This window comes from Lepisosteus platostomus, chromosome 23, assembly GCF_059453375.1.
Source record: "Lepisosteus platostomus isolate fLepPlt1 chromosome 23, fLepPlt1.hap1, whole genome shotgun sequence".
Classification (NCBI taxonomy): Eukaryota; Metazoa; Chordata; class Actinopteri; order Semionotiformes; family Lepisosteidae; genus Lepisosteus; species Lepisosteus platostomus.
The window spans coordinates 10,737,433-11,021,694 of NC_142633.1; the positions used below are offsets into that span (position 1 = coordinate 10,737,433).

Sequence of the window (284,262 nt, forward strand, 5' to 3'; positions counted from 1 at the left end):
TCAAGGATAATTATTTTGGAAGCAGGTGGTTTCTGGTGTGGGACTAGGAAGCTCGATAACAAAGGTGGGTGCAAAAGACACACACACTAGGATGTAACAGTGTATAAATATTCATCAGAAAACAGATCACATTCTAGACCTCCCCACAGACAGCACAGTGAAACACAATGCAATTGTTAGTGCTCCATTTGTGCCATTGAAAGTGTTGTTAAATTCCTGAGATATAATGACTTCTTTTTTCGGGATGTGATGCCACCCTATAATGGTGCAGGAGAACCAAATCTATTTAACTCGTTCATGCTGCATTTGTGCCTGTTTGCGTCATAGAAAGTAGCTTCCAAACTGTTTTGTTTCCCAAAATATAGTGCCTTATTTGTTGAGTAATCAAGTGGTAATCCGCCTACAAGTAACTTTACTGCTCATAACACATCTGAATAGTTAATCTACTTAATTACTGAATATGAATATGAATTTAATACTGAAACGAACGCCTGCAATTTGCTTTCTCAATCTGTCCAGGGGGGTGCGGTGAATGTTTTGCATTTCAATAGCATTATTGTTTGTGTATTTGTGTGAATATTAAAACTAAATCTGCCTCCAATATCTTAATGTAACCACAAGAGTTGCTGTATTAGCATTAAAAAAAGGAACATTAAAAAACACTTGCATTTTTGCATTTTCTAAAAATGATTTTACTAGCATGTCATAATGCTTCGAAGCTGTCGATATTTTTAAAAATGAACAAGTAATCTAAAGAGTTATTTTTTTTAAATAAATCAAGCAGGTGAAGTTGGAGATTATTTAGTTTAGAAGATTACATGTAAGATAAAAGCTCAATCCTAATGTACCAGAAGATACAGACATTGACACAGTTGTGGCCTGCGTATCCATCTCTTTATACTGAAAAATGAGCTTACTTTTACATGACCCGTAATAGACAGTTGCTTTGAAGTCTTCTCATTAGAAAAAGCTGGTCAGTGTTGATTTATGTCATACTGATTTAGCAGTTGATTGTATTTCTCAGGGGGCTCATAGGGCTTTTTTTCAAGAAATGAAGGGCTTGTGAAAGCATCATCTTTACACCACTACTTGATCAGAGATCAGACGGAAAAATTGTGCTTGGAGGTAATAAAAACCTCCAAGGTTGCAAAAACCAAACACAGTAGGTTTAAGGTTTTAGTATGTTTGTGCTCCTTACTAACATTCTTGATGAGACAATGCACCTAACTGCACAGCAGATTAAAAGAATAGGACCATAAACTGCTTACATCACTTTAGTCGGACCTAAAAGGTTTATTTTTACTCATGTGAAGTCATTGTCTTGAATGAGGGTGTGCGGTGCTGTGTCAATGTCCATTTCACAATGTTGTCAATAACTGCTGGCAATTAACATGTTTAACTCAGGGTACAGCTCAGGAGTAGAGAGGTAGATTATAATCAGAAACCAAATAAATCTACATTTTAGTAAGGCTAAAGGAAAGAGTTCAGAATAATGACACTATGGTCAAGATTTATACCTGTAAATCCAATTTACAGTGTTCACACCTTTGTAAATGGCACCATATTCATTAGAATGACAGTTTGCATTTAAACTTAAAAGTAAAATGCTGGAATTTCTAAGGAAGATTATACATTTCAATATCAAACATTGAAAAATAATTTTAAAGTTTGTCTTTTCATTTCTTATTGTGAGTAAGCACTTACAGTACACATTTTTGGTCTATTACCTGATTTCCCAGAATTGTTTAACAGTCACTTAATAGTATCACAAATGAAATATATTTACATATGATGTCATGGCTACAGAATTGGGTGTTTTTAAGTCTTCGACTCGTTTTTCAGAAATGGCAGAACTGCAAACGTTCCCTTTTCCTGACTTGTTTCTATTTAGGGTCTTCTGCAAGGTGTCCTAGATTATACCCATGTTCCAGATAGCCCAGGTACGAGCACCACAAGCTCAGAGACATGTGCAAACCACAGGGGCGCTGAAACATCACTAGTAGCTGAAGAGCTGTTATCTTTTTATGTTTTATCTTTTGGCAGTGTTTTATTCCCCTCTGTTCCTCGAAATGTCTTGCTGTTTTCAGTCACACGCCAACATATAGTTATTGGCTATATCCCTATTTTTTTTCCTTTATGATGCCGTTTACTTTTGCTATGTTGCTCCAGTAATTGACATATAAAACGATAGGTTTGCTTGTAAATGGAATTCCAAAAAACAAGTGGGCACATTACTCTTCTTCCATGTATGTATTGTCTAATCAGCTACAGTACATTAACAAACTTGAATAATTCTAATGCTAGAATACCCAAGGACCTGATAGAGCATGCTGTCTTTCATGCTTGGAATTCTATAGATTACACCACTCATAGTGGCATAATGCTACCAAACTCCTCACTACTGTAACGTTCTTGAGCTGTTACTGTACATTCAGTGCTTGCCATTCTGCTACACGCCTGCCCTGACATCTATATCAGCTGATGTGAACTGTCAAGAATAAAAAGAGGTACAGTATAACTGGGTGGGTTGAGTTTGAAGCCAAGTCTGTTGAAAGTTGCTGCTTTTTCTACCAATCAATGACAGATTATCTCGGTCAAAAAAAAAGCAGTCCCTCCTTGTGATATCGTTTTAACAAAAGTGTCAGCACAGCACCACGCTCAATGTGAGGAGGGCGGTCAGGCTGAAAACTGTGAAAGCAACAGAGGGAGCTCCAGAAGATCCTGATATACAGTGCTGCTTATTTTTGCCAATACAGGCTGCATATGCCATGACATGGGGGATGTAGTTCTGCTCCTTGACACCATGCAGCAAGTGTGCCATGGGTCCCTTTGAAAAAATGGCCACATCTTCACCACCGTGAGTCTCCATTCGCAGGGGCACAGCTGACTGGGCCAGATAGTCATTGTGATCTGTGGACACAAGGGAGACAGGGATCGGGTGACGTCTACATGCTTTCCAGATTCATTTTGAACTTGCAATCCCCTGCTTTTCCATCATATTTTCAAAAAAGGCATCAGTATATTTTAATCTAGAAAATGAATGCTCTTACCATCTATATTCTAGAGATTTCCTTTTAGATTTGGCAGTTATTTACAGCCAAGGAAAAAATGAGAAGAGAAGGCTGCTTGTGTGACTTCTGAAACATGCACTGTCAAGCCATCTTCACCTTGTCAAAATGCGAGCCCTTCAGAAGAGTTCATGTCGAATGGAGGAGTAAAACAGCTCCTGCTGATAGCACAGTAGCCTTACGGGTGTTGCTATTTCAGGGCAAGCCGAGGATTCTAGTGCAATCCCACCCAACCCCAGCGCTGCTTAGGCAGTTACACTGTGCCATTGTAATGAATACCAGTCAGAAAACCTGTCTCAAACCAGTGACTGTCTTGCATATACTGTGGGGAGTATTATTACATCACATACTGTAGTCGGTAGTGGAGACATTCTCCCTTCCTCCATTCACCAGCTTGTACCCTGGCCCGTTCCCATACAGGATGGATGTAAATGGCTTTTGGTCAATATCGCTCATCATAGGTGCCAATCCTGCAGAAAGTAAAGAAAAAGCCTTCAGATGGTAAACAAATTTCCTATTTCAAGTACACGCCACATTTCACACATCCACTGCAATTCTCGAAGGAAGATCTGTAGCTCAGACATCTATGAATCATGTCTTGGCGACTTTATAAAGACTGTTCAGGATAATAACATGATAGGTGATGAATGCTTGACTTGTCTACAGTACATGCATCAATCATGTTAAAGCTAAACACCACCTATCACTAGACTGTTGTATTCAGATTCATGGTTGACTCCTGGTCTGTCTGTTTCTATTTTTTTCTTTTTACTTGATCCACAGAGCCATCCAGCCACCTCATTTATGCATATTAGCTTCAGACACTTATGTCAGTAAATATTAAGTTGCATGAGGTTTCACATGCTCTGGCTTCAGTTTGTATTACATGTTATCTCCAATACATTTATCTAAAGTTAAACTGCTTCATAAGAGACACAGAAGTCCTTGTTTAGAAAGCACAGAAAATGTGTGGCGTGTTAAAACAAAAAGATAAAAATGGTACAAAATGATGTATGTATCTTCCCATTGACTGCTGCTCCACTAAATGCATTTGGGGCAAAGCCAGTGCAGCAGTTTCAAAATGCTGAAAAGCTTGTCAATGTAGTTCTCCTCACTGTCACCATAGCAAAGTCACCTTTGCTGTCTGGAGGGGTGTGCTCTACATTATAAGGTGTGTTGATTAATTATTGCTTATTTATGAGCCATCTCCATTCTGCTTGTATAGATCTCCAAGGCACCTTCATATCGGGTTTTGAATTTATGTGCATGTGTGGAGTTTATTTTGATGGTTGGCCTTTTGATTTGTGTGTGTTTACTTCTATTATTGTGGGCAAAGTACCGAAAATGGGGTTCCCTCTGTGTGTGTAGCCCCCAAAGGTGAAGACATGGGAGTGGTCTGCTGTCACGACGGTCTGGGTGTCTTCTTCACTGGTCAGGAGCCCTGCCCTGCCAATGGCCTTGTCCATCTCCACTGCCTCATGCAGGGCCTGCTTAGCTTTCCCCTCGTGATGGCCGTGGTCAATCCGACCCCCTGGCAGGACACAAAGAGGCATTTACTCACAGAGTCTGTCACAGAGGAACTCGAGATCTCTTGAAAACCTATAAGCGGATGAACTTTGTCTTCAGTTTAAAAATTCTTCATGAAAAATATAGATTGTAGATGCTGTAACATGCATAAAAAGTTAACACGTAAGAGGCACTTATGAAGGGACAATGTATTTTTTAAATCTTCTCAGAATGACATAGCCCAAGGAAGTTACGTACAGAATGCACAAGGTGTCAGTCAGTGTACCAAGTACTGCATCCTGGCATTTTTATTTTTTGATCTGATGCCGGACTGCACCATTCTGTAAAACTGCCAGGAGGCACAGTTAATTCTTAAAGTACCACAGCTGCATGTGGTTGTCAATCTAATCAGTACTGTATTAAATATTTATAATAATGAATCAAACTAATATCCTGACAATCCCCTGTTTAATATAATTATTGTTTTTTTAATTACATACTGTATACAGAATTATACAGTATTGGTAAGGGCCAATGGGAAATTTGGCCAGGACGCCAGGGTTACACCCCTACTCTTTTCAGGAAACACCCTGAGATTTTTAATGACCACAGAGAGTCAGGACCTCGGGTTTACGTCTCATCTGAAGGACGGTGCCTGTTTACAGTATAGTGTCCCCGTTTCATTCATCACTTCTTCTGCTGCATCATCAGGAAGAAACAAGTTCAAGTATTAAACCTTCTGCAGATCTTCAGTTTAGTTATTTATTTTTAATCAGTATCAATATAGCAAATGATACCCCTCCTCAAAAATTATATATTTTTTTTATCCTCTGGAATATATATTAAATTATTTAATAATAACATCACATATTAGTATTTTTAAAATGCAGTCAGATTTTGAAAAAAATATTTTCTTTTCTTTAACTAAACATATAAGTATATACACAGTAGTATTGATGGTGTCAATTTATTTCACATTTTGAGATACAGTATGCTCTTGAATTATGCTTGACTGTTACAAACCAATACATCCAACTGCATTAACAGGACAGCAAGCTGAACAATACAGGTGTTTTTCATCTCAAACGTGGAAAACAAAATTGCCTTTCATTGGCAGTTATGTTATTTGATTGGTAAATACCATGGCCTAGGGATTATGTCAGCAGAAAAATTAAAAGAAAGACTTTAAAAAATCCAAATCTGTTTTTTTTTTCTGGCAGATTGCTCGTGTGGTTTCTTCATATTTACCATTGATAACCTACCTTCCACCAGCAAGTAGAAGCCCCTGGGGTTTCGTCTCAGGATTTTGATGGCTATTTCCACCATCTCGGTCAAGGAGGGGTCTGTGTCTTTGTTACGCTCCAGCTCATATGGCATATCTCCAGGCTCAAAGAGACCTGTTGGACACATGTGAGGGGTTAGAGTCCCTTGGTTGTTACAGTCAAGAAAAACTGGTGCTCAAATAATTTTGCCCTAAAAGTTTTTTTTTTTTACTGAAAATATTCTATTCTTTCTTCAGTGATAGTTTCTTCTCATGCACAATGCATAGTTAATATGCTCTTTCAGCATCTTAGTCCATTCTTAGAGGTGTCTTGCTATTTATCTATCTAAAAAAATATGAAACGGAAAGTAGAACAGTTCTTTATTATGGCTTGAAATATTTTTGTTTATGTACCTTAACTCTATAGGGATAACCAAAACAGAACAAAGCCAAATATCTAGAAAATTCTGGTTCGCCGTCGTGTAATGATTACTTTTCCATTGTATTTCTTTGATTATTAGTGGGCCTTTGGAACTGCTACATTTCTGATATAAAAAGCACCCTGTGGACACAACTGACATTCTATGGCTTTGTGTGTTTGCAAATCCCATATAAAAACAACACAGACCAGCACATTAATGCTCAAGATAGCTCACTGTATCTATTTTATGAACCTTCCATTTTTATTCATTTTTTATTCTTTCCCATTCATTGCATGTTCTAGCAACTCCAAGGGATTGGATCACCTTAATTAATCACGATGTTTGTGGACAGACACTTGTAATGGTGCCCTCGAGTCTACGTAGTGCAATACCCTAGATTATGCACTGCATTGCAAAAGGCGATCTCTTAGTTCCTAACCAGTGCTTCTAATGCAGATGGAAACACAGGAGCATCACAGGAGCATGCACTCGGCTGCATTCAGAGTATACCCTTAAGTCATTTTGGTTTACGCAGGAATGAATTCTAAGGAGATAAAGAGACTTTTTACATTTAAAGAGCATGTTAACATTTTTTTAAACGTTCTATCAGGTTTGAACATACCCAGTAAATAGTTTACTCTGTTTGGATCCAGAGATAACAGCTGACGTCTGTTCCACACATAGTGGCCATTCTGGAATAAATAAATAAACCACAGTCAGTTTCATGGCTGTATTGGCTGTACTGGAAATCCTATTCTGCCTCTTTGTGGTGTACACTCTTCATTTTATGCATTCACTTATAATGTATCCTCAGATTACTAGAATCTGTTTTGGGTTGCCTAAAATGTTTCCATGATATGGAAATGTTTGATTTCCACTCTTCTACATTTTTTATTTCTTCTCTGCTGCATTTATAATGATAGATTATAATAGCATGCTTACATGCTAGATCAGCAAAAATGTTTCTGAAAAGACTTTTCAAAGTCACACACAAAAGAAACTACTAACACTGGTATACCAGATATGGGGTATACTACAGTTACGATGCTTCACCAAAGATTTACAGATTTGTAAGATCTGTGAAAATGATCTTTTCAGAGCCTGAAACAGTCCCTAGGCGATGGGTAAATATTTCTTAAAGCAAAGCTGTTAAAGTTCTTCTGGATACATTTTCTTAATAGATTGTTTACTCTCACATTGACAATTTTAACGATGTATTTTTAAAACCACTGATTTTCAGAACGTTGTGGGTAATTCCAGGACAGTAACAGAACTCTATTAGCTCTCTCAGACACCTCTGCTGGCAATTTACTTTGAGAAGTGCTTTACAAAAGGAGGTTAGTGTGAGTGTCACTGACTTGATGTCCTGTATGAAAAGCTTTAAAGACCACTTCAATAACCTCAGTCATCTAAAAGACATGCCATCCTGTTTCCTAACCTCTCCATTGTAGACTAGCTTTTATTGAGATTATGTTATTTCATCGGAGTAGTAAAGATATCCTGTTACAAAGAGGATTATGTGGCCTTGTAAAAGTCAGTGTACATTTCCACCCATGATTGTAAGTGCATCCTTGCAGTTTAGATTAATGGCAGCACCTTCATCCTGTTTCATTTCATTCAGACGGGGCTACTTCCTGGGGCCTTTTGACCTGAAAGGGATGTTAGAATAGCTGAGGCTTCCTTACCATGCTGCTGGTTCTGTTTTTCCACTCCTCTATGAGGCTTCTGCCATCCCTGCGAGTGCCACTGTGTTTGCGCTCGTTGGGGTACTCCACATCGGAGGTGTTTTTGGGGTACATATACTTCCTCCCTCCTCCCATGATCACCTGTAAGCCCATCCCAGAGAGCTAGATGAACTCATGCATCTTACCATACGTGAACATAACATTAATAAATAAACAATGCCCCGCGATTTCATTTGGCTCTTCATAGTGAATCTCGGTATTTCATAATCAGGTGTTAAGAATAGACTCCACGGTTTAAGAATACATCACTCCTTGATCTGTGATCCAAGGCTTGCGTTTGAGTCTTTAATACAAACAGTTATTTTGCTCCGGTCAATCTCATATAAACATATATTCCAATATTCATCAGTGTATAAAGATTAGAATTTTAAAATCATTCTACATCAATCTAATATGGTTTACATAAACGTTTTGCTTTTGGGGTATTTTAAACATAATCTGTAATTCTTCTGAAGCATTTCCACTCAAGGTCAGGTGTATTTTCAACACACTGGCATGGCCAGATATGTGAAACATGGACTATATCTTAGATAAATGCATACTAAAATTCAAGGCGAAAAGGGGTGATTTTTATAGTTAGGGGGGCAGTGTTTTAAAGGTTTCAAGCATGGTTTTAGGACAACTTACGTCAATGTATGGAATGTTCTCGAACAGCTGCCTGGCGATGTCTTTGCAGCCACCTTCAATGGCGTCTTGGGGCATCTCTCCATCAGAGTACCAATCCCGATCCACACAGTGTGCATAGGCGGCGCTAGGAGTGGCATGGTTTATCCTTGTCGTCGTGACAATGCCCACTGACTTACCTTAGAAATAAAACCAGAGATGAGTAAATGACTGAAAAGATGGCTGTTCGTTTTGATTAATCAGACTCCATTTACTACTAAAATGCTTGGGTTTTCATTAAATAAAAGAAGCAAAATGTAAGTCTTATTTTTTGCATTCAAATGAGCCTATATGTTCACTGTAGAAGTGCAAGGAAAAATAATGTGAATTTGTTAGTTGTTGTCATAGTGACTTTGTAAAATGGCTTTTAAAAAAAGTAACCATTCACCCAGTGTAGTAATGCTTGTGGGATATAAAATGAATGAGAACTGTACGAACGGGTCAGACACAGCAGCACCTAAGCTGAAAAACATCCCACAGGATGAAAAACATGAGAGACTGAGCAAAACTCTTCACAAAAGAAAAAATGTTCTTCTTGTACTGCACTAAACAGGGGAGTTACAGCTTTGTTTCTTCTGTATTTTTAACAGCAGATCCATCTGCTTGTTGACTTAGGCAGGTGTTTCACTTTAACAGAGGTGACCATCGGCCGTGATACAACACATCTCAAAGCGTGATCTTCTGAAAGTCAATGAGGTCAGATTCCACACATACAAATTCAAACCTGCTGTGTACACAGCACAGAAAAACACCCATAAAAGCCAAATAACCTTCTGAGTACAGAAAAAAAAAATGTAATGTAAAAAAAAAGACAGGATTACATGTATATACTGTAACAGAGCCCCCTAACAACAGACTGGTCATGGAGCAGTGTTAACATAGAGGGGTTCGGTTATTTAACTAAATTCTCAACACTTACTTGGCTCTAACACTATTAAGCCAATCTGAAGGCATTTGAGACATACAGTATGTGCCAAAGTATATGTTCTTGGACAAACATAAGTTCAAAAGCAATAAATGGTGTGTTTCAGAAATCCAGATAATGTCAGTGACGGCGCCGAACTAAAACGCTGGATCTCAGCCATACCTGCGTCTTTGGCCCACTTCAGGATGGAGGAAACCTCGTTCCCCTGGGTCGTGTTGCACTGGGAACGCACCGCTGCCGCGTTCACCCCCACTGTCCCCTCGTTCGCCTTCACCCCACACAAGTAGGCCGTGGCCGTTCCCGCGCTGTCGGGCACCTGTGCGTTTGTGTTGTAAGTCTACAAAGAAATGCAATGAAAGCAGGGGCTGAAGCAGAGCTTTGCCAGACAGGTGTAACTAATGAAACTGAAAGGGCTGGCTGACTGCTAACCCTCAGTTTTTAAAAATGCATCTCTAGCATTTATGGACATAGCTCATCTTTAGTACTCTACTCCTAGATTGAATGCAGGTTCAGATCTATTCGAAACCTAGTAGGTGGGTCTGTGCTTTTCCCAGTCATGTGCCTTTTAGAGTGAGTTTCTTATGCTTGAGCGTCTTATTTGGTTTCTGCTGTTTTTCTTTTTATGTCCTTGGTCTTTCAAAGAATGCACTGGTGTAAACTGTCAAATTCAAAATGATTCATATTGAAGGATCAAAAAACAGTAGAAAAATAATGTCGACAAAGGGTTATTAAGAAGGGGTAAATACTTTTACATTACACTGTCATGGTTATAAATTAACTGCTTCCTTCTTCCTTCCTTCCATCTTCCTTCTTCAACCATTGGAGCTCCGATTTTAGAAGTGTTGTTTTTTTACTATGTATAGTGAATCAAGCTTTTTTTTCTTTGTCACATTGCTTGCTGTTCTCAACAATTAATATGCATAACAATAATACATAAACCCAACTGCTAGTTTCGGGCTTGAATCAGTTTGCACAATGTACAGTAAGTCTGTATTTAGCAGTAAAACAAAACAGGATATTTTTCCATTTGGGAATCGCACCATAATACTTTGTTGCATATTGTGTTGTAGCTTAATGCAATCACATGCTCCACCCATTGATAGAATTCATTTCAAAGACAGCAGGTATTGTCTTTGCATGGTAAAGCAATTTGTTCATGTATGAGCAATTTTGTATAATGTTTGTTAAATATTAAAGAGATGAAGAACAGTCCCCCAAGGCAAAGTCCATGTTGTTAAGACTGAAGTGGTGGTAGAAAATGTTTTAGAATATACCGTAGCTCTTGGAATCACACATGGCTCAACACACAAAGGCAGGCACTTAGCATCATGGCAACTCTTGTGAATAGCTAGGCACCTGCAGGCATTCACTTTTTCGATTGATGCAAACTTTCCTTTCAGGCACCAGGGTCCTTGCAGTGTGTTAAATGGCCAATGGCTCAACAGGTGGGTGCGATCGGACTAGATCGGAGGAGCTAGTCTATGTATTTAATTTGCTAAAGAGCAGAGTCAAGAAGGCTTTGCAGCACAGCCGAGTCTTAAAGCAGCCTCCTATTCCAAATCAGCTGAGTATGTAATATAACAAATGAGTGTTTTTATTCTTTTTTTATCCTTGCAGCTAATCATCTCTTATAGTTACAGAGAGAAAGGAACGGGGAGGGCTGAACCAAGAAAGGAGGAAACCTTGAAGGAGTGAGAGAGGGTGTAAGATTAAGAGAAAACCAGAGATAAATGTACCTTGGAAAGAGCCACATAGGGAAACTTGTCCATTTCCAGTTCAGTCTCTTCCCCACTGTGCCCATTCATCTGGCCCTTCAGAATTCTGGCTGCTGTTACCGTAGGAATGCCCATACCTGGTAACAAGCCACAGGGGTCTGTGAGGAGCAATGACTAGGGAAAAGCATAGCACATAGCCTGCCATATTTCCACAGCATTCACACATGATTACACATACAAAGCTAATTTCAATTAGTTACTGAATAACGTATGCCATTTATTTAATGTTCATGTTAACCATGCTGTTTAAATTACCTCTTTTAAATTACATCCTCTCATGTCCTGTGTAAGAGGATGTTTTAGCACTGCAAATGTTTATACTGAAGTCACTACAAAAGTGCATAGGACAGGTGCATATGGCTCTTTTTATAAATGGGTGGATTAAATGTGAACTAAGCCTGTTGGAGTCAAATCTGTTTTCTGTTCCAGTTTCATTTCGTTACAGGGTTATTACATAGATCTGTTACCACTTAGGTTTTATTTAATTTAAGAGTGTTTATTTTACAGTAATTCTACACAGTCTATTTCATCCATTTTCTTTTCTAATTTTAAAGCAGAATACAGTGTATTTATTAAATTACAAAATGTGTTCCTATTTGCTAGTCAGCATAACTTGTTAGATGAAATAGTGAAATCTGACTAATATGAGTTCTGGTCCAAAACAGCGTTCCATAAGTCACATTTAATGTAAGTTGGGGACTGTCTGTACTGGATTGAAAACAGCTGTTTATTTTTGCTTACCGTCTCCAAGGAAAAGAATGATGTTTTTGGCAATGTTCTTGTTGTGTTCTTGCAGAGACAGAGCTTTCTGTAGTGTCTTCTGAGCCATATCATTCCAAAACCTGGGATTTTTCTCTTCTTCTAAATCACACACAAGTGATACGAAAATGTAAGTATGCAGAAACACAAATAGCATTTTCCTCACTAATGTCTGGCTGCCTCTATGCCACCCAATCCCAGCTCAACACCATTTGGGGTTACCCTGGCCGCAGCCAGCTAACAGCACATCCCAGGACTCAGCCAGTGGCATCTAGGGCTCAAACCATCTTCCAGGTGAGCACATTTTGCTGCCTGAACCATGTGTAGCCCCATGAGTCTCAACTGTGAGCAAAGTGATAGTATCATCATTCAGAATAGTATGGGCCCATACTTTATTTTAGAAAACAAACCAACCAATGTAATTCATACGTCACTGTTAGTAAGATGCAAGCAACTGTATCTGGGAAACCACTTTACTGTCAATGACATAAGTGCAGTCTTACACGTTGACAAGAAACAGAATGTGGATCTTCTGTATTTTGTCATTTTTTTGGCGATGTTGTAAACAGCAGTGTTTGGCAAGGATCGTGGCTCTTAGAATTTCAGAAAGAATACGAACTTGATTAGAAAAGTGGTTACTTTCATTTCAAATGTCAACAACCTTAAAGTCTGCATCACAATGAGATAACCACTAACCTTTCTTGTACAAAGGAGCTTTTATAATCATGATGTGCAAATAAAGAGGCTGTACAACAATGAGGTAGAAAGAAATGAAAAATGAATGCAATGAATGCTATTATATTGTGCTATAACTGAAGGAAGAGCAGTATTGACGTATTAATAATACATCAGATTACAAACGTGTGCTCTAAGCTCCAACACCGGTTTCCTTTCTTTCTAATTTCATATAGTCTGTGATAACTTGTATTTTTTTGTTAAGAAAAAATTACAACAATACTGTATATACAGTATTATCCCCAGCTCGAAACAAGCAAAACTCTTACAACCTGTTTTAAAAATAGTGTTCACACAGAACATGGAAAATGGTTTTCAGAGAGGTTTAATAGTTCCAATCCAAGGGCATTGCTAATGTGTATGATTTTTTAAAGTATCCTGGTCAATTGTATTATCATGAATGAGGCACTGCAAATATTTGTGTAACATTATAGCTAGTGATGCATTTAAAAAGGTGACAGGAGTTCATCATTCTGAGTGTAAAGTCAAAAATAAACCCTGATGATCACATATACAGTACATGTAATTACTGTATGGCCAGTTGTACTAAAGCAAGAGCTTAAGAGTAACTACACACAAATATATTTCTATGTTTTGTAGATATTACTTAGGCTTTTTGTGCTTATCAGCTTAGCAAAACAAATCCAAGCTAAAATGATATTTTCTAGTTATACTAGAACAGTATTAGTACAGTATTTGCAAATTGCTTCAGGATTTAAAATCATAGTGGGTTTGTAAATTTATAGAAAGGAAAAGCTTTGCTCAAAATATCATAGAAGAATGTTCATCAGGGTAAATCCAGCACTGAAAGTAGGTACTGTAAAAGTCTGTACTATGTAACAGTAAACAAACGATGCCTGCTCACCTTACTGGCAAAAACAACTTCATTCCTATTTTGACTTAATATAACTCTTGTTTAGGATATATCTTTGGATCCATATTCCTTTTCATGCTCCCACTTTAGTCATGGATATAATTACCACTGTAACAAGATATTTGTGGCTTTTTTATTATACCCAACATGTTTGGAATAGCCAATTCTCTCTGCTCATAGATACTGTACAAACCAAAGTAGCACAATCACTACATGGGATAAGATATTATGACAAAACACCATGTTATCATAGTAATAATACATGACTTTAAATGTGCACGTTCTTTGTTCTGTTACATAAATTGTGATTTCATGGGTCAAGGACTATTCATATTCCACTCCTGTCTAGACAAACAGAGCAGATAAAGCCTTTTAAATGGTGGGTGCTAGAAATATTTTTGGTTTAATAATATTGTGGTTATTTGTTTTCTATTATTGCTGCTGTATTTGCTACACATAAACGGAAAAATCTGTAAATTTTAAAAGTTTAAATGTGTATATATATATATACACCAGGTACAGAGTTCAGATGCCTTTTGCTATTTATGTTCTTATGCGGTGTTGTACAACTAGGAATCTGACTTGACACAGACAAGTGTGTGTTTGCTCTGCACCCATTCGTAACTCCTCTATCCATAAAACAGAATGTTGTCACATAGCATTGGTTTTGGAGGCGAGACGTTAATTACAGTTAAACTGCTAATAACGTCTCTTAAGAGATGGGTGACTGAAAACCCAACCTCAACTTGTTTCCACCAACCAATCAACATGTATGCTGTTTTGCAAACTCTAGGCAAGTAGTTTTAGTGCCTTCGTATAACATATTGAGGCTTGAAAGAGGTATTAGACTTATCCTCATTCCTCCTGGAAGTTTTTATTCATTTGTGGGGGGCAGGGGGTGATACAATTCTCAGGGAGACTCTCAAATGCTCTGGTGGACTTGAGCTACTTGTGCAGTGGAAATCCCTAGCGAGACTCATGCTTGTGGCTCTGAAGCCAGAGGTACTCCTGGGTAGCAGTGATGGATTCCTGGAAGAGGCAAAGCTACTGTATTATACATAAGAATCTGTGATTAGTGTGCAAACGAGACGAGGCAATTGGGCCCATCTTGCCCAATTTTGCGTTTTGGTAGTTTTGTACCTAAGTGCATCTAAAATTTCATCCAGCCATTTCTTAAAGGTTGGAATCTAGTGTTTCCGATTCTCTGTCCTAAATGAATTACCCTTAAGAGTTACACATGTACATGAAATTCCCTGTTTTTCTTGGTTCACATGCAAATACCCATGTACATGTGTCTGAGGTTTTTACAACCGTCATGCCTTTCAGGATGGGCTAGCAATTTATGCACATCTCCCGATTATCTCTTCTAACCTGGTGTCCCTGTTACAGTTGACATCCGTAGAAGAAACTTCTACCTCAAGTAGAAGACTCCTATTTTCAGAATTCTTTAAAAATCCTCCGATCAATGTTCAGAGACAATTAGAAATTAATAGATAAATGAAATGCCAGGTTGAGACTTTGAAACCAATTGGTTTCCTCTTACGAATGCAGTGATCTGGTATGTACAGGACTTGAATTTCAGTAACTAAGAAAGGTCTAACGAGAAGCTCATGACAGCTCATGAGTTTTTATGTGTTGGTCTCATCCATGTGACATTCGGTTTGTCCATCAAACAAAGTTTTGTCTTAGCCAAGTTAATAGTGTCAATTGTAACACACTCAGTGTTTCTACAATGAAGTATCTGAATTACAAAATGTTTATGGCGATATTCTTTTGCAATGGTTTCTCATAGTCTCGTAGTCCAAAAAGAAATGTGAACCATTTTTGTGAAAAGCTATTTATTTTTTAATGTTAATTTTAATTTTCAGTTAAGTGTCAGAATATGTCCTATGGAAATTATGTATTTGAGTAGCTTTCCTGTTAATGGTAGAATTGTATTTTATAAACGTAAAGTGTTCTTGCAAAGACACCAATCATTAATGGAGCTGTTTTTTTATTAGCTTTTAAATGTATTATCTGATAGCTGAGCGACTATTTATGTAAACTAGATTTAAAAAAAAAAACTCACCAGGAAACTCTGGCTTCCCTGAGCAGACCCACACGAGACTGGTGCAGAGGAAGACTGACGTCAGCTTCATTCTGTCCTCAGTTTTGTCAGTGCCCACAACATATGAAACTGCTCGTCTTATGAAAAGAACTGCAAATTCAATTCATTCCAGTTCCTGAAAAAAAAAACAGTTTGAATTAAACACAGTAGGCATCTTGGCTCATAGCCATGATGTATATGTACCGTGGGAAATTCACCACAAGCTCATCTAATGGACAACTACAAATCCAGTATCCTACATTTTTTGAGAAAGTTTGTACATTGTTTATATTTATTTGTATTGGTAAAATATTATGTTGCCTTCATATGATGTTGTGTTTCTTGGAACTAAAGCAAATATTTAGGTGGTGAAGAATGTCCCATTTTGTTTTGAATCTAAACATGACCTGTGAATGGATTTGGAATTCTGTGGCATTTAGCACTTGAAACTTTATTTTGAAAGCAGTTGTTTAAGATTGTGAAAACAGTTGTGGGTGGGCTTTCTTCTCATGTGTTTATCTTGCCCCTGAGCATCCCTGAGTAAAAAAACAATTGACAACTTAATATAAACAACTTATAATTGAGTAGGGAACTTAAATTGTTTAAAATTAAATTTACAATTGTATTTTGATTTAATTTTCCTTTCTGGGACACAATAAGGCTTGTGTTCATGTAGAATCTGTACTGTGCATAGTATCCAGGCTACCGATTAATCAGCCTTAAAAACAGAATGATAGAAATCTGCAATATTAAAAGCTGGATGAAGTACTTTAAGTGATTGTTATGACCCTACAGTTGTGTAAACATAACACCTCATATTATTATAGGGATGCAATCTATAAAGGTTGGATTGTGTTATACAGGTGGATGCATGAAAATTACATGATCCACCACAAAAGGCATGATGTCACCATTTCCACATATTTGTAAAGCCTATCATTTTGTGTGTTTTATATTGTTAAGAACAGATAGCTGTTGTTGAGAAGAGATGGAAATATTCTGTACAACATGACACAGGCATGCGTGATGTGGAGTTTTTTAAATAGCCTCCTATTGAAAATCACTTGGTGAAGCTTTGACTATCTATGTTTTGTAAACACTGTAGTATCACAAACTCTGATAGCATAGGTTCAGTAACTCATACACCCCTACATAAGCAGCCTGGGATTATGCCTGTTATTTTACATGTGCTACAGTCAAGGTCATTTTAATTGGATTTAGTGCTACAGTGAAGAGAGATTTAAAAGATGCAGCAAAGAGGCTTAAATCTAAACAAACAAGCCCTGTTTGTACACCTCCATCTTTAGCCCTCACCTAACATTATTCATTCATGAACATGTAAAAAATGCCATCTTACAGTATTCCTGGCATTTTCCTGGGTATACTGGAAACCATCTTCCTTCTGCTGTGTCCACATCAGGCTGTGAAATAATATCTGTGTCTAAAATGCTCCTTCATTTTGTTCTTGGCTGGATACATGTAATAAATGGAATTTGACGTTGAGGATAACTCAACATGCACCAGTAGAAGTATAAAAAAGAAATTAAGAATGTCTTTGGGATGTATATGTTAATATTTTTAACTATACAGCAGCTACTAAAACGGTGGTCACGTCACACCTTTAAATGATGCTCTTCTTCCTCTCTCGATTTTCAAAAAGTAGGATCTAATGTGCGGGGACATTGACACTATTGAGACCAACAAACTTCTAACGCATTTTAGAAAATTACTGGGAATTCTTTAGCAGTGTGAACATCTTCTTAAAAAAGCCAAATACAGGAAGATATGGAAGGCGCAAGAGTTAATAAAATGTGTCTGTTCAATTATTCATTGTGCTGCATTAGATTGCACTTTGATCACCATCTAACAGTACACAAGTCTGTCATCACGACAAGTCATCTCTTGTCAACAGACACCACAATTCTGTACATGTCACGGATTCCGGTTTACTGTGTAAGCTTTTAATAGGTTATGTGTCATCTGTACCTTTGCACAGACTACTCCTGGAAATAAGAAATCCCATTTTCCAAAAAAAAAAGTCTGTCCTAAGAAGACAGCATCAGTATCGGAAAATAAAGTTACTGGATGCACATTGCTCTGCAAATTAGCTTAACCTCTATACTGCTAACATTGTGTGCAAACTGCTACAGACCGATACGACTGACCTATATCCTCCGTTTGGAGCAGAGATGATACAAAACCCCGCGGGGAAGACTCTTTCAGAAGTGCGTAGGGGTGCCCAGTGGCTTCACCTTGGGTGCCACACGACAGGTGAAATAGCACAGCAGTGCTAGGACGATCATGAACAGCGTGCCAGAGAAGAAGGAAGTCAGTACCACCCACAGTTCTTCAGCTTTCAGCGACAACATGCTGTTGTGCCTGGTTGCATGTCAGAGAGAATTTTAATGACAGAGAGCACGCCTGCTCTTTCCACAGCCACTGGGAAAGTGGACGCAGCTATTGTCCACCAATGAGCCCCCAGCCCTGCTTGAGACCTGTCAGCATAGTGGCCCAGAGTAAAGGCTAAGGGCAGTGAGATCATGCTTGAGAGGGATTAGCACTAATGCCAGTAACTACAACTGCTGGCAGACAAGTAAACGCCTTACCCGAACAGCTGATGAAGCTCAGTGAAGGAGCCCTTGCCTTTTATGCATTTGTTGAGTGAAAAAATGGCAATAAAAGTGTCTCGCACGCTTTGCATTTTTGTGTTTTGCACAAATAGGGGCTTGAACCTGTAGAGCTGGTTGCGTTATGATACCAGGATTGATGATGTTGCTACTGGCAGGACTGGTAGCCTTCCAAGGGCAACTCTGGAATATTTTCCCACGATTATGTTGTCTTTGCACTCTTCAGCCAAGGCATTCCTAAGGAAAAGCTTTACTGTGTGAAAAACTGTGGTGGAATGAATGAAATCTTGTTGGAGGTGCAGATCTTAGCTGGCTGTATCAGTCACCATCATGTCCATTGTATTTTCCTTGTATTTTGGCAATTGTATAGTTTAACCGTAAAAGTACTTAAGAATAATCTAGCAATGTGAGAGCACTGAAGAGATGTGGCAGATCCCATATTGGTCTGATAATTCACCTTTGTGTTCATAGAAGACCATCATTCTTGACCATATGGGATAACCAATAAATGATTAACTTCATACATTACAATGCTTGTCTCACATTGTAATGTACAGTATGAAGTTAATAACCTCAATACTAAAATATGGGTGGTCTTACAGTCATAGACTGATTTTTCCCAAAAGAAATGTTAGTTGTGTCTCTAACATTTTTCTCTTCCTCTCGAAGAGCTGCCAATGTGACAAGAATGAACTGGGAGCTGTCATATGTGTCACATCACAGAGCATTGTTTGAGAGGACTTGCTTCTACTTTTGCATGTGATTGCCTAAAATGTCTAAGAAGAACTAAAAAATGAATAACTATGCTCAGGCAGGATAACCGCATATCAGTTTGAGCCAAGTGATGAACGAGACTGGGACGCGTCTGAAAGAGTAAAGCTGGTTTTGTGAATAAAACTGCTGCAAGTGACAAAAACTTTACTTTGTAAATACGTGACTTCTGTATGTCTCAGTGCCAGTCAGTTTTAGGTAGTTTGTGTAATTCTGTTTTTAAACACTGAGACATTCATTGCTTTGGAAATTGTCTGCAAGGGGACTGTGTTTGGTAAAAACGTTTTCCAAATGTGAAACGCAAATGGTTATTAATTCACAGGTTCACAGTACGTGTTACCTTCCTCACTGATAGTTTGGTATTATACCTTAAGCAATATAAACAAAAACAGTTCATATCTGTAAACTCTTTGTCTCTTCTTTAACCATTCTAAAAATTGGAATATTTCTGCTGTCCTCCAAAAGCTCAGTTTAGAGGAGGAAGATAAGAGAATTCCCTTTGGAGACTGAAACTGGGAACAGATTACTATTCTGTTGAAAGATGTTTTTAATTTGGATTATTTTCTGAAAATAATAAGCATCTTTATTAAATTAGCAATGAAACTGATACAGTTACACACAAATTGAACTGATGAATATACTTAAGACCATTTATGGGACTAATTTGGTGTTACAGAAGTCACAGGATGTCTGAAAGCAACAGCAATCAAGAACAGGAAACATAGCAGACGATACAGATGTGTTTACTTTTTATTGTAAGATTGAAAATGTCTTTGTACATTCCGTACATTTTATAATAATATTAGCATTTTGCAGTGCATGCGTTAGCCTTTTCAAAAGAAGAGGTCTCATTGTCACACATTTGTTTGTATGAAAATACTGGGAACAAAACTGAGTACATCAAAGGCACTACAACCTAAATGTTTATTTTCCCAAACTTTTGCAACAGCTAATGGATATTGATAACAGATGAGAATGGTAGAGGAATAAGTCTGGAACACAAATGTGAACTTGATTCAACCGGGAGTATTGTTTTGTGTCAGGATAATGTTACCTTTACAGCAACCATTCCAATTAAAGCTTTTTTTTCTTAAAGATTGACTGAAGATATGAAGTCCTTTTTCTGCAATATTTCTACAAGCAATATGTAGAGGGCTGTTGTGTAAAAATGAAAACTTGGAGAACAAAAAACAAGACTCTGGTAATACACCTCAGAAACCTAGCTATAAGAGGAAAGAGACAGGATTTTAGGGGATTGGATATTACATGGACAATACCAGGTGTTTATAAAATTATTCAATCCATTCAAGCAACTGTATCATAAAGATTTGTTACACGCACAATAGATCCATCAGGAATGTAGCACTTTTCATCCCAAAGGACCCAAAACACTTTGCATATAGGAAGCAATCAACTTTATGAAGCAGCAAACTGCAACACCCATCTGTGTGACACACTGTAACCATCAAGCACCAGCAACCCTACTACACAGCAGGTCAAATGGAAAAGTGAGAAATTTGATCATCTACAGAACTAAGGGGGAGGTTTTTAGGTAGGCCAGATTGTGCAAGCCCAGAGTAAAATTATGCCAGTATGTTAACCTACTCATAACAACGGCACATGAGATCTTTAACTAAAGATCCCATGTTGCCATCAAGAACTCAGGACCACCAGAAGGATGGTATTTCCTACAGCACCATTTCCTCTATTACCATGCTAGGTCATTGTTTTGGATTTTCTGGTTTAGGGGGCAGAGTACAACCTTTTGGTTGTGGTCCACCACCAGCAACAACCTGGATTTCTCTGTAGGGCTCCCATCTGGCTAGATGGAACTGACCAGGCTCAGTTTTGATTAGCTGCTGACAAGATCAAGCCAGAAGGAGGCAGGCCTGCTATCAGTGTAGAGTCTTCTTATGTAAATTGTCACTCTCCAAAAAAGTGAATTCCCTTGACAGTACCATTTGTGTGTGCACTAAGCATGGGTTTTCGATATACTGGTTGGCTAACTGGTTTCTGGCAAAATGAGCCCTGATGTGAGTGTGTGTGTTTTTGCACCTGTGTGTGTCCTGAGAAGAACTGGCTTCTCAACCAGGGTGGACCCTGCCTTGTGCCCGTTGCTTGCCAGGATAATTGTTGCATTCCTTCTTGTGTGCACTCTTTTTTCTAATGTTTCATACTGGGCTATTGTTATGGCAGCAACACAAAATTGCCATTTGAGATAAGGCGGTGTTTTAAAAATAGACTCTGAGCTAAAAATGCATCTCTTTGTGTGTTTCTTTTTTCCAAACTCACAATATGTGATTACCATGTACATGAAACATCATCTTGTATTTATTGATGATTCAGTCCACTGTTGATGATTGCCATCAGGCTCTTCAGAACCTCCTGACCGACAGAATCAGTGTTGATTATCAAAGTATTTTCCATATACCATGCCTGTGGTATACAAAGCAGGACATGAAGGTAAAATGGGGTGACAGTGTGCAGGTATACTACATGCCCTTCAATGAATAATAGGAGTGAAAAGCAATAAAATGATATTTTCATAGCAAATCATCAGTGAGATTCACTGTTCATTCACTGTTCATTGTTCGTCAGTTCAAGCTGATGGGCTTCAGACCATTGTGTGATGCTAAATCTGTCACTAACATCTCTCGCACTAAGTTAATTTTTGTTGTCAAGCTAGCTATTTATTAATGAAAGAGTGAGAACTCACAGATAATAATGAAGACATAATATATAATTATATAAAGTAAACAACTAAAAAGGAACTTAATGTAAACTGCTTCTGCAGCACTTCATTTATTTAGTTATTGCAAGAAAAACTCCAAAAGGATTTATCAAAGCAGAATCAAAGCTATTTAAATGGCTATTTAAAAGTTTTCCGTCGTAAGCTGTTACTTTTGTTTAAATGTTTGTTTAGAAAACCATTACTGTTTTTTGGTGTGGTTTAGTATGCTATCTTGATCAATTACAAGTCAAAAGCTCTAGTCATTCATTCGCTGTGTATGACTGTTATATCCAGGTACTGCATTTCAAGTCTCAAGAGAGAATTAACTGATTTTTATTTTTCATACACCACTGTTTATCCCATAGGATCCCAAAGCACGAAGAGATTCTGTTCATCCACCTCTGAAGGGCAGCAGCCTTTCTGTGCCAGTTCAACTCCACATACGATCTGGTGGAAAAGTGAGAAACTACTTCAGCAGTTTAATTTTGTGAAAATTCACTTTATGAAAGTGCCATGAGCTCTGTATGACCAGGTAGTCCCATCCAGTGGTCAGTGTCGTGGTAGGTAGAGAGGGTGTTATATTGTACTTTATTTAAAAAAGGTTTACATTGCTGTGTGAATTGGATAGAGATCTGCATGACCATCTCCTAAATTCAAGTTAATGAAAGTTAATTGTAAGGAAGGATGAAATGTAAGCACTGGTATGCACTGTTTGTACCCCTGGGAAGATGTTCATAGAGACCTCAAATGTCAGTGGACACAGTGCCACATGGGGGGGGGCTGACTACAGGCTTTGTAATGTGTTCCTGCTGCTTCTCCTTGTGATTTTAAAGCTTTGTTGTTTTTTAAAGGAATTTGAGTTTGTTTAGTTCTCCTTCTAACCAATCAAGGGCTCTTTTCTAACCAATCATTAGTAAGCAAGTGATGTGGTGGTATTCTGCTGGAACAGTGAAAGAGAAATCGCTGCCCATCTCCTCCCCAGGTACACAATTAAGGAACTCGTGGATTTAATAACAGGCTAGAAATATTGAATTTTTATCACCAGTATAGTCTGCTAGGAGGCTCAGCAGCATTGTGAATCAGAATGTGAAGTGTTTGCAAATGTCAAATGAAAGTTTTCTGTAATGAATAGACTACCCATAATGTTTCTACTGATTACAGAGAACCAAATGAGTGTCCCGAGACTCAGGAGAAATTTTATTTTAAAATATTCAATGTAATTTTTAGAAGTAAAGGTATTTTTAAATCAATCAGTTTTGTTTTAAAATCCAGCAGCTCTTACACAGATAGAGTCACCAATGTGACTGTGTGCTCACTTGTATTTTCTGACATTTTTTAGATTACATTGTTGGACTGCCAGCCAGAAAGCTCACAGAAAGGAACAGCCAAGCTGGTCAAGGTCCAGTCTGCAACACTAAAAGCATACAGCGGCCTGAGTAGGAACAATTATTTTGTTCTTCTGCCTTTGTTGATTTTTAACTAGGTAAGGTTCAGCAAAGAACCATCTAGTGTACATTTCAGCACATTTTCAGTGCAGCACTTAATTTTGCATGGACTGCATTCCCAGTGTCACAGCCTTCTTTCCTTAGTTATCAGCCTCTGGACAGCACACAGCAAGATCAAGGGAAAAAGATCAAGGAAGTGACCTGTGTGTGAAGGGGACCCAATAAGAACTAAATCATTATTTAGGAAGTTTTGTGGCCAAACTTAGAAACAAGTAATCCACAATGCAAATTCCTTTCAAACATCGGTTTAACCAAACTAGTTCAAAACATGCAAGCCAGTAAGTACTGCCACCCAGGACATCTAACAGCCCTATTAGAAGATGTGTGAAGCTGACGTTCAAGGCACACATTTTGCAATTAAGCAGGTTTTATTCTAATTAGGTTAAAAAAAAAGTATCCCTCTAAAAAAAAGTGGAAGTTATGTTTTTTGAAATTGAAAGGCTTAGAAAACGTATTTGTGAACCTGTCAGGTACTTGAATAAACCCTGAAACTGGGGTGACTGCAAAACACAACGCCCACTGGTGTAAAGAATCTTTTTTTTTTAAACTGAAAAATGTCCTGCTCTGTGCTTTAAAAGAAAAAAAGAAAATATTGGTCTGCACCTAAAACTGTACCCCTGATTATTTTCAAAATTCTAGAAAACAGTGTTTTATTTTGTCCTAGCGTTCAGTTCTGGGCTAGTTGTTGCCAGGCAACAGAAGTCGACGTCTTGAGATCTGCTTTCATTGAAACGACTTTTGATTGCAGAAAATCTCAGGAAGTAAGTAGGCCAGAGCTTGTAATGTGGGTGCATTTAAGAAGAAAAGGGAAAGTGCAGAGCAAAAAAAGAAAGGCAGAACAGGAGGAGAAAGCAGCAGAGGTAATTCACAGATATCAAAAAGGGATTTAAAGGCTTTAAATGAGGAGGAAACACACCCTGAAACTGAGTGATGCCTAAAGTAATGTTTTAGAAATCAGCCGAAGGATATCAATTGACAAGGTCTCGGCGGTTAGGATCTTAAGACTCCTTTTCCAGGTTTTATGAGCTACAAGGCAATGCAAGAAGACATAAACCAAGGGTGGGCTACTTCTTCTGAAGAAAAAAATGTATTGACTAGCATAGGTGGATGCTGCACATTGGTGGTGGTGGAGGGGAGTCCCCATTACCTGTAAAGCGCTTTGAGTGGAGTGTCCAGAAAAGCACTATATAAGTGTAAGCAATTATTATTATTATTATTATTATTATTATAGGATTAAACAGTTAATGTGTATTGTTGCTTTTTGGCTTCATTTGTAAAGCATGTGTAAGAAGCAGAAACTCAAGTCACCAGCCAGAAATGAATGGCACTGATAATGCAATGGAAGACATTTGTTGTTGTTATCTTTGTGGGCTCTGCTAGAAGAATTGTGACCAGTTGCATAGAACAATTTGAATAACACCTCCCTTAGTTTTCATATTAAGTTTTGTGTTGGGGTGGTGCACAATGTAGCTGAACCCATTGAGGTTACCTGAACTGCAGCCAAGTTCAGTGACAAATAAAATCTACATGTATAATACAATCATTATCTAAAGCTCTTTTTGATTTATATCCAAATTACTAAAGCCCATAGTCACACAATTGTCTATTAATTGGGAAGATAATTTTACATTAAAATGAAAATGTTTTCCCCCACTACATATGTATATTAACCTATAAGCCTTCCAATTTAGCCTAAAATCATTCATTTTAGTTTTTAATAAATCCTGCCAAAGAATAAATCATTTCATTCTCTGTTAAAGTCCAAATAATAAAATAAAGGTTATTATTAATGTTTTTTAAGGTAGCATCATTTGAAATCCAAAAGGGCACTAATGCCAACATGATGATGATTAAACCATAATCTAAGATTTGTTTTATACTTGAGTCACAATACCGATCTCTATTCTTAGGCCACTGGTCATGTACTGGTGATGCTGAAGTGTGTATTCCTAATCTGGAAAAAAACGTAGTTGTTTCATTCTAAGACCTTGCAAAATGGGGCAATATTCTGAAAAGAGTATACTGAAAAAGAAATTAAACCCAGGGTGTCATTCTCCGTCTTGAAGCAGGAATGAATTAGTAAGCTTACACTGTAAGGTGGCACTTTTATGAACAAATGATAAACAGCTTCAAGCTGAGACTAATCTTCTCTGAAACCTTGTCATCTGAGAGTCACCGGGAACACTCTGCGGAGTGATGTCACTGTCTCACTGGAGGTGAAGTCGAGCTCAGCACTAAGTTGTTTTCTGCTCCATTAACTCCTGTCATCAAATTCCTCACCAGAATATCTGTGCTAGAATGGTGTGGAAAACAATCAGAAGCAACTGCTTACATGTCCTTGTCTGGACTAAAACTGAGGCAGCCTCAATGTTTTTAAAGACGTCAAGGAGCCGAACCTTGGCTCACCTTGACCCTTGACCCTTGAACCTTGGAATCTTGACATCCAACCAAAACTCCAGAATAACCAAATTAATCTTGTTCCTTGTGGTTTTTCTTTTGTGCTGTCAGCATTCAAAAACCACATCTATTTTTTTTTGCCCAGTGGGCTAGTAGGCTTTACCGTTTCTCCCATGCTATTTGCCCACTCTTCTCTTTATAATTCATGCGTTTTGCTTTATGAATGACAGGGAGACAGACCAAGATAGGCTCAGCTGCCTTGTTTAACTAAGCTGTATGATATCACTTCCAGTATGTAAAGGCATAATCGGTTGTTACAAGTTTGATCCTTTTAAGTGATATTGGCTGTTACAATATCTTTGTATACTTTATTGAGCAGTTTCCAACCTGGCTGTTTTGGGAAATATCTGATTGCATATACCTCAAGAGTAATGTTTCTTTTAATAGCCCAGTACTGCAAACAACAATACATATAATTGATGCCTTTTGTAACTGAGTCTCAACTGAAAAAAAAGGCATAGGAGAACATTATTCATTCGATGCCAGTCACTAAGGCACACTTCAAACGATTTGTTTTGTGAGCCAGTACTCTGTTACCACAGGCCAGAACTCATATAGCTCAGATGCCTCAGGTTCTTATTTGCCAGGGTGTTGTACAGTTAAGAAGAAAATATTTTCACCCACTTGCAGCTCAAAACAATGTGAGCCTCCCGAAAAGAAAAAAGTGGATCAAGCTGTAACACACCTGCCATTCAGCAATTGAGAGAAGTTGCCGGAAAGGTCTGAGGTGATTAAAGGCCCTTTGATAGTAGGTCCTTTATAAATGTTGGTTCATTAAATTTTCACACCCAGTGGAAACTCGTTCCATGGGCATCATTAAAAAAATCGAGACTGCAGATTGCATTATTGTGCACACAAGACAGAAATTCATGTCTGATCATGAAAAGACAAGGCAAAATGGATCTGACAGATCATGTGGTGATGGGTGACTGATATACGAAGGTGTCAAACCACTACAGCAATCTGAGGATGCAACTCAATAAATGTGTTCACTTACCCAGAGACGACCAGAGAGATCATTAGAACTAGAATCCAATTACTACCTGAGACAGACCTAGAGGTAATAAATCTATTCAACATCATTTAAACGTTTTAGGCACCTAGTTATTTCATGCAGCACATAACGAAAGGTTACGAAGAAGAAAAGGCCATTTGAAGACTCTCATTATATGCACAATGAGAATAGCATATTGTCATGGGCAAATGCTTCTGTTTTTAAAAAAGATGTGGGAAGCTTTTTGACTGTGTCTGTCTCTGTATGCCAGAAATCGCTCTGGGGATCAGCTGTACATTGTATTGTAACTGTTAATGTCAAACGGATCTGTTAATGCACTGTAGTGCTGTAAGTCTCAACACATACCTATTTACAGCTTCTAAGAAATACAAGTTTTGTCTGATGTAATAAACCTTAAATGACAAACACCAATTACATTCAGCAGTCGCATTCACTTCATTTGGATAATGGGTTTACCGGTGCCTGGGATATACTCTAATCTGTGTCACTTATTACGTGTTTTTTCGGTGGTAGTTTTGGTAGAGAAACTACTCTTTCTCCTTGTAAAATGTAGCATCGGCATAGTGAAGTCTTTATTATTACGTTCCTAATTACGCGACTTTTAGTAACCAGTAACTGTTGTAATGATTACCACTGCATCTCATTAAGTTAAAAGTTGTTACACCCCCGAGCCGGCACCGCGATGGAAGCACAGGAAAAAACTCAAAAGGATGCTGAAGGAAAAGTAGGGCAAATCTATAAACGGAGCTTTGTAATGAATTTTTAACATCTATCTTGGAAATGTTTCGCTAATTACAGAAAGAGGTCCCAAGAGTCATTTAACTACAAAGCTCAGCGATACTAAGGCCAAGATGGATGGTATCATATCGTAGGGCATACTACTGTTCCTTAACGTAATATCCCCGAGCAAAAATGTAATTACTTTATACAGTAAGTGAACCACTAGTTGCCACAGAATATCTTTTTGGACATCTCTCAAGACTCAGGTATCTCAAGATCTCGCAGGTAGGTGCCTAACTAAATGCAATAGAGTCTACAGCTTTAAAACAAATTCCATAAAAGACGTGTAGGTTTATGACCAAAGTAATGAAGAACTTTTGTGTATGTGTTTTTATCAGATGTGCTTCTTCAAAATCCAAATTTACAGTTAAAAAAGGTTTATGCTGCTGCAAATGTAAACGGATTTAAAACTTTTGGTTTGCTAACACTTATAAAGGGTTTTTTTTATTTTAAAATAAATGGCAATAAATAATTCCAGTACTTACAAAGTGTAAAAACTGAATGCAGGTTTGGCAGTGCGACCCATGTCTGCATAAATTACACTGAGCAAACCAATGTAATAAATTCACATATGAACTTCATTAATGAACTACGCTACGGTTTCGGGATTTTTCAAATTTGAATCCCGTAGTCATGTGTTTTAAATGCACTTATTTTCATTGACCTTCCATTCTAGAAGCACATGCGCTCCCTCATCGATGGCACCTTCATACATGTAAAAAGAACAGTTAAGATCGTTTTCGAAATGCAAAAAGATTATTTCCAACCAGAATTTAAAAAAAAAAACTTACTTGTGAATTCCGTTTTCGCTCAAAAAAAAAGTTTGCCTTTCTCCGTTGCACAGAAAAAAAACCCCAGCAGCAGCGCACTCCACAAAAGAGAAACTGGCGGTCGTTGGACACTCGCAACTGCATCTGTCTGAGCCTCAATCACTACAATGTCAATGCTTTTATAGAGGCAGCCGAGCACTGGAGAAAGATCAAGGATGCCCGCTGTGAGTGCGAAGGAACCGCAGGCCACCACCTCACTGGATCGAGAGCTCCACCTGGCGACTTGAGGCACTCGGAGTCAAAGATGCGAGCTGGCGGCGAGCACAACCCAGGCAACGAAATTTGCCCCCGACTTCAGTATTCCAAAGAGATACCAGCACCATTGCTCGTTTGCACAAAGATATTCCTGGTAGTTATGTGTGCTTTTAATTGTTAAAATCAAACTCCACTCACACAAAAAGCATAATTTATGAAAAGATTGTGACTGAACGTCTAACGCCTCATGTCTGATTAGTATATACAGTATACTGTATATGCATGCTGAGTATCAAGAGAACGTTATCATCTAGAACTGTGACAAGTTCACAAAGGTATTATAAGGAAAATCACCATCTTTTGTAGTATACACACTGACATTTTATTAGACATCGCATTGGTAAAATACATCATTCTGACATTTGTCTCATCCGGGAGTCCACTGACAAAGTCAAGGGTTAACAGTGTCTGGCCACAAGCAAGACATGTGTGATGCATGTTCTGCACCAGGATGTACCAGGATTATACCTTGAGACCGTAAATGCCTCTTTATTATCTTTTTATTATTACGATCTTCTCAAACACTCCCTCTGTGAATAGCCACTGTATTTTAAAATAAATCTTATTTCGGAGGGAGAGTTTTCAGCTTTTATTTTCCTTGTCTAGGTTATTGGTTGTGTGCCTGCTTCTTTTCAGAGGTCAAACTTATGATCAATTAATGGTGCTGTACACGTATGTAAGGGGGGACAAAAGAAATGTTTTTGTACAAACACGATCCAGCTGGAGTTAGCACAAAAACAGAGCTCGGGAATTCTGAACAGACCTTTTCTCAGAAAACATGCTAAATTATGGACCTGGAGAGAGCTCCCTGGGTAGACATCTGAACCCAATCATGGTGATTCTGTAAGGCAAACTCTAACTAAATGACACAGTACTTCATGACACTTTGCAAAAATGGAACTTTTGGCCAGACATGTACAGATATCTAGAGCAAGACTGTGATCCCTTTCGCTTAAGTCTATGAATATATTGATTTGTTACTTAAGAAAACAAAGCAACATTTATAAAATGACATGAATGAGAAAATTGAATGTATACTACATTCATACTACATTTAGTAAAGGAAAAGTTCAAACTGATAATTGAACTTACAGTGACCAATTACTGATAAAAGAAGAGCCTGTGATAATGTGATATGCCTATGATAGCCTGTAATAATGATTGTGTTGGAGTCAACATAGTAAAACTATTCAAAGTGACCAAACAGGATTATTTCAAAATTGTCAAACAACTTTAATTCAACATGGCAAAAAGAACTTCCTGGTTAGAAGAAAGGGGCAATTTGTCTAATTTTACGCTGTTACAATGTTTTATACGCGATGCGTTTCAAGTATCATAGAAGTAGTCTTCTATTCATAGAAGCAGTCTTTATTAGAACCGTGTTTTGAAGGTTGTTCTGACTTGTCATATTTGAAACCTGAAGTGACTCACTTATTTGGGATTTGCACAGTAATATCCTCAGCTCTAAAACGTCACGTTTTAAACCTGCCAAAGAAATCGGCCGTGAGTATCCAATTACAAAGTTGCGATTTACAGTGCTTTTAAGATTAGATGTGTGTTAATGTGCTTTGTATCTGAGAAGTTCGCATCAATCAGATTATACCTTGAGATCGAGCATAAATAAAGCACCAGTGTTAAACTACAGTCCATTCCTTGCCAGAGAGAGATTTTTGTTTCATCTGCAGTTCAGTTTCCGTCCGCTAGATATCATGTAAGACGCAGCTAAAGGCTAATATTATTGTCAACGCAGAAAAAATAAAGTATTGAAAAAAGAACATTTTTCATTTGGTATTGTAACTATTGTTTTATATTCCATAATTCTAATTGTTATCCTTAGAATGTTAAAACTAATATAGGTTCGTTTAAAAATGTATGAGATTGTACAGAAAAAATAATTGTAAAGTATTCCATTCACTATACAGCACATTGTGTGCAGAAATTGTTAAAAGTGAAGAAATAACTTGTACAAAAGCATATCGATACTGTACGTAAATATTAGGTTTGATATAAAATACACATACACGTGGAGCGGTATTTTAATGTGATCTTTATTTTTTTTCCTTTTGCATGTTTGTGTTCTGCGTGCGTTTTTACTTTAATATGAAATAAATATTCTAGCAATAAATAACGTCTGACAGTATACTTCAAAGCAGATTGCTGGGTGATCAACAGTGAATCATCACATTTTTTGCCAGTTGCAGAAGAGTTATGGTGAAACACTCGGTGACATATTTCCTGGTGCCATTTCCTGGAATTGTATTATAAGGATGTCTCTTCAGGAGTAATTTCTTCTGGAATAGATAGTGATTGTACACAATAACACGGCCCAATGTATGCCTATACCACGATTAAAAAAGCGTGGAGCGATGGGAAACGCAGTCGAGTTTTTTTTTTTCAATTTAAATATCCGTTGTGTTAAGGCAGTGTAAAGAGCCAGGTGTAAAATTTGCATTTTTCACCCCAGTGTGCAAACCGGTTTGTAATTTAAACCGCACAAGGTTCTGTACACAGTTCCGCCTAAAATTCTTTAAAATAAAAATAACTTACACACGTATGGCCTTCGTACATTAAACCTAATTCCACCTTTCATTTTTTATAATAATGATTTTAAAGGTGTCTTTAAAGGATTTGCTTGAAATCCTTCTGAATACAGGTCATTGTGCCCAAAAAGTCTGCAATAAGAGCATTATTTCTGATATAGCTACTCCAGCACGTAAACATATGTTAACCTGTTTAAAAACACATCTCAAAATAAATACAGCCCAGTAATTTTGTTTAAATAATAATACTACAATGTATTGTATACTTCTAATTTCAGTCCTGGTCCTGCTAGTTTTTATTTTGTCCCACCTTCATTAGATAACTGCCTTGCTTGATCTAAGATATTGCTTCAATTGAATGTTTGCATTTTGGTGCAACAGTTAGAGTTCCAACATGTTTAAGAGCTGGGAACAGTTTAAATTAATCTTATTATTAAGTCAGTGAAGGGTTTTTATTGTGGAATTGAGGGCTTGGCAGGAAAAAAAAACAGGTGTGCCTGAGGTGGTCAACTGTATTGCAGGCAGTACACAAGACAGTGAGGTAAGTTACTATGGTTTTGTGGAAGAAGAGGGGGTATTCTGTGTGTGGAAAGTTTGAACTGTGTAGCACGCACTGAACCAAAAAAAATTCAATTACTCAAGTATCCAAGTGTTAACTGTTTCCAATCCTGCTACTGGCTACTAAACTTGCTTCTAACCAAGTCAAATCCATTTTCTCCAGATCAAAGGATGCAGGGAACTCACACCTTCCTGAAAATGCTGAGGTGTGCTAACAACTCAAAAACTTTTGTTAAGATGGAGAATGCAATAGAAAAAGCATTAGAAATAGATTAATTAAAATAGCAGTGGTGAAAAGATGAATGTCATAGACATGTTAGTTAAGCATTTCTTAAAAGAACAGTTCAGTTCCAAGAGAAAGCTACAGTACTGTATGTGTAAAACTGTCTAGAGTAAACTATATGGAAGTGATAAGGGAAGCTTTGTAATTAGCTGGTACACAACTGGAAGGTACAGTAAAAAACACCATAACATTTAATTTTCAAACATGCAATGACTCTGGAGGAATGGTGAAGGGCTTGTTTCTCTGCATAATAATCCTAACAACACTGCAGGATTTTTCTGAAAGTGCCTAATCCTGGAAAAAAAGCAGTGATCTTTTCAATTGCCAGTGCTCTGTCCTTTATGCCATTGAACTGCTGTAGGATCGTTTTGACAGAGCAAAGAAAAAGATCGTAGCCAGTGTAAGTGTCCAGGAGATTTTAACTGACAGGAAGCCAAAAAGCAGGGGCACACTGCTGAAGGGGTGTAGCTGTGATTGATAAAAGACATTTCCCCAAGACACAATTTCAGTAAAATGCCATCAAAGTGATAACAGTTTTTGTTTATTTTGAGAAAGGACTATATGTTGTTGTTTTTTTAAATAAATACAGTATATGAAACTATTTACCTATCATGGGACCAAACATGGATTAGAAGGAATAATAAATAACACCCTTTGCTACCGCTGTTCAATTAACAGTACAATGGATAAGTGTGTCTCGTAACCAAATAATAATAAAAAACATTGTTTACACTACTAAAACTTTAAAAAAAAACTGTTATTGTTATTATTTTAGCCTGTTGCTTTACATACATAATGTAGCCTTAAGCATCTGGGCACAGATGTATCTTATAATTATGTATACACGCATTGTGAGCAGGTTTCCTTCCAATAGCAATGTACTCAATTAAAACCTGTAATTATGTGTGTAGTAATGAATGTGATCATGAAATGTGTTCATCTTCATAATGATAATAAAATTAACATATCTGCAGTTGGGCAGGGTGAAAGATCATTTAAATTTCTCATACCAAAATGTCATTTTTCCTGGCAGTGTGTGCAAAGTCTCGGATATGAAGAATGAGCTAAGCGTTACAATATTTCAAGAGCATAAAGCTGTGGTTTGGAAAAGTGAAGTTGTTTTCTATAACAAAGGAACTGCAGAGAAAGATCCTGTAGACAAGAACTTAAAACAAAGCAAAAGCTGTCATTACTGTAGCTACAGAATTAAGACCTTTCTGTCTTTGATAACAGCAACTACTACAGTACAACATCACACTGTATTTTAAATCTCATTAAGCGCCTGATCCTATTTAATATCATGCTGATTTATTTTCTTTGTTGGAAATAGTAGCATTATGGTAATCTGTGTTTTAATCTTATAAGCCTATTTGGACTAAAATCAAAGAAGATTTTTTTCTTAAATCACTTCACCGCTTTGGACTACATTGGGCATAAAATGGTGAAATGTATATTTTAAATCTGAACATCAGGCGTCCCAAAGAGATACTGTTGGCTCCAAATGTACTCTTGATCTTCTTCAAATCTTAAATCTTGATGCAATCTGAAGGAGCTGGTTCTGCTTCAAGAAATAAAAAAAATCAGAAAAATCGTTTTTTAAGCTATTGAACACATACAGGAAGTGACCCCTCTAAGGTATTAAAGCCAGAGAAAGATGAAACAATACTGCCTGCTGGGATATGAATTATTTCGAATCTGTTGTTTACAACAACATTTAATTAATTTGAACAGTTTTAGTTTAGCAATATCCAGACATTACATATTTTCACTTATTTGTGCAACTAATATTGAGTGTGGGCTTCCATTTCTTTGACTAAAACCTATTTTAAATGACATTGTGTCAAGGGTATGAATGCATCTGGTGCTAACCATTAATTGGTCCAAACAATTCAATTCACACAAAAGCTGCATTATGGAATACTTATTAAAAAAGAAGTTCGCCATTATTTTAATAGTGTAAACATCTGATATGTATCCATTTCTGTACTGTCACGATGGCTACTTATATCATGAATACTGTTAAAAGCTTTGAAATAGTTTTCACTGTAAACACTATTTCCCAGGTATCATCTTTCCTTGAAATCTACAAAGAGTTCGACTGGCTGATATTTAACCTCTTGTAAAGCTCGCAGCTCGCTGGTCTTCGCCTTCCTCACCAACCCTAACAAAAATATACAAAGTGTCTCACCATTGTATTTTAAAAATATCTTAATTGTTGTTTAATTGCAAGCTTCTAAACTTCGGGGCTCACCAGTGATTGCCATGGAATTAAAGCTCATTCACCCTCGAACACCAGTTTATTCGTATCGTGCTAAATTCCACGAACTTTTAAAAATACGGTTGTCAACTACATTGTGCATTAAGAATTTTGGAGCCAGCCAACAATATCGTTGTACATCTGTTCAGGCAACTCAAGCCTTAACGTACGTTCTCCTACAGTATGTTCAGAGTGAATTTGGTCTTGTCTAGATCTAAGCTAATCTAGATAAGACATTTGCATCTAAAAACGTCCGTTTTGTTTTTTTAAAAAAAGCATTTTTAATAACCACTAGACGAAAAATTGTATTTTTACAGTACACATTACCCATTATGCTTTCAAAAACAGTAACACTATATCAAATCGACCCGTAAAATTGTGTGTTCGTAATAATAGGCCTAAATGATTTGATGTGAAATATTTTGATCTGATTTATACAATGACAAAACCAGAAATTAAATGTTCCGAGTCCCCTGCAGCTGATAAAGAATGCTGGTCAGCATGTTAATTAATCCTCTTTGCAAAGACGCCTCTGCTAATTACTGTGAGCAACGGTAATTAGATTCTTTAATTCAACCGTGAAATAGAGTAATGAAGACCAATCAGCTCATATTTTAGACTCATTAATGCAGACCTTAAAAATGTGATTTTTGCCATCATACAAATGCATGATTTATTATTCAAACCCATTCTCCGTTTTCCATATCCCTAATAATATGAATACGTTTTTTTAAATGCACAGTATAGGCATCAGAGATAGTTTAGCTTTTAGTATATCATTTTTCTTTATTACTGCACCATCTGTGTCATACGTTTCAGTTTCAACAGGAAATCGATAAACCCCGAACGCGTGCACGATTTCGTGTAGAAAATATGCAAAAATGTGTCAAGCCTATTTTCTCCTCCTTGTATTGAGCTTGACGTTCAGCCGAACAAACTTCGTGGAGCGATCTTTTCCACCCAGAAATTCAGGAGAAAGCCTGACAGTCCTAGCACAAGTTTGCTCAATTGCTCTTTTGACATTTAAACAGTTAATGTCAAAAGCAAAGGCCCTCCCAGCTCTCCTAACTAGCCTGTAGTACTCGAGGACTTTTCTAGACCGTCCTCTTCCGGCAGGTTATTGATTCAGCCATGTGTCCATTAAGAACTGCGAGAGCTCCGAGACAAAATTGCGAAGGTGCTCGGTGGAGTTCAGCCTGGCTTTTAAGTGAGAAGCACGCCGCGGGTGTAAACAGTTTGCTGTGCTTTGGGAACCGAATCTGTCAGGGAAGGGGCAAAAAAAACCCAATATTGAATAATGGTAAGCTACGTTTCGCCTTTTTTGTTACCAGACTATAGTGTGTTGTGAATAATGTTAACAAGTCCAGCACAAAAAGCTTTATTTTTCCCCAGGTGATCCTTTGTAGATAAAAAAATATATTAGGATAGCCTCATTAAAGTTTATTTTTTGGTTTAATAACGGCGTTAATAACTCGTCAGTTTTCAGCCAACAAGCAATAAAAGGCGAGTAATGGTATTAATAATTGAATACATGATAAAAGATTACCTGAGCATGCTTTTTCGAAAATGAAAGCTGCTTGTGTGTGGTTCTTGCGAGAAAACTACAGGCAGGAACAAGCTAAATGAAGAGAGGCAGTTGTTGCATCTGGCGCTTCAGTGATAGTATTGCCCAATGCAACACAGCCTTTAACAAAGGCACGCTTTTTAAATTGTTGCCAGTGAAAAGGGTGTTTGTATACAGTAGCTCTGTTCCAGTCAGGTCATTACAAGATGGGATACCTGGCTCGTTCAGATCAAGTCTATGCAAAATTCCAAGAACCTTGTTAATAACTGATAAATATCACAGTTCTGCATTCGCATTACCGTAACTACCATTTTCAATGACATCGTACTTGGATTTCCGAGTACGGTACGGAAATCGATTTTGTCAACTTCGGCGATGTCATGTTTGTGATTCTCAGTGTGCTTTTACTCGCAACAGGTATTCAGCAAAGAAGTTCTCAGTGACAACTGGCCACATTAATTCTTAACTCATCCAAAAAAAAAACCCAACAACTTGTATGATTTTTAGCCTGTAACAAATTAGTTTCTTCTTTTATGATTTACTACAATCTCATTCTGGTTTAGTTTTAATATGAGGGGTGGGTGCTTGTCAACAATATAAAGTCAGTGGTGTTGGAGTGGTTTTGGCTATGCACGAAAGTAGAGAGCACATCTCTTTATGTCAAAATGGCATATTTGTGCACTGAGCTGTGTGACTGCAGATTTAAATACCAATTTGGTTCTTAGTGACATAATTAACCTAATTATGGACCAGTAATTTGACCAATTTGTCAACTTCACAGCAATGCAGCTAAATACCCTAAGAAAGGTTGGCCTATTCTGGACCTGCATCAGGAAGCTGTATAAAATGATGTTAACTAATTTAAAATTTCTCTCTTTATATATGACATTTTTTTTGTAATGAAAAGATAAATTAATGAGGAACCTTAATGGTTGCATTGCTGTGAATATATGAAAGGAATAAAAGTTTTTTAGGTCTTTTAAGCTAAGAGGATCCTGGGCACGAGTATTGTTTACTGCTTTATTGTAGCCGATATTAGTGATATACAGAGTGAGTCTGTCTCCCAGTAATGCTCCAGCCGCCTACAGTATGTGTCAGTATTTTATAATATGTCTTTGTTGTAAATGTCTGTAATATGTCTGTAGATTTTATTTTACTTCTATTTTTTTGTTTTGTTTAATGTAAATATCATTACTTTCATTTGCTTTGGCAACACTGATTGTACCCATCGGTCATGCTAATAAAGCACCGTGAATTGAATTGAATTGAATTGAATTGAATTACACAGTACAAAACGTTTTCTTAGGTTTAAAGGAAAAGACTGAGTTGGAAACATGTTTGTTGCGCTAATGTCCTCTGATAAAAAATGTATATATTTAATTTGCAAGTTCAGGCTGGGTAATGCTTTCACAAAAGCATGTCTTTCGTCAGCCTTGTTACCTTTCTGTTTCTCTGCATCTTTCCCAAATGGTTGTAATCTCCTTAGCCTTGTCCTTTATCTTTAGACTAAGCTGTACTGTTACTGGATTGTATGCCACTACATTATTGCGATTAACTAATTAGTAGTAAAAAACAATGCTTCATTGGACTTGACATGAAATGTCTACATCATTTCTGTGGGAGAATTGTATGGTGGATTAGGCTTATCCTAGTTCATGCAAATTTATGGCGCGTCTGTTAACCAGTCTGCTGAAGTCTGAGATCTGTCTGTTCTGTTAGCATTGTGGTTATTCATTATTAAAGAGCAAATGAGGGACAGTTTAGAATCAGTGGCATTGCAGCCTGTATGCTCTCCAGGGTGGGGGTGTGTGGCCCATAACAGCAGTAATTGTTTGCTTTGAGGGAGAGAGAGCTGCTGTTAGCCACCTGTGGTTGAAGGTGTTTCTGCATCCCTGAACCAGCTAACGGCTTTTCTTCTGATTATTATTGAAGAACTAACTTGTGCAATATTTCCCAATTTAGAATGAGCTTGGTTGCAACTAGCATTACTTGTATAATGTTATTTTGTCATGCTCCTGTTGTATATTATCATTAGGGGTTTCAGTGGTGGGAAGTGAAGCCATTACAGGTAATTTCCGTGGTGATTACTCGGTGATCTTGGTTACTGTTCCTCACCTCACCTGGGTTCTGCATGCAGTCCCTAAACCCGGGGCAGCCACAGAGACCTCTTTCACTCCCTCAGTATTGCATTAGCAAAACCTTTTTTGGCCATAGTTTTGCTGCCGGAAGAGTGGGGGTTTACAATTCCCAGACAGCGCGTTTAAAAATTGTAACTGCCGTCTTGTACAGCTGGAGAAATGCGTTTCTGAAAACGACAGTTCAGTGCATGTGGTAAATGAGCTGTTCTGCAAGGCTGTTCGCAACGAACCTTGCTCTTGGTTTGCAGGCAGGCTGCAATCTTTTTCTCTCTAATTTCTTCCACACACCAGGTATATTGCTAGCCCTGACCCAGCCTATTATTTTAATGTTGGAGCTAAACGGGTTTGCTGTCTTTACGTGCTGACAAACATGATGCATGTGAAAAAGCACAAGACTCTTGATAGGATCAGGCCCATGCAATATCTTTATGAAGTTAGAGCTTCAGTGCTTAAAAGCCAAGAGTTATGAGGGGGTGATGGCATTGTGCTAGCAGGTACAGTACAGATCAGAAACCTGTCAGAGGTGTTGCATTCTGTTTTACATCATGTCTTTGCTTTATGGTGTGGGCAAGTTGTTTTTACAAAATAATAAATGTAGAACTTTTTTTATGCTTGTTTTCACTCAGGATCTTTAAGTTCTTGGACTGCTTCCAGGTTGCGCTGCTTGGAAAAAATAGTTTTGTGTTCATGCAGAGCCAACATTATTATCTGCAGCATCTAGCCCTATGGTTGTGAAGTCAAGATATTCCCATCAAAAATACGTTTTGGGTCTTCAGCCTTCCTTTAAGTGGCAATAATGCACACTTTGGTTTTTGTGTATACTGTATATTGGCAGTATGGGAAGTGATTGTTTTTCCTGAACTGTTCTCAGAATCGTTAAATTATAGATGGCCGTATGATTATTAAAAAATACATGATCCTTGCGAAACAAGCTCTGTCCTGTGTTTGGCTCTCTAGATTTTTGTGATTATCCCTTTGCTTCAGGCTGTTTCCCCGATGGGGTCTGGGATGAATTCAGAGCCTTACAGAGCATGCTGTAAACAAAACAGCTTCTAAAAACACACTCATTCCCTCACCCAAACGTAAGTAATGAGGACAGGGAACCCAAAGAAAAATAAACTAAGGGGGTGATGGCGTTTGGAGATTGTCTGTAGTTACCGCATTTCAGGAAAATAAATGACAAATTTGACCACGGACGTTTTAAGCAGATGTTGCCATATAACGTCATGTGGGTCAAACATTGTTATTTTATGAAACATGAAAAATAAAGTTAAATTGGGCTTATTGAGTCATTCTTCCTGTTTGGCAGGATAATAATAGAAAAGTGGGCATTTCGCAGAGATAATGTTAAAAAAGTTGACTTCACCTGTTGTCATAGACTGAAATTACACATTTCTTCATAGAGGTTTAATGAAATCCAAAGAGTTATAGTATTATATTATGTATGTATTATGTAATACAGCACTGGACAGGTGATTCATATGGAGAAAATTTAGGAACTGTCAGAATCATTACCAGCTTTATCCTCTGATTTGTCACCTTGTAGTTATCTGTTTTCAGTTCAACGCCAGGGCTTAAAAGTCAAAATGTTTTAAGTTCCTTAGATATGAAATAAAAACGCAGTGAGGCTAAGGTCAAGTTGTTGCAACAGATGTCACATAATTCCAGATCTGTAATGGGTAGTAGACTACTTACTATAAGAAAATGTCTATAATGTGGTGTAATGTTTTCTTTTTGTTCTTCTTTATAAAAATACAGATCTGTTCTCAGTGGTGTTATCGCTGGTGGATTATGTGTGTGGAGCACTTTATGAATACCATTATTATTATTAATGTAATTATTACCAATATTAATAATTAATAGTAATTTTGATCTAAAAAAGCTTGCTCCTCCGAACAGGTATCAAATGCTTATCTATTTTTTTGTGCGTCTTCTTCACTTCTTTTCTATAAATTATTATTTTTTAACTCAGCCATTTTGTGGAGTTCCGTTTAACTGCCATAAAACCTGGGAAGTGAGGAGGAGGATATACAGTAGGAGGAAGTGTTTTCCTTTCCTTGCTTGTGTGGTGGATTTTAACAAGAACCATCTTTCCTGGGCAGTGTGGTTCAGAAAAAGGTTAAGATGACGCTGGATTTGAGGTGGTTATTTTAGCAGCATCCTTATCTGGGTGGTTTCTTAAAAGGAAGTTGGGGGGGAAAGGAAGATGAGATTGAAACTACACTGATTTCCCAAGTCTGATTCTCACAGTGCTAGTGAGAAGTGTGTAGACGGGCTGCAAGATACTTTGTGGTAATTAATGTAACTGTAAGCAACTGAAAATGTTTTCTTTGCTGGTTGAACATGCCATAATGCAGGAAAATAGCTAGGCTAAAGGAGACAACACATTATTTTACCCAAGCTACTCTTGTATCATAAGATGTTAATGAAAACAGTCTGAACTGATGCCGAACTTATGCCTAGTGGCTCATCAGCGCAGAGCTCATCACGGTTTCCATAGTGTCAAGCAGACTTGCGAGTACGCAGCTTACTCCTGGAGAGGACACTAGTCACCCATTTATACAGCATGGAGAACTGGGGCAATCAGAGCAGAGTAACTTGCTCGAGAGGACCATAGCAATGTGAACACAGAACCTCCACTTAAACAGTACAGGGCTCCAACTACGGCTGTGCTCTCACTTCCACTGATACTAAGTGCCTGGAATAAATTACTTCGTTGGGTTCATTTAAGGATTTTTTTTAGATCTTCGAGCAACACAGAGCTGCTTATTTATTAATATAGTGTCAGGTTGCCCCAAAGAGTTGCCCTACTGTACATAGGCCTGGAATCCTGCGGTTAAATTGGTTGCCAGTAACCAACACCAACCACAAAGCCAATAATTAAAGTTAGTGCAATCTGACCCAGAGTAACCCAGTATTGGTGTTATCATACTTTAATCATGTGAAACTGAGAAAATCTAGTGCTCTCATTTTCCTAGCTAGATAGCCTTTAAAAACATTTCAGTTTGTGTCATAATAAGATAATTAGCTGAATCTACTGTTATGAGGATAACATTACTGTGTGTCACAGTACATTCCTAGTGTTTATGGTGAGTGATCTGTGCCTTCATCACATATTGCATATCGTTGCGTGTTGCAGTGAGGGTGGGGATGCCTGGAGTCAAGGGAGTGCTTCTTTTGGACAAGTAAAGTGGGTGGATGTATTTTGGGCAGTCATTTAAAAACTTGGAAGTTACTAAATCAACATCAAGGCCCAAAGATAAGTAGGATAAAACCTCCACAATCTCTGGAAAGGTCCTGTGAGATGAATCCCTATTGGTCTCTCAAGCATTTATTGGAGGAAGTATGTAGGGTGAAGAGGGGTTTCTGGAATGTCGTCTTCACAGTAGTGTTCTAAAAAACGTTAATGAGTCTGTTTTAACTTCTGTAAGAAAACAAAGCTCTATCAGATTTTGTAGCACATGAGACACTGAGCTCTTACCTAATGAGTCACAGGCAGGAAAAGCTGTTAACACTCTGAGGACACAATACTGAATGAAAAACGAGACATTAATCAAATGCGTCTGTCTGACTCTGCCTTTTGTTTTCGGAAGTCTGAAACCTACTAGTAAACTTGAGAAAAGCCTATGTAGCGGATTGTCTAAAGTGATATTTGTGGTCCTTATTTTCCAGACTTAGCTTTCCTTTTTTTCCTTCATTCCTTTCCCTTTTTGCCTATCCTGTTTAAGTGGTCAACGAGCTCTTGAGTAGTGAGGGAAGGTTCACCAGTTAGGTGAACATCTTGCCCTGTTGCGGCTGTGATAAAGCACTTTCATTCTCGGCTTAAACACCCTTATAGCTGGGTGGTTTTATACTGAAGAATTTACGCAACATTGCTGTTATACATGAGAGCCAACAGAAATGGAAAGAATAGGAACGAGAACTGTAATCAGAAATTCAGTGCTCTGGGATAGATTTTGAGAAGACCTCAAGATCTGGAAAATACTTGTTACAGTTTGTACCCTTTAAAACATTTAATAGTGTCTGCTTACATGAGATCTGATCAATTTGGAAAAGAACGTTTCTCAATCTAATTTGTTTTCTTGTGATTGGGTCGTGCTTTCCACTTTTTACTCCCTGGTTTAGAATACCTACCTGGAACATTCTGGTTCTATTTACCTGATAATAACATCTAGGGCTATTGATCCCCAGCTCCCCAGTTTCCCTTTGTACACAGTATTTGGATGGCCATGTTCAAAAGGCTCATGTGGTCTGTGCTAATGAGAAACAATGAGTTGTGCTTTGTTCTAGATTCTATAACAGCTGGCAGTTGTGCCCTTTTGCTGTAGTGTTATTCCATATTAAATAAGTCATCTGTTTGATCTCACCATTTGGATTTTTAGATTTCCATGAAAGCTTGTCTATCAGAGAAACGGTTAGAATGTCATTTCTGGACACAAATGACCTCTATTCACAGCTTGCAGGTCCCTGGACAGTGAAGGTCCCTGGACATGTTACAGAGGTATGTGATGAGACTCAAAGCTCCAGTCTGGAGGACTGTGTTTCCATCCTAAAACCTTTGCTACTCCAGAACAATCTGCTGTTTCAATTAAATCGGTGACAAATTGAAAAAATGCAGGTCTGCCACTAGGAAATGGCTGCTTTTATAAGGATTCTATACAACAAGTAGCTTTCATGGGGAAAATGATATCTTGCACGTGACTACTCAGTTCAACCTGACAAAATGTTGTCTGAAATGGTCAGATAACTTTATTCTAATTGCGTGAGAGGAAATAATCTGCATTGTTTTAATGTGGAAAAAGCTAAAAGGAAGACACTGTTCTGCTAGATAAGAGTACTTGTGGTTACAAAGTTAAAAGGAGGAACTTGTATGTGGGAATATATCAGCATACCCAAATCTGTTCATTCTCATGCTCCCAGACCATATTTATCTAACCAGTCCTTAGTAATCGATCAGAAAAATCTAAAAACTACATATCTGTACTGCTGTACATTTCCCATATGGTATAGTGCATTTTATCTCTTATCTTTATTATCTATTGACAACATAGCATGTACAGAATGAATTTAGTTGGAACCAGAACAGCAAGGAGGGGACAGCAAGAACAAAAATATTGGGGCAGTTGGCTGAGGTGTCAGGGCTTTGATGCTAGGTAACTAGACATTTACTGTATTCAAGGTCTGTGATCAGCCTGTCTTGTTTTGACTTGCATGTCTGGAATGCATAGTCAAAAGTCCTGATGAAAACCACAGAAATTTCTGATAAAGGAAAGTTGGCAATTTTGAAGCTGAAAGAAAAGTCAGTCAAAACCATAGCACAGAAACTGGACAAACCAACACCAACAATTTGGAATGTACAGAAGACTAAAGAAAACAATTACCAATCAACTATGAAACCCATCCGCAGTTAAAGACAGTTCAGAGTTCAAGAGTGAATGTATCAAAATCTGCAGTTTGCAGAAGACCGACAAAGCAGAATTTAACAGGCTGCACAGCAACGTGTAAACTTCTTCTTAAGACAGAAACGCCAGATTGGAGTTGCCTTAGAATAACAAAGATGGACGAGGACAGCCTGACAATAACCTAAAGCATATAGCCAGTACAAATATGGAGAGAAAAGTGAAACATCTTACAGTAGGAAAATCTCTATTTCAACATGTGTTTTCCATGCTAAATAAAAACTACCAGAACTTCAGAAAAACAGCCAAGAATGCAAAGCATCTTAAATGATTTAATCAAATGCATTTGAGTTGAATGGGCCTCAGAATTCGTGCAGTTATTGTCTCAAAAGCATGTGCAGCAAAGAGCTGACTCTAATGTATCCCATAACGTATGGACATTTGACCTCAGTGTTGAATACAAACAAAACATATTGAACATAACATTTGTGATCACAAATACAAAGTGTTTGCTTTAAAGCAAAAGACGTTTTGATTTCAGTGTCCTGGCACCTTTGCAAGACACTATACACTTAATCTTTCTCCCCCCAGTAGGTGGTGCTCTTCCATCTGGACAAGCGTTTCCTAGTTAATGAGCCCGTTCAGCAACTGAGAACACTGTATTATAGATGCCGTCTTTTGAAAGAGAAGTTCAACCAAGGTCCTGAATATTTGGTCATTAATTATCTCCACTTTCCATATGAGTAGGGATGGTAGTCCCTGTGTCTTGGCTAAAATCCACTCTGGGCTGCACAAGCTGGCCTACCTAAATTTCCCCCTTAATTCCATGACAAAAAAGTTTTTTATCTCTTCCAGTGGTTTCTTTTATGTAATCCATTGCTGCAAAATGATCATTTTTTCCTTTTAATTGGTATTAAGTGGAATCCTACAGAGGAAGCAAACCAGGGCAGCACTTTACCACTAGCTCATAAAGCAGGGGTTCAGGTTCTGCGGTTGTGAACAGTAGGAGACATGAGGATGGAGGATGGGGGAAAAAAGGTTTTTATCTCTGGCAAAGATTTCACACTTTGTCTGTGCAAGATACGCAAGTCTTAATTAGAAGCACCAGCTTCTGCTTTTATTTCTTGATCCACTGTTCTGTTAGTGTGTTTGAAGTTATTTCTCCTTGGGTGATTGGAGAGAGGCTCAATCAGCCTTTCTGGTAAGGAGGGAGTTATTATTTTTTTAATCCCGGAGACTGCTCCGTTCCCACTTCTGTAAACTCAGGTTTGCTTTTTGAGTGTCCACATTACTAAGTTGTGTGTATATTCATCATCATGCTTTTTGTTGATTTTACTGAGCTTATTATTCATTGTTGGCATTATTTAATTTGGCTAATGTCAACATTGGCATTTCAGCTACCAGTCGCCTCTGAAAAGTCTTATTTCGGCTAAATAAGAGTGATGCATCGAAGGAGTATTTCCAGCATTTCCACAAGCACCATTTGTGCTACTTCTCTCTCAGCCCCTTACCCATCCCTCAAGTATCTACGCTGACCGTTTGTCTGTGTTGTTTGAGAGTTAAAGGCTCCATATGATATAAAGGTTAAGTGGCAGCTAGAAAGCAGACTGTTACACAAACGTGAGTTGAAGGTTTTTTTCTATAGTTTGACTTGAATTTACTGTACATTTGAGTTTCACATGCCGCAATGCGTTCATTTACATCTTTCGGTTTTAGTCATCTGTTTTGAATAAATGGAGCCCAGGCTGTTACTGGTACCCTGTTGGGCTCCCAGCCAAGTATATGGGTTTTTCCTGAGAAGATGCCTTTCTTGGCTGATGTCATGCTAGTGGAAGGCAGAGGTAGGTTTCAGATATGCAGATTAGCCTTCCTTGTGTAGATTTTGCATGTTATCGTCAGCGGAATGTACAGAATAATGTTTTCCATAAGCAGAGAACATGTACATGAGAGAATCTCACCTGGAAATAGTTTAACTCAAGCAAGGTACTGCCTGACAACATGTTTAAAGTACAGCATTGAGAAGGTGGAGTGTAGCTGTGAACTATTAATCTCGTGATCCTGCTTAAACTGTTTTATAGTGCCTGCCAAAATGAAATTGAAAATTTAACTCTCATCAGTTGGGCAAAATATTGTTGGTAGTGCATACCATCTCCACTAATTAATTCTGTGACCCTTTTATTAAAACAAACAAACATGAAGATCTAAAATGAAACAGCCCAGCACAGCTGTTCACAGGTCACCATAGCAGAAAACTAGTGGTCAGACAAGAGTGAAGTCAGATGCCTCCCACACATGCTACTGGATTTTATATTTTCATGTCAAATGGGAGCTTCCATGTGAAAATGCGTGTCTCTTACCTGGTTCAGATTTACATTCTCTTTTGAGACCTCTTTTTTTTCCCCCCACCACACTACCAGTTCTTTGTGCCACCCCCCACCCCAGGGTGGCAATGTGTGACAAAACCTCAATTTCCAATAATGCCCCATGTCATCTCCATTGATAATGCTGTGGAGCTCCACAACAATCGTCAATTTTAAAGGTAATGTTATCAAAAGCAAAACAAAACAGTTACAGTAAGTAAAATCAGAAGAATTTGCATTAACATTGATGCCGTAATTTAATAGCTTTATAACACAGGGTCTAGAAGTTACATGGCTTGATAAGTCTCCTATCATTGTCTTGTTGCCAGAGCTGTGTTCTATAGAGTGTGAAACCTGAGATATGTGCAGACTTCCCAGAAGATAAACAGCTTGTCATAAGTAATCTGAAATGAATTAAACTTAATCCTATAAAATACACAATAGCAGGGTCTGTTTCGTTTAAGCATCAGTGACTATACACACCGCAGTGCTTATTTATGCTGCATGTACTTTTTTTACTGCCAAGAATTTTGCCTGTTTCCTTTACTCATGACAGTAACTGGGCTTTGTGAAATTATTGTTCCTTCTGGTAAGAGTTGTTAAACATCGTGTATTTAGTTAGACATTAGATAGCAGAACACATATTAGAGTAGAAAGCTACAGTGTTGTAGAGATGTGTTTTACTATCTTGCCTGTAAAATGTACTGTAGAATCATGACATCATCTTGGGGTAAGAACAAATTAAATGTATTTAACTATAGTTACACATAGTACACATTTTAAAAATGGAATCGTTCGACATTTCATATTTTAATCTGGAGAAGCAAAGGAGAGTGATTTTAGGATTTTAAAATTTGTTTTCCATCATGCGGTTGACTTTTCTGCCAATACATCTGAGATCTTTGAAAAGAATCCATGAATGCAGTACCAAGGATGTTAAGCCTTAAAAATCCATTGGTGTCGTACACAGCAAATCCAAACATGCATTTGAAACGATGCCCAGACACAGGCATTTTTTGAGTATGCATGTTAGGTTAATGAACTGAAACAGCGCTCCCGAGTTTCTATTCCTTACAATAGGAAATAGAGGTGGATTGTGGTTTATATTAATTCTAACCTGAGGACAAATTCCATTTGTATTGTGTGCTCTGTCCTTCTGATATACATGTGATAGAAAAAAGACTTGAAATGGCAGTTGTTTAAAAATTGGCCCACAGCAATGTCTCTCCTACACCCAAAAGGAGAGTGAGGAAAGGCAGACAGGGTCACCGAACCTCCCCAACCATCAAGACCTCTTTTGACATGCTACAGGATCCACAGTGACCTCTAGGAACGTTGAAAAGGCACATCTATCACTACCATCAGCACAGAACTCAACTGGGATGTTGCGGGGGTTGCTGTTTCCCAGAAGTCACCTGGTTGACTGCTGCATAGCCTGCCAGTTTAGTACTCTGCCACCTCCAGGATTGTACTCGCATTCTTCTGGTGACACGATCCAGACCATAATTTATGACATCTGGGTCTTGGAGCTTAATCTGCATTCCGAGTGAAGACCTTTACCAGTTTAGCCACTTGGGAACCCAATAGTTGCCTCTGGTGATGTCTATATTTGTTGAAATCTGAAGAAATGTTTGTGGGCTTTCTCACCCACTGATGATGCTCAGCTGGAGTGGAGACCCTGGGCAATACCATGGGCTGAGTTTGAACAGAATTACACATTGTAATGTGGTGCTGCTGGAGATGATAACATACTGTAGCGACATGTTTTTGCAACATAAATCCAAGAGCAGAAGTCTTGCACAACCTGGAGTCAATCATCCACCATGCCCACCCCAGGTGGTTCAAACTATATAAACCGTGATCTGGCACCATGCTTGGCCTATTCACGGGCAAGTTCCTGAGCACTGCCAGATCACGGTTTATATAGTTTGAACCACCTGGGGTGGGCATGGTGGATGATTGACTCCAGGTTGTCCAAGACTTCTGCTGAATTAGTTGCCATGGTATGGCAATGAATGGCAGGTGGCTGGCTACCGTGTAAATACTAGTTCACCCCACCACTCGTCTGCAGCAGCGACCATGACACCCATACAACACTATGGTAGTGTAATGTTTGCTGAGGGCTGCTGGGGAAAGGAAGGTTTCAGCTGGATACACTGTCCTCAGTGGCACCTGGAGCTCTTACACACCTGAAACCTTTCACTGACATGAATGAGAGATGCTGATGGGGTCAGAGCTGACTTTCTGTTAAAGTGTGATGCCCCTCAGTGCTTGTCAATTGATAATGTCAAGTGAAGCACATTTGCTGTTTCAGAATGGGAAGAATGTGTATAGTGTGTGTATAGGTCTTTGTCTTTACATGCTGTACCAAGTTTATAAACATTTGGAAATCCCAAATTAGGTGGGTTTAACATAGTATTTGATAATTACAAATTTAAAAGGAATTTCCTGCTCTCTGGTTACCATGTTAAAGTTTCCTTCAGTGTGCCTGTGGCGTTTTCATATTGGGAAGATTGTTGGAGTAAAACCACAGAAAGCCGTGTGGTGTACTAGTTTGTACCAAACTGTACAACTTGTACATTTCGCAACATGTTAAGCCAGCAGTATGCGAGTTTAAGCCAACTAAATGATGCCTGAAATGTCAGTAACTCATGACTGGTAATGTAATCTTACCTTAAGAAAAAACACTTGGCACTTGCACTAATGCTGGCTTTGGGAATATATTTTTCTTTGCAAGAACAGCACATGGTTCCTCACATTTACTGAAGCACAAGTAATTAACCCAGGTTTTCTGGGAGATTCAAGTGCAATTCCCAATATTGCATTGTTGGAAATGCATTTCAGTAATTTGTTTAGAAAATTCACTTTTTTCCAGATGAAGTCCCTTGTCCGAAACCAGGGTGGATCTGGTCATATGATGGCAGTTCTGTATGTTGCTGATCTGAGCATGTCTGTGGTAAACTCAAAAATGTTTGGGAAGAAGATTCTCCTGGGATTTACTGACCTTGGTGTGCCACAGACGTTCCTTCTGAGTAACACCACATGGGTTGTGATGTCAGACAGTGGACCTCCTAATTGGATGAAGATGTTTAGCAACTTGTACAGCAAACAGTTTTGTTACAACTGTAGAGGTCTCAAAGCCATGAACTGCAGGTATATTAAGGCTTGCTTAGTTAGCTATCAAGCCATATTTTAATTAGGAAAGACAGAGATTAGACTTAGTTTTTCGTACTCTTAAAAACGAAGGACCTTAAGCTGCCGTTTCCCTGACAGCTGCAGTCTAAGAGTCTGGCTGTGCTTATGGTGTCTTTTTAAAGTTGCTTTTGTCAGGCCCAGAGATCCGTAGGTTTGGTTGTCCACTTAATAGCTGCTGCTGCTTGTTGTATTGTTCTGTGCAGCTCTGAGCTGTGACAGCTCGTGGGAGACTGTAAGGAGCTGGAGAATTAGTAAGAGCCTGTGGGAGGGCTGTAGCTCCACAGACCTGAAACCTGAGGGAAGAGGGTATTGATCATGCTTGAACCCCACTCAACCACCTCAGTAAGTTCTTTATTTAGGTTAGGGAAGTTGGGGGAAAACCCCAAAGCAGGTTGGCATTTGGGCACTTGTTTTAAACTTTAAAAAGCAATTGCCTGGATTCCAAACACCACCTTTTGTTCTGAGAATATACAGTAGACACTCATTATAAATGGGATAGCTGAGGCTATATGTCTATTATTGGAATCCTCAGGTTTAAGGGAAATATTTTGATTTTTCTGATTTAATTTTAAGTGTTTCAGATGAGGAGCTTGGCTGCATGTTTTAGAAAACTTTTGTTTAGAAAGAATTAAGTACAGAGGTGTTTCTGCAGGGCAAATGTTGATGATAACCCGTGTTCTGTGCACAGAAAATGCAAAAGTGATAGGAAAGAGCTGATATAATTTGCACAAGAACCATTTACTGCTCAGCTCGGTGTAACTTGACCACTTACTTTTTGTATCCCATTCAAGACTAAAACCCAAGTGGATGCGTCATTAAGTGAGGTTGAAAAATTATTTAACTTTTAAGGAAAAGAGAATTGGGCGGCTCATTTTAACTGGATGCCGTACATACTTTTCTATTCTAGGCAAATGGTTTGTGTGTGTGAGCCTGAATATTGACTGTTTGATGAGGCAGCTGTTTTCGCTTTAGGGTTCTTTTGAATTGCAAATAATTAATTCAGTCCTCCTGTCACGGTTCTCAGGTCCAGGCCTTCTCTTGCTTTGGCATTGTTCTACAAAATAGTTAATAATGAACAAACATTGTTTGAATTATGGTCTACATAGCCTGTGGAGTTCATTTACCTTGACTTTCTTTTAGGACAGTTTATTGACTATTGGAGCAATGAAACATTCTTTTAAACGTTTTTGCTTTATCCTATTAACAGGTCTCTATTTCTGTGCTAGTTTGCAACTGGCTAACCACCTTTTAAACACCAGTGAATTCATTGAGTCTTATCTAGATTCTAAGTTAAGGGGCAGCACAGCAGTTGCCATTGCAGCCTTGTAGCCCACTTGGGGTGCTATTCAATCGGCCTGGACTTTGTATGTTCTCCCTTGTGCATGTGTTCACGTAGGTATCCTCCGGCGACTCTAGTTTCCTGTCATAGTCCAGTGACATACTGGTAGATTAATTGGCCCTGGCGAGAGTGTGTGTGTGTTTGTATCTGCACACTTTGAACTCCTGTCCAGGGTGTATCCTGCCTTGTGCCCGTTGCTTGCCGCAGTAGGTCGCAGCTCCTCCATGACTCAATATTGGATAAACCATTTTTTAACAACAGTAATAATCGAAGATATTTAGCCGATGTATTTATCCAAGGCATTTTATAGGGTTAATCAAACATGTATGCTACATACTGTACAGTGCATTCTCTTTCTGGGTCTTTAATTGCCAGTGTAAATAAAACTACAACCCTAAAATATCATTTCTCAGATACTGTGAATTGTGAAACTGCAGGACTTAATTGCAAGTTAAATAGGCTGTAAGATTCGTACGAGTAAAAATAATACAATTTTATTAATAAATGATTTTCACTTAATCCAAAACATTATACTGTAGTGTAATTTGAATACACGCACACAGAAGTAAAAAAAAGAGAAATGAAAAAGCACAGTGAATTGGTTTGAAAAGCCAAGGGTGAAATTAAGTACAGTGGAAGCTAAAAACAGGACTTACAAGTGGGTTTTTAAAAAGGATACCACTCACTGGACTCCTCCTTAATGGTATTGGGTTGAGAGTTCCACAGATGTGGTACTGCTCACAGGGCCTTTAAGCAGCTGGGCTGTATTAAACAGTTAACTAGTAAGGTAACCTTGAGCTAGACTTTTCAGTGCTGTGTATGTGAGCAGGGGAAAGTTTGATCAGCATCACCTTGAAACTGCTTGAGAACACAGGTATGTGAAGCCAAGCACTTGGCAGTTGTGATTCTAAGGAAAAAAACACCTTGCTTCATAACAAGCAGTCTTTCGGTACTTTCAGCTGAAAAATGACTTTGAGGTACCTTTAAAGGGATGTTGTATAATTTGAAAATAACAGAATGAAGAGGTTTATCTATTAATTACAAAATTGTTGGAAATAAAAATAGAAGATCTTGATAGAGCTGCAAAGAGTCAACTTTTAGGTTAGGAGATCTGTATTACAAATACTTTTAGCAACACAAAAACTGCTACCTTGTGTGTGAAAGGACAATATTTAAAAATGTCTGAAAAAGTTTGTAGTTTCCCAAAAAATTGATCAAAAAGTTCTGTATAGGGTAGTAGTTATATGCAAAACAGACAATTTAAAAATAAACAAGTGTACAGTCTTGTTTCAAAACTGGATTTTCCTGCGTATGGTAGATTACACATTTATTGAGGTGTAATTCAGATCTTTTCTTGTAGGTTTCTGTGTAAGGTATACAGTAATTTCAGGCATTGTTGGGAGTATTGTAGCTAACAGCACTGAGAAATTAAATTCTTGCAATGTCTGTACTATTAAAAGTTGGAAAGCTTAGGAGTGTGTTTTGGCATTTCTAATTCTAATAAGGCAATGCTTTGATTACAGCTTGTTTTCAGAAATGAGTATATTGCCAGTCAACACAGCTGCTTACAGAGGTGTGGAAGAGGTGTGAAATTCACAAAAGACTCCCGGAAGCAAAGGCGAATGCCTCATATGTGGGAGGGATCATAGCAGGGGGCCCTGTCTCGGGCATCTCAGATGACAGTACCCAAGACAACCAGGAGTTGGTTGGGGAGTGGCTTTGTAGGAGATCCCTGCCTCTTGAACTGGAATGTCAGAGGGGGAGAGATGTTGTAGGTGGAGCTTAAGTTCCCAAGGTTTCCTCCCAGTTATTTGGAAAGCCGCATTGTGGAATGCACAATGAATACACTTAAGTTGTTCAAGTAACTTCTTCTTCCTGTTTTTGTTACATGCCTTCTGTGTTTAGCAGTGGGCTTGGTCCTGTGAGAGGTATGTGTGGGAGTGGAACCCTTTGGTGAGAGAAAGAGAGCCACACTCTTGACAACCGGGATCTTGAGAAACCTGCGATCCTGAACTGTTTCCCTGCAAAAAGGGAGTGTTTTATAATCTTGCAGGCGTGTGTCAAGATGAATTACTGCAGATTGCCTGAAAGAGTGTTGCTTACGCGATCAGATCTACGGGCTGGACGGTTATCATGAAGAAAAGTATTAAAGGCAATAGGAAGCAAGAGTTGGACATATTTTTATAAGGTCTCTTCCTTTGGATCTGCAGAGAATTCTACATGGGAGAAGTTTCCCGATGGATATAAAGCAGGAAGCAATTCATAATATTTCCTGAAAGGGTGGAGATTGTAAAGATAGTATTCCCACAAAACAAAAACAGTTGGGCTGCTCCAGCATGGAGACTCTAAGGGAATCTTTTCTGCACTTGACTTCACAGATGTCGTCATACAGACGGACCACGTTTGAAGAAGATGACTTGGTGGACTCTACAGTGGATGAGGTTTACCCCAATGGCCTGCAGGTAAGGGGTTATCCAAAACTGACATTTCCAAAATCATTTCTGAACATCTCCAATAGCCCTGTATTGGTGGGTTATAGAACCTTGGCAGATGGGCCCGTTTTGGCTCTCCTGCCACTGGTCTGTCTATCTCATTTGTGCTAACCATTGTATCTGTGATTTGTAGTTGCTTTCTGTCAGCCTGTGAAGAAAGAACATTCTGGTATCAGCCACTCATTCAACCTCACTGGATTTAGCTGTCTATAGGAAATGCAGTGCTGTGACTGAAGGCCTTTTAAACAGAAAAATAAATACTGACAGTGACACTCATCAGATGAGCATGTCATTGCCTGATAGTTTTTGTTTGAAACATGCTGACAGTTTTGCATAACATGCATAACAACTTTTATATTTAAATCCTGAACTGCTTGGACCTAAACATCCAAGACCAGCACTGATGTAGAAACTTTTTTATCAAGAAGACTTAAATGAGTATTCGATTGTATGTATAGTAAGAACTTTATAGATCAATGGAACCCCTGTTAGCTTTTATTATTTGAACTTATTTTCTTCAAGAACAGTCGGCAATAATATTTTACTGGTATTTCAACTTTGTGCAGTAGTTACAGTTCAGTAGAGACACTGTCAATTTTGACAACCATCCTAAATTTCTCTGTATACAGTTTGGACATTGCTATGAGTTAAAGCTGTAACAGCTCAAGTCATAATTATCAGGCTATGTGAAGAACACATCTTGTGTTCTTTGCACATACGTATATGGTTTCCTTTTATAAAACTTTGCTTAACCTCTTCAGTAAGAGAAAGAAGAATATGCAATGTTATTAAACATAAATGTGATTTAACATAATTCATATTTAAGTAGTTAGGTTTCTCTTCTATATGTAAAAAACATTTAAATCAGTCACAATGTCTGCGATGGAGATTCCATTGCCATAAAATATATAAATGATGACCTTTAAACACTGTAAAACAGTGATTGTACTGTAGGTTGATGAGGAATTTTAAAGCCCAAACCTTTTATAGAGCTAATTTCGGTTATACATTTTATAAATGGATCAGCCGTATTGTACAGTGCCTGACTGTTCTGATCAAACATGCTGTTCGTAGTCAAATTAGTTAAATTAATTCCTGGGTTTTGCCCCTGGAGCACTTAACAATGTGGTCCACATTTGAAATAACAGGTGTCTAGAAACAGAAGTGAAATTACACTGACAGCCATTGTTTCAGGATGCTGGCTGGCCTGATGTCACAGTTACAACCACCCTGTACATCTCTGTGGTAGCTTGACAAGACTTGTAAAACCCACTCCGGTGAAGTTTCAGCACTCATGGGTTTAAAAAGAGGCAAGGAGTAGAATTGGGATTACTTATAGAACTGCGTTCCAAGAAATTTCCATGATAGTAATGAGAAAAAATAATAAGTAGGGTTTTGAGAGAGATTCTAGGCCAAATGTAAAGCTGTTCCTTTTTTACATGTGGTACAGATTTGTTTGAAGTGGTTTACTTCAGTGGCAACCTAATGTATTAAGAATGAGAACGTGAAGCAGAACACCCTGTAACAGGAGTCATCCATGGTGCCGGTCAGAAGCAGGGTCACTGTGCGGTCAGCTAAAGGGCCAGAACAGGAAAATCCTGGAACAAACAGATATTACAATTGTAGCTGCTTTTTGGCCACGCAAGTGCTTAATTCTCATCTAATAAGAAGAAGTCTGAAAGACTTTATGTTTATGGGTTATTGTATTTGTGGATTAATTATGTAGTTCTAATGATTTTTTAAGCATTATATTGAAACAGGGTTGTTTCTTTTCTGAAATAAACTATAATGGTCTGTATAACTCTGCAGTTCCCATTCATATATAGTGATTATATAATTATTAGATAAAACCTATTGTTTATATTTTGCTTCTAATGCTGGGTGAACCAGATTTTTCAGGATTTTAAGTTTTTTCTCTGAAGCTGTTTGGCGTTTTGGTGCTCCAAATAGAAATGTAATGACTTGGGGCTCTTTTCCACAAATCGGTCTGGCCGTTCTTCCCCTCCATCAGGCTGTGGTTTTTTTTTTTAAATGTGGCCGCAGCGGAACTTCAAATCAAATCTGATCTTTAAGCCACCAAAGCTCTGGCTGAAACCATAGCTCTCAGTGGTCTAACTCAACGTGGCAGAGAAAATAAAAATGGCTCCATCACCCCAGTTTTGGATCAAGAGCAGAAGGCGTCGCTTAGTTATTGGGCAATAACTCCATAACTATTGGGGTTTCTGATTAATGTGGTGAGCTCCTCTCGCCTGTTTCATGATGTGTCAGAAATGTGTTCCATTGTAAAGTCTTGAACCCGGGCAACCATCTCTTTCCTCTTTAAAAGGTAAATTAGTCTCTTCTTTTCATGAGCTCTGCACTTGATATTGTAGTTTGCCCAGTGAGTTGAATTAATTAGACATCAAGAGGTTTGGCGTTACATTAGTGTCTTGCAGTCCCCAGACTGAGCCCTCTGCTAAAGTGTAATTGCCCTGTCTACCACCCAGCTGGCAATCATATTGTGGCGCAGTGCTGAATGTGAGTGGGAACTGGAGCTGTGGCCTGTAAGGAGTGTCAATACCAGTTAGACAACACTGTGCCGGAACCCACTGACTTGATCATGCCGTATTTTTACAGACAACAAAATAAGGTCTAAAGTCAGGACATTGCTGTTCTGAGCCAGGACATCCTCAGCCTGTGTGAGTTGCTGGATTTGTACTAGCTTGTAGTGTTGTCAGTAAGACCTGCTCGTCTTCTCCGATTGATAACAGTTCCTGTAGGCACGCTGGGGCTTCGACAGTGACGGTTTTGAGGGAAACCATTCTCCCATTGCATGTGCAGTCCGTGTTCATGCTTGCCACACGAGTTGCAGTAACAAAATATTGATTAGTTACTGGAGTTTCCAAATTAGTTAAGATCAGATAGATGAGATCACTTTATTGGCCATGTACAACTTCCTGTATAAGGAATTTGTCTTTTCGCATACCCCAACTTGTTCTCCATGAGACGCACAGGCAGGGAGAGAAGCTTGGGGTCAGAGTGCAGGGTCAGCCATTTATACAGCACCCCTGGAGCAGCTGGGGTTAAGGGCCTTGCTCAGGGGCCCAACGGTGTAGGATCCCTCTGCAGGCCGCGGGATACAAACCAGCAACCTTCCAGCCACTGGCGCAGATCCTTAGCCACTAGAAGAATAACTGATGTTCTGCTTTCTTTCATGTATTCAAGATTAATCAGGTGCTTTAAGTACTGTAGGTTGTGAGTATTAAATTATTAATGCTGTCTTCATCTCTTTGTCACTGTGTTCTGATTGGATAGCTGTATTATTCTAAATGAGACATTCAGGGAAAAAAAAACCTTGTCTTCCTTTTTTTATTTGTTTGGGTGCTTGCTTCTGTCTGAGTGCAGTGCCTGTTATTTTTGTTACATGCAGTGCAAGTTGAGGATCTTTTCTCAGAGTATCTGGAATTCTGGGCAGCTAAATATTGAACAATTGGAACTGCGATGTCGCACTGTGATTTACTGGTTGTTCTGTGGATGTGTACTCATAAATTATAATCCTGTTTATTTCCCTTGCGTCATTACAGTGAAGGTTCCTTAAAAAAAGGTTGGTCTTGTTTTTCTTCATTTAGCCTTCCCATTTGTTTAAGGAATTGGAACAGTAATAAATCTTTTTTTTCTTAAAAAAAAAGCAGGGTGAAAAGTGCACTATTACCTATTCCCTTTCGAAACAACAAGGCATTGAAGGAACACTAGGCAAAATTTGCTCTCTTGAAATCACTTCTTATCTCTTCTAATATTTCCACTGAAATATTTCCATTAATATTTTGTGTGATCTGGTCAGCTGTTTACAGACAAGACATTTATATCCAAGCAATAGTACACATCATTCCATTAAGCCTTGTTTATGTAGGCTCTTCTGTAGGTGGACCAGACCAAAGCATGAAGTTTCTCTTTTTCTGTAGATAGTACTTCCGGTCTTTGCTTGTAAATTCGGTGAAATTATTTTCCAGCATTCTGTTATTCTCTTCCTGTAAATGAGATAAATATGGGATAAAGGAAGAATAATGCCTTATGGCTTGGCTGTTTGCTTAAGTTCAACATGGTCTCTCTGATGTGATAGACTGAAATCCTTTAGCTAAAGGAATTTACAAAATGAAAAACAAATGCACACGAAGTGCTTTTGTGTTGTGTGTTGTTCAGTCTCTGGCTCAGCAGTATTATAAAAAAATGTTTAACAGTTGGAAACCCTTCAAATGAGTCAATCCAGCCACTGTACATACTGTACCCTTATGTTTAAGCAAATGCACCCACATGTGCACGGTTGTGTACATTAGCATGTTTATGCCTGCAAAATGACATTGCATTAGGATTAGCAAGTGCAGTGTCTGCATTTTCAGCGTGTTAGACTGGCATGTGTTGCTAAGCAGTGCTGAAATGCAGAAGGCAGTGACTGCGTATGTATCTGTCCAGGTGAATATGAGCAGACCCCACCGTGGCCTAAGATGCTGGGCATTGAGGACGAGCATGGAGAAGAAACTGCTGGTCTTGGTGGGACTGCTGTCTGGCACCCTGCTTTTGTGCCTGTTCACCCTGGTGTTGCACTTCAGTGTAGGTAAGTTCCCCTAAGCCCATGTCTTCTTTTCAGATGTCGTTAGCAGCTCTGTACAACCGGGCCATGTTCTTAGATGTAGAGCTGAGCCCCCTATTTCAGTGCCTTGACTGTGATATTCAATGTATACGACTGTCCTCTTGACTGTAATCCCATTCCTGTAAGGATCAGAAATGGAGCAAATAGATGGACAGTTGGAGGAGAAAAAATAGTCTTCTAATAATTTAAGATTGAGAAGCAGCATTTTCTTTTTTTTCTTCAATTTATTTTTTGCTTTGCTTACTTTTACTGTAAAAAGACAGACTAGTTTTTTCTCTGCGTGCAGCACTTGAGCTTCAGTTCTTTCTGTGATCTTGGAGACAGTCTGCAGATGTTCAGTCCAGTAATAAATACTGGCCATTTGGATTGACAGATTCCAGAAGTTGCAGGCGGTTAATGAGTCTTCCTTGTTTGTTATTGAGACTGGGCAGGGATTGAACTCCTGACCTAAGCTGTGTTATTGCCATACCTAAACCAGCTGAGTCACACTGGCTATCAATAGACGCCATCTGTAATAAATACTCACACTTGCCATCGTAAATTAATAAAGGCACTATTTTTCAGTAACTTTTTATTATTGGCAATTCAGTACTCATAAGTACTTCTCACACTACACACTGTATGATCATGCTTGAGTTATCTTCGGAAACTGAACTGCTTTCAAGCCCTTAAACCAATGAGAAGACTCAATGAAGAGAATGACGTGATATGGTCTCTGTGGAACTTTCCTCTGGCGTAGATTAAGTAAATGGTAAATGTTAGCAATTCTGTTTCCCACGCCTTCGTAAAGGACAATAAAATCAAAACCAGAAATTGGTTATTTTTACATAAGACTATATCATGTGTGGATATAGGTGTGTATAACTGGCTTGAGGTAATTCAAATTTAGTTGCCTACATTATTGTAGTATTTTTAACCATTTATAGAACATGACTACAGTAGGTAGACATTTCTATCCCATGGTACAAGTCAGTTGAGAAGTTTTTAAATTATTTTTTTCAATACCTGTGTAAAATATTCAGAAATTATAGGGTACAAATTGAAATCTTAAAAGAAGCTTTGTTAATCCCTTAACAAAAATGATCAAAATATTTGTGGCTAGATAACAAGGGGACTGATCCATTATCTGTGTGTTGGCAGAAGATTAATAGAAAATAAGAAACAGCTCAGTTGTATAAGAGCCATTTTCTTTTTATTCTTGTGGAAAAACACTGAAATGATCTTGCCAGTTCATTCTGTGCCTGGCGTTATACCCAGTCAATACTTGGCAAGGTCCATCTGCTCTGGTCACTGTTAAGTAGGTAGTGATTGAAGTGAAAGAGAAGGTGTGTTGGTGTTGATCTTAAACATTGTTTTCCAAATCCCTTAAGTTCTCTTATCTGTCTTATAACTGCTTTGTATGGTTAAATGCACCCTTTTCTTAGAACGTGTAAATGTAATCTATCAAACTCAAAAATAGGCAAATCCCAGGATGTATTGAATCAGAATGTAAATGAAACGGATCCAGTTGCTGACATTACAGTGTCAGATTACTGGGAAATTATTCTTCTGTCTCTTGTCTAGTCTGTAATGGGGGTCATTTCACAAAACTAAATCCTTTGGGTTGGGGGTGGGAGGAGGTGCCTATAGCACAGCACTTCCCTTGGGGGGGGGGGGAGGGTGCACTTAGTGATGTCATGACTTGGAATGTGGGTGGGAGGTGTTTAGTGGTGTTTTATTTTATAGCTCTTTCTGTCACATTGCATATATAAAAGTCTTCAACCTCTTTTCTGCAGCCCATAGATGTCCTTGCCTGCAAAACTACTTAAAAAGTCAGGGGAATAAATTGTGAAATACAGTATTTAGATAGATGCATTAATGAAGGTCAGTTATCCTACCTAAAAAGATATACCCCACTGTTTTTTTCCACATTTTTACCCTAGTTGAATTCTTTGTATTTTTAAAAGGAACTCATGTCCTTGTGTATTGTCTTAAGAGAAGACATGCGGATCTTCAGTCATCAAAAATGTGCCCAGATGTGTTTTTATAAACTTTTAGTCTTCCTTTCTTGTGAGACAAATGTGCTAACTTAAACTGGCACTCCTAGAGTAGAATTGTTCTTGCGCAAAAAATCTAGAGTTTTGTTGGTTGCATCATGTGTTACAAGCAACAATAAAAACAAATTAGCAAGTTTATGTACACTTTAGATTCTTTACCCTTGTCTAAAGTTGCTTCGGGGACTTAAGTTCTTTATTGGTAGTTTGATTGTAGCATGAAGTTTATTTTAGGACCTTATTCATTAATTAATGGTACCATATAACTTGTTTTTCTTCTACTAGATGTATAATAACTTCTAACTGTTCTCATCAAGAAGAGCTGAACAGAATAAGAACACAGTCAGTAAAACAAAACTGTTCAGTTCTGTTTTGTGAAGTGATCATGTTGTCCATTAGAAAATAAGAACAGTTACAAATGTCTAGTTGAAGAAACTGATCAGCATTTCTTTCACATTATTTTTGTTCAGTACTACTACCTGTTTTATGTTTGAAATCCATTTTCTTCCTTTCTGTATCCAATACCTTGTACTCATCCACAATGCATGTTTTCTTAGAAGTAACACCTGTTTAATGTTTTTCAAATTAGGTTGTGCATAAGTACACAAAATATAGAAGAAGAACAGAAAAACATACCTGAGGGCATTTAAATCTTTAAAAATATTCAGGGGTTTTCCACATCTTCTCACTACTTTTCCTCTCTTTTTTTGAATGTGGGAACGTTCTGAGGAGATTTCCATGCGTAACCACAGAGATCGAGCATGTGCCTCACAGATAAGTCTTTCTACTGTAGATAGAAAACCCAACATTTATGTTTTCTGGGCTGGTTTATACTGCTGAACAGCTCAGAAAAACCCAGAGCAGTGATGACTGATGCTGTGGTGTGCTATCCCAGTTCAGACAGCTTCTCTGTGTGTGTTCAGCCCCACCACACCCTTCTGCTTTCCTAGCTCAGGAGGTATTGACATTGGCACTCATGAGGATCCTGTGGAGCATTGTTTGGAAGGGACAATCGTGTTATTCCATTTTTTTTTCTGATTCCACAAAGGAAGAGCTCCCTCCTTCCAAAGGCTGCCCTTTTATTTCCGTCATGAAACAGCCAGAAACAATTATGAGCAGCAAAACACTTCCAAAGACCAAGTCCAAAGGTGTTTTTAGAACTTAATGCTGTTCTACTCAAATGTGTAAAAGAGAGAATTAAAACTTAATTTGAAAGCATCCACCTCTCATCTTCACTTTTTTAGGATTTTACTGTATGTACTGTCATGAATTGGGGAGTCTTTGAATGTCTTTTAATACACTTCTCCCCCACTATAAGACTCCAGTGTGTGTATAGGGTCACTAGATGAAAGGGGGTGTTATATGTATTGACACAGCTGCAAATGTTAGGACCACACTGAATTATCATAAGATGATAATTCAGACATTCTGGTTTCAGAGATGGCCAGTACTTGTGCATGTTAATGTGGTACACTAAGGGTGATGGAATATGAACACCAGTAATGTACTACAGAGAGTGGAGAATACAAGAGCAGAAGACAGGAGTGGGTCACTTGTAACTGGCTGTCCAACTTCAGCACTGGATTCCTTCTCCTTGTTGAACCTAATGGGTACATGTACGGAGATTTGAGGGGGCATTTCTATCAAAGTAAACTGAACTGTACTTTCAATTTTCTGGAGTCGCTAAAATTTGCATTTGGACATAAGCTAAGCGGAGGTTTCTACTTGTGTTTATTGGGTGCATTTGTGTTGGAGATCCAAGATTCTCTTTGGCAGTGCAAGGGCCCTGGGTTCCATTCTAGGGGTGCTATGTGACTGGAGTTTGTTTGTATGTTATCCTCCCATAGTTTAAAGACTAGTAGGGAGTGTGTGAGCCGTAGAGTGAGTGTGCCTTTTTGTGTCTATTTGTGCCCTGTGATGGACTGGCATCAGGGTGCATCTTGCCTTGCAAATGTTGTTTGCTGGGATAGGCTCTGACTCTACCATGACCCTGTATTGAATTAAGAGGTTAGAAAATGGAATGGACTCTCTTTGGAGCATGAGTTCAGAGACTTACCTATTGAGTATTTCGTATTATATGAAAGCAATGCTGTTTCAGTTCTGAGTGCATTAATGCGCTCAAAGTAAGGATTTACATTCAGAATTCTCACAACAGTATTTGGAGTTTTTATGTTTTGTGATTCTGTAAGTGTGTAGTATATATTTATCTTTTAAACTATTGCCTGTTAAAGTTCTCCACTACCAAAATGTTCTCGGAAGATGAAAGGTGCTCTGCTTAAGCTTTCAAATGGGGTGTGTTACTGTTTCTTTTATTAATTTGCTTGGAAGGTTGGGGTCATGACTGACTTAATTACTTTTAAACATTAAACTAAAATGCCCCTATATTCTGTATAATATGCCGGGTAATGTATATCTGAAGAGCATCCTGTGGACACTGTATTGTTTTGTATTTGTAGCTTTCATGTACACCTCAGGCTAATTGTTTTTCAGTATTGGAAATTGTTTTTTTTTTTGGAAAATGCTTCCTACTTTGAAAGAGTTCCCTGCTGAAGAATAACTGCAGTTTGTCAGAGCTTTAAATGACCCTGAATATGGTCTGTAAATGATCTGCATCACAGAATCGTGTGGTGCTCCTTGTATGGGTATGCATTTGTCACCATTTTGTCTTGCATCTTTTCAGCCCATCCTCGGGTGTGCCTTTCGGAGTCCTGTGTGACAGTGGCCAGTTCTGTGCTGGGGGCGTTGGACCGCTCCGTCGATCCCTGCCAGGATTTCTACTCCTTTGCCTGTGGTGGCTGGATTAAAGCCAACCCCCTGCCCGATGGTCACTCTCGCTGGGGCACTTTCAACAACCTGTGGGAGCACAACCAGGCCATCATGAAGCGGCTGCTGGGTACGAGCCAAATGGCCTCTCATTTCCTAGCGTTGGTGTGATGCCCTCTTGTTCGTTGGTTTCTAATAGTTATCTTGAACCAGCGAAGGAAGGAGAATGCAAGGAAGTTGGCCATTCCTCCGATTCTCCGTCATACAGCTGGGTGGTCAAGTGAGTTCAGGGAAGAGGGGAAGTGATTCAGAGATGGCAACCAAGTGCCATGGAAAACTAGTGTGGAACTGAGAGCTACCAGACTGACATTCTCTGTACTTAACTTTCGAGTGGAAGAGGCCCTTTAACCCTGCCTGACGCACTCTGGTTTTGACAGAGAACACCACGATGACCGGGCTGAGCGAGGCGGAGCGCAAGGCCCAGAGATACTATCAGGCCTGCATGAATGAAGAGAAGATTGAAAAGCTTGGAGCCCAGCCCCTACAGGAGCTCATTAATCAGGTGGGTATTGCACACACAGGAGCCCAAACAGCTCCTTCAGCCCGTGTTCAAACTTCTGTGGTGCTATTCGTACCACGTTTTCCATTTTCAGGGGGTATATACACAAAGAAAACCCATTTTCTGTGTTCCAGATGCAACCTTTTTAATTGTTGAGTTTCTCTTATTTAATAGTGCCAACAGATTGTTTACTTGTGCTTATTTTTTATGTTTTCCTGATATTTCTGCCTTGTTCTTTTCGTCTTGTTTATAGTATCTCTTGTAATCATTGCTCCCAGTGCTTATGTCCAGCAGCAAAGAGGATTTAGCCTTGGTAATTAGAGACCAAACAAGATTTTTTTAATTTGTATTTAAATTCAAATTTTGGCCACAGATGTAGTGAAAAACCTTGTCTGCTTAACGCGTTTACTGGAATAATGTACCCCTTTTCTGAACACGTGCAGAGTGAATGTATTTGTAAGTCACTTAATACAGATGTCGAGAAAGGAAAAAATAGCCTCGATTATATTGAAGTAACTGGATGCCTGAAGCAGTTGAAGATATGAGAAGAATCAAATGTCTGTACGGAGATTGAAAATATTTTTTTTAATGTATACAAACTCAGCATACTAGGACCAGTACTTTGCATGAAACCTGCTTGTTTGATCTTTTGTAGAGCCAAATTACTCTAACTGTGACTGCATCTGACAGCAGAATGTTACGTGATTTCTCTTTCACTTTTTTCTATTTGTCCAGAAAATAAATTTCTTAACCCAACGAAATAAAACTGTAACATTTGTCCAGGGATGGTTAACAACAGGTGCGCGTTTGTTTCAGACTGGAGGTTGGGCTGTGACGGATAACTGGGACAAAGACCACTTCCAAGAGGTCTTGGAGACGGTGTCCGCCCGCTACCGCACCTCTCCCTTCTTCTCCGTGTACGTCAGCACCGACTCCAAGAACTCCAACAGCAATATTATCCAGGTGGGCTTCACAGCTTCAGGCCAGGATGCATGTGTTAGTGATCGGGAGCCTTCTCTTCACACTGACATGATTACTGTCTTTTGGAAACGGGACTTACAACTATCTGCATCTGTCGATGATGAGTAGGCTGGTTGTTGATCTGGTTCTGTGGAATGTCCGGAAATACGGTATTGTCTTCACAACCCTGGTTCCCGGGAAAGGAATGCAGTCATGCGGAAGTGCCGCATCACCGACCTTTACTGAGATCAGATTCCAAAGGGCTCCAATAGGATACTGATACATCTTCCTGGCCTGCCTATCTCTTGTCTCGGAGCCCACTTGACGTAGTTTAATCCATGCCACTTTTAAGCAAGAATCTGAGTCGATCTGATACTGACCCAAAAAAGAGAAAAGACTGCAGGTCAGGAAATATAAAGAAGTTGAGCCTGTAAAAGACACCTGTGCCTCTAACGTCATCAGCACTTGGACCTGACAGAAGGTGTAAAAAGGCCAACACAAACCCTTGAAAGAACACATGTCAATCAAGGAGACTTCAGGAAGTTCTCAAAAGGTATTTCATCAGCCAAGGATTGTATATTCATATGACAGATGAGATCGAGGATGTTGAGGACGTCTGAGTGTGACCCATCCCGGAGAGAGAAAGGGATCTCTCTTGAAATGCTGGGTCTAGGAGTTAAATCTCAAGCCTAAGAAATCCCTCAGGAAGTTAGCAAAATTCCACATCTGCAGTGGGTCTGAAAATGGCATAGATTAGTGTTTCTACATGAAGAAGGGCAGGCCAAGGTAATGGATAGTGTCCCCTTGCAGTTGGCATCCTAGCTCAGCAAAACTCAGTGACGTGATAGTCCCCCTTGGCAAAGGAATCAGTTCTTGAAAAGGAGCCGACAGTGCTTTGCTGTCATTCAGTAGGCCTCTTCCACTCTCAGTGTTGAACTACTTTGTGTCTTAGATTAACACTGCCAGGATCTTGCTTTTTCATACTGCATATTGGCAAGTGTATGCTCATGTACAGCGAGTCCAAATTTGGAGAAGCGGATAAAAAAACCCTGAAGGATATACAATTAAAAAGTTATACATGAACCAGTGGAAAACTGTGTGTCCTCTTCTTGGTTTTAAATAATTTATACATCTTTATGTGGAAGGTTATGAGAGTGTGCAACAAGCTACCCAGCCATGCTGTTGAAGCCGACAACCCTGGCTTATTTTAAGAAAAGGCTGGATGAGATATAAATAACAAGATATTTTCTTTTGATAGGTAGACCAGTCGGGGCTGGGCTTACCCTCTAGAACCTACTATGTCAACAAAACAGCCAACCATAAGGTGAGCAATGGTATTCTCCTGAAGGCTTATGCCTCCTAATGTAGTACAGTTGCCTTACTTACGCTGTGGGAATCACCCACTGCATCCCAAACCATTCCACATACTTCAAGTTGTAGTGCAGCTTAGTTTGTCATGTTTTCATCATGCAAAGTGCACAGATTAGTAGTTTCTTTCATCAATTATAATATTATTGTTTACACTTATATAGCGCTTTTCTGGACACTCCACTCAAAGCGCTTTACAGGTAATGGGGACTCCCTTCCACCACCAATATGCAGCCCCACCTTGATGATGCGACGGCAGCCATAGTGTGCCGGTACGCTCACCACATATCGGCTATTAGTAGGGAGAAGCACAGAGTAATGAAGCCAGTTTACAGATGGGGATTATTAGGGGGCCATGATTGGTAAGGGCCAATGGGAAATTTGGCCAGGACACCGGGGTTACACCCCTACTCTTTTCAAAAAAAGCCCTTGGATTTTTAATGACCACATCGACCTCGGTTTTACATCTCATCCTAAGGATGGCACCCTTTTTTTTTTTTACAGTTTAATGTCCCCTTCACTATACTGGGGCATTAGGACCCACATGGACCGTAGGGTGAGCTCCCCTTTCTGGCCCCACTGACACCTCTTCCAGCAGCAACCTTAGTTTTTCCCAGCAGGTCTCCCATCCAGGTACTGACCAGGCTCACACCTGCTGAGCTTCAGTGGGCTGCCAGTTGTGAGTTGCAGGGTGACGTGGCTGATTCATTTCTGAATGATTTTTAGGAGGGAGAAATTGATGTCTAAATGCCCTCTCCCTTTTGATTTCTCTGTTGTACTAATGACAAGTACAATCCATCTATCCATCCGTTTTCTAATTGCCCCATTCAGTACAGAGTCACAGTGAGGCCGGACCCTATCCCTCCGAGCAATGGGTGCACGGCTAGATAGACCCTTGGTGGGATGCCGATCTATCATAGGGCACACACAGACACAAACACACACTCGCACTGAGGCTGATTTGCCCCGAAGATAATTAACCTACCTGCTCTGTCTGGCTGTGTAGTTTTAATCCTGAAAAGATGGCAAGAAGGAAATATCCACCACCAGGTATAGAATTAGAAAAAAAAAGAATTATTTTTTACGGTTTTCTTTTACAACCTGAAATGGCTTCAGATCCAATTAGAGAATTCCTGAAATACTATAAAAAAGTAAATGCCTTCTTGATTGCATCAAACTTAATTAGTACTTTGATCTACAGTATGTGGGGTAGATTGAGTCACTAATCCAGTGTGCCTTTTTCCCTTTGTTGCAATGGGGTAAATGAAGACAAACTCTGTGGTTTTAACTCAGAACCTCTTGCAAGGTCTGGCGTTGATGTTCATGTTAATATTTCCCAGTGTTTCCTCTGTATTGTCATTGTCATTTCATTGTGATCCTCCAACTTGTTTGTCTGTCACCATCCATCTGATGTGGGGTACAGACTCTTGACAGTCTGGGTGGAATTGGAGTTTTACCCTATCCATTAGAACCAGAGTTTGTCACTGCATTTATGTTCAGAAGGTTGCTAAATGCTCAGACTTTCTTGTAGCAAGTGTTCTCTGCATAGAGGTTGAGTGCCAGGTGGATTTTTGCTTTGAGAATTTCTTTTAAAAATCTGATTTTGAACAGCTTTCTAATAAAGCCTTACAATCTTAGAGATACTCCTTAGAGATACTCCAGGCAGGTTAATCTCAAGTGATCTGCACAGGGCTGGGTTTTCTGTTGTCATTTAACGTGCTCTCTGGATCCCCAGGTGTTAACAGCCTATCTGAACTATTTGGTGGAGCTGGGAGTGCTCCTGGGAGGCTCTGAAGACTCAACTAGGGTGCAGATGCAGGAAGTGTTGGATTTCGAAACCACCCTTGCCCAAATCACCGTCCCACAGGAGGAGCGCAGAGACGAGGAGCTTATTTATCACAAGATGTCGGTCAAAGAGCTTCAGGTCAGTCAAATACTGTAGGCTTCCTGGGCAGTAGGCTTAGGCGATCAGGTCTTCTTGGTCAAAGTTAAAATTGCTTGATAGTGGATAAAGCAGTTGTAAAAGAATACATCTGGTAAAAAAATGTGCTAGCTGTCTAAGATGTTTTGTGTAACCATGACTTTAATCACTCAAGCATAAATCCTGTAAAAGAACTGAGCTGGTATCAAATGTTTTCATTTTACTGTTCTATTCCCCTTTATTTATATAGTATGCCATAATACCTTTCCAGTAAGCTTTTGTTAGTTAGACAGCTTTCTACACACAGATTCCTTTAAGATATTTATCTTTTGTCGTATTTTTATAGAGATGATGTTTAATGGATTTAGGAATGGAACTAATAGACAGTCTATTGTTTGGTTGTTTTAGGATGGTATTATCAGATTTTATGAAACATGCAGTTTGAATTACATGGTCTTTGTCTTCTACATGTGTGCTGAATTGTAACCCTCTCTCTTCTTGCAAACTGTTGAAGTTTTGTGGAAGTTTTCTTTTGAAGTGAACTTGACCTTGCATGGACAAAGTGTCAAAAATGTGTTTCTATAACAAATGAGTGTTTTTTGTGTTCCTTCTCTTCATTCCTTGCTGTTGTAAAGATGTGCTATACACCCTTAGCTGTTGTGTGTTAAATTATACAGTACTGTATATGCACACTTGTAAAGTTTTCAGTACAAGTTCAATTTGTCCTCTTGTCCTCATCAAGTCCTCTTGGCTTTTATGCTATAGAAACCAAATCCCTGTGAGTCTGGAGTCTGTGCCGTAGTCTGGCCTGTACTGCATGCCTTTGTTAATAGTGTGAGACACTCATTTGTTAAGGTGTATAAATCATCTGAAAGTTCAGCAGGTGGAAAAAACACTGCGGCATACAGTGAAAACTTAAATCTCTTACAGTAGCTCGTGCACTGTTAATCATATTTAGAGATTTTTTGGAAAAGTTTATAGTACTTCTGTAAGCTGTACCTCCTTTAATGGGATAACTAGAACAGCTCAGTGTATTTGGACATGTAACAGATGGAGGCAAGCTATTAAATAACTCTTCAGATGAACTGCTTATTATTCTACATTTTTTTCCCCTTTACAAGGAGAAGAAAGGGTTTTATAGTCCCCCATATTTCTTTTCAGTCTTTTTATTTGCTTCCAGTTTTCCTCTAGGGGAATCATACAGTTTTTTTTTTTGTTCAGGCTTGATGTACCTTATGCGTGCCTGGTTCTTTAGAGCAGGAAATGGAACGTTACAAAATAGCGAAAACTTCCTGCTGAATTGCAGCTGGTGTGGCAAGTGTCCCTGGCAGAAACACAGTGATGCATCCCAAATGAACACAGTCATAAAATCTCTAATGCTTATTTAATGGTATTCATCACGAAAGTGCGGGAGGGATGAAAACAGCCAAATTCAATCAGCCTCAGCTGTCAGTAATTTGTAAACCATTCTGACGTCATTACTTCACTTTCTCTAAAGCATTATAAATACTGTACGTAATCCCCTTTCCTCCCTCGCATACATCTTTTTGCATCCCTCCTCCACCCCATCTCCCCTCTGCAGCTGCCCCTTGGTCACCCCTCACTCTGCGGGGGGGGGGGGTCCCACTCCCCTTCTCGTCCACTGGCCTGGAGGTTAGTCAAGTGGGTCAAGCCAGTATTTATTGTGACTAAAACACTCAATACACCTTTCAGTGTGCTGAATTCTTGGGTGGTGTTATTCCTAGTGAAACAAGACTAGGCTTTTTAGATGGAATTGTAAATTAACCGGGCAGTTTAGCCTCTAAATGGTGGATGTTTTGATTTCTGTTGTGGTTTTTGGCCCAGTGACACTTTATTTAGTTCAGGCAACTTAGCATATTAAGCATTACTTCAGAGCTGTGCAGATTTTATCCCTTCCCAACCAGCCCATTGCACAGTTGTCTTGACCAGGACCTTAATTGTTATATTCTTCCTGCTAATTATCAATTAAATTACAGTTGGTAGGAACCAGATGCTGTAATGGAAGACTGGAAGATGAGTATGCTGGCATTATTTCAATAAATGTTGGGAGAAATTTTATAAAATAATGCAGCCTGTTGGTAGTGAGACCGTTGGTTATACAGCATCAAATACAGTAATAGAAACAATTGCTAACTTACTATGAAACCAACTGGACTTGTGGGCTAATGATTTCAAGCAGCATAAAGGCACCACATCTTTGTTATAAAAAACACATTTTATGCTCATCTTTCTCTGGCTTTAAAATAAGCCATTCATCTTTACACGGCAAGAAGTTAAGTGCTAACGTTACTAATGTTCATCATCAGCTCTGAAGGGATAATTGGATCTTCCCAGAGCAAATCTATAATCCAAGACAAAATACAAATTTCTCTCCATTAATGGGTGATGTTAATAGGTCCAGAAATTGGTGTTTACCCTGTCCCAGCTGGGCATGTTTTTCAACAGCTCAAGTGCCCACCTGTCTCTGGTTATTTTTACTGTCCATTGCCCAGTGTTGTGTTGGCGTGGTTGCTATGAGACCCTGCTGTAGATGAAGTAAAGGCATGGTAATGGGCTTGTTAAATGAGGTGTGTTGAAAGGCACCCGTTTTTCTGCCCACTTGCTTTTGGCAGCCCGAAAGCATCTCTCGTATTGACTCCGCTTTAGAAACTGAATTCCCACGCTGGAGGAACTGAAGAGGAAGCGGAGGGGGTTGTGACCATTAAAAATGAATTTGTCACAAGAGAGCATTAGGTTCTTGTTACAGTTTGCCATACATTCTGTAGGTCAGGAACTGCAATTAAACTAGCTTTCCCAATGTGGGCCACAAGCATAGCCACCACTTGTTGGGGTAATAGGTTCTATACGGAGTAGCCAACATTCTGTGCAGGCTGTTGTGCACTGGAACTCAACACCCTGTTTTGTGTTAGAAACTAATCCTGCGCTTCACGTTCTTGGAATTTTTTCTGTGAAACAGCAGATGTAGGAGTGTGTGAACAATGACCAGGACAACATTCTGTTGCGACTGCAGGAATATTCATTTTCAACAGCTGCTTTGAAACAATGCCTATATTTCAAAATCTACTGCTGAGTGTTCAGGTGTAGAGCTTTTGACAGCCTATGGTGGCTCTCTGGGTGAAATGACGGAGGACATCCCATGATTCTCAGCCATTCTTGATCCAGTTAAGGGGGAGATGGCAACTCAGTGATTAGAGGGCTGTGTGTGTTGCAGACGCTGGCCCCGGCAGTGGACTGGATGCCTTTTCTCTCTGCGGTCTTCGCACCTGTGGAGTTAAATGACTCTGAGCCGGTGGTGGTTTATGCCAAGGAGTACTTGCAGAAGGTCTCCAGCCTCATCAACAGCACCAACAAGAGGTAAGGTAGAGAGGTCCTGTGTACTAGTCCGGCAATTTTAGTGACAAGGAGCCATTAAGCAAAAACTGGTATTGAAATAATGGAATAAATGTTTTAAAAAAAACTGTAAACCATTGTCATAAATCAAGTAATTTCTCAAAACATAATAGTCATTTGTCAGGATAAACGGGCTTGTGAGAGTCTAATCTGAGTTGAACCTAATCGGTCACCCACTAATGTGTCAACTCTGAAGCTAATCCTTCTACTTTGTCTCCCAGTGAGGCTTTACTTTTTAACCCACCACACTAGTCCCATCCCCAGGCCATCCTCATCATGGGTGAAGACTTTCACCTTACTAGTCTTGAGACTTTACCGGCCTGTCCCTCGCATAAGAGCAGGCCGGCCCTCCTGTTTATTAGGAACCTGATGACAATCAGCGGGATTTGATTCCTCTAATAACCTTTTGATAAGGCATTCACATTTGTACACATCTGGAGCGACCCTAGGCCTCCCTCAAGTTTAGCGTAAACCAGTAATGACACTCTACAGTCTACTAGCCTGTAATGATTTGCGATTTTTGATTTACTGCTGTGAAAGGCACCCCTTAAATCATTTTGTTGTGTCTTTTTTTTTTAACTGTAGAATTTAGTAGGGAAGCACTGGCATGTGGGTGGTCTGATCATGGCCCACAGGTGGATGATATTGTTGATGACGTGCTTTGATATGACCCTGTCGTCCTTAGCCTGCTCAATAACTACATGATGATGACCGTGGTACGCAAGATGGCCTCTAACCTGGACCAGAGGTTTCAGGATGCTGAGAATCGCTTCCTTGAAGCTATGTATGGGACCAAAAAGGTGAGAGAGGGAAGACAGGCTTAATGTGGACAGTATGGTTGGGGTACTGTACCTGTCAGCCAGGACTCTCTATTCAGGCTAATGGTGATAAATAGGGGCTTGACGGGCACCTACAACGTTACAGTGATGCTGGGGAGAGATTCATCACTCCTCCACCGCACTTTACTGGAGGAGAGGTGCGTGTGTCTGTCAGATAGGTCTGTCAGAGGAGAATTGCCCTCATTCTCTTGGTGTAGTTTCAGGAATTGTCGCCATATATGAGAATTAAACATTTGGCAGTTCTGTAGCTCAGTTTACTTGCCACTTGTACATTGGAAATCTTAATTGCACTTGTTCTCGGAGTGTACAGACAGGTGAAGATGTAACAAATAGAGGTGGTAGGCAAGCTCCTGTAATTTGTCACCTTCCTTTATGATCTTTTTAATATAAATCTGAACCACAATGTATTTGGAACGGTTAACCTTTGGAAGCAGTATTGTGTTGCTATTTTTCCACTTACTGCTTGGGCTCTCATCTGTCATCCTGTTTGTTGCGCACTGTCCAGCTGATCACACGATCCTTCACCTCTTACCTCTTTCCCAGTACCTCTGGCTGATCTGTAAAGTATGTTAGGGTCCACCAATCAGGGACTGCTGGTGGTGGCTCTTGGCATGTGACCTACTTTCTCGGGGGGGAGTCTCTTTTAATTCCGAACAGCCCAGCCACTGAAAGGAAGCGGGAGGATGTCCTGTAGCTTTCAGGGGGTAAATAGAAGCAGTAGCATAGGCCTCTTAAAGAGACAAGCTGGTTTTCTGCTTAACTCATATTTTAAACTTTTGTGTGGTGCTGTTAACTGTTAACATTTAACAGTTGCGAAATGCACAAGAGACTTTGCCTTTTATTTTTGCAGTTGTATTCTTCTGGGGAATAACCTTGTTGAAATCAAGGACTCTGGCATTCCAGAGAAAGTAGCATGGTGAGAGCTGTGCTCACATTCATGGTCACACAATAAAAATGGATGGAAATAACCTTCACAGGCTTGATATTTGTTTTTAATATGCAAAATGGAAAAAATCAGTTCTGTGCAAAAACTGCTAAAAGTATATTTCAAAGCCAGGATCAGAAGGATAAAATCTGTATGAAACATGTACTGTCACTTTGGTCTTTGTTATAAAAACAAAATGCTGGAAAATACGCAATTAGGGAAGATCCAGCAGGTAACGAGGACGTCTAGGATTGAAAGGACAGTGATATTCTGAGTTCACAATTACGTGTGGGTGCCTCTACCATGCTTTCCACACCAGCAGATGGGACAGATATTCAACAGACAGTTCAATTTTAAGTTGAAAGGGGATCTGAGTGTTGATTTAGGCTGTTACAGTGATGTTGAGCACACACTATGCCAGGTTTCTCTTCTTATTTTTCTCTAGTGCTAGGGAAATATTGCATCTTATTCTTTTTTAGAGTAGTGAGATCTAGCCCGTGAAACTTTCAGTACTTGCTTATTGTGGGCGCCCGTGTGGCTGTGTTTCAGAGCTGCACCCCGCGATGGAAGCTGTGCGTCAGCGACACTGACAGTGCCCTGGGCTTTGCGCTGGGAGCCATGTTTGTCAAGGCCACCTTTTCAGAGGACAGCAAAACCATCGTGAGTGTCCTGACATTCTTCCCCAGCGTGGTCAGTGCCACCTGCTGGCAAGACCGAAGCAGGTGGCACTTTCCCCACACATTTCCCTGCTTTGGGGGTTATCCGTCATACAGATGCATGCAGGAAAACATACACGACTAAACTTGTGTATGGCAACCTGCTTTTTGTTCTTAAATCTCAAATGCAGGCCTGTTACAAAAACACAGTCTTATGTTACATGAAAGGCTATGTTTTTTTTATCCAGAACTACAGCAGATACAACTCCACTGTACCTACATCTGCCTGTGACTGTTTCATCCCTTGTCTTTTGCAGGCAGAAGACATGATTTCGGAAATTAAGGGAGCTTTCGAAGAGAGTTTACGATCTGTGGGTTGGATGGACGTAGAGACCAAAAAAGCTGCAAAAGAAAAGGTGTGGCAAGTCTGCTTTTTCTGTCCCGAGAGAATTGCTCCCAAGTATTTCAGTCCCTTATTGTCCAGTTTACTGCAAACAGTGGTTTATAGAGTTGAGGTATATCAAAATGTTAATGTGGTCCACTAAGGTGTGCACAGGTATGCAATGTATCTGAGAAATTGCCTTACAAGCTTCACATCATGAACATTCCTCATGGGGGATTTTAGAGTTCATCCTGAACAGAATTTGCATGACAGAGTTATCTGCTCCTCTCCATTTGAGAGCTCAGGGCTCTAGCACTGCTGAAATGAACCCTGGATCCCCAGCACAAATGGTAAACCCCACTGGGCATACAAACTTCACACTGATGGCATCTCAGGTCTGGAATTGAACCCAGGGCCTCAGTGCTGTGAGGTAGCCAGGCTAATCGCTGCCCCGGCGTGCTGACATTTACCATTTCAGAACTTAATTGATCTGTTAAAACTGGAGGGATTTAAGTAAGAGTAAATGTAAATGAGCTTAGGTCTAAGTTAATTTTAAGATATCAGGAATATATTTAAATCCTAGAAATATAAAAGCTGATTCTTCATAGCTCTATAGTGCCACCTTCTGTTAACAAAGTGCAGTTGCTTTATGAAATGCTAAATTCCACCCTCTTACCTTTCCTTCCCATGTTGTCTTCTAGGCAGATGCAATTTACAACATGATAGGGTACCCCAAGTTCATCATGGATCCCAAGGAGCTGGACAAAGTGTTTAATGATGCAAGTATTCAATCTGTTGTTTGAAATTGAGATACAGAAAAAATAACTAGTCTGGTGTCATGTTTTTTGAGTACTATTGTTGGGCATATGAAAGGTTCATTTTAAACATCAAGTAGGCGTTTTTCTTCAAATTAGAGTATATATCTACAAAAGTAAAAAGATAAAGATATTGACTATGATTACATAGAAACTTTTACTAATCAGCAACTATCAAGAAGCTTGTTGTTGGAGCACATTATGCATGTGGAACACATTATGCAAAGCTTTTGCTTTTTAGTGATTATCAATTGAATTTTTGTACTTGTGACTGGGCACCTTTTCCAGTTTTGTTATATCTATAGTATAAGTGGAAGATATGAGGAGAAACTCCTATTTTAACCTGCCCATTCTTAGTTATCCACACAACGGTGTGCAGTACCAGTACTCTGTACCCTGATAGAAATGCTCTTGGTACATTTAGCAGGCACACTGGTTCAGTGAAGTAAAGGTTAAATTGTCAAGCAGGGGTTTCGCTGATAAGTGATTGGATCTCAGTGGGCTGGCGATTTGTTTTTGACAATATTTCTCTCTCCTGCAGTACGAGGTGGTATCCGATCTGTATTTCCAGAACATCATGCAGTACTACAACTTCTCTTCCCGAGTCACAGCGGATCAGCTGAGAAAAGCCCCCAACAGAGAGCAGTGAGTAGTCCGGATAAAGGGCAACCGAAAGAATGAAAGCCAAAAAAAACTCTGCGTTTCACAGTCACTGCAGGGGTGTTTTTCTACTCTTCCTGTTGTTTTTATTAAAACACTTTCTTTCCTGTGGTCTCCTATGGTTTAAACATACCTATTTGGTCTGCACTTTCCAGCCCTGGATCATGAGAAAGTACATGGTGTATTTTATCTTGCCACTCCCATAGTTCAGTGTAGGAAAGCACACTGTAGGTACGGTACAATAATAGGCACTCTGACCAGGAACATAGAGGAGTGACCTCAGCCAAGGTGCCGTTAACATAATGGCAACACCTGTGACTTGGAGGTTACCTGTAGACTTGTGGTGACGTCAGGTGCTATTTGAGTGGGCTGGAAGAGCCTTTCCTCATTTTCCCCATGCAGTATGGGAGCCACTGTTTGAGACTAGATATAAACGGCTGCCATTTCCAAAGTGGGTGTGTGTAAAACGAGAACTGCAAACAAATTAACGTAATAAGTGTGTAGAAATGCTGAGGTAAAACAACAGTAAAAGTGCAGAAATACTATGAAGGAATGGTCTTCACTTCCCTGCTTTGGAACTAACACTGCATTAATTATAACAGCACAGGCTTGCTGTATAGAGTCAGTTCAATAAGCAGGACTTAATAAGTGATATGTCTAACAAAAACCTTCATGGTGGCTCTGCTCAGTGCAATTTCTGCAAAACAGACACTTAAACTCGGTTGTCCCTGGCCCTCCCCAGCTGAAGAGCACACTCAGCAGGGACCTGGGACTAATCAGTTCTGCTAGACAGGGCAGGAAGACCTGTGGCGCTGAGCTCCAGTCTAAACAACGAGCTCATTCTCCTGTTTGACGGTGATAAAACCAATAAAATAAACGCTGGAAGCTGTCTGTCAGCTTTACATTTCCGATTGCAACTTTCAGTGCGAGATTTCACAGGAAAAACAGGCTACTTTTCACATTTAAGTTTAGGTGTGTTTAGTGAAAACCATTGATGATAAAATGCAGACGTGTCTTTGAAAATGCCAGCATTGCTGTTCCTCTTAATTATAAAAACATCAGTAGTTATTCTACCTCAGCTTGACTTGACATAATACCAGGTTGTCTGTCTCGTGACGTTCCTGTTTCTGATATGATCCAGAAGGGAATGTTTCTGGTGTGTGCTTGTACAGTCAGAGACTTTCCATCTACAACACTGATAAAAGTGTTGGGCTCCTCACTGACATGTTCAAGCAATGGTAGAGTGCTTGAGCAAGATAAGAGGTGTGTGTGTGTGTGTGTGTGTGTGTGTGTGTGTGTGTGTGTGAGTGAGAGTGACACTCATTATCAAACTATTTATCATTCAGCACAGTTTAAAAAATGTCCTTTATATACACACACATAAATCACCGTATATACTATATATTGAGTAAGATGTGTCCTGTATAGAAAATGTCCCCACAAAGATAGTTCGACACAAAGTATATAAATGAACAATCTGGGGCTGTATCCACATACTTAAATAACATGTTTTTATAAATAATATGTTCTTTTTATATAAAAGGGATGGTTTTATTCATACAAATATCAAAATATTTATTTCTAATCTATTTTAAGCGAGTGTAGAACTCGTGATAGAGTAGTGATTATAAATGGTGTCAATGAGAAGTGCCCACAGTTAGGAATACAAGCACTTGTGAGTAAAAGGTCTTTGACTTTGCAGGTGGAGTATGACTCCTCCAACTGTGAATGCCTACTATTCCCCAACCAAGAATGAGATGGTTTTCCCTGCAGGGATTCTCCAGGCCCCTTTCTACAGCAGGACTTGGCCAAAGTAAGATATTCCAGATCCCGTTCACCTCAGATCCCTTCTATTCTTGTTCCTTCCTTTGATGTTTCTAAACATCTGCTCAATGGCCTAAATATTGAGGTCTAAATCTGTTCCTCTGTTATCATGCAACTGGTTCTTGTGTAAGTGTTTCCCTAGAAAAACTCTGTAACAAGGTATAAACATCTTGCGGCAGCAGTAGCGTCATGGATGGTTTGTACTATTTTGATTCTTGCACATGGAATTGCTGTTTGTGCTGCTGAGTATGTTTGGCTAGAATTACTTTGGTTTTAATTTGTTAGGAAGGTGGCTATTTAGGGTAATTATTGCTAACCAAAAATGTAAGCAAAGAAAACAATTGGAAATAAAAACGGTTTGTAGTACTTTTCCAATTGTTTATTTTCCCATGTTTTACTTTAAGCTATCTTTGCTTTTTCTTGTATATCTGTCGGCTTCCCTTTGCTGAAGCACATCTTTACATGTGAAAGTATAAGGAGTGATGTGATGAACCACACATAATTAAGAGAAAGATATTTGAAAAGTAGGATTAACAAATGATATCAAGTGTTTATTTCAATACAGGCTTGTGTTTTGAATTATTTTTATTTCTAGGGCTCTAAATTTTGGCGGTATCGGTGTTGTGATGGGACATGAGCTGACCCATGCTTTTGACGATCAAGGTACAACCCCTTTTCATTGCCATTGCTTTTTATTAAAACCATTTTGGTGTCAGAGCGAAACAAACTGCAACAGTAGTAGAACCTCTTTTTCAAATGTGTATGTTTACTAAGATTTTTTCTTTCTCTACAAGTTAAAGCATGTTAAGTGACTTGCTAAGCTGAAGTAGTGGTAGTGGTGATGGTTTGTGCTTGCAACAGGGAGGGAGTTTGATAAGGAAGGGAACTTGCGGTCTTGGTGGAAGTCGGCCTCAGTGGAAGCCTTCAAGAAGCAGACGCAGTGCATGGTGGAGCAGTATGGCAACTACAGCATCAACCAAGAGGCCCTGAATGGGAAACACACTCTGGGAGAAAACATCGCAGACAACGGGGGCCTGAAAGCTGCCTACAAGGTGAAGGATAAGAGCCAATATAAGCCTGGAATTAATACAAAACATATTTTGCCTAGACTAGAGTATTGGACTTCCCAAGCTGAGTCTTCACCTCTAATGACCTCCTTTCTGTTTGCTTTGTTGTAAATCAGAAAGAACATTAGAATAATTCTTGTTTTCTCTGGTTTGGAGTGAATTTAGCAACTACGCAGACATCTGCTAAAATATGTCTCGGTAGGGGCCGAAAAAATACCGTACATGATGGATAACGAGGGCATCCTGCCCTTTGTTTCACGTGTTCTTTCAGCTGCGTGAAATGTCAAGATGTTAACCAGCAGGTGAACAGAGCAGTGTGAGAATAGTCTTTACTGAAACCATCATCTGTGACTGAAAACCTGACTACCATGTCTGTGATACTTACTTTTAAATGTAGTCTTTGGTTTGAGAACATTTTTGTAGTTGAATTGAGTTAGATGTCTTTTTTTTTTTTCAATGTGGACATACCAATCTCCTGATCCTGCCTGTCCTCTGCTGTGCTCCTGAAGGCCTATGAGAATTGGATCTGGAAGAATGGTGAGGAGGAGGTCTTGCCAACTCTTGGAATGACCAATCAGCAGCTGTTTTTCATTGGGTTTGCACAGGTTTGTCTCTTTTGCTGCTCTTTTATTTCGCAACAAAATGCAGTGAGGATGTTGTGGAACTGTGGTCATTTATAAGGCACTTCAATCTCAACTTCACTTTGATTTCATGGAGTTTTTGACGAAAGTTCAGGAGGGATGAAGGCAGCCGAACGAATTAAACTTGGCTGCCACAACTCACGCTTATCATGATATAAGCACCCAGTCTCCATATACTGTATGTCTCCATATATACCACGCGTCACCCTCTCCTCATCTTCACTTGTTTTTCGCATCCCTCCTCCCCGTCCAATGGCCAGGAGGTTGGTCCTCAGCCAAGTGGGTTAAGCCAAGTCTTCACACCTCAATAAAAAATTCTACTTTCTCTCAGTCTTTGGCTGCTGTCATTTCTCAATAATTTCCCTTAAATGTTAGTTTAAGTGCATGGCACAATTAAGACTGTGAAGCTGGTTCTCTTTTCCTTTTTAAGGAAAAAGTTGTAGTTAAATATTATTTACAGGGCTTTTTGTGACCAGGGTCTGACCTAATCTTACAGGTATTTTTTTGGTGTCATGGACTGGGAGATTTCTCTATCTATCAATTTACTGCAAGATCTATATAGTTTTAATACTAAATCCGTTGCCAAAAAGATTCTATTAGGCTTATCTTCCACACCACCTGTCAAAATCCAGTTTTCCAAAATCAGAGCTGAGAGAAGGCTTTTTTCACTAAATAATTTCTTTAAAAAGCATCCTTTGTAGAGCCTGCTAAATAATTGACATGCTTAAAGCACTGGTCTGTTCAAACATCTATCTAAAATTATTGGTCATTTGATCTCTGACTGTACATACTGTACCAGTGGGCACAAATAACACTGGTGTCCAGGCAGGGATGGTTTAGTGGGGGGGACAGTGTTTGTAGGCTGTAAAATCATCGGCACTCCTATAGATATAGTGCCTTCTGGCATGTACCATCATTGTTCTCCAATTTGTCTGTGTGACGCCTCAGTGCACAATCTACTACACAGTTGTTTGAGTATGTCATCTTATCAGCATCCTGTTATTTCAATTTGTAAGTGCTTTCCTCCTCTAGGAAAGCAAAGAGCCGACTCACAACAGTGAGATGTTGTGTGAGCTTGTTGCAGTTGTCTCTGCACGTAAGGAGTGAATCTTGTGTATCCTCTCTCCCCGACTGCAGGTGTGGTGCTCAGTGCGGACACCTGAGAGCTCTCGCGAAGGCGTGATCACAGACCCACACAGTCCCTCTCGCTTTCGAGTCATCGGTACCGTGTCCAACTCCAGGGAATTCTCCCAGCACTTCAACTGCAAGCACAACTCCCCCATGAACCCCCAACGTAAATGTGAGCTTTGGTGATTTCCAGTGCCATGCCTATCCAGGACAAGAGTGACTGGGAACTCCGGGAATGGGGAACGTTGCAGAAGGAGGCCGTCAACATTTATAAACCACTGAGATGCTATCCTTTCCGACAATCCCACTGGACCTCCGCTAACTTCGGAAGAGCATGCTGTTTCACTAACTTCAAAATGAAACTCTGTTAAAATATTTTTGGGGAAGAGGAAAAGATGCAAAACACTGGAAAATGGAAAATAAGAAAAAAAAGAGAGAACTTCTACTTTTCATGATTCAGGTTTTGTGTAGAAATGATTATTTTTAAGCACGTTATTTATTTTTATGGTTGTTGTAAGTTCCTGTTATTGTAGCTCAATTTTTGGATACTTAAACATAATTGCTTTTCAGTTTGTTTATTCCATGATCAATGACTGCATATTTTGAAGAACAGTCTTACACACCTATATATAAATAACTTCATAATCGGCTGTTTCATGAGAAAACTGTGATGGAAGGTTAATGAGCAAGGAATGTTCAAAATAGCAAGTTGAGAGAAGACTATTTCTCCCATGATGTGTCTTGTTATTAGTAGTTTATTGAGCAATACTAAGATGCTTATACTGACTGGAAAAGAAATTTCCAGAGAAAAGAACTGATTTGCAGTTCAGTGAGGAAGGCTGCTATGATTTAAGCTACTGTAGTGCTGTATGTGTGTTGTCTGTCCGGATATTAAAATGTTACATATAACCTACCAGCGCTTAATGTGTTAATCATCAGACTGCAGCCTTTCAGGACTGACACACATTTACCAAGGAGAATATTATTAAGAAAGTAAACTTAGTCTATTTTGTATGTGCTGGAATGCTACAACAAACTTTTTTCTGTTGCATTGTTCTCAAAGCTTTTGTAACTGGGGTGACCCTTTTTAAAGACACAATAAGGGCCTCTAATTTCGATCTACAAGCAAATAAAAATAATTATAATTACCTGAAGTGATAAAAATATTACAAACAGTGCTGCGTTTAAACTGTGTCATACCAAACGTACCAGGCAAAACTGCCGGAGGAGTGTTGATACTACACTCTACTGTTCTTGGGGTGTAGTTAAATGGAGTTTAATTAGTGAGCTTGAACAGTACTAGCTGAAATTGTACTATCTTATGGACTTTAAAAAGCTTATTCATTGATTTTACACATGAAAAGGCTGTTCAATCCAATATAACCACTTTGATTATACCACAGAATAAATGAAAAAAAGAACTGTATAGAATTAATACAATTATCTCTTAAATGTAATTTTTATATGGAATGCAAGAAACTAAATGCGCAACAGAAAAGGGTTAACTGTGTTGGTTCACTTGTGTTGTCAAAAATCCATTGGTCTGTCAGTACATAACAGTCAGAGGTCCATTACATCAAGAACTTATGTACATAATTAACCACTATTTCTGGGTTTTATTGGTCAAGTACCACTGCCTCTATAGTAAAAACGGTTTCCATGGGCACACTTTCCATGGGATTTTCAGGTTGTTGTGAACCACGGCTGCACAGCCTAGTTGCTAGCTTCAAGCCTCCAGGCCAGTTGTACTTTGTCCTGGTCTTGGAGAGCTCAGTGGTTTTCTGCTGTTAATGCCTTGATTGAATCATTTGTTGAATTGATTGTTTTAAATGAATTCAACAGGCCTTATCCACTAACGGTTTTAAATTCCCTAGGAGACCAAGCTTGGGGATGAGTTGTGCTGCTTGCTCCTGTGTGTTGGGGTGTGAAATCCAGTGCCATCCGAGAAACTGATACCCATTTCTGTTCAGTGACCTGGGGCAGGACCTCCCCTGTCCACACACCTGCTTGCGCAAACGTACAGCGGTGAAAGGGGCTGATTTGTTCTTGTGCACAAAATTAATGTATGGTTTGTGAAAGAAAAGGGTGGACTGGGTTCTCAGACCATATTCTTAAATTATTTCTGTTTTATTTGTTGTTTCTGTACATTTGTGTAAATATATTCTGATCACTGAATGGGGTTTGCATTGTACAAGAAACAGGTCTTCATTGGTGAATATGTATGGTTGTCTAGTTGTTGGTTTTGTTCTTTGAAAGTTGTCATTAAGATTTCGTATAATGAATGAACCTCCATTGAACACTGTTATATATATATAGAATTGTTGGTCTAGAATTATAACAAAAACGTTTTCTCCCAGTCTCTTCCGACAACTCCTCTTTAAATCACTGCATGACACTATAGTCTGGCTATTTTAACTGTAGCTCTTACAAACAGCAGTTTTTTATCCTAATGGGATGAACTGGGCTGTAACAATCTGTGCCCCACTGTGAGTTCATCATGAATGACAGGATGTAAAACCAAAACAATTCTCTATATATTGTTTACAGTTACAATTGTAAGAAAAGCCTGATGCCTTAAGCTTTCAACTTGAAAGTGTAATTAAAGACCTTTTTAAAGAAGTACATTTGTGTTCTTGATTTCAAGTCTGACAGCAGTTGCGCTGTTTGGGATGATGGGAGTAATAGGCGATATTGATGGTGAAATGACTGGAAGGGGAGAGGGTCATTATTAAGCAAGTACTATACAGATTTAACACTGAATCTGTTTGGCGTACTGAAACAGGAGCAGGGAACGCCCATAAAAATTCAGTGGCAAAACTGGATTAATAAAGGCATTGTTCTTGGGAGTGCAGGTGATTGAACCAACTGCAAAACTGTGGGGCTTGATTTAAAAAAAAAAAGAAGCCTTTGAACTACTCGATAAGTTGCTTGGATCTGTAAGTTACTTGCAATCAGGTAGCCCTACAAACCATTACTCTCTGACGTGTTTTTTTGTTCTTTTCGCTTTCTGTACAGCACACTGTTACAGTACCTTCTGGTGACCCATGCCTTTTCCTCTGTAGAGTGCGGTGTTTTATTACATATTCAGCTCAAATCAGTTCCTGAACACACAATATTAGTCTTCTTATATCTAATTTGTATGGTTCGTTATGCAAGTAACCCAGTACCTTCGTTTGTGGTAAAGACTAAGACTCCCGCAGTGCTGGGATTTAGTTCCAGAAATTCCTGTCTATGTGGAGTTTGCATGTTCTCCCATGTTAACAATAGGTGCTCCGGTTTCCTCTCACAGTCCAAAGACGTACTGGTAGGTTAATTGGTTCTAGGGGGTAAAGGACCCTTTTGCAAGTGTGTGCAGGTTTGTGTCTGTCTGAGGATGAACTGGTGTCCCATCCATGAGGGTACCCTGCCTGGTGCCCGTTGCTTGCTGGGATAAACTCTGGCTCCCTTGTGACCCTGTACTGGATAAAGCTGTTTAAAATAGATGGAAGATTGTGGTATATGAGACTAGGACATTTTTAAAAAATCAAATACATTTCTCTGCTAAAAAAAAAAAAATTAAATCCTAAAAATCATACGCCATACATGCATATAAAGCGCGTATGTACATGAAGCGTTTTACATTGGACTAAGTCAAGGTATTTAGAAAAGGAAGTAATACTTTATTTGGAACATCCAAGTAAACATAAGGCGGTCTTTAAGCAATACCTTTGCAGGGGCGGTACTTCACAGGACAGACGCTAGATGTCACTAAGATCCTTAACTATTTTGGTTTTAAAAAGGACAATTTAGGACACGGTTACACACTCAAAAGGACTGTTGGATTTTAAGAAAATTCCGCCACCTCATTCACCTTGATTAAAAAAAAGTAAGAATAATTTCCCGAGTACATACTCAATGCATTATCAATCTTTTTCAGTTGTTTTGTATCTACTTACGTTAATACTTTTGGTTCCTGAACCATACACTCAAATTCTAGGATGGTAAAATCGTGAATGTTTCTTCAACGTTGTATAACTGCTATTGATTTATTGAGCACTGCTTAAATCATTTTCACTTATCAGAGGCAACAGGGCTTCTAGCATTTATTAATCAGACTTGTGAAACGGGCATGATACATGTACATAAATAACCTTCTCGAGCACAAACAGCACGCTTTTTACACCCTGTCAATTGGGATTTCCAGAACGACAATTTCCGTAAGTAGCCGGAGTTAAAAATCCCCAAACCTCGTTGGCGAAGGGAGTCGAAGATACCCGAATGTTGACGTCACCCCCGTTGGGGGGGAGCAGCCGAGCATTTCCGGAAGCAACCGACGTTTTCCGAACCTGTCCGTCCTGCCGGACTGCTGGAGGCGGCCGCAGCGCCATGTTGAGCGAAATCTCCCTTCTCACTGAAAAAGGACTTTTAAAATAACAATTACTGAGCAAGAAACATTAAGTAACTGAAGAAGGAAAAACCGGCGACATCCCTCTGGGAAGCAGAACCGAACCGGAATCGAGGAAGCCCCGGCCGGGGAGGGGGAAAGCAGCCCCCCCGCCGTCCCCATGAAGATAAAACCCCAATAAAAGCGACTCTTTCCATTAAAAAGGCATTTTTTTTGTACTGTCCCAGTACAGCACAGGGATTAAGGGCCTGGTCCGGGGGGAAATCTGTCGCTGTACTTTTTTTTTATATGTGTACAATATATTTTTTACACCTCTGTATTAATATTTATTATTGCCTACATCTATTTTTCTTTTGTTGAATTTTTTTGCGATGAGTTTGCCGCCGAAAGCGGTACCGAAATCAGCCGCTGCCGCAGGAAGTGGACCCGGAACCGGGCCGTCTCCGCCGAGCCAACTGCGGGCTCTCCCGACCTCCGTGGCGTTACCGGGAGCCCCGGCCGCCCCGCAGCCGCCCGCCGCGCCGCCGCCGCCGCCGCAGTATCCTTCGCCCGGCCGTGTCGCCCCCGGCCCCCCGGGCCCGGGAGAGAGGTCGGAAGGGGGGTTCGGTGAGGGTGCCCACATAGCAACCAGAAACATACCCCCCGTCTGCCCCCAGAAACATACCTGCTCCGGAGAGCAGGGTCCCGGGGCATTCGTGCTCCGGCGAGGGGGGTAGGGGGTAGGGGCTGGGGCCGGCGACGGTAAGTCCAGTAACGCCGGGCTTTGTTCGTGAACTTGACAGGTCCGGTCTGCGCTCCCCGGAACGTCAAGTTTTGTGTTGTGTGTGTGTGTGTGAGTCTTGTGTTTCTTCCCCTCACCCACCCTCTGTCCGTTTTGGTAGAAGACAACGGGTGGGATAGGTTAACCCGGGTGTGCGGCGCAGCTGCGTTTCGGGGAGGAGGGAGAGTGGGGAAAAAAAAAAAAAGCACAACGACCCCCGGGCGCAGTTTTCAAGATTTTACATTTATTCCGTCTGCGTGGGGCCTGGCTCTTGTCGGTGTTTTTTTACCCACCCTCCCTTCTCTCTCTCTCTCTCTCTCGCTCTCTCGGCAAACGGTTTGCGGCAAAGACAGCCGTTGTTTCGTGGGCCTGTGCCGTGTTAGGTACCAAACGAGGTGAAAATGCATTGATCCGCTGAACTCGGGAGCGATAATATTAACGCTGGACTTGATCTGATTTTTTTTTTTTGGGGGGGTGGGGGAGCAGGGTGAGTTAACCGGCTCCCTAGTGTCTTGCCTGTGACGCGCAGGTCCGACCCCGTAATACCGGCAAAGCGGTGAATTGGCTGCAACACTGGGTTGTGTTTACATATGCCCAGCCGGTGTGTGCGCCAGGCGGCTCTGTGAAGGCAGCATTGCGAGACACTGTTGCACAAAGGGATCGCAGCAGCCTGCTGCGCCCAGTAAACCGGATGTATTCTTTTCGCTGTAACTACAGGTAAGATCACTTTTATTCCCGTGATTCGAGGTGTAGACGTGGGGCTGGACGGCAGCGGGGCGTGAAGCAGAGGTGCTGACAGCCACCACCACACCCCTCCCCCGAGGCCGGGTTTGCATGGAGAGCTGGGCGGACAGGTGCCGGCTGCCCGCTTTGGTTTAATGGATGCTGCGTCAACGGGGATGCGAGGGTGTAGCCTACCCCCTTCAAACCCATGGTCAGCGCTGTCAGGGGGCGATCTGAGCGATGTCAAGTCGTACCCCTGGTTTGGGGAGTAAAGAGGCGAGAGTCTGGGGGAGAGAGAGGTGGGACTAGGGCTCCATGAGCAATGGCAGGATGGCTGTAGGTGTTGTGGAACGATATCACTTAGGGTCTTTTGTTTTTTTTGGCTTTCAGGGAGTCTGGTCCTTGGAGGCCCTTTGGTCTATTTCAAGGGAAATCTGACATTTTTGCAGCTAACTCCACCACATTTGGAAAGTGTGTCTGCTTTTTATAACACCCTCATAACATTCCCGACAGACTGAGGAGCCGCAGTGTGTATTGTAACAGCAGACGTGTACGAAGGGCTTAAAGCTTTTGTGTTTCATTGCATGCTTTTTGTGGTGTTTGTATGGGATGAGCGTGTCTGAATGCGTGCCTTTTGACTGCATGACTTCATAATGGCTTTGTTCCATTGGTCGTTTTTATCCGTTTTACATCAAAACCCCCCATAGCTGTGTTGGTGCCCCTCCTGCATTGTTAGGTTGCCTCCCCAGCCTCAGAGAGAATGGCGAGACCCCAGGTACTAACTGCTATTGGAAGGGGAGGGTGAAGACTGAGAAACAGCCTGCGATTTAATAATGATGACATAGCTGGTAGAAGGACTAGGAACCTGCTCAGTTGGTGATGGCCAGGTTTAGAAATGCTAGTTACCTTGGACTTTGCTTGTGCCACTTGTGCAGTTTTGAGTTCCACCTTTTAATATGGAGGTGCTCTTTTTGCCCTGTTAGGTTCACTATCCATAATTGTAGTTTTGCATAGTGTTTGTATGTTTCTGCCTGTGTGTCTGCGTAGGTTTCCACCTAGTGCTTCAGTTTCCTCCACGGGCCAGAGACATAGTGGTAGATTATTTGGCTTCTGGGAAAATTGGTCCTGGTGTGAGTGTGTGCGTGTGCCTGGCGATGGACTGGCGTCCCGTCCAGGGTGTACTGCGCCTTGCGCCTGCTGTTCGCATTGATGGGCTCCTGTTCCCCGTGACCTTGAACTGGATGGAGTGGTTTGAAGCTGGATGGATAAATCTTTAAGCTGCTATACCGGTTGCTGGATACTTGTATTGTAAGGGGTGATCTCCAATGGACTGGTCAGCCTCCCCCCTGTTTCCTGATGACTATTAATGTGCTCACATGATACCTCAGTTTCGAACAGTTATGTGAACCCAAGGACACAAGACAGGTTATAGATTAGACGTTGGTAGTTAGTGGCTAATTGATCTGAGATTCTTGTCTAGCCGTTTTGTGAAAGAAGTCTCAGTATTGGCTTCAACAGCAACATGTCCGGGTGTGTTGTTCCATTCCCTGGCAACCATTTGTGTAAAGAACTGCTTCCTGTTATTGGTTTTAAATGCACTTTACATAGTTTCCGTTTGTACCCTCTGATGTGATGCGTCGTTCACTTTTTATTCTGAAAAATTCCACTAGCTTGATTTTGTCAGTTCCTTTGAAGACTTTGAATACGTGGGTCAGGCCGCTGCTGTTTTCTGTTCAAGACTAAAAAGGTTTAGCTTTCTCAGCCTGTGTAGTGTATACAGTAGTTTAATATACGTGGACATGCACTTCAAGTCAGTATACAACAAAGTGTTATTATTTGGCATGACTCATAACAGTAAATTGTTAGTTTTGCTTTTATTTTGCTGAAGGTTTGATGAGGAAAAATCATTCTCCCTTTATTATTTCCCAGATTCTTCTAAAATATGGTCCACCTTTAATTTCTTCTGGTATCATAGGTTTCAATGCAGTCCTGTGGGGTTAGATGCTGCTTTATTAATCTAACACTTTTCATTGACATTTTCCACCGAATATGTTAGTACTGCAGTGAGTCATTCAGGACAAGTTGCAGTCATAAGCTCAGTTTCTTTCCCATGCATGGTTGCCTATTTTAATCCAGTACAGTGTGCCACATACTCTCCACAGAGCTCTCTCTCTCTCTCACTGCACCTGGAGTTCAGTGTGGCTGGTACACCCCTTTTCAGGTTAAACAGGGTGATAATGTTCTCATGTTGATAGTTCACTGGGAGTGCTAGGTACGTGTTTGTGCCAGATTGCCAATTGTATTACCCACTCATTGAATCTAAGAACAGGGTGGTTAGGAGCTCACAAAGTCTTCAAAAGTCAAAGATTAATGTAAGCATTAATTAGTCATTTTTGTAAGCAATTCATAATGCAAGTAGCTTTTCATATGGCCTAAAGTAATTATCATCGTTTTCTTAATCCTGTTTTTGGAAAGTGTAATTTAAATAAAAATAAACAAGGTTCTGGAATATTGATAAATCATTTCTTTGGATTGATGAGTACAATACTCACACCACAGGTACATAGAATGTAGCTAAGCCTGCATATTTTTTCTTTTCATTTATTTTACCTTGCAATGTAGTATTCTAGATTATTATTTTTAATTATACTGCACTGTTTTGTGATGTGATTTCTAAATACAGAATAACATAAGTACGTGTGCACCTGCACCTTCTTTTGCTCACTAATTTCAAAATAATTCTTTATCCCACATGGTAAAATAAAAGTGGGATCTGAAGTTTTTAGTGCTGAGAATTATCAATGGATCATATTGCCCATTTTGTAGAAAGAGGTGAGCTTACAAGATAATGTCACAAAATATCCTTACAAAAGTCTAATTTATTCAACATGAGACACAAAGTGTACATTTTATGCTGACTGTTTTACATCTACTGTACACTGTGCTGGCTGAGTCAGAGTTACTGATCCATTTCCCGTTTTGTGATGACAGTCCTCTGAATGCAGAAAAGCCTTTTTCCTTTACATTGGAGAGTAATTTCCATATTCTAGTGGCTCATAGAATGGCTCTCCGTCTTCATTGATATTCTAGGGTAGTGTGATTAGTAGTGCCTCTCTTTAATTTTAGTGGTGCAAAAATAAAGTTTACAAGGCTGTAAAACGAGCCTTGGGCAAACAATTGATCACAAAAGAAAAACGTTGTATGTCAGTTGACGCATAAAAATGCTTGTAGAGGAAGGCCGACAAAAAAAAACGTAAGTATTTTTGTTTACGACTTTTTATTCTGCCTCAAGCCACTTTAGTCATAATCCTCATAAAATGTTTCAGATTATATTCCTTACTGCACTAACACAACCCTTTGCACTTCTACTCGTAATTTAGACCAGAATTGCAAAGCAATCCCTGGGCAGCAGTGACATCAGGCTTGGACAGCGACTGTGGACAACCGGCTTGAATGATGACAACTGCATAGTATTGTGGAGGATGTTGTTGTTCCTATCACTAATCCAGACTTGGTGCGGGTGAAAGTGTTGATTGAGCTGTAATGTCTCAGGCAGGTGTCATTTATGTAAACCTCTAGTTATATACAACAGTGATTCCCAGCCCTGGTCCTGAAAGACTGCTGTCTGTTGGCTTTTGTTCCATTTGAGGTCTGAATCACTGGTACTAGTTGGTGCCTTTAATTGCTTGCATGTTTAGAGTGTTGGCTTACTAGTGTTTGCTTTCAGGCCTGAGAAGACACACTGGTCCCACAGGATAGGATTGGGAACCACTGACCTAAAACACAAGGACAAATATTATTTGAAGAACAGTCGGACACCACACATTGTCAGAGCATCATAATTCCTTAATTTCTGTTATCTTATAGTTTGACGAATGAGTGTACAGTTGCAGAGCTGAGGATATGCTACTTGAATTGTTACATTCAGACCTCATCTGTGCATGGGAAATGATGAAGGCTGTAGGTTGTATTGTACTTTATACACTATGTTGGAACTGACTTTTGTAGTCCAACTAGCCTGCATCTCAGTGATGCCCTAGACTAATTACAGACACGCAAGCATCCCCTGTGTGGTATATTCTCAGGCTGACAGCATCTTTCTGCTGTGTGATTCAGGTTGTGTGTGAGCTGACGAACAGACAGATGCACCTCAACCTGACACCACTGCCCCAAGTCCCACAGGTGCCCCGCCTATTAAGACAAGTCAACAGTAGTGACTCAGGAGTGTTATGCTTAAAAATAACCAACAGAAGTAAAAGCTGGATAACAAAAGCAATAGTAATGAGCTGTCTCAAATTCTTGGTGATATTATGGTGACTTAATTTGCACATTCGTTGTTTTTAAAAAAAGGTGGTTTACCCTTTGCGTGCAATCCCTGTTTCCTATTTTACAGGCACTTAATTTGTGTGCTCTATTGTAATTCTTCTGTTGAACTGGCAGCAGTGATTTTGTTCATGAGCCAAGTCAGTCCTGCTGTGTTGAGCAGCTGGTAGCAAGTGAATGCAATTGATAGTTTCATTTTGCTGGCTTAGGTTTCTCTAACGTGTATATGCTCACAGGAGTATTCCAAATATATGTTGGAGAATGCATACAGTATGTACTTGTGTAGATGTATATTTGTTTACAGAATTTTTTAATTTCATATGAACTTCTGCACTTCAGAACCTCCTTCAAATGAGCGTGTGCAATATTAGAACACTTCAGAGGTTTGTCTGAATTACCGGGAACATAAATACTACTGAAACTTCATCTAGCATCTGTTCTCTGTGTTATGAAGCCAAGGCGGTCATCCATAAAATATAGGTCCTTCAGTTTTGTACTTGTTGGATTTATTTCCCTGGGCTTATGAGCTGCACAAGGAATTTATCATATATGTTTGGGTCTGTGCAAACTGGTGACCAAACAGCCATGATCTCTCTTTGCTTCTTTCCTTGGAAAAGCTTGGAGCATGCAGGCAAATTCTCAGCAGGCCTTTGCGCCAGGTCCCGTCCTAGTCTGAACAGCCCAGGCAGGCCACATCTGGCATTCCACAGTCCATGATGGGCCGCCTCTGCCATGCACAGCACAGTTGATACAATTGCTATATGGTGATTAAGTGCTCGACGGTGTTCTGACACGCAGAATAAATCATTCTTTCTGCTGTTAGTGCTGGGTATGCTCTGTAGCTCCGTGCTGTAGCAGGCCATGGGCACTTGTCCGTTGCTTCCTCATCGTTTGCGATTTTTCTGGCCTTCATGGGTGGTCCCCTTTGGTTTCTTTGTACACAGCAGAAGAGAAAAGAGGCCAAATATTTTATTTTTTTTCCCCTGTGAGTTAAAAATAAAAAAGTGGCTATGTTGCATGAAGTAAGTCCAGGATTATTGAGTAAAAAGACAATCAGTGAGACTCCAGTGAAACGATGCCGAAGATGTATGGAATTCAGGAATGTTCTTGAACTGTACCACAAAGACACTGTAACCTTGCACTTCAACTTTAACCAGTCTAGGGAAAGGAAAGGTTTTTTAGAGTAATTTGTAGTACAGTACTCAAATGTGCTGTCAACTTGTTTTTTTGTTCTTATAAGGATATTTATTTTATGTGTTTTGTAGTGATGATCTTTTCTGATGTTGTTTCAATTCTTTCTATTTATAGTACTTTCAGTTTAAACATTGCTTTCATAAAGTGTTTTAAAACCTGAATTATTCCATTCGGTTTTCCAAAATATATTTGTCATTATTCTTTGAGTATGTCATATCTGTGAGTACAAAATGAGAAGTTATGATTGTAATCGAAATTAATGAATTACGCAGCGTAACTGCAGTTAAACCTTGTAACCTCTAATATTTTTTGCTGTTTGTCAGATTTGTTAATGAGAAGACCTTAATACAGCAGTAGAGAAACTAAAATATGGGTTGTACCTTTGAGATTTTAATTTTAAATGCAATCACCTAATAAAGTGGTTTGTTAGTTTTTCAATAAACATTTTTATACATCTTAATTTGAATACTAAGTGAGCTTTTAAAGTACCTAATGCTTTAATATTTATCTTTGTGTGTTGGATTGCTAGCCTGTTAATGAGAGAAAAACCAAAAGCATCCTCTTGGGTCCTACTAAGTATTCACCGGTAGACCGATAATACACTTTGCTGCAGATCTGTCCTTTGTAACCCCTGGTATGTTTGAAGTGTAAAAATAATAGTGTATTATTATGAAAAAATGTTTAATTTAAAAAAAAGTTAAAGTTTGAAAACCAGCATGGACCTGCATCTTTACTTGATAATGTGATGTGCTGGTAGATCGCCACAGCACTAGGGACTTGAGATACAACAAAACTATTGTTAACCCCCAACTTGGAATTAGATGTGGAGGAGGTCGGGAAACCACAAAGGAGGCTTTCTGTAGGGTTGTATAATGCATGATCAAGACTTATAAACTTTCTGCAGTAGAGGTTACTGCACTTTTCAGTCTGAGCTAACCTCTTGTTACTGTTTCAATCGAAGGATCCTTATATCCAGCATTTACATAAGCTAGAGAGTGCACTTATCTTAGCTGAACAGTTTGACATTTTAGTTAAGACTTGCCCCTGAGGTTGATCACAGTTTTCTTGACCAGTATACCACTTTCAGTGGTAAACCTTCAGTTTTAAGAAAAAACCATCCAAACCTTTTGTGCTGGTTATTCATAACCCACTTCTCCCACACTTTAGAGAAATATTTTCTGACTATGAACATTGAACTACAATTTGATTTTTGCTTAACAGGAAAGGGGATTCCCCATTTTATTTAACAATAAATGATATTGTATTGTTTTCCTTATTTCCCTATTTTTACGGTGAAAACAGCAGAATTAATGAGAGTACTTTACTGTAAATACAAGTTTACTGTACGTCAGAATCTCAGATCTATAAGAACATTTTAGAACGTAGTTTCACTACTGATTGCAGCTTGTATACCAGTCATCAGAATTCAGCTTGCAGGGTTTGTTTCCTTTTATTAGACATATCAAAGCTCTGCTGCTTTTACAACTTCTTTGCTGTTATTCTGCTTTAGAAGTTACCAACCTTTTGTGTTTTATATTTAGTTGTTACTTTTTAAAATAGCTTAATAATTTTGAGGTAAAAATGTTATAGGTATTTTCCCGACAACCTTATTTTTTTAAGGAAGTTAATACTTTATATTTGTTGAAAAAATGCCTATATTCTTCGTCATCTGTGTTAAACATGGCATATTGAAGGCAGTGTGGATATTTGGATTGATCTGGAAATCTCTGAATCCCCAAGTAACATCTACAGTGTAGAGAGATTAGTTTAATCTGGGTTTGTACAGTATGAATACAGCAACTTCAGTAAGTAGCTGTACCACTGGTTTAAAACTACATCTTACTTTTTGGAGTCTTGGTATATTAAATGTAGGGTGTGCCCTCAAAGGATATAATCTGCAATATGCCCTAGGCACATTTTCTTACAGTACATATTAATGATGTCAGTTAAGCGGTAGAGGTGCTGTCAATAACTGTGGCTTATAGGCTAAAATCAAAGTATTGACTGAAGGCATAACTTCTCAATATTAATTTGAGAGTGCGTGAGCAGCATACGTTAGCTTGCACTTTGGGGAAAAAAGTTCTTCAAAGATATCCAAACAGAGAATAACTAAAATTAACATTCCTTTTGAAATATTTGACTGTATACTTCTGCTACTGCTACTGCAATCAACAGAAATTTGAACCTATTATATTTTCGATTTTTATATACATTTTCTATAAATGTTCTTTTAAATAGTAATTTTCATTAAAAAAAACATTCTGAACTTTCAGACATAAAAAATGAAAGCCTCTGTAAATTCTTCAGTTTTTATAGTCACATCTTTTCATTGTTTGGCTGCTCTCTCTAATGTTGGATTAGTAGTATGCTGTGTCTAGCTGTGATCCTCTGGAGTTTGGGGTTCGATTGTGCAAAATGTCTGCTCAGCCTTATGTTTTTACTTCTATGTGCCCCTTCAGTTGTTCAGAAACATTACAGCCAGATTTTGAAACCTGATAAGAGTAGTGATCCAAGATGTCTCAAATAGAATTACTGGAAATTTTGGCCATGTTTTAGTTGTGCTCATTTTTCCGGCTCTCTGATAAGAGGAATTCATGTTACATGGAGTAACAGGGTGTGAGCTGGAAGGTCTCACATACAGTATATAACCTCCTTCCAGTGAGAAACACGTTTTTGCACCACGTCAGATCAAAGTGATAATCTTGGAAAGTTTTGTCTGATTAGTTAGTTGTTATCTAATACTTTTATATTGAATTATTGAAAAATATGATGTCTTATAAAATATATAAAAACATATAGGTGGATCTAAGATTATATAATGTGAAACTAGGTTCCAACTCAAAACCTGGGCAAATAACTGTTCTGCTGAAAATCGTCTCCAGAATATGCATGTTACAATAAACATTTGATCTGTTCTTGATCTTAAATACAATGTACTATCAAAGAATTGAAAGACTTTAAAAGCTAACTTTTAAACTTTTTAACAAAAGTATATATGAACAGAATTGTCCTTAAGGAGACAAATATATAAGAAAAGGTCACTGAAAAATAAACTATTGGGATGCTTCAGTCCTGCTTTGGGGTGATCATATGAACTTGAAACTTATTTCAGATATTGCTTGAAGATTGTGTGGGCCTTTGGTTATGTTAGCAAGTCCTATCTCACACATAAAACAAAGTACTTTACTATTTGCCCTGTCATGTTCTCCAAATCAAAGCAGCCAAGATATTAGTTAAGCAAATCTAACAATCAGCACAAGCAGTGGTTAGTGTTAGATTACATTATACTTGTTTTCTTGCTGCAGTAGGTTGCTTCAGCTTGTTTTGTGTCATAGTAACAATACTTTATTCAGCATTTTACTTATTCCAATGGAAGCAGTGTCCGTAGAGTACCACGCTACAATACAAGGCACAGTGTTCTGGTCCCAGCAGTATCAATTCATTGTTCAACAGTCTGCTGCTTCCTGCACTAAAACAAATACAATAGGGGAAATTCATTCAATCCATTGACTGCAGGGTGTCCCTAGCACTAGGCAATATTAAAGGAAAGAAAAGCCCATTCAGATTAAAAAGCCATTTTTGTTCTTTAAAAAATATTTTATCAGAAACTAGTATTTTAATTGTTCTTATGACAATCTTTTTTTTTTCCCCAGATCTTTCTTATTATTGCTCTAATTTTCCCTTGAAATCCCTTGAGGCTTTTCCTGTGGTCTTGTTCATTCTATTCAGACGTCAGCAGAGAGGTTTTCCCATTTCTCTCCATGTTGTGAATGTGCTGAGCATGCTTTTTGCACATTAAATTAGATGTCATGTGAAGATCCTTTGTGGATCTGATATGCAGTTTAAATGTAATCTTTTGTTGACTCTTAAGAAAATGCAGTGTCATTTGAAGGTAATTGATTTTTTAAAGGATTTGGTCTCTTACTGCTTTAGTTGTTCACAAGAGTTTAGATCAGATGCAAGATTTTAATGTTAGCTAGGAAACCTATAGGCAACCTCTGCCAAGCCGTCTTCAGCAATCCGGGTTTCAGAATCAATGGCAGCTGAGGCAGCTCCTTTTAATAATTCTTATCAGTTAATTCTGCCATCACCAGGGACCCCACAATTAATTAATTGCTGCTCAATTAAAATGTCTGCCAGATGAGTATCCGATTTTAACAAGAACACAATTATTTTTTCCGCCCTGTAAAAATACGAGTGCTGTTGAATTGTCCTCATGCTGCTACTGTGAAACACACTAATAAGGGGTCAGCTGTGGAACCGTTGTCTCTTAGCATTCCAGGCATGGTGCAGATTTGTTTCCTCAACTCTCAGTTCAGTGATTGAAATCACAATGAATATGATGTATTTATCCGGTTAGGGAGGTTTTTGAGTGTACTTGGATTGTTACATATCATTGCCATCATTTGTGTAAATGTAGTGTTGTGCTAAAGAAGGAACAAGTAACTTTGACCTGCTTGTGTTTACCTGGCTCTTATTGGATCATGTGTAGAAGAAATGTGGAATAGTGTACAAAAGTAGCCTGTACACAGATGGTCGTGCACTTGGGCTTCTTAGTTCGTTTGCATACATTTTGTAATTATTGGAATAGGTGTCCTTTGCTGTTGGAGAGGAAAAAAAAAGCCCCCTAGCAATCATAATCTTCTGTGACTAATTAGCTGCTTTCTCAATATTAGTGCTTGTTCCAATTAAAGGCAGGTGTTATTCTCATGCTAGTACTCCAGACACCCTGAGAAAGGGGTTAGGCTAGCGAGCACTAAGTGAGACACAAGGGTTTTGTTCAGCTGTGGGTTTACATTGCCGAAAGCTTGTATCTGTAGCGGTCTTTGGAGAATCTTGTAGCCTTGTTTGAATTTCTTTTCCTCTTCTCCTCCCTGGCTGCCGGTGAGGTTAAGGACCCGGCTGTCACATGCCTTGTGGTTTCTCCAGCTATCTTTCCCAGTGGGTGGAATTCCCAGCCAAGGGATGTTCCCTCGGCCAGAAGGGGTGGGGGTGGGGAATCTAGTTCTCCTGGTTGCCCTGGTAACGGGCAATGTATGTGGCTGCCGCTGTGCTCTGTAGACAATGGCAGCGCTGCTTAAGATGCAGGGCGGCAGTCGGAGGTGGCGCTTTCCCGAGCCTGCCGACAATACCCAGGGTCAGGATAACGGAGACGCAGGCAACAACTTCATCTTGCTGTCCGGCTGAGGGAGGAACTGAAGATCCTCATTTTTAACCCATCCTGTGCTGCCGTTAATGAGGCTGCTTTGTTGTGGTGTGTGTGTTTGGTACTTCTATGTACCCACCCCTCCCATCACCTCTCAAGAGCATTATCCTTCCTTTGCATTTTCCCCCTACTAGCTGTCAGCCTTCTTGGGGAGGTGGTTCTGTACAGTCATGTATAAGGAGAATACATTTAACGTGGATGCAACTGGTTGTTGTGTGCTGCCATATTTAGACAGTTTATACGTGTGGAACTATGTTCTATGTTCAGTTCTATGTTTTTGAACGGGTAATGGAAACACCAAACTTCCAGTTCATTTTAAAGCACAAGGGCTTCAAGTATTTGTATTATACTTTTTTAGATCTATGAATCCACGGTGGACAGGGCATTTCCCTTATCCATCCTTGCCTGAAAGGTTACATTTCTCTTCGTCTGTAGTGTATTTTTTTTCTCAGGAGGCCATCGCTGATAATGAAAACTTGTCTGTAAGAAATGAGTGCTCTCATGCTACAATCTTGAACAAATTAGTTCTATCTTTAAATTATTTGTTGTAGCCAAATGTGTATGCTTTAAGTGGCTAATAAACCACCAAAGGTGATTCTGTCAAGTATCTGATTATTAGAGGAGATTTCGTTGGCACAGTTCTAAGGAAGCTGTAGCCGAGGAAACAATGAAAATGTCCAACACAAAATATCTTTGCACATGTGTGAAATAGAGACTTGGCAAGTACTGTACATTAGGTATCGGGTTCCAGCTCTGGAAACGAAGCAGTGCAGTTTTCTTGCAAGCTCAGGCATTGCTGAATCTCATCAAGCATCCTCTGCTTCTGTGGCAACTAGGTATGTCCTGTTCAGCAGTCTGTCGGAGAGAACTGCAGTATTAGTCGTCAGGAGAAGGCACCCTTTGTCAAGACCTCATGGTTTTCAAGTAATCTTTTTTGCTGTTTCTGGTCATGTACAGCTGTAATAAACATCAGGCTGTCTTAGGTTACAAGAGCCAGCTATGCATTTTATTATGAATTTGCTCACACACAGATTAGCACTTTTCCTGTGGTTCAGAAATTGCATTATTGATCTAACAGAGTCTAATATTTGTACTTTCGCCTCAGGTGAAATGTGAGGGCTAAAGTGAACATTGCACTTGCTTGTTATGTAGCGATATGAATTTTGTTATTTGTTTTTAACCTTAATAAATGTGGTGATTGCATAAAAACAATATCTGTTTGAAGTAGAAACAAAGGTGAGATTGGTGACAGCATAATCAATATGTAATGATCGTTGTTCAAAAGTTAAGAAATGTGTTGGTCTTCTCAGCATGTCTTGAGCCTTAATTCCGTTGATCATTCCAACATGGTTACCTGACAATGTGTAAATTGTTTCCAAAGATCCATAAGGTGTTAGAGAAAATGAGGAATCCCTCTTTATGCAATTAATGATACCTGGTTGTGGCTGAATGTGAATCTTCCTGGTGTTCCAAGAAACCATAGCAGCTATCCTCACTGTGATGAGCTTCTGGTAATACTGTATGCCTGTGAGCGCCTCATGTCTCTGCAAACCCTGGTTTGTCATCTTTCCACACAGGGAATTACATGAGTTGTAGAAAACTGGACAAGGACTGTCATTCATTTTCAGCATTACTCTACGCTAGTCTGTCCTGTATGCTCTCTTCCTGCAGTGCATATAAGTGAGTTTTCTATGGGCTAATAATTGCACAAGAATCCTAGAAGCCACAGGTTTCCTTCTCTGGGAGGCGTGTGTTTCCAAGGAGGGGAGAGTAGGCCTTCACCAGATAACAAAGCCCCGATTGTTCCCCGTAGCGCTGGGGTAACAATGTGGTTCCTGCCCCTGCGGGCTCCGCGATGGGAGAAGCATCTCCGCAGTGCCGCACTTGTACAAGCTGTCCTTTCTCTCTTCCCTCGGTCTTGCAAGATGCCTGTCAAAGAGGAGGGCTGTGAGATCTAGGAGTTATTGTCTCTAAGCTAGAATAAACAAGAAACCTGAGGCCTCCTGGCTCCGGGCCCGAGTGGGGAGTGGGGTCTCTTGCTCAGTTCTGGGAGTACAGCAGTACTCTGGCTGCCATTGCCCCGTGTGGCATAATTGAGAGGTAAACTGATCTTTAATATTCTGGGGGCATATTCCTGCTTATTTTGCAGAGGCCCTCGATCTGAACTTAGGATTTGTGATGTTTGAAAAGTAGGGGAAGCGACTCCTTACATCATAAAAAGTCACCTTAAATTATTACTTGCACCTCCTAAAGAGAACTTGTAAGTTAATTGATTAATGTAAAATATTGCTCTGCATGATCTGTAAATAACGTAATTTAACCAATCACCTGCTTAATTTATTGGAGGTAGCTTCATCTTTTGAGACTGATAATTGTCATTACCTGTAAAAATTGGTGTATTGGAGTATTTGTCCCAAATGAAAGTGTGTTGTGCTCAAAAGCAGTTAATTGAATGCTAGATTATCCAGCTTAACGTTACTTTTGTATGACTAAGAGTTTAGGATTTCCAAATAGTCAGACTTGGTATATTATAATTTTGGCCTAGTTCACACCAGATTTGTTAGGCGAAATTATAGTGTAAGCATTCACATACAATTAAATACTCCTAACACTACAGATGTTTTTCAGACACCGGTATATAGCAAAAGATCTGCTCTGTCTTAAATGGGAGAATTATTGCCTTTTTGGAATGGTGATGAGATGAATTAAATTATGGAGTTGCATTGCAGCACTAAATACAATTGCAGCTACATCGCATTTAATTAAAAATCCCACACCTGTATGTATGCGCTTGCATTTTCAATAAATCTTGAGACACTTAGCTTAGTTGTGAAGATCTTCTAGATCTGTTTCCATCTGCAGTTATGACACAGACTTTGCTTATCCTTCCCCATGTACTCCAGTGTCGCATTACAGCTGCCATCCATTTTCAACTCCAGTCTGGCGTATATCAAAGGTCATTTTGTTGTCACAGAAGAAAATATTATGGATGTGCTCCCTAGTAACTCTTCTGCGTCAGGGTTTAACTGGCTTGTTCTACAAAGGACTTCATGTAGAGAAGGGTGTGACATCGAGAGACATTCCATGTTATTGGCAAGTTTGGGCACTTTTCCCCAGCTGTCAAATCAGATGTTTCTGGATGTCAAGAGAATCCTTTGAAAGTCCCAATTCTGAAATTATGATATCTGCCTCTGTACTCATGGATTTTGAGTTAGTTACTTTTGGGTAGTTATAAAACAGTTAATTTAAACCAAAGGTCTCCATCCCTTGTTCTAAAGAGTGCCAACTCTGCAGGTTTTATGGGTAGACATTAAATCTAATTCTGAAGGATTTTACTGAAGTCAGTTTAGCATGTTATTTGTTAAATTAGGTAATTTAGATCATTTGGAGCAAAAATCCCTTGGCATTCAGGGACTGGTTTCTCCTTAATTACTTGAACAGATTACTTGAGTCACCTGTCAACAACTTACAAGTGTTCCCCATTTTTACTTAAAAATAGAGTAACTGAGTTCTGCACCTTGATTATGAAGTGTGAAAAAGCAGGCGAAGAGTTGCTGACGTTATGACGGTGATATTATCTGTCCCTCCTGTGAAGTGTATGCTGCTATTGCTTTCAGTAAAAAAGTGACAATTCGAATATAACCTGTGATAACAACAGAGAACGTGTAGTGGGAGGTTAGTTACAGATGGGGAAAGACGCTTGTGTATAGTGTCAGGGCATTCATTAACGTAGAGAGGGCAGTTAAGTTTTCTAAATGGTTTTTCTTGGCCGTCGGTGAGTCTGGTAAAGTGTCATTTTTGTCCATGCTCCATTTCTCGAGTAGCCACAGTTGTGAAGGTATTACCATGATCTTTAAATCATTAGTTACTACAGACTGAAAACAATGGCATTTCTGTTAAGTATAATAATTTTTATTAAAATTCATTAAAATTGTTCTTTATTTTGTTCTCTTTTCCTTCCTTTCTCCTTTTGTTTGCAGTGAGCAAGATTATCATTGCTATAAAGTATAGCCAATTATGTATTGTAGTCCATTTATAAATCAGTCTCAAAAGGCATAGTTTATCTTCTGTTAAGTTGCTTTTGATTTTATAAGAGCTTCTAAGAATAGGCTGGAAGTTATTATGACAAAACTGAACTGGTGTCTGTCATTATTCACTTACTGTAAGGGATATTAACAGTCCTATTCACTGGGAACAGTTGTTCTCAAATATGCCCGCACAGCTCTGTGTGAGCAGTGCATGCCCAAACAACGCTGGAGATTTTTTCTCGGTGTCATTAGTCAGTGCTGTAGTTCTGTTTGGGGTTTTTAAAGAAGCATAGTTTTGGAGACTTGTTTTGTGGAGGGGGGTCTTGTTGGTACAGTGCCAGGCAGCAAGTAAAGTTCCACTGTGCCCAGAGAGAATGGGAGGGCGGGGGAAACATAAGAAAACTTGTAAAAGCAGCTTGAAGAGAGAGTAAGGAGAGCTTCCATTTCCTTGAAATCATGTGACTTCACTTCGTCACCACTTTGATTGCAGGCATGTTTACTGCTCAGGATTAGGTTATTGAAGTGCACCGGCTTCCCTGTTTTCTTTTAAGTATCAAAGGGTTTTGGAAAGTGGCTGTTTTTTTTACGATGTTGAATGTATTTTCCATATGTGGCTGTCAAGGCTTTTTATAATCCATCAGTGTTTGTACAATTATGCATATACTTCACACGTTCGAAAGAATCATCTGTGTTTTCCTTTTAATTTCATACTGAATGTCCTTTTGCTTCTGTAGTAGGCGATAGTTATTCTTGGCATGCCAAACTTTCCATCAGAAATTACAGCTGACAAGTTTTCGAAAGCAAGATAAAATGAAATAAATCAGTGCTAAAGTGTTTAATCATAATCCTTCAAAAACAAGGAAAAAGGAGTTCAGCAAAATACTGATTTCCCTTTATTGTGCAACGCCTAGTAGTTCATTTTGTAGCATTCTTTTTGGGAAGCTGTTTTTCCAAAACGCTGCACAGTATCATTAAAGTTAGTAGGGTCTCGGCTCCCATTTTAATCCGTATTCAATTTGACTCAGACATTCCAGGTAAATAGTTTAGAGCACAGCGGACAACAGAAACTGAAAGTTACATTTAAACTTCATATGGTGAGCAACTCAATTGACTTTTTAAAAGTTACAGATTGATGAGTTCGCCTCATTTGAAATAAGCTTTACAGGATAGATTGCTGGACTTTTTTAAAGACAATGAATTAGACTTTTTTTAACATGATTGCTGTAGGAATGTCAACAGGGATATCTGGTCTGCTGCTAAATTGCTAATATTAGCAGAAGAATTGAATAAATGCTTAGAAGATCAAGTTGGTTCTAACTAAAGTATGCCTGTGATGCTTTAGAAAGAGGCATTAAAGAGTATTCCATATACAGATCATGCAGCCTTAGAATATTTTGTAGAATATTTTCTAAAGTAGTATTGTATGCTTCTTGTAAATTGTAAAACATATTCTTGGCTGGGTTTGCTGCACTTTTGGATGTGCATATACAGTACTGTATGGTATTTTCTGGTATCTTTTTTATATTATTGTTAATTATTCTATAAATAAATGTTTGATCACATTTGGACATTTATAAAAACACTATACACGCAAAATCTAAGTACTTCACAGCATTTTAATCTTTTAAAACTAATAAAACAGCTGTCAGTATATTAAATTGTATTGTTTTAGAGAACCTTTTGTGAACATTTGGTTACCCCACCTGTTCCTTTTCCAGAAGATGCATCTGTGCCATTGTGACTAAATTGAGATTCAACACAGGCATGATTTAAAGGTTAATAAATGATAAAATGTCTAAAGTTATCAGTTAGTAGAGCAGCTCAACTAACATTTGTCAGTATTGGCTAAAATTGGATCAAGCCTATAAACTGTAATAACTCAAAAAAGAAAACCTGCAACATTGATTATTTTTGTTGTTTATATGTTACAGTATTTAAATGCATTTAACCTGAAATGAGAACATAGGGTATTTAAAAGCCCATGTACTTGCACTGATTAAAAAAAAAAGTTAAAGCAAAGTTTCAATACAAGTGGGAAATGTTACAATCCCAGGTCTTGGACCGATAATTAGACGGATCAATATGATGCAAAGGAGCAAATTGAAAGGTCTGCAGTCCGAGAACCTCTGCATTCTAAATGCTGCAGTTTGGCTTGTATTAGTGTGAAAATATTGCAGAGGTTTCACAACTTCTAAATATAATAGTGAAAAAATATTGATTAAGTGTAGATAAACACATTACATGTACTGATGTGCTAGGTTACAATTCAGAACTATGTAGCATGAGAAATGAAACTCTTATTTATCTGGAATGTTGCATGTGATGAAACATTACCCGTCACTACAGTTTTGCAATAAGAAGCGAGAGTCCCGGAGAGTGAGCTATTTATCCGTCTTGTTGTTTCAGTTAATTGTGAGTAATGTTTTGTGGCAGTTTAACCTGTTTAATTTGCAGTCCTCGCTATCGTCCTCTTATTCACCTGTTTTGCCTTAAGTTGACATTGTGCCAGAGTTTTCCTTAATATGTCGTGCCTCAGGATTTCCAGAGTACAGCCTCCGCTAGAGGATCGGATCTTCCCTGGACAGCCCGGAGTCACTGCTGTCTACAGTGTGAGTCTGACGTCTTTACATCCCGTGAAGACTTCTCCTTATTTATTCATTTACTGAAGTGTTTATTTAAGTCTGTTTACAGTATAGATACTGTACTATACTGATTCTACAGTATTTTAAGCATTACCAGAACATTTTTTATAAAGACAATAAACTATAATATACCACTTCTCGGGATCAAAGAGCTATTTCCAGGAGTATATTCCAGAAGAGCAGTGTCATTTTGAAAGTGTTTTTTTTTTAATTATGTGGAAAAACCTCCCGATACCTTTTTAGATTCTCACGAATAATTAGTCATCAGTTAGCGTCAGCCGGCTGACTCTCCCTGCCCTGCCTATGACGTTCCAGGCTGCACTCAGTCACTGAAATATCTGCTGATGTCCACAGGCTGTGAAGGGGCAGTATGTAAAAGCTGAGAACAGAAAATAGTTCAATAGTTCTTTGATCCTCACTTCTAACTATTAATACCAATTACTAGTATGACTTAAGTTTACCCCCTTACCATTGACAACTAAGTTTCATGCATAGTTTCAAGCATTTTTAAATTTTCATTGTTTTTATGGTCTGCTTCTAGTAAAATAGTTACACTTGAGTAGTGCTTGTATTGAGTTCATCAAAAAAAAAAGTCCAGCATTTCCTTGAAGTTATAATGGATTTCAAAGTATGCCACTTTTGCAAAAGTTCTGATTGAATTCCTATGAATTGGGATTTGTTCATGTAGTGAACTCATTAGGGTCCCACATAATGGGATAGTAACCTGCCATTAAAGTTTCTCAACACACAGATTTTGCCAGTCAGCACAGAATATAGTCCCATCTCATTTGTATTGAAATATTCCAGTGAGGTAGAAAACTACTTGTAGCACCAGTGCTCTTAAGTGCTTGATATTGTCACCCACTCCCTGTGTGCTGTTCCCAAGAGTGTTTTATTGCTTCAGCCTCAAAGGGGATATGAGCTATTAATTGATTTATATATTTATTTCTGGTTGTTTAACCAGTGAAGAGGGCCGTTTTGCATCTCATTTCCTCCAGTTTCCTGGCAGAGAAATGCAGCAGTGCAGACTTACACATTGTATTACTCACCTTAAGGTTATGTTGAGCCATGAGTAAAGGATTAATGAAAACTGAATGTGGGAATAGAAGGTGCAGGTCTGTGAAGCAGTCTGCTTCATCACTGGGCTAAAGTTTAAGATTGGTGTTTTGTCTGTTATCCCTGTTGTTGCTGCCTATCCAGTTGCTCATTTTCTTCTTCTGTTTGAGGTTATGTTATTGGCCATGCCAATGAGCTATTTTAGGCTGCACTAAAAGCTGGATTTTTCTGGAATGTTATTTTTTTGGAGAATATGATTATTGAAAATCTGAAGAGGGAGGCTTCCCAGACAAATTTTCGATTTTTTCCCGAGGTCTTTTGAAAAAGTATTTGCATGAATTTGTAGAATAGCATGCAGTATAAACGGGGATTAATGCCGATAGTCTCACAAATGCACACGCCTTATAACATAAATTGATGGATTATAGGAAGAAGCAGATGATCTAACCTGGCTTACATTTTAAGTGTCCATTGATGAATGTCTTTCCAGCAAACAAAGTTCACTTGTAGTTGATTGTGGACCGATGTCTAATGGTGGTGTTCAAAGCATGAAGAATTATTGAAAAAAACCTTATTCATTACTGGGTAGCTAGAACAAAATGTTACATTTAGAGTATAACATGGAATGCTGTATTTTAGGAACATTTTGAAATTTTAAATAAAACTATTGGAACACTCAGGGGAGAGCAGTAAATAAAGCCAGACATTGTCCCCTATAAAGGGCCCTATGATCTGTAAGGTCCCAAGCTGTAGTACCATTTGGTAGATCTCTCTTAAACCAGAGTTTCATCTGACCTGAGGTCAAAGCCACTGATGCTAAGGCAGCAGTATTGAAACAACAGCACGGGATCCTATAATGAAGGGAGATTAGCACCCTAATCTCCTGTTAAACTTCAGATCTGGGTCACGTTCTCCCAATACCTGTGAAGCCACTACTAATCGCAAACCTCAGAAGGAACAGTGCATTGAGATTGCTTGTTGGTTCAGTGGTTAAATTCTCTGGTTAAACTAATACATAGTACCTTACAGTTCTAGGAACAGAGTAGTTCTAGTTACAGAACTACTAAGGCAAAGTGGAAGCCAGTGAATCAGAAGCATATTTTTACCTAAATTGTCAGTACAGAGTTATCAAAAATTGTGATAATGTGCAGAATATAATCATTCCAAAGTAATTTAGTTAATATCATGATGCACTGAATTTACTTTACAGAACAACATTGAATTTCTGCTCTTTTACATTATCCTATAGTAGTCATTCCTGTAGATAAGCGCTGGTGTTATACTCGTGAGATTGCGTGCCCTTTGTTTTAGAAATGCCCAAATATGTGACCTGCTGTTTTGAATTCACTGAATTCAACTTAACGAGTATGTGACAAGCATGCAGTCTTGTCTTATTCTTTCGTGACTCATTTTCCGTCTTTTTGTGGCTCAGGTACCAAGGCCACCTGGCCCTCCATATACAACACACGAAATCACCAAGGGACACCCTAACCTTGCGGCCACGCCGCCCGGGCACGCCTCTTCCCCAGGACTCTCTCAGGTATCAGTATCCACAGTACACCTATATCGCTACCTTATGGGCTGGGAGTCAGGCGGAGGGGTGAGTGCGACCGTGTGTCACTGTGATTCTTTATGTATGCGTCTGTGTTCCGGCTCAGTGCTGTCAGTCCGCGTCTGTGTTTATGTCCTGTACTGTCCTGCTATTTTCTTTCCTTCCCCACCCCGCCCTCCCCAAGGTGCTTGATGCTGCGGGCTGTGTGTGTTTGTGTGTGGGAGAGAGGTGCTGACAGATGGGAGGGGAGATAGTCTGGTTGTGTCTGCCTAAGTGAGCTCATTGATGAACCCTTAAACCATCTCTTTGTGAATATGAAACCTAAAGCTATAAATTGAAATTGCTAGTGGCCTGTGGAGTGCTCTTTCATTAAGAAGCTGCACACTAAACATTTCTAATCTGTGACATAATGAGAACCCAGGGAAAATCCGAAGGAAACTGTGGCCTCTTGGCTTGTAAAGCTTGTGTGTTTTGTAACGGTGCATATCCAGCATCTACACAAGTAAGGAATGTAAATAAATCTGAAAATGAATAAAATACTGTTATTTTAATGAACAGAGTAATGGTCAAGATGAACAGTGTTCATACATTACAAATGTATTTTGGTTGATTGTTCTGAACCAGTTCTGGGCCAGTAAAAGGGATATATAGAAAACCACAGGTTCCCTGTAGTTCAGCTGATGCCCAACAGAGTGTGCACATTTAAGGGACAATTTCACATGGGTTTGTTTGTGTTGATAAATGTGGGCTTGTTACTGTTGGGTGTTATCTTTATTTCTTTGTGCTCAGCTTTATGTGAGCCTCTAAATTTGGTGATGCCAAGTGTTTTAGCCTCTGTATGTGGGTGTGCGTGGTGGGATAGCTTGTGTCTGACTATTTTTGGAGTGGATGTTTTGTGCATAGGGCTCATTGTTTTTGACATCCTCTTTGTGTATCTGCCTTCCTTTGTTTAAGCTATAAATTGACATTTTAATTTGCCACTTCTAATACTATGTTCATACCAATACATACTACTACATGTATACCTACACATCTTTTAAATGATTTTTTTTTCAGATTCCACTAATTTCCTGTTAGTAACAAACCACTTTAAAGATGAACAAATGCACTTCCATAGTCATATGTAAAACTGATAGATAAAATGATAAAATGGGTTGGGAATGGAGTGGGTATTTAAAGTGAACAGCACTGATTATGATGTAATCAGGCGAACATCTAAACAATCTGGAAATATCTTCAGGTTGTCAGTCAGAAGCAAACAGCTGTTGATTTTTTTTTCTTCTGGAGCCATATCTGTGCTTTGGTATGCTTCACCTTTTAAACTACTGAAACTTTCCTTTAAAAAGAAAATGTGACTTGTGAATAAGGTAACTGGATTCTAAAAGGTTTCTCCATCCCTTAACATTTCTAATGGATTTACCTGAATCCATGACCGGTATGTTGCAAATAAATAGATTTTGAAGTGAAGTAGTTCATTCTGTACAGCTCTATGGACAGCTTCCCCCAGGCAATTGTGCAATGATGGGCAGATTTGTCATGAAGAATTTGTACCATTTACATTGTCTTCTGCTCTCAAGTCCTTGTCAAAGTGGAGTAGTTTTAAATATACACATTCAAAGACCAAAACAATGAGGTCTTGTTTTGCTATAAAGTGAAAGGTTGGAATAATTGTGTTTAGAATATTTGACTAAATAACCCACCAATCATTATAATGTGGTAAAATAAGCCTCAACAGTTCACTTAGGCATGTCCTGAGGGCAACAGAAGGTTCAAAAGAATAGTGAAATATCAAAAAAAGAATTCTGCAGGGGAGTTATTACTTCCTTTTTTTCCACAGTCTTTGCATTTGTCCCCAGAACCTTTAGAACCTTAAGGTACACATCTTTCTTGAACTGTGTACTTGAGACAACATATTGTCTGTTGTCTGCTTCATTTAACTTCAGCAAACATCTGCAGCATCTGGGCAGTGATATAGATTTAAGCCTGTTTAAAGACAATAAGGTCAATATCGGACGTGATCATGCTGAAATTGTGATGTTGATGAAGCCAGTTGGGATTTCTTCTGATGTGGGCTCCCCCAGTTCTTGAAACCTGATTGTAATAGCCGAATAGATCATTAGATAGTAATTCACATATGGCAGCAGGCCAGAAGTTATGTTTTTGTCTAGACTTTTGCAGCATGTAGCGGGAGAGACTGTTGGGCTGTGCAAATCTTTGTTTTGTGCGTGATAGGATTTTTTTTGGTGTGTGGATGGTATTCAGTATGATTTTGTGGAATGGGGGTATCAATACTGTATGTCTCCAAGTGTGCTCCAATGTGTGTCACTTTGTGACTCCCTTGTTTTGAAACTTTTTGGTGTGTATATTTTCATTTCTTGTTTGTCAGTGCATGCTCCTCTCTTTCCATAATTGACCAGGAAATGAAAGTCTGTCAGGGTGACTCAGCTGTTCTCTATCATGCTCACTCTGATTAAAGAGCTCAGATTTCCCCGCCATGGCAGTAGAAGGAATCGCATAACCACCTACGTCACTCCAAGGAACTGTTGAAGTCTATTAATAATATCTCCAGCTATCACGCCTTCTCATGCAGGCCTCTCAACCCAAGGAAGCAGAAATTATTTTTTTAGCCCCCTAGAAGTATATCGAGTCAATAGCCAGCCTCCATGGCCTTTTTAATGCAGAAGTGTATAGGAGGCATCAGACACTCCCCACCCCCACCACCCTCCTTTTGCAACTTCCTCTTTTCTTTTATTTCTCGCCATGGTGACAAAAAAAAAAACATTTTAACATGCTGCACAGCGGCCTCCAGCACATGCCAAGACTGCAGTAACACCAGCTGGAAATGTGGATATCTGAGCGAATATCTGGCTTTCAGCTCACTGAACCTCGGGCCGAGGTGCCATGCTATAAAATTAGCTTGTCTGCTTTAAATATGTTTTTAAGCCCTGTTTTTACCACCCTCTTGCTCTCTCTTTCACTATTCCTTCCCTGCCTTTAGTCTCCATACACCTCTGGACAGAATGCTGGTACCACACCATTGGTGTACCCTCCCCCCACACAGCCAATGAATGCACAGCCACAGACGCGCCCGGTACGTATTCTTCTGCATCCTAGCAGCTCAGGGGGTTATGGATGGTAGCAGGACACTCAAGACGGCTTTATGATTCAGACCAGTGAAGAACGAGGGGCAGTGCCGCGTTGGAGATAAGCGTGTGACGTGCCCTTAAAAACTTAAGAACTGTTTGAATGTATATTTTATAAAAGAACATTTTGGTCATCATTTCTAGCTGTGCATGGAGGACTGAGTTGGAAACATTTATTCCCAGCATTTTATATAATGATAGAATTCTTATAATTGAAAATTGTCCCACAAGCAATGTATTACAGCAGAATGTGAGGGCACAAAAAGTTTATGTAAATACATAGAATTCATTTGATCTGCTGATTATGTAATGTAAATCAAGCGAGAGGTTTGTCTGTGAAACTGCATTTCAGACCTGTGCTGTAGTCTAACAGCTGTATTATACGGCCCTTGGGGTGCAAAGTAATTAAACTCAACCCTTTATAAATTGTTTTCACTATGTTCTCTTTCACAGCTCTTACATCTTCTCTGGTTGGACTAGTTGTGTGTTCATTAGTTTTAAACTGGCAATGATTTGATTAAACATTAGGAAATACATTGTCGTTTTAGTACTTAGAACTTACGTTGTCAAGGGAGACTGCTCCAAAATGGTTTTCATTGAATTTGGATCAGAACGAAACAATAAGCCGACTTTGTCGAATGTTGACCAGCATGTGTAGACTGGCCCACACATTAACTGTGACCCACACACTAACTCTGTGCTTTTGACGTGGGTGAGAGGATACTGGTGTCACATCAGTAAGTACAAACGGCAAGTCACCCTACTGTACACTGTTAAGGCTCTTGTCTCTGTAGCATCTTTATAAGCAATTCCTTGTTCAGTGACTAGACTGTCCCGCTTTTGTTGTTTTATTTACTGAACCTTTCTCACTTTTTGCTTTTCCTTTCTTTTTGTGCTTTGCTCCCAACTCCCACCCCTGAACATTCCCCCCCCCAGTTTGCAACGGGGCCTCGTCCTACCCATCACCAGGTAATGAACCCCTTCATTTCCCTCGCACCGTTTGTACTTTGCAATATGTGTTGCCCACGACAGCCCAGATCGAGATGTTTTTTTCTTTGTCGTAGAAATAATGATGCTGTATAAAGCATGTAACTCGTCTGAAAGTTCAGTCAGCATGGTTTATCTACATGGTTGTTATAAATCAACAAAGACGAACATGAGGTTTTGTGTATGCCAGACACCCTGTAAACTGGCGTCTACTGGCTTAACAGGACAGTAAGGAAAATAGTGCTGCACTGTCATCAGGAGTTTTTGCCATTCAGTTAGGCCATGTATATAAAGCCAGGACAAATGGCCAGTTATCAAATTGTCTGCTGATTAGGAGCCTGATTTTCTTTGGGAATGCTTCATCTTGTTCTTGTCCTGCTTTTTGATAATGTTTACCACTGTGCTTATTTTATTTCACACTCTTTTCTGCTTTGATGTTCACAAACCCATTTCCAGGTTGTTAATTTGTAAAACATCAGCACATACACATAAACTAAAACAAGACCCTTGTTTTATTCATGAACATAATTATGAAATGGATGTTATAAGGGATTACTAGTCTTCAAGAGTCTTAAAATCCAAAGGATGCAACTATTCATAAGAGATGGTAGAATCAACTATATTAACAGTACAAATAACAAAAGCCCAGAGTTCATAGAAAATATGGAGTCTTTTCCTTCTGTTTGAACATTTTACTTTTTATATTTTTATAATATTTTTTATGTATGTTTGTATCTACTGTATCTAAAAGATGTAAATTCATGCTACATGAATAATTTAGCTCATCTTGCCTACAATCTCAGCATAGTATAAAGAAACTTAAGGCAACGTAACACTGTTTCAATAATTGTTGGGAATGTTATACAGACACTTTTACAGAGGGTCATGGACAAATATATGCACAACATGTGCAAAAGTTACTAGCATAGTAGGTGAGAATTCACAGAAAATCCCAATAAATTGGAAATTCTGGGTTAATGAGTGGCTTCTGAGGTCTGGATTTCAACTCTATAATAAAAGGTTTGACAGCTGGGCTGTGCTACACTTACTTTTAAAAATTCTCCCTTTAATAATGTTTATGTTTGTGTCTGCTGTATCTAAACATGTGTGTGCCCCAGGATACCCCAGGTGTCAGGAGGTTCTCTGATTGCACAGCGTTGAGTGAGCTAGTCTTAAGGACTGTGCAGTACGTGTAGGAGTGACATCTGACTTCTGATTGACCCGTCTGTTGTCTGCATTGGAAAGGTGGTGTGGAGAGAAGCAGCACACCTTGCTGCAGCTCCCAGAGGACCCTTCCCCTGGGGCGGTGTGGAGGCATAGCATGTAGCAAACCCAATTATGGATGAAAATAATTAACCATATGTTTCTTTTTTTTTTTACTGTGACATTGTTGATGCCTTCGTTTGTGATGTTTATCAGGCAGCATAATCTATTCAGTAATTCATCTGATAACTTCATCAAGATGACCTTCTTAATCACCGTGTTGTGCTCCATGTCTCTGCAGGATTTAAATTGAAAGCACTTTTGTACTTGCACACAATGCATTTCTGCTCGGGGTGCTGAGGTGTCTGTGGACACTGATGAATTCTTATTGGATTTTGAGTTCTGATTTTTTAATAGATTTTTTTCTAAAAATGCTTCATAATTTTTCATAGCTTTAAAAGGCTGAAGTACAAGCTAATATTCAGTAGATCCTACCAAAAATGTTTACTGTAAGATTTTTGCAGTTAGATGCCGTTGTTTCCTAATTGTATTTTTTGTAAGTTAGTGCGGTAAATTGCCTCCTCAGAAAGGTTTCAATCAAGTTATGCACTAGAGGTCTAATTTACATGTGCTTTCTTCTGTCTCCTGTTGGACAATGTTGGATTTGGCAATATAGATAACATTCTTTTCAACAGAAATGTTATTTGTGTAATGCTATTATTTTTGTTGCTTTTTAAACCTTTCATCTGAACAGCTCAAAACACTAGCATAGAGTTTTAGATAATGGCAAATAAAGATTTGAGGTCACGTTGTGGAACAGTGCTATTAGACCATAATATCTTTATCTTGATTGGATTTTAGTACAGGGTTATATGTATCCTACATATAAACATTGTCCAAAGGCTAGTTTCTACCAAATAGTGGCGGTGACTTATTCTCATTTGTTCAATCAGAAGAGGGAGGTAAATCTTTTCTTCTGGATGTGTAGGGCACAGAGTTGATGGATTTTTACTTTTTATTATTGCCTTTTTTTATATTGTTTTCTAATATCAGCAGAATGTGTCAGTCCAAAATTCAACTCTAAATATAGAATATATGAATGTATAGAAAGGAAGAGTTTGTACAGAAAAGTTAAAAACACCTTTACTTGGGCCATGTACAAATGTGGTTTCATTCTTTGCCTAAAGAAGGTCTTGTTTTGTTCTGAAAATGGAAGTATGTTTACTTTGGATTGCTTATTCCACTCAGCATTTTTAAAAGCTGTTATTCCACAGAAAATACTGGTCATTGTTGACAAACCTTACATTACTAGAAGAACATAATCATACTGGAAAACATACAGTAGCAATCTTTTTCTGCTGTTACAGTGTAGATAAATGATAACAGAACGGAAACAAACTGCTAGAGAAGTGGCTGAAAATACCATGTTCTGACAGGTAGAGCAAATTTGCATGTGTGTACGCCAGGGGAGGATGCATGGTTTTTTATCAATAAAGTAAAGCAGGACCATTTTTATGTAGAGAATTTGTTTACAGACGCTTAAAAATACAGGCCTGCAAAAACTAGATCTGTAGGAAATGTATACTGTGAATTAATCACAAAAGTGTGTTGGGATCTTCAGTAGGATATGTCATGACAACTGCTGTAGCTGCCAAGAGCAGTTTTCAGACAGCTTCCAGTTCTGTCCTTCCTTGGATGTTCTGTAGACAAAACATTTACTTTCATTTGTGAACTGTTGACGAGCATGTTGATCTTTTCCCTTAATGATAAACTCTGATCCTCATAAATTATTAAACTGCTTTAGTCCTGAAATGAAGATGATTTTTCTTCATAGAATCTGGACAAGAGTGAGTAAAGACTGTTAATACTAAGTACATTTTTTGTTTTTCTGTTAAATAAAGTAAGCACAGTGCTATTTCACATTTTCCTCCTCCTTTGTGCCTGCAAAGCAATTGGTTTCTCAGAAACGAGAACAGATAGGAATGCATTCTCGACAACAGGCTCACTGAATGAACCCTGAAGGTTCAGCCAAGTTCACTGCTTGCTTCCTGTGCCTGTCTCTACCTAAAAAGTGATGTCATTTCATTTCCTGAACAAGAATGCACACTTCTAAGATACAGGCCTGTGCCATTTGGAGGCTTTCAGTGGTAGGTTATAAAGAAACGTCTCAGGTGACAGAAAAAAAAAAAACATGTGCTAGTAACAAACCATGTAACCTAGGTGCTGAGCTGAATTCTCAAACAGCTGCCTGTCTGTTGATTGTGGGCAGATGCCCCTTCTGTCTGTTAGCCTGTCTGTCTGTCCTCTACACGCATCAGCTCAGTGTGCCATTGGCTTCTCTCTCTTTCCTGCTTCAATATTCAAGGGAGGATTCAGGCCGATACAGGTAATTAAAGTCTCTGGATATGCATGGCATGAGCCCCCGTCTCCACCCAAATTTGTCTGCTGCAGCCCGTGCCCCACCCCAAAGGATGCACACCCCCTTTGGTTTTTTTTTTATCAAGATTTTCTCTAATTTCATTCAGTTCATTTTTTTTTAGATGGGCTCGGCTATTGTTTTTCCTCTCAACTGTTATGTTATGGGGAAAACAGCTTTTCTCTTTCTATTTTACTTTGCTCGTTTTTCTTTTTCGATTTACATATTTTCATTTCTCTTTGGTATTCAGTAAAGTGCATGTAGAAGAAACAAATCCCTTTTTAATTGCAGTAGGGTTTTTCGAAAAAGGAATATAATGTGGAAGATCGATTGTTTGAGGCAATATGTCTTGATGTTACTTTCCCACAAATTGTTTCATTGGTATTTGTGAGACATTGTATACGTTTTGGTTTCACTGGCATTTTTGTTGAAGTAAATGCTAATATTTCATAAAATTGTGAAAGACATTTTCTTTGCATATTAAATAAGTACTTTTAAATGATTTGAATCAATACAAGCAATTCGAACTCTTCACTTTTGCATATTTTGGTCTTGTTTAAACATTTATGTATCACAACATTCATTTTAAATCACTATGAATTTTAATATTGACAAGTCTACAGCGTTGCTCTGTTTGAATGCTATCTTGAAAATGTATTGCCTAAATGCAGTTTCATTTCTCAGTCATCTTGCGCTGTAGCCTTTTAGCAGCCATGGAATATTTGCAAAATGAAGTTGGTGGCCTCTTTTAGGTTGTCATCCAGGCTAATTTGTTTTTTTATTTTCTTAACAGTAAAATGAAATGGGACAATCTTCTGCATTGGGAAGATTGGTTGAGAGTATTGGTTGAAAGAAAAGATGTACTGATTTAGGACAGCAGTGCTCTCCTGTAACCAAATTTGGATTTCAATAGTACTTCGTTATCACATGCTTCCTTTTAATTCTAAGCTTCTTCTAGCAAGTGCAGTAAATATTATTACTTTAAGTCATAAATCAAGTAAAGGGTATGAATTAAACTTTACGGGTGAATGTCAGGTTTTTTTTTTGACAAGTAATAACAGCTTTTTATAGATGAATTGCACAATGGGACTTCTGTTCCTGCCTGTAGTAATGCTGTTGATGGTGTTTAACTTTGATGTGTTGCACCATTTGCTTAGGTGCACCTAGTATTGTTTTTATGTGAAATCTTTTGTTGCAATATTTAACTTTCAGTTTAAATTGATAAAATATGTCATCTGTGCTGGCAGCACAGAAGTGTAATGATTAGCATTGCTGCCTTGCAAGCACAGGGCTCCTTGGTTTAAAGCTGGACCTGAGGCGCTATCTGTATGGAGTTTGTATGTCCTGCCCGTGTACTCCTGGGTTTCCTCCGGGTGCTCCGGTTTCCTCCCACAGTCCAAAACCATACTGATAGGTTAATTGGCCTGTGGGACAACTGTCCCTATGCGTATGTGTGTGCGCGCGCGTGTCTGTGTGTGTCCTGTGATGGACTAGAGTCCCGTCCAGAGTGTACCCTGCCTGTTGCAAGCAGGTCTAGATTCTGGCTCCCTGGCAACCCTGAAGTGAAAGAAGCGATTGGAAAATGGATGTAATCTGTACTGTGACATCATTGCATACTTGTGAAGATGAAAGGGATTTCTATTTCATGTTTACTCATGTCCTGCATTGTAAAAATCTGCACTGGATTTCAGTTCTCGGGGCCCACCATGGTTTAGACTGAATGCTGGAGCTTTTCTGTACATCTTGCACCACTAGCAGCATCAAGTGGAAATTGAAACACGTGTCAGTTAATGCACAGAAATGTTAATGTCTCTTAAAATGTGCACTGTCCCTGCTGGTGTTGTGCGCTGTCTAGAATTAATTATTAATTTTCTGTCTGCTCTTTACTCAAAATGGATTTCACATTGTGAATCCTAATATGTGACATTAAACTTTAGCAAAATCGTCTGCCTCTGAAAGCCCAAAATGACTTTATTACACCCTGACCACATATGTGGAAAGAGGATTCTCATTACACCTGTTACCTGCAATTAATATGTGTATAAACCTATCACGTTTAACCCTGAGTTGCAGAATGCCGATTCCTTGTTCCTTCAGGGTTGCACAGAATCAATATCCTATCAACCTCATTTCCCAATTCACGAAAGTGGCATGGATAAGCGTGCAGTTCTTTACACTTCCTTTATGCCCAGGAGTACTGGACATAAAGGCAATGCAGTCTCGTTTTTAAGTCTTGGGAAGAGCAACATAAAATGTCTGGTTACTACCGTGGACACATCTGGAAGACTCTTTTTAGAAACTCTCCAAAAATATAACAGAAAAAAGACTGGCACCACTATATCATACAGTCTGTGCTGCTGAATGTAGAATTATCCCAGCCCCCAAATTGTTTCCAGTTTAGATTATCAGCTCTGTCTCAACAGTTTTTGAGATTTCTTAAAATACATCACCCTTTTGATTTTGTTCACCGGTTTGCGTGTTCAGATATTTTTTCAGTTTTAAGGCACTAGGCTACCTCTGATGTAGAGATTTATGATTCATAGTCAGTTGCTTCCACACTTATTCCGGTAGAATGAATTTTTCTTCATGTAGATTGGTACAAACTGCAACAGATGACACTCGCAACTTTCATTTTTGTCTTTTTTATTTTGGAGTCTGAAGGGTGTCTTGATTTATTTTTTAGCAAAGAAAAAGAAGTGGTTTGGCATTGTCAGCTAAGGAACAATTAAATAAGTTGAAGTAAGAATACTATGAAGTCTAAAAGGAGAGGTTCTTTCAAACTTAAATGTCAGTAAGCAGTTAGCAGCTACTGCATAGTTATGTGAAAATGTATTGCAGTGTTTGTTAGACTGACTTTCCCTTGCAAAACTGTTGCCTGACTTGTTCTTGGCTTGTTTGCAGAGCATGCCCAGCATGGACAGCCACTGTACAAACAGTTACATATTATGCTGTTTACAGTCCTTGACCCTGGGTTTGAGGGCACATGTTTTACACATTTTATTAATTTATTTCCTGAACAGATGCTAACATCTATTATCATTCTGTTTGAGGGGATAGTTCCTGTGCCTTAAACAGATTATTGGTCTTCACCTTAACTTTTTTTCTGCAACCTTGATGTTAATCAAAACACAATTTCTCATCATTAAAGTGGTCTTCAGCAAATTCTATTAGTCTCAGACATCTGTACATTAAAGAGACTAAGATAATGTTTGCCTTTAGCATAATCTGTAAATTTATTACGCCTTGTGTACAGCCTTAAATTATTTGTTGGAAATGCATAGAACCTTTATTCTTTTTTTTAAAATTTCACAGGGTTTATGATGGGAGACAAATTAGGTACTGGACTGTACTGTGATAAAATGTTTTGAGAACTCCATGAATGACATCAGTAACCCGTAATGTCAGATGTTTTTGTAATCCTAAATGACCTTTTCTGAGCATGCTTTTAGCCAATGTGCCGGACTGAAGCAGTCACAGCGGGCTTTGCTCTGAGCTAGTCTTCTCTGTGCTACATCTTTCGTCTTTTCTCTCCTGCAGTTTTTCCAGAGGACTCAGATGCAAACGGCACGAGCCACCATTCCAAGTAATAACCCTTCCATTCGGCCTGGATCCCAGACTCCCACTGCTGCTGTCTATCCCCCAAACCAGCCCATCATGATGGCCATGACACCCATGCCTTTCCCCTCGCCACAGACAGCCCAGTACTACATACCCCAGGTGAGAAGGCCTAGCAAGAGAGGGAAGCTGTGAGGTGTGCACTGGGAGAGCCTGTCTCAAGCTTCTGGGCTGATAGGCAGTGACTTTGGATGGTTTGAAAACTGCTTTTGAGTCTGGTCTTCACCAGTTACGGGTGGGGTCTTTGGTGGGCCTTGACTCTAACTTAACCCCTGGCGGTGGTCGTCTTGTTGATTATTTTTCCTGTCTGTTTTGGAATTTGGTGCCAGTTAGTCATATGTTTCTGCTTGTTTTTATTTCCCAGTATCGACACAGCACTCCCTACGTTGGGCCTCCACAGCAGTATTCAGTGCAGCCTCCAGGGCCCAACACCTTCTACCCTGGACCTGGCCCAGGAGAGTTCCCCACACCATACGGTGAGTCCCCTGGGGGTTCACAGAGTCTCTGTGCTGCTTGTTGCTGTACATAAGGGAACCTGACTGGTTTTGCAATCTGCTCATGTATAATTGGTACAAAATTCAGAGCTGATATCCTGGAAAGCAATTGACTCAGATTATCAGATTTTGCCTTTCCAGTTAGCGGTGTTTGGCACTGAAAACATTTATCAAGCAGGAACGCAATTAACATTTTTAAGTGGTTTATCCAGTGTTAAGAGTTATCAGATGCTTCAAGTCATTTCTCTGATTCATGTACTGAAAGGACTGGTGTCTTGGTTTTTGTTACACCTTATCTATCACCTGCATAGTTGGTCTACTTAACTACATAACTGTAATACTTATAAACAGACACTGAAGTGTTTTATAGGTAACTGTGCCTGCAGCTAGGTGAATGTTTTAAGTAAAAGACCTTACGAAAAGTACACAATTATCTTGTGTCTAAGAAAATAATTGTGTTATTGACTGCTCAGATACTAGACTACCATAAACAAATTTTGTTACTCCTTCTTTAAAATGCTTAAAAGGAGGAATCTTTTTTTTAAATATCATTGGGTGAGTTCCCACTGATTTGTGCAGTGTATTTCATTGCCAGAAGCAACTTTTAGCGAGTAGTTTGAACCAAGCTTGCCACTTTTAATGTGGTCTCTCTAAAAAGCCATGTTAATTTAAGAAAATATCAAATTTGTTATTGACTGAATATGTTTGTACCAGATTAGGTCTTTCTTTTTGTACCTATTTTTCCAGATTTGGTTGTGTTTTTTTTCCCTGGATAGTGTTCCATCGCCACCGTGATGATAATGGTGATTTTAGTGTTTTGAGACGAGTGTTTACATCCAATAGTGATTAGTGATATTCTAGCCAAGTCTTCTAGATAGTTCATGTTTTTTTGCAAACCTCATACGAATCACTGTGCCAGAACAATCACGTCACTTAAATTGACCCTTTCAGTTACTGTGACTGTGTAACAAGAAATGGCAATAATCTGCTGCTTCTTTTCATAGTGAGACAGCACTATGCAGCCTTTCAAATGTCAAAGAAGGAAAAGCAAAACTTCTCATTGGTTCCTCACAGCTCCTGAGTAAAAATAACTGGAACAACCACAATAACAAACTAACAGAAAAACTCTTGAGTGAGGAAAACTCCAATCTTTTTTGTCAGGGTTACTTTCTTTGCCTGGATTTTGTTTTCAAGACCGCCCCTGCTTCTGTTCTCACCACTTCCCCCTTGCTACGACCAGAAAAGACACATTTATAAGCCTCCTGCACATGAGCCGCAGCTGTCTGTCTGTTACTCCGAGGACTCAGTGCTTGTCAGTCCCACCTCCTCTGCTCCCCTACCTGACTCCTGCCAGAGACGGTTATCTAAAGGAAAAGAAATTCATCACCCGTTTGTCCTCGCAACCTGTTAATTCCACATATGATGAAGAGTTCAGATGGATGTAACCCTGTGAGCATGAGTAGGGTCTCAGGGAACTGCTGATCATAGAAACAAAATAACACATTCGAGAAAGATTTAAAGTAAACAAAAGTGAATACTTAAGTAATAATAAATGATAAGACTATTACATCTTGAATTACTGAGAAGATAATTCACTGATTAGTAGCAACATTTTGAATAATTCATTTTTTATAATTTTAGTAGGCTTATATATATATTTTTTTATTTATGTTTTACTTTCTTGACCTAATGTTGTAGCATGTTTATATAGGAACAAGTAAAGGTTTATTCCATGCTGAAAAGAGAAGAAAAGAAACAACGTTTCGGCTGTGGAGCCTTCTTCTGGTGTTTATATAGTTGGTGATGAGCTGTATTGGATTGTAGAGGCAGTTAAAGTCATACATTTAAAACAGTGTATGGTCTTAGAAGGAATGTTCATGATGTACGGTTTATATTTTTAACAGAAGCGTTGGGTGGATCCCAGTGCTTAATAAAATAAATGCTTCTTAGCTCAAGAAAAAAAATCACATAGTAATATTTCTGTCTTGGAAACTCCCACAGATCCATTTACAAATGGGTTGAGCACTGTGGAAGCAGCACAATACAGTCCCTTCTCTCTGTTCTTGGTAACCTCATTATTGATAGCTGGCTCTCTCATGATCCTACGCCTGTGGGCTGGGTACGCGCCAACGTTAGTTCTCTCTCATCTGCACAGTCTACAGACATGCAAAGCCAGCAGAGTCTGGAACAGCAGTGGTCAAGCAGACAGGTGGAGAATGCCTAGTGTACAGGGGGACACTGCAGTACAGAGTAGCAGAAATCAGGAAGGCTCCTGACCTCCTTCCACCTCACCTAACAAACAGTAATCTGGATAAATCTTATTGAAATGACCTGTGTACTCACTGTGCTTCATGTACTTCATTTAAGATCGATAATATTGAAATGAACTGGTAAAGTGCAAACAATTTTGAAGGCTTCCTAGCAAATCCCCACGCACCTAATTTGACAGTCTGAGTGAACTTTAAGTAAACTAAGGATGAACTAGTATAAAATTTAGTAAATTTGGAATTCATTGACTGAATTTTTTTTTTTAAAAGGACAGTTAATATTACAGGGTATGTTTGGCCAAGAATGTGATGACCTTGTGTGGGTGTTAAAAAAAATCGCTGCCATTTGCAAAATACAGATTTTAAGTCGATGTGAATATGATGAAACACGCCAAGTTTTCAGGTCAGTCAGTGCAGGAGTTCCCAAAACAGTTGTAGTTTGAATTTTGTGAACAACATGATAGTCAAATGTCTGTGGTTCATGTAGGAATCCCGTTTCGACATGTTAATTACATTGACACTGAAACAAGAACTATCGAATGTTGTTATTCCTTCAACTTTATTAACCAAACAGTGCTTGAAAAGGAGCCGTTCGCTTTTATCCAGACTGCTCATGTAACCTGCTTTGGGTGGGAAAATTATTAGAGCAATGTGTGAGATACAGATCAGAAGCGGCCTTGATTACATCTAAAACCTGCCAAGCTTTGATTCAGTCAGTGTAGCGGTTCCCATGACAGGCAGCTTGAATTGAGAAATCAAAGTAGTGTATGTGCAGGAAAGATAGTCAGATGGTATGTTCAGAGGAATATTACATCTGGATTTAATTGGCCAAATGTTTGTTGCACAGCAGGATTTCGGGTTTGTATGGCTGCGTAGCAAAGAAAAATCATTACTCAGGCAGCCATCTTAGTTTACACAGGAACCCCATCTTCACTATAGATCCATCCTGTTGGTACTAAAATGATTGCTATAAGGTTTGGAGTTAATTTTTGAGCAGGAGCATTTCACATGGAGGGCTACATTATTTTAAGGAACAAGTAATAGGTTTATTCCATGCTGAATAAACCTATTACTTGTTCCTTTGCAGCCTACGCAGGCTGACGCAGCTCCCCACCTGAACTACATTATTTTAGGTGGTTTATGATCCATTGCAGTTGTAAAAATGATCATAGCATCCATTCGGGTGCAAACTTTAAAAAGCTTTAGTTGTTGGTGAAGTCTGCCAAGTTTCAGTCCAGCCTGTGCAGAGATTTTGAAAGGGTTTTCAAATACACGGGTCATACGGCTATCTTGTGTGATGCAGGACCCCAGGTTTGTTAGAAATGTAATGGTTAATCTTTTCCAGAATCCCTGTTTGTTCTGACATCTATCAGAGTTCTCTATGCCAGAAACACCTTTAATAATGAACAGCACTTTTACTTGGAATTAATATGAACCTTTGTTTAGCTTTTCTTTTTTTTAATTAAACAGCACCACCCTATTACACTGGCCAGACGGTGTACACCCCCTCTCCACCCATCATAGTGCCTACACCGCAACAACCTCCACCTGCCAAGAGAGAGAAGAAAACGGTGAGTGTCTGAAGGGCCAGCGGGGTGCATCTGAAATCTTCACCTGAACAAAATGGACTGGCCTTTCCAAGACCACCCTCTGCCAATCTGTGCAACGCAAAAAAAAACGTGCACACATAGGGGCAGTATTGTTAGGTCTCCCCATCAGAATTAGATGATCTGGAAAATTGTAAATCCAGGATTATCTTGTCAGTCAAAAGGTGTGTAGCTGAAAACAAGGCTGTCGTAAAAGGTCATCTGAAACTGATACAGGCAGTATTAATCTGGAGGCACTCATCATTCAAAATTAGATATTTGAAATTATGTGGGGGGGGAATCTCTTATACAAGCACCTCCTTTGGCACGTTGGCGTAAGATCTAAGACGCTGCTTAAAAGTCTAACCATTTCTTCTAGATAGAACGGAAAAAAATGTTTTCAGATTACAGCGGTTACTATCTTGGAAAAGGAAATTAGACCCTCCAGTGTTCAGAGGATGTCTGCTTGTCCTGCAGTCAATAATTTGAACCATGAAATAGACTATATTCTCTGTATTAAAAAAGGCTCCAGCGCAGATGCCGTAAAACTCCCAGTGGCTTTACTCAGGTGGGTCTTACCTAGTGTTTTTTTTTCCCAGCCTGAGATGATACTGTAATCCTGCTTCTCAGTACTGGCTGTAAAGTAATCTGTAAAAACAAATCAGACATCTTTGTGGTCCCTTAAAAGTTATTACCCCCTCTAACATTTATTTTAAATCTTTTTTGAGAGCCAGTGTACAAAAGCACCTTGAAGCAAATGGTCTGCATTTTTGGGTTTGGAATACTGTATTGAATTGTCTAAAACCTACTTTGAGTGTCAAAGCACCTCGACTGCTTTTGTGAGGTCCCAACTTTTTCTCCCCTGCCACTGTTTCTGCAGATCCGTATTCGAGATCCCAACCAGGGTGGGAAGGACATCACGGAAGAGATCATGTCTGGAGGGGGCGGGAGCCGAAATCCAACACCTCCTGTGGGAAGACCTTCCTCAACTCCCACCCCACCACAGGTAAGAGACCGCCCAGGGAAAAGAGAACTGCAGTCAGACCTAGCATGATGTAATGGGATGGATAATACTGAAATTGGATCATGCTCTTTGTGTATTTTATCTGTCTATAAAAGGACCGTTTTGAATTTTAAGGTTTCAAGGAATTAAATGGAATTAAGCCTTTTTAAATGTCAAAGTTGGGATTTCGTCATTACTAGTTAATAGGTAACATATTTTAGTTGCTTGTGAGCATCTTTTTTTTTCCCTGATTGGAAACTAGTGATCTGATGTAGGAAAATACTCTGCACCAATGTCTGGGAGCTGGGTTATCTAATGGAGATAAACTTAGCTAGAGGACACTCCCTGCAGTTCAGGCTGGAATGTTGGTTTCTTCACGAGACAGGGAACCAGGGTAGACTAGGTGAGCCTGGCCTCATGGGAGTTCATTCTTCAAGGATCATTGTCTCTCCTTTATTCATGTTTACTTTCATGGACTGGAAAGACAAAATGACAAAACTGTGCAATGGACAGCAGTGATCATTTGCATGGCCCCCTTGTTTGTTTTGTGTGAAGCAAAATTTGAACCACAAGGTTTGAGTATTGGTTACATAATGCTTAACGTTTCCTGTTGATGGGTTCTTAAGTGTCAGAATTCAATAGTGATTGTCTTTAGGCTTATCTGGACCATTGTTTCATTTGATTTCACTTGTTTGGAAAAAAATCTGTTTGCTTGGAATTGAATGCCATTCAAATAAATGATGTATCTGTAATGCATGTGGTTTTTCTAACCATGGCTTCTGATGCTTTAGGAATGTAGTGCTCTTTTTCTCCAGAAAAAAAGAGGGGAATATATTTTGTGACTTATTATTGTTAAGTTCTAAGCCTGTGAGATACAATCTTAGCACACTAAAATTGATATCCACTAGGTTTGCAGATGTACAGTACCTCCTCATCTGTGTCCTATGCTAGTTGTCACTCCGCCATGTGTGCAGTGCAGAGAGAATGAGTTCTCACTGTAGCCTAAATCTGTGACATTTTGTAAAGCAGTTTAAACCTGAATCCAGAAGACCCCTCAAATGCACTTCTTTCTTCAGAATCCTGCAAGTCACATCACAGTAGATATGACTTTCTGATACAGTATATATAAACCCATTTTTAATTTCAATGTTCTATAAGTTTAACCTGATGTTTAAATTCTCTGTAAGCTTTGTTTTACAGCATCATTACAACACACTCCTGTCATCTTTAATGCTTGATCTTTTAAAATTGAACATAGTTGATGTCTGCAGTTTCTGCATGAACATTCAGCTTAAACTTTCTCATGGGCTTGTATACATAACTGGAGAAAAGGAATACTGCACCTCAAACACATTTACTGCCCATGCTTTACGAACAGTATTGTCTGCATTTACCTCAAAGTGTTGTCTTGTCTTTTTCTGATTTGCTCCCTCTACAGATATGGATAAAATGTTTTAAAATAATACACACAGTAATGCACAGTCATTTAACACAGAACAAGATTTCAATAGTCCTTCAATAGTGAATTAACTAATAAGCCAAAGATTAATTAAAAGGCCAACATATTTAAGCCAATGTGATTTAGTGTAGTTTGAAAACAGTCCTAAAGGCACATAGCAACTGAAATATGGTACTAAATATATTCACAGTTTGTGTTCTAGAACTTTCACTGGACAAATACATGGCAAAGTGGGTGTAACTGCAGAGCTTTTGATTTACATATTAATTTAAAAAAAAAGTCAGTTAAAATTAAAGCTACAGTGTGTTCTGCCCCCACTCAGTACATTAAGCAAACTGAGCACTTGAAGAGTGCAAGTTCATTTAATATTGTTAAAGTAAATATGAGTTCTGTTCATGATAGAGTTATTCCCACATTACTCATTAAACGTGCAAGAATATAATAAATTCTCATTATTTTGTGAATAAAACATCTGTATATTATAAATGACTTCAGACAACCACTTGTACTAATGATAAAAAAGGCAGAAAAGAATATGGGCCTCCAGCATAAGGAAGACATTTATCTTCATCAAATATCACATCTATCCGTATAATCACTGCAAGGGATAAAAGTCCAGTCCTTTCTATACAATGCAAGAGAAGACTTAAGTAGTTGAAGGAAGAATATATGCTTAGTGCTGTATTTCCTTATAGTAAGCACATTTCTATCTTATTTTAATTAAATTAATTTATTCATAAAGCTAATTACGGATTTTGTAATAAAGTATTAATTGTATGTCAGATTTGCAACATGTTAAGTGTTAAGTCATATTGCAAGTGAACAGGCCACGTCTCTAACATTGTCCTCGGAGAGGACTGTATCCACTCTGTAGAGGGAACAATCACTATTGTGTTGTGACACTGTTGTCTTCTCTTTGATGTTAACAGTATTTGTCTCTCCTTTCTTTCTCCATTCCTGTTACCCATTCTTTTAATCCCTCTCTTCTTTCTTTGCATTTTCTGACCTCTTGTGTGTCCCCTGCCCCCCCCCCCCACTTCGTTTTCCAAACCCAATGTGGCACTGTCCCAACCCCATCCTGTTCCTGCTCCCTGCAATCTCTCCTTCATCTTCCTCTCCTTTCTGTTTCTGCGTTCTTTCCGTGTGTGCGTGTGTGCATTCCACGTTGCTAGTTTTTATGTCCACACCCTCATTATCCTCACATTTTCTACCTCAAATCCCAGCAGCTGAGCAACCAGGTCCCAGATCACGGGCACATGCTGTACAGTGTGGAGAATCCCCAGCTTATTGCTGCAGCCGTGGACATAAAGCCAGGTTTGATAACGTTAGCACTTTTTTTTTTGTTCCCTGCAGTAGTTTGTGCTTAGATATGATGTTTTGCACAATACCTTTTTGCACAATCCATTCTTCAATCAGAAATTCCTCCTTGTCGGTAATGATCCACACTACAGACTGCCCATACCATACAGTTGGACTGCATCAGCAGAAAATCACATCTTCACCCCTTACAGCAACTTCTTCCAAGAAATAAGATGGCCCATGATGTCCATTCTGCTGTGAGCTAGTGTCATAATCAAGACATTAACAGTTGACCTTACTAAATTGACCTTACTTAAAGTTGAGTGATATCCAGGTATTTTACCAGCTGTATTTTGAAACATGTTTGAACGAGTTCAGTTTTTTTAAACTATCTTACATGTAGAACATAATTTATCCAGCAACAATAAATCAGCTGTAGTCATTGTTAGACATCATTTTGTGTGGCCTACAACTGAAACAGGTCAGTTGTATCTATTTTCAAACATCTGTCTGCCCCTATAAAATATCCTCGGAAAAGCAGGCCTCTTTTAAAACGCACTGAACTCTCTGACTGACATTCTTATTTTCTGGCTTCATAAAATGTCATATCATGTCAAAAGGCTCATTTTCAGAAGAAATGGATGGCTGTAAAAATGAAGTGTCTGCTGAGAGATTCTAAAATTTTAATGACTTTTATATTGTCGCCAAAAGTAATCGTTTATTATTTCCAGTCATAAAATAAGATTATTTTTAAATGATAACTGTGTGAGTTTAATAGACTGCGTCGTCCTGCGAGGGGAGCAGTTGTGTATTCTGTCCTGACTTGCGCCCTGTGCATCCGGGATAAACCCTGGGTTGTTGCCACCCTCACCAGGGCAAGCAGTTTCATGATAATGGATGGATGAGATTGTGCAAGTTTCAGGTGTGAACTTATTCCACCTGAGATCTTACTCTTTCCCAGTAGTTTGAAGTTTTTTTCCATTACTGAGGGCATCAGTGGCTCCAGCTTACCCTCATTCACGTATTGTGCATTGTTCAAGAGTCGTGACTTCTGGAGTTTGCACAGTACAGATGAACTGGAAACTCTGATCGCTACAGACTGTTATACCGTTAGTTCACAGTTATGGATCTGTGAATTGTCATGGGTACAATTCACTGTTAAAAAACCTAGAGTAATGATGTGAATACAGCCTGACTTCTAAGGAATGTATGGGAGTTCCCAAACTAAAAGCAATTTCATCTTAATTATAGAGCATTGTATGCAGACCTTGAGAACTACTGCCTTTTTCTTTTTGTAGCATTACTTAGGCTAATTTCTTGTCACTCACAGCCTTTGCTACCTTTTAGAGTCTTAAGATTAAATGCCATGCTGGATGCAGACCATAGAACCTGTCACTACAGGAAAAAAAACAGTGCCACTCTGTCCTTTAACTACATTTGTTATATAGAAATAACATTAAATTGGTCATTTTGGGTTAAATTATATGAGTTGACTAGATTAAACTGTTTTAATTGGTTCAGTAACATGTTGGTTCAGACACCTGACATTTCAGGTCCAGCCTCATGCTCATTTGCTGTAGTAAAGCTAACTATGGAGAACAGTCTAAGATTCCACCTTAGCTTAGTAAGCAAAGAATTAAAAGCAGCTGCAGTTACAGGGGGGATGCCATACATTATTTAACTGTCAGGAGGGAAATGTACTGTAAAAACATTTATGATTATATTGATATTTATGAAAACGTAATTTGTCCTTTTTACTAACAGTATAAACCACTATAAGCAGTCATTTTAACATGCTGTATATTATGTGAAATGCTGACAGGACCTTGCTTTACAAGGACAAAACATCCTTTTTTTTTGCTGTAATGAAAAAGGAGTAAATGCCTGTGAGCTGCTGTTGATGTTGAAGTGATCAATGTTGCAGCCCTGGGAGGCAGACCTCTCCTGTGTAGGACCATTAGGTGTTCATTGATAAGTCTGAAATTCCCCAGAGGCAAGCCTTCATACAGGCTAAAAGTGTGGGAACTCTTTTGCTTCCGCTGCAGGAGAGAACGTGGATATTCTGATGTTAACATCCCTCATTGGCTAAGATGTTTTAACTTGATTATAATCATTTGAACTTTGATTAGAATTATGGGTTATTTATTCTCTACTTCTTTCTTCATAAATGTGCTGTCTCTTCCACCCTCCCTGATCCCAGACGACAAGCCAAAACTGGACATTACTGCGCTGAAGTCTTCATCCCCGGGTCTGCGACTGCCTGACACCCTTGCTGACAAGAAAGAGCCCAGTGGGCCTGCACAGGACTCCTCTCCCCCTGAAAAACTAGAGCTTCCCACCTCCAGTCCAGCTGTGGTGCCCGGCCCAGTCACGGCCACCTCTGTGCCCATTGCTGGCTCCTGTAAGCCCGTGCTTCTGGGGGAACGGGCAGAACCGCCGGCTCCAAAGGAGGAGCCAAAGCCAGCTTGCTCTGTCTCTCCTCAGCCCGAGAGCTCTGACTTTGAGCGGGCCATGCCGGAACTGCCCAGGAGTCTTTCCACTTCTCCGGCCCCCGCTGTAAAGGAGATGAACGGCCTGAGTGAAAAAGAGGCCGCCTCTCCTTGCAGTGACTCGGACTCGCAATCCCGGGAGCTGGCCTCTCCATCCCAGTCTCAGCCTGCAGCTTCCAACTCCAGTGCAGATGCCCAGGAAGTCGTTTCTAGAGAGGTCCGGGCGGAGAGTCCTCAGACAAATCTTGCGGCTGTTGCCCCAGCTGCAGCTGCCTCCCCTTCCTTCATCACCACTGCTGCTATCACTACTGCTGCTGCTGCTCCTCCTCCTCCTGGCCTCCTGGTGGCCAGTCAGGGAACTGCTGAGTCAGGGGAGGCCAGGAGAATCACTGTGGGCTCAGAGGTGAAAGAGAATCCCCCTAAAGCAGGAGCAGGGGCAGAGGTTACACAGGATGAAAAGCCCAACTCCCTGCCACAAGCTGGCTCCAGAAAAGGCCCCAGTACGGGTAAGACTGTTTTGACTTGCTAGAAGTGCTGGCAAGAATGAGTTCTGTACATCTATGTGGGGCTGCACGGTGGCGCAGTGGCTAGCAATGCAGCCCTGCAGCGCACCTGGGGTGCTACTGTATTTACCTGGACTTTGCACATTCTCCCTCTTGCATGTGTTCATGTGGGTTTCCTCTGGGTGCTCTGCTTTTCTGCCACAGTCGAAAGACCTGGCCACATTTCCCATTGCCCCTTACCAATCATGGCCTCCTAATAATCCCCTTCATTGAATTGGCTTCATTACTCTCTCCTCTCCTCCCCACTGAGAGCTGGTGTGTGGTGAGCGTTCTGGCGCACTATGGCTGCCGTCGCATCATCCAGGTGGATGCTGCACATTGGTGGTGGTGGAGGGGATCCCCATTACCTGTAAAGCGCTTTGAGTGAAGTGTCCAGAAAAGCGCTATATAAGTGTAAGCAATTATAATAATTATTATTATTATAGCTTAATTGGCTTCTGGGAAGGTCGACCCTGTGTGTGAGTGTGTTTGTGTTCTCTTGTGCCCTGCAGTAGACTGGCACCCCCCCCAAGGTGTACCCAACCTTGTGCCTGTTGCTTGCTGGTATTGTATGAGGCGGTTAGAAAAATGGATGAATGTTCGTGACTGTGGATGTAATGTACGTAAATGTCGCACCTCTAAGACTCCGAGGGTATCTCAGTTTCACGCATTTGGAAATAATTTGCTCAAACATGGTATTAGCTGTTTTTTAAAAATATGATAAACTATATGTATCATTTAACTACAAGCTCTGTGGTTACGGGCATGTGTTTTACTGGTCTGCAGGAAGGTAGTCTGTGAAAGTACAGAGCGAACCAGCTGAGAGAAACGTGAAAAACAAAACAAACTTTCCCTGCACTTTATATGTACTGAGAAAAACATTAAATCAGTTCAGTGTACCTACAGAGTTTCAACCTCATTCTCAGTCAGAGTTTTTTTTTAACTGGGATGTGAAGCCATTTTAAATACCATATGAATGTTCTGCTTTAAATAAGATTCCCGAAACAGTCTTATTGGAAATCAGTGATATCCATAGATCAAGGTACAAATATTTAGTACTGTGTTAGATTAGAATCTGCTTAGGTTAAAAGACCAGTGTTTTATTATCAGACTGTGTGCGTCTTTAATACAAAAATGTCAAAAACTACCAGACTTTTGGAATCCATCCTGGTACTGGTGCTGCTGTGTGCTGAGGTGCATTTTAATGTCAGCAATACAACATTGTAATGCTGCCACATTAAAAAATTCAATTTTGGTGATAAAGCGGTTATTTATGGGAACGTAGCATTTGATTTCGTTTTTATATATATATATGTTACATATAATGCAGATGATTCTTGATTCTTTATTAGTCTTACAGTACTTTCATCATATATACTTGTCAGAAGGTGTCTGGCAGAACAGCAGAAATACCACTGCAATTAAGGTCCCATTTGGAATGACGTGCATCGTTATGAAAGAGTTGTTAAATCCAGTACACCAATATGGCAGTGGTGGCTGCTGCTTTGAGGCACACACACTATGTAATACAAATATATATATTACAGTACATACTAAAGCACTCAAGGTTTCAAGACACCATAAAAATATTTCTATTTTAATTCCACTGAAAGTTAAAGGGTGAATATATTATTTAAAACTGCATAATTTTAAATCAGTCTCCACCCCAGCTGAAACATTGTATCAAGGTAAAGTTGTGGTCAAAGCTATTAATTTAGAATTAGTATGCGGAGGTATTAGCAACACATCCATGTAGTATCTCTGAAACCTGAGTTAGAAGAGCCTAATTGTGCTCTCGTTGCAGAGCAAACCTTCACAATAATTAACAAATCAATTGCTTATTCCACTTTATCTCGCACATTATTCTTGCACTTTGTTAATTTCTGTCTCCACAGGAATCGTTCATATCTTTCCTCTTGATGCCTTAGTTTATTAAGAGATGTCCAGAATTAATTTTCTTTTCAGTATACCGTAAACATTAATTGCAGTCCCATCGTTTATAATCTGGAATAAAATAAATCTCAGATGTGGAAAACCACTGATTAGGGCTGAGGATCAACCCTGACTGAGTAGCAAACCTAGGAATGCTCAAAGGACCTCACATTTCAATTTATGGTCTAATTTAAAAAAAAGTGTTATGTAGTTGTGCCATTAACTGCTGGGTTCTGCAAAACCTTTTATGTGAAAGGACTATGGTTTAAGTATGAAAAAGGCTAGACTGAAAATGTGATGAATAGTTCCCTATAAGAAGGATGTGCATAAACATAGTGTAAAGAATCCTTCTTAGATGAGTGGGTGTTCAAGTAAAGGAAGCTGTGTTATGCTGGAGGGGTGTTTTTTTCCTTAGACCATGTTTGAAGTGTGCTGCAATAAGGTGTTGTGCTAGTCTTGAAAAATACAGTATAATGAACCCCTGCCTAGAAGTGTTCTCCAGCTGCAGAATTTGAGAAACGTAAAGAAAGTTTTATAGACATTAACGTTTTGTGTTAGATGAACTGTCTCCATAGCGATGGAAGAGCGGAAACATAAAAAACACATGTAATTATAGCACTGAAACCAAACTCAAAGAAAACAACCATGGCATGCCATGACAAATAAGACACTTGCTTCTGAGACAGCTGGCCCAGCAGTTTTCAATCTTAATGCGCGCAACTTATGCCACTACTGCAATAAAATCAGCAATAACAAGAATACGCATAGCAAAAGCATGTGGTGTCTTATCTTGAAAGACGATAGATCCTTAAAGGATCAAAAGACTTTACTATGGGTTGCTTCTGTGGCCTTTACATTAACCCAGTACAATAAAAAATGCATTTTCCTAAGTGGGGAAAATAAGTGGTCTGTTCATAGTATATGTACTTTTGTAATAAACACACGAAACCCGTGCTTAAATGTCAAACATTGTCTGTTTTATGAATGAGCTCATTGGGCACTGTATGAGGGTTTCCTTTCTCATTCCAGACTTCTCTAATGACTTTTAATAGCTCACTTTCCTTATCTTATCATCCAGTTACAGTTCAGCTTGGAAGTCTGTCATACTAATTGAGTTTTTTCTAGCTGAAACATGGAATTTGCTAATGAAGTTCCATTCCCAGACTTCACTATTTTATCTCACGTCTCTGTTACCTGATGTAGAGCAGACACAAAGTTATGAAACATGGAACATGAAGAAGATGGAAAAACTAGGGTCTGTTGTAATTGGGGGAAAAAATGTTTGTAGTTCTCAGCATACGGTATTTAAATAATCTATTTCTTATAGGTTCTTTCTTGCCCGATTGCTTCCTTGGCAGACAGATTATTAGCTTATTGTTTTATATTGTAGCCCATGCTGCTCCTACTGCACCAAAGACCTGGAAGAAACCAAAAGAAGGGACTCCAGTAGGAGAAGTGCCAGAGAAAGAGAGTGAGGTAAGCAGTGCAGCTACTCATCTCTCTCCACAGCATTTCAAGAGGTAGAATCCGAGGGCAGCAGTAATTTGTGTCTGTCATCCTTTTTCTTATTCAATTTCATACTGTCTCGTTCCAAACTAAGCACTAAAGTGGCATCAGTCACAGTCAAATAGAAACGCTGTTTACATTTGACATAAATGAGTGACAGTATTCGGTTAGGTAGCATTATCTGCGGTGTGTGTGGAAGTAAAACTGAGTGTAGATTCTCCTACTATTAAGACCAGGGCTCCTGGAATGAGACATTCTGCTTACTTTTAGAGGAAAGCCTTCTGTATTTTGTGCATTTAGAGTCATGATTAAGTTGGGGTGTTATACCAAGTATAATGCTCTGCTTTTAGCTGAATTCCCTGTAGTTGACGTGGGCATTTATTTTGTGGACATGTTAAGAGGATGTTGTGCAGGTTGTAAGCGAGCTTCGATTGTGCTGAAAGGACTTGTGTGCCTTCGAGAGGCCTCACTCTCCCCCTGTGTTTGCAGCCTGAGCCCCGGGAGGAGCTGAGTGCAGAGAGGGCCCCCGACCCCGAGCTGGAGCGCTGCAGTCCCGTGCCGTCGGAGGGCGAGAAGAAGCCCCCCGTGCCGGAAGAGAACGGGGAGCAGGAGCCGGAGCCCGTGAGGAACGGCGGCGAGCACATCTCCGAAACCGAGAGCAGCGACAGCGGTGTCGCCCCCGGGGAAAAAGAGGGTTCCACAGGTGTGCCCCCTTCCACCTCCCGCGACGGCAGGATGTGCCTTCGAAAACAAAAGTTACCATCATTTTGCGCAGCCCGTAGCGATTGTGAACATTTCGCCTTGCCTGAGTAGTTATCTGTTCTGGCTCCACCACTCCTTCAACTCTAGTCTCACTTCCACTTTTTTTCCCCGACCTGCCCAAACCCAGAGCCCATGGAGACTGAAGGGAAGAAGCAGTATGACCGGGAGTTCCTGCTAGGCTTCCAGTTCATGCCCGCTTGTGTGCAGAAACCAGAGGGACTACCGCCTATCAGCGATGTGGTGCTGGACAAGGTGCGGCCAGTTCTGCCTTGAACCCCAACATAGGAAAGTGCAGGCTCTGATCTGACTGTTGTTTTCTGGTATATGACTAGACTGTGGAATATAACACTCGGTTTCAGAAAACTGCATTTACTCATGTATGTCACTGTGTAGATTCTATTTCATTATTGTAAAGCTTAAAAAGAGTGAATCAGATGTTAAAAATAAAACCCTCTGTGTCGTATTAGATAATGGGACTTTATGACTCTGTTTCCATCAGTTTGGATTAGTAGCGTCAGAATATGTACATGACTGGTTTGTGTGGAGTGGGGTTTTTCCCACTAGTTCTGTTCAGTGCATTAACTCGGAGCTCTTGCAGATCAACCAAAACAAGCTGCCCATGAGAACACTAGACACAAGAGTGATCTCGCGAGGCCCCGACTTCACCCCTGCCTTCGCTGACTTCGGCCGGCAAATTTCAGGAGGACGAGGAGCTGCTGTGAGTTCTCTTTTTATAAAAGAGTCTTTTTAGAAAGAAAAGACAGTATGCAGTTGTGTGGGCCACCCACTATCTTCAAACCTCCTTGCCATTCCCACTCTGAATTTTTGTTGTTTAAAAAAAACAGCTGTCGAAGGTTTTTGGAAGAAAACTGTTAACATCTGTTATAACTCTTTAATTTCCTTCTTGTTTTTTGGGTCATTTATGATTTGTCAGAGCTCTAAGTTCCTGTTATCCTGTTATTCAGCCTTTGGATCTGGTTTACTGCTTGTAGCATAGGTGTATATAAACATCCGCCTCACAATTGACATTTAACACAGTTGCCAAGCCATTGCCTGCTCTGTTTGATACTGGCTCACATTGCCATTGTTTTTTAATTTGACATTTTTGGAGGGGCAGGTGATATTAACCTGCCTCCTTAGATTGTCCCTCTTTCTCTCCTCAGTTATCGTTTAATGCTGCTTTTGGTAAGGTCACATATATTCTACCATAGCTAACTCTTTACTAAACTACAAATGTCCTGTCAAGTTTTGTCAAGGATCACCTTTACAAAGTGAGATATGATAGCATTGGGGAAGACGTGCACAAAGCTTGAGTTCAAAGCGGTGTGTACTCAGTGACGAGCAAAGAATATACAATAATAGAATTGCAGATTAGCACTCACATAATATGTTTATTTGCCATTGTATCTAGATGACGAAAAATAATGCAAACAACATGGAAAATCTGGTTAGATGGCAGCCTTTTCATTTTTTGTCACCCATGGAGTGAATTAAACCACAATTTACAATCCTAACTTTTCCTCTCCTCTCAATTTAAAGTATACTATATCCTTTCATAATATATACTGACACTCTTTGGGTTTAGCTGTGTGCTCCCGTTCACCCTTAACCTAGGATATTAGGATCATACATCCAAGATGAAGGATCTTACCACTACTGCATCATGGCGTTGAGGCTAGGGCATAGCGCTGAAGCTCAGACGTGAACCATTCAATATAGTAGGGGAAAAAACAGTTTTCTTACTTATCTTTTTTTGTTGTTGTTGTTTTGGAGCTCACAAAACCGTATTTCTTTATCAGTCAGTGACTCCCCTCTTCATCTTTGCTTTGTGCAGCTCCTGAACGCAGGGCCTCGGCGGCCCCAGCCGCGCAAGATCATCATGAACGTGTCGGTGAACGACGAGGTGCAGCTGAAGAAGGCTGAGCACGCCTGGAAGCCCACCCTGAAGAGAGAGGGGCCCTCTGAGGACCCCGAGGCGCAGAAAACAAAGGTTGGCCCTGCTAGCAGTCGCATGGCTGCATGTGTCCTCAGTGGCCCTATGCAGAGTTCTGTAATTTTATTTTGCAGCCACACTGAAGATACTGGTTATGAGAAATGAACTAATGATGGCTTATTTGAAAAATGCAAGTGGAGGTATTATTTTTCAGTTTTCTTATTTTGACTGGTCTTTGCATTATTGTTTTTTAAATGATTTTATGCAGTTATTCTTTAATGCCGGCATAGACATTTATTTTTTTTCATTGGCTCGTTTGGATTTGGACAACATGTATAAGTAAGCAGAGTAGCTTGGTTTCTTAATCATTTACGTTCCTAAAATGGTCCAATTTTGAAAAGTCTTTGCTCGAAACCTGGTTTGAGAGTGAGGAATGATGCGGAATTCAGAAAACAGCCAAGAATTAGGTGTATAAAAGGTATATGTGCATTTTAAAATCGCAGTAATTTGGCTTAACCAGCATGGCTGAGGCCTGGCCGTAGGGCATGGAGGCTAAACCTCCCCTGCAGAGTGAGGAGTGACCACGGGGCAGCTGCAGAGGTGGAGATGGGGTGGGGGAGGGATGCAAACAATGAATGCAAGGAGGGGGAGATAATGTGCAGTATTTATGATGTTTAAGTGAGGAAGTGACATCATGATTGATTACGAATTAAAGTTGAGGATGACTGATCTTGGCTGTTGTCAGCTTTTGTTTTAAACTCTAGCACTGTTATACTTGGTGTAGGTTATCTGGGGAGTGATGATATGAAAGAATGTTTCACTAGGCATGCGTCTCCTTGTCCAGGAGCTCTTCCGCAAGGTGCGCAGCATCCTGAACAAGCTGACCCCCCAGATGTTCAACCAGCTCATGAAGCAGGTGACGGAGCTGACGATTGACACGGAGGAGCGCCTCAAGGGGGTCATTGACCTGGTCTTCGAGAAAGCCATCGACGAGCCCAGCTTCTCTGTGGCCTATGCCAACATGTGCCGCTGCCTCGCCACGGTAAGTGTGGGCAACTTCCCGCCGAGGCGTGGAAACACAAAGCACACATTCCTGGGGCTTTCCATTCCTACCGAGTCTTCTGACTTCTCGGCTAGATGTCGAATGCAGTATGTTAGGAAGAGTCAGGACTGGAGGACCTAAGGTAAAGGCCTGAAGGGAGTACATTTATGTGCGCGAGTCAGGGTAGTTAATAATGAACTGGATGCTTCTGAATATATAGCAGAGTGGTGCGTTTATTGGTTATAGGATGGGGGACAAAAGCAAAGGGTGACATTGGGGGCTGTTCTAATATATCACTGAAAAGCAAATTTGCTAACATAATAAGGATATAATTGTGGTACCCCAACCATACAAAGATCACATAATTACTACTTTACTCGTAGTAAAGCATGAATTGAAACGTGTTATCAATAAAAACATGTTTGAAATTCTTAGTTTCTTAGGACTTCTGTTTTGCAAATGATCGGAATGCTAGTTAATGACACCAAGGTGACATGGTAGTTATCTACCATGTAGTTATCTGCCTCATAGCCCTTGTATCCTGAATTCAGTTCCATTCTTAAATGCCTTCTGTGTGGATATTCTCACATGCTCATGCAGGTTTCCTCCTTGTTCTCCAGTTTACTGCCACTTTTCAAAGTGGGTAATTGGTATTTCTAAACTATCCTTTGCAGTGAACTAATGTCCTGTCGAGGGATTTATCCCCCTTTTGCTATTAAGGGACAGTTTTTGGGATTCCAAGACCCCTACCAGAAATAAGTAGCTATCTGATACCAGATGGGTGGACAGACTGAACTTCCAAGAGGAAATTTCCCTTAATGCTATAAACCCCTGCTTTGTGATCAGTGCCCTTAAAGCTGTGAAAGTGGAAGATGGACACACACAAGCGAAGACTGGTTCACACACAACCGATTGATCCTTTTACACTAAGATACCGGTCATGCTGACTGATCTGCTTTTGCTCCTGTCTCCCCAGCTCAAAGTGCAAATGGCAGATAAGCCGAACAGCACGGTGAACTTTCGCAAGCTGCTGTTAAACCGCTGCCAGAAAGAGTTTGAGAGGGACAAAGTGGACGATGACGTGTTTGAGAGGAAACAGAAGGAACTGGAGTCGGCCTCATCAGTAAGTCTCAACCAGTGTTCTTTCAGTAAGAATTAAAAAATTTAATTAAAATAATCTTTTTAATATCAGTCAGGAATTAAACACTATTGTGTTATTGTTAATTGCACAGAATTTCAAAATTATCCCACTTCCTTTTCTTATTTTGCTCAAAGTGTCATAATATGGGTTGTTTCTTAATATTTTTAATTATTATTAATGATAATTTAAGGATGTTTCTAAGGCATGTAGCAGATATATTGTTCCCACTTCTGATCAGAGAATTGTCTGAATCTTTTTCGTGTCATGAGTTTGGATCCAAGTCTACCAAAGACTGTTGGACATTTAACTTTCTCATTGACATGTAGACATAGTACAGTAGTTCAGCTTATCAATTATCTACCAGATATGTACAGCAAGTGCTGTTAGACTGTTGCCTTTTGTTGTCGTTCATTTTTTTTTAATTATTTGCATTTATTTTAACTGAAAATTGCTGCTGAATGCATTCTACAAGAATAGAAAACATCTGGCAGATTATTGCTTATCCTTCTCATTCACAGGTGTAAGTAAATGTTACTGTCAGTTCAGTTTATATGCTGCAAGACTTTTGTGAGTCCTAGGGCTCATACTACACTGAATCCCAACTCTGTCTCTTAGTGCATCTCCTCTCTCTTCCCTCTCCTCCAGTCCACGGAGCGCGAGCAACTGCAGGAGGAGCTGGAGGAAGCCAAGGACAAGGCGAGGCGACGCTCGATTGGGAATATCAAGTTCATTGGGGAGCTCTTCAAACTTAAGATGCTGACAGAGGCCATCATGCATGACTGTGTGGTTAAGCTGCTGAAGAATCATGATGAGGAATCCCTCGAGTGCCTGTGCCGGCTCCTCACCACTATCGGGAAGGACTTGGACTTTGAAAAGGCAAAGGTGAAGCTGACGTACAGCACGTTGGGAAAGGCTGGAAAGAAATTGATTAAATACACTCTCATCTTCAAAAGTCTGTATAGTGTGCTCACTCATTATACAGTTACATATTTTATATAGGTTTTTTAGAGTCTATAAAATAAGTGGCTACCTTTTGCATTCGTGATCTGCAAAAGGCTACCGCATACTGTGCTGGCATCTACAAGCAGTTTGTCATTGGTCAATGGGTTTGCACTTGTTGGCCTAGTAGAACCACATCCGTTCCGTGAGTCCCCCATCTCATGAGAAGCAAGTGATGTACCCAGAGCAACAAGTCAGAACAGCATTGATCTTTAAAAAAAAAAACCCTCCCGGCATTAAAGCAGGTGGTTTCAATTGACTTCAGAAAGGTAAACCATGGCAGAGAAGGTGCCCCAGAGGTTAAACGCATCATATTCCATTCTTTCTGGCAGAACTGAGTGAGACAGATGACTTCCAGCTGTGCTAATAAACTCTTACTACAGTGCAGGATGGGAGGAGGGACTGCTGTTCGGTTTAGTGTTAAATTCTGCTAATCTATGTATATATATTAGATTTGTTATATTAGAGATAAAAATATAAAAGTTGGCAACTTTACTTTTATCAGTTGAACAATTTCTTGTACAGGCAACATGAAGTTGTCATGCCTGTACCTGAGCTGTTTTAGAACAATGACTGAGAAAGTACAATACTTCTGTGACATTTTTTCTGTGTGGAGCATCATTAACCAATAGCCTTTATTTGCTTCATTGTAAAGAACAAAACCGTCACAGACCCTACAATTTTCCCTATATTTAGCTATTCACAAACCACCAGTTCCAAATCAATTTTGCTAAGGTTTTATTGTCATAGTATATTGTTCCAAACATTTCATACCATTAATTATGTTTTAAAGGGATTTCCCCCTTAATAACATTTAATCACTGTTAAATGTAGAAATCTAGCATAGTTTACTGTAATATTCATTGGTGTTTGGAATCCTTCATGTCAGAGATGGTCATTTCCACATGCAGAACAAAAATAGGAGCTATGGTTAACCTCGGTATTTACACTTTCTTTTTTTATCCTCTCTTAGCCTCGTATGGATCAGTATTTCAACCAAATGGAGAAAATTGTGAAGGAGCGAAAAACATCATCCCGAATCCGCTTCATGTTACAGGACGTGATCGATCTCAGGCTGGTAAGATTTTTTACAGCTGGAATAGAGTGGGGCCTTATTGACCTCCTTTTGACATTGCTTCAGGTGGCTGTAGCTGGCTGTAGGACAGCTTTCTTTAGACACATTTGAATACTGATGGGTTTTGGCAATGTAATTTCCCATCACATTTCCAGCAGTTAGCCAGTGGTAATAGCTGATTCTTTCTGACATGCCAAAATACTAAGTTTCTTAACGGTCAGAGCCATTTCATGCCTCACATCAGGATGTGCTTATCTTACATGAGCTGTAGTCACAGTATTTCCGATCCTTTTAAGATGCACAAGAGCAAAGGAAGAAAAGTTTTAATACCAAACTTTTTGTTTGAAGAAAGATGTGAAGGTCATTTTTATAGTATTTCCATGCCTTTATGAAATTAAGCAGTTTCATTTCGGCTAAATATTTTTGTTAACATGAATGTAAATTTACTTGAATTTTTAAGACAGGTACCAAAACTAGAATTATTTAGTTAAGTTGTAGTCTAAAGCTTATGTCGATATCCTTTTTCCTTTCCCCTGGCACTTGTTACGTATTATAGTTATAACAGATGCCTATTATCAGTGTAGTACGATGAAGGATTGATGTCTTAATAAGAATACATAAGACAAGGAGTCCCCTGGGGTCCTCAGTGGTGTGAGTGACAGACACCTGACCTTTTGCCTTGCAGAATATTTGGGTGTCACGGAGAGCAGATCAGGGCCCCAAAACCATTGAGCAGATCCACAAGGAGGCCAAGATCGAGGAGCAGGAGGAGCAGAGGAAAGTTCATCAGCAGCTGCTATCCAAGGACAAGAGGAGACCAGGTCAGAAAAGCCTGATATTCAGATACCTGATTCAAGTATTCAAAGTCCTCAAGGGCAGTTCATAAAGTTAGCTTATTGGACTTCTTCAATATTCACAGTGATGCATGAGCTAGTGAACAAAAGTGGAAACCAAGAGAAATTGCATTTAGAACTGAGACCACAAAGCACTTTTTTACACTACGTTTTGTGGGAGTCTGGAACAAGCTATCCAGACATGTCAAAACTGCTACCCTAGTTGTTTTCAGCAAAGTATCTGGATATGATCCTTGAATTGGGTCTCTTGGTTTGGCACTTTTTGTATAAAAGCAAGCAAACACGTTACATGGGTTAAATGGCTTTCTCTCTTTTGCAGCCTTTATGTTTTTATAATTAACCATAATCATCTTTAAAGCTAAAGCCCTTTAGAAAACTAAAGGGTTTCTATCACCAGCCCCCTCTGGGATCTTCTGCACCGTCAGCAACAAAGAGCTTCATCTCCTAGTCACTGGCATTGCTCCCTAATATTGTTTCAAAGTCATTTGTGTTAATTTATCATTTATTCTCAGCTGTATCAGCTTGTGTACATCTCTGATTACATTTAGATGGGAACTGGGAGTTGACTTACTGAGATAAGATAAGATTACTTTATGAGCCATATACAATTTCATGCATAACATTTCTAGCATGAGATGACTGAGAAATTGCTATCTGTGTGTTCACAGTGATGCAGAGAGAAGAGACCTGGAACACTGTGCCTGTGACCAAGAATAGCCGGACGATAGACCCTAGCAAGATCCCAAAAATCTCTAAGGTAGCCTTATCATTTATAAATGACAGGAAAGCAACTGAAGACATTTGTGTGGTGGAAATGTTATTATGTAGGTATTGCAGATATCTCACTTTAGTTCCAAATGCTTGAATAGAGAAAGAAAGATTTGGGAATAGTCATTTGTTGGTTTGTCCTTTGCAGCATGACTTGTGCCTTAGGTTTGTTTGTGGTTTATATCAATTTAGATGGCAACTCTTCATGCAGGAGCCTCTGGGTGCAGTTTACTACATGTTGGCTTCAAAATGAAACCTTTGCTGCATTCTGTAATGTTATTTCCCCCTAAAGTGCATCTTGTGAAAGCCAGTTTAAGGATTTTTTAATGCTGGAGGAATTTCTTAAACCAGTCACTGTATTTTCTAAAGGAGATATTGAAATATTTTTTAATAACCTTTACAATAAAACCTATGTTCTCTCAATCACATCATGGCTAGAAAAGGTCTCATCACCACAATTAAATTCCACTGACATGCAGAGGAATGAATGTCACGTCTTCTTTCTTGATAATCACAACACCACCATCTGCTGGAAATCAGTGGTATTAATACTGAGAGGCTGTCGAGACACCTTGGAGCACTCATTAGCTTTTCTTCCAGCAGTAAAGATTTATCCTGTTACTTTAATAAATACAGTGTTGTTAGATAAGGCAACATATAATACACTGTGGAAACTCTTAAAATATTACTGTAAGGGAGCTTAATTTGGCAGATTTGTTGCATTTTGATTGTTTTTTGTTTTTTGAGATTGTTCTCAAAATGCTCTGTTACAATTTAAGAAACAACATTAGTTACAATTCTAGTGTGCTGAATAATTTTCCTTTGGAAAGAAGGATTACACTACCCACTCTATTCCTTTTCATTTTCTGTAAACACTGTTATAGTATTACAGTATTAACCTGATCGAACAGAATGGAAATTGGTTAAGGCAATCAGTATCATAGATTTATCACTTTGCAGTTTCATTTCCTCTTAATTGGAAGCATGCGATCTAAGAGTAGTGTGTTTTTGTCTGTCCACAGCCTACGATAGATGATAAGATCCAGTTGGGTCCCAGAGCTCAGCTGAGCTGGGTTAAGGGCAGTAGTGGAGGAGCCAAGTCCAGTGACTCAGGTGAGGAGATGCCACTCTCAGTAGTTGGGCTAAGGGCCTTAACAGTCTTGTCTCACCATACAGTGTGCACAGGACGCACGGGGGGGCAAGGTGTTCACGATGGGGTTTATGTCTTGGTTTCTCTAAATGGTGAAATTGTTAGTATGATATCAGCTGAATGTAGTGTAGTGTACAGTTGTGTATTATGTTTTAAATGTGTAGTTAAAGAAGCTCAGAGAAGTGTAGTCACGTCTAAAAGAAACATGTAGTATACATATCTAATAAGTAATATATTGTTCCCTTTTATTGCTGTGTTCTTGCAGAAACTTAAAAATAAAGACCCCTCTTGTATTTTGTGTGGAAGATGTTAAGGATTTTTTTAAACTCTTGACGTGTCTACATTTTGTAATATGTTCAAATTCCCTAGAATCATCTTCCTAGTCTCTCACTCATCAATGAATACTTCATGTGCACCACACTGCTATCAAACTATTCTCCTGTAATCAAGAAATATTCTGTTCTTATCCTGTGTTCTGCATCGGTACTGCTCAACAGCTACAGTATTAAATTGCAACTTTGTTTGTTTTTTTTGCAGATTCATCCCGTTCCAGCACCACCAGCTTAAACCGTTTCTCTCCCCTCCAGTCGTCCCTGCCTGCGGCCACTGTGTCTCCAGCAGTGACCTCAGACTACGAGTCTCGGAGAAGTCTCAGCGGGTAAGTGTTCAGTTTTCTTCCTCGGTGTGAGAAAGGAACAAACAGGCGAAACAAATATCTGACGAAGAAGTGAAATATGTATATAGACTTTGCCTGATCCTTGTCTGCAGGTTTATGGTGAAGATCATTTAACAGCGGAAAGGGTAAATGTTCAATCCATGCTGAAAGGTAAAGAAAAGAAACACTGTTTTGTTTGTGGAGTCTTTTTCAGGTGTGAGCAAAGGCTCCACAGCTGAAACATTGTTTCCTTTCTTTACCTTTACTGTACCTTTTCTTTACCTTACCTGTTGCTTTGCAGCCCATGCATGCTGACTCAGCTCCCTACTCAAATGTCTTTAATCATCTGACAATGTCATCGTTTGTGTTGTGAAAGAAATCTGTCTCTTGAGGCGCTAAGGGGAGAAAAGGGCACATAAACAGATTTTCAGTCAGAAAGGTATTTAAAGGCTTTTCATTGCATTGCCATTGAAAATTGGTCAAATAAAATGTCTAAAGAGACCTGGATGTGGACTGATGCAAACTCCACAGTGTCAAACGGGAGAGTCTGTGCTTCTCTCGCTGATGTTGCTGCAAGGCTGCAGGAGTCTTAATTTCAAGAGCAAAATATATTTTTTCCAAACTCCTGATGGGCTCCTGTGATCTAAGGCCGTTCTACAAACAGTATATGGATGGAAATGTGGATATGGCAGCTGAGTGACCATGGCCATGTGCCGTGATCAAAAACCACTTGCTCCGCTCGCCAGCGGACACCAGAAATTCCAAGCACTAACGGCTTGCTTTGTATTTCTCTACCCTGTCAGCCGTGGCAGCGCCGGTCGGGAAAGGAACGATAAGCCGATGCCCGCGGCCCCTTCTCGGCCCGGACCCTTCACGAGGGGCGGCAGCAGCAAGGAGCTGCTGGACAGCCAGGCTCAGGAGGAGCAGAGGCACGACATGCTGGAGACGGTCAAGCAGCTGACAGTCGCCGAGGAGAAGCCGGAGGCCGAGAGCAGTCGAGCGCGGGACACCGGTGAGCCGCATGCATCTGCTCTTCCGCCCAGAAAGAGCTCAGATCTTTACAGAGAGCACACTCAAACGCCTTAAATTACTGCATGACAGACCTAAGAGCTCATATTGCGCTGGTGAAGATAGCAGTTTAGGGACAAAGTGCTATACAAGGTGATAGCTCTTTGTATTATTATTCGTCCTGTGTGTTACATCAGCTTATTTGTCAGAGAGAGGGAGCCTTTATTATCCCCGAGGGGTAAGTTGTTTTACAGCAGCAGACGGTATAAAAAACATAAACCATACACATAAACAGGAACAAGAGAATCAACTGTTGAGAAGGGTTATGGCCACAGGAATAAATGAGAACTTGAACCTGTTAGTTTTTAAATGAGGAAATCTGTCTGTCTTCTGTATTCTGGGTAATTGGAATTCATTAAACAAAAGGTATGAAGGATCATCGAGGATGGAATGGGCTGTACACAAGAGATCCAAACAGTATAATATATTGCTGGCTCAGTTGTAATACCAAATAATTCCACATTTGAATGAATAGCTTCTGCGCCGGACTTTTAGATTACGACTCTGTAATACAAGTGTGTCTGTGTTTGCCAGAATCTGTCTGGAGTTTGTTACATCCTGTCATTCCAGGAAAGTCTGAGACTCCAGCGGCCCTGACAGCAGACAAGCCTACAATGACGGAAGAGGAAATGGAACGAAAATCCAAATCCATTATTGATGAGTTTCTGCACATTAACGACTATAAGGTAGCGCATTCATATTTTCAAACTGATGTGGGAACTCCAAAATAAACAGGCTTTGAAAGCATTGAGGTGTTGGAAGTATGTATTAATCTCTTTTTTTAAGGAATTTAAATATCCTTGCTTAGAGTCATGGAAAAATCTTCTGCATAATTAGCACTAAATTTCTTGACAGTATAGTTTATTAAAAATGTAATACCTGGTCAGTCACTGGAATTGAGGATTGATTGCACTGGACACTGTTTAGAGGTTATCGAGCCAGACCCTTCTGAATCCCTTGTGTGTGTTTGTACAGGAAGCAGTACAGTGTGTGGAGGAGCTTGATCAGCTAGCACTTCTACATGTATTTGTCCGGGTGGGTGTGGAGTCCACACTGGAGAGGAGTCAAATCACAAGAGATCACATGGGGCAGCTGTTCTTCCAACTGGTGCAGTCTGGAACCCTCTCCAAGCAAGAGTTTTTCAAAGGGTGAGCCCTGCAGGATACTTAACGCAGTTTACTGCAGGATATTTATGTTGCCAAGTCAAGCTGATGAAACTCCTTTTTCAGGCAGTGAATCGACTAGTGCAGGGGTGTTTATCAGTGATAGTTTTAAACCCGTGTTTGAATTTTGTTCTCTTCTTGTGTTTTTTACATGGGTCTGTGGTTTAAATACAGAATCTATGAAGCAAGTATATAATGTTTTTTAAAGGGTAAAGTGCATTATGCTTCATTAATTAAATGAATTAAATTATTAGCGAAGTGAAATTTCCCCTGCATACATTTCAGCAGATTTCCTCACTCGTTTCAAAAACACATTTTGTGATACGAGTCTGCAAGTATGAAATAATAAAACAGGCAGAAAACACAAAACAGGTGAGAGACGGTTCTTTACACGAAAGATTGTAGGAATGTGGAACAAGCTTCCCAGCCTCCCACTACATTTTGTTGAGCCAAATAGCTCAGAAATAACAGGATGGGATATATTAAAATCCAAATGATCCAAATAAGCTGAATGGGCAGCTCTTCTTCACACTGTTACTCTCTTTATATGCCTTTTAATTGATTGAATTCTGTGTGTGCTCTCCCCTGCAGGTTTGCAGACACATTGGAGTTGGCGGACGATATGGCCATTGACATTCCTCATATATGGCTGTATCTCGCAGAGCTGGTCAACCCCATGTTCCGTGACGGAGGAATCTCTATGAGAGAATTATTTACGTGAGTCAGGCACAGATACTCTTGGATCAACTTTTCTCTTTTAAATGTTGTAACAAATATTTTTCCCCATTTAATTACACAAAACTTTAGAGTGTAGTGTAGGCTTATCAAGTTAAGTCCCAGTATGTCATACTGTTGTCTTAATCTAACCGTGCTAAATCAGTGTTTCCCAGTCCCGGTCCTTAAGTACAGCCCCTATTTAGATAAAGTATTTAACCTTTAATTTTACCATTTGCTTGATTTTAGCTCTCTTTTACACAGAGTTCTTAGTTTCCAAAATATCTGACCTGACATTTATGTGTATTATGTCCGGAGAATGGAGCAAATAGATCTGTGTTTTAACTTCATTAAATATTGTTTTTTAAACAATTTATTAAGTATGAAATCAGGTGACACTGTCACACAACTAAAGTGCGTGTCCTTAGTGATCAATAAATTCACCAGTTAAATCTTACTTGGTAATTAAAACAATATTCCTAAATAAAAGGATCTGAGACTATTTTTAAATAGTTAAATTAAAGCTTTAATAAGTTTAATTGAAAAAGAGCTTTAGCTGAAATGAAAACCAAAAGAGATGGAGGTGTAGTGCGCTCTCTGAAGGCACCAGTTCTGTAGGGTTTGGGCATTTACGGGGACAAATATTAATTGTAGCCGTAAATCACAAAATGATTCTTTTAATGGCTTTAGAATCCAGCCATGCGATATAACTCAAACAACGCACACACACAGGTACTAATACACGAGGATACATTTATTAATACATAGAATATGCATATAAACCTAACAGATCTTATCGAGAGGGTTATCAGAATACAAAAGGTATATATTCAGTCAGTTACGAAGTGTTACACATATCAAGAGGACATACGTTCGGTATATCATTCATTTAGACCGTTTCATAAATTGAACTTGGTTATAACTTCTACATTAGATACTCAAAATAAGTACATAACTCTTAGGAATTAAATTGATATCAACTGGTTGGGATAACAATTGAATTCTCGAGCTGTAAAGCATTGAAGTTGAATACTCATCCAATCTCTGGGGATTCAGATCTCCTGCGGGCTCTCTGGCTCCGTGCCAGGCTGTGCTGCTTGCGACGGTGCGCTGCTGATGCTCACTGACCGGCTAGTTAGTGTTGGCTTTAACTAGCAAAGTTTGTGCACAGGAGAAAAGATGACTGTGGGTCCCAGCAGGTCAGGAAGAAGACCGGTTCGTTCCTGATGAAGCGCTAGTTCTGAATAGTGATTCAGCTCTCCACAGTTCCGACCTGTTCACGAGGCTTGCTGCTGATGCTAACCTCGGGTGGATCCTCTGGTTACTCTCTGGCCACCTCCGCTCTATACTCTTTGAACAGAGGAAAGTTCTGGCACTCGGACACACTGGCCGTTCCGTGGTTGTCCGGGCTGAGTTTCAGGATGGTCTGGAGGCGCGCTGCGAGAATGTCCTGCCCTTGGGAGCCTTCTGCTCCTGGGCCGTCCTGCCCTGGAATTCTCCTTTGAATTCCCTTTAGAATTGTCTCAGAAAAAGTCTCTCAGGCCCTCTGGGTTGCCTGTTTTTACCTGGAGGAACTTCAGCTCGTTCATTGGCTGAAAGTTCCATGGGCATCAGAGTCCCACGTGGGTTACTCGGCCCTACCAGTCCCTGATTGGTTGATCAAGGTGAGATATGAGTCACTTACTCCTGACACTTAGGAATGCAGTCCAGATGTCCATCTGGCACTCCCTAGACAGATAGGCACCAATGGATGACCATTGATCATGATAGCCATGCTTAGCTAAGTGCATCCCCATTTGGGAGCTGTCCCTTATCAAAAGAAAACATCTTTAAATCAGCCTGCATGAATAGTTTCTCTGTGGCTGCACCACAGAGATGAACAGAGAGATGAGGCCTCATTTGGGAAAGCACAGCAACACTTAATTCTGTCTTATTAACAAGCATTGCCGCTACAGAGGTATTCCGTAACATAATATGGGTATATTATAATCCTTGGTTTATACTTATGAAGTTCATATATTCCAGGCGGCAGAGGAAGATCACAGCTTTCTGAAGAAATGTTTTAGATTCTTAATGGCATTCTCTCATTTGTGCCATTTATGTTCTTAGTCTCGGTTTGGCCTCTTTTCCTCCTTCTACAACTCCTTTTTAAGGTTTGCTGTTCTGCAAGATTTTGCTAGATGTGGCCCTTTCATTGCATAAAGCAGTCAACTACAGCCCAAGTAAAGACCAACTGTTTCCTGATCTAGAGGAAGGAATGAGACCACTGTGGTATAATCTGTGGTCAGGACAGCTGCTAAAATAAACATTCTGGCTCAGAGCATCAAAACAGACTGCAGGACATCATAATGGAGAGGTTGGAATTTGGTGAATTTTAAGTGCCTTTATTACATTATCTAATGGGGTTCTCCCATTTTTGTTTGTTCTCTTATTTGCAGTGAATTTAGCAAACCTTTACTTCCTGTGGGAAGAGCTGGGATATTATTTTCTGAAATACTGCACTTACTATGCAAACAAATGGTAAGATTTTTTTTTTACTTTTAGCTCCTTTTCTGTACCCCACCTTCAATAAAAAGTCCTAGATTCTGTTTAAAACTTGTCAGGGACTTTGTAGTATTCTTTTCACTCATCTGCTCTCTTTCCATACAGTGCAATTTTATGTAAACGTGAGACAAATGGCAAAAAAGAATGAATAAATAAATTAAGAGCGGATTAAATGTTCCAGAACCAAACTGATATAGAACATTTAAATTACTTGTTTTACCATTCTTTTCCGATAAGTATCCCCAATACAACTGTCAGTTTCAAACTTTCAGTATCCATGTAATGTGAAGATATTTGAACCGGTGCATTATTTTACTCTAAGAACATCTAGTGGTTTTTTTTACTTTTAGCTTCTTTTCTGTACCCCACCTTCAATAAAAAGTCCTAGATTCTGTTTAAAACTTGTCAGGGACTTTGTAGTATTCTTTTCACTCATCTGCTCTCTTTCCATACAGTGCAATTTTATGTAATGTGCAAAATTGCATGCCTTCTGATTTATTACATTTTTTTTTTTCAGTAAAGGAATCAGTTTTAAAACCACATGTGAAGTTCCATGTAAAAATTGATAAAAGTGCAAAAATGTTATCACCTGCAGGTCTGGTTGAACTGCACTGTATATAAGGACATTCTTTGATGCATCATACTGCAACAATAGATACAGTATCTGTAGTTTCTAGACGCATAGTAGCACTTTTTGTCATGTTCTTTCTACCATGCAGGGGTTGTTTTAAGTAGCTTGGGGTCAGAAAGCAGAAAGGGCATGTGGAATCCAAACAGTAGCAGGTGGTTTACATGGAGATGGGGGTGATTGGAGTTATATTGAGATAGGCAATCAAGAAATTCCTTGACCCATTTTTCAAGTTGACCATTCTATTGGATATTTGACAAATGCTGTCCTTACAACTTTCGATTTTTTATTAAATTCAGCTACAGCTAAGTGCTATAAAATCTTTATAACTTAAATCATATTGCACACACGCTATGTCTTTCATTTCTCAGTGCAATGTTGAATCTTGATGGCTGTAGTGTAATGGTTTTTTTTCCCCATTAACATCTGATTTGGACAGTGCCATTATCTTCGTGAAATGCAACCGTGAGACAAATGGCAAAAAAGAATGAATAAATAAGTTAAGAGCGGATTAAATGTTCCAGAACCAAACTAATATAGAACATTTAAATTACTTGTTTTACCATTCTTTTCGGATAAGTATCCCCAATACAACTGTCAGTTTCAAACTTTCAGTATCCATGTAATGTGAAGATATTTGAACCGGTGCATTATTTTACTCTAAGAACATCTAGTGGTTTGATGTTATGGCAATAAGGTAAAACAATAGCTGTCTGGAAATGTATCTGCGGTGAGCAGTTTTCACAGGAGTCTGTGCAAGATTTCTCCACAAGGGAGTGTGGTGTTACAGGGAAACTGGTTTTATTCATGTGTATTGCTGGGGTGCTGAAGCTCTTTTCTCTTTGCCAGAGCCATAGGAAAGTGGGGGCCTTATGGAGGGAATCGGGGTTGAACTGGGTGGATTTCCTGCCAGAGGGTGAAGATGTGCACAACTTTATCTCTGATCTGGTGAGAACAAAAGCCTGTAGTAGGAGAGGGGCAAGCCCGAATATGATATGAGGTCTACTGTTTAAGAAAATAAAATTTAAATAAAAAGTGGCAACGCCTCCATTAGATAAATAGGGCTTTTAGATCCTGTTACATGTATAACAAAAAAACAGCTATTAAGGCATTAAATTAAAGAAAAACATTCAGGGAATATTCTTGGCAATAGTTTCAGTGAACAGTTTTAATGTATTCCCATTTGAATGCAAAGACAAGACATTTTTCAAATATGTTTCTCAGGATCTGTTCCAAATCCTTGCTCTGTTTTTATGGTCAGCAAGTTCTTTAAGAAATAATGAAAACGCACAATCTGAGAAACACTAATTATGTACTGTTATCTTAGTATTATAATTTGTTTGTAACAAGATCCGAAAAATAATTCTAAGAGGTATTATGCTGTTTTATAAAGCAGTTGATCATGTATTTCAGAAAGAATGATGCCATTACAGCTCTTTGTGCTCTCCCAACAGAAACTAGAGTTCACTATATCGGACTGCTCAAGTCCCACTGAAGCACTTTCAAAGAGAGAGCTTTCTCCCGATGAACTGAACAAACAGCTAGAGAAGCTCCTTCTAGAGGACATGGCTAGCGACGAACAAATCTTCGACTGGGTAGAGGTACAGAGTTCGAGCAGCTTGCCTTTATTTACTTGACCTCTTTCACTGTCAGGCAGTGTGGGGGGTGATAATCAAGGGGTTGCAGACCTGTCCTGTGTTCCTATGTTGCTCGTGACTTCAGCAGTTACCAGAGCTGGGATGAGGCAAAGCATTCCTCATGTTCCACATCCTGTGTTCCCTATAACTGCAGCTACAGTGATGCCTTTAACAAAGGTATCTTCGAAATGTTTTCAGCTACAAAGCCAATAATGTCAGAAAATGTGTTTGAAGCTTTAAAAAAAGGGTACATTTTGTTTCAAAGCTTCAAGTAAAGCAAGAAAACGGATAAATCTCCTCATCCTGGTCCCTCGTTTACTGATATCTCCAGGAAGGAAGTTCAAAAATGTCACAGACCAGTCCTTTATAGAGAAGTTTAAATTGTTATGCCATCAGTTCTGACTTAATCTGTAATGAAGAGTCGCATGTTTACATGTGATATTAATTGCTGCATGCAATGCAAACATGTTTTGTCCTTTTCCATTCCAGGCCAATTTAGATGAATCTCAAATGAGTTCACCTCCATTCCTTAGAGCTTTAATGACAGCTGTGTGTAAGGCAGCAGTGAAAGGTAAGAAGACAATGAACCCTCATCCTCTTGCTCCTGGTGGTATTTTTACACATGAGGTTACGGGTGTATGTTTGCAGCCTTGGGCAGCCAACATTATTTTTTATTTGAACAGTGTAGTTTAAATTCATAGGCAGCTTTTTTACAGCATCCACCTGACTATGTAACTTATTGGTTTTGTGAATTTTAACTTCTCCTGAATGTTTCTGTCCCGAAACCGCTTTTGACGCTGTAGTGGGAAGTGTAGCTCTTCCCTGACTCCGAGATTAATTGAATCGGTGCCAGTCATTGTTGGTTCAGACCGTGAAGGAGCAGATGTGTGTAGAGATCAATACAGCCTTTCCTTCTGCTTGTTTAAAAACTCTTTAACTTCTCTGAGTTTGAGTTTGTACTTCAGCACAGGTGTTTTACAGCCAAAGGAGTGGAACGTGTGCTGTTAATGTTGGACTCAGTCCACAAGTGTGTACAGTTGCCATACGTTATCATAATATACTGCTTAAGACAGATCACATTATTAATACGTAATTTATGTAAGCTTGTCAATGATTGATTTAGGGCAAGAGTTTAAATGAGTTCACATTATATACACATAGACTTACTATTGTGTATATTTTCAGCAGTGTTTTTAAATGTGCGTAAATGTGTTTTTGTTCAGCAAATGCACCGCATTTCTGGGTTGTAAGTTGTAGGAATGGTGCTTCATCTCTGTCCAACCCCCAAGGCTGTATGACTATCTTAACTGAATTTATTTAGTAATAAACTTGAGTTCCACACTTTACAGTAGGAGGTTTACAGGAATGTCCTGGAGATTGACATTAGAAGAGGAAATCGTGACAGAAATGCAAGGTCATTGTCGCTCTCCTAGTACATGTTTTGCCTGGGGTGAGAGTAACAGCACTTGGCGATTTTTCACAAATTAACACTGATCTCTGTTGTATAGGTGAGAGCACAGCATGTCGAGTGGACACTGCCATTATCCAGAGAAGATTGCCTGTATTACTCAAGTACCTTAACTCAGATACTGAGAGACAATTGCAAGCACTTTATGCACTTCAAGCATTGATAGTTAAACTTGATCAACCTCCTAGTAAGTATGTCTTTCAAAAGTTCAATCTAATTTTTGGCATAAGTCAAGTACTAACATCATATAACATAAAGAATTCTGTTTTTTTAAGTAGGACATTTTTAAAAAGTTGAATGCTCGATCTCCTTGTTCTTATTGTGTTAAAGCCACCATTGTTTTCTCACTATGCTAATTCTAAAATCCTTTCAGCTGCTGCATCTCTGAAGTGTCCTAAAATGACAACTGATAAAAATTCAAGTGTGAATGAGGAAATTCAGAAAGTCTGTTTTCTTTGCTTTTCATTTTCAGATTTGCTACGGATGTTTTTTGACTGTTTGTACGATGAAGACGTGATCTCAGAAGATGCTTTCTACAAATGGGAGTCGAGCAAGGACCCTGCTGAGCAGCTGGGCAAGGGAGTAGCGCTGAAGTCAGTCACAGCCTTTTTCACATGGCTTAGGGAAGCTGAAGAGGAATCGGAAGATAATTGACGAGAGGAGAGAATCTTCGCCAATTAGTGCAGAAAGGCCAATTGTTGCTGAACACAATGAAAAGAAAAAACATGCACAGATAGATGAAAAAAGGTTGAAAACTTCATGGTACGGTTCTAAGACTTGCAGCAATTTGAGTTTGAGTTCACAGGCGAGAGCACTAAACATGTATTATTTATAGAAAATATTTTTGTTTTAAATTTTAAAACCTTCTTTTGTTACTTTTTAAGAAAGACTTTAAAACCAATTTCTGTGCAACAAAGACAAATAGGTTCTGAACTCTTTAATTTATTATTTTTTTAAGGACTGCAAATATGGAAGTTTATTTAACATTTGCAGATGCTCACGAGAAGGAGACGAGCGCGGACGATAAAAAATAATCGTGAAAGAATAATTGCCTCCCTGGATTCCAAACTGTTTGGTGAAAAACAGGGTAAAGAAATGCTCTTTTGGGGAGGGGGGTGGGTGGGTCAGTGGGTGGTGGGGGGGAGACACAGGAAGGGCAGATGTTTAAAAGACATCAGAGGTTAAAGGTTATTATTAAATAACCACAAAAACTCTTCCTTCTGCTTTGGCTTGCTCTAAGTGATATGTATATTATCCTCCAAACGGGCAGAAATCCGCATTCAGAAGACAATACAGTCTGCAAGAACTTCAAATGAACAACAATGAAGAATTAAGAATTAAGTGAACGTACAGACAGCAACTTGTACAAAAATCAAATAACGTATGGTTGCTGAACATAAAGTGCTTGTAATACTTCAGACTTATAGAGCAAATTTAAAGCTTGTAAATACATTAAAGAAAAAAGATATTTAAAAAAACTAAATGAAACATCAGTGTGGTCCATTTCTTGCACACTTCTGGAAGAGAAGTGTAAGTCAATCCTTATTAGGTATTGTTTTGATGGTAAACAAGTCTCCCATATTGTTTGAGACAAAATTGTTCGGTCAAGAACAGCAGGTACAGCAGCTGAAGACTTCCAGGAAAGTAGTGGTGTATTTCACAGTCAATCCAGTTGACAATGGAAACATACTGTGTTCAGTATTGTCAAATGCACTTCAAGGGTTTTCCACAGCAGTGGTACAAGCAACTGGAGGTAATGGCTTATGATTTCCCCCAGAATTATGAAGCATATGATGCAGGGATTTGCATTGTAGCGGCACTATGATTGTAAATCTGTTAAGTGTTTGGATTTGACGCTGGATAATGAGATTAATAACCATACTTGGACACACCAAAAACAAGGTCTTTGTTGGTCTTTAGTTGTTAAAATAGCAGTGGGACAGTGGTGCCTTTTCCTTGCAGTCATAAATCATGTATCCCCGTCTTCCTTGAAAGGCCTGTAGAGTGCCAAATGGATCTGAGACAGCCGGCTCCCCCTCACAGGGCTTGGTTGCGCTGAAACACAGGCTGCTCTTCCTGCCGTCTTCGTAAGGTTTGCTCATATGGCCTTGCTTCCACTGTTCTCATTTCAGCTATGTGTGCGTGGAAGATGGCGGTGGGTGTGTGGTGACCTGGCCTCTTGTCCAGGGTGTATCCTGCCTTGAGCCTGTTGCTTGCTGGCGATAGGCCCCAGCTCCCCCATGACCCTGTATTTGATATTGGATACAGTCCCAGTGCGGATTGTTTTCGCTGTTGGGAGAACCTCCAGATTTGTAATCTTGTCCCATGGGTGATCACACTTCATGTGTGGTGTTCCTCAGGATGTTGTTGAACATATACTTTTGGAGTACCTGACTTCATAAGGTTTGTGTCAGTTTGTTTACAATTACATATTAGAAACTGGATTTTAAACAGTTACTCCTGAGTATGGGAAAATATCAAGACAAATCTCAATATACAGTACAAAATAAGATGACTGAAGAGCAAGGAAGCCCTTGAATGTCATTTACAACTTTCAGCACTGAAGTAGTCGCCATCATAGGAGCCTGTGAGTACTGTTAGCTTTACAATACATAAGATTAGCTATGTTAAACATTTTTATAGTTATATATTTTGCTTTGTATTGAATATGTTACAGTTCTATTTGTGGGTATTGGGTTAAACAGTTATTGATTTGGCTGATAATTTTGTCCAAAGCAGCTTAAATTTGTCATCTTGACATCTGGAACAATTCCTATAATAAGCTAAAGGTAGGATTACAGCAGTGCCTTATCTAGGATTTGAACCCCAAATGTTTTCACTAGGTATATCCCTGACAAACTTTACAAAAGACTTGTCCTCAATAGTAAAATATGATTGTCAATTCCCTTAACCTTCCTTTATCAGCAAAATATCAAGTCCTTACATTCGCAAATATCTGTGAAGGTCATGAGAAACGTTTTCCATTTATAAAATGACTTGCTGTAAGTGTATTTGTTGTAAGCATTAATTTGAAAACACTTTCATTTTCAGTAGATCGAATACAATGTAAAACAAATGGAACCACACTACTATATTTTTTTTTTCATGAGGACGAAGTATGAATAGGAAGGTTTTATGGTCAGAACCAAAACAGGGTCATCTGTTCTGCATCTGAGATGTTTGTTAAATAAGAAGTGTTCCGTGAAGCACTTGAAAAGTGCTGTGTATGAATCCCCAGAGCACAAATGGACCAGATGAGTCTGTACTCAACAGTTGATGACTTCACCTCAGTAGTACTTAATGTACTTAAACATTCAACATCCTTTTTTTTTTTTGCGTCTTTGTGGTCGCAGTGGTTAGCATTGTTGCCTGCCTGCGCCTGTCCTGGAGTGTAATCTGTGTGGAGTTTGCATGCTCTCCCCTTATGTGTGTGGGTTTCCTCCGGGAGCTGCCTCCCACAGTCCCAAGACACACTGGTAGGTTAAGTGGTTAGTTCTGGGGACAGCTGGCTCTGGTGTGAGTGTGTGTGAGTCTCTGTCTGCCTTGCAGTTGACTGGTGACCCATGCAGTGTGTATCCAGCCTTGCGCCTCTGGGTTACCGGGATATGTGCCGGCTCCCCCGCGACCCTGACTTGGACTCAGCAGCTGGACTCATTTTTATCCTGTATGCATCCATAGTAGAGTGTCTTTTTTGCTAACGAATTCATGCCCTCTGAAGCGGTGGACTTGCATCTTAATTTTAGGTTCTTAGAGCATGACGAGTATGCGTGCCTTTTTTTTTTTGTAGTTCAGGCGGGTAGCTGCGTCAGCATGCGTAGGCTGCAAAGGAACAAGTAATAGGTTTATTCCATGCTGTAAAAAAGAAGAAAGAGAACACAACGTTTTGGTCGTGGAGCCTTCTTCAGGTGTGCTTCTTCAGCCTTCTTGCACACCTGAAGAAGGCTCCACGGCCGAAACGTTGTGTTCTCTTTCTTCTTTTTTTCAGCATGGAATAAACCTATTGTTCCTTTTTTTTTTGTATCGCGTTTCTGCTTCCATAAACTTCAGCAAACCGGGACATGCCGGCTAACCGCTTGCTTCATCGCTGCTAGGGTCGGAGATACTTGGGTTTTTAAGGTGAAGAGTTAATCACAGCGGGGATTCTCACGCATCAATCCGGAGGTAGCTGTCGCGCAAGACTGCTGTCATTGTGTTCCATGTGACAGGCTTATGACTTTGAGCGGAGGTTGATGAAAATAATGCGGCAGATTGTGGGCATGGATTTGTAAAGGAGCACATCTGTAGTTACGAGTGCCCGGAGACCCCTACTGACCCCTATTTATTTTCTTGCGAAAGTAGTATTGCTAGTTTATTGCGATCTGACAAATTAAAACATTTCAATACTTGATGTAACATACAGTACACACACCTAGGTTAAATGGTATTTTAGAAAAATGACTTTTTTTTTCCGGAGGAAGGGGGCAAAACTTGTATATACTCTAGCTCTCTATAACAAGAATCCCAACCTTCCCTCTTTATTGAAGTCGAATTGGGTCGGCTATTTTGATGTTCTCTCAAGACGAATCCAAGTGCGACCGAACAAAGGCGTTTGACGTTAGATGTTATTATAAGCCATTCCAGAATTCGAATTTCTGGTTTTATCGGTCATATATGGGCAAGGAGTTAGTTAAAACTCGGTTTAAAACTCGTAGCTGTTACGCCGGGTCTCTTCATTTGCTACACATACAGAATACATATTTTTCGGTAAGTATAAACGTGGTAGACATCGTGCCTTCGGCAGTGCCCGGACAGCCACTATCGCACACAATGGTGCAGAACCGGAGACTGAGGAGAGCCCGTGATTGGACAGAATTTAAGAAGAGGATCCTGGACGCCCGACGTAGTGACGTGCCTACGCAGGGAGGCGGGGCCGGGGTGCTGATCAAATTCTAAATAAAAGGAGAGGACAGTTTGAATACAAACAAATACATCAAGTACAATAAAGGTAAGAAAGTAAAAGGAGCAGCGTGTATCGAAACGGAGGAAAATAAACCAGGGTGGAAATGCATTAGTTGTTCTCATCTGTTGTTTTTGCAAACGCTGTTTTGCATTGTAACTTCATGCATTAAAAAAAAAAAACATCGGCTCACTGCAACGCCATTACTGTATAGGTTCAATGGACAAAATGGCCAATTTTTCCATTTTTTTATTGTAGGAGGTGTAGTTTGTTTCTGTTATTGTGTTATCCCGTTTTCACCTCCCCGATGGAGGTGGAGAACCGAGGTACGATTCCAAACCTTAAGAAAATCCCCACCGAGGTATGCGCTGTGCACGGGCAGTAATAAGCGTAGCATTCTTCTGTTTTTTTTTTTTAATTTTTCCTAACGGTGTTTGTTTTTGAATGAGTCGGTAGGATTTCTGTTTGCATAGGCCCTAGACACATTTTTAAGTACGCCTGCGCGGTCTTTAGGTTTTCGGTAATGATTGGTTGGTAATTTTATTTTAAAAATGTATATTTCTTACACCAGCATACAGTATTCTAATCTTTTTTGATTGTTGCTTTTTCTTAAAACACACACACCAATTAAAAGCGCGATAGAGCGAGAGATATTTTCATGAAGTGCAGGCATAGCCTTGAGCAAGGAGAAGATCTAGCTACGTGCATTTCTATGAAGTGCATAAAGTACTATTACTTATACAAAGATATTTTTACACCAGTAGCAAACCTTGTGCCGTGTTGGGGTTTGTGTTAAAAATGGTAATTAAACTCAGTGATTCTTAAGAGCTAGATTCCAGTCACTTAAAGAGGTAATTTAAACATTTCGGTTTTACTGAAGGTCTATTAGCCCTGATATTGCAACACAAGATGTAGTTTCCTTCTGGTGCACAGCTCAGGTGTTTATGACCTTTCAGTGAGTCTCCCGTGTGTCGATTTGGGGATGTTGCCAGAGCTGTTCCTCATTGCCAGTCACTGTGCCCCTGTTTCAGGTTTCAGCCATGCCCATCCGCCGAGCTGCTGGGACGCCACCCCAGGAGACAGCCCCCAAGAACCCCACAGCAGCAGGTGAGCCGCCCTCGTTTGGGTCTGGGATCTGGGGCTTCGGGGTGCACCCAGCGTCACGCACCCCACACCCCTTCCACTGCAACCCAGGGGGTCTGTCCTTTCTTCCGAGGGCTTTGACTTCCTTCTGCAGGTTCTGGGCAGAAACGGCGCCCTCCTGTTCGGTCGCAGTGCCACGAGACGCTCTCTAGACAAGTACAAAGGCAAGGAATTTTGCGCTGGCCCTAAATTGCGTTTCGTCAGTATACCTCTGAGCAAAATACGGTTTAACATGACAAATTGCAAAGCCACATTGCAGACACTGTTTCTCTAGACACCCCATTCTATAGGATACTAGCCAGGATGGATATGGTAGACTGAGTGGCCCAATGACCTTTCTTGTGTTCTGATTATGGGAATTGTTTTAAGGTCTCTCCCCCAGAGAGGGGGATAGAGGGATATATAACAGAGGGAAATGGTGTATGGAGGAGTTTTCCTGACCCTGTATAAACTACAGCTGGAGATGCTTGTATAGAACAAGGCCGGATCTGTTCTTAGTTATATAGTGCCTTACATGTAGGACAATAAAAAAGCGAAACTGGACTGGGACATGGCCATCCTGATCTCAATGGGAGGACATTCCGTAATTTCCATAAGTTGAAAATGGGGAAAGGTCCTTCTCCACAAAGGGTTGTGGCAATGGTACAGGGGGTTATCCGATGTCATTTGCCATCAGTTGATGAGATTCGCCCCATCCGCCGTCACAATAAAGCCCGATTCATCGTTGGGGATCCCAGTCATCACGGCCACAAACTGATCTTAAGAACATCCTCTACCCTGCTGTAGTGCGCATCATAAACAGCTAACTGTGCAGTGCCTCAGGACCGAATGCACCTCTCCACTGTGCACCTTTGACTTGGACTACCATGTTGTTTGTTGTTCTCTACAGCATCTTTATTGTTCTGGTTGTCACTGTGTGTTATGTACTGTTTTGTAATGCCCCGTCTACAGTGTGATGCGTTGTCTGCTGTACCGTGTATGTCCTGAGAGATCAGCGTGAATAAGAATTCCACTTTGTATGTACATACGGCAGTGAACTCCTCTGCCCGTCTTTTGCCACTTGACTGGTGGAGTAAGCAGGACTCGCTCTTTTTCCTCCCCGTCTCTGCGCAGAGCCCGACGCCAGCTCCGAGGAGTCGGCGTCCGCAGGGGAGGAGCAGGAGAGCGAGGCCCCGGCGCCGGCCCCGGCCCCTGCTGCGGAGGACGGGCAGGCCAAGGGAGACGGCAAGGAACCCGAAAGCAAGGAGGAGAAGAAGGAGGAGAAGAAGCCTGCTGAGGAGCAGAAGAAAGAGTAACTCATCTCGTCGCGGCCTCAGGGCTTCAGTGTCGGGGGGGGGGGTTTATACTCTTCTGTGGTGGCGTTTCAGGACGCCAGAAGACATTCTACTCCCTGACGCGGGGCTGGAGGAAGAATGTCTTCTGTGTCCTAGATGTGCGTTTTCCCACGTCTCCCTAAGATTCAAATTCAAGCTCAGGGACTGCTCTGCTGGAATTCAGGATTCACAGTCCAGCACGTCCTGTAGTTGTGTCTTCGAGACGGAAGATAAGTTCTAGGAGGAGGGAAGAGTTTAAGACGGGTAGCATGGAGGTACAGTGATTAGCATTGCTGTCCCAGAGTGCGGGTGCCCTGGGTCCTGCGTTTCGGACCTAGGATACCATCTCTGTGGACTTTGTATATTCCCCTGTGTTCATGAGGGTTTCCTCCCACAGACCAAAGACATACTGGCAGGTGATTTGTCTTCTGGGAAAATTGTCCCTCACGTTGAGTGTGTGTGCCTGTGTGTGCCTGTGTGTGCCTGTGTGTGCCTGTGTGTGCCTGTGTGTGCCTGTGTGTGCCTGTGTGTGCCTGTGTGTGCCTGTGTGTGCCTGTGTGTGCCTGTGTGTGCCTGTGTGTGCCCAGCAATGGGCCGGTGTCCTGTTCAGAGTGTGTCCTGGCTTGCACCCAGTACTCGCTGGGATAGGCTCTGGCTCCCCCGGGACCCTGGATTGGATGAAGTGGTTAGAAAATAGATGAATGGAAGAGTTTAATTGACACATTTCACCAAATGAGTGTCCCAGGTTCGACGTGTGACCTCAGACTAGCCTTTGGCTTGTCTGGCTGCAGGCTGTTGCTCAGTACTAGCAAACAAAAGCTTATTTGTGGAAATTTGTGCGTCAGCAATTTAGGTCAGGCCCTGTTAAATTCTCTGGGTTTTTGTTTGCCGAGGCTCAAAGACAGTACAACTCTGTTTCACGTTTCAGAATCAAGTTTGGTCGAAAAAACCTGTCTTATCCAAGATCTTCCCTATGTGGTTGTGTTTTTTGCTTTCGGGATTGTGAGCTTTGTTGCATTTCATCTCCTTTATTTCACCAGTCTGTGGTTGTTCTTAGGCAGTTAAAATTAAGGACATGCTGGGGGTCTTTTTGATGTGGGGTCTCATCTGCGGGAGGCTGTAGGGGCACCCCCAGGTCCCCCCATATTCCTCCTCTAGGCAACTCCAAAATTCAATGAAAAGCTAGAACATAGACGTTCAATGGCAGGGGGCTCCCAACTTCTGAGGTCCCTCCACCCCACCAACATGTAAGAGCAACGTAGGACATTGGAGAGGGGGGACAGTGATAAAGTATATGAGTGACTCCCTAGGAGACCGAGACCATTGAGGTTTTTATGGGGGGTGTCAAGCCAGTGGTGTGAAGATACCATTGTGACCCATTAAGAGGCCTTCAGTCATAATCCCACGGATGGTACCTCCACACCACTGGCTCCACAGCCAAGCTACACCAGAGCAGAGGGGGATCCCCCCAATGTCATCTGTGTTCCGGTACCCCTGTTTTGTCAGAAGTGACGGCCCTGCTTCTGGTTGATTGCAGGGACAAAGATGCCGTGAAGGAGAAGGAGAGGAAGGTGAGGAAGACTATCCCCGCCTGGGCCACCATGTCCGCCAAGCAGCTGGCCCGCTCCCAGAAGCGCTCCCAGGTCACCCTGTACGTGCGGCCCAAGATCGACGACATCCTCACGGAGGCCATCCAGGTGTGTTCCCTGTCACTGGTGCCCCACTTCTCACACACTGGGACCAGTCTGGGCGCTCGTGGTCTTGAGAAAACAAGCCACGTATTTTATCCACTCTGAGCTTTTTCTGTGGCTTTCCACAGTAAGGAAGTCGGTATGAAATGGAATCATACATCTTCTCTTAAACGGAGCCCATGTTCTGCACAGGTTCCAGTCTTGAGAGCATAGTGTATATACAGTATATTCCTTACCTGGATTGTCAACCCTAAATGTTCTAAATACACAAAGTATATTTCAGGTATTTCCAAAAGAATCATTTCAAATGGACTTTTAGTTTTTTGTTTTCTTTCACAAAAGTTTCCCTCTTTTGTTTTTTTAGTGGCATCTGTCCAAGGTCAAAGCTAGGACTCCGGTTCTAATGGCACCTTGCCGGGCTGTCTCGTCAGTACAGGAGACCGAAATGAAACTTTATGTTGCTTTTTGTCTTTGGGAATGATTTTTAGGATGGGATTGTTGTGAGATGGCTCCGTTAGTGAGGAAGAGAGTGTGTAATGTTCTGAGACATGATTAAAATGACAAAACGTGTCTTAAAGAGGGATCCACAGTGAATTCTTCCACGTGATTAAACTTATGCTTTCAAACAAGTTCAAACAAGACATGAATTAGTTACTTCAAGTACTTTTTTAATTGGCATGTACATGTGCTTTAACGTTACATGTGCAGAAAGTGGAAATCACTCAGTTAATGAATTTGTTTAGTGCATTTCATCCCAGAGGATCCCAGAGCTCTCTGCATCTCGGAGGGGCACTTCCTTCCCCACTGAAGTGCATCAGCCACTTAGGTGCTCTATGGCAGCTCCACTGCACAGCACATGAAGTAGACATGGGGGGAAAGGTGCTTCACCCGTTGGACCTGTGACTGTAGAGAAGCCAGGTTGTGCACCTCCAGAGTGGAATTTAACCAGGATGCTTGTCAAGTCTGCTCTCCACCCTCTGCTGCCTGAATCTTCTCCTGCCTCTTACAGGCCTGTTTCCACAAAACGGGAGCCTCTGCCTTTGCCATCCGGAAGTACATCCTGAAGAAGTACCCATCTCTGGAGCTGGACAGGAGGGGCTACCTGCTGAAGCAGGCCCTGAAACGCGTGCTGCAGAGAGGGGCTATCAAGCAGGTGACCAAGAGCTTTCGTATGTCGCACGTGAGAGCTGACGTGTCTAGAAGTTGCTGGTGGCTTGTTGCAGCCATACGACTTTCTTATTTGACTTTTTTTTGTTTCCTGTTGCTATATGAGCTGTCATTTGCTTTCTTTCACCGCTTTTACACATTTCTTTTTAAAAATGGTTCCCCCCTTGTAGGAAAATGAAATTATAAATGGACTTTAAGAGATATGATTCACATTTTTTGCATAGTACTGTTTTTTTTTTACTCTTCCTGTTAATATTAAAGATTCGATGCGTGTTGTTTGGGATCAGTATGGAGTGGGTGTCAGGGATTCAAGTCTCTGCAGCTGACACCCCTGTAGTACCCTTGAAGAAAGTGTTTTTACCACAGCTCTTCCAACTGTAAGCATAGGAACCTGTGTTGGGGGGGGTAACTTTGGAAAGGACTGGGGCATCCAGGACATCACGATTTCCTCAAACTATCACTCTCGCTCGTGAAGAGAACAGCATCTTTTTTTATCTGCCTGCAACAACATGGCAGCCATACAGCACCTTCACAAAGTTCGCAATCGTGTACTTTATTCAAAATTTGATTTGTCAATTAATTTATTCTGTTACCGAGTCTACGAAATTGAGACTGCAGTTCCCCCTTAATAACCGGTCTGAAATTGTGACTGTAGTTCCCCGTTAAATAAGTTGTGAAGCTGGCATGCTGCTTACTCTAGAGTTGGTTTGATGCCACTTGATAATGTCTGTGTCTCTGTGTTCATCACGTGCCGCTCTTTGTCTGGCAGGTGAAAGGCAAGGGCTTCTCCGGTAGCTTTACTGTGGTCTCCAGCAACAGTAAGCAAGCCCAGAAATCCAAGAAGGTAAGAGACCAACCCCGCAGCTCCTCAGCCTCTCGTTGCCACACAGGTCACAGTGGGAGGGAGAATACAGCCCTACGGATGGGTGTCCTCTCAGGAGCTGTGCGGAGGAAGAGCATTGTGACTGGGCTCGTAAAACTGGACAATCCATAGAATCGTAGGATGCTGGAATTTAATGGGCTGCTAGTGCAAGCTCAGATTTTCCTGATAAAAGCAAGACGGCTAATATTTTTACCAGGAGCTCCCATGTCTTGCCAAAACCCCTGATCACTTCAGGAACTCTAGTTATGTGTTTGTGGGATCAGGGCGCACAGCCTTACCAGGAATTTTGCTGTTGATTGCATTTCAAGCTGGATCATTGCAAGACTATTTAAAGATTATTTAGGGCTCGGCAGCGATATTTATGAGATCAGATGGAATGTGCAAAATTTGAAAAAAGCTATTAGGCACAAGTATAATTAATAGCACAGACACAGAAAGGGGACGATATAAGATTCTGGTATTGTTTTCTTTTTCCTGATATTATCCTCTGCTTTTTCCAGAAGAGCAGTTCGGGTCCTTCCAGAGCAGTGACCATGCCAGAGCCCACAGAAAAGCTGGAGGACACTCTGCCTCTTATCTTCACGCGCCTCTGTGAACCCAAGGAGGCCTCTTACCGCCTCATCAAGAAATATGTGGAGCAGTACTTCCCCAAGCTGAAAGTGGACAGCAGGTAGCGATGGCGGGGTCGTCTTACAAGTGTGTTGCATTGTGTAGAAGAACATCTGTTCCTGATTGTTAATCCTTGATTTAATAGTATTTTTTTATGAAGCTAATCAACTGAATGCATTCCCACTTTTTTTTTGTTCCAGACCCCACATATTAAAAAATGCCTTACAGAGAGCTGTAGAGAAAGGCCAGTTAGAACAACTGACTGGCAAGGGAGCATCAGGAACCTTCCAGGTGAGCCCTCATTTCCTGGGCTAAACAATTAATGTTGCACACGTCATTTGGGATAGGCAACATGGGAACCCTGTTGTTCTCTTTAGTGGCGGAGCCTGCTATATCTGATTTAATTTATTCTAAGTGTTCGATGTTGTATTGCATATCTGGGGCTGACTCTCAAACTGAACACACAATGTTGTAACACAACACTCTTCTTCTGCTTGCTAATCATCTTCTGCTCATAACCTCATATACTCTTTATTTCTGTTCTTATTAGGTTTTTTGTCCAGTTATGATACATTTAGGATTATGGGATTTACTGAGAGATCGATGTATAATTTTGATCTAACACTTTTATATTGAATGATGGTAAAGGAATGAGAATAAAGCCATCAGCTTTATTTGGAGATCTCAAGCAGTAGCATAATTATTATTCAATCAAAAAAAAATATTCCTAATGCTCTTTTCGAATTGCCTTTTACATAGTATAAAAATCTTTTTCAAATTGCCTGTTGCATTGTACAAGCATCATGAGAAAGCTCTGTGCATCCCGTTTTCAGACAAAAGGAGTACATGGAACTTTTTTCATGATGCTTGTACAATCACGTGCAACAAATGGTGAGGTCTTCTATGCAGCAATTTTTATGGCATCTTGCACAAAGGAGTTCACAAAGGTCATGTAGCTATAGTGGAGTCCTAGTCTCTACTCATAAGACAAGGTATAAAAGGCAATTTTGGAATTTATTTTATAAGTACGGGAATAGTTTTCATTCTTTTTTCAGAAGAAAGCAGCAGTGAGATCTTATGGTTTACAGCTGATGTACAAGCATGCAATTGTTTTTGTATAGTACAAGTGTTAATTTCAGTGGGGAGCTGCATCAGTGTGTAGGCTGCAAACGTAATATTAATTCCTTACACTTATATAGCGGTTTTCCGGACACCATTCAAAGCGCTTTACAGGTAATGGAGACTCCCCTCCACAAACAAATGTGCCACTTGAATGATGCAGTGGACCTGTACTTCTTCCTGTGTTAGTAGTCGAGATTTATTCCACGTCCTTATTTACCATTTATAGAAGCACTATTCAGGGATCCTTATGTGATCCGCTCTTTTTAGAGATCAATATGTGAAGGCTGCTCAGTTGGCTCGTGTTGGGGAAAAAAGAGCAGCGGATTTTATCGCCGGCAGGTGCATTCAGAGCAATTACTGGCGCTGCTTTGTCTTTCAGATCAAGAAGGCAGGGGAAAAGTTTCTCCTGAACCGGAGCCCACTCGAGGAGGCCATCCTGTCGGCCATCACAGCCATGAACGAGCCCAAAACCTGCAGCACCACTGCGCTCAAGAGATTCATCCTGGACAACAACCAGGGCGGGAAGGTCTACCTCCAGCGTAAGATCTTGTGGCTCCCAGTGGCTCCTATTCAGTTAGGAGGGTCCCATCGCCTTCCTGCATGTGTTTGTGCCATGCTCTAGATCAACAGAGTCTTTGCATTTCAAAGCCTGCATCTCCAGATAGTAACTGGTTCTGTCACTGCATCGTTCATCCGTGTACTTGTGACTAAATGGCAGTGTAAGCTTCAGCTGCCACTGTATCCCCTCATAAGTAGAAGAAAATGTAGTAGGTGTTTCTTTTGGGAAAGCTGACTTTTGTATGGAGAGTGTTATTTTGATGTACCAGTTTATTACCGTCTCTGTTCTCTCCGCTCAGTCAATAACCTGAAGAGGACCCTGCGGAGGTGTGAGATGTTTGGCTGGATGGAGCAGATCTCTGGGAAGGGATTCAGTGGGACTTACCAGCTGTGCTTCCCCTACTACCCCAGGTAGGTTCTCGATGTGGAGGCAGGAGGTGCCCAGAGGGCCCTGGACGAATCCCCTTGAGTCCCTTTTAAACAGAATCATTGTTTCATACGCTAATGGGAAAACATATCGTTTGATGCTATGATTTACTGATGGTGAAAACTTGTCATCCTTTTGTTGAGAGGAAAATCATCTTTATAAATAATCTAGAATTATGAAGCATGTGTATTTGTAGACTTGCTGTTAAATCTAGGGCATGTTTAGATAACTGTACAGGGGAATCTGAGGTTTAAATGTGCACAAGTGGTTGAAAGACCAGGAGCCAAAAAGCATCTGATTCTGTTTAAAGTTTGAAGTGCGTTGATATATGTGGAATAGGTTAGCCTTTCATTTTGCTGTATTCACATTCTGTGACAGGGAAGATGCTAAAATTTGTAGCAGTGTTAGCACCATTGTTGTAGACCTTTCTCCCTCTCCCAACAGCCCTGCCACTCTGTTCCCTGACAAACACAAGGAAGGGGAGGAGGACGAGGAGGAGGAGTCTTCTGAGGAGGAGGAGTCTGAGGAAGAGGAGTCCGAGGAAGAGTCGGAATCTGAGGAGGACGAGCCACCTCCCAAGAAAAGGTGAGTGTGCACAGAAACGGCAGGCCAGCTCTGTAAAACCTGAGGCCTGGTGATCTCAGTGTACGAATTCACTGTACGCACGCACCTCACCAAAGGAAGACTGCTGCATATTATTTTACAGCATTTGCTGAGTATGTCAGGTGTGTGATAAGGGTGCGCCTTTGCACATTCAAAGCCCCAGATGTAAAGCCCATGTAGAATATTTGAGTAATCTTCCACTGGAAAAGAAAGAAATTAGATGCTTGGCTACTCAGGTTTTTGATCATTAGTAGTTTACAGTGCCGGACCTCTGCAGGAAACGCCAGCGAAGTGCCGTCAGGCAGTGAAATCGCACGGATCACAGTGGCGGGTGGGTGCGGTCTTTCACTTTCTATTGTGCTCCCACAGGCCACCTCAGAAGCGCCCCCCGCCCAAAGTGCGGACCCCCCCCGCTCCCAAGCGCCCCATGCCGGCGGGCAAAAACAGGAGCGTGGGGGCGCAGAAGGCCAGCACCCAGGTCTTCTCCCCGAAGGGCAAGCGGCCCGCCCCGGCTAAGAAGCCAGCCCCCGTCAAGAAGCCAGCACCCCCCAAGAAGGCCCCCGCGCCCGCCAAGGCATCCCCGACCAAGAGGGCCGCCCCCTCGAAGAAGCCCAAGACGCCGGCGACCAAGAAGATGACGAGCCGGGCTTCCAAGAAACCGCCGGCCAAGAAGACTCCGGCCAAGTCGCCCGTGAAGGCCAAGCCAGCAGCACGCAAATCCCAGCGGACGAGGAAGTGATCGCAGCGGGGGTTAAAGGTTAACTGTAGCTCTAGACACTGCAATGCTTTTTCGTCTTTCTGTTGTTCCATCTCCCGGTTTTGTTTTCTGCTCCTTAGTCTTTAGGTTTGCATGTGGGGGAAACAGGCATCCTTTTAAACCTTGGCTCTTCTGTTTTTAATATCTCTTTGTTTTTACATTTTAAGGCAGGAAAATGTTTTACACGAAAAACAAAGCTAACCCGGCTGCCAATTTTAATGATTTCAGACATTTACTTTAAAAAAAAATGGGCTTTTATGGTAGGGAACTTTTAGTGCTTGCGTTGTAAGGAAGACCAGCTTTTCCTTTCTCAAAGCCAAATATTGCGATTCTAAAATAGATTAAAACTAGAGTACACTGCAAATGTAAATGTCATTTAAGTTTTTTTTATTTAGTTATTCACGTACTGTGAATACGTTCCACGGTAAATTTAAGTCGGCTCACAGCATAAAGTGAACTGTGCCTGGCCTGCCAGTTCCTTAAGAGCAGGCAAATATTCTTTTTTTTTTAAATGTAAGATGTCTCTTTAAACCACTCAACCAGTTGGTAAAGATTTAAGCATTTTGTAACTCTAACTTCAGACTTTTGCCCTGAACAACAGTTAAAGGTTTTAGGTTCGTTACTTCTGTACAGTATGTCTGTTACTGTCTCCGTCTGAATCATTTTGTGTCCATTTCACTCCAGCTCTTGAGCAAATGGTTGTCACCTTTCTGGAAGTCTTTGTAAAGCCTTAAAGGGATATTATCTTGACCAGTGTTTCTCAAGTTCATACTTGTACCTCACTCACGTCACTACGATTTTTGTCCGACATCTTTTTCTGTTGTCGTTTTTAATCTGGAAGTGCCAAGGACATTCTTAATGAAACGGAGGGACATTTATTTCAGCACCGTCTAGACCTCCTGTTCAGATTTCAACTATGATGTTGACAGGACAGCTTCTTTTTAGGATTACTGAAGATTTTTCCTCCTTAAACTCTTATGAAGGAAAACTAGACTGCAGTTGGCTATAGCTTCCAAATGTTATATGGTTCCAGTCTGAAAGCTGAAAAACTGTCATTCATCAGAAGGGAGGTGGAGCAAATTGGACAGAAAGGGCTATGATTGGATGACAGATTGTAAGTATTAAGCAGGACAAGTTATTTGGAATGGGTTGAAGAAGAACACATTTTGGTGTAGCTTTTCTATTATCGATAGTAGTTCAAAGAATATATATAACTCATTCCAAAAATAGTCTTGTAAAAACTGATAAGCTTATCTTAAAAGAGTAAAAGAGCTTATTTAAATCAGTGGTCCTTTCAAGTTACCTGTTTTTTGTTGCTGTATTCTATAAACGAATTAAAGTGAAAGGCTAATTTGAATTTGGCCATATTCTCTGTGTGTTAGTGTATGGCTGTGATTAAGAAGACTTTGTTTTGGATAACCCTTTAGAACTTTGCTCAATATGTTCTTTACGTGCATGTCATACCCTAATTTGTGATGCTTATTCTGTAGCCATTAATAAAGTTACTTGTATATTTGTACTTGATTAACTGTATTTCATTTGTTTGGTTGCTCGTAACAAAATGAGCTTGGTTGAAATAATTACAAATGGTGTTTTTTCTTTGATTTCATGTCAGGATAACTTGCTTACAACTAGTAAGAAACTGCATGTTTTCACTGAAGGGAGTTATATACAGCTACAGTATGAGTCCAGACAAAAACTTAATTCCCGCGTAAATCATTTTGCTTCAGTCGCTTGTTTCGATGTTTTCAGCTCCTAACTTCAGAATGATATCTGCGCTGGTTTTCAGTCTGATGGAACAAAGCAGTATGTTTTGAATTTGGGGCCTGGTGTACTTCATGTTATTTTCTCCTGAAAAATTCTGGCAAGTCTGACGTTGCTACGTACATGTGTGCTGAGCATGAATATGACAAAGTCATGTACTCTGTGCAGTTTGTTTTTCTAAATTTAATTATTCAGAAAAAACACAAAAGTTGCCTTCCTCTTTTATTAATTAAGATTTGTAATATTAATCTCTTCACTACTGGTTGGGCTCACAGTGCTCAATGGTTCTCTTGTCACTGACTGATGGTGAAGACAATCTCTGTTGGTCTTAATATCCTAAATAAGTAGTAGTAGCTCACTCAGCCAACAGTGTAAAACAGCAGTTTGCATTCTGAGATTTATTCACGAAAGTGTTTTCATAAAACTGTGAAGTGGTTCACTGATATGCAAAAATATGTCTTCACTAGTGCAAGAATAAAACAGTACTGATGAGAATGGACAGCCCAGCCTTGTGCATATCGCCAAATATTGCTGATCCCCTCTGAGTGCTAGCAGTTTGACTGTTTTGTAGGCTTTGGATCAAACTGATACATTTAGGTTAATCATTTTATCAGTACATTGCAGAAGATGAAGTACGTTCTGTAGTTACCGGAAAAGAGAAAACAATCATATGACATATATTAAATTGACCCACAATATAACAGCTTGAATGCTTTGATGAGCATATGATTCAGCATGAACAAGAACAAAATGCCCATTAAACTATATTAACAAAGGTGTTATAATGTACAATATACATATAAACAGTTAAACAGAATATCCCCCCCCACCGATCTTCTGTAGTGCAAAGACATCCGATAATACCTACCAGCAGAGTAGAATTAACCTCAGAAGAAAAGAAACGGAACGATATTTAAGTTTTACATGCGCCCACTGTTTTACTGTCACTGGAATAGAGCAGAAAGTAGTGTGTAAACTATAATTTGCCACTCTGCACTTGAATCACTGATGGTAGCTTTGCTTCTCTGTTTACTTTGATGACTCCTGTAACTACATGGGCAGAATGAAGACAGGCAGACAAGCTCCTTCAGCTCACCCACCCTGGAACATTTCAGATCACAGAGCTCCGATCGGCCTACTCTCAAAGTGAATGTCTTAACCCGTGGAGCCTCTCAACTCTCCAAAAAACAGCATCTGAACAGAACACATAGGTTACGTTGCTCAGTTCTGCAGACAGGCAGCTTAAAGAAGTTCTGGACCCTTGTCAAAACTCTCCTGTGATTGCTTTCTCTTATTTTGTGACAGGTTTTCTTTAAACCTGGTTTACGGCAAATATTGACCTGGTGTGTTTTCAAAACAGCCTTCTTTTCTCTTTTATTCGGACAGTTTCAACCGTGAATTATTACAGTAGCCCGTGTGTCATGGGGACAGTGAACAACAGGATATACCCCAAGTCACAATCGGCAACAGGAGACGAATGCACACATCATGTTGCAGTGCACTCTTGTGGTTCCCTGTACTCGCCCAGGCTGTGTAAGGTGTCCCAAAATTTAGTGGCTCAGCAATCTTTATGTCCATGTGTTTGACAATTGAGTCATTGACTTTATCAAACGTGTGGTGATGGAACATTATACCTGATTTAAAGTGTTGTGATAGTGGTAATGGTGATGAAAAGGCTCTCCAGATTTCAGAAAATCAATAAAACCCTATGTTATGGCTTATCTGAATAAGATGGGCTTTAGTGTAGGGCTGAAAAACGTTTGAAGATCAGGCACTAAAACCTTCTGACTTTGCTAGTTGTGTAACCCTTGTTAATTGGGGTCTCCCTGCAACAAGACTAGCCAGCTTAACCTGTAGAAACATGATTCTATATCCCTGGGGTGTTTTGGTTTTTCTGTTTGAATGTTCACTCCTCAGCCTAAGGTAATACTGTATATTTAATTGGTAGAACTATCATTTAAATCTGTGTCTTCAGCCATTGGATCTCCCAAACTTGTAGGACTGTGGCCCTGGGTTCCATCATTCAGGCACTTTTGTGCTGGACATCAGAACTTTTGAAAAGCTCAGAAGAAATTACACTACAGTACAGCAAATTCTGTCTCAATTCCATGTTCAGTCATAAGCCTGTTTGAATATCTTCGTGGAAATTAAGGAGAAAACACACGAACAGAAGGAGAATTGTGCCCATGCTGCATCTGAACTTTGGCTCACACGAAAATGACACGTGGTCATTGATGGAGCCCTGGTCATAAATGATCGGAATCTGTCATCACCTGACAGTTACACAGACTCGATTGTCGAGGTACTGTTCAAAAGTTTTCTTAATATGGCAAAGATGATTTACCGTCTGAGAAGTTACTGTCTTTCCGATATCTTCACCTTTTATTTCTAAATACTCTTGTAATTCGGATACGGATGCCTTATGCATAATAATTAGTTGCGTGTCTGCAGAGTTTTTCTTTACTTCGAATTTCTTATTTCCCAACAACACATATCGTCTGTAGTGCATTACAATGTCTTTGTGTATCAGGAGATTGTAAATTGAAATCTAGCCTTCATCCAAACGCTATTCTTTTCCAGGAAAAATAACTAAAAATGTTCTGCTCTAGTGCGCAGTTCTGTCCCAGACATGGAAGTCTAATTGCTTGTCACCGAACCACTGAGGTGACTGGCGATAATTTAGAAACGATTCATTACTAGTTCATTTCCTACTAGTATTGGATGCCCGTTTCATATTGTAGTTTTGTGTCATTTTCTCGTGTTTCATTTGAGACGGGTGAAAATGTATTTCCAAATAGCTGTGTGCGCCACAAAAGCAGAGGACATACAAAGCTGAAACTCGTTATCACTTCACCAACTGTAATACTTTCACTACACAAGAACTGTATTTTGTACACGCCATCATACCCAATTGTATGGAAGTAATCTATGTTTAAGAATATGAGATTTAAATTGCTACACTTTAAGAATGATAGAAAAATGCACTGCTGTGAATTACCTAGCTGTAATAGGCTAACACATTTTCCAGAGTGACTTGCAATTATATTTGTCGTATAATTCCTCTACCATTTCATCGCAACAATGTCCTCCAGGGCGTACTCCATCATCATTGCCTCTTTAAAATCTAACCCTGGGACTCCACCGCTGGGTTTGCAGGAACGGAACTTCCCACGATAAGAGACAAAGATCAGTTTACTGGAAAGGCGTGAACCTGGGAACACACGAGGTATACTTTCGATTATTTTTATTTCTTAGAACGAACTTTTTCTGCTCTCACGCCATCACCCTCCAGTCGGGTCTAGAACGGGGTTATGAAAATATGAATTTAATTAATATCGGATAAGGATGGGCTGTGCAGTTCATTCCTTTATTTCTAGTAATTTACCAAGGGAGAGCCACACCTTCAGCGAGCGTACCTGGAGGTATTAACGCTGCCCGAAGGAACAGGACTAGGTGATTTCCAGAAAATAGTAAAGAAACAAAAGGTGCAAAGAAAATAAAACGTCTTAAGAAGTCGCTATCCACATTTTATGTGTGGTTTAAACCACCAAATGTGATGAAGCTGGAAATGTGAAACGTGTTCTCGGTATTTTTGGTGACGCGAAGGATTGGGGAATGAGTCAGAATTGTGAAAGTGCGCTGCGCTGTCTGCTAGTACTCCGGCGACTGAAGAGCTCCATGGGCCGACTGTGAGTGTTAACTAAGGAGTAGTCGCGCATAACGTTTTTTTTTTTGCTCATAACCTCTGTGTGGGATATGATTTCCCCTTCGTCTGCCAGTTTTTCTGAAACGAGACGAACTCGAGTGCGCAAAGAACAGGACCCACAAGGTAGAGCGTAGTGAAAGCAGAGGTGAGTGGTCGCAGCGTGTAACATTTTGTCCAGTTTAGGGGCTCCACATCAGATTGGACACGAAGCACTTACTCGTGTAGTGAAATGACGATTTTGCTAATTATACTGTACGTTTAAGTCCATTTTTTGGAACTTGTGTATTGGCTTTGATATTTAAGAGTACGAGGACTGGGTAAAAGAAACCTCATTTTATATTTGTGTGTCAGATCGTTTTTTTTTCTTCCTTTGGACTGTAAATGAATGCATGTCTCGATTCATTCACTGTAAACTGACAATACTTATTAGCAGTATTTTCTTTATTCATAGTCTTGTATGTTTCTGTGTCTGTGGCTCAGTGGGTATGACAAAAATAAAATACTTCTTTAAAATGTTTTATTAGTCCAAACAGTATTCGTTAAGATGGGGGGGAGATGTGGAAGTCCGGGTTATCTCAAATTGTCCTCGTTGTTGGGGTTTTTACATCAATGGACATGACACAGCATCACAGTTTTGCTTTCTAAATCTCTTTTCATAATAAACCGTTTTCATACTAAAAAATACCTTCAGGAGGGGAGTTGGTCTTACATAAAAAAGAATAACACTCTAACAAGACGCGAGTTTAGACATGTCACACAAAGAGGACTGTCTATACATAAAATGTCTGCGCAGTATTTTTTTTAAATACAAATGAAGGTTTGTTTGCATTTTACAGGTTAAGACAAGCAGTCCGAATTTAGGAACTCTTAAGCAGTGCAAACCTGCAGTTTGTGAGTTTAAGTCAATTTGTCTCCATGAGCTCGACGCAGCCCAGGGTCTGGCGTTGTCTTACCTCTGATATAGCAGCTTTTGGGGAAAATAATAGTGACACAACAATTCCAGCCACTAATTCTCTATGAATTGGCTACATTACTCTGCTCTCCTCCCCACTGATAGCTGATGTGTGGTGAGCGTTCTGGCGCACTATGGCTGCCGTCGCATCATCCAGGTGGATGCTACACATTGGTGGTGGTGGAGGAGAGTCCCCATTACATGTAAAGCGCTTTGAGTGGAGTGTCCAGAAAAGCGCTATATAAATGTAAGCAATTATAATTATTATTAATTAATTCTAATCCTATTTATGACATCTTAAAACTGTAAAAGTAGAAATGTGCAGAGGCAGAACTGGTTCAATTTTTTTCCATGAAGGAAATGATTTTAATGAAAAGACAGTGACGTGAGATAGAATCCATTTCTCCAAAAATTTCTAGTCAATGGCCTTCATTTTCAAATTTAAGTTTGTTTTAGCTTGTCATTTTAACTTCTAGATTCACAGACGCCATATAAATGAAGGACATAAGGGAGTACACCGTTATTCTGGGTTTGCGCTAATAAGGAGCAAATTCAGAACCCCTTTCAAACGTCATCCGCAGGTTTCCATGCCTACCTCCAAGACTTCTGTTAAAACCCAGGCAGAGAAGGAAGCTCACATTTTAAAACATGACATGACTCGTCACTGAAGCACAAAAGGCACTTTGCCTGTCAAGAATCGTCAGAAGTAGTTAATGAGAACATTTGATAGTGTGCCAGTATGATCTGAATGGTGAATATGAGTTATTCATTCTAAATGTGTGATATTATAAATATTAATTAGTATTAATTTCATTAAATAATTTTAGTTATAAATGCATATTTTGTGTTCCTATAGAAATATAGTTTGAGATGCTTTATTAAAAGGTGTACGTATTTACTAGGTAGAGTAGATGCTTTATTTTTAACTTCCTCCTTACTGACTTCACCCCAGACTTCTTTAATAAGCAGAGACAAACTAGGTTCACACCTCATGCTATTGTCTGATTTCCTTTTGCCTGCACAATGCATGAGCACTCTGGTGCTCTAACCACAAAGGCATCGCAGTGCAGCCTCTCTTCATGAGGGCGACTGCAGCAATCAGTCATGTTGCTTCTCTCGCTTTTATTTCTCCTAGGCTTGCAGCATCAAGAGGGTCTCGGGTTCAGTTTGCCTGGCAAAGGCAGGGAGCAGCAAATTGAAAACAGGGCAGACCACACCGGTGGAATGTGTGAGACTCCGACTAGGGAAGCGAGCATTGTGACCAGGTCGGCAGAGGTACAGTAGCCCTTCAAAAAGAGTGATTCTGAATTTTAAGCGAAGGCTTTATTCGATGGCTCATTTGTTTTCTTGCTAGTTTTCAAGATCAAAACAGTGGCAGCAAGTGGACTGAAACTGAAATTGTCGAGGTTCTGTGAGCCGTTGCATTGCCTTTGTGTTATTCTGCAGGCATGCTCAGAAACAAAAAAAAACAGTATAGTGTAACTGACTTGTTTAAATCCCTTCCTTGCTGGGATTCCACTGCAAAAGATCCTTTCAAGGCCGGGTTTAATGCATCTGATTGTGGCTAAAAAGGTTTACCCTGCTTTACTTGATAGGATACTTGTGAAATATGCAGGTAGCTCCCATTATGAGGTGTCAACATTCTTTCAGGCCTGTTCATCAGATAAACCAATAGACACTATTTGCATATCATTTTCATTCATCGCAGGTTCTGCCAGCTGCAGGCTCTTGTATACGTTGTGCTGATAAGTAAAAGAAACATGCTGTTTAACATTGTTTTAATATAAGACTTTAATTTAAATTAAATATTACAAAGCTGCTCATAGCACATGAAAGTAGAAACTAATCAAACACCTGTGTAATGTGAATGATATACAGTATATTCCCCTCTATATATCACAAACAAGTCTGTTTTTATAATGATTAAAAGCAGATGCCTGTGTCAGGAAATATGGGATATCAAATCCTGTATGTAAATCTTCTGAACATTTGAGTACCACATGGTTTCTGATTATTGTATCTTAAACCTTCACAAAATGTTGTTAAGAAAGAGCAAACTTCAAATTCTGTCTAAAAACTCTTGAATCAAACTTGTGCCATGTTATACTGTTGTGAAAATTGTTACAGCGTTTATTTAACTGTTGATTTTGTTGTTACTTCTTTCAAAAAGAGGCCATTCAGATTTGTTCAGATCACTCTCTATATTCCTGTTAAAAAGCTTTGATTACTTCACCCCTTTTCAAAATGCAATATTTGTCTGTTTTACTTCAGTTTGTATTATTTTTCAACTCATTCCATTGCAGTGAATGATAAAGACACTCCAAAGTGACATACTATATAAATGACACCTGTATGCATTACTTTTCTTAGGATGAGAATATTGTCAATTTTATACCGTTTTGCATCTACATTTTGAATGTCAGTCTCGATCATTGTTATATATTTTTTTCACGTCTGGGGACTCTTACCTCTGCTTTTCCAATCTACAGTGTCTTGTATTTATTTCCTTTTTTTCTTACAAATCTCACATCCGGTTGTGCTCTCGGTAGTTTTAGTTTCCACTCGCAGTGGTGAATGAAATGTCTCTAAATGTTTACATGACCACAGCTATTGCATCCTTATCGTGTTATGTGGTGTCAGTCTGTTCCTCTCACCCCCTCACATTCTTGACATTTCCATGCTGCTGCTGGTGGGCACACTGAGCCTTTAGAACAGAGCCTAAAAATGAGTTCCTGGAGGGCCTGGTATCGGTTTTTATGCATCCCATGTAGTCAATTTAACAACTAAAAGGCTTGTTTTCCTGATTGCACACAAACAAGATTTTTCTTAACATCTTTTCCGTTTGGCTGATATCATGATTACTTTTGAAATATACCAGTGACTGGATAATAATAATTAATTAATAATTGCTTACACTTATATAGCGCTTTTCTGGACACTCCACTCAAAGCGCTTTACAGGTAATGGGGACTCCCCTCCACCACCACCAATGTGCAGCCCCAGCTGGATAGAAGCACTGCAGTTATGATGTTAACTAAATACTTAGACCAACTAAGTAACTGAGAGCTTTAAATAACTAGAGCCACTAAATAACTAAGACCTCAGGTGAAACAACCACCAAAGGTTGCCTGCCCTCCAAAACTGAGTTTGAGGCCTCTGTTCTAAGTTGTGCTATAGTCTGTTTCACATATACTGCAGGGCTTTAGCCCCTGAGTATTCTGCCCCATTTTACATCAAGCCCATGTTTCTGTTCCCTATGTACAGTATGTGGGCTCCTTTCCAGTGGAAGACTGTTGCTTGGATGAGCAGACCAAACTGGTCCATGAGCAGCTGCAGTCTCTCAAGGTGGGCTTGACAGACTCTACAGGTGTTCAGTGCTGTCATCCACAGCCTTGAACTCTGAGTCATTCCAGCTGTAAAAAAGCAAGTGTTGTCACCACTTTGTTCCTTGTTAGCCTTTTGAGCACGCTGGACTTTTCATTTACTACAAATTTCAGTACTGGCTGGAGTTTGTGACCATATAATTCTAATATTTTAAAGATGGCTGCCAGAAACGCTACGAGTAAACTCTTCACTTTACACTGCTCCTTATCCAGTATTAATGAAATGATCTTGGTACGTTTTTTGAATATTTTATTCAGATTTACACTACAGAATTGTGAGGTAGGAACGAAATAACTTTTAAAATGGATTCATAGCAGAGTTTCAGATAAAATTTGATTCCTAGCTATATTGGGAAAAATAGATTATGATCATCTAAAATAGCTCGGGTCCTGCTCTAGGTATGGTATGTACCTGGGGTTTGTAAAGTATAAGGATAATTTTGAACAATTAAGGTAAACATATTAGGATTTTTAAGGACTAACTTTACTTTTTAAATTCTGAGGTATGTGCACATTTTAGACATTGTTCCTCATTGACACTCAATCATGTAAATGTACATGTAGAAAACTTAGAAAAGGACCATATATCCATTTCAGCTGCTTGAGTACCTGTGCTTCTTGTTGAGAATTTCAGCCCAGACTCACACGGTCTTTATACCATTTAAATTCTCGTTGTTTCATTTTGACTAACTTTCCCCTCCTCCCAGGACTGCAACAGACGGAGACCTGTCTCCCTGAAGTTCTCCCTCAGTGGATTGAAGATGTATGACGAGGACGAGAACGTAAGAAACAGTTTGTGTTTTGCCAGCCTTTACAACCTGTTGTTCATCAAAGGCAGAATATTTTGTGTCACCTGTAAAAGGAGTAAAAGGACTTAAGTTATCTTTCCGTCCACTTTCTAACTGCTTCATGTTGTGGGGGGGCCGTAGCCTATCCTACTACTCAATGGATGCAAGTCAGGATACACACTGGATGGGACACCGGTCCATCCCAGGGCACACAGAGACACAGACACACAATTAACTGACCAGTTTGTCCTTGAACTCTGGGAGGAAAGTGGAGCCCCCAAAGTGAAATCACGGCAAAAACAAACACGGGGAGAACATACAAACACCATGCGGATACCACCCCAGGTCCAGAGCTGAACCATCAGCCCTTGTGCTGCAAGGCAGCCATCATGCCTCTCCCTGATTTATTCTTTTCTGCCAAAATCGGGATGTGAACAGCGCTTCACAGACGGTGTCAACTGTGATACTAAATCATACACAGAAGTGAAGGTATTCTATTGTGAAGGTGGACACAGGCAAGAATGGGTTTAAACTGTAACTTTAGCTAGACATGCCAGGTGTCAGACCCTGTTTGATATTGGCACAATGTATTTATTGCTGGTCTAAAACTTTTTATGCCTTTGTCCCAGTCTCTATAAAGGCTGCCAGGGTTTAAAGACTAAGTGAAATGCCTTATACATTATAGCTGTGCCATGCCTGGGAATGTGCTCGCAGGGCTGTGACAGCTGCCTCTGGTCGCTCTGTTCTCAGGTCCTTCTGATGGCTCACGCCCTGCGGAGGGTGTCCTTCTCCACCTGCTCCCCTTCAGAAGCCCAGTTTGCCTTTGTCTCGCACAACCCTGGGTGTCCGGATAGCCAGCTGTACTGTCACCTTTTCAAGGGCAGGCATGCCAGGGCGGTAAGGGCAGCTACCAGGCAAGGTCTCAGCGTGCTTTTCCTGGGAAAGGTGCATGGCAGCACCTCCCAGGCTAATTCAGTAAGATAGTTGACACCACAGCTGTAACTTGTACTTTTCTCTCAAGACTGTAGTTCAGGACGCTATTTCATATTTGTTAATGCAAGACATGGAACATAATGTTATTTTGGAAAGGGAAAAGCTGTTCGGTATGTGAGTATTGAGTTGTGTTTGAAGACAGGTCTGAGTATGAAAAGGATCATGGGAGAAGTCAAGGAGGACTACTGGATTCTGTATTCGCCTGCATTATAATTGATGTTTGTTTGTTCCCCAATCTGTTTCTTTTTGCAGAAGCTGTTAACTGAGTCTTTACCTTTGTGCTGATATCAGAGAAGCTTCTTTGTGTTTATTCTGTCAGGAGAGCATCATGTTTTATTCCCCCGCTCTTGTTCAAAAGGAAGCACTGACCGCTCTCCCTGCTGATGTGTGTCCAATCTCAGGCCCGGTTTCTGAACCTGTTGCTGTGCCGCTGCTTCCAGCTGGTTTATCTCCAGAAACACCCAGAGGAGGTGCAGGAGCTGTCTGTAAGCCCCATCCCGGACCGCCCCCCCATGCTGCTCAACCAGGGAATCTCCCTCAATGTCAGCGCCCTGGTTTCCTTCCGCAGGGCTCCCACCCAGGGGGGTCTGGTGCCCAGTGAAAAGGTGAGTCTTGGCTTTATTCTGTGATGGGAGTCAATGACAGACCTACTGTGTCTAAAGGAATCCCATGTTTTTCGTCTTCAACAGAAAAGATTCTGATAAGATCTGCTACAAGTATTCCAAATCTTTAAAGACATAAACTCAGTCCAGCAAACGTCTTCAGAACAACACAAACCAGAGAGCACACAGTGACCTGTGCATTCAAAACAGACGAGAGAGGATCCTTTTTTACCCAAAAGTTTGTGGGAGCAGGGAACAGGCTGACCAGCCATGTTGTTGATGCTGATATCCTGGCTTCTTTCAAGAATGTCAGGATGAGATCTTGGGATCAATTAGCTACCAATCTGTTGTCTGAAACTCTTTTTATGTTCTACCTGTTTGTCTTCTTTTCATCTGCGTTTTAAAGCACAGTAATTATTTATTCTCTCTTTTTATTAATTTTCTTACTTTGAAGTAAGTAAAAAAAGTGCTTTGCAGAATAAAAACAGTTTTTCTTTTCCCCTGCCATCATCCTTGTGGATGTGCTATTCCTTCTCGCTGAGCTTCCTCTTATATAGGTTCTTAGTTGGTTCCTGGTATTGATGATAGTGATCTGAGTCCAACAAGCTCTGTGCCGTTTCATTTTTAATTTTTTAACCCTTTTATAAATCACAAATTTTGACTGGACAGGAAAGCAGATGCTTGATACTAACAGAGCAGAGAATAATAAGGATAGGAAAACTTACACAGGGGTGCATTTGTTACCTGACAGTGATAAGTGTTGTTTTTGGTCTCAGGAACCCACTCCAGATGAGGAGCAGCAGAGCAGCCCAGAAGAGAATCAGGTCTCCTCTCCCACGCTGGTGCGAAAGAAGGCCATCCGGAACAAAGTTCTGCGCTCTGGCGCCTATCGCTCCTTCACCTACAGCTCGCACACACCGCGGCCCAGCCAGGACCGCCGCCAAGCCCCGCAGGGTGAGCACTCCCCCACTGCCCTGCTCTGCCGAGGTCTGGTCCTGTGGTGAGGCATTTCCTTGCTCGTGGAGCGAGAGCTGCAGTTTCCATTTCCGCCCTTTAAATAACGGGGACACCGTACTGTAAACAGGCGCCGTCCTTTGGATGGGAGGTGAAAAACCAAGGTCCTGACTCTCTGTGGTCATTAAAAATCCCAGGGCGTTTCTCAGGGTGTGAAAAGAGTGTTAGGTGTTCTCTGGAAAGTGGCATTTTACATAAGAAATTAAAATTCATTTAAAATCTTCACTGAACTCTACTGTGATCACAATAAAGGGAGAAAGGCTTTCGTGTGTAGATACTGTATATTTAACTACTTGTCCAGCTTCTGTCAAGATACCGATCAGACCTAAAACACACACAATAGTGTGCCAGTATGATCACCACACACCAGCTCTCAGTGGGGAGGAGAACAGAGTGAAGAAACCAATTCATAGAAATGACTTTTTTTGTTTCAAGGCAGGGCTTGGAGGAGCTTGGACATTCAGGGAAGCAGTACTCCCACCCTTGCAGAGACAGAGGAAGCCTTAGCAGAGGCAGTATGGTCCTGGGCAGGACTTTCAAGGTCAGATAGAATACTTATGTTGTGCAACAAAAGACACCTATCACATACACATCAACTATGAACACGTTCACAAAGATAAACAGGAAAATCTTTTTTTTTTCACTTGCACAGACAAGTTTTGTTTGAGCCCCAACAAATGGGGCTCATGTCTGGTGAGGGGAGCACCCACAGTATAACTGTCACAATGTTGTACGACTGAGATGTTGTCACATCTGGCTGAGCCCACAAGAAGGTCCCAGGAGTTTATCACTGTAATGCCATGCAGTCAAATTGCCAAGAATCACTACAAGTCACGCAGTTCTGTAGCAACAACACACTCCTGAACCCACCATCCCAGTTGGCTCTCCCCATGGACCTTGGCAAATTGACATAACACATGGTCTCTAATATCGTGGCCTGTCGTTAAAAGACTGTATGTGACTGTAACATCTTGCCAGGTTAGCTTCTCTGGTGCTGAGCAGTGAACACAGCGCACCACTGTGTTTCCATCACCAAGAGTCTTCTGTGCTCTGTTCCAACTGGAGTAGCCAGTTAAACATCTGACATAATTATCTTAGTCACTTATTTTTTTACTAAATTCAAATCAAAATACTTTAGTCATCCCATCAAAGGGGCCATTTTAAGAGAGGTCTTTTGCAGCGAAGTCCTCTAAACATTCACTGATTAAAGGGACACTGACCCGTAAAACACTTTTGAGCCTGATTGGTAGTGTTACAATTATGTATTTAATTCAGTAAATATTCCCGACTATGTAAATGAGAGCTTGGGAAAGACAAAAGCCGAAGCAGAAAGCAGAAGACGGGGCTTTCCAGGCGTGTTGGTAGTCCACGTTCTACAGTTTTTCTCACTTCAGAATCAAAGTGACAGGCGAGGACAAGTCATTTGTCATAGTGCTAAGACTGACGTGTTCAGAACAGCTTTGCTGCCATTTCACCATACTAGCAGTTATTTCTTTTTCAAGCATTTTTACAATTATGAAAAGACGGAAGTGATGCACGGCCCAGCCTAGCTTTCATGGCCCTTAGCAACTGAACTCCAAATCAGTCAATTCAGAATTACCCAGGAGCTGATGCGAGACTAAAAGATTTCAGTCTCAATCCGGTGCCTCAGTGATGCCTCTCAGAGCCTTGTGCGTGTGTGTTCCAGTAAAGGCAGCTCCTCTCTGCTCCTTGACGATGTACTGGGGGCTTTCCTGCTGCACCCTCAGTCTGGGTCCTCTGGCTGCAGCTTGCTCACTGTGCGGACCCACTCCGGCCTGGCTAATTACAACGTCAAGGTGAACGCCGAGGGCAAATATTTTCTGGAGGTAGGAGTTGTGTGTGCTGTCTGTTTTCATCACTTCCCATCACAGCCTTGTCCCAGCGAGATGAAGAATTAAATTACAGGGGTCCGAAGATATTTAGTGTTCCTTTCCTTATGAATAGTATCAGGAAATGACTGGAAACTAAAACAAGCGTTTTATAACACGAATGCACGAATGCTCATGTATGAATAAAAACTATTATTTTTATTTATCATATAACAACCAATGTATTACACAGACTTCCCTGTACTTCTTTCCACAGTGATGACACTGATTAACCCCAAAATGTAACCAATTCTGAGATTACTATACCTCCCAATCAATGACTGTTTACTAATATCTTCAGTTTTAGCTGTTTTAATATATACGGACTGTTTCTTTTGTTCAACCCTCAGAACCACCTCAAGAACTTTGACACCATAGGAGCTTTAATTGAGCACTATACAGAGTTTCAAGGGGAACTGGGGTGTTCCCTGAGTTCTGCCCGAGTAAACCACTGCTATGAGTGGGAAGAAGGCCCAAGAGGCTTTAAACACTCAGCAAGGCCAAACGAGACAATCAGCATAAGCTTATCGTGAAAGAAACTGTCATAGCTTCTCGTCAGGAGCAGGGTGCACAAGGAAGGCCGACTGGAGAACTGTGAACCAGCTGGATTAGATGTGATCACCTTTTCTGACGATCTATAAACTCTAAACGTGGTTTTCAGTCCTGTATTTATGAAGCAACTTCCTGGGTGCCTCCAGGCTTGCAGTAAAGTCAGTAAAGGAGACACCTTTCCACCAAATGGCTCTGAATTGCTCAGTTCATACAGCGTGTCAAAACCTGAACGGATTAATGGATGGAAAGGTAGGAAGAGCATGTCATCACTTCCACATTGTCTCCTACAATGCTATAAGGAAGGAGTGGACAATGATGTCATGAATGGGTGGGGCAAAAACATGTAGAGACTATTACTGGAACCCTTAAGTATGCAATTCTACACTGCTGTTATTTTAAGTGATGGTGCTCATCATGATTAAATGAATCTTGGTATTTTTTAAATTGTTAACCAGTAAATAGTTAAACTAGCAAAAACCGGGATAGGTAACATGAATAAACATGATGTCAAAAAATGTTGATTGCATTGTTTACTTAATCCCCTTTAATCCCTCAGGATAGCTGTTTTAAAATATCAGTGTCTACAGTAAATGTTTAAGAAAATAATGCTTATTTATGTTAATCTGTTTACACTATCCTCTGCAGTCTGTGGGCTCCAACAATCCCGCCTATAAAGATGGATTATGAGTGAGAAAATGGAAATGGGGGTTTGACCACCTTATTCCTCTTTGTTTCATCCATCCAAGTTTCTCCCCATGTGAGCAGTCAGGGTCTTTGCTCACTTAAAATGTAGTGTTCCGTGTTTCATTAAAATGATGATTAGTTTCCATGAGACACTTTAAAACAGGTTTAAACCTTGTAATGGAGCACAGTAATGGAGATTAGTATATATGTACTATTTTTAGATTAGTATATATGTACTATTTTTTATGTATATTAATTTGTAAATATTTTTTGTACTTCTGAAATGTAAGAGACTCATGTGTTAATAATAACTTGTATATCTGTACCTATAATGTTTACATTAAAACTTGAAAAACAGCCTAATCTGAAAAGAACTGTGATTTTTTGATAATTTTATTTATAAATCTTTGGTCTAATTTCAATAGATTTTTAATTTCTTCTTGTCCTCACACTCACTTAGGCTTTATCTTATTTCTTCCATTTTGAATGTTGAATCAAACCTCCTGTAAGCCTGTATAACAGCTCATCTTCTGTGGGTATGATGAGCTGCAACTCCAGCTCTGAAACTGGTGTTTTTCCTACTATTACTACTACTACTAATAGTTTATTTGACTGATGCTAAGATTACTTGTTATAGTTATCAAATCTGAAGATAGTGAACAATTCTGGTTTGTCCTTTTCCACAGTTTAGAATACTCCTATATCATACAAAATACTGGAACCTTGTTGCACAAAAACCTTTCTTTTAAATAAATTCCTAAAGCTGTTGATTGCAATAAATTAAATGTGACACACTGCTGCGTGTGACACCTGTAACCTCAGGAAATGCACAAGGGAAAAGTAAGAGGAAATAAAAATTGCTTTACGCAGTGGACTTCTGGAACATAGGTGTGTATATCCGCACAGGGGAGAAGGAAGCAGCCCAGGTGAAAGGTGAACCTGTTAAGACGGTTTCAGCTTTCTACTTCAAAACAGCTTTCAAAGCCCAAGAACCGAGTTACTAACCTGTAGTAAGGACAACACATCATTCTGTAGTTTCTGCAGTGCTTTGGTAGATACTGTAAAAGCCTGTGCATCTTTCTGTAATATTTGTTCACGGTTATGTCCTTTCTGTTACTAATTTAATATCCATCAATCCGGAAACATGTGCACCTTTCGACTACTGCTGTACATGACAGGAGGTGACAGAAATTTTAAACAATGCACGATGAACTGTGCCCTCGCTAGGACTGGATGCATTTAATTTCTAGAATCTTATTGAAGAAGTTCAGCTGAATACAAAATCTGACCTGAATATTTCAACAGTGTTTTGTGTACAAAACTGAAACTATCGGGAGATATGTGTGAATGTTAATATATGGTACTGATACTAACTTTGGTCTTCAAAATCTTTATTACCGTTTATTACCTACAGCACTGCTCACGCGTTTGCATTTTTTGCTAGGTACTGTGAACCCACAAGAGGGAGCTGTGCTTTCATATGAATTCTGCTTCATTTATGAGTCAGAATATATCATTCCGCTTCTTTTACTAACAAAGGCATTTTAGTACTGTCCAGAATGAGCCCTAAAATTATTGAATGATACAGAGTTTTGTTCTTAAAGGAGCATGTGGCGTACAATTCATGCAATGCTGAATAAAGGCCTGTCTAAATAGCCGACCTGAATGAACTGGACAAACTTACGGTTTATATTGGCTGTGGCTGCATGGTATCACTCAAATGGACTGATTCAGTACAGTGTTGTCTGGAAAAGAGAGAGAATAAAGTATATTCCCTGGGGTCTACTATCAGAATTACTAAAATTACTAAAGGTATTCCAAAAGTATTGGATACATCTCCAGTGTGCTCAAGCAACATTGAACAGCAGAGCATGTGTATGCGGTAAAAAAAAAAAAACTTCACACAATGCACAGGACGTGCAACTCTATTTTTATTGACGCTCCCTAAACTTTTTGGTGACGTGCACGCAGAAGTTTGTGGTTGCGAGGCAACCTGGAACGCCACGGGAAGAGGACCAGGGTTGTTGGTGTTGAGGTAGAGATAAAAGCAGCAATCGGTATTTGTTTATTCAGAGATAAAGACGTAAAACCACATGGTTTATATATATATATGGGGAGATGAACGGCCACATCGTCTATTAAGGATGAAAACGCAGTGAAGGTGGTGATGAACGGATGATAATCTTTCTGTCGGAACGTTGTCATGAAAGGACGATGATAGTCTTGCCGTCTGAACGTTGTCATTAAACAAGATGCATGTTGCAAAAAGCTGCTTATTACTTATGAAAAAGATGGTTTTCCTTTAGAATGCATGCATTAGCTTCAGTAATGTCGGGCTACAGGAATATGAGCGAGGTTCGCACAGTACTCGTTTAAAATGGTGAACGTGAGCTATAGTTCGTGAATTAAATACTGTTATTAAAAAAGCAAAGCGAAATATATATATATATCTTATCATGATAGGATTGCTCTGACTGTATACCGAGTTGTACCGAGATTGCTATTTTTCTATACGTATAGTCTAGTGTATAAAAAACTTTGTTTCTTGATATATATAAAAAACGAACTGTTTATATATTTAGAATTACTGAGCTAATCGGCGCTATTTTTTTCTCTATTTTAATCCGATTCCTCGCGAAAATACACAGTGGGTGCACATCCTAGCGGCAGATTCATCAGAAAACAAAATGTTCTTTTAAACGCGCGTCGGTCCAATATTTAGCCAGTTCGGGTAGCTCCGTTTTACGCAGCGCCTGGGGGCAGGATGGCTTCGGAGTCTGTGAAAGTCGTGGTCCGGTGTCGACCGACGAACGACCGGGAGAAGGCGTTGAACTGCAAGACGGTGGTGACCATGGACCCCAGCCTCTGTCAGTGCTTCATCCAGAAGCCGGGAGCCACCGACGAACCGCCCAAACAGTTCACCTTCGACGGCACCTACTTCAGCGATCAGACCACAGAGCAGCTGTACAATGAGATCGCCTATCCGCTGGTGGAGGTACAGTTAGCACTGGTGTCTTCTCTTGGCCACCGAGGGTATCCATGCGTTACGACAACATGAGGCTGATACAGTACGTTCCTTTAAGAGCAAGATGAAGATCGAGCTCTTCGACAGCTGATGCATAGTTTATTTTGTCTACTAACAAAAAAGAACAATAGCGAAGCTGCAAACAGCTTGCAAAAACAAATACCTACTACGTTAATTAAAGTTAAAGTATATAATTTACAATGGTTGTTGTAATCATGTACAGGCCTGTATCTACAATATAGTAATAATAATGTAAAATCTATGCAGAGTATTTTTATATACTGCTAGACAAATAAATGGGTTGCATACTGTAAGTGCAAATTCACAGGAAAAGCCTAACACCAGAGTAAATGTTCCTTGTCACCTGCATCACTGACTGCATCACTTTTCTGCCATGTATTCTTCCCCAAATGACCCAGAAAATCCCCTAAATTGCAAGTTTGGGCTCAGAGAAAGTGACAATGTGAAATGTAATTCTGCCCAGTGCTTCATTTGACCTCAGTGTGTTGTAGCTTGCCTGCTGTTTGGATGTGGTGTAACCTCTGTCTTAACTTTGCCAGCTACCTAGTCTCGGTTTGACTATGTAACCTGTACTTTATTCCACAGAATAAAAACTTTTCCTGTGGGCGCTCTGGTTTCCTCCCACAGTCCAAAACCATGCTAGTAGGTTGCATGTGTCTGTGCTTGTGTCTGTGTCTCCTGCGACGGACTGGCAACCCATCCAGAGGTTCCCCTGCCCTGCTGGGATAGGCTCCACCAACCCTGCAATCCTGTGTTGGTTTAAGAGGTTAGAAAATGGATGGAGTTTTAACGGTTTTCCTGTCTTGTGTTGCCAGGGGGTGACTGAGGGCTACAATGGGACCATCTTCGCTTATGGGCAGACAGGCAGTGGCAAGTCATTCACCATGCAGGGGGTCCCCGAGCCCCCCAGCCAGAGAGGTGTGATACCCCGAGCCTTCGAGCACATCTTTGAGAGCATACAGGTGCAGACGCAGACCCCTGACTCCTTGTCACTGCATATTCTGTCTTTTCATGCCCGTGTGTCGTAGGCCAGGGAGGGGCAACTCTAGCCCTGCAGGACTGACGTGCGAATTAGCCACTGCTGAAGAAAGAGCTGATTGGGCTTCTTGCCCTAATGCTTCGCTCAAGTGATTAAAATCAAAATTAGAATCGAACCACAGGATTCTGTAGCACCTGGGGACAGAGAATTTCCATCCCTGCTGATGAACAAAGCTACTCCCAGTGTATTAGCATGGTCCCCTGTTTATTAGTCTTGCCATGTGCCTTTCATTGCTTTGCAGAGAGTGATGTTTCCCACAAGTGTACCTAGAGTGTTATGGTTATATTTCAACTCACAACTTAAGGATATAGGTGCAACACAGAGTAGTGGTCAAGGACTCAGATGTCATAACTGAAATGGTGGGAAATTTGATACTTATGTATTAGCCCTGAGAAAGGTACTGTACCTTGAATTGCTCTCCTCTCAGTTAATTAGGTTCTGCGCTCAAGTATGGACTTACTTTACATGTTATTGCACAGTTCACAGCAGGGGATTTACATATTAAATATTTAACAGTAATGATTAGCTTGATGGCTGTTGTGTTACATGTTCATGTGTTACATGAATGTCATTACGCCTAGTGTGTATGGCAGAGCTTGGTTGCGATCACAACTTTAAGCATTAGTCTATAATTTTGCATAGAGGGCTTGCAATCTAGAACATGGGTGCTGAACCCTGGTCCTGGAGAGCTGGTGTCTCGAAAGGCTTTCATTCCAGCTTAGCTCTTAATGGCCTCAGTTAGCTCGGTGAGTTAGTTGGACAACAACTGAACAAGTTCTTCAAGCCTTTCAGGTATTTGTGCTTTTAAAAAGACCTAAAATGTTAGGTCTTAACCTGGGACCAGAAGTGGACATGCTGATCACATATATTTCCTGAGGTTTTGTCCACGAAAAAGATATTAGTTTGTTTTGTCTTAGCAAATCACCATCTGTCAAATGATCTTTTTAACTCATACAATAGCTGACTTATGCACTGTTTGAGATTAGGCTATACAATACAGTCCTGCTGTACACAGGTGAGTTTACTTTCCTGTAAGCTCCCTGTCCCACTCTGGTAGCCTTGGATATTCATACAGTACGAACATGAGACAAGTTACAAACCAGAGTAAGCCATTTGTCCCATCTGGTGATGGTTTGGTTTCATTATTAAAGGAAAAATTGCATGTTAAACTTGGTGGGGCAATTTCACACAGAAAATTCTCACTCTCTTCTTTTACTTTTTTCACACTAGTGTGCAGAAAATACAAAGTTCCTTGTAAGAGCTTCCTACCTTGAAATCTACAATGAGGAAATTCGAGACCTCCTGGGAAATGACACCAAACAGAAACTGGAGGTGAGGACCTCTCTAATCCTTCTGGCTGTGTCCATGCTGGCTGTATAATGAAATGTTAATAATGCTGTATTTTTTTAGATGCAAGGAACTGAAAAAATATTCGTTAAAATAGAAATAAATATACAGTATAGCTAAATAGCTAATGCTTGGCAGAAGACATGTAAGAGAATGAGATTGACATCAATCAGTGCACCCAATGCCATTTGTAAAGCATTGAAAAGCATAACCTTAGAATTTTAAGTAATGTTGTTCAGTTGCCTCATAGTACTTTATCTTGTTTCAGCTTTCAAGTCTTTTCTGAAGCGAATTGTGTTGTAAATACCTAGATCACATTCCAGGCAAACTCTAGGTAAAGTAAAGCAGAACATTGGTTATTAAGCAAGTTCATAGTTCATAGGGTATTGGCTTCATCTGCATGGCTGGGTAGTTTAATACTCCCACAGCCCTTTGGGAGTCCTGCTGTTCAGTTTTAAATGCAGTTCCACATACTGTAGTTTCTGATCATGTCCTTTGATTTTGATTCCATTGTCCCCTGGGTTGACTTTGTCAATTCCTTTAACAATTCGGAATTCTTGAATTGGGTCCCCAGGTAGTCCTGTCTGTTCAAGACTAAAAGGTTGTTTTTTTATATGATAATAAGGGAAATTAAAGCCAGGGAATATTTACCTGATCTTGTATGTCAACACATACTGATTCATATCATGTGTACCATGGGGGTTAATTAGTAGCATTAGGCTTTAACACTTGTCCGTACAAGAACAGAAAGTTTGACTGTTGCTGAAGACCCATCAAGTGAGATCTGGATTCTGAACAAACTTTCACAAGGCAGATTGGATAAATGTCAAAGCTCTGTTCTAAGATTGGGATCCAGAATGTTTGTACAGCAAGGTCAATAATAATAATAATAATAATAATAATAATAATAATAATAATAATAATAATAATCCTTAACAATGGAGCAGCAACAGTAAAAGCATGGTCACCAAATGCCCAAGGTACAGTCCTGAGTACAGTGACCAAAGGACCAACCTCCACAGAATGTGTGAACATGAAAGAATTTAGAGAGTGTGATTACATTCCTACTCTCCGAGCCAGATTGCTTAAAGCCATAAAAGTCAGTAACAAGATCTTTTATTGAATATGATACTTTATAGGCAAACAACATAGAGGCTTAAGTGTAGGAGTGATATAATGCCAAGGTCTGGTGTGAATTAGAGTCCAGCTGCAGATTTTTGGACATATTGCAACTTACTGAGATGAGTGTTAGGAGCCATTGAGTAAAGTGTTGCAGAAATCAAGCCTTGATGTTATAAATTAAGTTATAAATCAACCATATCTCAGGTACTCCGCACCAGACATTGATAGAAATTGCCCGATGCAGGTACTCTTTTCAAGGTGAAAACTGTTTTTCTTAATCAGATTTTTTATATGGGGATCAAAAGACAGGAGAGCTGTATTAGTTTACTGTTATACTTTACATATATTTATTGCTTTCCTGCTGCCATCAACCTTGGAGGAAGAAATGGATTGCGAAAATGCATTAATGTATCTTTTAAGCATTATTGCAGTGAGCCACATGTTTAAAAGGAAGCCAGTAAGGTCACATTTCCTTTTGTCTGGAAAGAGACACTTCGTTGAAAGCTCGCTTTGTTTATAGTTGCAGGCCTTTTTTTAGTGAATATTTCTGTACACTGTTGCTCTTGCCAAATAGTGAGACCTTTGTGCAGTATCCACATTGCAATTGGTTTCTACAGCAACCACTGTGGTTATAATGGGAGAGCAAGGAGCGGGGGCATAATGGCTGTCTCCTCGGCAACCAGCGAATGAGAAGAAGTAATAGGTGAATACTTCACGCATTAGTGTCATTGCAGAGGAGGACTATTAGTAAACCAGTCTGTCTGTGTGCTGACATTACCTCAGAGCTCCAGCCAACTTAACATCAGAGGGCTCCAAAAAATCAAACCTGTTTCCAAGGTTACGTCCTCCCTCTACTCTGAAACGAGGCCAGGCACTAGTTCTCATTACAACAGAGTGTGATTTGTGCAGTGTACTGTAAGTAGCGAGAAAAGAACAGTAAAAAATAACCTACTCTAAAAATATTCTATGGTTCGACTTCTGGTTTCAGAAATCTACGTATGGTACTTTTATGTTTTTTAGCGAGTGTGATGATATTCTGATACAGTATGTATCCTGGTACTCTAGGATTTGGGCGATGTTAAAACTGGAACATCTTAAATATTTACCAGCTGATTTATGTCTGTGTGGTTGTGCATTTATTTTGACCAATTGTGAAATGAGACAATAACATTTTTGACAGAATTGTTTTTAACAGTTAATAATTCTTTAAAGCATCAAATCATGAAAGAGCAACTATTCTCTTTCACTAAGTTGTGATCTAATGCAAATGCAATTAGTGTTAATTGTGTTTTAAAAGGTGTTATGTCACTTGAAAATAAGCAAAGTACACTAACCATCACACAAGCTATCCAAACAGAGAGGTACGTCAGCATATGTACTGTAGGCTGCAAAGGAACAAGTAAAAGTTTATTCCATGCTAAAAAGAAAAGAGACACAACGTTTTGAAAGAAGAAGGCTGAAGATACCTGAAGAAGGCTCCACAGCTGAAATGTTGTCTCTCTTTTCTTTGTGGCATGGAATAAACCTTTACGTGTTCCTTTGCATTATACAAGCTACTGTATGTACAGTATTCATCCATCAAAGCTTTTTCATGTTCTGTTCAATACCAAGTCTTCTTGTGGCCATTCTCCAAGTTTCCTAGAGGATAGATGGTTGACAAACGTTTTCCTATATATTTTTTCCAGACAAAACCATAATGCACTCAGTCATTTGAGGAATAATTCATGACCAGAAAGACCATGGGAAAAAATGAGTTTTGTAATGTGCTTTAGTGATCCAGAGTCAATCCCCTCTGTGCTTGTGTGTTGTGCAGCTGAAGGAGCACCCAGAATGGGGCGTATATGTGCGGGATCTGTCCATGCATGTGGTGCACAGCGTGGGGGAGTGTGAGCGCATCATGGATCAAGGCTGGAAAAACCGTTCAGTGGGCTACACCCTAATGAACAAGGACTCCTCTCGTTCCCACTCCATCTTCACCATTCACCTGGAGATCTGCAACACTGGTGAGAGTGCCAAACAGCGGAGAGTGTACAACTGTAACTGCAGACACCCAAAAGCTTACCATGTTGATACTACTTCTTCTATCATGGATAGGCACCCCAATAAAAGCACAAGAGGAGAATGCCTAGAATAGACATGCAAATAAAACTTTGTTTTTCCAAAGTTAGCAACTCACAACGTGCAACCCACTGAAGCTAAGCATGTGTGAACCTGCCCAGTGCCTGGATGGGAGACCTCCTGGGAAAACTAAGGTTGCTGCTGGAAGAGGTTTTAGTGGGGCCAGGAGGGGGCGCACACCCTGCGGTCTTAATGCTCCAGTATAGTGACAGGGACACTATACTGTGAAAAGGCGCTGTCCTTTGGATGAGATGCAAAACCGGGGTTCTGACTCTCTGTGGTCATTAAAAATCCCAGGGCGTCTCTCGAAAAGAGCAGGGGTATAACTCCGGCATCCTGGCCAAATTTCCCATTGGCTTTTACCAGTCATGGCCTCCTAATCCCTGATCTATGAACTGGTTTCATCACTCTGTTCTCCTCCCCACTAATAGCTGATGTGTGGTGAGCATACTGGCACACTATGGCTGCTGTCGCATCAGCAAGGTGAGGCTACACACTGGTGGTGGTGGAGGAGATCCCCATTACCTGTAAAGTGCTTTGAGTGGAGTGTCCAGAAAAGCTCTATATAAGTGTAAGGAATTATTCATTCTTATTATTGCTAATGTCTAAAAGGATATGTGCCCGTTTGTTCTCCTGTATATTAAAATCTGAAAAGACCTTAATGACTCTTTTTCTTCCCTCCTCCCTGGCTGGCTCAGATGCAGGCGGGAAGGATCATCTGAGGGCAGGGAAGCTGAATCTGGTGGACTTGGCTGGCAGCGAGCGTCAGTCCAAGACCGGCGCCACTGGGGAGCGGCTGCGAGAGGCCACCAAGATCAACCTGTCCCTGTCGGCGCTTGGCAACGTCATCTCGGCGCTGGTGGATGGGCGCGCCAAGCACATCCCCTATCGCGACTCCAAGCTTACCCGCCTGCTGCAGGACTCTCTCGGGGGCAACACGCGCACCCTCATGGTGGCCTGCCTCTCGCCAGCGGATAACAACTACGAGGAGAGCCTGAGCACCCTCCGCTACGCCAACCGCGCCAAGAGCATCCAGAACCGGCCCCGCATCAATGAGGACCCGAAGGATGCCCTCCTGCGGGAGTACCAGGAGGAAATCAAGCAGCTCCGTTCTCTCCTGTCCGGGCAGCTGGGAGATGTTCACATTTCCAGTGAGTCTTTCCAGCAGATCGTCTCCTTATGCTTTCCGCCGTAGTTTTGAGGTTTGGTTAATTGTAACCCATCCTGCAGCTTGAGTGAAACTAATGTACCTTCAGTGTATCTTGAAGGATTGAAGAAAGTAAGCCTTCAGTTACAAGAACCAGCCTATGCGACTTTTGAAAGGAGTGTTTCAGATTATGACAGACGGATAGTTTCAGCTAGGCCATCTGGAAAATGTTTTGCTTATGCATTTTCTGAGGCTTGAATTAAAGATTGTGTAGTTTTGTCAAGTATAACTAAGTTCGTCACTTATCTTTTGTTTTTCTAGACTGTCCATTTTTAGTCTAATTTTAAACAGTGAAGCCCAAAGTATCTTTATTGCTTCCTGAATAACTGAATGATGATACTGTGTGCATTAGAAATTCAAATTCGGCACTGTGTATAAAACAAGAATTTAATGACTAACAGAACGTTACCACAGATTTCTGACTGTCTTCACTGTCTCTTTTCTCAGAAGAAAACTGTTTCATTTTTCTCCCGCCTTCTTAGCTCTGCTGGCCAGCAAGGTCTCGGGAGCACCCGGTGTCGTACAGTCTCAGCCCTTCTCCAGCTCTGCCTCAGACAGTGAGGATGAGAAAGAGAAGATAAGGCAGGTAATGTGCCAAAAAGTATCTGGCTAATACCAAACAGTCTGAACTCATCATGGAGCAGTCTGCAAAGTCTTTAGCCTCTGTACTGGCTGCCTGTATTAGAGCCTCTGGTTTTTACAATGTGGGCTATTTGACAGTTTCTGATTAACTCTGATTTTCCAATGCAGTCTCTACCTACCAAACCTGTAGTGCATGATTATTAATTTATTTATCCAATTATGATTATATTGCTTATTATTATAAGTATAATACTAATATTATAATTATATACTTACAGTATAAGTAAGTTCATTAAATTGATTATTTTCGTTAATTACTTAAATACCACATAAAGGTTTATTCTCACACACTTTCAAAACAAGATGTTTTTAACCTTGAAGCTGACTGTCTAGGGTTTGGTGGGAAAAGAATTGATGACATTCTCACATCTCTAAACTGCGAAATATTCTTGTGAGAAATGTGCCCCTCTTGTTTTGATCTTTTCTTATTCCAGTATCTGTTCTATAAAGGTTCCACATGCATGCGTGTTCTGCCTTAATGTTGGTCCTCCAATAAACTGCAGAATTGGCCTGTCTTGTTGAATGCAGGTATCTGTCTACCTGTCGAGCTTAAGAATTCTGAGTTGATGTGAAGTGTGCAGTAACGTGTTCTTTGTTGTTCATTGCAGTCTATTTCTTAATGAAACTTTATTTTTTTTTTCCTTATTTGGAAAGAGTGTGCACCCTTGCACCAAAGGCTGTGCAGTATCTTTTGTAGCTGCTGCGTTTTGTAACCTTGACACATATACACATGTATTCATTTGACCGACAATTTTATCCAAAGTGACTTGCAATGGCATCTGCTCAAGATGCAAAAGGTGCAGCTAACAGTAGCATAAAACAACAATAAAACCACAAAAGCAGTACGCACATTGTAAATTACATGCTAGAATGTTGCACAGTGCTAAGGAGTTTCAGTGCTGCTTGATGCACAGGAAGTAGTAAAATAGTTTCATAGTCACTAAGTCTGGGTTTAGTTGTGTGCTTCCGAATTCTGTAGATCCTGTAGAGATGAGTTTTCAGTTTCTTCTGGAAGATGGAGATTGAGTCTGTAGTTCTGACTTAGGCAGACAGGTTGTTCCACCACTGGGGCTCACAGAGAACTGGGGCTAGAGCCCTTGCCTTGCACTGCTAATCAGCCTGAAGCAGATCTCAGTGTCCTAGTGGGGACACAGGGCCTGACAGTTGTCTGGAGGCATGCTGGTGATGTCTGCTTGGAATCCCATATTCTAACACTAAGGTTTTGAGTCAGGTTCCAGGAATGTTGTTCTGTAATTAATTCCTCCTCTGTAAATCTCCAGCTTTGCTCCAATCTCTCGTGAGCAGAGTGAAGGGCAATGTGCTGCTGCAGAGTGCTGTTGTGGAGGGGATTTGCTGAAGCTACGTTTATAGCCAGCAGCTGTATCTCTCTGCAGTTCATAACTGGCAACCCCCTGCAACTAAGCATGGGAGACCTCCTGGGAAAACTAAGGATGATGCTGGAAGAGGTGTTAGTGGGATCAGTAGGGGGCGCTCACCCTGTGGTCTGTGTAGGTCCAGTATAGTGATGGGGACACTATACTATTAAAAAGGCGCTGTCCTCCAGATGAGACATTACACTGAGTTTCTGGCTCTCAGTGGTCATTAAAAATCCCTGCGGATTTCTCAAAAACAGTAGGTTTGTTACCCCAGTGTCCTGGCCGGATGATCTTCCTGGTCTTTACCATGGCTTCATCACTCTGTTCTCCTCCCCTCTGAGAGCTGGTGTATGGGGAGCGTTACTGGTGCACTTTGGCTGCTGTTGCATCATCCAAGTGGAAGCTGCACACTGATAATGGTGAAGGGGAGTCCCCATTACCTGTAAATAACTCTTTCAGTAGATTGTCCAGAAAAGTGCTATGCAAGTGTAAGGAATTATCTGGATTTTTTAAAACTGAGTCTCTGCATTTGTGTGGGCAGGAGTATGAGGAGAAGCTGGCAAGGCTGCAGGCGGAATACGATGCAGAGCAGGAGTCGAAGGCCAAGCTACAGGAGGATATTGCTGCACTTCGCACCTCCTACGAAGCCAAACTGTCCAGCCTGGGTAGACAGACCTTAAGCACAGGCCGAGTCTCCAGTACAGGTAAGACCACCGCCCTGTGACTGCAGAGCCTTAGAAGCCGATCTCCAAAATCCTGATGATAGCTCTGACACGGTTAGTTTCATTCTTCTTCCATAATTTGAAGGCCTAATATCAATTTAGGACAATATTTTGTAATTGTTCTACTTATTTGCATGGTTTTGTGTATGCAGTACTTAATAGGGAAAAATGCTACAGTACAGTACATCATGTTTTCAGACCAGTTTAAGAATCCAATTTATGAAAGCAGACCTTGCAGTTCCCTGTGTTTATTATGCTTGCTGAGTTTGTTGCCTGTCACCTTTTAGGAAACTCCTGGAACTACATGTATTGCAAAGCCTTAGACATTGAAAGTGAATGACACTTTTAAAAGGTAAAAAGGATGATCTGCTATGATAAGCACAACTGAGGGCAGTGTATATGCACAACTCAGACACAGTGGTCTTCAGGTCTGCACTGCAAACTTACAGAAGAGACAGAAGAGGTTCTGCTTGTCTCTTGCTGTAGGGGTCCCTTGCACTGTGGTAGAGGCTGCTGATGAGGATCTGTCTCGACCCGGCACTGCTGCCCCCCAGGACGTCACCGGAGTGGAACAGTCCCTGGCCAAGGTAGAATGGTTCCCTCATCATCTGCTGTGAAGGTTCTGACTAATAGGGAAACCCCTATAGTGGAACCAAGATCAATTATCGAGATTATCTTGATAATTGATAATAAATGTTAATCAGCATCATGAGCTGACTCATGTCTTGTCTGTTCAATAAAATGTCAGTGTAGGTTTTGTCATTTTCCGTATAATAACTTTGAGAATTTGGTAAAGTTCTAAGCTCTAAGTTTCTTTTGATGCTCATTATATGTAAGCCTCCTGCTTTTTTGGCAATAACTTGTGGCATAGTCTTTAGCCAAGTAGTTGCGTACATGGCCCGATTCTGCCTAGATGACTGTACTGACATCATGCCTGTCTTTTCCAGGTGCATGTGAGCCAGCCACAGGTGTCCCGGCACACTGGCACAGGGGGAGAGGAGCAGACCGAGGTGCCCCCCAGCGCTACACCAGGACCCCTGGACCAGAAACACGCACTGGAGAGGTAAAGAGATCAACTGGACATTTGTAATGCAATCAGAAGTTTGTGTGGGGTTCTAGAGTGCCTGGAAAGCTTTAGTATCTAGAATTACTCACTGATCACTCCCTTTCATTGGCCCTTTGTCCCTAATATGATATTGTTGTTGAAAGTGGTTTTAGAATAGATATTTGTTTCCTTTCTTTCTAGATGTGTAGTATTCATGGGGAGTAAGTGTCAAAGTAGTACATTTGGAAGTGTATGATGGTCCACATGGTGATGTGCTGTAAGCTGGCTGTAGTGTTTAAAGAAAGTGCATTGCCACTGAAGGCATAATAATAATAATTGCTTACACTTATATAGCACTTTTCTGGACATTCCACTCAAAGCGCTTTACAGGTAATGGGGACTCCCCTCTATCATCACCAATGCGTAGCCATAGTGCGCCAGAACGCTCACCACACATCAGCTCTCAGTGGGGAGGAGAGCAGAGTAATGAAGCCAATTCATAGGTGGGGATTATTAGGAGGCCATGATTGGTAAGGGCCAATGGGAAATTTGGCCAGGACGCCGGGGTTACACCCCTATTCTTTTCCTGAAATGCCCTGGGATTATTATGACCACAGAGAGTCAGGACCTCGGTTTTATGTCTCATCCGAAGGACGTTTATAGTGTCCCCGTCACTATACTGAGGTATTAGGACCCACACAGGCAGCAGGGTGGGCGCCCCCTGCTGGCCCCACTAGCACCTCTTCCAGCAGCAACCTTAGTTTTTCCCAGGAGGTCTCCCCTCCAGGTACTGACCAGGCTCACGCCTGCCTTGCTTCAGTGGGCTGCCAGCTGTGAGCTGCAGGGGGACATGGCTGCTGGCTGGCACGGTTGTGGGGAGTGTTCTACACGGCAGCGGGAGGGCGCGCGGCTCGTGAGCCAGGGCGAGCGGGTTGAGAAGAGGGCGCTGTGTCCCGCCAGGCTGCAGCAGCTGGAGCAGGAGTTCGTCGGGGGGGAGCAGGCGCGCAACGAGGAGCTGCGGCAGCGGCACCGGCAGAGGCAGCGCCTGGCGGACCAGCGGAAGAGGCAGCTGGTGGAGGCGCTGAGCGAGAACGGCGAGGAGGGCGAGAGCGTGCTGCTCCAGGTCTATGACTCCATCCAGGAGGAGGTGCATGCCAAGAGCAGGCTGCTGGAAAACTCACAGAAGAAGGTCAGACCTCTGGATCGATGCTGTTTTGCTCCCTTTTTTTGCTTTTACTATTCTATGTGCTCCAGTTATCGTTCACTGTGCCACTAAGCAAAGTCTTTTAAATTAATAATTGTATTTGTATATCCCTTTTTGATCCCAAAGGATCTAAAATCACATTATGTATATGAAGGGATCCAGTTCATTCACTAATTAATTTAATGAGGATCTCATCCAGCTGTTGACTTTAATACCATGGCTGGGTAGCTTGTTCCAGTCTTCTACAACCTTTTACGGAAAATAACATTCCCCGTTCTTCATTTTAAAATACTCTTACTGTTGGTCTCTGTTTGTTTCCTTTGCTTTGTATTTCGCTGTAGACTGTGAAGACGCCCAATAGGGTTGACTTCTGTCACCTGCATCTGAGAATTTTCTATACTTGAATTAGTCATCTTTTCTGTTCAAGACTAAAAAGATTTTAATTATTTTAGAACATTCCTTTGAGCCCGTTGTTACTGTTCACTGGACAGATTCCAGAGCAGCAATATTTTTTTGTATTGTGGTGGCAAAAACTGAACAAAAAAAGCAAACAAAATTAAGTATTACTTTGTAGAGTTCTTACATGGTACATTTTTAAGAAAACATATCTTATTTAAATTCTGCACTCTTAACTATTCATCATAGAATAGTTTGCCTTTTTCTAAATTGGTAAATTGGTAAAAAAATACTCTGTTGGGCCCCTGAGCAAGGCTCTTAACCCCAGCTGCTCCAGGGGCGCTGTACAATGGCTGCCCCTGCGCTCTGACCCCAAGCTTCTCTCCCTGTCTGTGTGTCTCATGGAGAGCAAGTTATGGTATGCAAAAAGACAAATTCATAAAACAAGAAATTGTACATGGCCAATAAAGTGATCTTATCTTATCTAAACTACTGCACCACTATGCTGCCCTAACAATGTATTCACTACTGGTAATTTCATACAACATAAACAATTTCATTCAGCCCCCCTGTATAAGAATCAGAATGATTCATTTCTGCGTAATGCTGAAAGGGGGATTTTAACCTTACTTTTGACTCTTTCGGTCCAGCTGAAGGCTGCGCGGATCGAGATCCAGGACCTGCAGTCCGAGTTTGAGCTGGAGCGCATCGACTACCTGGCTGCCATCCGCCGGCTGGAGCGCGAGGCTCAGCTCCTGCAGCAGATCCTGGAGCGCGTGCAGCCGCTCATCCGGCGCGACTGCAACTATAGCAACGTGGACCGCCTGCGTCGGGAGGCTGTCTGGGATGAGGACGGCGCCACCTGGAGGCTGCCAGAGGTGGTGGTACAGAAAACGTCCCTGCCTGCAGGTGAGGTGGTAGGGAATCAGAATACTGGCCGGACTCACCCACTACTACAAAATAGCCTCTGATGTCATTTTGTTTTTATTGAGTAATATGTACAATATGCGTTTAATAGCCTGGTTTTATTTTCCATTCTTTCACTTTTACAAAAAGTGTCCAACAAACACGGAAGGCAGGTCTGTCTGCCCGAAATGAAGTTTTTTATTTATGTCTTGTCACGTCTAAACACATGACTTGCATTTCTCAAAACAATTCACTGTCAAACATTATGCAGAACCGTGCTGCTATTACAAAGCTAGAATAGTTTACAGTATGCATTACATATATTAAAAATAAGAAACTATGAGACATTAATTCTCCTGAGACATCCCATATTCAGTGATGAATGATTAATAAGACAGTGATTGTTACAGTCATGCAGTATCTGTTACGGAATATGAATTCTCTAGAACAAATCGCAGTCCAATCCAGTAAAAGTACTGTTTATTTCTCACACCCACTTTAGAAAAGATGATTGCTGTTGCTTGTGGCACAGCAGGTATTTACAGTAAGTTGTCTTGGCTGCAGAACTCATGCTGTGGTCAGGGTTTTCACTTGCAGAACCCAGCCATGACCAAAACTACCCTCCCACCTGCTCCGTTGTGTCATACTGATACCACCTTCACTTCTCTGCTACTGTCTTAAAGCTCCATCATACTGGACTACCCTTTTATTTAAATGATACCTTGAGTGGGTCCAGACTTTTCAGGAGGTGTGTGGAACAGCCTTGCCGTTCATCTCTTCCAGCAGTACCCCCTCTGGGTTCAGGCAACATGGCCAATCAGGGTCGGCTCTCAGGGCGGAGGAACTCTTCGGCGGAGAATGGAGAGTCGCTGCTGGTGAGTGCGAGCGCACCGTTCTCTTCCACAGTGGTGGACACCTGAAGAACATACCGGCAACAAAAAGGGAGAGCTCACCACACATCAGCTCTCAGTGGGGAGGAGAGCAGAGTAATGAAGCCAATTCACAGAGGGGGATTGTTAGGAGGCCATGATTGATAAAGGCTGATGGGGAAATTTGGCCAGGATACCGGGGTACACCCCTACCCCGGGCACCTAGAAGTGCCTCCTGTTCTCCGTGTTAAATGCACACAATAGGATCACAGTTTTCTTTCAAGTTGGATAGATTGGGTAAAAGATGCGTTGCCACGAAATTGAGTAAAACGTATAAGATTTCAGCCTTAGCTGGCTTCAGATATCTGCCTTTTTAATGAACCATGGGGATATAAAAGGGTGTCAGATGAAAGGGGACCATTTAACCAATCTTACTTGGTTCATTCATTTTAGGAATCCACGGTTTAAACAGGTTTCAACCATTTGTCTGGATTGGGTCAATCCAGACAAAATGATGTTTTATTATATGCCCACACTGCTACTTTAAATGTTTCTAAGTGATCTGGAGTCATTTGGGTAACATTTTCAACACAGTTGTGATGCCAGGTTTTTTAAATTTGTTCTAGAAGAACCCAAGCTTGGGTTAGGGTTTAAACACTCCTGGACATGTTTTAAGTGATCTGGAGTCATTTGGGTAACATTTTTAGCACAGTGTTTTGATGCCGGGATTTTGAAACTTTTTCTATAAGTACCCGAGCTAGGGTTAGGGTTCGGGTTTAAACACTCCTGGAAACATTTTGATGCATTTTCTGTGCTTTCAGATGCATTTAAATTGCAGGAAAGGTGTTGTTTTGTTGTTTCCTCAACAAATCAATTTTGCCCAATTTTGCAGTTTTTGCTAAGCCATGTACTGTACCTGTCAATCAAAAATGGTCAAAAATCCAAAGTTTGCAAACACACTTTCTGCATGATAATCTCACTTATTTTTGCATTTCACTCTATATAAAATGATGTTTTGCGGTAAGATTTAGTGGCAATTGTAATACGAACCTTTACATGGAACAATACATGCTTATTGTATACTTTATTTCTGATGGAGGTTACAAAAAGAAGAAATAGTGCAAATTTCAAACAGATTCACATTAGATACATTTATTATACGCCAACACTGCTACATTAAGTATTTCTGAGTGACCCGGAGTCATTTGGGTAACATTTTTAGCACAGTGTTTTGATGCCGGGATTTTGAAACTTTTCCTATAAGTACCCGAGCTAGGGTTAGGGTTAGGGTTTAAACACTCCTGGAAATGTTTTGATGCATTTTCTGTGCTTTCAGATGCATTTAAATTGCAGGAAAGGTGTTGTTTTGTTGTTTCCTCAACAAATCAATTTTGCCCAATTTTGCAGTCTTTGCTAAGCCATGTACCTGTCAATCAAAAATGGTCAAAACACAAAAGTTTGCAAACACACTTTCTGCATGATAATCTCACTTATTTTTGTATTTCAGTCTATATAAAATGATGTTCTGTGGTAAGATTTAGTGGCAATTGTAATACAAACCTTTACATGGAACAATATATGCTTATTGTATACTTTAATTTTGATGCAGGTTACAAAAAGAAGAAATAGTGCAAATTTCAAACAGATTCACATTAGATACATTTATTATACGCCAACACTGCTACATTAAGTATTTCTGAGTGATCGGGAGTCATTTGGGTAACATTTTTAGCACAGTGTTTTGATGCCGGGATTTTGAAACATTTTCTATAAGTACCCGAGCTAGGGTTAGGGTTAGGGTTTAAACACTCCTGGAAATGTTTTGATGCATTTTCTGTGCTTTCAGATGCGTTTAAGTTGCAGGAAAGGTGTTGTTTTGTTGTTTCCTCAACAAATCAATTTTGCCCAATTTTGCAGTTTTTGCTAAGCCATGTACCTGTCAATCAAAAATGGTCAAAACTCAAAAGTTTGCAAACACACTTTCTGCATGATAATCTCACTTATTTTTGCATTTCAGTCTATAGAAAATGATGTATTGCGGTAAGATTTAGTGGCAACTGTAATACAAACCTTAACATGGAACAATATATGCTTATTGTATACTTTATTTCTGATGCAGGTTACAAAAAGAAGAAATAGTGCAAATTTCAAACAGATTCACATTAGATACATTTATTATACGCCAACACTGCTACATGAAGTATTTCTGAGTGACCTGGAGTCATTTGGGTAACATTTTTAGCACAGTGTTTTGATTCCGGGATTTGAAACTTTTTCTATAAGTACCCGAGCTAGGGTTAGGGTTAGGGTTTAAACACTCCTGGAAATGTTTTGATGCATTTTCTGTGCTTTCAGATGCGTTTAAATTGCAGGATAGGTGTTGTTTTGTTGTTTCCTCAACAAATCAATTTTGCCCAATTTTGCAGTTTTTGCTAAGCCATGTATGTACCTGTCAATCAAAAATGGTCAAAACACAAAAGTTTGCAAACACACTTTCTGCATGATAATCTCACTTATTTTTGCATTTCAGTCTATATAAAATGATGTCTTGTGGTAAACTTTAGTGGCAATTGTAATACGAACCTTTACATGGAACAATATATGCTTATTGTATACTTTATTTCTGATGCAGGTTACAAAAAGAAGAAATAGTGCAAATTTCAAACAGATTCACATTAGATACATTTATTATTTGCCAACACTGCTACATGAAGTATTTCTGAGTGACCTGGAGTCATTTGTGTAACATTTTTAGCACAGTGTTTTGATGCCGGGATTTTGAAACTTTTTCTATAAGTACCCGAGCTAGGGTTAGGGTTAGGGTTTAAACACTCCTGGAAATGTTTTGATGCATTTTCTGTGCTTTCAGATGTGTTTAAATTGCAGGAAAGGTGTTGTTTTGTTGTTTCCTCAACAAATCAATTTTGCCCAATTTTGCAGTTTTTACTAAGGCATGTACCTGTCAATCAAAAATGGTCAAAACACAAAAGTTTGCAAACACACTTTCTGCATGATAATCTCACTTATTTTTGTATTTCAGTCTATATAAAATGATGTTCTGCGGTAAGATTTAGTGGCAATTGTAATACGAACCTTGACATGGAACAATATATGCTTATTGTTTACTTTAATTTTGATGCAGGTTACAAAAAGAAGAAATAGTGCAAATTTAAAACAGATTCACATTAGATACATTTATTATACGCCAACACTGCTACATGAAGTATTTCTGAGTGTTCTGGAGTTATTTGGGTAACATTTTTAGCACAGTGTTTTGATGCCGGGATTTTGAAACTTTTTCTATAAGTACCCGAGCTAGGGTTAGGGTTAGGGTTTAAACACTCCTGGAAATGTTTTGATGCATTTTCTGTGCTTTCAGATGCGTTTAAATTGCAGGAAAGGTGTTGTTTTGTTGTTTCCTCAACAAATCAATTTTGCCCAATTTTGCAGTTTTTACTAAGGCATGTATGTACCTGTCAATCAAAAATGGTCAAAACACAAAAGTTTGCAAACACACTTTCTGCATGATAATCTCACTTATTTTTGTATTTCAGTCTATATAAAATGATGTTCTGCGGTAAGATTTAGTGGCAATCGTAATACGAACCTTTACATGGAACAATACATGCTTATTGTATGCTTTATTTCTGATGCTGGTTATAAAAAGAAGAAATAGTGCAAATTTAAAACAGATTCACGTTAGATACATTTATTATACGCCAAAACTGCTACATGAAGTATTTCTGAGTGATCTGGAGTCATTTGGGTAACATTTTTAGCACAGTGTTTTGATGCCGGGATTTGAAACTTTTTCTATAAGTACCCGAGCTAGGGTTAGGGTTAGGGTTTAAACACTCCTGGAAATGTTTTGATGCATTTTCTGTGCTTTCAGATGCGTTTAAATTGCAGGATAGGTGTTGTTTTGTTGTTTCCTCAACAAATCAATTTTGCCCAATTTTGCAGTTTTTGCTAAGCCATGTATGTACCTGTCAATCAAAAATGGTCAAAACACAAAAGTTTGCAAACACACTTTCTGCATGATAATCTCACTTATTTTTGCATTTCAGTCTATATAAAATGATGTTTTGCGGTAAAATTAAGTGGCAATTGTAATACAAACCTTTACATGGAACAATATATGCTTATTGTATACTTTATTTCTGATGCAGGTTACAAAAAGAAGAAATAGTGCAAATTTCAAACAGATTCACATTAGATACATTTATTATATGCCAACACTGCTACATGAAGTATTTCTGAGTGATCTGGAGTCATTTGGGTAACATTTTTAGCACAGTGTTTTGATGCCGGGATTTTGAAACTTTTTCTATAAGTACCCGAGCTAGGGTTAGGGTTAGGGTTTAAACACTCCTGGAAATGTTTTGATGCATTTTCTGTGCTTTCAGATGCGTTTAAATTGCAGGAAAGGTGTTGTTTTGTTGTTTCCTCAACAAATCAATTTTGCCCAATTTTGCAGTTTTTGCTAAGCCATGTATGTACCTGTCAATCAAAAATGGTCAAAACACAAAAGTTTGCAAACACACTTTCTGCATGATAATCTCACTTATTTTTGCATTTCAGTCTATATAAAATGATGTTTTGCGGTAAAATTAAGTGGCAATTGTAATACAAACCTTTACATGGAACAATATATGCTTATTGTATACTTTATTTCTGATGCAGGTTACAAAAAGAAGAAATAGTGCAAATTTAAAACAGATTCACATTAGATACATTTATTATACGCCAACACTGCTACATGAAGTATTTCTGAGTGTTCTGGAGTCATTTGGGTAACATTTTTAGCACAGTGTTTTGATGCCGGGATTTTGAAACTTTTTCTATAAGTACCCGAGCTAGGGTTAGGGTTAGGGTTTAAACACTCCTGGAAATGTTTTGATGCATTTTCTATGCTTTCAGATGCGATTAAATTGCAGGATAGGTGTTGTTTTGTTGTTTCCTCAACAAATCAATTTTGCCCAATTTTGCAGTTTTAAATAAGCCATGTTCTGTACCTGTCAATCAAAAATGGTCAAAACACAAAAGTTTGCAAACACACTTTCTGCATGATAATCTCACTTATTTTTGCATTTCAGTCTATATAAAATGATGTTTTGCGGTAAAAGTAAGTGGCAATTGTAATACAAACCTTTACATGGAACAATATATGCTTATTGTATACTTTATTTCTGATGCAGGTTACAAAAAGAAGAAATAGTGCAAATTTCAAACAGATTCACATTAGATACATTTATTATACGCCAACACTGCTACATGAAGTATTTCTGAGTGATCTGGAGTCATTTGGGTAACATTTTTAGCACAGTGTTTTGATGCCGGGATTTTGAAACTTTTTCTATAAGTACCCGAGCTAGGGTTAGGGTTAGGGTTTAAACACTCCTGGAAATGTTTTGATGCATTTTCTGTGCTTTCAGATGCGTTTAAATTGCAGGAAAGGTGTTGTTTTGTTGTTTCCTCAACGAATCCATTTTGCCCAATTTTGCAGTTTTTAATAAGCCATGTACTGTACCTGTCAATCAAAAATGGTCAAAACACAAAAGTTTGCAAACACACTTTCTGCATGATAATCTCACTTATTTTTGCATTTCAGTCTACAGTATATAAAATGATGTTTTGCGGTAAGATTTAGTTGCAATTGTAATACAAACATTTACATGGAACAATACATGCTTATTGTATGCTTTATTTCTGATGCAGGTTACAAAAAGAAGAAATAGTGCAAATTTAAAACAGATTCACATTAGATACATTTATTATACGCCAACACTGCTACATGAAGTATTTCTGAGTGATCTGGAGTCATTTGGGTAACATTTTTAGCACAGTGTTTTGATGCCGGGATTTTGAAACTTTTTCTATAAGTACCCGAGCTAGGGTTAGGGTTAGGGTTTAAACACTCCTGGAAATGTTTTGATGCATTTTCTGTGCTTTCAGATGCATTTAAATTGCAGGAAAGGTGTTGTTTTGTTGTTTCCTCAACAAATCAATTTTGCCCAATTTTGCAGTTTTTAATAAGCCATGTACCTGTCAATCAAAAATGGTCAAAACACAAAAGTTTGCAAACACACTTTCTGCATGATAATCTCACTTATTTTTGTATTTCAGTCTATATAAAATGATGTTCTGCGGTAAGATTTAGTGGCAATTGTAATACGAACCTTGACATGGAACAATATATGCTTATTGTATACTTTAATTTTGATGCAGGTTACAAAAAGAAGAAATAGTGCAAATTTCAAATAGATTCACATTAGATACATTTATTATACGCTAACACTGCTACATGAAGTATTTCTGAGTGATCTGGAGTCATTTGTGTAACATTTTTAGCACAGTGTTTTGATGCCGGGATTTTGAAACTTTTTCTATAAGTACCCGAGCTAGGGTTAGGGTTAGGGTTTAAACACTCCTGGAAATGTTTTGATGCATTTTCTGTGCTTTCAGATGCGTTTAAATTGCAGGAAAGGTGTTGTTTTGTTGTTTCCTCAACAAATCAATTTTGCCCAATTTTGCAGTTTTTGCTAAGCCATGTATGTACCTGTCAATCAAAAATGGTCAAAACACAAAAGTTTGCAAACACACTTTCTGCATGATAATCTCACTTATTTTTGCATTTCAGTCTATATAAAATGATGTTTTGCGGTAAAATTAAGTGGCAATTGTAATACAAACCTTTACATGGAACAATATATGCTTATTGTATACTTTATTTCTGATGCAGGTTACAAAAAGAAGAAATAGTGCATATTTCAAACAGATTCACATTAGATACATTTATTATATGCCAACACTGCTACATGAAGTATTTCTGAGTGATCTGGAGTCATTTGGGTAACATTTTTAGCACAGTGTTTTGATGCCGGGATTTTGAAACTTTTTCTATAAGTACCCGAGCTAGGGTTAGGGTTAGGGTTTAAACACTCCTGGAAATGTTTTGATGCATTTTCTGTGCTTTCAGATGCGTTTAAATTGCAGGAAAGGTGTTGTTTTGTTGTTTCCTCAACAAATCAATTTTGCCCAATTTTGCAGTTTTTGCTAAGCCATGTACCTGTCAATCAAAAATGGTCAAAACACAAAAGTTTGCAAACACACTTTCTGCATGATAATCTCACTTATTTTTGCATTTCAGTCTATATAAAATGATGTTTTGCGGTAAAATTAAGTGGCAATTGTAATACAAACCTTTACATGGAACAATATATGCTTATTGTATACTTTATTTCTGATGCAGGTTACAAAAAGAAGAAATAGTGCAAATTTCAAACAGATTCACATTAGATACATTTATTATATGCCAACACTGCTACATGAAGTATTTCTGAGTGATCTGGAGTCATTTGGGTAACATTTTTAGCACAGTGTTTTGATGCCGGGATTTTGAAACTTTTTCTATAAGTACCCGAGCTAGGGTTAGGGTTAGGGTTTAAACACTCCTGGAAATGTTTTGATGCATTTTCTGTGCTTTCAGATGCGTTTAAATTGCAGGAAAGGTGTTGTTTTGTTGTTTCCTCAACAAATCAATTTTGCCCAATTTTGCAGTTTTTAATAAGCCATGTACCTGTCAATCAAAAATGGTCAAAACACAAAAGTTTGCAAACACACTTTCTGCATGATAATCTCACTTATTTTTGTATTTCAGTCTATATAAAATGATGTTCTGCGGTAAGATTTAGTGGCAATTGTAATACGAACCTTGACATGGAACAATATATGCTTATTGTATACTTTAATTTTGATGCAGGTTACAAAAAGAAGAAATAGTGCAAATTTAAAACAGATTCACATTAGATACATTTATTATACGCCAACACTGCTACATGAAGTATTTCTGAGTGTTCTGGAGTCATTTGGGTAACATTTTTAGCACAGTGTTTTGATGCCGGGATTTTGAAACTTTTTCTATAAGTACCCGAGCTAGGGTTAGGGTTAGGGTTTAAACACTCCTGGAAATGTTTTGATGCATTTTCTATGCTTTCAGATGCGATTAAATTGCAGGATAGGTGTTGTTTTGTTGTTTCCTCAACAAATCAATTTTGCCCAATTTTGCAGTTTTTAATAAGCCATGTACTGTACCTGTCAATCAAAAATGGTCAAAACACAAAAGTTTGCAAACACACTTTCTGCATGATAATCTCACTTATTTTTGCATTTCAGTCTATATAAAATGATGTTTTGCGGTAAAATTAAGTGGCAATTGTAATACAAACCTTTACATGGAACAATATATGCTTATTGTATACTTTATTTCTGATGCAGGTTACAAAAAGAAGAAATAGTGCAAATTTAAAACAGATTCACATTAGATACATTTATTATACGCCAACACTGCTACATGAAGTATTTCTGAGTGTTCTGGAGTCATTTGGGTAACATTTTTAGCACAGTGTTTTGATGCCGGGATTTTGAAACTTTTTCTATAAGTACCCGAGCTAGGGTTAGGGTTAGGGTTTAAACACTCCTGGAAATGTTTTGATGCATTTTCTGTGCTTTCAGATGCGTTTAAATTGCAGGAAAGGTGTTGTTTTGTTGTTTCCTCAACAAATCAATTTTGCCCAATTTTGCAGTTTTTAATAAGCCATGTACCTGTCAATCAAAAATGGTCAAAACACAAAAGTTTGCAAACACACTTTCTGCATGATAATCTCACTTATTTTTGTATTTCAGTCTATATAAAATGATGTTCTGCGGTAAGATTTAGTGGCAATTGTAATACGAACCTTGACATGGAACAATATATGCTTATTGTATACTTTAATTTTGATGCAGGTTACAAAAAGAAGAAATAGTGCAAATTTAAAACAGATTCACATTAGATACATTTATTATACGCCAACACTGCTACATGAAGTATTTCTGAGTGTTCTGGAGTCATTTGGGTAACATTTTTAGCACAGTGTTTTGATGCCGGGATTTTGAAACTTTTTCTATAAGTACCCGAGCTAGGGTTAGGGTTAGGGTTTAAACACTCCTGGAAATGTTTTGATGCATTTTCTATGCTTTCAGATGCGATTAAATTGCAGGATAGGTGTTGTTTTGTTGTTTCCTCAACAAATCAATTTTGCCCAATTTTGCAGTTTTTAATAAGCCATGTACTGTACCTGTCAATCAAAAATGGTCAAAACACAAAAGTTTGCAAACACACTTTCTGCATGATAATCTCACTTATTTTTGCATTTCAGTCTATATAAAATGATGTTTTGCGGTAAAAGTAAGTGGCAATTGTAATACAAACTTTTACATGGAACAATATATGCTTATTATATACTTTATTTCTGATGCAGGTTACAAAAAGAAGAAATAGTGCAAATTTCAAACAGATTCACATTAGATACATTTATTATACGCCAACACTGCTACATGAAGTATTTCTGAGTGATCTGGAGTCATTTGGGTAACATTTTTAGCACAGTGTTTTGATGCCGGGATTTTGAAACTTTTTCTATAAGTACCCGAGCTAGGGTTAGGGTTAGGGTTTAAACACTCCTGGAAATGTTTTGATGCATTTTCTGTGCTTTCAGATGCGTTTAAATTGCAGGAAAGGTGTTGTTTTGTTGTTTCCTCAACAAATCAATTTTGCCCAATTTTGCAGTTTTTAATAAGCCATGTACTGTACCTGTCAATCAAAAATGGTCAAAACACAAAAGTTTGCAAACACACTTTCTGCATGATAATCTCACTTATTTTTGCATTTCAGTCTACAGTATATAAAATGAAGTTTTGCGGTAAGATTTAGTTGCAATTGTAATACAAACATTTACATGGAACAATACATGCTTATTGTATGCTTTATTTCTGATGCAGGTTACAAAAAGAAGAAATAGTGCAAATTTAAAACAGATTCACATTAGATACATTTATTATACGCCAACACTGCTACATGAAGTATTTCTGAGTGATCTGGAGTCATTTGGGTAACATTTTTAGCACAGTGTTTTGATGCCGGGATTTTGAAACTTTTTCTATAAGTACCCGAGCTAGGGTTAGGGTTAGGGTTTAAACACTCCTGGAAATGTTTTGATGCATTTTCTGTGCTTTCAGATGCGTTTAAATTGCAGGAAAGGTGTTGTTTTGTTGTTTCCTCAACAAATCAATTTTGCCCAATTTTGCAGTTTTTGCTAAGCCATGTATGTACCTGTCAATCAAAAATGGTCAAAACACAAAAGTTTGCAAACACACTTTCTGCATGATAATCTCACTTATTTTTGCATTTCAGTCTATATAAAATGATGTTTTGCGGTAAAATTAAGTGGCAATTGTAATACAAACCTTTACATGGAACAATATATGCTTATTGTATACTTTATTTCTGATGCAGGTTACAAAAAGAAGAAATAGTGCAAATTTCAAACAGATTCACATTAGATACATTTATTATATGCCAACACTGCTACATGAAGTATTTCTGAGTGATCTGGAGTCATTTGGGTAACATTTTTAGCACAGTGTTTTGATGCCGGGATTTTGAAACTTTTTCTATAAGTACCCGAGCTAGGGTTAGGGTTAGGGTTTAAACACTCCTGGAAATGTTTTGATGCATTTTCTGTGCTTTCAGATGCATTTAAATTGCAGGAAAGGTGTTGTTTTGTTGTTTCCTCAACAAATCAATTTTGCCCAATTTTGCAGTTTTTAATAAGCCATGTACCTGTCAATCAAAAATGGTCAAAACACAAAAGTTTGCAAACACACTTTCTGCATGATAATCTCACTTATTTTTGTATTTCAGTCTATATAAAATGATGTTCTGCGGTAAGATTTAGTGGCAATTGTAATACGAACCTTTACATGGAACAATATATGCTTATTGTATACTTTAATTTTGATGCAGGTTACAAGAAGAAGAAATAGTGCAAATTTCAAACAGATTCACATTAGATACATTTATTATACGCTAACACTGCTACATGAAGTATTTCTGAGTGATCTGGAGTCATTTGTGTAACATTTTTAGCACAGTGTTTTGATGCCGGGATTTTGAAACTTTTTCTATAAGTACCCGAGCTAGGGTTAGGGTTAGGGTTTAAACACTCCTGGAAATGTTTTGATGCATTTTCTGTGCTTTCAGATGCGTTTAAATTGCAGGAAAGGTGTTGTTTTGTTGTTTCCTCAACAAATCAATTTTGCCCAATTTTGCAGTTTTTGCTAAGCCATGTATGTACCTGTCAATCAAAAATGGTCAAAACACAAAAGTTTGCAAACACACTTTCTGCATGATAATCTCACTTATTTTTGCATTTCAGTCTATATAAAATGATGTTTTGCGGTAAAATTAAGTGGCAATTGTAATACAAACCTTTACATGGAACAATATATGCTTATTGTATACTTTATTTCTGATGCAGGTTACAAAAAGAAGAAATAGTGCAAATTTAAAACAGATTCACATTAGATACATTTATTATATGCCAACACTGCTACATGAAGTATTTCTGAGTGATCTGGAGTCATTTGGGTAACATTTTTAGCACAGTGTTTTGATGCCGGGATTTTGAAACTTTTTCTATAAGTACCCGAGCTAGGGTTAGGGTTAGGGTTTAAACATCCTGGAAATGTTTTGATGCATTTTCTGTGCTTTCAGATGCATTTAAATTGCAGGAAAGGTGTTGTTTTGTTGTTTCCTCAACAAATCAATTTTGCCCAATTTTGCAGTTTTTAATAAGCCATGTACCTGTCAATCAAAAATGGTCAAAACACAAAAGTTTGCAAACACACTTTCTGCATGATAATCTCACTTATTTTTGTATTTCAGTCTATATAAAATGATGTTCTGCGGTAAGATTTAGTGGCAATTGTAATACGAACCTTTACATGGAACAATATATGCTTATTGTATACTTTAATTTTGATGCAGGTTACAAAAAGAAGAAATAGTGCAAATTTCAAACAGATTCACATTAGATACATTTATTATACGCTAACACTGCTACATGAAGTATTTCTGAGTGATCTGGAGTCATTTGTGTAACATTTTTAGCACAGTGTTTTGATGCCGGGATTTTGAAACTTTTTCTATAAGTACCCGAGCTAGGGTTAGGGTTAGGGTTTAAACACTCCTGGAAATGTTTTGATGCATTTTCTGTGCTTTCAGATGCGTTTAAATTGCAGGAAAGGTGTTGTTTTGTTGTTTCCTCAACAAATCAATTTTGCCCAATTTTGCAGTTTTTGCTAAGCCATGTATGTACCTGTCAATCAAAAATGGTCAAAACACAAAAGTTTGCAAACACACTTTCTGCATGATAATCTCACTTATTTTTGCATTTCAGTCTATATAAAATGATGTTTTGCGGTAAAATTAAGTGGCAATTGTAATACAAACCTTTACATGGAACAATATATGCTTATTGTATACTTTATTTCTGATGCAGGTTACAAAAAGAAGAAATAGTGCAAATTTAAAACAGATTCACATTAGATACATTTATTATATGCCAACACTGCTACATGAAGTATTTCTGAGTGATCTGGAGTCATTTGGGTAACATTTTTAGCACAGTGTTTTGATGCCGGGATTTTGAAACTTTTTCTATAAGTACCCGAGCTAGGGTTAGGGTTAGGGTTTAAACATCCTGGAAATGTTTTGATGCATTTTCTGTGCTTTCAGATGCATTTAAATTGCAGGAAAGGTGTTGTTTTGTTGTTTCCTCAACAAATCAATTTTGCCCAATTTTGCAGTTTTTAATAAGCCATGTACCTGTCAATCAAAAATGGTCAAAACACAAAAGTTTGCAAACACACTTTCTGCATGATAATCTCACTTATTTTTGTATTTCAGTCTATATAAAATGATGTTCTGCGGTAAGATTTAGTGGCAATTGTAATACGAACCTTTACATGGAACAATATATGCTTATTGTATACTTTAATTTTGATGCAGGTTACAAAAAGAAGAAATAGTGCAAATTTCAAACAGATTCACATTAGATACATTTATTATACGCTAACACTGCTACATGAAGTATTTCTGAGTGATCTGGAGTCATTTGTGTAACATTTTTAGCACAGTGTTTTGATGCCGGGATTTTGAAACTTTTTCTATAAGTACCCGAGCTAGGGTTAGGGTTAGGGTTTAAACACTCCTGGAAATGTTTTGATGCATTTTCTGTGCTTTCAGATGCGTTTAAATTGCAGGAAAGGTGTTGTTTTGTTGTTTCCTCAACAAATCAATTTTGCCCAATTTTGCAGTTTTTGCTAAGCCATGTATGTACCTGTCAATCAAAAATGGTCAAAACACAAAAGTTTGCAAACACACTTTCTGCATGATAATCTCACTTATTTTTGCATTTCAGTCTATATAAAATGATGTTTTGCGGTAAAATTAAGTGGCAATTGTAATACAAACCTTTACATGGAACAATATATGCTTATTGTATACTTTATTTCTGATGCAGGTTACAAAAAGAAGAAATAGTGCAAATTTCAAACAGATTCACATTAGATACATTTATTATATGCCAACACTGCTACATGAAGTATTTCTGAGTGATCTGGAGTCATTTGGGTAACATTTTTAGCACAGTGTTTTGATGCCGGGATTTTGAAACTTTTTCTATAAGTACCCGAGCTAGGGTTAGGGTTAGGGTTTAAACACTCCTGGAAATGTTTTGATGCATTTTCTGTGCTTTCAGATGCGTTTAAATTGCAGGAAAGGTGTTGTTTTGTTGTTTCCTCAACAAATCAATTTTGCCCAATTTTGCAGTTTTTAATAAGCCATGTACCTGTCAATCAAAAATGGTCAAAACACAAAAGTTTGCAAACACACTTTCTGCATGATAATCTCACTTATTTTTGTATTTCAGTCTATATAAAATGATGTTCTGCGGTAAGATTTAGTGGCAATTGTAATACGAACCTTGACATGGAACAATATATGCTTATTGTATACTTTAATTTTGATGCAGGTTACAAAAAGAAGAAATAGTGCAAATTTAAAACAGATTCACATTAGATACATTTATTATACGCCAACACTGCTACATGAAGTATTTCTGAGTGATCTGGAGTCATTTGGGTAACATTTTTAGCACAGTGTTTTGATGCCGGGATTTTGAAACTTTTTCTATAAGTACCCGAGCTAGGGTTAGGGTTAGGGTTTAAACACTCCTGGAAATGTTTTGATGCATTTTCTGTGCTTTCAGATGCGTTTAAATTGCAGGAAAGGTGTTGTTTTGTTGTTTCCTCAACAAATCAATTTTGCCCAATTTTGCAGTTTTTGCTAAGCCATGTATGTACCTGTCAATCAAAAATGGTCAAAACACAAAAGTTTGCAAACACACTTTCTGCATGATAATCTCAATTATTTTTGCATTTCAGTCTATATTAAATGATGTTTTGCGGTAAAAGTAAGTGGCAATTGTAATACAAACCTTTACATGGAACAATATATGCTTATTGTATACTTTATTTCTGATGCAGGTTACAAAAAGAAGAAATAGTGCAAATTTCAAACAGATTCACATTAGATACATTTATTATATGCCAACACTGCTACATGAAGTATTTCTGAGTGATCTGGAGTCATTTGGGTAACATTTTTAGCACAGTGTTTTGATGCCGGGATTTTGAAACTTTTTCTATAAGTACCCGAGCTAGGGTTAGGGTTAGGGTTTAAACACTCCTGGAAATGTTTTGATGCATTTTCTGTGCTTTCAGATGCATTTAAATTGCAGGATAGGTGTTGTTTTGTTGTTTCCTCAACAAATCAATTTTGCCCAATTTTGCAGTTTTTAATAAGCCATGTACCTGTCAATCAAAAATGGTCAAAACACAAAAGTTTGCAAACACACTTTCTGCATGATAATCTCACTTATTTTTGCATTTCAGTCTATATAAAATGATGTTTTGCGGTAAAAGTAAGTGGCAATTGTAATACAAACCTTTACATGGAACAATATATGCTTATTGTATACTTTATTTCTGATGCAGGTTACAAAAAGAAGAAATAGTGCAAATTTCAAACAGATTCACATTAGATACATTTATTATACGCCAACACTGCTACATGAAGTATTTCTGAGTGATCTGGAGTCATTTGGGTAACATTTTTAGCACAGTGTTTTGATGCCGGGATTTTGAAACTTTTTCTATAAGTACCCGAGCTAGGGTTAGGGTTAGGGTTTAAACACTCCTGGAAATGTTTTGATGCATTTTCTGTGCTTTCAGATGCGTTTAAATTGCAGGAAAGGTGTTGTTTTGTTGTTTCCTCAACAAATCCATTTTGCCCAATTTTGCAGTTTTTAATAAGCCATGTACTGTACCTGTCAATCAAAAATGGTCAAAACACAAAAGTTTGCAAACACACTTTCTGCATGATAATCTCACTTATTTTTGCATTTCAGTCTACAGTATATAAAATGATGTTTTGCGGTAAGATTTAGTTGCAATTGTAATACAAACATTTACATGGAACAATACATGCTTACTGTATGCTTTATTTCTGATGCAGGTTACAAAAAGAAGAAATAGTGCAAATTTAAAACAGATTCACATTAGATACATTTATTATACGCCAACACTGCTACATGAAGTATTTCTGAGTGATCTGGAGTCATTTGGGTAACATTTTTAGCACAGTGTTTTGATGCCGGGATTTTGAAACTTTTTCTATAAGTACCCGAGCTAGGGTTAGGGTTAGGGTTTAAACACTCCTGGAAATGTTTTGATGCATTTTCTGTGCTTTCAGATGCATTTAAATTGCAGGAAAGGTGTTGTTTTGTTGTTTCCTCAACAAATCAATTTTGCCCAATTTTGCAGTTTTTAATAAGCCATGTACCTGTCAATCAAAAATGGTCAAAACACAAAAGTTTGCAAACACACTTTCTGCATGATAATCTCACTTATTTTTGTATTTCAGTCTATATAAAATGATGTTCTGCGGTAAGATTTAGTGGCAATTGTAATACGAACCTTTACATGGAACAATATATGCTTATTGTATACTTTAATTTTGATGCAGGTTACAAAAAGAAGAAATAGTGCAAATTTCAAACAGATTCACATTAGATACATTTATTATACGCTAACACTGCTACATGAAGTATTTCTGAGTGATCTGGAGTCATTTGTGTAACATTTTTAGCACAGTGTTTTGATGCCGGGATTTTGAAACTTTTTCTATAAGTACCCGAGCTAGGGTTAGGGTTAGGGTTTAAACACTCCTGGAAATGTTTTGATGCATTTTCTGTGCTTTCAGATGCGTTTAAATTGCAGGAAAGGTGTTGTTTTGTTGTTTCCTCAACAAATCAATTTTGCCCAATTTTGCAGTTTTTGCTAAGCCATGTATGTACCTGTCAATCAAAAATGGTCAAAACACAAAAGTTTGCAAACACACTTTCTGCATGATAATCTCACTTATTTTTGCATTTCAGTCTATATAAAATGATGTTTTGCGGTAAAATTAAGTGGCAATTGTAATACAAACCTTTACATGGAACAATATATGCTTATTGTATACTTTATTTCTGATGCAGGTTACAAAAAGAAGAAATAGTGCAAATTTCAAACAGATTCACATTAGATACATTTATTATATGCCAACACTGCTACATGAAGTATTTCTGAGTGATCTGGAGTCATTTGGGTAACATTTTTAGCACAGTGTTTTGATGCCGGGATTTTGAAACTTTTTCTATAAGTACCCGAGCTAGGGTTAGGGTTAGGGTTTAAACACTCCTGGAAATGTTTTGATGCATTTTCTGTGCTTTCAGATGCGTTTAAATTGCAGGAAAGGTGTTGTTTTGTTGTTTCCTCAACAAATCAATTTTGCCCAATTTTGCAGTTTTTAATAAGGCATGTATGTACCTGTCAATCAAAAATGGTCAAAACACAAAAGTTTGCAAACACACTTTCTGCATGATAATCTCACTTATTTTTGCATTTCAGTCTACAGTATATAAAATGATGTTTTGCGGTAAGATTTAGTTGCAATTGTAATACAAACATTTACATGGAACAATACATGCTTACTGTATGCTTTATTTCTGATGCAGGTTACAAAAAGAAGAAATAGTGCAAATTTAAAACAGATTCACATTAGATACATTTATTATACGCCAACACTGCTACATGAAGTATTTCTGAGTGATCTGGAGTCATTTGGGTAACATTTTTAGCACAGTGTTTTGATGCCGGGATTTTGAAACTTTTTCTATAAGTACCCGAGCTAGGGTTAGGGTTTAAACACTCCTGGAAATGTTTTGATGCATTTTCTGTGCTTTCAGATGCGTTTAAATTGCAGGAAAGGTGTTGTTTTGTTGTTTCCTCAACAAATCAATTTTGCCCAATTTTGCAGTTTTTAATAAGGCATGTATGTACCTGTCAAATCAAAAATGGTCAAAACACAAAAGTTTGCAAACACACTTTCTGCATGATAATCTCACTTATTTTTGTATTTCAGTCTATATAAAATGATGTTCTGCGGTAAGATTTAGTGGCAATTGTAATACGAACCTTTACATGGAACAATATATACTTATTGTATACTTTAATTTTTATGCAGGTTACAAAAAGAAGAAATAGTGCAAATTTCAAACAGATTCACATTAGATACATTTATTATACGCCAACACTGCTACATGAAGTATTTCTGAGTGATCTGGAGTCATTTGTGTAACATTTTTAGCACAGTGTTTTGATGCCGGGATTTTGAAACTTTTTCTATAAGTACCCGAGCTAGGGTTAGGGTTAGGGTTTAAACACTCCTGGAAATGTTTTGATGCATTTTCTATGCTTTCAGATGCGATTAAATTGCAGGATAGGTGTTGTTTTGTTGTTTCCTCAACAAATCAATTTTGCCCAATTTTGCAGTTTTTAATAAGCCATGTACTGTACCTGTCAATCAAAAATGGTCAAAACACAAAAGTTTGCAAACACACTTTCTGCATGATAATCTCACTTATTTTTGCATTTCAGTCTACAGTATATAAAATGATGTTTTGCGGTAAGATTTAGTGGCAATTGTAATACGAACATTTACATGGAACAATATATGCTTATTGTATACTTTATTTCTGATGCAGGTTACAAAAAGAAGAAATAGTGCAAATTTCAAACAGATTCACATTAGATACATTTATTATATGCCAACACTGCTACCTGAAGTATTTCTGAGTGATCTGGAGTCATTTGGGTAACATTTTTAGCACAGTGTTTTGATGCTGGGATTTTGAAACTTTTTCTATAAGTACCCGAGCTAGGGTTAGGGTTAGGGTTTAAACACTCCTGGAAATGTTTTGATGCATTTTCTGTGCTTTCAGATGCGTTTAAATTGCAGGAAAGGTGTTGTTTTGTTGTTTCCTCAACAAATCAATTTTGCCCAATTTTGCAGTTTTTAATAAGCCATGTACCTGTCAATCAAAAATGGTCAAAACACAAAAGTTTGCAAACACACTTTCTGCATGATAATCTCACTTATTTTTGTATTTCAGTCTATATAAAATGATGTTCTGCGGTAAGATTTAGTGGCAATCGTAATACGAACCTTTACATGGAACAATATATGCTTATTGTATACTTTAATTTTGATGCAGGTTACAAAAAGAAGAAATAGTGCAAATTTCAAACAGATTCACATTAGATACATTTATTATACGCCAACACTACTACATGAAGTATTTCTGAGTGATCTGGAGTCATTTGTGTAACATTTTTAGCACAGTGTTTTGATGCCGGGATTTTGAAACTTTTTCTATAAGTACCCGAGCTAGGGTTAGGGTTAGGGTTTAAACACTCCTGGAAATGTTTTGATGCATTTTCTATGCTTTCAGATGCGATTAAATTGCAGGATAGGTGTTGTTTTGTTGTTTCCTCAACAAATCAATTTTGCCCAATTTTGCAGTTTTTAATAAGCCATGTACTGTACCTGTCAATCAAAAATGGTCAAAACACAAAAGTTTGCAAACACACTTTCTGCATGATAATCTCACTTATTTTTGCATTTCAGTCTACAGTATATAAAATGATGTTTTGCGGTAAGATTTATTGGCAATTTTAATACGAACATTTACATGGAACAATACATGCTTATTGTATGCTTTATTTCTGATGCTGGTTATAAAAAGAAGAAATAGTGCAAATTTAAAACAGATTCACATTAGATACATTTATTATACGCCAACACTGCTACATGAAGTATTTCTGAGTGATCTGGAGTCATTTGGGTAACATTCTTAGCACAGTGTTTTGATGCCGGGATTTGAAACTTTTTCTATAAGTACCCGAGCTAGGGTTAGGGTTAGGGTTTAAACACTCCTGGAAATGTTTTGATGCATTTTCTGTGCTTTCAGATGCGTTTAAATTGCAGGAAAGGTGTTGTTTTGTTGTTTCCTCAACAAATCAATTTTGCCCAATTTTGCAGTTTTTAATAAGGCATGTATGTACCTGTCAATCAAAAATGGTCAAAACACAAAAGTTTGCAAACACACTTTCTGCATGATAATATCACTTATTTTTGTATTTCAGTCTATATAAAATGATGTTCTGCGGTAAGATTTAGTGGCAATTGTAATACGAACCTTTACATGGAACAATATATGCTTATTGTATACTTTAATTTTGATGCAGGTTACAAAAAGAAGAAATAGTGCAAATTTCAAACAGATTCACATTAGATACATTTATTATACGCCAACACTGCTACATGAAGTATTTCTGAGTGATCTGGAGTCATTTGTGTAACATTTTTAGCACAGTGTTTTGATGCCCGGATTTTGAAACTTTTTCTATAAGTACCCGAGCTAGGGTTAGGGTTAGGGTTTAAACACTCCTGGAAATGTTTTGATGCATTTTCTATGCTTTCAGATGCGATTAAATTGCAGGATAGGTGTTGTTTTGTTGTTTCCTCAACAAATCAATTTTGCCCAATTTTGCAGTTTTTAATAAGCCATGTACTGTACCTGTCAATCAAAAATGGTCAAAACACAAAAGTTTGCAAACACACTTTCTGCATGATAATCTCACTTATTTTTGCATTTCAGTCTACAGTATATAAAATGATGTTTTGCGGTAAGATTTAGTGGCAATTGTAATACGAACATTTACATGGAACAATACATGCTTATTGTATGCTTTATGTCTGATGCAGGTTACAAAAAGAAGAAATAGTGCAAATTTAAAACAGATTCACATTAGATACATTTATTATACGCCAACACTGCTACATAAAGTATTTCTGAGTGATCTGGAGTCATTTGGGTAACATTTTTAGCACAGTGTTTTGATGCCGGGATTTTGAAACTTTTTCTATAAGTACCCGAGCTAGGGTTAGGGTTAGGGTTTATACACTCCTGGAAATGTTTTGATGCATTTTCTGTGCTTTCAGATGCGTTTAAATTGCAGGAAAGGTGTTGTTTTGTTGTTTCCTCAACAAATCAATTTTGCCCAATTTTTGTAGTTTTTAATAAGCCATGTACTGTACCTGTCAATCAAAAATGGTCAAAACACAAAAGTTTGCAAACACACTTTCTGCATGATAATCTCACTTATTTTTGCATTTCAGTCTATATAAAATGATGTTTTGCGGTAAAATTAAGTGGCAATTGTAATACAAACCTTTACATGGAACAATATATGCTTATTGTATACTTTATTTCTGATGCAGGTTACAAAAAGAAGAAATAGTGCAAATTTCAAACAGATTCACATTAGATACATTTATTATATGCCAACACTGCTACATGAAGTATTTCTGAGTGATCTGGAGTCATTTGGGTAACATTTTTAGCACAGTGTTTTGATGCCGGGATTTTGAAACTTTTTCTATAAGTACCCGAGCTAGGGTTAGGGTTAGGGTTTAAACACTCCTGGAAATGTTTTGATGCATTTTCTGTGCTTTCAGATGCGTTTCAATTGCAGGAAAGGTGTTGTTTTGTTGTTTCCTCAACAAATCAATTTTGCCCAATTTTGCAGTTTTTAATAAGCCATGTACCTGTCAATCAAAAATGGTCAAAACACAAAAGTTTGCAAACACACTTTCTGCATGATAATCTCACTTATTTTTGTATTTCAGTCTATATAAAATGATGTTCTGCGGTAATTATTAGTGGCAATCGTAATACGAACCTTTACATGGAACAATATATGCTTATTGTATACTTTAATTTTGATGCAGGTTACAAAAAGAAGAAATATTGCAAATTTCAAACAGATTCACATTAGATACATTTATTATACGCCAACACTACTACATGAACTATTTCTGAGTGATCTGGAGTCATTTGTGTAACATTTTTAGCACAGTGTTTTGATGCCCGGATTTTGAAACTTTTTCTATAAGTACCCGAGCTAGGGTTAGGGTTAGGGTTTAAACACTCCTGGAAATGTTTTGATGCATTTTCTATGCTTTCAGATGCGATTAAATTGCAGGATAGGTGTTGTTTTGTTGTTTCCTCAACAAATCAATTTTGCCCAATTTTGCAGTTTTTAATAAGCCATGTACTGTACCTGTCAATCAAAAATGGTCAAAACACAAAAGTTTGCAAACACACTTTCTGCATGATAATCTCACTTATTTTTGCATTTCAGTCTACAGTATATAAAATGATGTTTTGCGGTAAGATTTAGTGGCAATTGTAATACGAACATTTACATGGAACAATACATGCTTATTGTATGCTTTATGTCTGATGCAGGTTACAAAAAGAAGAAATAGTGCAAATTTAAAACAGATTCACATTAGATACATTTATTATACGCCAACACTGCTACATAAAGTATTTCTGAGTGATCTGGAGTCATTTGGGTAACATTTTTAGCACAGTGTTTTGATGCCGGGATTTTGAAACTTTTTCTATAAGTACCCGAGCTAGGGTTAGGGTTAGGGTTTAAACACTCCTGGAAATGTTTTGATGCATTTTCTGTGCTTTCAGATGCGTTTAAATTGCAGTAAAGGTGTTGTTTTGTTGTTTCCTCAACAAATCAATTTTGCCCAATTTTTGTAGTTTTTAATAAGCCATGTACTGTACCTGTCAATCAAAAATGGTCAAAACACAAAAGTTTGCAAACACACTTTCTGCATGATAATCTCACTTATTTTTGTATTTCAGTCTATATAAAATGATGTTCTGCGGTAAGATTTAGTGGCAATTGTAATACGAACCTTTACATGGAACAATATATGCTTATTGTATACTTTAATTTTTATGCAGGTTACAAAAAGAAGAAATAGTGCAAATTTCAAACAGATTCACATTAGATACATTTATTATACGCCAACACTGCTACATGAAGTATTTCTGAGTGATCTGGAGTCATTTGTGTAACATTTTTAGCACAGTGTTTTGATGCCGGGATTTTGAAACTTTTTCTATAAGTACCCGAGCTAGGGTTAGGGTTAGGGTTTAAACACTCCTGGAAATGTTTTGATGCATTTTCTATGCTTTCAGATGCGATTAAATTGCAGGAAAGGTGTTGTTTTGTTGTTTCCTCAACAAATCAATTTTGCCCAATTTTTGTAGTTTTTAATAAGCCATGTACTGTACCTGTCAATCAAAAATGGTCAAAACACAAAAGTTTGCAAACACACTTTCTGCATGATAATCTCACTTATTTTTGCATTTCAGTCTATATAAAATGATGTTTTGCGGTAAAATTAAGTGGCAATTGTAATACAAACCTTTACATGGAACAATATATGCTTATTGTATACTTTATTTCTGATGCAGGTTACAAAAAGAAGAAATAGTGCAAATTTCAAACAGATTCACATTAGATACATTTATTATATGCCAACACTGCTACATGAAGTATTTCTGAGTGATCTGGAGTCATTTGGGTAACATTTTTAGCACAGTGTTTTGATGCCGGGATTTTGAAACTTTTTCTATAAGTACCCGAGCTAGGGTTAGGGTTAGGGTTTAAACACTCCTGGAAATGTTTTGATGCATTTTCTGTGCTTTCAGATGCGTTTCAATTGCAGGAAAGGTGTTGTTTTGTTGTTTCCTCAACAAATCAATTTTGCCCAATTTTGCAGTTTTTAATAAGCCATGTACCTGTCAATCAAAAATGGTCAAAACACAAAAGTTTGCAAACACACTTTCTGCATGATAATCTCACTTATTTTTGTATTTCAGTCTATATAAAATGATGTTCTGCGGTAATTATTAGTGGCAATCGTAATACGAACCTTTACATGGAACAATATATGCTTATTGTATACTTTAATTTTGATGCAGGTTACAAAAAGAAGAAATATTGCAAATTTCAAACAGATTCACATTAGATACATTTATTATACGCCAACACTACTACATGAACTATTTCTGAGTGATCTGGAGTCATTTGTGTAACATTTTTAGCACAGTGTTTTGATGCCCGGATTTTGAAACTTTTTCTATAAGTACCCGAGCTAGGGTTAGGGTTAGGGTTTAAACACTCCTGGAAATGTTTTGATGCATTTTCTATGCTTTCAGATGCGATTAAATTGCAGGATAGGTGTTGTTTTGTTGTTTCCTCAACAAATCAATTTTGCCCAATTTTGCAGTTTTTAATAAGCCATGTACTGTACCTGTCAATCAAAAATGGTCAAAACACAAAAGTTTGCAAACACACTTTCTGCATGATAATCTCACTTATTTTTGCATTTCAGTCTACAGTATATAAAATGATGTTTTGCGGTAAGATTTAGTGGCAATTGTAATACGAACATTTACATGGAACAATACATGCTTATTGTATGCTTTATGTCTGATGCAGGTTACAAAAAGAAGAAATAGTGCAAATTTAAAACAGATTCACATTAGATACATTTATTATACGCCAACACTGCTACATAAAGTATTTCTGAGTGATCTGGAGTCATTTGGGTAACATTTTTAGCACAGTGTTTTGATGCCGGGATTTTGAAACTTTTTCTATAAGTACCCGAGCTAGGGTTAGGGTTAGGGTTTAAACACTCCTGGAAATGTTTTGATGCATTTTCTGTGCTTTCAGATGCGTTTAAATTGCAGTAAAGGTGTTGTTTTGTTGTTTCCTCAACAAATCAATTTTGCCCAATTTTTGTAGTTTTTAATAAGCCATGTACTGTACCTGTCAATCAAAAATGGTCAAAACACAAAAGTTTGCAAACACACTTTCTGCATGATAATCTCACTTATTTTTGTATTTCAGTCTATATAAAATGATGTTCTGCGGTAAGATTTAGTGGCAATTGTAATACGAACCTTTACATGGAACAATATATGCTTATTGTATACTTTAATTTTTATGCAGGTTACAAAAAGAAGAAATAGTGCAAATTTCAAACAGATTCACATTAGATACATTTATTATACGCCAACACTGCTACATGAAGTATTTCTGAGTGATCTGGAGTCATTTGTGTAACATTTTTAGCACAGTGTTTTGATGCCGGGATTTTGAAACTTTTTCTATAAGTACCCGAGCTAGGGTTAGGGTTAGGGTTTAAACACTCCTGGAAATGTTTTGATGCATTTTCTATGCTTTCAGATGCGATTAAATTGCAGGATAGGTGTTGTTTTGTTGTTTCCTCAACAAATCAATTTTGCCCAATTTTGCAGTTTTTAATAAGCCATGTACTGTACCTGTCAATCAAAAATGGTCAAAACACAAAAGTTTGCAAACACACTTTCTGCATGATAATCTCACTTATTTTTGCATTTCAGTCTACAGTATATAAAATGATGTTTTGCGGTAAGATTTAGTGGCAATTGTAATACGAACATTTACATGGAACAATACATGCTTATTGTATACTTTATTTCTGATGCAGGTTACAAAAAGAAGAAATAGTGCAAATTTCAAACAGATTCACATTAGATACATTTATTATACGCCAACACTGCTACATGAAGTATTTCTGAGTGATCTGGAGTCATTTGTGTAACATTTTTAGCACAGTGTTTTGATGCCCGGATTTTGAAACTTTTTCTATAAGTACCCGAGCTAGGGTTAGGGTTAGGGTTTAAACACTCCTGGAAATGTTTTGATGCATTTTCTATGCTTTCAGATGCGATATAATTGCAGGATAGGTGTTGTTTTGTTTTTTCCTCAACAAATCAATTTTGCCCAATTTTGCAGTTTTTAATAAGCCATGTACTGTACCTGTCAATCAAAAATGGTCAAAACACAAAAGTTTGCAAACACACTTTCTGCATGATAATCTCACTTATTTTTGCATTTCAGTCTACAGTATATAAAATGATGTTTTGCGGTAAGATTTAGTGGCAATTGTAATACGAACATTTACATGGAACAATACATGCTTATTGTATGCTTTATGTCTGATGCAGGTTACAAAAAGAAGAAATAGTGCAAATTTAAAACAGATTCACATTAGATACATTTATTATACGCCAACACTGCTACATAAAGTATTTCTGAGTGATCTGGAGTCATTTGGGTAACATTTTTAGCACAGTGTTTTGATGCCGGGATTTTGAAACTTTTTCTATAAGTACCCGAGCTAGGGTTAGGGTTAGGGTTTAAACACTCCTGGAAATGTTTTGATGCATTTTCTGTGCTTTCAGATGCGTTTAAATTGCAGGAAAGGTGTTGTTCTGTTGTTTCCTCAACAAATCAATTTTGCCCAATTTTGCAGTTTTTAATAAGGCATGTATGTACCTGTCAATCAAAAATGGTCAAAACACAAAAGTTTGCAAACACACTTTCTGCATGATAATCTCACTTATTTTTGTATTTCAGTCTATATAAAATGATGTTCTGCGGTAAGATTTAGTGGCAATTGTAATACGAACCTTTACATGGAACAATATATGCTTATTGTAGACTTTAATTTTGATGCAGGTTACAAAAAGAAGAAATAGTGCAAATTTCAAACAGATTCACATTTGATACATTTATTATACGCCAACACTGCTACATGAAGTATTTCTGAGTGATCTGGAGTCATTTGTGTAACATTTTTAGCACAGTGTTTTGATGCCGGGATTTTGAAACTTTTTCTATAAGTACCCGAGCTAGGGTTAGGGTTAGGGTTTAAACACTCCTGGAAATGTTTTGATGCATTTTCTATGCTTTCAGATGCGATTAAATTGCAGGATAGGTGTTGTTTTGTTGTTTCCTCAACAAATCAGTTTTGCCCAATTTTGCAGTTTTTAATAAGCCATGTACTGTACCTGTCAATCAAAAATGGTCAAAACACAAAAGTTTGCAAACACACTTTCTGCATGATAATCTCACTTATTTTTGCATTTCAGTCTACAGTATATAAAATGATGTTTTGCGGTAAGATTTAGTGGCAATTGTAATACGAACATTTACATGGAACAATACATGCTTATTGTATGCTTTATGTCTGATGCAGGTTACAAAAAGAAGAAATAGTGCAAATTTAAAACAGATTCACATTAGATACATTTATTATACGCCAACACTGCTACATAAAGTATTTCTGAGTGATCTGGAGTCATTTGGGTAACATTTTTAGCACAGTGTTTTGATGCCCGGATTTTGAAACTTTTTCTATAAGTACCCGAGCTAGGGTTAGGGTTAGGGTTTAAACACTCCTGGAAATGTTTTGATGCATTTTCTGTGCTTTCAGATGCGTTTAAATTGCAGGAAAGGTGTTGTTTTGTTGTTTCCTCAACAAATCAATTTTGCCCAATTTTGCAGTTTTTAATAAGGCATGTATGTACCTGTCAATCAAAAATGGTCAAAACACAAAAGTTTGCAAACACACTTTCTGCATGATAATCTCACTTATTTTTGTATTTCAGTCTATATAAAATGATGTTCTGCGGTAAGATTTAGTGGCAATTGTAATACGAACCTTTACATGGAACAATATATGCTTATTGTAGACTTTAATTTTGATGCAGGTTACAAAAAGAAGAAATAGTGCAAATTTCAAACAGATTCACATTTGATACATTTATTATACGCCAACACTGCTACATGAAGTATTTCTGAGTGATCTGGAGTCATTTGTGTAACATTTTTAGCACAGTGTTTTGATGCCGGGATTTTGAAACTTTTTCTATAAGTACCCGAGCTAGGGTTAGGGTTAGGGTTTAAACACTCCTGGAAATGTTTTGATGCATTTTCTATGCTTTCAGATGCGATTAAATTGCAGGATAGGTGTTGTTTTGTTGTTTCCTCAACAAATCAATTTTGCCCAATTTTGCAGTTTTTAATAAGCCATGTACTGTACCTGTCAATCAAAAATGGTCAAAACACAAAAGTTTGCAAACACACTTTCTGCATGATAATCTCACTTATTTTTGCATTTCAGTCTACAGTATATAAAATGATGTTTTGCGGTATGATTTATTGGCAATTTTAATACGAACATTTACATGGAACAATACATGCTTATTGTATGCTTTATTTCTGATGCTGGTTATAAAAAGAAGAAATAGTGCAAATTTAAAACAGATTCACATTAGATACATTTATTATACGCCAACACTGCTACATGAAGTATTTCTGAGTGATCTGGAGTCATTTGGGTAACATTCTTAGCACAGTGTTTTGATGCCGGGATTTGAAACTTTTTCTATAAGTACCCGAGCTAGGGTTAGGGTTAGGGTTTAAACACTCCTGGAAATGTTTTGATGCATTTTCTGTGCTTTCAGATGCGTTTAAATTGCAGGAAAGGTGTTGTTTTGTTGTTTCCTCAACAAATCAATTTTGCCCAATTTTGCAGTTTTTAATAAGGCATGTATGTACCTGTCAATCAAAAATGGTCAAAACACAAAAGTTTGCAAACACACTTTCTGCATGATAATCTCACTTATTTTTGTATTTCAGTCTATATAAAATGATGTTCTGCGGTAAGATTTAGTGGCAATTGTAATACGAACATTTACATGGAACAATACATGCTTATTGTATGCTTTATGTCTGATGCAGGTTACAAAAAGAAGAAATAATAATAATAATAATAATAATAAACTTTATTTTATATAGCGCCTTTAAAGGTGGCTTCTCAAAGCGCTTTACAGGATGACAATAACAATAAATAAGAAGACTACAACAATAAATAAGAAAAATTTCACAAGACAGGACACAATTATAATTACAGCAATACAACAATAACAATAGAGGAGACCGTGGAAGATGGTATTAAGAAGAGCAGAGGGGTGAAGAATGGAACCAGTTAAGTAAAGGCTTTTCTGAAAAGGAGGGTTTTGAGTCTGGATTTGAAGGAGTTTAGAGAAGGTGACTCTCTAATATCCTTGGGCAAGGAGTTCCAGAGCTTGGGGGCATAGCAGGAGAAGGCCCTGTCGCCCATACAATGTAGACGGGCTTGGGGGACAGTAAGGAGGGCAGAATTTGAAGAGCGGAGGTTGCGAGGTGGGGAGTAGGGCGATAAAAGTTCAGACAGGTATTGAGGTGCCAAGCCATGTAAAGCCTTGTAGGTGAGCATGAGGATTTTAAAGTCTACGCGGAATTTGACCGGAAGCCAGTGCAAGGACTCCAGGATAGGAGTAATGTGAACACTTGCACTAGATCTGGTCAGGATTCTGGCTGCTGAATTTTGGACATACTGCAGCTTGTTCAGAGTAGATTTAGATACCCCAGGGAGCAGAGCATTGCAGTAGTCAATTCGAGAGAATACAAATATGTTGATCAGCTTTTCAGCCACAGTTAATGATAGCATAGGGCGTAGTCTTGCGATATTTCTAAGGTGAAAAAAAGATGTTTTGACAGTATGCTGTACATGTGGGTCGAATGTTAAGCCAGAATCGAATATAACCCCAAGGTTTTTCAATTTTGATTGGAGCTCAAGTACAGAGCCATCTACAGAAAGGGTTACAGGACTGGCTTTGCGAAGTTGATGGGGGGTACCAATAAGCATGACTTCAGTCTTGTCACAGTTAAGATGAAGGAAGTTTTGAGTCATCCAAATTTTTATGTCAGAGATGCAATTAGATAGAATAGAGACAGCCACATCAGTGTCGGGTTTGGTATGGATGTATATTTGAGTATCGTCAGCGTAAAAATGAAAGCTGAGGCCATGTGATCTTAAAAGCTGACCAAGTGGGAACATGTAAATGCTGAAGAGCAAGGGGCCCAGTATTGAGCCCTGAGGGACACCAGACTTGACAAGACCAATTTCAGACCTGTACCCATTGAGAGAGACAAAGTGACAGCGATCAGTGAGGTAAGACTTAAACCATTTGAGGGCAGTGTCAGAGACTCCAAACACAGTCTCGAGACGAGAAAGCAAGATGTTATGGTCAACAGTGTCAAAGGCAGCACTGAGATCAAGAAGGATGAGTATGGAAAGAGAACCAGAATCAGAAGCTATTAGGAGATCGTTGGTGACTTTGACTAGGGCGGTTTCTGTGCTGTGAAGTTGACGGAAGCCAGATTGGAGGGGTTCGAAAAGGTTGTTTGTCATGAGGTGGTTATGTAACTGAAGTGTGACAGCACGTTCTAGAATTTTAGAGAGAAAGGGTAAGTTGGAGATGGGGCGAAAGTTGTTAAGATTGTCGAGAGCCATGTTAGGCTTCTTTGGCACTGGGGTAATAGCAGCAGTTTTGAGGACCGTTGGTACAATGCCGGTGCTCAAGGATTCATGTATTATATTGAGGACAATGGGACAGAGAGAAGAGAAACAGGACTGGAATAAAGTGGTGGGAATGGGATCTAAAATAGATGTGGTGGGTTTCATGCGCGTAACTAGTTTGTTTAGGGATGCTGAGTCAAGAAGAGAGAAGCTGGAGAGACGGGAACCAGAGAAGTTGGATGAGGAGGGAGGAGGTGTGGAAATTATATACGTAGTGGAGAGAATGTGATGCCGGATGTTGTCAATCTTAGAACTAAAGAAATCTAAGAATGTGTTGCAAAGTTGTGATGAGGCAGGTAATGTGGTGGGGCAGTTTGGCTTGAGCAGTCTGTTGATGGTGGAGAAAAGATGTCTGGGATTGTTTTGGTGATTTTCAATGATGTGAGAGAAGTAGGTGGATCTAGCAGACTCTATAGTAACCTTATAATCAGATAAGTAATCTCTCCAGGCCTGATAATGTACATTTAGGCCGGAAAGACGCCACCTACGCTCAAGTTTGCGAGAGGCTGCCTTCATGAAACGCAGATGGTCATTGTACCAGGGGGCAGGGCGAGAGAAGGAGATGGTTCGAGTTTTTAAAGGAGCAAAGGTGTCGAGGGTAGATAAAAGAGCATTGTCAAGTAACTGTATTTTGTCCTCTAGAGGGTCAGAGGAAGAGAAACAGGATAAGGAGGACAGAACAGAAATAGTGCAAATTTCAAACAGATTCACATTAGATACATTTATTATACGCCAACACTGCTACATGAAGTATTTCTGAGTGATCTGGAGTCATTTGTGTAACATTTTTAGCACAGTGTTTTGATGCCCGGATTTTGAAACTTTTTCTATAAGTACCCGAGCTAGGGTTAGGGTTAGGGTTTAAACACTCCTGGAAATGTTTTGATGCATTTTCTGTGCTTTCAGATGCGTTTAAATTGCAGGAAAGGTGTTGTTTTGTTGTTTCCTCAACAAATCAATTTTGCCCAATTTTGCAGTTTTTAATAAGGCATGTATGTACCTGTCAATCAAAAATGGTCAAAACACAAAAGTTTGCAAACACACTTTCTGCATGATAATCTCACTTATTTTTGCATTTCAGTCTACAATATATAAAATGATGTTTTGCGGTAAGATTTATTGGCAATTTTAATACGAACATTTACATGGAACAATACATGCTTATTGTATGCTTTATTTCTGATGCTGGTTATAAAAAGAAGAAATAGTGCAAATTTAAAACAGATTCACATTAGATACATTTATTATACGCCAACACTGCTACATGAAGTATTTCTGAGTGATCTGGAGTCATTTGGGTAACATTCTTAGCACAGTGTTTTGATGCCGGGATTTGAAACTTTTTCTATAAGTACCCGAGCTAGGGTTAGGGTTAGGGTTTAAACACTCCTGGAAATGTTTTGATGCATTTTCTATGCTTTCAGATGCGATTAAATTGCAGGATAGGTGTTGTTTTGTTGTTTCCTCAACAAATCAATTTTGCCCAATTTTGCAGTTTTTAATAAGCCATGTACTGTACCTGTCAATCAAAAATGGTCAAAACACAAAAGTTTGCAAACACACTTTCTGCATGATAATCTCACTTATTTTTGCATTTCAGTCTATATAAAATGATGTTTTGCGGTAAAATTAAGTGGCAATTGTAATACAAACCTTTACATGGAACAATATATGCTTATTGTATACTTTATTTCTGATGCAGGTTACAAAAAGAAGAAATAGTGCAAATTTCAAACAGATTCACATTAGATACATTTATTATATGCCAACACTGCTACATGAAGTATTTCTGAGTGATCTGGAGTCATTTGGGTAACATTTTTAGCACAGTGTTTTGATGCCGGGATTTTGAAACTTTTTCTATAAGTACCCAAACTAGGGTTAGGGTTAGGGTTTAAACACTCCTGGAAATGTTTTGATGCATTTTCTGTGCTTTCAGATGCGTTTAAATTGCAGGAAAGGTGTTGTTTTGTTGTTTCCTCAACAAATCAATTTTGCCCAATTTTGCAGTTTTTAATAAGCCATGTACCTGTCAATCAAAAATGGTCAAAACACAAAAGTTTGCAAACACACTTTCTGCATGATAATCTCACTTATTTTTGTATTTCAGTCTATATAAAATGATGTTCTGCGGTAAGATTTAGTGGCAATTGTAATACGAACCTTTACATGGAACAATATATACTTATTGTATACTTTAATTTTGATGCAGGTTACAAAAAGAAGAAATAGTGCAAATTTAAAACAGATTCACATTAGATACATTTATTATACGCCAAAACTGCTACATGAAGTATTTCTGAGTGATCTGGAGTCATTTGGGTAACATTTTTAGCACAGTGTTTTGATGCCGGGATTTGAAACTTTTTCTATAAGTACCCGAGCTAGGGTTAGGGTTAGGGTTTAAACACTCCTGGAAATGTTTTGATGCATTTTCTATGCTTTCAGATGCGATTAAATTGCAGGATAGGTGTTGTTTTGTTGTTTCCTCAACAAATCAATTTTGCCCAATTTTGCAGTTTTTAATAAGCCATGTACTGTACCTGTCAATCAAAAATGGTCAAAACACAAAAGTTTGCAAACACACTTTCTGCATGATAATCTCACTTATTTTTGTATTTCAGTCTATATAAAATGATGTTCTGCGGTAAGATTTAGTGGCAATTGTAATACGAACCTTTACATGGAACAATACATGCTTATTGTATACTTTAATTTTGATGCAGGTTACAAAAAGAAGAAATAGTGCAAATTTAAAACAGATTCACATTAGATACATTTGTTATACGCCAACACTGCTACATGAAGTATTTCTGAGTGATCTGGAGTCATTTGGGTAACATTCTTAGCACAGTGTTTTGATGCCGGGATTTGAAACTTTTTCTATAAGTACCCGAGCTAGGGTTAGGGTTAGGGTTTAAACACTCCTGAAAATGTTTTGATGCATTTTCTGTGCTTTCAGATGCGTTTAAATTGCAGGAAAGGTGTTGTTTTGTTGTTTCCTCAACAAATCAATTTTGCCCAATTTTGCAGTTTTTAATAAGCCATGTACCTGTCAATCAAAAATGGTCAAAACACAAAAGTTTGCAAACACACTTTCTGCATGATAATCTCACTTATTTTTGTATTTCAGTCTATATAAAATGATGTTCTGCGGTAAGATTTAGTGGCAATTGTAATACGAACCTTTACATGGAACAATATATACTTATTGTATACTTTAATTTTGATGCAGGTTACAAAAAGAAAAAATAGTGCAAATTTAAAATAGTTTCACATTAGATACATTTATTATACGCCAACACTGCTACATGAAGTATTTCTGAGTGATCTGGAGTCATTTGGGTAACATTTTTAGCACAGTGTTTTGATGCCGGGATTTTGAAACTTTTTCTATAAGTACCCAAACTAGGGTTAGGGTTAGGGTTTAAACACTCCTGGAAATGTTTTGATGCATTTTCTGTGCTTTCAGATGCGTTTAAATTGCAGGAAAGGTGTTGTTTTGTTGTTTCCTCAACAAATCAATTTTGCTCAATTTTGCAGTTTTTAATAAGGCATGTATGTACCTGTCAATCAAAAATGGTGAAAACACAAAAGTTTGCAAACACACTTTCTGCATGATAATCTCAATTATATTTGCATTTCAGTCTACAGTATATAAAATGATGTTTTGCGGTAAAATTAAGTGGCAATTGTAATATAAACCTTTACAGGGAACAATATATGCTTATTGTATAGTTTATTTCTGATGCAGGTTACAAAAAGAAGAAATAGTGCAAATTTCAAACAGATTCACATTAGATACATTTATTATATGCCAACACTGCTACATGAAGTATTTCTGAGTGATCTGGAGTCATTTGGGTAACATTTTTAGCACAGTGTTTTGATGCCGGGATTTTGAAACTTTTTCTATAAGTACCCGAGCTAGGGTTAGGGTTAGGGTTTAAACACTCCTGAAAATGTTTTGATGCATTTTCTGTGCTTTCAGATGCGTTTAAATTGCAGGAAAGGTGTTGTTTTGTTGTTTCCTCAACAAATCAATTTTGCCCAATTTTGCAGTTTTTAATAAGCCATGTACCTGTCAATCAAAAATGGTCAAAACACAAAAGTTTGCAAACACACTTTCTGCATGATAATCTCACTTATTTTTGTATTTCAGTCTATATAAAATGATGTTCTGCGGTAAGATTTAGTGGCAATTGTAATACGAACCTTTACATGGAACAATATATACTTATTGTATACTTTAATTTTGATGCAGGTTACAAAAAGAAGAAATAGTGCAAATTTAAAATAGTTTCACATTAGATACATTTATTATACGCCAACACTGCTACATGAAGTATTTCTGAGTGATCTGGAGTCATTTGGGTAACATTTTTAGCACAGTGTTTTGATGCCGGGATTTTGAAACTTTTTCTATAAGTACCCAAACTAGGGTTAGGGTTAGGGTTTAAACACTCCTGGAAATGTTTTGATGCATTTTCTGTGCTTTCAGATGCGTTTAAATTGCAGGAAAGGTGTTGTTTTGCTGTTTCCTCAACAAATCAATTTTGCTCAATTTTGCAGTTTTTAATAAGGCATGTATGTACCTGTCAATCAAAAATGGTGAAAACACAAAAGTTTGCAAACACACTTTCTGCATGATAATCTCACTTATATTTGCATTTCAGTCTACAGTATATAAAATGATGTTTTGCGGTAAAATTAAGTGGCAATTGTAATACAAACCTTTACATGGAACAATATATGCTTATTGTATACTTTATTTCTGATGCAGGTTACAAAAAGAAGAAATAGTGCAAATTTCAAACAGATTCACATTAGATACATTTATTATATGCCAACACTGCTACATGAAGTATTTCTGAGTGATCTGGAGTCATTTGGGTAACATTTTTAGCACAGTGTTTTGATGCCGGGATTTTGAAACTTTTTCTATAAGTACCCGAGCTAGGGTTAGGGTTAGGGTTTAAACACTCCTGAAAATGTTTTGATGCATTTTCTGTGCTTTCAGATGCGTTTAAATTGCAGGAAAGGTGTTGTTTTGTTGTTTCCTCAACAAATCAATTTTGCCCAATTTTGCAGTTTTTAATAAGCCATGTACCTGTCAATCAAAAATGGTCAAAACACAAAAGTTTGCAAACACACTTTCTGCATGATAATCTCACTTATTTTTGTATTTCAGTCTATATAAAATGATGTTCTGCGGTAAGATTTAGTGGCAATTGTAATACGAACCTTTACATGGAACAATATATACTTATTGTATACTTTAATTTTGATGCAGGTTACAAAAAGAAGAAATAGTGCAAATTTAAAATAGTTTCACATTAGATACATTTATTATACGCCAACACTGCTACATGAAGTATTTCTGAGTGATCTGGAGTCATTTGGGTAACATTTTTAGCACAGTGTTTTGATGCCGGGATTTTGAAACTTTTTCTATAAGTACCCGAGCTAGGGTTAGGGTTAGGGTTTAAACACTCCTGGAAATGTTTTGATGCATTTTCTATGCTTTCAGATGCGATTAAATTGCAGGATAGGTGTTGTTTTGTTGTTTCCTCAACAAATCAATTTTGCCCAATTTTGCAGTTTTTAATAAGCCATGTACTGTACCTGTCAATCAAAAATGGTCAAAACACAAAAGTTTGCAAACACACTTTCTGCATGATAATCTCACTTATTTTTGCATTTCAGTCTACAATATATAAAATGATGTTTTGCGGTAAGATTTATTGGCAATTTTAATACGAACATTTACATGGAACAATACATGCTTATTGTATGCTTTATTTCTGATGCTGGTTATAAAAAGAAGAAATAGTGCAAATTTAAAACAGATTCACATTAGATACATTTATTATACGCCAACACTGCTACATGAAGTATTTCTGAGTGATCTGGAGTCATTTGGGTAACATTCTTAGCACAGTGTTTTGATGCCGGGATTTGAAACTTTTTCTATAAGTACCCGAGCTAGGGTTAGGGTTAGGGTTTAAACACTCCTGGAAATGTTTTGATGCATTTTCTGTGCTTTCAGATGCGTTTAAATTGCAGGAAAGGTGTTGTTTTGTTGTTTCCTCAACAAATCAATTTTGCCCAATTTTGCAGTTTTTAATAAGCCATGTACCTGTCAATCAAAAATGGTCAAAACACAAACGTTTGCAAACACACTTTCTGCATGATAATCTCACTTATTTTTGTATTTCAGTCTATATAAAATGATGTTCTGCGGTAAGATTTAGTGGCAATCGTAATACGAACCTTTACATGGAACAATACATGCTTATTGTATGCTTTATTTCTGATGCTGGTTATAAAAAGAAGAAATAGTGCAAATTTAAAACAGATTCACATTAGATACATTTATTATACGCCAAAACTGCTACATGAAGTATTTCTGAGTGATCTGGAGTCATTTGGGTAACATTTTTAGCACAGTGTTTTGATGCCGGGATTTGAAACTTTTTCTATAAGTACCCGAGCTAGGGTTAGGGTTAGGGTTTAAACACTCCTGGAAATGTTTTGATGCATTTTCTATGCTTTCAGATGCGATTAAATTGCAGGATAGGTGTTGTTTTGTTGTTTCCTCAACAAATCAATTTTGCCCAATTTTGCAGTTTTTAATAAGCCATGTACTGTACCTGTCAATCAAAAATGGTCAAAACACAAAAGTTTGCAAACACACTTTCTGCATGATAATCTCACTTATTTTTGTATTTCAGTCTATATAAAATGATGTTCTGCGGTAAGATTTAGTGGCAATTGTAATACGAACCTTTACATGGAACAATACATGCTTATTGTATACTTTAATTTTGATGCAGGTTACAAAAAGAAGAAATAGTGCAAATTTAAAACAGATTCACATTAGATACATTTGTTATACGCCAACACTGCTACATGAAGTATTTCTGAGTGATCTGGAGTCATTTGGGTAACATTTTTAGCACAGTGTTTTGATGCCGGGATTTTGAAACTTTTTCTATAAGTACCCGAGCTAGGGTTAGGGTTAGGGTTTAAACACTCCTGGAAATGTTTTGATGCATTTTCTGTGCTTTCAGATGCGTTTAAATTGCAGGAAAGGTGTTGTTTTGTTGTTTCCTCAACAAATCAATTTTGCCCAATTTTGCAGTTTTTAATAAGCCATGTACTTGTCAATCAAAAATGGTCAAAACACAAAAGTTTGCAAACACACTTTCTGCATGATAATCTCACTTATTTTTGTATTTCAGTCTATATAAAATGATGTTCTGCGGTAAGATTTAGTGGCAATTGTAATACGAACCTTTACATGGAACAATATATGCTTATTGTATACTTTAATTTTGATGCAGGTTACAAAAAGAAGAAATAGTGCAAATTTAAAACAGATTCACATTAGATACATTTATTATACACCAACACTGCTACATGAAGTATTTCTGAGTGTTCTGGAGTCATTTGGGTAACATTTTTAGCACAGTGTTTTGATGCCGGGATTTTGAAACTTTTTCTATAAGTACCCGAGCTAGGGTTAGGGTTAGGGTTTAAACACTCCTGGAAATGTTTTGATGCATTTTCTGTGCTTTCAGATGCGTTTAAATTGCAGGAAAGGTGTTGTTTTGTTGTTTCCTCAACAAATCAATTTTGCCCAATTTTGCAGTTTTTAATAAGGCATGTATGTACCTGTCAATCAAAAATGGTCAAAACACAAAAGTTTGCAAACACACTTTCTGCATGATAATCTCACTTATTTTTGTATTTCAGTCTATATAAAATGATGTTCTGCGGTAAGATTTAGTGGCAATCGTAATACGAACCTTTACATGTAACAATATATGCTTATTGTATACTTTAATTTTGATGCAGGTTACAAAAAGAAGAAATAGTGCAAATTTCAAACAGATTCACATTAGATACATTTATTATACGCCAACACTGCTACATGAAGTATTTCTGAGTGATCTGGAGTCATTTGTGTAACATTTTTAGCACAGTGTTTTGATGCCGGGATTTTGAAACTTTTTCTATAAGTACCCGAGCTAGGGTTAGGGTTAGGGTTTAAACACTCCTGGAAATGTTTTGATGCATTTTCTATGCTTTCAGATGCGATTAAATTGCAGGATAGGTGTTGTTTTGTTGTTTCCTCAACAAATCAATTTTGCCCAATTTTGCAGTTTTTAATAAGCCATGTACTGTACCTGTCAATCAAAAATGGTCAAAACACAAAAGTTTGCAAACACACTTTCTGCATGATAATCTCACTTATTTTTGCATTTCAGTCTACAGTATATAAAATGATGTTTTGCGGTAAGATTTAGTGGCAATTGTAATACGAACATTTACATGGAACAATACATGCTTATTGTATGCTTTATTTCTGATGCAGGTTACAAAAAGAAGAAATAGTGCAAATTTAAAACAGATTCACATTAGATACATTTATTATACGCCAACACTGCTACATAAAGTATTTCTGAGTGATCTGGAGTCATTTGGGCAACATTTTTAGCACAGTGTTTTGATGCCGGGATTTTGAAACTTTTTCTATAAGTACCCGAGCTAGGGTTAGGGTTAGGGTTTAAACACTCCTGGAAATGTTTTGATGCATTTTCTGTGCTTTCAGATGCGTTTAAATTGCAGGAAAGGTGTTGTTTTGTTGTTTCCTCAACAAATCAATTTTGCCCAATTTTGCAGTTTTTAATAAGCCATGTACCTGTCAATCAAAAATGGTCAAAACACAAAAGTTTGCAAACACACTTTCTGCATGATAATCTCACTTATTTTTGTATTTCAGTCTATATAAAATGATGTTCTGCGGTAAGATTTAGTGGCAATCGTAATACGAACCTTTACATGTAACAATATATGCTTATTGTATACTTTAATTTTGATGCAGGTTACAAAAAGAAGAAATAGTGCAAATTTCAAACAGATTCACATCAGATACATTTATTATACGCCAACACTACTACATGAAGTATTTCTGAGTGATCTGGAGTCATTTGGGTAACATTTTTAGCACAGTGTTTTGATGCCGGGATTTTGAAACTTTTTCTATAAGTACCCGAGCTAGGGTTAGGGTTAGGGTTTAAACACTCCTGGAAATGTTTTGATGCATTTTCTATGCTTTCAGATGCGATTAAATTGCAGGATAGGTGTTGTTTTGTTGTTTCCTCAACAAATCAATTTTGCCCAATTTTGCAGTTTTTAATAAGCCATGTACTGTACCTGTCAATCAAAAATGGTCAAAACACAAAAGTTTGCAAACACACTTTCTGCATGATAATCTCACTTATTTTTGCATTTCAGTCTACAGTATATAAAATGATGTTTTGCGGTAAGATTTAGTGGCAATTTTAATACGAACATTTACATGGAACAATACATGCTTATTGTATGCTTTATTTCTGATGCTGGTTATAAAAAGAAGAAATAGTGCAAATTTAAAACAGATTCACATTAGATACATTTATTATACGCCAACACTGCTACATGAAGTATTTCTGAGTGATCTGGAGTCATTTGGGTAACATTTTTAGCACAGTGTTTTGATGCCGGGATTTGAAACTTTTTCTATAAGTACCCGAGCTAGGGTTAGGGTTAGGGTTTAAACACTCCTGGAAATTTTTTGATGCATTTTCTGTGCTTTCAGATGCGTTTAAATTGCAGGAAAGGTGTTGTTTTGTTGTTTCCTCAACAAATCAATTTTGCCCAATTTTGCAGTTTTTAATAAGGTATGTATGTACCTGTCAATCAAAAATGGTCAAAACACAAAAGTTTGCAAACACACTTTCTGCATGATAATCTCACTTATTTTTGTATTTCAGTCTATATAAAATGATGTTCTGCGGTAAGATTTAGTGGCAATTTTAATACGAACCTTTACATGGAACAATATATGCTTATTGTATACTTTAATTTTGATGCAGGTTACAAAAAGAGGAAATAGTGCAAATTTCAAACAGATTTACATTAGATACATTTATTATACGCCAACACTGCTACATGAAGTATTTCTGAGTGATCTGGAGTCATTTGTGTAACATTTTTAGCACAGTGTTTTGATGCCGGGATTTTGAAACTTTTTCTATAAGTACCCGAGCTAGGGTTAGGGTTAGGGTTTAAACACTCCTGGAAATGTTTTGATGCATTTTCTATGCTTTCAGATGCGATTAAATTGCAGGATAGGTGTTGTTTTGTTGTTTCCTCAACAAATCAATTTTGCCCAATTTTGCAGTTTTTAATAAGCCATGTACTGTACCTGTCAATCAAAAATGGTCAAAACACAAAAGTTTGCAAACACACTTTCTGCATGATAATCTCACTTATTTTTGTATTTCAGTCTATATAAAATGATGTTCTGCGGTAAGATTTAGTGGCAATTGTAATACGAACCTTTACATGGAACAATATATGCTTATTGTATACTTTAATTTTGATGCAGGTTACAAAAAGAAGAAATAGTGCAAATTTAAAACAGATTCACATTAGATACATTTATTATACACCAACACTGCTACATGAAGTATTTCTGAGTGTTCTGGAGTCATTTGGGTAACATTTTTAGCACAGTGTTTTGATGCCGGGATTTTGAAACTTTTTCTATAAGTACCCGAGCTAGGGTTAGGGTTAGGGTTTAAACACTCCTGGAAATGTTTTGATGCATTTTCTGTGCTTTCAGATGCGTTTAAATTGCAGGAAAGGTGTTGTTTTGTTGTTTCCTCAACAAATCAATTTTGCCCAATTTTGCAGTTTTTAATAAGGCATGTATGTACCTGTCAATCAAAAATGGTCAAAACACAAAAGTTTGCAAACACACTTTCTGCATGATAATCTCACTTATTTTTGTATTTCAGTCTATATAAAATGATGTTCTGCGGTAAGATTTAGTGGCAATCGTAATACGAACCTTTACATGTAACAATATATGCTTATTGTATACTTTAATTTTGATGCAGGTTACAAAAAGAAGAAATAGTGCAAATTTCAAACAGATTCACATTAGATACATTTATTATACGCCAACACTGCTACATGAAGTATTTCTGAGTGATCTGGAGTCATTTGTGTAACATTTTTAGCACAGTGTTTTGATGCCGGGATTTTGAAACTTTTTCTATAAGTACCCGAGCTAGGGTTAGGGTTAGGGTTTAAACACTCCTGGAAATGTTTTGATGCATTTTCTATGCTTTCAGATGCGATTAAATTGCAGGATAGGTGTTGTTTTGTTGTTTCCTCAACAAATCAATTTTGCCCAATTTTGCAGTTTTTAATAAGCCATGTACTGTACCTGTCAATCAAAAATGGTCAAAACACAAAAGTTTGCAAACACACTTTCTGCATGATAATCTCACTTATTTTTGCATTTCAGTCTACAGTATATAAAATGATGTTTTGCGGTAAGATTTAGTGGCAATTGTAATACGAACATTTACATGGAACAATACATGCTTATTGTATGCTTTATTTCTGATGCAGGTTACAAAAAGAAGAAATAGTGCAAATTTAAAACAGATTCACATTAGATACATTTATTATACGCCAACACTGCTACATAAAGTATTTCTGAGTGATCTGGAGTCATTTGGGCAACATTTTTAGCACAGTGTTTTGATGCCGGGATTTTGAAACTTTTTCTATAAGTACCCGAGCTAGGGTTAGGGTTAGGGTTTAAACACTCCTGGAAATGTTTTGATGCATTTTCTGTGCTTTCAGATGCGTTTAAATTGCAGGAAAGGTGTTGTTTTGTTGTTTCCTCAACAAATCAATTTTGCCCAATTTTGCAGTTTTTAATAAGCCATGTACCTGTCAATCAAAAATGGTCAAAACACAAAAGTTTGCAAACACACTTTCTGCATGATAATCTCACTTATTTTTGTATTTCAGTCTATATAAAATGATGTTCTGCGGTAAGATTTAGTGGCAATCGTAATACGAACCTTTACATGTAACAATATATGCTTATTGTATACTTTAATTTTGATGCAGGTTACAAAAAGAAGAAATAGTGCAAATTTCAAACAGATTCACATCAGATACATTTATTATACGCCAACACTACTACATGAAGTATTTCTGAGTGATCTGGAGTCATTTGGGTAACATTTTTAGCACAGTGTTTTGATGCCGGGATTTTGAAACTTTTTCTATAAGTACCCGAGCTAGGGTTAGGGTTAGGGTTTAAACACTCCTGGAAATGTTTTGATGCATTTTCTATGCTTTCAGATGCGATTAAATTGCAGGATAGGTGTTGTTTTGTTGTTTCCTCAACAAATCAATTTTGCCCAATTTTGCAGTTTTTAATAAGCCATGTACTGTACCTGTCAATCAAAAATGGTCAAAACACAAAAGTTTGCAAACACACTTTCTGCATGATAATCTCACTTATTTTTGCATTTCAGTCTACAGTATATAAAATGATGTTTTGCGGTAAGATTTAGTGGCAATTTTAATACGAACATTTACATGGAACAATACATGCTTATTGTATGCTTTATTTCTGATGCTGGTTATAAAAAGAAGAAATAGTGCAAATTTAAAACAGATTCACATTAGATACATTTATTATACGCCAACACTGCTACATGAAGTATTTCTGAGTGATCTGGAGTCATTTGGGTAACATTTTTAGCACAGTGTTTTGATGCCGGGATTTGAAACTTTTTCTATAAGTACCCGAGCTAGGGTTAGGGTTAGGGTTTAAACACTCCTGGAAATTTTTTGATGCATTTTCTGTGCTTTCAGATGCGTTTAAATTGCAGGAAAGGTGTTGTTTTGTTGTTTCCTCAACAAATCAATTTTGCCCAATTTTGCAGTTTTTAATAAGGTATGTATGTACCTGTCAATCAAAAATGGTCAAAACACAAAAGTTTGCAAACACACTTTCTGCATGATAATCTCACTTATTTTTGTATTTCAGTCTATATAAAATGATGTTCTGCGGTAAGATTTAGTGGCAATTTTAATACGAACCTTTACATGGAACAATATATGCTTATTGTATACTTTAATTTTGATGCAGGTTACAAAAAGAGGAAATAGTGCAAATTTCAAACAGATTTACATTAGATACATTTATTATACGCCAACACTGCTACATGAAGTATTTCTGAGTGATCTGGAGTCATTTGTGTAACATTTTTAGCACAGTGTTTTGATGCCGGGATTTTGAAACTTTTTCTATAAGTACCCGAGCTAGGGTTAGGGTTAGGGTTTAAACACTCCTGGAAATGTTTTGATGCATTTTCTATGCTTTCAGATGCGATTAAATTGCAGGATAGGTGTTGTTTTGTTGTTTCCTCAACAAATCAATTTTGCCCAATTTTGCAGTTTTTAATAAGCCATGTACTGTACCTGTCAATCAAAAATGGTCAAAACACAAAAGTTTGCAAACACACTTTCTGCATGATAATCTCAATTATTTTTGCATTTCAGTCTACAGTATATAAAATGATGTTTTGCGGTAAGATTTAGTGGCAATTGTAATACGAGCATTTACATGGAACAATACATGCTTATTGTATGCTTTATTTCTGATACAGGTTACAAAAAGAAGAAATAGTGCAAATTTAAAACAGATTCACATTAGATACATTTATTATACGCCAACACTGCTACATGAAGTATTTCTGAGTGTTCTGGAGTCATTTGGGTAACATTTTTAGCACAGTGTTTTGATGCCGGGATTTTGAAACTTTTTCTATAAGTACCCGAGCTAGGGTTAGGGTTAGGGTTAGGGTTTAAACACTCCTGGAAATGTTTTGATGCATTTTCTGTGCTTTCAGATGCGTTTAAATTGCAGGAAAGGTGTTGTTTTGTTGTTTCCTCAACAAATCAATTTTGCCCAATTTTGCAGTTTTTAATAAGGCATGTATGTACCTGTCAATCAAAAATGGTCAAAACACAAAAGTTTGCAAACACACTTTCTACATGATAATCTCACTTATTTTTGCATTTCAGTCTATATAAAATCATGTTTTGCGGTAAAATTAAGTGGCAATTGTAATACAAACCTTTACATGGAACAATATATGCTTATTGTATACTTTATTTCTGATGCAGGTTACAAAAAGAAGAAATAGTGCAAATTTTAAACAGATTCACGTTAGATACATTTATTATATGCCAACACTGCTACATGAAGTATTTCTGAGTGATCTGGAGTCATTTGGGTAACATTTTTAGCACAGTGTTTTGATGCCGGGATTTTGAAACTTTTTCTATAAGTACCCGAGCTAGGGTTAGGGTTAGGGTTTAAACACTCCTGGAAATGTTTTGATGCATTTTCTGTGCTTTCAGATGCGTTTAAATTGCAGGAAAGGTGTTGTTTTGTTGTTTCCTCAACAAATCATTTTTTTCCCAATTTTGCAGTTTTTACTAAGGCATGTATGTACCTGTCAATCAAAAATGGTCAAAACACAAAAGTTTGCAACCACATTTTCTGCATGATAATCTCACTTATTTTTGTATTTCAGTCTATATAAAATGATGTTCTGCGGTAAGATTTAGTGGCAATCGTAATACGAACCTTTACATGGAACAATATATGCTTATTGTATACTTTAATTTTGATGCAGGTTACAAAAAGAAGAAATAGTGCAAATTTCAAACAGATTCACATTAGATACATTTATTATACGCCAACACTACTACATGAAGTAGTTCTGAGTGATCTGGAGTCATTTGTGTAACATTTTTAGCACAGTGTTTTGATGCCGGGATTTTGAAACTTTTTCTATAAGTACCCGAGCTAGGGTTAGGGTTAGGGTTTAAACACTCCTGGAAATGTTTTGATGCATTTTCTATGCTTTCAGATGCGATTAAATTGCAGGATAGGTGTTGTTTTGTTGTTTCCTCAACAAATCAATTTTGCCCAATTTTGCAGTTTTTAATAATTTATGTACTGTACCTGTCAATCAAAAATGGTCAAAACACAAAAGTTTGGAAACACACTTTCTGCATGATAATCTCACTTATTTTTGCATTTCAGTCTATAGTATATAAAATGATGTTTTGCGGTAAGATTTAGTGGCAATTTTAATACGAACATTTACATGGAACAATACATGCTTATTGTATGCTTTATTTCTGATGCTGGTTATAAAAAGAAGAAATAGTGCAAATTTAAAACAGATTCACATTAGATACATTTATTATACGCCAACACTGCTACATGAAGTATTTCTGAGTGATCTGGAGTCATTTGGGTAACATTTTTTGCGCAGTGTTTTGATCCCGGGATTTTGAAACTTTTTCTATAAGTACCCGAGCTAGGGTTAGGGTTAGGGTTTAAACACTCCTGGAAATGTTTTGATGCATTTTCTGTGCTTTCAGATGCGTTTAAATTGCAGGAAAGGTGTTGTTTTGTTGTTTCCTCAACAAATCAATTTTGCCCAATTTTGCAGTTTTTAATAAGCCATGTACCTGTCAATCAAAAATGGTCAAAACACAAAAGTTTGCAAACACACTTTCTGCATGATAATCTCACTTATTTTTGTATTTCAGTCTATATAAAATGATGTTCTGCGGTAAGATTTAGTGGCAATTGTAATACGAACCTTTACATGGAACAATATATGCTTATTGTATACTTTAATTTTGATGCAGGTTACAAAAAGAAGAAATAGTGCAAATTTAAAACAGATTCACATTAGATACATTTATTATACGCCAACACTGCTACATGAAGTATTTCTGAGTGATCTGGAGTCATTTGGGTAACATTTTTAGCACAGTGTTTTGATGCCGGGATTTTGAAACTTTTTCTATAAGTACCCGAGCTAGGGTTAGGGTTAGGGTTTAAACACTCCTGGAAATGTTTTGATGCATTTTCTGTGCTTTCAGATGCGTTTAAATTGCAGGAAAGGTGTTGTTTTGTTGTTTCCTCAACAAATCAATTTTGCCCAATTTTGCAGTTTTTAATAAGGCATGTATGTACCTGTCAATCAAAAATGGTCAAAACACAAAAGTTTGCAAACACACTTTCTGCATGATAATCTCACTTATTTTTGTATTTCAGTCTATATAAAATGATGTTCTGCGGTAAGATTTAGTGGCAATCGTAATACGAACCTTTACATGGAACAATATATGCTTATTGTATACTTTAATTTTGATGCAGGTTACAAAAAGAAGAAATAGTGCAAATTTCAAACAGATTCACATTAGATACATTTATTATACGCCAACACTACTACATGAAGTATTTCTGAGTGATCTGGAGTCATTTGTGTAACATTTTTAGCACAGTGTTTTGATGCCGGGATTTTGAAACTTTTTCTATAAGTACCCGAGCTAGGGTTAGGGTTAGGGTTTAAACACTCCTGGAAATGTTTTGATGCATTTTCTATGCTTTCAGATGCGATTAAATTGCAGGATAGGTGTTGTTTTGTTGTTTCCTCAACAAATCAATTTTGCCCAATTTTGCAGTTTTTAATAAGCCATGTACTGTACCTGTCAATCAAAAATGGTCAAAACACAAAAGTTTGCAAACACACTTTCTGCATGATAATCTCACTTATTTTTGCATTTCAGTCTACAGTATATAAAATGATGTTTTGCAGTAAGATTTAGTGGCAATTGTAATACGAACATTTACATGGAACAATACATGCTTGTTGTATGCTTTATTTCTGATGCAGGTTACAAAAAGAAGAAATAGTGCAAATTTCAAACAGATTCACATTAGATACATTTATTATACGCCAACACTACTACATGAAGTATTTCTGAGTGATCTGGAGTCATTTGTGTAACATTTTTAGCACAGTGTTTTGATGCCGGGATTTTGAAACTTTTTCTATAAGTACCCGAGCTAGGGTTAGGGTTAGGGTTTAAACACTCCTGGAAATGTTTTGATGCATTTTCTGTGCTTTCAGATGCGTTTAAATTGCAGGAAACGTGTTGTTTTGTTGTTTCCTCAACAAATCAATTTTGCCCAATTTTGCAGTTTTTAATAAGGCATGTATGTACCTGTCAATCAAAAATGGTCAAAACACAAAAGTTTGCAACCACATTTTCTGCATGATAATCTCACTTATTTTTGTATTTCAGTCTATATAAAATGATGTTCTGCAGTAAGATTTAGTGGCAATCGTAATACGAACCTTTACATGGAACAATATATGCTTATTGTATACTTTATTTCTGATGCAGGTTACAAAAAGAAGAAATAGTGCAAATTTAAAACAGATTCACATTAGATACATTTATTATACGCCAACACTGCTACATGAAGTATTTCTGAGTGTTCTGGAGTCATTTGGGTAACATTTTTAGCACAGTGTTTTGATGCCGGGATTTTGAAACTTTTTCTATAAGTACCCGAGCTAGGGTTAGGGTTAGGGTTTAAACACTCCTGGAAATGTTTTGATGCATTTTCTATGCTTTCAGATGCGATTAAATTGCAGGATAGGTGTTGTTTTGTTGTTTCCTCAACAAATCAATTTTGCCCAATTTTGCAGTTTTTAATAAGCCATGTACTGTACCTGTCAATCAAAAATGGTCAAAACACAAAAGTTTGCAAACACACTTTCTGCATGATAATCTCACTTATTTTTGTATTTCAGTCTATATAAAATGATGTTCTGCGGTAAGATTTAGTGGCAATTGTAATACGAACCTTTACATGGAACAATATATGCTTATTGTATACTTTAATTTTGATGCAGGTTACAAAAAGAGGAAATAGTGCAAATTTAAAACAGATTCACATTAGATACATTTATTATACGCCAACACTGCTACATGAAGTATTTCTGAGTGTTCTGGAGTCATTTGGGTAACATTTTTAGCACAGTGTTTTGATGCCGGGATTTTGAAACTTTTTCTATAAGTACCCGAGCTAGGGTTAGGGTTAGGGTTTAAACACTCCTGGAAATGTTTTGATGCATTTTCTGTGCTTTCAGATGCGTTTAAATTGCAGGAAAGGTGTTGTTTTGTTGTTTCCTCAACAAATCAATTTTGCCCAATTTTGCAGTTTTTAATAAGCCATGTACCTGTCAATCAAAAATGGTCAAAACACAAAAGTTTGCAAACACACTTTCTGCATGATAATCTCACTTATTTTTGTATTTCAGTCTATATAAAATGATGTTCTGCGGTAAGATTTAGTGGCAATTGTAATACGAACCTTTACATGGAACAATATATGCTTATTGTATACTTTAATTTTGATGCAGGTTACAAAAAGAAGAAATAGTGCAAATTTAAAACAGATTCACATTAGATACATTTATTATACGCCAACACTGCTACATGAAGTATTTCTGAGTGTTCTGGAGTCATTTGGGTAACATTTTTAGCACAGTGTTTTGATGCCGGGATTTTGAAACTTTTTCTATAAGTACCCGAGCTAGGGTTAGGGTTAGGGTTAGGGTTTAAACACTCCTGGAAATGTTTTGATGCATTTTCTGTGCTTTCAGATGCGTTTAAATTGCAGGAAAGGTGTTGTTTTGTTGTTTCCTCAACAAATCAATTTTGCCCAATTTTGCAGTTTTTAATAAGGCATGTATGTACCTGTCAATCAAAAATGGTCAAAACACAAAAGTTTGCAAACACACTTTCTGCATGATAATCTCACTTATTTTTGTATTTCAGTCTATATAAAATGATGTTCTGCGGTAAGATTTAGTGGCAATCGTAATACGAACCTTTACATGGAACAATATATGCTTATTGTATACTTTAATTTTGATGCAGGTTACAAAAAGAAGAAATAGTGCAAATTTCAAACAGATTCACATTAGATACATTTATTATACGCCAACACTACTACATGAAGTATTTCTGAGTGATCTGGAGTCATTTGTGTAACATTTTTAGCACAGTGTTTTGATGCCGGGATTTTGAAACTTTTTCTATAAGTACCCGAGCTAGGGTTAGGGTTAGGGTTTAAACACTCCTGGAAATGTTTTGATGCATTTTCTATGCTTTCAGATGCGATTAAATTGCAGGATAGGTGTTGTTTTGTTGTTTCCTCAACAAATCAATTTTGCCCAATTTTGCAGTTTTTAATAAGCCATGTACTGTACCTGTCAATCAAAAATGGTCAAAACACAAAAGTTTGCAAACACACTTTCTGCATGATAATCTCACTTATTTTTGCATTTCAGTCTACAGTATATAAAATGATGTTTTGCAGTAAGATTTAGTGGCAATTGTAATACGAACATTTACATGGAACAATACATTCTTGTTGTATGCTTTATTTCTGATGCAGGTTACAAAAAGAAGAAATAGTGCAAATTTCAAACAGATTCACATTAGATACATTTATTATACGCCAACACTACTACATGAAGTATTTCTGAGTGATCTGGAGTCATTTGTGTAACATTTTTAGCACAGTGTTTTGATGCCGGGATTTTGAAACTTTTTCTATAAGTACCCGAGCTAGGGTTAGGGTTAGGGTTTAAACACTCCTGGAAATGTTTTGATGCATTTTCTATGCTTTCAGATGCGATTAAATTGCAGGATAGGTGTTGTTTTGTTGTTTCCTCAACAAATCAATTTTGCCCAATTTTGCAGTTTTTAATAATTTATGTACTGTACCTGTCAATCAAAAATGGTCAAAACACAAAAGTTTGGAAACACACTTTCTGCATGATAATCTCACTTATTTTTGCATTTCAGTCTACAGTATATAAAATGATGTTTTGCGGTAAGATTTAGTGGCAATTTTAATACGAACATTTACATGGAACAATACATGCTTATTGTATGCTTTATTTCTGATGCTGGTTATAAAAAGAAGAAATAGTGCAAATTTCAAACAGATTCACATTAGATACATTTATTATACGCCAACACTGCTACATGAACTATTTCTGAGTGATCTGGAGTCATTTGGGTTACATTTTTAGCACAGTGTTTTGATGCCGGTATTTTGGAACTTTTTCTATAAGTACCCGAGCTAGGGTTAGGGTTAGGGTTTAAACACTCCTGGAAATGTTTTGATGCATTTTCTGTGCTTTCAGATGCGTTTAAATTGCAGGAAAGGTGTTGTTTTGTTGTTTCCTCAACAAATCAATTTTGCCCAATTTTGCAGTTTTTAATAAGCCATGTACCTGTCAATCAAAAATGGTCAAAACACAAAAGTTTGCAAACACACTTTCTGCATGATAATCTCACTTATTTTTGTATTTCAGTCTATATAAAATGATGTTCTGCGGTAAGATTTAGTGGCAATTGTAATACGAACCTTTACATGGAACAATATATGCTTATTGTATACTTTATTTCTGATGCAGGTTACAAAAAGAAGAAATAGTGCAAATTTCAAACAGATTCACATTAGATACATTTATTTTATGCCAACACTGCTACATGAAGTATTTCTGAGTGATCTGGAGTCATTTGGGTAACATTTTTAGCACAGTGTTTTGATGCCGGGATTTTGAAACTTTTTCTATAAGTACCCGAGCTAGGGTTAGGGTTAGGGTTTAAACACTCCTGGAAATGTTTTGATGCATTTTCTGTGCTTTCAGATGCGTTTAAATTGCAGGAAAGGTGTTGTTTTGTTGTTTCCTCAACAAATCAATTTTGCCCAATTTTGCAGTTTTTAATAAGGCATGTATGTACCTGTCAATCAAAAATGGTCAAAACACAAAAGTTTGCAAACACACTTTCTGCATGATAATCTCACTTATATTTGCATTTCAGTCTATATAAAATGATGTTTTGCGGTAAAATTAAGTGGCAATTGTAATACAAACCTTTACATAGAACAATATATGCTTATTGTATACTTTATTTCTGATGCAGGTTACAAAAAGAAGAAATAGTGCAAATTTCAAACAGATTCACATTAGATACATTTATTATATGCCAACACTGCTACATGAAGTATTTCTGAGTGATCTGGAGTCATTTGGGTAACATTTTTAGCACAGTGTTTTGATGCCGGGATTTTGAAACTTTTTCTATAAGTACCCGAGCTAGGGTTAGGGTTAGGGTTTAAACACTCCTGGAAATGTTTTGATGCATTTTCTGTGCTTTCAGATGCGTTTAAATTGCAGGAAAGGTGTTGTTTTGTTGTTTCCTCAACAAATCAATTTTGCCCAATTTTTGTAGTTTTTAATAAGCCATGTACTGTACCTGTCAATCAAAAATGGTCAAAACACAAAAGTTTGCAAACACACTTTCTGCATGATAATCTCACTTATTTTTGCATTTCAGTCTATATAAAATGATGTTTTGCGTTAAAATTAAGTGGCAATTGTAATACAAACCTTTACATGGAACAATATATGCTTATTGTATACTTTATTTCTGATGCAGGTTACAAAAAGAAGAAATAGTGCAAATTTCAAACAGATTCACATTAGATACATTTATTATATGCCAACACTGCTACATGAAGTATTTCTGAGTGATCTGGAGTCATTTGGGTAACATTTTTAGCACAGTGTTTTGATGCCGGGATTTTGAAACTTTTTCTATAAGTACCCGAGCTAGGGTTAGGGTTAGGGTTTAAACACTCCTGGAAATGTTTTGATGCATTTTCTGTGCTTTCAGATGCGTTTAAATTGCAAGAAAGGTGTTGTTTTGTTGTTTCCTCAACAAATCAATTTTGCAGTTTTTGCTAAGCCATGTATGTACCTGTCAATCAAAAATGGTCAAAACACAAAAGTTTGCAAACACACTTTCTGCATGATAATCTCACTTATTTTTGTATTTCAGTCTATATAAAATGATGTTTTGCGGTAAAATTAAGTTGCAATTGTAATACAAACCTTTACATGGAACAATATATGCTTATTGTATACTTTATTTCTGATGCAGGTTACAAAAAGGAGAAATAGTGCAAATTTCAAACAGATTCACATTAGATACATTTATTATATGCCAACACTGCTACATGAAGTATTTCTGAGTGATCTGGAGTCATTTGGGTAACATTTTTAGCACAGTGTTTTGATGCCGGGATTTTGAAACTTTTTCTATAAGTACCCGAGCTAGGGTTAGGGTTAGGGTTTAAACACTCCTGGAAATGTTTTGATGCATTTTCTGTGCTTTCAGATGCGTTTAAATTGCAGGAAAGGTGTTGTTTTGTTGTTTCCTCAACAAATCAATTTTGCCCAATTTTGCAGTTTTTACTAAGGCATGTATGTACCTGTCAATCAAAAATGGTCAAAACACAAAAGTTTGCAAACACACTTTCTGCATGATAATCTCACTTATTTTTGTATTTCAGTCTATATAAAATGATGTTATGCGGTAAGATTTAGTGGCAATCGTAATACGAACCTTTACATGGAACAATATATGTTTATTGTATACTTTAATTTTGATGCAGGTTACAAAAAGAAGAAATAGTGCAAATTTCAAACAGATTCACATTAGATACATTTATTATACGCCAACACTACTACATGAACTATTTCTAAGTGATCTGGAGTCATCTGTGTAACATTTTTAGCACAGTGTTTTGATGCCGGGATTTTGAAACTTTTTCTATAAGTACCCGAGCTAGGGTTAGGGTTAGGGTTTAAACACTCCTGGAAATGTTTTGATGCATTTTCTATGCTTTCAGATGCGATTAAATTGCAGGATAGGTGTTGTTTTGTTGTTTCCTCAACAAATCAATTTTGCCCAATTTTGCAGTTTTTAATAATTTATGTACTGTACCTGTCAATCAAAAATGGTCAAAACACAAAAGTTTGGAAACACACTTTCTGCATGATAATCTCACTTATTTTTGCATTTCAGTCTACAGTATATAAAATGATGTTTTGCGGTAAGATTTAGTGGCAATTTTAATACGAACATTTACATGGAACAATACATGCTTATTGTATGCTTTATTTCTGATGCTGGTTATAAAAAGAAGAAATAGTGCAAATTTCAAACAGATTCACATTAGATACATTTATTATACGCCAACACTGCTACATGAACTATTTCTGAGTGATCTGGAGTCATTTGGGTTACATTTTTAGCACAGTGTTTTGATGCCGGTATTTTGGAACTTTTTCTATAAGTACCCGAGCTAGGGTTAGGGTTAGGGTTTAAACACTCCTGGAAATGTTTTGATGCATTTTCTGTGCTTTCAGATGCGTTTAAATTGCAGGAAAGGTGTTGTTTTGTTGTTTCCTCAACAAATCAATTTTGCCCAATTTTGCAGTTTTTAATAAGCCATGTACCTGTCAATCAAAAATGGTCAAAACACAAAAGTTTGCAAACACACTTTCTGCATGATAATCTCACTTATTTTTGTATTTCAGTCTATATAAAATGATGTTCTGCGGTAAGATTTAGTGGCAATTGTAATACGAACCTTTACATGGAACAATATATGCTTATTGTATACTTTATTTCTGATGCAGGTTACAAAAAGAAGAAATAGTGCAAATTTCAAACAGATTCACATTAGATACATTTATTTTATGCCAACACTGCTACATGAAGTATTTCTGAGTGATCTGGAGTCATTTGGGTAACATTTTTAGCACAGTGTTTTGATGCCGGGATTTTGAAACTTTTTCTATAAGTACCCGAGCTAGGGTTAGGGTTAGGGTTTAAACACTCCTGGAAATGTTTTGATGCATTTTCTGTGCTTTCAGATGCGTTTAAATTGCAGGAAAGGTGTTGTTTTGTTGTTTCCTCAACAAATCAATTTTGCCCAATTTTGCAGTTTTTAATAAGGCATGTATGTACCTGTCAATCAAAAATGGTCAAAACACAAAAGTTTGCAAACACACTTTCTACATGATAATCTCACTTATTTTTGTATTTCAGTCTATATAAAATGATGTTCTGCGGTAAGATTTAGTGGCAATCGTAATACGAACCTTTACATGGAACAATATATGCTTATTGTATACTTTAATTTTGATGCAGGTTACAAAAAGAAGAAATAGTGCAAATTTCAAACAGATTCACATTAGATACATTTATTATACGCCAACACTACTACATGAAGTATTTCTGAGTGATCTGGAGTCATTTGTGTAACATTTTTAGCACAGTGTTTTGATGCCGGGATTTTGAAACTTTTTCTATAAGTACCCGAGCTAGGGTTAGGGTTAGGGTTTAAACACTCCTGGAAATGTTTTGATGCATTTTCTATGCTTTCAGATGCGATTAAATTGCAGGATAGGTGTTATTTTGTTGTTTCCTCAACAAATCAATTTTGCCCAATTTTGCAGTTTTTAATAAGCCATGTACTGTACCTGTCAATCAAAAATGGTCAAAACACAAAAGTTTGCAAACACACTTTCTGCATGATAATCTCACTTATTTTTGCATTTCAGTCTACAGTATATAAAATGATGTTTTGCAGTAAGATTTAGTGGCAATTGTAATACGAACATTTACATGGAACAATACATGCTTATTGTATGCTTTATTTCTGATGCAGGTTACAAAAAGAAGAAATAGTGCAAATTTCAAACAGATTCACATTAGATACATTTATTATACGCCAACACTACTACATGAAGTATTTCTGAGTGATCTGGAGTCATTTGTGTAACATTTTTAGCACAGTGTTTTGATGCCGGGATTTTGAAACTTTTTCTATAAGTACCCGAGCTAGGGTTAGGGTTAGGGTTTAAACACTCCTGGAAATGTTTTGATGCATTTTCTGTGCTTTCAGATGCGTTTAAATTGCAGGAAAGGTGTTGTTTTGTTGTTTCCTCAACAAATCAATTTTGCAGTTTTTGCTAAGCCATGTATGTACCTGTCAATCAAAAATGGTCAAAACACAAAAGTTTGCAAACACACTTTCTGCATGATAATCTCACTTTTTTTTGCATTTCAGTCTATATAAAATGATGTTTTGCGGTAAAATTAAGTGGCAATTGTAATACAAACCTTTACATGGAACAATATATGCTTATTGTATACTTTATTTCTGATGCAGGTTACAAAAAGAAGAAATAGTGCAAATTTCAAACAGATTCACATTAGATACATTTATTATATGCCAACACTGCTAAATGAAGTATTTCTGAGTGTTCTGGGGTCATTTGGGTAACATTTTTAGCACAGTGTTTTGATGCCGGGATTTTGAAACTTTTTCTATAAGTACCCGAGCTAGGGTTAGGGTTAGGGTTTAAACACTCCTGGAAATGTTTTGATGCATTTTCTGTGCTTTCAGATGCATTTAAATTGCAGGAAAGGTGTTGTTTTGTTGTTTCCTCAACAAATCAATTTTGCCCAATTTTGCAATTTTTAATAAGGCATGTATGTACCTGTCAATCAAAAATGGTCAAAACACAAAAGTTTGCAAACACACTTTCTGCATGATAATCTCACTTATTTTTGTATTTCAGTCTATATAAAATGATGTTCTGCGGTAAGATTTAGTGGCAATCATAATACGAACCTTTACATGGAACAATATATGCTTATTGTATACTTTAATTTTGATGCAGGTTACAAAAAGAAGAAATAGTGCAAATTTCAAACAGATTCACATTAGATACATTTATTATACGCCAACACTACTACATGAAGTATTTCTGAGTGATCTGGAGTCATTTGTGTAACATTTTTAGCACAGTGTTTTGATGCCGGGATTTTGAAACTTTTTCTATAAGTACCCGAGCTAGGGTTAGGGTTAGGGTTTAAACACTCCTGGAAATGTTTTGATGCATTTTCTATGCTTTCAGATGCGATTAAATTGCAGGATAGGTGTTGTTTTGTTGTTTCCTCAACAAATCAATTTTGCCCAATTTTGCAGTTTTTAATAAGCCATGTACTGTACCTGTCAATCAAAAATGGTCAAAACACAAAAGTTTGCAAACACACTTTCTGCATGATAATCTCACTTATTTTTGCATTTCAGTCTACAGTATATAAAATGATGTTTTGCGGTAAGATTTAGTGGCAATTGTAATACGAACATTTACATGGAACAATACATGCTTATTGTATGCTTTATTTCTGATGCAGGTTACAAAAAGAAGAAATAGTGCAAATTTAAAACAGATTCACATTAGATACATTTATTATACGCCAACACTGCTACATAAAGTATTTCTGAGTGATCTGGAGTCATTTGGGTAACATTTTTAGCACAGTGTTTTGATGCCGGGATTTTGAAACTTTTTCTATAAGTACCCGAGCTAGGGTTAGGGTTAGGGTTTAAACACTCCTGGAAATGTTTTGATGCATTTTCTGTGCTTTCAGATGCGTTTAAATTGCAGGAAAGGTGTTGTTTTGTTGTTTCCTCAACAAATCAATTTTGCCCAATTTTTGTAGTTTTTAATAAGCCATGTACTGTACCTGTCAATCAAAAATGGTCAAAACACAAAAGTTTGCAAACACACTTTCTGCATGATAATCTCACTTATTTTTGCATTTCAGTCTATATAAAATGATGTTTTGCGGTAAAATTAAGTGGCAATTGTAATACAAACCTTTACATGGAACAATATATGCTTATTGTATACTTTATTTCTGATGCAGGTTACAAAAAGAAGAAATAGTGCAAATTTCAAACAGATTCACATTAGATACATTTATTATATGCCAACACTGCTACATGAAGTATTTCTGAGTGATCTGGAGTCATTTGGGTAACATTTTTAGCACAGTGTTTTGATGCCGGGATTTTGAAACTTTTTCTATAAGTACCCGAGCTAGGGTTAGGGTTAGGGTTTAAACACTCCTGAAAATGTTTTGATGCATTTTCTGTGCTTTCAGATGCGTTTAAATTGCAGGAAAGGTGTTGTTTTGTTGTTTCCTCAACAAATCAATTTTGCAGTTTTTGCTAAGCCATGTATGTACCTGTCAATCAAAAATGGTCAAAACACAAAAGTTTGCAAACACACTTTCTGCATGATAATCTCACTTATTTTTGTATTTCAGTCTATATAAAATGATGTTTTGCGGTAAAATTAAGTTGCAATTGTCATACAAACCTTTACATGGAACAATATATGCTTATTGTATACTTTATTTCTGATGCAGGTTACAAAAAGGAGAAATAGTGCAAATTTCAAACAGATTCACATTAGATACATTTATTATATGCCAACACTGCTACATGAAGTATTTCTGAGTGATCTGGAGTCATTTGGGTAACATTTTTAGCACAGTGTTTTGATGCCGGGATTTTGAAACTTTTTCTATAAGTACCCGAGCTAGGGTTAGGGTTAGGGTTTAAACACTCCTGGAAATGTTTTGATGCATTTTCTGTGCTTTCAGATGCGTTTAAATTGCAGGAAAGGTGTTGTTTTGTTGTTTCCTCAACAAATCAATTTTGCCCAATTTTGCAGTTTTTACTAAGGCATGTATGTACCTGTCAATCAAAAATGGTCAAAACACAAAAGTTTGCAAACACACTTTCTGCATGATAATCTCACTTATTTTTGTATTTCAGTCTATATAAAATGATGTTATGCGGTAAGATTTAGTGGCAATCGTAATACGAACCTTTACATGGAACAATATATGTTTATTGTATACTTTAATTTTGATGCAGGTTACAAAAAGAAGAAATAGTGCAAATTTCAAACAGATTCACATTAGATACATTTATTATACGCCAACACTACTACATGAACTATTTCTAAGTGATCTGGAGTCATCTGTGTAACATTTTTAGCACAGTGTTTTGATGCCGGGATTTTGAAACTTTTTCTATAAGTACCCGAGCTAGGGTTAGGGTTAGGGTTTAAACACTCCTGGAAATGTTTTGATGCATTTTCTATGCTTTCAGATGCGATTAAATTGCAGGATAGGTGTTGTTTTGTTGTTTCCTCAACAAATCAATTTTGCCCAATTTTGCAGTTTTTAATAATTTATGTACTGTACCTGTCAATCAAAAATGGTCAAAACACAAAAGTTTGGAAACACACTTTCTGCATGATAATCTCACTTATTTTTGCATTTCAGTCTACAGTATATAAAATGATGTTTTGCGGTAAGATTTAGTGGCAATTTTAATACGAACATTTACATGGAACAATACATGCTTATTGTATGCTTTATTTCTGATGCTGGTTATAAAAAGAAGAAATAGTGCAAATTTCAAACAGATTCACATTAGATACATTTATTATACGCCAACACTGCTACATGAACTATTTCTGAGTGATCTGGAGTCATTTGGGTTACATTTTTAGCACAGTGTTTTGATGCCGGTATTTTGGAACTTTTTCTATAAGTACCCGAGCTAGGGTTAGGGTTAGGGTTTAAACACTCCTGGAAATGTTTTGATGCATTTTCTGTGCTTTCAGATGCGTTTAAATTGCAGGAAAGGTGTTGTTTTGTTGTTTCCTCAACAAATCAATTTTGCCCAATTTTGCAGTTTTTAATAAGCCATGTACCTGTCAATCAAAAATGGTCAAAACACAAAAGTTTGCAAACACACTTTCTGCATGATAATCTCACTTATTTTTGTATTTCAGTCTATATAAAATGATGTTCTGCGGTAAGATTTAGTGGCAATTGTAATACGAACCTTTACATGGAACAATATATGCTTATTGTATACTTTATTTCTGATGCAGGTTACAAAAAGAAGAAATAGTGCAAATTTAAAACAGATTCACATTAGATACATTTATTATACGCCAACACTGCTACATGAAGTATTTCTGAGTGTTCTGGAGTCATTTGGGTAACATTTTTAGCACAGTGTTTTGATGCCGGGATTTTGAAACTTTTTCTATAAGTACCCGAGCTAGGGTTAGGGTTAGGGTTTAAACACTCCTGGAAATGTTTTGATGCATTTTCTGTGCTTTCAGATGCGTTTAAATTGCAGGAAAGGTGTTGTTTTGTTGTTTCCTCAACAAATCAATTTTGCCCAATTTTGCAGTTTTTAATAAGACATGTACCTGTCAATCAAAAATGGTCAAAACACAAAAGTTTGCAAACACACTTTCTGCATGATAATCTCACTTATATTTGCATTTCAGTCTATATAAAATGATGTTTTGCGGTAAAATTAAGTGGCAATTGTAATACAAACCTTTACATAGAACAATATATGCTTATTGTATACTTTATTTCTGATGCAGGTTACAAAAAGAAGAAATAGTGCAAATTTCAAACAGATTCACATTAGATACATTTATTATATGCCAACACTGCTACATGAAGTATTTCTGAGTGATCTGGACTCATTTGGGTAACATTTTTAGCACAGTGTTTTGATGCCGGGATTTTGAAACTTTTTCTATAAGTACCCGAGCTAGGGTTAGGGTTAGGGTTTAAACACTCCTGGAAATGTTTTGATGCATTTTCTGTGCTTTCAGATGCGTTTAAATTGCAGGAAAGGTGTTGTTTTGTTGTTTCCTCAACAAATCAATTTTGCCCAATTTTGCAGTTTTTAATAAGCCATGTACCTGTCAATCAAAAATGGTCAAAACACAAAAGTTTGCAAACACACTTTCTGCATGATAATCTCACTTATTTTTGTATTTCAGTCTATATAAAATGATGTTCTGCGGTAAGATTTAGTGGCAATTGTAATACGAACCTTTACATGGAACAATATATGCTTATTGTATACTTTAATTTTGATGCAGGTTACAAAAAAAAGAAATAGTGCAAATTTCAAACAGATTCACATTAGATACATTTATTATACGCCAACACTGCTACATGAAGTATTTCTGAGTGATCTGGAGTCATTTGTGTAACATTTTTAGCACAGTGTTTTGATGCCCGGATTTTGAAACTTTTTCTATAAGTACCCGAGCTAGGGTTAGGGTTAGGGTTTAAACACTCCTGGAAATGTTTTGATGCATTTTCTATGCTTTCAGATGCGATTAAATTGCAGGATAGGTGTTGTTTTGTTGTTTCCTCAACAAATCAATTTTGCCCAATTTTGCAGTTTTTAATAAGCCATGTACTGTACCTGTCAATCAAAAATGGTCAAAACACAAAAGTTTGCAAACACACTTTCTGCATGATAATCTCACTTATTTTTGCATTTCAGTCTACAGTATATAAAATGATGTTTTGCGGTAAGATTTAGTGGCAATTGTAATACGAACATTTACATGGAACAATACATGCTTATTGTATGCTTTATTTCTGATGCAGGTTACAAAAAGAAGAAATAGTGCAAATTTAAAACAGATTCACATTAGATACATTTATTATACGCCAACACTACTACATGAAGTATTTCTGAGTGATCTGGAGTCATTTGGGTAACATTTTTAGCACAGTGTTTTGATGCCGGGATTTTGAAACTTTTTCTATAAGTACCCGAGCTAGGGTTAGGGTTAGGGTTTAAACACTCCTGGAAATGTTTTGATGCATTTTCTGTGCTTTCAGATGCGTTTAAATTGCAGGAAAGGTGTTGTTTTGTTGTTTCCTCAACAAATCAATTTTGCCCAATTTTGCAGTTTTTAATAAGCCATGTACCTGTCAATCAAAAATGGTCAAAACACAAAAGTTTGCAAACACACTTTCTGCATGATGATCTCACTTATTTTTGTATTTCAGTCTATATAAAATGATGTTCTGCGGTAAGATTTAGTGGCAATTGTAATACGAACCTTTACATGGAACAATATATGCTTATTGTATGCTTTATTTCTGATGCAGGTTACAAAAAGAAGAAATAGTGCAAATTTAAAACAGATTCACATTAGATACATTTATTATACGCCAACACTGCTACATGAAGTATTTCTGAGTGATCTGGAGTCATTTGTGTAACATTTTTAGCACAGTGTTTTGATGCCGGGATTTTGAAACTTTTTCTATAAGTACCCGAGCTAGGGTTAGGGTTAGGGTTTAAACACTCCTGGAAATGTTTTGATGCATTTTCTATGCTTTCAGATGCGATTAAATTGCAGGATAGGTGTTGTTTTGTTGTTTCCTCAACAAATCAATTTTGCCCAATTTTGCAGTTTTTAATAAGCCATGTACCTGTCAATCAAAAATGGTCAAAACACAAAAGTTTGCAAACACACTTTCTGCATGATAATCTCACTTATTTTTGTATTTCAGTCTATATAAAATGATGTTCTGCGGTAAGATTTAGTGGCAATTGTAATACGAACCTTTACATGGAACAATACATGCTTATTGTATGCTTTATTTCTGATGCTGGTTATAAAAAGAAGAAATAGTGCAAATTTAAAACAGATTCACATTAGATACATTTATTATACGCCAACACTGCTACATGAAGTATTTCTGAGTGATCTGGAGTCATTTGGGTAACATTTTTAGCACAGTGTTTTGATGCCGGGATTTTGAAACTTTTTCTATAAGTACCCGAGCTAGGGTTAGGGTTAGGGTTTAAACACTCCTGGAAATGTTTTGATGCATTTTCTATGCTTTCAGATGCGATTAAATTGCAGGATAGGTGTTGTTTTGTTGTTTCCTCAACAAATCAATTTTGCCCAATTTTGCAGTTTTTAATAAGCCATGTACTGTACCTGTCAATCAAAAATGGTCAAAACACAAAAGTTTGCAAACACACTTTCTGCATGATAATCTCACTTATTTTTGCATTTCAGTCTACAGTATATAAAATGATGTTTTGCGGTAAGATTTAGTGGCAATTGTAATACGAACATTTACATGGAACAATATATGCTTATTGTATACTTTATTTCTGATGCAGTTTACAAAAAGAAGAAATAGTGCAAATTTCAAACAGATTCACATTAGATACATTTATTATATGCCAACACTGCTACATGAAGTATTTCTGAGTGATCTGGAGTCATTTGGGTAACATTTTTAGCACAGTGTTTTGATGCCGGGATTTTGAAACTTTTTCTATAAGTACCCGAGCTAGGGTTAGGGTTAGGGTTTAAACACTCCTGGAAATGTTTTGATGCATTTTCTATGCTTTCAGATGCGATTAAATTGCAGGATAGGTGTTGTTTTGTTGTTTCCTCAACAAATCAATTTTGCCCAATTTTGCAGTTTTTAATAAGCCATGTACCTGTCAATCAAAAATGGTCAAAACACAAAAGTTTGCAAACACACTTTCTGCATGATAATCTCACTTATTTTTGTATTTCAGTCTATATAAAATGATGTTCTGCGGTAAGATTTAGTGGCAATTGTAATACGAACCTTGACATGGAACAATATATGCTTATTGTATACTTTAATTTTGATGCAGGTTAGAAAAAGAAGAAATAGTGCAAATTTCAAACAGATTCACATTAGATACATTTATTATACGCCAACACTGCTACATGAAGTATTTCTGAGTGTTCTGGAGTCATTTGGGTAACATTTTTAGCACAGTGTTTTGATGCCGGGATTTTGAAACTTTTTCTATAAGTACCCGAGCTAGGGTTAGGGTTAGGGTTTAAACACTCCTGGAAATGTTTTGATGCATTTTCTGTGCTTTCAGATGCGTTTAAATTGCAGGAAAGGTGTTCTTTTGTTGTTTCCTCAACAAATCAATTTTGCCCAATTTTGCAGTTTTTAATAAGCCATGTACCTGTCAATCAAAAATGGTCAAAACACAAAAGTTTGCAAACACACTTTCTGCATGATAATCTCACTTATTTTTGTATTTCAGTCTATATAAAATGATGTTCTGCGGTAAGATTTAGTGGCAATTGTAATACGAACCTTTACATGGAACAATATATGCTTATTGTATACTTTAATTTTGATGCAGGTTACAAAAAGAAGAAATAGTGCAAATTTAAAACAGATTCACATTAGATATATTTATTATACGCCAACACTGCTACATGAAGTATTTCTGAGTGTTCTGGAGTCATTTGGGTAACATTTTTAGCACAGTGTTTTGATGCCGGGATTTTGAAACTTTTTCTATAAGTACCCGAGCTAGGGTTAGGGTTAGGGTTTAAACACTCCTGGAAATGTTTTGATGCATTTTCTGTGCTTTCAGATGCGATTAAATTTTAGGATAGGTGTTGTTTTGTTGTTTCCTCAACAAATCAATTTTGCCCAATTTTGCAGTTTTTAATAAGCCATGTACTGTACCTGTCAATCAAAAATGGTCAGAACACAAAAGTTTGCAAACACACTTTCTGCATGATAATCTCACTTATTTTTGCATTTCAGTCTACAGTATATAAAATGATGTTTTGCGGTAAGATTTAGTGGCAATTTTAATACGAACATTTACATGGAACAATACATGCTTATTGTATGCTTTATTTCTGATGCTGGTTATAAAAAGAAGAAATAGTGCAAATTTCAAACAGATTCACATTAGATACATTTATTATACGCCAACACTGCTACATGAAGTATTTCTGAGTGATCTGGAGTCATTTGGGTAACATTTTTAGCACAGTGTTTTGATGCCGGGATTTTGAAACTTTTTCTATAAGTACCCGAGCTAGGGTTAGGGTTAGGGTTTAAACACTCCTGGAAATGTTTTGATGCATTTTCTATGCTTTCAGATGCGATTAAATTGCAGGATAGGTGTTGTTTTGTTGTTTCCTCAACAAATCAATTTTGCCCAATTTTGCAGTTTTTAATAAGCCATGTACCTGTCAATCAAAAATGGTCAAAACACAAAAGTTTGCAAACACACTTTCTGCATGATAATCTCACTTATTTTTGTATTTCAGTCTATATAAAATGATGTTCTGCGGTAAGATTTAGTGGCAATTGTAATACGAACCTTTACATGGAACAATATATGCTTATTGTATACTTTAATTTTGATGCAGGTTACAAAAAGAAGAAATAGTGCAAATTTAAAACAGATTCACATTAGATACATTTATTATACGCCAACACTGCTACATGAAGTATTTCTGAGTGTTCTGGAGTCATTTGGGTAACATTTTTAGCACAGTGTTTTGATGCCGTGATTTTGAAACTTTTTCTATAAGTACCCGAGCTAGGGTTAGGGTTAGGGTTTAAACACTCCTGGAAATGTTTTGATGCATTTTCTGTGCTTTCAGATGCGTTTAAATTGCAGGAAAGGTGTTGTTTTGTTGTTTCCTCAACAAATCAATTTTGCCCAATTTTGCAGTTTTTAATAAGGCATGTATGTACCTGTCAATCAAAAATGGTCAAAACACAAAAGTTTGCAAACACACTTTCTGCATGATAATCTCACTTATTTTTGTATTTCAGTCTATATAAAATGATGTTCTGCGGTAAGATTTAGTGGCAATTGTAATACGAACCTTTACATGGAACAATATATGCTTATTGTATACTTTAATTTTGATGCAGGTTACAAAAAGAAGAAATAGTGCAAATTTCAAACAGATTCACATTAGATACATTTATTATACGCCAACACTGCTACATGAAGTATTTCTGAGTGATCTGGAGTCATTTGTGTAACATTTTTAGCACAGTGTTTTGATGCCGGGATTTTGAAACTTTTTCTATAAGTACCCGAGCTAGGGTTAGGGTTAGGGTTTAAACACTCCTGGAAATGTTTTGATGCATTTTCTATGCTTTCAGATGCGATTAAATTGCAGGATACGTATTGTTTTGTTGTTTCCTCAACAAATCAATTTTGCCCAATTTTGCAGTTTTTAATAAGCCATGTACTGTACCTGTCAATCAAAAATGGTCAAAACACAAAAGTTTGCAAACACACTTTCTGCATGATAATCTCACTTATTTTTGCATTTCAGTCTACAGTATATAAAATGATGTTTTGCGGTAAGATTTAGTGGCAATTGTAATACGAACATTTACATGGAACAATACATGCTTATTGTATGCTTTATTTCTGATGCAGGTTACAAAAAGACGAAATAGTGCAAATTTCAAACAGATTCACATTAGATACATTTATTATACGCCAACACTACTACATGAAGTATTTCTGAGTGATCTGGAGTCATTTGTGTAACATTTTTAGCACAGTGTTTTGATGCCGGGATTTTGAAACTTTTTCTATAAGTACCCGAGCTAGGGTTAGGGTTAGGGTTTAAACACTCCTGGAAATGTTTTGATGCATTTTCTATGCTTTCAGATGCGATTAAATTGCAGGATAGGTGTTGTTTTGTTGTTTCCTCAACAAATCAATTTTGCCCAATTTTGCAGTTTTTAATAAGCCATGTACTGTACCTGTCAATCAAAAATGGTCAAAACACAAAAGTTTGCAAACACACTTTCTGCATGATAATCTCACTTATTTTTGCATTTCAGTCTATATAAAATGATGTTTTGCGGTAAAATTAAGTGGCAATTGTAATACAAACCTTTACATGGAACAATATATGCTTATTGTATACTTTATCTCTGATGCAGGTTACAAAAAGAAGAAATAGTGCAAATTTCAAACAGATTCACATTAGATACATTTATTATATGCCAACACTGCTACATGAAGGATTTCTGAGTGATCTGGAGTCATTTGGGTAACATTTTTAGCACAGTGTTTTGATGCCGGGATTTTGAAACTTTTTCTATAAGTACCCGAGCTAGGGTTAGGGTTAGGGTTTAAACACTCCTGGAAATGTTTTGATGCATTTTCTGTGCTTTCAGATGCGTTTAAATTGCAGGAAAGGTGTTGTTTTGTTGTTTCCTCAACAAATCAATTTTGCAGTTTTTGCTAAGCCATGTATGTACCTGTCAATCAAAAATGGTCAAAACACAAAAGTTTGCAAACACACTTTCTGCATGATAATCTCACTTATTTTTGCATTTCAGTCTATATAAAATGATGTTTTGCGGTAAAATTAAGTGGCAATTGTAATACAAACCTTTACATGGAACAATATATGCTTATTGTATACTTTATTTCTGATGCAGGTTACAAAAAGAAGAAATAGTGCAAATTTCAAACAGATTCACATTAGATACATTTATTATACGCCAACACTACTACATGAAGTATTTCTGAGTGATCTGAAGTCATTTGTGTAACATTTTTAGCACAGTGTTTTGATGCCGGGATTTTGAAACTTTTTCTATAAGTACCCGAGCTAGGGTTAGGGTTAGGGTTTAAACACTCCTGGAAATGTTTTGATGCATTTTCTGTGCTTTCAGATGCGTTTAAATTGCAGGAAAGGTGTTGTTTTGTTGTTTCCTCAACAAATCAATTTTGCCCAATTTTGCAGTTTTTAATAAGGCATGTATGTACCTGTCAATCAAAAATGGTCAAAACACAAAAGTTTGCAAACACACTTTCTGCATGATAATCTCACTTATTTTTGTATTTCAGTCTATATAAAATGATGTTCTGCGGTAAGATTTAGTGGCAATCGTAATACGAACCTTTACATGGAACAATATATGCTTATTGTATACTTTATTTCTGATGCAGGTTACAAAAAGAAGAAATAGTGCAAATTTCAAACAGATTCACATTAGATACATTTATTATACGCCAACACTACTACATGAAGTATTTCTGAGTGATCTGGAGTCATTTGTGTAACATTTTTAGCACAGTGTTTTGATGCCGGGATTTTGAAACTTTTTCTATAAGTACCCGAGCTAGGGTTAGGGTTAGGGTTTAAACACTCCTGGAAATGTTTTGATGCATTTTCTATGCTTTCAGATGCGATTAAATTGCAGGATAGGTGTTGTTTTGTTGTTTCCTCAACAAATCAATTTTACCCAATTTTGCAGTTTTTAATAAGCCATGTACTGTACCTGTCAATCAAAAATGGTCAAAACACAAAAGTTTGCAAACACACTTTCTGCATGATAATCTCACTTATTTTTGCATTTCAGTCTACAGTATATAAAATGATGTTTTGCGGTAAGATTTAGTGGCAATTGTAATACGAACATTTACATGGAACAATACATGCTTATTGTATGCTTTATTTCTGATGCAGGTTACAAAAAGAAGAAATAGTGCAAATTTAAAACAGATTCACATTAGATACATTAATTATACGCCAACACTGCTACATAAAGTATTTCTGAGTGATCTGGAGTCATTTGGGTAACATTTTTAGCACAGTGTTTTGATGCCGGGATTTTGAAACTTTTTCTATAAGTACCCGAGCTAGGGTTAGGGTTAGGGTTTAAACACTCCTGGAAATGTTTTGATGCATTTTCTATGCTTTCAGATGCGATTAAATTGCAGGATAGGTGTTGTTTTGTTGTTTCCTCAACAAATCAATTTTGCCCAATTTTGCAGTTTTTAATAAGCCATGTACCTGTCAATCAAAAATGGTCAAAACACAAAAGTTTGCAAACACACTTTCTGCATGATAATCTCACTTATTTTTGTATTTCAGTCTATATAAAATGATGTTCTGCGGTAAGATTTAGTGGCAATTGTAATACGAACCTTGACATGGAACAATATATGCTTATTGTATACTTTAATTTTGATGCAGGTTAGAAAAAGAAGAAATAGTGCAAATTTCAAACAGATTCACATTAGATACATTTATTATACGCCAACACTGCTACATGAAGTATTTCTGAGTGTTCTGGAGTTATTTGGGTAACATTTTTAGCACAGTGTTTTGATGCCGGGATTTTGAAACTTTTTCTATAAGTACCCGAGCTAGGGTTAGGGTTAGGGTTTAAACACTCCTGGAAATGTTTTGATGCATTTTCTGTGCTTTCAGATGCGATTAAATTGCAGGATAGGTGTTGTTTTGTTGTTTCCTCAACAAATCAATTTTGCCCAATTTTGCAGTTTTTAATAAGCCATGTACTGTACCTGTCAATCAAAAATGGTCAGAACACAAAAGTTTGCAAACACACTTTCTGCATGATAATCTCACTTATTTTTGCATTTCAGTCTACAGTATATAAAATGATGTTTTGCGGTAAGATTTAGTGGCAATTTTAATACGAACATTTACATGGAACAATACATGCTTATTGTATGCTTTATTTCTGATGCTGGTTATAAAAAGAAGAAATAGTGCAAATTTCAAACAGATTCACATTAGATACATTTATTATACGCCAACACTGCTACATGAAGTATTTCTGAGTGATCTGGAGTCATTTGGGTAACATTTTTAGCACAGTGTTTTGATGCCGGGATTTTGAAACTTTTTCTATAAGTACCCGAGCTAGGGTTAGGGTTAGGGTTTAAACACTCCTGGAAATGTTTTGATGCATTTTCTATGCTTTCAGATGCGATTAAATTGCAGGATAGGTGTTGTTTTGTTGTTTCCTCAACAAATCAATTTTGCCCAATTTTGCAGTTTTTAATAAGCCATGTACCTGTCAATCAAAAATGGTCAAAACACAAAAGTTTGCAAACACACTTTCTGCATGATAATCTCACTTATTTTTGTATTTCAGTCTATATAAAATGATGTTCTGCGGTAAGATTTAGTGGCAATTGTAATACGAACCTTTACATGGAACAATATATGCTTATTGTATACTTTAATTTTGATGCAGGTTACAAAAAGAAGAAATAGTGCAAATTTAAAACAGATTCACATTAGATACATTTATTATACGCCAACACTGCTACATGAAGTATTTCTGAGTGTTCTGGAGTCATTTGGGTAACATTTTTAGCACAGTGTTTTGATGCCGTGATTTTGAAACTTTTTCTATAAGTACCCGAGCTAGGGTTAGGGTTAGGGTTTAAACACTCCTGGAAATGTTTTGATGCATTTTCTGTGCTTTCAGATGCGTTTAAATTGCAGGAAAGGTGTTGTTTTGTTGTTTCCTCAACAAATCAATTTTGCCCAATTTTGCAGTTTTTAATAAGGCATGTATGTACCTGTCAATCAAAAATGGTCAAAACACAAAAGTTTGCAAACACACTTTCTGCATGATAATCTCACTTATTTTTGTATTTCAGTCTATATAAAATGATGTTCTGCGGTAAGATTTAGTGGCAATTGTAATACGAACCTTTACATGGAACAATATATGCTTATTGTATACTTTAATTTTGATGCAGGTTACAAAAAGAAGAAATAGTGCAAATTTCAAACAGATTCACATTAGATACATTTATTATACGCCAACACTGCTACATGAAGTATTTCTGAGTGATCTGGAGTCATTTGTGTAACATTTTTAGCACAGTGTTTTGATGCCGGGATTTTGAAACTTTTTCTATAAGTACCCGAGCTAGGGTTAGGGTTAGGGTTTAAACACTCCTGGAAATGTTTTGATGCATTTTCTATGCTTTCAGATGCGATTAAATTGCAGGATACGTATTGTTTTGTTGTTTCCTCAACAAATCAATTTTGCCCAATTTTGCAGTTTTTAATAAGCCATGTACTGTACCTGTCAATCAAAAATGGTCAAAACACAAAAGTTTGCAAACACACTTTCTGCATGATAATCTCACTTATTTTTGCATTTCAGTCTACAGTATATAAAATGATGTTTTGCGGTAAGATTTAGTGGCAATTGTAATACGAACATTTACATGGAACAATACATGCTTATTGTATGCTTTATTTCTGATGCAGGTTACAAAAAGACGAAATAGTGCAAATTTCAAACAGATTCACATTAGATACATTTATTATACGCCAACACTACTACATGAAGTATTTCTGAGTGATCTGGAGTCATTTGTGTAACATTTTTAGCACAGTGTTTTGATGCCGGGATTTTGAAACTTTTTCTATAAGTACCCGAGCTAGGGTTAGGGTTAGGGTTTAAACACTCCTGGAAATGTTTTGATGCATTTTCTATGCTTTCAGATGCGATTAAATTGCAGGATAGGTGTTGTTTTGTTGTTTCCTCAACAAATCAATTTTGCCCAATTTTGCAGTTTTTAATAAGCCATGTACTGTACCTGTCAATCAAAAATGGTCAAAACACAAAAGTTTGCAAACACACTTTCTGCATGATAATCTCACTTATTTTTGCATTTCAGTCTATATAAAATGATGTTTTGCGGTAAAATTAAGTGGCAATTGTAATACAAACCTTTACATGGAACAATATATGCTTATTGTATACTTTATCTCTGATGCAGGTTACAAAAAGAAGAAATAGTGCAAATTTCAAACAGATTCACATTAGATACATTTATTATATGCCAACACTGCTACATGAAGGATTTCTGAGTGATCTGGAGTCATTTGGGTAACATTTTTAGCACAGTGTTTTGATGCCGGGATTTTGAAACTTTTTCTATAAGTACCCGAGCTAGGGTTAGGGTTAGGGTTTAAACACTCCTGGAAATGTTTTGATGCATTTTCTGTGCTTTCAGATGCGTTTAAATTGCAGGAAAGGTGTTGTTTTGTTGTTTCCTCAACAAATCAATTTTGCAGTTTTTGCTAAGCCATGTATGTACCTGTCAATCAAAAATGGTCAAAACACAAAAGTTTGCAAACACACTTTCTGCATGATAATCTCACTTATTTTTGCATTTCAGTCTATATAAAATGATGTTTTGCGGTAAAATTAAGTGGCAATTGTAATACAAACCTTTACATGGAACAATATATGCTTATTGTATACTTTATTTCTGATGCAGGTTACAAAAAGAAGAAATAGTGCAAATTTCAAACAGATTCACATTAGATACATTTATTATACGCCAACACTACTACATGAAGTATTTCTGAGTGATCTGAAGTCATTTGTGTAACATTTTTAGCACAGTGTTTTGATGCCGGGATTTTGAAACTTTTTCTATAAGTACCCGAGCTAGGGTTAGGGTTAGGGTTTAAACACTCCTGGAAATGTTTTGATGCATTTTCTGTGCTTTCAGATGCGTTTAAATTGCAGGAAAGGTGTTGTTTTGTTGTTTCCTCAACAAATCAATTTTGCCCAATTTTGCAGTTTTTAATAAGGCATGTATGTACCTGTCAATCAAAAATGGTCAAAACACAAAAGTTTGCAAACACACTTTCTGCATGATAATCTCACTTATTTTTGTATTTCAGTCTATATAAAATGATGTTCTGCGGTAAGATTTAGTGGCAATCGTAATACGAACCTTTACATGGAACAATATATGCTTATTGTATACTTTATTTCTGATGCAGGTTACAAAAAGAAGAAATAGTGCAAATTTCAAACAGATTCACATTAGATACATTTATTATACGCCAACACTACTACATGAAGTATTTCTGAGTGATCTGGAGTCATTTGTGTAACATTTTTAGCACAGTGTTTTGATGCCGGGATTTTGAAACTTTTTCTATAAGTACCCGAGCTAGGGTTAGGGTTAGGGTTTAAACACTCCTGGAAATGTTTTGATGCATTTTCTATGCTTTCAGATGCGATTAAATTGCAGGATAGGTGTTGTTTTGTTGTTTCCTCAACAAATCAATTTTACCCAATTTTGCAGTTTTTAATAAGCCATGTACTGTACCTGTCAATCAAAAATGGTCAAAACACAAAAGTTTGCAAACACACTTTCTGCATGATAATCTCACTTATTTTTGCATTTCAGTCTACAGTATATAAAATGATGTTTTGCGGTAAGATTTAGTGGCAATTGTAATACGAACATTTACATGGAACAATACATGCTTATTGTATGCTTTATTTCTGATGCAGGTTACAAAAAGAAGAAATAGTGCAAATTTAAAACAGATTCACATTAGATACATTAATTATACGCCAACACTGCTACATAAAGTATTTCTGAGTGATCTGGAGTCATTTGGGTAACATTTTTAGCACAGTGTTTTGATGCCGGGATTTTGAAACTTTTTCTATAAGTACCCGAGCTAGGGTTAGGGTTAGGGTTTAAACACTCCTGGAAATGTTTTGATGCATTTTCTGTGCTTTCAGATGCGTTTAAATTGCAGGAAAGGTGTTGTTTTGTTGTTTCCTCAACAAATCAATTTTGCCCAATTTTGCAGTTTTTGCTAAGCCATGTACCTGTCAATCAAAAATGGTCAAAACTCAAAAGTTTGCAAACACACTTTCTGCATGATAATCTCACTTATTTTTGCATTTCAGTCTATAGAAAATGATGTATTGCGGTAAGATTTAGTGGCAATTGTAATACAAACCTTTACATGGAACAATATATGCTTATTGTATACTTTATTTCTGATGCAGGTTACAAAAAGAAGAAATAGTGCAAATTTCAAACAGATTCACATTAGATACATTTATTATATGCCAACACTGCTACATGAAGTATTTCTGAGTGATCTGGAGTGATTTGGGTAACATTTTTAGCACAGTGTTTTGATGCCGGGATTTCGAAACTTTTTCTATAAGTACCCGAGCTAGGGTTAGGGTTAGGGTTTAAACACTCCTGGAAATGTTTTGATGCATTTTCTATGCTTTCAGATGCGATTAAATTGCAGGATAGGTGTTGTTTTGTTGTTTCCTCAACAAATCAATTTTGCCCAATTTTGCAGTTTTTAATAAGCCATGTACTGTACCTGTCAATCAAAAATGGTCAAAACACAAAAGTTTGCAAACACACTTTCTGCATGATAATCTCACTTATTTTTGCATTTCAGTCTATATAAAATGATGTTCTGCGGTAAGATTTAGTGGCAATTGTAATACGAACCTTTACATGGAACAATATATGCTTATTGTATACTTTAATTTTGATGCAGGTTACAAAAAGAAGAAATAGTGCAAATTTCAAACAGATTCACATTAGATACATTTATTATACGCCAACACTGCTACATGAAGTATTTCTGAGTGATCTGGAGTCATTTGTGTAACATTTTTAGCACAGTGTTTTGATGCCGGGATTTTGAAACTTTTTCTATAAGTACCCGAGCTAGGGTTAGGGTTAGGGTTTAAACACTCCTGGAAATGTTTTGATGCATTTTCTATGCTTTCAGATGCGATTAAATTGCAGGATAGGTGTTGTTTTGTTGTTTCCTCAACAAATCAATTTTGCCCAATTTTGCAGTTTTTAATTAGCCATGTACTGTACCTGTCAATCAAAAATGGTCAAAACACAAAAGTTTGCAAACACACTTTCTGCATGATAATCTCACTTATTTTTGCATTTCAGTCTATATAAAATGATGTTTTGCGGTAAAATTAAGTGGCAATTGTAATACAAACCTTTACATGGAACAATATATGCTTATTGTATACTTTATTTCTGATGCAGGTTACAAAAAGAAGAAATAGTGCAAATTTCAAACAGATTCACATTAGATATATTTATTATATGCCAACACTGCTACATGAAGTATTTCTGAGTGATCTGGAGTCATTTGGGTAACATTTTTAGCACAGTGTTTTGATGCCGGGATTTTGAAGCTTTTTCTATAAGTACCCGAGCTAGGGTTAGGGTTAGGGTTTAAACACTCCTGGAAATGTTTTGATGCATTTTCTGTGCTTTCAGATGCGTTTAAATTGCAGGAAAGGTGTTGTTTTGTTGTTTCCTCAACAAATCAATTTTGCCCAATTTTGCAGTTTTTAATAAGGCATGTATGTACCTGTCAATCAAAAATGGTCAAAACACAAAAGTTTGCAAACACACTTTCTGCATGATAATCTCACTTATTTTTGTATTTCAGTCTATATAAAATGATGTTCTGCGGTAAGATTTAGTGGCAATTGTAATACGAACCTTTACATGGAACAATATATGCTTATTGTATACTTTAATTTTGATGCAGGTTACAAAAAAAAGAAATAGTGCAAATTTCAAACAGATTCACATTAGATACATTTATTATACGCCAACACTGCTACATGAAGTATTTCTGAGTGATCTGGAGTCATTTGTGTAACATTTTTAGCACAGTGTTTTGATGCCCGGATTTTGAAACTTTTTCTATAAGTACCCGAGCTAGGGTTAGGGTTAGGGTTTAAACACTCCTGGAAATGTTTTGATACATTTTCTATGCTTTCAGATGCGATTAAATTGCAGGATAGGTGTTGTTTTGTTGTTTCCTCAACAAATCAATTTTGCCCAATTTTGCAGTTTTTAATAAGCCATGTACTGTACCTGTCAATCAAAAATGGTCAAAACACAAAAGTTTGCAAACACACTTTCTGCATGATAATCTCACTTATTTTTGCATTTCAGTCTACAGTATATAAAATGATGTTTTGCGGTAAGATTTAGTGGCAATTGTAATACGAACATTTACATGGAACAATACATGCTTATTGTATGCTTTATTTCTGATGCAGGTTACAAAAAGAAGAAATAGTGCAAATTTAAAACAGATTCACATTAGATACATTTATTATACGCCAACACTACTACATGAAGTATTTCTGAGTGATCTGGAGTCATTTGGGTAACATTTTTAGCACAGTGTTTTGATGCCGGGATTTTGAAACTTTTTCTATAAGTACCCGAGCTAGGGTTAGGGTTAGGGTTTAAACACTCCTGGAAATGTTTTGATGCATTTTCTGTGCTTTCAGATGCGTTTAAATTGCAGGAAAGGTGTTGTTTTGTTGTTTCCTCAACAAATCAATTTTGCCCAATTTTGCAGTTTTTAATAAGCCATGTACCTGTCAATCAAAAATGGTCAAAACACAAAAGTTTGCAAACACACTTTCTGCATGATGATCTCACTTATTTTTGTATTTCAGTCTATATAAAATGATGTTCTGCGGTAAGATTTAGTGGCAATTGTAATACGAACCTTTACATGGAACAATATATGCTTATTGTATGCTTTATTTCTGATGCAGGTTACAAAAAGAAGAAATAGTGCAAATTTAAAACAGATTCACATTAGATACATTTATTATACGCCAACACTGCTACATGAAGTATTTCTGAGTGATCTGGAGTCATTTGTGTAACATTTTTAGCACAGTGTTTTGATGCCGGGATTTTGAAACTTTTTCTATAAGTACCCGAGCTAGGGTTAGGGTTAGGGTTTAAACACTCCTGGAAATGTTTTGATGCATTTTCTATGCTTTCAGATGCGATTAAATTGCAGGATAGGTGTTGTTTTGTTGTTTCCTCAACAAATCAATTTTGCCCAATTTTGCAGTTTTTAATAAGCCATGTACCTGTCAATCAAAAATGGTCAAAACACAAAAGTTTGCAAACACACTTTCTGCATGATAATCTCACTTATTTTTGTATTTCAGTCTATATAAAATGATGTTCTGCGCTAAGATTTAGTGGCAATTGTAATACGAACCTTTACATGGAACAATACATGCTTATTGTATGCTTTATTTCTGATGCTGGTTATAAAAAGAAGAAATAGTGCAAATTTAAAACAGATTCACATTAGATACATTTATTATACGCCAACACTGCTACATGAAGTATTTCTGAGTGATCTGGAGTCATTTGGGTAACATTTTTAGCACAGTGTTTTGATGCCGGGATTTTGAAACTTTTTCTATAAGTACCCGAGCTAGGGTTAGGGTTAGGGTTTAAACACTCCTGGAAATGTTTTGATGCATTTTCTATGCTTTCAGATGCGATTAAATTGCAGGATAGGTGTTGTTTTGTTGTTTCCTCAACAAATCAATTTTGCCCAATTTTGCAGTTTTTAATAAGCCATGTACTGTACCTGTCAATCAAAAATGGTCAAAACACAAAAGTTTGCAAACACACTTTCTGCATGATAATCTCACTTATTTTTGCATTTCAGTCTACAGTATATAAAATGATGTTTTGCGGTAAGATTTAGTGGCAATTGTAATACAAACATTTACATGGAACAATATATGCTTATTGTATACTTTATTTCTGATGCAGTTTACAAAAAGAAGAAATAGTGCAAATTTCAAACAGATTCACATTAGATACATTTATTATATGCCAACACTGCTACATGAAGTATTTCTGAGTGATCTGGAGTCATTTGGGTAACATTTTTAGCACAGTGTTTTGATGCCGGGATTTTGAAACTTTTTCTATAAGTACCCGAGCTAGGGTTAGGGTTAGGGTTTAAACACTCCTGGAAATGTTTTGATGCATTTTCTATGCTTTCAGATGCGATTAAATTGCAGGATAGGTGTTGTTTTGTTGTTTCCTCAACAAATCAATTTTGCCCAATTTTGCAGTTTTTAATAAGCCATGTACCTGTCAATCAAAAATGGTCAAAACACAAAAGTTTGCAAACACACTTTCTGCATGATAATCTCACTTATTTTTGTATTTCAGTCTATATAAAATGATGTTCTGCGGTAAGATTTAGTGGCAATTGTAATACGAACCTTTACATGGAACAATATATGCTTATTGTATACTTTAATTTTGATGCAGGTTAGAAAAAGAAGAAATAGTGCAAATTTCAAACAGATTCACATTAGATACATTTATTATACGCCAACACTGCTACATGAAGTATTTCTGAGTGTTCTGGAGTCATTTGGGTAACATTTTTAGCACAGTGTTTTGATGCCGGGATTTTGAAACTTTTTCTATAAGTACCCGAGCTAGGGTTAGGGTTAGGGTTTAAACACTCCTGGAAATGTTTTGATGCATTTTCTGTGCTTTCAGATGCGTTTAAATTGCAGGAAAGGTGTTGTTTTGTTGTTTCCTCAACAAATCAATTTTGCCCAATTTTGCAGTTTTTAATAAGGCATGTATGTAGCTGTCAATCAAAAATGGTCAAAACACAAAAGTTTGCAAACACACTTTCTGCATGATAATCTCACTTATTTTTGTATTTCAGTCTATATAAAATGATGTTCTGCGGTAAGATTTAGTGGCAATTGTAATACGAACCTTTACATGGAACAATATATGCTTATTGTATACTTTAATTTTGATGCAGGTTACAAAAAGAAGAAATAGTGCAAATTTCAAACAGATTCACATTAGATACATTTATTATACGCCAACACTGCTACATGAAGTATTTCTGAGTGATCTGGAGTCATTTGTGTAACATTTTTAGCACAGTGTTTTGATGCCGGGATTTTGAAACTTTTTCTATAAGTACCCGAGCTAGGGTTAGGGTTAGGGTTTAAACACTCCTGGAAATGTTTTGATGCATTTTCTATGCTTTCAGATGCGATTAAATTGCAGGATAGGTGTTGTTTTGTTGTTTCCTCAACAAATCAATTTTGCAGTTTTTAATAAGCCATGTACTGTACCTGTCAATCAAAAATGGTCAAAACACAAAAGTTTGCAAACACACTTTCTGCATGATAATCTCACTTATTTTTGCATTTCAGTCTACAGTATATAAAATGATGTTTTGCGGTAAGATTTAGTGGCAATTGTAATACGAACATTTACATGGAACAATACATGCTTATTGTATGCTTTATTTCTGATGCAGGTTACAAAAAGAAGAAATAGTGCAAATTTCAAACAGATTCACATTAGATATATTTATTATATGCCAACACTGCTACATGAAGTATTTCTGAGTGATCTGGAGTCATTTGGGTAATATTTTTAGCACAGTGTTTTGATGCCGGGATTTTGAAACTTTTTCTATAAGTACCCGAGCTAGGGTTAGGGTTAGGGTTTAAACACTCCTGGAAATGTTTTGATGCATTTTCTGTGCTTTCAGATGCGTTTAAATTGCAGGAAAGGTGTTGTTTTGTTGTTTCCTCAACAAATCAATTTTGCCCAATTTTGCAGTTTTTAATAAGGCATGTACCTGTCAATCAAAAATGGTCAAAACACAAAAGTTTGCAAACACACTTTCTGCATGATAATCTCACTTATTTTTGTATTTCAGTCTATATAAAATGATGTTCTGCGCTAAGATTTAGTGGCAATTGTAATACAAACCTTTACATGGAACAATACATGCTTATTGTATGCTTTATTTCTGATGCTGGTTATAAAAAGAAGAAATAGTGCAAATTTAAAACAGATTCACATTAGATACATTTATTATACGCCAACACTGCTACATGAAGTATTTCTGAGTGATCTGGAGTCATTTGGGTAACATTTTTAGCACAGTGTTTTGATGCCGGGATTTTGAAACTTTTTCTATAAGTACCCGAGCTAGGGTTAGGGTTAGGGTTTAAACACTCCTGGAAATGTTTTGATGCATTTTCTATGCTTTCAGATGCGATTAAATTGCAGGATAGGTGTTGTTTTGTTGTTTCCTCAACAAATCAATTTTGCCCAATTTTGCAGTTTTTAATAAGCCATGTACTGTACCTGTCAATCAAAAATGGTCAAAACACAAAAGTTTGCAAACACACTTTCTGCATGATAATCTCACTTATTTTTGCATTTCAGTCTACAGTATATAAAATGATGTTTTGCGGTAAGATTTAGTGGCAATTGTAATACGAACATTTACATGGAACAATACATGCTTATTGTATGCTTTATTTCTGATGCAGGTTACAAAAAGAAGAAATAGTGCAAATTTCAAACAGATTCACATTAGATACATTTATTATATGCCAACACTGCTACATGAAGTATTTCTGAGTGATCTGGAGTCATTTGGGTAACATTTTTAGCACAGTGTTTTGATGCTGGGATTTTGAAACTTTTTCTATAAGTACCCGAGCTAGGGTTAGGGTTAGGGTTTAAACACTCCTGGAAATGTTTTGATGCATTTTCTGTGCTTTCAGATGCGTTTAAATTGCAGGAAAGGTGTTGATTTGTTGTTTCCTCAACAAATCAATTTTGCCCAATTTTGCAGTTTTTAATAAGCCATGTACCTGTCAATCAAAAATGGTCAAAACACAAAAGTTTGCAAACACACTTTCTGCATGATAATCTCACTTATTTTTGTATTTCAGTCTATATAAAATGATGTTCTGCGGTAAGATTTAGTGGCAATTGTAATACGAACCTTTACATGGAACAATATATGCTTATTGTATACTTTAATTTTGATGCAGGTTACAAAAAGAAGAAATAGTGCAAATTTCAAACAGATTCACATTAGATACATTTATTATACGCCAACACTGCTACATGAAGTATTTCTGAGTGTTCTGGAGTCATTTGGGTAACATTTTTAGCACAGTGTTTTGATGCCGGGATTTTGAAACTTTTTCTATAAGTACCCGAGCTAGGGTTAGGGTTAGGGTTTAAACACTCCTGGAAATGTTTTGATGCATTTTCTGTGCTTTCAGATGCGTTTAAATTGCAGGAAAGGTGTTGTTTTGTTGTTTCCTCAACAAATCAATTTTGCCCAATTTTGCAGTTTTTGCTAAGCCATGTACCTGTCAATCAAAAATGGTCAAAACTCAAAAGTTTGCAAACACACTTTCTGCATGATAATCTCACTTATTTTTGCATTTCAGTCTATAGAAAATGATGTATTGCGGTAAGATTTAGTGGCAATTGTAATACAAACCTTTACAAATCAATTTTGCCCAATTTTGCAGTTTTTAATAAGCCATGTACCTGTCAATCAAAAATGGTCAAAACACAAAAGTTTGCAAACACACTTTCTGCATGATAATCTCACTTATTTTTGCATTTCAGTCTACAGTATATAAAATGATGTTTTGCGGTAAGATTTAGTGGCAATTTTAATACGAACATTTACATGGAACAATACATGCTTATTGTATGCTTTATTTCTGATGCTGGTTATAAAAAGAAGAAATAGTGCAAATTTAAAACAGATTCACATTAAATTGCAGGATAGGTGTTGTTTTGTTGTTTCCTGAACAAATCAATTTTGCCCAATTTTGCAGTTTTTAATAAGCCATGTACTGTACCTGTCAATCAAAAATGGTCAAAACAAAAAGTTTGCAAACACACTTTCTGCATGATAATCTCACTTATTTTTGTATTTCAGTCTATATAAAATGATGTTCTGCGGTAAGATTTAGTGGCAATTGTAATACGAACCTTTACATGGAACAATATATGCTTATTGTATACTTTAATTTTGATGCAGGTTACAAAAAGAAGAAATAGTGCAAATTTCAAACAGATTCACATTAGATACATTTATTATACGCCAACACTGCTACATGAAGTATTTCTGAGTGATCTGGAGTCATTTGTGTAACATTTTTAGCACAGTGTTTTGATGCCGGGATTTTGAAACTTTTTCTATAAGTACCCGAGCTAGGGTTAGGGTTAGGGTTTAAACACTCCTGGAAATGTTTTGATGCATTTTCTATGCTTTCAGATGCGATTAAATTGCAGGATAGGTGTTGTTTTGTTGTTTCCTCAACAAATCAATTTTGCCCAATTTTGCAGTTTTTAATAAGCCATGTACCTGTCAATCAAAAATGGTCAAAACACAAAAGTTTGCAAACACACTTTCTGCATGATAATCTCACTTATTTTTGCATTTCAGTCTATATAAAATGATGTCTTGCGGTAAGATTTAGTGGCAATTGTAATACGAACCTTTACATTGAACAATACATGCTTATTGTATACTTTATTTCTGATGCAGGTTACAAAAAGAAGAAATAGTGCAAATTTCAAACAGATTCACATTAGATACATTTATTATACGCCAACACTGCTACATGAAGTATTTCTGAGTGATCTGGAGTCATTTGGGTAACATTTTTAGCACAGTGTTTTGATGCCGGGATTTTGAAACTTTTTCTATAAGTACCCGAGCTAGGGTTAGGGTTAGGGTTTAAACACTCCTGGAAATGTTTTGATGCATTTTCTGTGCTTTCTGATGCGTTTAAATTGCAGGAAAGGTGTTGTTTTGTTGTTTCCTCAACAAATCAATTTTGCCCAATTTTGCAGTTTTTAATAAGCCATGTACCTGTCAATCAAAAATGGTCAAAACTCAAAAGTTTGCAAACACACTTTCTGCATGATAATCTCACTTATTTTTGCATTTCAGTCCATAAAAAATGAATCCGTTCTACTTTACTGGCTCACATGAATTTTCTTGAATATGTTCAGACTCCATGTAAGCTGTAGAACACCCTTGTGGTACTGAGAGATTGAAATACAATGAAAATCTTAAGCTAATTGAAAAGGTACATGTCCCTAAAAAGAGGTAGATCTATACATCTATTTGGAATGATTAAGGCTATGTTCATAAAACAGTTATCTTTGTAATATTGTCAGTACCTATATTTCTACCACTGCAGGTTAGTTTTACTTTTGCCAGAGTTAATGGTGATTCATTCTTTACAAAGATGGTGTTTTGGAAGGAGAAGGGTTCTTTCTTTTCAAGAGGAAGAGCCTGTTGGAATTACAGCTCCTTCTAAGGCAGACGCTTCAAACTCATTGACCACATGTTTGCAAAAGTGAGCTACAAAATAGAATGGATTTTTGATTGCAACCTGCATACCCCTTTATGCTCTTCAAACCACAGACAAAGGGTCGCTTTCTTGAAATGCTGATTCCATCAGATAAAATAATATTGCACCTACTATACAGAGTGATGGTGCTCAAATAGGACATACAAAAAGAAAAGTGGTCCTTATCCCTCTTTGAGGTGGACTGCTGTTAAGTGAGGTTGTGTTCATCAGGGACTTTGGAGACCTTTTTTTCAAAAGGTAACTCCAAAACTAGCCAGACAAACTGAATTGCTTTGCCAGTGTGCTTGAAATAGGACTTTCCAACATGTTTGCTTGGTCAAGCTGGTATGTGCTGCTAGATTAGGACCCAACGGTGTGCTCCCTCCAGAGGTGACCACATCTCCCATTTGGAACAGTGCTTTTTGCCTGAAGGTTCTTAAATATGATGAAATGTGTGGTAGAACCTATATTTTTATAAATGTTTTAGTTTGATATTTTTTCAAGTCAAGCACCTTTCATATGGTCACACCAAGACCTTGAATTTTCATGATCTTGGTGTGTGACCATATGAAAGGCAGTAAAAAAAGCAAAAAAATGATCTGCAGGAAAGAGGGAAGGTAGACGTGGATAATTATGCCTTTGTATCCCAACAGGAGGAGGACAGGTACAAGGAGATGCTGAACCGCAGTGATAGCGAAAACATTGCCAGCAACTACTTCAGATCAAAGAGAGCCAGCCAGCTCCTCAGCTCTGACCCCATGAAAAGCCTGGGTAAGGACTGGGGCTTCAAGTGGTCATAGATGTCTTCTGTGTGTTCTCTGATAAATGCATGTGCAGTGGTGCAAAACTGTTGTCCAAAAGTCCTTTTTTTCTCTGAAGTGCTCCATTTTTTTCCACTACAGTAATTAATTTCCACTATGAATTACTGTAAGATTATTTAGAGGTGTGCATGGAATCTAGGCAATCGTTCCATGTTGGTGTATTCTGTTGGATTTTTTCATTCATAAAACAGAATTCAAGGTCAGCCATATGCACGTATGTGCATTCCTAAGAGATAAAGACGCTTTGTATTTTTTTAGTATACTTTAACCGTATTATGGCATGATTTCAGTTGGATATGGTTGTTCATCCTTTCAAAGGAAAGAGTGAATGAGATAAGAGAATACCTCATGGCTTGTCAAACACCAGTTGTTTGGAAACGTAAGACAAACACATGGTTAAATCACACAAAATCTCAACAGAAAAAAACAAGTAAGTAAAAATGTCTCCTTTTAACTTATTTTTACCATCCCTGTCTGAACTTGTCCTGCAGCTCAGTAGTGTTCTGTAGAGAAGCTTCAGTATTTGTTTTTATAAGCTAACACTACATGGAACTTTTATGGAATAATCAGTACAGCAGCATGGTGGTGCAGTGGCTAGCATTGGTGCCAGGCAGCGTGGGGCCCTGGCTTTATTTCCTGGGGTGCAATGTGCATGGGATTTGCACATTGTCCCTGTGTTCATGTGTGTTTTCTCCTGGTGCTCTGGTTTCCTCCCACAGTCTTAAAACATACCGGTAAGTTAATTGATTTCTGGGAAAATTGGCTGTGGTGTGAGAGTGTGCGTCTTCACCTCACACCTGAAGAAGGCTCCACAGCCGAAACGTTGTGTTTTCTTTCTTCTCTTTTCAGCATGGAATAAACCTATTACTTGTTCCTTAATAAAATACTGAGTAGTGAAGCTCCCCACCTGAACTAGTATTTTATTAACGTGTACTGATTTTTCTGCAGCTTCACACACTGCCCCTCTTGGTAATGGAATGTCCCACCTGACCTCCAGTGGAGCCAATATATCCCCTGCACCTGGCCTTGACCCCCTCCAGCCCCGCCCTTTCCGCCTGGAGTCCCTGGGACTGCCCCCGCCAGTGGCCAAGGTCAAGCGCAAGAAAAGCAAAACCAGCAGCCCCAGTGATGGTAACTGAGCCAGCAGGGTGAACCTGAACTGGCACAGAAATGTAGCCTTCCCAGTCCAGTGCAAAACCCAGCTCTACTGAGAGAATGTCATGCTCTGTAAAGAAGGAGAATTCCCATGCTTAGAACATACAGTTGACTTTCCATCAAGTTGGAGCTGTGCTTCGAAGTGAAATGTATCCTATTATGTTGGGTCACCAAGTCATATTGCAAAGAGGCAATGGGAAAAAATTCTTCTAGCCTTTAAATGGGAATAATTCAGACACAAAAACGTTAAACATACTGTACCACTTTCGCTTCATTGTGCTAGGATTATGCTAAATCATCAATTATTGCTCTAGTCTAAGGTGTCTGTGGGAGGCCTGAAAATCAGCGTGTGCAATGATCTTACCTCCACGCTGCACAAGGGAATAGCAGAAGAGCCAAGAGAAATATTTTATTTATTCACAAAGGACATACCGTTGCACGTAAAGGTAAAGTTAACCATTTGTAAGCCATCTGCAGGATTTATGTCATTGTTTAGTTTTATGGAACACTTTGCCAAAAACATCTGTACTTTACAAACATGAAGACGTTGAAAGTAACCAAGCATCATGTATAAGAGCAGCTATTTGAATGTTATTATTATTATTATTATTATTATTATTATTATTATTATTATTGCTGTTATTGTTGTTGCTGATGGAGATTTTCTCTTCCATCTTCGTTCCATAGTAGTCTGCAGGAATAGTGGAAACATGCCAAAGTAGCACAGCAGTACAGAATTTTTAAAACTGTTTTTTAACAGGTCAGTTTACTTACTTTTATGACATTATGTATACTTATCAGAAAACAAATGTGAAAAATAAAAAAGTATTCTTTGGCAGTCTTTAATTTGAATTTCTCTCATTTGAAAATGAGAAAAATGATTTTATGATAATACTTTTGTGTAGATTAAACTGTGATGATGTAATGTGCATTTTAAATATTGTAAGTACATATTGAAAGTAAATATTGTAAGTACAAAGACCTTCTGTAAAAAGGGGGTTCCTTCTCTCCTATTCCATTTCTTGCTTAAGGTCATAGCCATTTACTGTACATACTTGAAACAGTACACCAATCACACAGATACACATAGTGTATACTGTATAATTATAAATATATATTACTTGTTAGCTGATAGGGTGCCATGGATTTATTTGGAAATAAACAGATTTGTCAATAACTCAGGGATAATTATAATTCCTAGTGTTTATGTAATGCTTTCATCCCGAAGGAGCACAAAAGCACTTTGTATGTACTGTAGGTTGAGACATTTCCCCATTCACCACCGTATCGCTGCACAGTACCTGCATGAGTACAGGCCCACTACAGAGCAGACGATGGTGAGAAACTGCTTCAACAGCTGAGTTAAGAGGGAACTATAGGTACAGGGTCACATGTCAGCTTCATCACTCAGAAACTAAATTGAACAAGATGTATTCTTAAGTCTCTCCTTTATGTGGTAGCTGCAGGTATTCTGATGGCATTGTCACATACCGTTTTTGGCTGTGTCACATGTTATAGAAACTTTTGGGTGGAAATATTTCTTTGGGACTCAAAAGTGTTTAGAAAGAATATACCCCCAGATTCTGAACTAGCACACTGTGGTTGTTCAGAGGCAGTGCTCAGAATAACAACAATAAAAACAACAATAAAACTGTAAAAGGGCCTAAGCAAATTTATGCTTTTTGTTAATTGTTCTGCTCTTGTTTTTTTGTGTGTGTTTTTATGTATTTTGTGTTGTTCTTATGTTTCTTAGTTTTGGCTAATCTTGTTCACATTTTTCAAAATTTATTAAATAAAATATTCAGAATAGAGAGAACTTTAGGACGGGGAGATTGTACAAACCCAAAATCAGACAGGACACTGGGGTTAACACCCTACTTGTCAGGACCCCTGTTTAAAATTTCATGTGATTGATAACAACTTTTACAGCAGGATGACCCCTGTCACCATACGGGGGTCATTGCTTTTGGAAATCTTGAGAAAAGATCTCCACAAACTGTGCTAGCCCATGAACGCCACTTACAGCAAATACCTTACAGACCAGATACCTGCATTTCTTCAAAGGTCTCTAGTCCTAGAGTAACTGCTGTCTATTGTCAGTCCCTAGACACAAATGTTACAGTTACTACTTCAAAACATCCAAGTATACAACACACAATTACATAAGAAAAGTATACTTAAATGTTTTGAAAGTATGTTTTTTAACGTTAGAAGTAAGACAAAAACGTGTAATGACCGCGCAACAGAACGTGGGAAATTTCTTACCTGAGATCCCCCAAAATCAAATAATGTCTGTCCACAAACGTTTTGATTTAATTTGTTTAACAGTAATGCTTGTTTGAAAGAAATACAACTACCCTGGGAGTGATGGTATCAGGAAATACTTTTAAAATTATTTTTATACGATAAACGAATGTACAACTTAAAAATAAATTAAACCACCACCGTACTCGATAGTGCTTATAAATTGTTTTAAAC

At 38.3% G+C, this 284,262-nt stretch overlaps 6 protein-coding genes and 1 long non-coding RNA gene across 34 annotated transcripts; 6 read left to right on the forward strand and 1 right to left on the reverse strand.

Moving 5' to 3' along the window:
* Positions 1 to 746: 746 nt before the first annotated feature.
* Positions 747 to 28,655, reverse strand: alpl (alkaline phosphatase, biomineralization associated). Of its 5 annotated transcripts, XM_088616785.1 has the most exons (13): positions 28,497 to 28,655; positions 22,348 to 22,395; positions 15,802 to 15,955; positions 12,107 to 12,226; positions 11,327 to 11,442; positions 9,753 to 9,927; positions 8,630 to 8,805; positions 7,943 to 8,083; positions 6,880 to 6,949; positions 5,837 to 5,971; positions 4,408 to 4,599; positions 3,419 to 3,538; positions 747 to 2,910 (listed from the first exon to the last, which is right to left on the reverse strand). In XM_088616785.1, the coding sequence occupies exons 3-13, from the start codon at positions 15,869 to 15,871 to the stop codon at positions 2,642 to 2,644; spliced, it is 1,584 nt and encodes a 527-aa protein (XP_088472911.1). In that variant the 5' UTR covers positions 15,872 to 15,955; positions 22,348 to 22,395; positions 28,497 to 28,655; the 3' UTR covers positions 747 to 2,641. The 5 variants fall into 5 exon arrangements, with proteins under 5 accessions (XP_088472911.1, XP_088472909.1, XP_088472913.1 ...); XM_088616783.1 differs by lacking the exon at positions 22,348 to 22,395 and having other exon boundaries at positions 28,497 to 28,653; XM_088616787.1 differs by lacking the exons at positions 22,348 to 22,395; positions 28,497 to 28,655 and adding an exon at positions 18,021 to 18,257.
* Positions 27,580 to 29,366, forward strand: LOC148642024 (uncharacterized). Its single transcript, XR_015929537.1, has 2 exons — positions 27,580 to 27,930; positions 28,661 to 29,366. It is a non-coding gene; the product is annotated as an uncharacterized LOC148642024 (long non-coding RNA).
* Positions 29,367 to 35,556: 6,190 nt separating this feature from the next.
* ece1 (endothelin converting enzyme 1) lies at positions 35,557 to 82,113 on the forward strand. Of its 4 annotated transcripts, none has more exons than XM_088616825.1 (19): positions 35,557 to 35,728; positions 52,802 to 52,885; positions 57,365 to 57,506; positions 62,256 to 62,468; positions 62,776 to 62,900; positions 63,714 to 63,860; positions 65,116 to 65,181; positions 66,961 to 67,149; positions 70,379 to 70,521; positions 71,243 to 71,357; positions 72,871 to 72,981; positions 73,295 to 73,393; positions 74,061 to 74,138; positions 74,716 to 74,819; positions 76,537 to 76,647; positions 77,254 to 77,321; positions 77,520 to 77,710; positions 78,235 to 78,330; positions 79,504 to 82,113. In XM_088616825.1, exons 1-19 carry the CDS (start codon positions 35,726 to 35,728, stop codon positions 79,678 to 79,680), a joined length of 2,262 nt encoding a protein of 753 aa, XP_088472951.1. In that variant the 5' UTR covers positions 35,557 to 35,725; the 3' UTR covers positions 79,681 to 82,113. The 4 variants fall into 4 exon arrangements, with proteins under 4 accessions (XP_088472951.1, XP_088472953.1, XP_088472952.1 ...); XM_088616827.1 differs by lacking the exon at positions 35,557 to 35,728 and adding an exon at positions 51,167 to 51,297; XM_088616826.1 differs by lacking the exon at positions 35,557 to 35,728 and adding an exon at positions 52,248 to 52,351.
* Positions 82,114 to 83,791: 1,678 nt separating this feature from the next.
* On the forward strand, positions 83,792 to 152,392 carry LOC148642026 (eukaryotic translation initiation factor 4 gamma 3-like). Of its 12 annotated transcripts, none has more exons than XM_088617318.1 (35): positions 83,792 to 84,416; positions 102,649 to 102,721; positions 105,243 to 105,410; positions 108,361 to 108,453; positions 109,442 to 109,474; positions 113,061 to 113,081; positions 116,649 to 116,828; positions 117,091 to 117,202; positions 120,958 to 121,058; positions 121,954 to 122,079; positions 124,708 to 124,849; positions 127,035 to 127,829; positions 131,188 to 131,273; positions 131,793 to 132,006; positions 132,193 to 132,317; positions 132,664 to 132,783; positions 133,900 to 134,055; positions 134,843 to 135,040; positions 136,017 to 136,163; positions 136,827 to 137,063; positions 138,154 to 138,258; positions 138,941 to 139,076; positions 139,778 to 139,866; positions 140,900 to 140,990; positions 141,565 to 141,685; positions 142,486 to 142,694; positions 143,321 to 143,436; positions 143,726 to 143,898; positions 144,505 to 144,630; positions 147,066 to 147,147; positions 148,649 to 148,747; positions 149,254 to 149,400; positions 149,926 to 150,007; positions 150,945 to 151,091; positions 151,377 to 152,392. In XM_088617318.1, exons 1-35 carry the CDS (start codon positions 84,250 to 84,252, stop codon positions 151,556 to 151,558), a joined length of 5,199 nt encoding a protein of 1,732 aa, XP_088473444.1. In that variant the 5' UTR covers positions 83,792 to 84,249; the 3' UTR covers positions 151,559 to 152,392. The 12 variants fall into 12 exon arrangements, with proteins under 12 accessions (XP_088473444.1, XP_088473447.1, XP_088473448.1 ...); XM_088617321.1 differs by having other exon boundaries at positions 124,759 to 124,849; XM_088617322.1 differs by having other exon boundaries at positions 124,762 to 124,849.
* Positions 152,393 to 155,652: 3,260 nt separating this feature from the next.
* On the forward strand, positions 155,653 to 167,637 carry hp1bp3 (heterochromatin protein 1, binding protein 3). 3 transcript variants are annotated; one of them, XM_088616878.1, is made up of 12 exons: positions 155,653 to 155,888; positions 156,872 to 156,947; positions 158,097 to 158,274; positions 159,834 to 159,993; positions 160,997 to 161,140; positions 161,924 to 161,998; positions 162,541 to 162,707; positions 162,847 to 162,937; positions 164,148 to 164,307; positions 164,626 to 164,737; positions 165,198 to 165,338; positions 165,726 to 167,637. In XM_088616878.1, exons 2-12 carry the CDS (start codon positions 156,881 to 156,883, stop codon positions 166,093 to 166,095), a joined length of 1,665 nt encoding a protein of 554 aa, XP_088473004.1. In that variant the 5' UTR covers positions 155,653 to 155,888; positions 156,872 to 156,880; the 3' UTR covers positions 166,096 to 167,637. The 3 variants fall into 3 exon arrangements, with proteins under 3 accessions (XP_088473004.1, XP_088473002.1, XP_088473003.1); XM_088616876.1 differs by having other exon boundaries at positions 155,661 to 155,888; positions 162,538 to 162,707; XM_088616877.1 differs by lacking the exon at positions 155,653 to 155,888 and adding an exon at positions 156,094 to 156,166 and having other exon boundaries at positions 162,538 to 162,707.
* Positions 167,638 to 170,958: 3,321 nt separating this feature from the next.
* On the forward strand, positions 170,959 to 182,814 carry sh2d5 (SH2 domain containing 5). 5 transcript variants are annotated; one of them, XM_088616981.1, is made up of 11 exons: positions 170,959 to 171,103; positions 171,657 to 171,735; positions 173,679 to 173,810; positions 175,800 to 175,880; positions 176,626 to 176,700; positions 177,457 to 177,603; positions 178,101 to 178,304; positions 179,078 to 179,255; positions 179,751 to 179,856; positions 181,003 to 181,162; positions 181,555 to 182,814. In XM_088616981.1, the coding sequence occupies exons 3-11, from the start codon at positions 173,760 to 173,762 to the stop codon at positions 181,735 to 181,737; spliced, it is 1,185 nt and encodes a 394-aa protein (XP_088473107.1). In that variant the 5' UTR covers positions 170,959 to 171,103; positions 171,657 to 171,735; positions 173,679 to 173,759; the 3' UTR covers positions 181,738 to 182,814. The 5 variants fall into 5 exon arrangements, with proteins under 5 accessions (XP_088473107.1, XP_088473108.1, XP_088473105.1 ...); XM_088616982.1 differs by lacking the exon at positions 171,657 to 171,735 and having other exon boundaries at positions 173,671 to 173,810; XM_088616979.1 differs by lacking the exon at positions 170,959 to 171,103 and having other exon boundaries at positions 171,113 to 171,735.
* Positions 182,815 to 184,431: 1,617 nt separating this feature from the next.
* On the forward strand, positions 184,432 to 282,766 carry kif17 (kinesin family member 17). 4 transcript variants are annotated; one of them, XM_088616988.1, is made up of 15 exons: positions 184,437 to 184,475; positions 185,089 to 185,435; positions 186,302 to 186,448; positions 187,756 to 187,857; positions 190,808 to 190,997; positions 191,811 to 192,263; positions 192,802 to 192,905; positions 194,879 to 195,041; positions 195,546 to 195,646; positions 196,007 to 196,122; positions 197,065 to 197,293; positions 198,355 to 198,613; positions 199,394 to 199,485; positions 280,462 to 280,579; positions 281,578 to 282,766. In XM_088616988.1, the coding sequence occupies exons 2-15, from the start codon at positions 185,205 to 185,207 to the stop codon at positions 281,766 to 281,768; spliced, it is 2,496 nt and encodes an 831-aa protein (XP_088473114.1). In that variant the 5' UTR covers positions 184,437 to 184,475; positions 185,089 to 185,204; the 3' UTR covers positions 281,769 to 282,766. The 4 variants fall into 4 exon arrangements, with proteins under 4 accessions (XP_088473116.1, XP_088473114.1, XP_088473115.1 ...); XM_088616989.1 differs by having other exon boundaries at positions 184,457 to 184,475; positions 185,176 to 185,435; XM_088616990.1 differs by having other exon boundaries at positions 184,432 to 185,435; positions 199,397 to 199,485.
* The last annotated feature ends 1,496 nt before the right edge of the window (positions 282,767 to 284,262 follow it).

What these genes read in the sequence shown, in the direction of transcription:
- alpl (XM_088616785.1), bottom strand. Translation starts at nt 15,871, where the DNA reads ATGAAGCTGACGTCAGTCTTCCTCTGCACCAGTCTCGTGTGGGTCTGC. An exon ending in CCTATGTGGCTCTTTCCAAG is followed by an intron (nt 9,928 to 11,326) that starts GTACATTTATCT and finishes ATTTCTTTGTAG; the next exon opens with ACTTACAACACAAACGCACA. An exon ending in GAAGTGGGCCAAAGACGCAG is followed by an intron (nt 8,806 to 9,752) that starts GTATGGCTGAGA and finishes TTTATTTCTAAG; the next exon opens with GTAAGTCAGTGGGCATTGTC.
- ece1 (XM_088616824.1), top strand. Translation starts at nt 52,760, where the DNA reads ATGGAGACTCTAAGGGAATCTTTTCTGCACTTGACTTCACAGATGTCG. An exon ending in GGTGTTGCACTTCAGTGTAG is followed by an intron (nt 57,507 to 62,255) that starts GTAAGTTCCCCT and finishes GCATCTTTTCAG; the next exon opens with CCCATCCTCGGGTGTGCCTT. An exon ending in CCATGCTTTTGACGATCAAG is followed by an intron (nt 77,322 to 77,519) that starts GTACAACCCCTT and finishes TGCTTGCAACAG; the next exon opens with GGAGGGAGTTTGATAAGGAA.
- LOC148642026 (XM_088617318.1), top strand. Translation starts at nt 84,250, where the DNA reads ATGAGTTTGCCGCCGAAAGCGGTACCGAAATCAGCCGCTGCCGCAGGA. An exon ending in GCGATGTGGTGCTGGACAAG is followed by an intron (nt 132,318 to 132,663) that starts GTGCGGCCAGTT and finishes GAGCTCTTGCAG; the next exon opens with ATCAACCAAAACAAGCTGCC. An exon ending in ACTTACTATGCAAACAAATG is followed by an intron (nt 147,148 to 148,648) that starts GTAAGATTTTTT and finishes TCTCTTTGCCAG; the next exon opens with AGCCATAGGAAAGTGGGGGC.
- hp1bp3 (XM_088616876.1), top strand. Translation starts at nt 156,881, where the DNA reads ATGCCCATCCGCCGAGCTGCTGGGACGCCACCCCAGGAGACAGCCCCC. An exon ending in GCTGAGGAGCAGAAGAAAGA is followed by an intron (nt 158,275 to 159,833) that starts GTAACTCATCTC and finishes GGTTGATTGCAG; the next exon opens with GGACAAAGATGCCGTGAAGG. An exon ending in CGGGAAGGTCTACCTCCAGC is followed by an intron (nt 164,308 to 164,625) that starts GTAAGATCTTGT and finishes CTCTCCGCTCAG; the next exon opens with TCAATAACCTGAAGAGGACC.
- sh2d5 (XM_088616978.1), top strand. Translation starts at nt 173,640, where the DNA reads ATGTTGCTTCTCTCGCTTTTATTTCTCCTAGGCTTGCAGCATCAAGAG. An exon ending in TTGTGACCAGGTCGGCAGAG is followed by an intron (nt 173,811 to 175,799) that starts GTACAGTAGCCC and finishes CCCTATGTACAG; the next exon opens with TATGTGGGCTCCTTTCCAGT. An exon ending in AGGGCAAATATTTTCTGGAG is followed by an intron (nt 181,163 to 181,554) that starts GTAGGAGTTGTG and finishes TTCAACCCTCAG; the next exon opens with AACCACCTCAAGAACTTTGA.
- kif17 (XM_088616988.1), top strand. Translation starts at nt 185,205, where the DNA reads ATGGCTTCGGAGTCTGTGAAAGTCGTGGTCCGGTGTCGACCGACGAAC. An exon ending in GGGAGATGTTCACATTTCCA is followed by an intron (nt 192,264 to 192,801) that starts GTGAGTCTTTCC and finishes CCGCCTTCTTAG; the next exon opens with CTCTGCTGGCCAGCAAGGTC. An exon ending in TGGAAAACTCACAGAAGAAG is followed by an intron (nt 197,294 to 198,354) that starts GTCAGACCTCTG and finishes CTTTCGGTCCAG; the next exon opens with CTGAAGGCTGCGCGGATCGA.